The sequence below is a fragment of the Spea bombifrons genome, chromosome 3 (assembly GCF_027358695.1).
Source record: "Spea bombifrons isolate aSpeBom1 chromosome 3, aSpeBom1.2.pri, whole genome shotgun sequence".
In the NCBI taxonomy this organism is placed as follows: domain Eukaryota; kingdom Metazoa; phylum Chordata; class Amphibia; order Anura; family Pelobatidae; genus Spea; species Spea bombifrons.
The window spans coordinates 33,844,725-34,088,582 of record NC_071089.1 but is presented as its reverse complement, the minus strand read 5'-3'; the positions used below and the strand labels follow the sequence as shown (position 1 = coordinate 34,088,582).

Here is a 243,858-nt window from a genome sequence, read left to right as displayed (position 1 = left end):
TGCGGCGAGTCTCTCTGTTCGGTCTCGGTGCTGGCGCCGGAAATGAGGTAATCTTCCGGCACCGAGACCGAACAGGGAGACTCGCCGCAGAGGAGAGAGGGGCACCGAGCAGGTACTGACTGCTTGGTAAGCGAAAACCACTCACCGCCCCTTTCTCTCTCTTTCGCTTGAAAAAAAAAAAAAAAAGGGGGCTTGGGGTGGCAAAGTGCCGCCTGGAGCGGTTGCCCCACTCGGCTTCATTGTCGGGCCGGCCCTGGGGACGATGAGCAAAAAAGGGGGTGGAAGGTCATAACCAGCGAGCAGGTAACAAGTTGCACATAGTAGATTGCATTTAGGCTTATGGAGACTAAAATATGAAACCTGAACTCAAGGGTGTGGTGCAAAAGTGCTTCCCCCATCTTGCAAGAAACAACATGCGCGTTTCAAATACATTGTCATTAAATTTGAATATGCTATAATTAATGTTCTGACACAAACAGCGGAAGGTGCAAAGAGTTTAGCAGGGGGTTCCTTATGCCAATTGCTGAGAAATAATAACTAGAAAAAGAAGCAATTGTTTACCTGGAGGGGGTCTCCAGAAGTGTTGCTCCTCTGCTAACCTGGCGGTTCTTTTTCCCAACATGAAGGCAGCCCCATGCCTGCTTTTTTCCATTTCCTAACTATGACATTTCAAGTTTCCCTGTAACAGAAGGTATGTATCCCAGAGACTTGTGCCTTTTATACATTTTTACAGCATTGGCCATGCTCTCATACTGTCTGTATCCTGCAGGTAGTCCTAGCAGTGGTGGAAGTTGGGATCAGAGGAGCATATGACTGCACTAACATCATCAGGTGGGTACTACACATACAGTATAAACATAGGACAAGCATGGTAATCACCAAAGCTTCCACTCAGCCCATCACTACAGTGAAGGAAAATATTATTTGATCCCCTGCTGATTTTGTACCTTTGTCCACTGACAGACATCATCAGTGTAACATTTTATTTGAACAGTGAGAGACAGAATAACAACAAAAAATCCAGAATAACGCACTTCTAATAAGTTATAAATTGATTTGCATTCTGATCAGTGAAATAAGTATTTGATCCCCTATCAATCAGCAATATGTCTGGGTCCCAGGTGTCTTTTTTACAGGTAACGAGCTGAGCTCATCTTGTCACCTGTCCACATAAGCAATTATTCAGATTCCAAACTCTCCACCATGGCCAAGACCAAAGAGCTGTCCAAGGATGTCAGGGACAAGATTGTAGACATGCACAAGGCTGGAATGGGCTACAAGACCATAACCAAGCAGCTTAGTGAGAAGGTGACAACAGTTTTTGCGATTATTCACAAATGGAAGAAACACAAAATAACTGTAAATCTCCCTCGGTCTGGGGCTCCATGCAAGATCTTACCTCGTGGAGTTTCAATGATCATGAGAATGGTGAGGAATCAGCCCAGAACTACATGGGAGTATCTTGTCAATGATCTCAAGGCAGCTGGGACCATAGTCACGTGGTAACACGCTACGCAGTGAAGGACTGAAATCTTGCAGCGCCCACAAGGTCCCCCTGCTCAAGAAAGCACATGTACAGGCCCGTCTTTTGCGAGGTTTGCAAATGAACATCAAAATGATTCAGAGGAGAACTAGGCGAAAGTGTTGTGGTGAGCTGTTTAGCATCAACTCAACTCGCCGTGTTTGGAGGAGGAATGCTGCCTATGACCCCAAGAACATCATCCCCAACATCAAACATGGAGGAGGAAACATTATGCTTCGGGGGTGTTTTTCTGCTAAGGGACAGGAAAACTTCACCTCATCAAAGGGATGATGGATGGGGCCATGTACCATCAAATCTTTGGTGAGAACCTCCTTCCCTCAGCCAGGGCATTGAAAATGGCTTGTGGGTGAGTATTCCAGCATGACAATGATGCAAAAGAGATGGCCGAGGCAACAAAGGAGTAGAACAAGAAGAAGCAGATTAAGGTCCTGGTGTGGCCTAGGTGTGGAGGGAGCTGTGACAGGGCCAGGCTAGCTGGCTTATATGTTCGTGTGACGTTTAGCCGGGTCATGGAGCACTTTTGTGTCCAGTTTGTGATACTGTGCCTCGGTAATATTTTATAAGACGTTTTATTGTGTAACCGGCCCACAGACTGAATGTGGCTGCAGCTCCAGCCTTCAAAGGAACAATCAGTTAACCTGACTGGGGCTCTTAATCAGCCAGCACAGCCCTGTTTGCCCAGATGGCACCCGCACTACAGGGGGGATAACATAGGTGGGGGGGAAACCATTGTATTCCTTAATCCCCTCACCTGATACATGCCCTGTATACTGATGGGATTTGTGATGGGATGTGGGCTGATGGGATTGGGGGTTGGGTGCGGTGCACAGTGAATTGGGATTATATATAAATTATATGTGTTTGTAATAAAGGAGCTCTTGTTTTACTACGAATGGTGGTCTGACTGATCTGTGGATAGCAGGAGCTATCTGTATGAGGGGCTGACTGGTGATTCCTCAGCCCTCAAACAGGGGTACCCAGCCTTGGGTATGGTGACCCTGTACCAGGAGCTGAAGGTTCGATTTGCCAAACAAAACTGTTGTTATTCAGTCTCTCACTGTTCAAATAAAATTCTTGACTGATCCTGTCATTGTCAGTGGGCAAACGTACACAATCAGCAGGGGATCAAATATTTTTTTCCTTCACTGTAATCCTTGGATCCTTCAAGCCCACCTGAGACCGGGGCTCAAATTTACCAAATAGTTAACCTGTTAAATCTCAGGGGTTCTCTTTAGCCATTTGGGGTCTTTGGGGTTTGTCGGCAGTTAATCCTCTCTGTGTTTGTTGAGCCGGGAATTCTGTATCAACCAAGTATTTCAATTCTTCTCAACAGCTGGGAAGATGGAGTGTTCTCCTAGAATAGGTTGCATTATAATACATTTTCTGGTTGTGTTGTTTTAAATATGTTTTTTCCATCCAATATTTAATTTGAAGCAACAATATTATTACCTTTCTATTCCCAATGTCTACGCAAAAGTAATTTTTATAATGTCAAATGTGCCCCTTTATATATTCAGAGAAAATGCTTAACTCCGTGAAAGAAATGATCCCGACAAGCTGAAAGGCTTTGCCACAGCATCCGGAAATTATCAAATGTAGTTTTTAGGTAAAGATCCTTGGGTTGATGTATTAAGGCTCAGAAATGTGAATTACCCCTCATAATGGTATAGTGGCCCTAAATGTAATTCATACTAAGTCTGCTGCCACTGGAGTTCAGATGTAGATGGACAAAGTACTAGCTATTCCATCTTCTTAACGGGTTGAGAAGATAGTAAGTATTTCTATAGGTGATCAGGTGATAAACGTGCAATAGATTGTAGGCTCCCTGCCAGTAAAATGTTGGTTAACTGATGTTAATAATAAGACCCAGCAACCAATGTTGTTGGGTTTAATTATCAGAATAGGGATTATAAGGGGCTTCACCTCCCTCTCCCACCTTGGGGGAATTTCCTGTCCTGGTTGCCCAGAGTCCACCAGCAAACCCAGCTCAACGAGACATATTGTGGATATATAGATATGATATGATATGGAACTAAATAAATGTGGACATGGAAGCCTTTTTTTACAATATTATTTAACATATTATGTCTGTTTCATTTCTCAGGTGCGGGGAAGTCAGATGTCATGTAAGTACATTCTGAAATAACTTTTCACTCTAATACACAAGACCCCATCATATTGTAGCTTCTGTTATTAAAACCCCAGACAGGGAACATATTGAGGTGTTATGGATGGTCTGCAGATCACAGTAAAGTCATCGGTTTTCATTAAAAACAATAGGAGTTCTCAGCGTTTGTTTCCTTGGGCAGAAATTTTCAGTATTTTAACCCCTTAATGACAAAGCCTGTACATGCACGGGCTCAAAATGCATTGTTTTCAATGGGTTAAAAACCCATTGTCCTTAAGGGGTTAAATATCTCCTTCAACACCATTAATAATGCTTGTTTTTTTGAATTACAGCAAGAAAGAGTTCATAATATAGTTGAATAACGTGATGTTGGGAAGGAGAGCCCATTGAGATTGGGTGGGCAAAGCAATCCTTAGAAAATATCCTAAATCACATGGAATTGCGAGGCTGCATAGGCATTGGTATGTATACAAGGGACAATAATGCTGTCCAGGGGTAGTCTGCAGAGAAACGTCCAACTGTTCTTGAACCATAACAATGAATATCTGATGGCATCTAATAGCAAGGTGGTTTTTGAATGAAAAAAGAACCCAAAAATATCATATTCATGTTACTTATTGCTTTGTAGTAGGTGAAGAAGAGCCTGCAGTGATCGTGTGGTGAGTATTTAGAGAGAAGATCTCAGTCCACATGGTCTGTATATAAACACAGAGGCCAGTTATTAACTCTCTCTATGGATATAGCTTCTTGAAAAGCCTCTTTTTATTGTTACACGTCTGATAGAGAGGAAGAGCAACAATAAGTAAAGCTGAAGCAATTAATGGGAGAGGGAGATTATAGTTTAAGAACAGGAGAGAAGTAACTAGGGATAGAATATTTGTAGAAAGGGCGAGATAACGGGAATGTGAAACACGTGGGAGAGAACGCAGGAAAGGAGGGAGGAGAGAAGTAAGTAATGAAACAGATAACTTATGCTTTATTTCTTATTTCAGCAAACGGGGAAACACCCGGAAGAGGTAAACATTTTTTTCACGTTTAGTAACATATTTTTATATATACACACAGAAGCTGGATACATTTTCATTATTCTGCGTTATCCTGTCACAATTACATGCAGCTGGAGACACAGATCATACTGTAACCTCCTGTATAGAAGAAACAGTAACAGAAGATCAATTAATGCAATATAACTATTAATATTATTATGTCATTTATAGAGCGCCATTATATTTTTCAGCACCGTTCAGTCATTATATACGGTCAACCAGAATGCCAACTGTATAACAAGATTATTACAAAGAGATAATATTCCATTATTTAGAGACAGACTCTAAGCTTTTTTACTGTCATCTATTCCACTATAATATCTTCTAATAATGTGTCCTTTTGTTTTTCTTACAGATACTTCTGCTGCTGCTTCATGAATTTTTTGAGATATTAATTTTAAAGATATATATTGATAATTATTAAAAAAAATAGTTGTTTGAGTCATCTGTTTCTGGCTTAGACAGCAGTTTGACCCTAAATGATTTCGGTTTTATTTTTTGGTTCTGTTTGTAAAATGATTAGGTATTTGTCACCCTCTATCCCTAGTTCTAACCCTGGACAGCCTAAACCCTGTAACTAGGACAATTTGTAATGTAACCCTTAATCTAACCCATAAAGGGGCTCCATGCATTTTTTTTATTTATTTTATTAAAAATACATTTTGGAAAGTATTTTTCTTCATTTTCTTCTTTAAGATGTTTAATCCCTTTATCCTTGAAACCTGTACCAAGAAGCCCATTAGGACATATCAGTACGTCCTGACTTGCTGATTTTGGGAGATCAGGCAGTCGTTAGAAGCCAGCTTTGTTGGCTCCCTGCAGATCAATCGTGTTTAAAAGCGCTCGCTGCGAGACCTGGTACACCGTCATACAAGGATTGCCTGAAATAAAATAAAGTAAAAAACATTATTTTTAAAAAGAACCTCTTGGTCCAACCACTATAAGTATTATAGTATATAGTATAAAAAAATCACTAGCCCCAAACCCCTTAGTTTAAAAAATATGTAATATAGGGTATTATGTAAAGCATGGATGTGGCTCTCTTAAACAAAGAAGAACTATGTGTGTGGGGACCGTAATCAGAAGATGCTGCTGAATAAAAATTGTGTCATTATTCAGCTGTGGCACCAACAGTACAGAAGGAACTTTAAGCAAAATATATGATTTAACCGCATACCGCTTTTTTTAGTTCACCTCAATTTAGTTGGAAAGTGTATGGCCACAGCGCTTTATTAGTTCTTTTATTGTACACTGTAAGAAAATGGCATTCAAATGTTTATACTCGTCAAACGCTGCTTGACGTTATCTCTGTCAAGCAATACACCTTGTAAAAACAGTAAACGTTTGGTCTTAAGATAAAATATCCTTAAAATATTCATAAAACATATGGAAACAAGCCACTGTAACCAATGCCGACATTACTCCCGCCTGCCTTAAGCCTACATTGGCAGGCGGACTGGCATAAATCACATTACGTTTCCAAAGGGACCCTGCCCTAGGGAAAACAATACAACTTACTGAGGCGTACCTCCACGTCACTATTGACGAACCGCCTCCAAAAAATTCATTAACAGGAACCACACAAACAAAATACATCAAGATGACCGGAAAAACAGGAGGAAGGGACGCGCCAGGAACAAAGGGAGGGTGTCCGGTTTATATATTGCCAATTCCCTGCCTGCAGCATGGGTCTGATGTTCCGTTGGAGCCAGTCCTCTCCCTGCACAGCAGCCATGTCCCTTTGGTGTTAAGCTGCATTTAAATTATTGAAATAGTGAGCCACAAACATCCATGAAATCGTCATGATAAAGTCTCTAGATTTACTGTTATAAAGTAAACGTATCGTTGTTTGGACTTATTTTGCTGCATTAAGTGATAGAAAGTTCTGTCAAGGTATTTTCTAATGTTGCCAACACTGTTTCATTTTGCAGTGTACACTTCCAAGTTCCATAAAAACCCGATTAATGTTACAAAAAAGTCTTAATATGCTCAAAATACATTCACTGACTTTGCATAAAACATTTTTTCCATATTAATCAGCTTTAACTTCCCCTCCCTGATAGAGTTGTGATGCTAGGCAGTGATGTCATAATGCAGACTCTCAATAACAGTGAGCTAGCAGTAATCTCTTTCTCACACATCATTTAACAATCAGCAGTGAACACACACGCAAATCAGCAAAATACATACATGCAAACCAGCAACATACACACACACACACACACACATACAAATGCTGAAGGATCTGTTTCATGCAACTATTTATTTTTGGACAAGTATGGAGAATGATTGAAGGGAAAAGCTTTGTGTTTCACTAAAAGTCCTGGACGAGTTGGTGACTTGCATTGTGGAACTCAGGAGATAATTTATATTTAATTGCAATATATTTGATTTAACTGCTAAGCTACATTTAAATTATTGAGATAGTGGGTCTCCAAAATACATAAAAATCTGAATAATGTTCAAAAAAGGCTTAATATGTCCATAAATACATTTAACATTGTATACAAAATATAGCCCTTTTTCCACATTAGCTTCCCCTCCCTGCTAGAGTTGTGATGCTAGGCAGTGAAGTCATAATGCAGACTCTCAACATCAGTGAGCTAACAGTTATCTTTCTCTCACACATCACCGGAAAATAACAAACAGCTACACACCCAAATCAGCAACAGACATACACACAAATCAGCATGGACACTTACAATACTATATAAATATACACATATAACACATACACTCAATGCAAAGTATACATGATTGTTTCATTTTATGGAGCCATCTCGATTGGATGCATTTCTTGACTGTTTGGTGAAAGTCTGGTAGGAAGTCTCATATATTTGGATTTATCTTTCTATTCTCTATTGTTTATTTCAAACTGTATTTCCATTTTCTGCTTTTTCTGCTTTCCCTACTTTCTGTTTGTATTGCTTTTTTTCACCCTTACTTTGTATTTTTATGTTTCTGTATGTATATATCATTGACTTTTTTAACACATTTAATGTGGAAAATGATAAAGGATTCTTAATTTGTCAGAATTTGTGCCAAATGAAGGCAATTTGCTAATAATTGCATGACCAATGGAATTTGTTCCTATAATATTAGATATATATGATTGAAGTGAAAAGCTTTGTGTTATCCTGGCAGTTGGTGGTCTGCATTGGGAAGCCCATGGGGACAAGTTATATTTGAATGAACTATATTATATTTTAGTGTTAAGCTATATTTAAATGATTGAAATAGTGACCAAATGTTATTTTTTAATGTTGCTGTGTAGGATGCCAAATTCCATAAAAAGCTGGTTAATGTGGCCAAAAATCCTCTTATTGTCTCTGAACTTTACTAAAAACATTGTAAAAAAAAAAAAGTGGCCTTTTTATCCATAAGAGAGTTTTTATCAGTATTAATTGAATGCTTTTGATTTATGTTTGGATACGTGTTTATACAACCTTGCAAAAATATGTATAGAGTTTAAAAAGTATGTGAAAATTATTGGAATTGTATGCAAACTATTTTCTTTTAGGTATTGATTTCAGTTTAGGTAAAGAGTTGCAGCAGCCCATCTTCTCCATGGTCTAACATTTTGCCAATCAATGGCGAGAAAGCCCTCCCAGTTAAAACAAGTGTTTTCTGCCCATGCACATAGAAGGGTCTATCTTAAGGAAAGATTTCGCAACTTTACAATCATAAGCTTAATATGTTTTTGCCTAGAACAGTTTTGACATATAAAGCAATTAAATGACTGATCACGGAAGGGGCAGTTAACAAAGGACAAGCCACTATCACAAACACATAGACACAAACACATATAGTGTAACACTTGGAGGACCAGCGTTGCAGGAACCTGATAGAAAGTTTCCAGACAGGTTTATTTATACCTGTCGTGGTTCCTGATAATGGCGCTCAGTACTATACACCCTTAGGACCGCAGGATAGTCAGAGACAAAGAATCACCTGAAGGGTAAGGCCAGAGACCTTACATGAAATTATCACTCATAGCCTGAAGAGACACAGACAGGTGGATAGGTGCGGTTAAAAACCTGTAAGGAGGGTGCTCGTCTAACTTAGTCTGTAAAGGCTTGAGTTTTTAAATGCAAAAAAGATTGCCTGTTGAGAGCCTGTTAGCGATGGCAGATGTAACATTTGGCAGATCCAGAGACTTATCGCGGAGGGGATAGTTACACTAACACACACAGACACTCACACTAAAATATACCAAGCTACTAACACAAACACCTGGACACAAACACGTGTAGTGTAACACTTGGAGGACCAGCGTTGCAGGAACCTGATAGAGAGAAAGTTTCCAGACAGGTGGGCATTGACCTGTCGTGGTTCCTGATAATGGCACTCAGTACTATTCACCCTTAGGACCGCAGGATAGTCAGAGACAAAGAATCACCTGAAGGGTGAGGCCAGAGTCCTTACATGAAATTATCACTCATAGCCTGAAGAGACACAGACAGGTGGACAGGTGCAGTTAGAACCCTGTAAGGAGGGTGCTCGTCTTACTTTGTCTGTAAAGGCTTGAGTTTTTAAATGCAAAAAAGATTGCCTGTTGAGAGCCTGTTAGCGATGGCAGATGTAACAATTGGCAGATCCAGAGACTTATCGCGGAGGTGACAGTTACACTAACACACACAGACACTCACACTAACATATACCAAGCCACTAACACAAACACCTAGAAACAAACACGTATAGTGTAACACTTGGAGGACCAGCGTTGCAGGAACCTGATAGAGAGAAAGTTTCCAGACAGGTGGGCTTTGACCTGTCGTGGTTCCTGATAATAGCGCTCAGTACTATTCACCCTTAGGACCGCAGGATAGTCAGAGACAAAGAATCACCTGAAGGGTAAGGCCAGAGTCCTTACATGAAATTATTGCTCATAGCCTGAAGAGACATCGACAGGTGGACAGGTGCAGTTAGAACCCTGTAAGGAGGGTGCTTGTCTTACTTTGTCTGTAAAGGCTTGAGTTTTTAAATGCAAAAAAGATTGCCTGTTGAGAGCCTGTTAGCGATGGCAGATGTAACAATTGGCAGATCGAGAGACTTATCGCGGAGGGGACAGTTACACTAACAGACACTCACACTAACATATACCAAGCTACTAACACAAACACCTAGACACAAACACGTATAGTGTAACACTTGGAGGACCAGCATTGCAGGAACCTGATAGAGAGAAAGTTTCCAGACAGGTAGACTTCGACCTGTCGTGGTTCCTGATAATAGCGCTCAGTACTATATACCCTTAGGACCGCAGGATAGTCAGAGACAAAGAATCACCTGAAGGGTGAGGCCAGAGTCCTTACATGAAATTATCACTCATAGCCTGAAGAGACACAGACAGGTGGGCAGGTGCAGTTAGAACCCTGTAAGGAGGGTGCTTGTCTTACTTTCTCTGTAAAGGCTTGAGTTTTTAAATTAAAAAAAGATTCCCTGTTGAGAGCCTGTTTGCGATGGCAGATGTAACAATTGGCAGATCCAGAGACTTATCGCGGAGGGGACAGTTACACTAACACACACAGACACTCACACTAACATATACCAAGCCACTAACACAAACACCTAGAAACAAACACCTATAGTGTAACACTTGGAGGACCAGCGTTGCAGGAACCTGATAAAGAGAAAGTTTCCAGACAGGTGGGCTTTGACCTGTCGTGGTTCCTGATAATAGCGCTCAGTACTATTCACCCTTAGGACCGCAGGATAGTCAGAGACAAAGAATCACCTGAAGGGTAAGGCCAGAGTCCTTAAATGACATTATACCTCATAGCCTGAAGAGACACAGACAGGTGGACAGGTGCAGTTAGAACCCTATACGGAGGGTGCTTGTCTTACTTTGTCTGTGAAGGCTTGCGTTTTTAAATGCAAAAAAGATTGCCTGTTGAGAGCCTGTTAGCGATGGCAGATGTAACAATTGGCAGATCCAGAGACTTATCGCGGAGGTGACAGTTACACTAACACACACAGACACTCACACTAACATATATCAAGCTACTAGCACAAACACCTAGACACAAACACGTATAGTGTAACACTTGGAGGACCAGCGTTGCAGGAACCAGATAGAGAGAAAGTTTCCAGACAGGTGGATTTCGACCTGTCGTGGTTCCTGATAATAGCGCTCAGTCCTATATACCCTTAGGACCGCAGGATAGTCAGAGACAACGAGTCACTTGAAGAGTGAGGCCAGAGACCTTACATGAAATTTTCACTCATAGCCTCAAGAGACATAGACAGGTGGACGGGTGCAGTTAGAACCCTGTAAGGAGGGTGCTTGTCTTACTTTGTCTGTAAAGGCTTGAGTTCTTAAATGCAAAAAAGATTCCCTGGTGAGTGCCTGTTAGTGATGACAGATGTAACAATTGGCAGATCCAGAGACTTATCGCGGAGGGGACAGTTACACTAATACACACAGACACTCACACTAACATATACCAAGCCACTAACACAAACACCTAGAAACAAGGACGTACAGTGCAACACTTGGAGGACCAGCGTTGAAGGAACCTGATAGCCAGTAAGTTTCAAGACAGGTGTATTTATACCTGTCGTGGTTCCTGATAATAGCGCTCAGTACTATATACCCTTAGGACCGCAGGATAGTCAGAGACAACGAGACACTTGAAGGGTGAGGCCAGAGACCTTACATGAAATTATCACTCATAGCCGCAAGACACACAGACAGGTGGACAGGTACAGTTAGAACCCTGTAAGGAGGGTGCTTGTCTTACTTTGTCTGTAGAGGCGTGTCCTGCATTAAGTGGTCACCCGAGGTTATAAGAACACGTTACAGATGTAATGTGTAATTTTTTATTTTGACCACATGGTGGCACTGTGCTACCTGTTTGCCGTGTGGTCGGCCACGCAGTGAAGACGCCGACCGGGTAGCGGTGGTACTCGCTGCCCGGGAAGCCGTCTGAGGAGGAAGCGTTGCGGGACCGGCCACGGCAAGGCCTCCCGGGGTATTTGGAATGGAGGCGGGCACCCAAGATCTTTCTTCAGGTCCATAACCCTTCCAGTGAACCAGATATTGCAAAGCACCCTGGAAGATGCGGGAATCGAGGATGGAATGGATCTCGTAGTTCGCCAAGGAGGTGGCAGAAATGGGACCAGGGCTGGCTGGAGGATGGGAAAAACAGGAGAACAACACTGGCTTCAGGAGGGAGACATGAAATGTGCGAGGAATACGAAGGTTGCGTGGCAGGTTCAGTTCGTATGTGACAGGATTAATACGGCGGAGGATGGAGTATGGTCCAATATAACACGGTGCCAGTTTTTGCGAAGGAGAGCGAAGGCTTATGTGACTTAGGGTAGAGAGCCACACCTTGTCTCCAGGCATAAAGGAAGGGGCAGGTAACCTTTTACGGTCATAATACCTCTTTTGTGTCTGAGAAGCAGCTATGGACACAGAGCGGACAGAGGACCAAACAGAAGACAGGTGTTTTAGGTGTGCGTCCAAAGCAGGTACCCTTACCTCTGGGGTGTCGGTAGGCAAAACAACCGGGTGGAAATCGTAGACACAATAAAATGGGGTGTGTTGGGTGGAGCCTTGAATGGAGTTATTGAGGGTGAACTTTCCAAGTGGGAGGAGGTCAGCCCAATCATTCTGGTTGTCATTAACAAAAGCACGTAGATATTGTTCAAGGCGCTGATTAGAGCGTTTCCCGCTGCCCCGTTGGTTTGGGGGTAATAAGCCGTGGAAAAGGACAGGGTGATGCCTACAGCTTTACAGAAGGACCTCCAGAACCAGGAGATGAACTGGACTCCACGGTCAGATACCATGTTCTGGGGAATTCCGTGGAGGCTAACAACTTCTCTCATGAAGATGTCCACGAGTTCTCTGGCCGTTGGAAGCTTAACTAGCGGAACCATCCTGGAGAAACGGTCCACGATAGTGAGTATGGTGGTGTAGCGACGGGATAGAGGAAGCTCCTCTATGAAGTCCATGGCAATATGGGTCCAGGGACGACAAGGTACCGGAAGGGGCCGTAGGTGACCAGCTGGAGGAGTCCTGGGGGTCTTTGTAGTGGCACATATGCGGCAGGATCTGAGGTAATCAGCCACGTCTTGTCTCCAGGAGGGCCACCAAAAATGGCGGCCTAGGGCCTGGCTGGTGCATCGAAGACCAAGGTGGCCTGAAAACTTCATGGAATTGTGTACCTGAAGTATCTTTTCACAGTACACAGGAGGCACAAACAGTTGGGGTATGGGCTGGAGCAGACGGTTGGCTGGCTTGAATGCGTTGCAGGAGGGGAGAAGACAGCGGAGATAATACGGTTAGCAGGGACGATGGATTCCGGGTCTGGTTTCTCCTCTGTGGCTGTGCAGAACTTACGGGATAAAGCGTCGGCCTTGGTATTTTTAGACCCCGGGCGATAGGAAATAACATAATTAAAACGGAATAAAAAGAGAGTCCATCGTGCTTGTCTGGGGGTTAAACGTTTGGCATCGGCAATATACTGGAGGTTCTTGTGGTCCGTGAGAATAGTAACAGGAACCCTCTAGGAGATGACGCCACTCAGCAAGGGCGAGGATGACTGCCAGTAGTTCCTGGTTGCCGATGTCATAATTCTTCTCCGAGGAGAAAAGCATTTGGAAAAGAACCCACAAGGATGTAGCGGCCCTTCGTATGTTTTCCGTTGAGATAAGACCACTCCAGCTCCGATTTCTGAAGCGTCTACTTCCATAACAAAGGGTTGAGAGACATCAGGGTGAACGAGGACCGGAGCAGACACAAACAGATTCTTCAATTTCTGGAAGGCCTGAACAGCGGAGGCAGGCCAATTATGACAGTCAGCCCCCTTTTTAGTGAGCGCGGTCATGGGAGCCACAACCTTAGAAAAGTCTCGGATAAATCGACGATAATAGTTAGCAAAGCCAAGGAACCTCTGGAGGGCTTTCAGTCCTTGTGGTTGAGGCCATTGCAGAATGTCATGCAGCTTGTCAGGATCCATCTCGAACCCTGTACCGCTAATGACATAACCAAGGAAGGGTACCCGGGAAACTTCAAATACACATTTCTCCAGTTTAGCGTATAAACGGTTTTCACGAAGGCATGCCAGGACCTTTTTACGTGTATCTGATGTGAAATCGGGTCCGGCGAGTGGATAAGTACGTCATCAAGGTAGATGACAACAAATTGGTTAAGATAGTCCCGGAAACAGTCATTAACGAATTCCTGAAATACCGCTGGGGCGTTACAGAGCCCAAATGGCATTACTGTATACTCGTAATGGCCAGAGCGGGTATTAAAAGCTGTCTTCCACTCATCGTACGAATGAGGTTGTAAGCACCCCGTAAGTCCAATTTATTGAACACCTTCGATTCCTTCAGGCGGTCGAACAACTCGGCAATGAGTGGCAAGGGGTATGTGTTTTTAATGGTGATTTGATTGAGGCTCTGATAGTCAATACACGGACATAGACCGCCATCTTTTTTAGACACAAAAAAGAAACCTGCACCAGCGGGAGAAGCGGAGTGGCGGATAAAGCCCTTTTGGAGGTTTTCTCGGACAAAGGCCTCCATGGCCTCAGTCTCGGCTGAGGATAACTGATACACTCTGCCCCGTGGGGGTACGGTGCCAGGAAGCAGGTCAATTGGGCAGTCATAGGGACGTTGAGGAGGCAAGTAGTCAGCCTCCTTCTTATCAAACACGTCAACATATTCCTGGTATTGTGGAGGTGGTAGTATCCAAGGAGGCAATTTTCACTACGCATGGTTGAGGGAACATGCAGGAGGAGCACCGCCAGGAAGTGATCTCGCGGGTGGACTAATCGATGTCAGGGTTATGCAGCTGCAGCCAAGGGTAACCCAACACAATGGAGAACCCCTACTCTGAGACGAAGCGGTGTAGTTTCGTGGGTCACTGCTGCAGGTTGAAGAGGTCGACCGTCGATGGCCTCCACGAAGATCGGGGAGGTTTTCTCCTGCAAGGGTATATTGTGGAGCCTGCAGAAGTCATGGTCAATAAAGTTTCCTGCAGCTCCAGAGTCTATAAGTGCTGGAGCCAGAATGGTGCTCTCCTGGACAGTGAGAGTTGTAGGCACAAACATACGAGGCGCCCGGTCATGGGGAAAGGCAGCAGAAAGGCCTAGAGCAGGTACCCCAACCCTCCTTAGGCCTTGTAGTTTCCTGGCTTCACAGGGCAGGAACGCACATAATGTCCTCGTTTGCCACAGTACATACAGAGGTCCTGTTGGCGCCGGAGGGATCTCTCCTCCTTGGAGAGATGTGTGGAGCCGATCTGCATGGGCTCTTCAGGCGGAAGAGAAGCAGAGTCAGAAGAAGCCGGACATGGCGCAAAACGGAGCCCTCCTTTGGCGATCTCGCTGTACCTGGTGTTCCTGGAGGCGCAGATCGATGTGGCCAATGTAGGCGATGAGTTCTTCCAAGTCCGTGGGCAGATCCCGGGCAGCTACCTCATCTTTCAGGCGTCAGATAGGCCATTAGTGAAGGCAGCAACCAAGGCGTCGTTGTTCCATGCCACTTCTGCAGCCAGGGTAGGGAATTCAGTGGCATAGTCAGATAAACTGCGTGTACCCTGACGCAGTGAGAAAAGACTTGACGAGGCAATATGGCTGTGACCTGGCCTGTCAAACACTTGACGGAAAGTGGTTACAAAGTCATTATAATTGTTGACCACTGGAGAATTGTGTTCTCAAAGAAGAGTTGCCCAGGCCAGAGCCCTGTCAGTGAGTAGGGAGATGACACACCCCACACGGGCTCTGTCGGAAGGAAACAAGTAGGGAGACATCTCGAAGTGAATGGAGCACTGATTGAGGAATCCATGACAGGTAGCAGGATCTCCTCCATATCTGGGAGGAGGTAGTAAACGGAGGGTATGAATACCTGGGTCAGCAAGCGGTGGAACAGCAACAGGTGCAGCAGCAGGCACAGGAGGAGGACCACGTGCTGGATCAGTCCTCGCCAGGAGTGTTTGCAAAGCCTGAGCAAACTGGTTCATGCGGATATCTAGACTTTCAATACGGGCTTCACAGGTAGACATCTTCTAGCCAATCTCCGCAGACCCCAGATGGCGGAGTGAGCCAGGAAAACAGGAACCGGGAATAGCCAGGAGAGCTGGAACCAAGAATCATGTCTGGTAACCAGTAAAGCAGGAAGCAGAATCAAATCCAGAAGAGTAGTCAAACAAGCTGAGTCAATACCAACGATCAGAGAACAGGAACCAAATCAGAAAACAGGAGCGAAGTCAGCAAGCCGGGTCAGACGAAGAAATAGTCACAATAACTTGCACAGGAAAACAGCAGAATACACCAGCCAAGGATGACCCAGAAGAGGAAGTCCAGGTTTAAATAGGGAAAGGTGGAGGTGTGTCCTGCATTAAGAGGTCACCCAAGGTTATAAGAACAAGTTACAGATGTAACGTGTAATATTATGTTTTGTGCTACCTGGTGAAGACACCGACCGGGTAGCGGTGGTACTCGCTGCCCGGGAAGCCGTCTGAGGAGGAAGCGTCGCGGGACCGGTGTCAGGGAACTGGGTCCATACAGACGACTGTCATGACCCAGCGTGCCCATAGATGGAGTTCAGGAGGTATTGCGCAGGAGTGGAGTAGGACAGGGCCTGGTGCAGGGCGACTGCACTCTCCCAGGTGGGCATCTAGGGTTGAGCAGCCACATACCAGCACCCTGACATAGCAGCTGACGTAGTCCAGAACAGAGCAGAACTAAACTTGGCTGGATGCGGAAATCCACACTAAACTTGGATCTGACAAAACAAGTAAAACTTGGAGATATCCTGCAGGCACCCTGGGGCAGGCATGAAACATAGCACTGGAATCATGTGCAGGATGCTGCTGGCTGGGAGAGTGGAAGCTAAGCAGAGGTTATAGAAGAAACATAACAAGCAAGGGATAGGGAGACCAGGCAAGGAACATAACCATACAAGACATACATGATACAGGGCACAACAAAGGACAGGGAACAAGGCAAGGAACACAGGGGAAGGAGTGAGGAGGCAGAATCCTCGGACGCTTCTCCTTTAAGCAAGGATAGGACATCTTAACTGGGACATGGGGAGAGGAGAGAGGAACCAAAATCCTCAGATGATTCAGGGAAGGATGGCAAAGGTACATAAGAGACAGACAAACATGAATACAGAAACCAGCCTAGGACTATGAGATAACAATTGGAGATTCCGTCACATCATATGGCCATAGTATGCTTAGCCCACCACTACGCCAAAGTACTCCAATGACGGTTGGTCCTAACGCTAAGCCCTGCATACGAAAGTACTGATAAACTAAACATTGAATCCAAACACAGAACCGAGAACGACATACCTTTAGACTGCAGACTGAGACAAACGGGTGGGACACACCTTATAAAGGAAACAGAGCTGAAGCTAAGAGCAGATTGGAATTAAGGAATCAGAGGTACAGAACAGAGAAAACGGAAATCCAGGAATGGATCACAACAAAACATGGGAACTGAGGCAAGGCAGGGAAAAACAGAGATAAACAGCTCCGCAGCCTGGAAGGACCCTGACAACCGGCCATGGAGCGGGACCGGAGAGGCAGGTAAGTCCTTACACTTTGTCTGTAAAGGCTTGAGTTTTTAAATGCAAAAAAGGTTCCCTGGTGAGAGCCTGTTAGCGATGGCAGATGTAACAATTGGCAGATCCAGAGACTTATCGCGGAAGGGACAGTTACACTAACACACACAGACACTCACACGAACATATACCAAGCTACTAACACAAACACCTCGACACAAGGACGTACAGTGTAACACTTGGAGGACCAGCGCTGAAGGAACCTGATAGCCAGTAAGTTTCAAGACAGGTGTATTTATACCTGTCGTGGTTCCTGATAATAGAGTTTTTTTCCAGTAGCTAGTACATAGAGCTGTTATTCTAACTAACTCTTTATGTTGCTTTCTCTTTTAGAAGTGAGCATGATGATCAGCTTTTCTTCAACATTACCTGAACAAGTTATAAAGTTCCAATTGTATAATAATAAGATCCACAGAGCCACCTTCACCAAGTCCATTCTGCTTCCAGTACAACTGTGCTTGCAACCTCAGTTTAATTACTAACCTCTTATTGCCTAGAGGGATGGGCAGTCCTTTTAGCCATGGATCCCCAGAGGTTTCCCCCACAGGGGGTTTTCCTCTCCTGAGTGCTGAAGGATGACTCTAAGTGAGTCCAGAGGGCGTTTTCTGTACTCTCGAGTCCTACTTAATGTACTTGACCAGGCTTTTTGTAGAGAATATCAAAAGCCACATTATACTAGGTGGTACTTATTTGTAACTTTCAACTACAGATTTTTTTCTAATAAATAATATAATCTTAAAGTTCAAATGTACTCATTGTCTTGTTTATTATCCTACTTGTGACATTTTCATGTGGTTTAACCTGTGGACCTCAGCCTTTCTCTTCATTTGGCAGTAGGGCATCTGATTTTGAAATGGACAGTTCAGTATTTAGTCTCCCTATCAGACCATCACAGTAAGCTGAAGAAAACTGAGGGTATGGGTGGAACAGGCCTAAGATGAAGATTATTTTAGCACTTCAGAGCTCTGTTTCTGATCTACTAATCATATATTCTACTGCGGCAAATACAGTGAATTCCAATATATGCTTATAACATACTAAATCTTCCAACCATTATGAAAATAAATTGATTCAAATAGGCAGCTGTAAGTCATAAAAACATAATGGTAAAAAAGTCATATTACATAATGGTAAAGTAAACATTTATATTCCCTTATCTATCAAGTAAAACTTCTTTAACATAGATGAGGAATTTGCAAGAAACTTCAATTTTCTTAACTTAAAGTCATTGAACATATGACGAAGTTACCTGGTAGAGGGAATTTCTTGAAAGCGTTACTTTTTATAGGAGCTTAGACAACTGTGTGGATGAGTCAGTGTCCTCCATGATGTGTCCATATGCATGCGTTAGGTGTGAATCTCATGCAGGTTAACAGAACCAGAGTGAACCTCTTAACATGTAACACGGATCCATTGAGTAGTTTCCCTCGTATACATGTATTTGATTTGACTCGCAAACACGTTCTTTGATATGTGACCATCACTATTACTAGTCACTTTTAGTTTGAAGATTAAAATCATGTAGAATTTAGGTGAGTGTTAAAATATAAAACAAATAAACAGTCAACTATTCCTATTTTATTTAAAATCAATACTATTTGTAAAATTTAACAAATTAGGAAGGAACTTGCTAACGCAATGTACATATTGACTACAATATTGTATTCAATTAAAAGTTCAGTCATTTTATGTGACCATATCTTGACTCCTTTATCCAATGTTATCCTTGGTAATGATCTTTGTTAATGGGATTGTCAATACTTAGTTCTTCTTTGCATTCACCTAAAAAAAGGGGGAAAAGAGCGTTTTATACATACATAGCACTCAATTCAAAGTGTGTACATGCAAAATCTGCATAAGCTGGGTAGTTGAGTGTTGGTCTGTAATTCCTTAAAGACTGCTTAGGACTTCCTTATTCCATTGGTGGGGAAGTCCATGGTTTACTGTACCTGGTGTCTGGTTGTAAAGTGGGAGGATATAAGAATTACTGACTAATGATTTTCCGTTTGTGGTTCCATCGGCTACACAATGCTGTCTTATTTACAAATAGATGTTCTGTAAGCTGCTTATTACTCCAATGACCCTCACTCTTTTTCTTTACTGCAAACAACATTTCTTTATTTTATATGGAAATCAGAAACAGAAGAACTAGCAGATTTGTAAGTTAATGTCGTTTCTGACAGTTCACAGGTGGGCTTCTGGATTTGATTACATATTGCTTACCTTACCATCAAGCACTTCCGTTGCTTACTCCCTCGCTCTTCGAGTATGGAGGCCAGCAGTGTCCATATCCCGGTGTTGGTTCATCCCAGATGGAAGAGAACTGCTGGCATACTATTGGAAAGAGGGAGCAGGCAGCAGGGAACAATTGTTGGATTTTACTAAAACGTGACGTAAAGTCATGATTTTATGAAAGACACGGAGGCGAATATTGTGCTTTAACCCTTTCTTTACTCCCAACAGCAGCAAAGAACAGAGTTTAATAGAAAAAAACAATAAACATTAGGACATACATAGCTCCGCCCACACCATAATCACAACAATATATAAGGAGAGTCACAGCCCACAATCCTCCTCTTTCTTTGACTGGCAGAAGACTTGATCCACGAGGAAGAACAACCGGGTGAACATAATCCAGAGAAAGCCAATGGCAACCGTAGAAACTGGAAAACTCTGAAGAAGGAGATAACGACTCCTCAACCATGAACCGCAGGTAAGACGACATCAAAGGATTTATCCTGGAAGACAGAGGAGAGGCACAGAACGTGGAACCAGTTTGTAAAAATGCCTGTCAAGTGGAAAAGCAAGTAAGTAAAACAGGGGAAATGAAAAATCACAAGCACCATAAACACATGCAAAATAATGTAAAATCGAGAGAAAAAACACCAAACCTGTAAACGGGGAGCCAACCGCCGGAAAGACCAAAAAACCTAGGAAGGAAAATGGGCGGGTAAAAACAAAGTAGCGGTGGGACAATATTCGCCTCCGTGTCTTTCATAAAATCATGACTTTATGTCATGTTTTAGTAAAATCCAACAATTTTATCTCAAGACACGGAGGCTCATATTGTGCAAGTTTAAAGCTGAGAAACGACTGAAGAGAAAACATGGTCAATCGGCATTAAAGTAGAGCTCTTTAAAACTAGATTCCCGAGACCAATCCGCTGCACGAAGAATGTCTTCCAACCTACCTCCCAGAGCCAAAGATTTGGATGCCGCAGCGCTTCTGGTGGAATGAGCCCCAAAAGTGGAGATGTTCAGGCCGGCCAGGCCCATAACCCACTTAATCCACCTCGACAATGTAGCGGAAGAAACAGGAAGGTGAGGATGTTTAAAAGACAAGAATAACTGTGGAGAATCCCCACATCTGAACCCAGAGGTACGATCTTCGTATTCCTGAAGACAAAGAACTGGACACAAAACAGGATTAGTAGGAAACGCGGGGTAAGTGACAGATTTTATCGCAGTTTTTGTGCAACGAGATATGTCGAACCGTACACCCTCCTGGACGAAAGATCTGGCGTTCCAGTCCAAAGCACGCACATCTGAAACCCGCTTGTATGAAATTAGGCAAAGCAACATGACCAATTTAGCTGACAATTGTCTCAAAGAGAGATCCGAATTGGGAGGCCAGGAAATAAACAATTGCAACACAACGTTAACATCCCAGGTGGAAGTATACTTAGGTTTAGGAGGGCGAGAGAGGCGAATCCCTTTAAGCAGACGACAGACCATCGGATGCTTACCCACGGGAACACCCTCGAAACCTAGATGAGACGCGGAGATGGCAGACAGATAAAGATTAATAGTCCTGTAAGCCCTGCCATCATCGAAGAGAGATGAAAGAAAGAGAATAATACTGGTTACAGGGGCTGAAAAGGGATCCAAGTTCCGTTCCAAGCACAAAGAAGCCCAAGACTGCCAGGCTGCACGGTAAGATCTGTGAGTGCCTGGTGCCGAAGCTCCTGCCAGGAGTCGTTGAGCCGATTCCGAAATGACAGGGATCTGCCAGGGGTTCCTGAAACCAAACAAGCCAGAAGTGACAGGCTGCCCTCCTGGATCAGAGGATGCGGGGATCCGTAAGGGTCCAGAAGCAGAGGGGACGTTGAGTGTAATACCGGAGGGACCTCCACGATCAGGTCCAGGAGGCTGGGAAACCATGGTTGCGACAGCCAGAATGGTACCACGAGCACCACTGTCGCCTGTTGACGACGTATGTGGAGAAGCGTCCTGGAGATCATCGCACGGCGTAATGGCGTCCTCCGGACCAATCTTGTAGAAACGCGTCTACTGCGAGAGCGTCTGGGTCTGGCCTCCAACTGTAGAAGACTGGGAGACGAGAATTCAGTCGAGAGGCGAATAAGTCTATGTGAAGCGGACCCCACAAGTCCATAATAGATGAGAAAACCTGATGAGAAAAGTCGCTGGCATCTGATAGGTAACGAGAATTCCAATCCGCTACCGTGTTGGAAAGACTAGAAATGTATTCCACTTGTACCATGATGTTGCGGTCTAGACAAAATGACCAAAGGTCTTTGGCGAGATCCGCTAATACTGCCGACTGGGTGCCCCCCAAGCAGTTGATGTACCGCATGGCAGATACATTGTCCATGCGTAACCGAATACAGGTATTGATGCAGGATTTGGAAAAACTCCTGATAGCGAATGATCCCGCTAGGAGCTCCAGGCAATTGATGTGTAAACCAGCCTCTGCCTGAGACCAAGGGCAACGCGTGGACGTCTCCCCACATCTCACACCCCAACCGTGTAGGCTGGCGTCCGATTCGATGGATAATTCCGGTTTGAGACCAAAGATTGCCTTGCCATTCCAAGCCGACATGTTGGCCAGCCACCAGCAGAGCTCGTCGATAGTTTGCAAATCCAGTTCGATCAAATCCGCATAGGACGCACCCTGGCGGAGATGGTTGATCTTGAGGCGTTGGAGTGCCCTGTAGTGGAGCGGGGCAGGAAAGATCGCCAGAATAGTGGCTGACAGCAGGCCAATCATCCGGGCTAGATGACGGATGGAGACTGTACCCAAACGGAGGACCCTGCGGATCTCCTTCTTGATTGAATGTATCTTGGAGGCCGGAAGGCTGAGAAAACCCTGGGTGGAATTGATGACGAACCCGAGGAATTCCAAACTCCTGGAAGGGACGAGACGGGATTTCTCCCAGTTTATGAGGAATCCAAGATTCTGTAGTAACTCCAAGGTCCATCGGATATGAAGATTCAGTACCTCTATGTCTTGAGCCATAAGGAGCATGTCGTCTAGATATATGATCAGGCGGACCCCGCGGGAAAGTAGAAAGACTACGACCGGTTTGAGTAGCTTGGTGAAACACCAAGGGGCTGAAGAGAGCCCGAAAGGCAGGCAGGTAAAGCGCCAGGAGACATCGCACCAACGGAAATGAAGGAGGTCCCTGGACTCCTCTGCCACCGGTACCGTGAGGTAGGCGTCCTTGAGATCTATCTTGACCATCCAGTCGTTTAGTAGGAGCAGATCTCTGAGATGGATACCCTCCATTTTGAAGTGCCTGTAGCGAACGTGGCAGTTGAGTTGGCGAAGGTTGATGACGGGCCTGAGTCCACCTCCTTCTTGTGTACTAGAAAAATATTGCTGGTATAACCAGGGGTATGTGAAGGTACGCGTTCTATCGCCCTTTTCTCTGCGAGGTTGGAAATTTCTATATCTACTAGTCTCGCATCCTGCTGAGAGAAATGGAAGGGATGTAGAGGGCAATTCAGAGGTGGAGACCCGACCATTTCTATGACATAGCCTTGCACCGTCTGTAGAATCCAGGTGTCGGAAGTTACTGACTGCCAGACCTGAAAAAAATGGGTGAGTCTGCCCCCTACAGGACATGGGAAAGAAGGGGGAATATGCTTACTGGTGGTTCTGCGCGTGAATTGAGTTCTGCGTTGTCCTCGTGCCCTTCATGGACGTCCGCGTTGAGTGAAGAAAGGTGACCGTCCGCTGAAGGTGTTAGGGTTAGGGGTTAGGGCGTTGGAAAGACTGGTAGGAATAGGAGCCTCGGTTCGTGTGGGACGAGCCCTGGAAAAAGCGGCCGGACAGACGGCCCCTGAATCTGCCGGCCCTGGGAGAAACTCGCTGGGTGAAAACCTTGCGCATAGAGGATTGCGCCTTATCTAGTGTGGTAAAAGCTCCCACATAATGGCTAAGGTCCTTAATAAAGAAGTCCCCGAACAGCATGCCCTGGGCTTCACTGCCCATCTCAGTCAGGGCAAGATTGGCCAGTTTAGGCTCTATTTTAAAGAGGATGGCTTTGCGACGTTCTATGGACAAGGATGTATTGGTGTTCCCCGCAATGCAGATGGTTCTCTGCATCCACCCCCGGAGCACCATAGGATCAGGCAGGGAGCCTGACTCGACCCAATCTTCAATAATCTGAAACATTTTGATCAAAGGACCAAAGATGTCCAAATGTTTGTCCTGAGTGGCCTTTAGGGCGGATTCCAGTCCCTTACGGGGATTCCAACCCTTTTTCGAAAAGAACTGGACCATTTTAGGGTCCACCACAGGTGTCTCGCAAACTTTTCCCGGAACGATAGGCCGGGGACATTCCGCGCGCAATTTGCTGCGCGAGTTTTTACTCAGCGGGTTATGGACTCTGGCCTGTAAATAACGGACTACATGGTCAGAAGGATAAAACCGTTTAGTTGTACGGGCTCTAATATAACGGTATGAGAAGAAACGGATGTTTCTGCTCACAAACAGAACTGAACTCGCACCTGCTCGTTCCCAAGGCTCTAACCCACTCGCACACAGAGAAGAAAATGGCGTCTGTGAACGCAAGTGGGGGGAGCCTAGAGAGACGAAAGCGTGCGAGTGCACCGTTGCCGGCGTTTCGCGAGGTGCGAGACGCGACAACGGCACGAACAAATTGCAGGCGACGGGAGACGCAAGGAGAGAGGGGCAGCATTAGCAAAAGGGAAATTATAAAAGAGCCGGGAAGAACAAATAAATCTGCAAAGAGATATCACGATATTGGGAAAAATCCTGCGATTTGACAAAACCATAATACTATTGAAATGCAATACGATAAAGAGTCAAAGTAATGCAGTGTTTGAATAGAAAAACCAAATATACTTATCTGCTGTCTGGAAGCAGCAAAGAAAGAGGAGGATTGTGGGCTGTGACTCTCCTTATATATTGTTGTGATTATGGTGTGGGCGGAGCTATGTATGTCCTAATGTTTATTGTTTTTTTCTATTAAACTCTGTTCTTTGCTGCTGTTGGGAGTAAAGAAAGGGTTAAAGCACAATATGAGCCTCCGTGTCTTGAGATAAAACTGATGGTTAGGTAAGCACAATGGCTTTTTAATCAGATACTTAAGATAACCATTATGAAAAGCTATCTTTTCCTAGGAGTAAAGTTTGCTTAATCATTTTCTTAGGAGTTAAAAATAAAGTTTAATGTCACTTTAAACAACAAATGTACAATAATTGCTTAGCGCAGCAGTGGCATTAGCGAACCTCTGACAATAGGCAGCTACCCGGAAAAATGCCCAAATATCGGGGCTCTCCACACTACCCTTCAAAAGTTTGCCAGAGGAGGCCCCTGCAGGTAACCAATAGGTTTGCTCGTATGGACCCTTAACTCCTGGAACCTCCCCAGGCCAAGTTTTACCATCAGGAGTTAAAGGTCCGTACGAGCAACTCGAGTGACTACATCCTTTAGGCTTCAGCACCCCATGGACTCTGGATGAAATGGTCTTCAAGATCCATCAATTTTGTTTGCAGTGATTCTAATTACATTTCTTTTAAAAGTCTTCATCGAGTGCCAGGTAGGTTCTTGAGGGTTTCTTGAGATTCACGAATGCTTCTCATGAGGGATGCTGGATTAGATCGGCTTGCAGAATATGTGGTCTATCAACCTATCCGAGTCATCCTCCATTTGGCACATGGGGCGGCCTTTTTTCTGAATTTTGGTTTGAGAAAATTTGGCATCTCATAATTAGATATCTTTCAGCAGGGTACTTTTTACAAAAAAATATGTGTGGCTAGGGGTGTGGTTGGGGCTTTACAGCAGCTATTTAGGAAATTCTTTTGACCAATTGATAGTATTTCTGTAGCCAAGTATACGATATAGAAGGAGTATGCAGTAGCACTTACTTAAGCTCCGTCCAACGGCATTTCGATTGACCGGGGAGAGAAGTTTACTGCGCACTGGACACTGGAGAATGCTATTGGGACCACAGTCTTCAATCCCGAGTTCCTGCTGAGTTCTACCCCTGTCCTGAAAAGCGGGATAGAGGGGGAAAATCAAGGCTGCCCCACGCAAAGCAGGACAGTTGGGTGGCATGCATTTTCTTTGTTTTATATACACATTATTGTGTGCTGTGGAATCATATCCATATGATTTAATGTAATAACCTTTAGGGCTGCAGAACACTGTGATAGACTCATACCAACCAAAAGACTCCGAAATGGGTACATGGGGAGGAAATAGGCACTGAGGAGTCTGGGTCTTAAAGAGGGACTTCCCTTAATAAACAGAGACACTTGGGTGGTATGGTATAGTTGAAGTTCATGGGGTCACACACAGCAAAAGTGTGTTAACCCCCCCCACACACACACACACCCACCACGGTAACAAGGCATTAGCGGTCCGCAAAGCTGCTCTTCTTGTTGGTTAAATTAAGCTGCGGACGTAGCACGGGAGACCATGTGAACTGAAGGGGGGTGTTGCCACAACCAGGATGGCGGCTTCAGACTGCTGCATCGTGTGTTATTCGATTGACAGAGGATTGTGTCCATGCCAGAGTCTTCAGCACGCAGCCTGCGCCCACTATCAGGATGGAGTACCAAGTACTGCTACCTCGGGCAGTGGCGGAACTACCAGGGTCGCAGGGGTCACGGCTGCGACCGGGCCCTGGAGTTCTGCCAGTCAGGGGGGCCCAAGGGGTGCCGAGCGGTCATTTTCAGCAACCAATTGGCGCCCTTCTGTCTCCTCTGCCACCGCCTGCCTCAGCGCTGCCCCGACTGCAGTGTTGGGAGCGTGAGGTGTCTGTCTCGGGTGCCGGCCCTTAGCAGTGAAGCCATGTGCACCGCGGCAGAGCAGCGAGACAGAGGCCTCGCACCCCCACCATAGTACTGCACGGTAAGGGAGAGGGTAGATAGTGAGAAGGGGGGGTAGGGAGAGGGTAGATAGTGAGAAGGGGAAGAGGGTAGATAATGAGAAGGGGGAGAGGGTAGATAGTGAGAAGGGGGTAGGGAGAGGGTAGATAGTGAGAAGGGGGTAGGGAGAGGGTAGATAATGAGAAGGGGGTAGGGAGAGGGTAGATAATGAGAAGGGGGTAGGAAGAGGGTAGAAAGTGAGAATGGGGGGATATGGAGAGGGAAGATAGTGAGAAGGGAGAGGGGTAGATAGCCTGAGAAGGGAGGGAGAGGGGTAGATAGTGTGAGAAGGGGGTAGATGGTGTGAGAAGGGGGTAGATTGGGTTGGGGGGGCCTTAACAGGATTCTCGCACCGGGTCCCTGAGGCTTCTAGCTTCTAGACAAATAGCTAATCAGCCAATCACATGGCAGCAACTGAATGCATTTAGGCATGTAGACGTGGTCAGGACAACTCGTTGAAGTTCAAACCGAGCATCAGAATGGTGAAGAATAGGGATTTAAGTGACTTTGAATGTGGCATGGTTGTTAGTGCCACACGGACTGGTCTGAGTATTTCAGAAACTGCTGATCTACTGGGATATTCACGCGCAACTATCTCTAGGGTTTACAGGGAATGGTCCGAAAAAGAGAAAATATCCAGTAAGCGGCAGTTGTGTGGACGAAAATGTCTTGTTGATGTCAGAGGTCGGAGGAGAACAGGCAGACTGATTCGAGATGACAGAAAGGCAACAGTAACTCCAATAACCATTTGTTAAAACCAAGGTATGCAGAATACCATCTCATAAACACACAACACGTCGAACCTTGAAGCAGATGGGCTAGAGCAGCAGAAGACCACACCGGGTGCCATTCCTGTCAGCTAAGGACAGGAAACTGAGGCTACGATTCGCACAGGCTCACCAAAATTGGACAATGGAAAACTGGAAGAACGTTGCCTGGTCTGATGAGTCTCTATTCCAGCTGCAACATTCAGATGGCAGTCTCAGAGCTAAACAACATGAACGCATGGATCCATCCTGCCTTGTATCAACAGTTTAGGCTGGTGGTGTAATGGTGTGGGGGACATTTTCTTGGCACACTTTGGGACCCTTAGTACCAACTGAGCATCGTTTAAAAGTGACAGCCTACCTGAGTATTGTTGCTGACCATGACCACAGTGTACCAATCTTCTGATGGCTATTTCCAGCAGGATAATGCACCATGTCACAAAGCTCACATCATCTCAAACTGGTTTCTTGAACATGACAATGAGTTCACTGTACTCCAATGACCTCCACAGTCACAAGATCTCAATCCAATAGAGCATGATGCCATCATGTCCATATGGACCAAAATCTCTGAGGAATGTTTCCAGCAACTTGTAGAAAGTATTCCACGAAGAATGAAGGCAGTTCTGAAGGCAAAAGGAGGTCCAACCTGGTACTAGCAAGGTGTACCTAATAAAGTGGCCAGTCAGTGTATAGTTAAAATGGGATGTCTCAGCAGATAGACCTGGTTGCATATTTCACAGAAGTTGCAAATGTTTGTGTGCCTATGTGCATTTTGCAGGTAGGTGACTCTTCCCTCGTTGAAAAAGTACCATAAATAGATTGCCCTTTCAACTGCCATTCTTAAAAAACAGTAGTTTAGAATTACCTGATAACGCTGTACTACATATCTGCCAATATACCTAAAATGATTTGCTAAATAAGAGTATGTGGTGATCAGAAATGGATTTACAGTCAACAACGTATTTCGCCCTTGGCGGTAGCCCCCTAACCTCTGTTCATTGGTCAGGTTACAAGGGCTGGCTACTCTTCTTCACATGGAAAACTCAGAGTACGACATGTGTTTTTACGCTACCTTCCTGTAATGGGAACCAGGAGGTCTACCGTGATGTGCCTGGGCGTGGCTGCTGCCGTCCTTGTAGCAAAAGCTGGCTACAAGATGGGTAGCCGCTCCGTTCCTTAGAGTAAAGGTGTTCCTCTGGAGAAAAAGGGTCTCCCAAAGAACCATTCCACCAGTCACGACACAACACACTAGTCAGGATGCATCAGAACAGTTTATTGGGGCTGGACATGGTTTATATAACCATCTTAGCAGGGGAAAGGAAGTTGACATCTACTGGAAGGGAATGCCTCATCAGGAATTCTTAACATAACAGCAATACTGGCTTCTGCTGATAGGAGAAAGTCCAGGCCAGGTCAATAGACAGAGAAAAGAAAAATGTTGGTGTGCTAACCTAGTCCCAGGCTCAAGCGCAGACAGTGTCTGGTTTCTGTATACAGGTCAATAGACAGCCTGGTCTCCTTTGTAATGTGCCACTGCAAATAAGTCAGGACATATAGGTAGTTACTAAAGAGCATTGTGGATGAACCTGTACGTCCTCAGTGGGTGATGGGGTTAAGTGTTTTTTTTTCTGTTTTGTTTCATGATTTTATAGGAATTTTTATTGTTGGGTTTGATTTGAGATTTAATTAAAATGTTTGGTCCAGATTCAATTCAAGATTCTATTTCACCAAAACTTTGAGATTCACAGGGTCCTTGTTTTACTTATCCCATGCATATTCTACTCCCACTTCTGTTAAATTTTAAATTGTTTTGCAAGTGGTAGCATGCAACCTAAGTTGAGACCATTAAATCAACTGACCACCCAACTTTTTATTCACTAGAATCATTTGAGTTAAATAAAGTAAAGTCTCGCATAGTAATATTTTATTTTGCCCTCTTCAGATATTGTCCTTTGGTAAAGTTAGCTATATTGTACTGTTTAATTGCATGCTGTTTTTAAAATCTATAGAATCATTCATATGTCTGGACAAATCTGAGGAGACTACTGTACATCATCCTTTATGTACGTCCTTTCATGTTCTTGATCTGTAGCTGAGAGACAAATTGGCTTTGGATTGAAGGCTGCGATTAGAGTTTGTTTGTCTTATACACTGAACAAAAGCAAAAAAATGGTGCAACATGGCTAAAAGAAATAAGGGTGCTAGCGACAACATGGTGATATCAGTGATAGAGCAGAACCAACACCAAAGTGCAAGAAAAGTTATGTTAAATGTTTGCAATTGCCTAAATAAGGAAGAACAGTGTTGCCCTCTAGTGGTTACATCTGCTTACGATCAGCCTTTTTTGAACTCGTATTTCCCCAATGGGCTCGATTCATTGACCCTTCTAGTTTCTGAGCAACAAATTAGTGCTAACTTGTCACAAAGTAATCAGCAATTCAACTTTTAGGTTACACAGTCAAGTAACATGAACCAGCTATTATTGGGTACACATCTAGCACATGTCACTTTGTATCTCCTCACAACAAACACACACACTAGCATTTTAGTGAACAGACCTGCTCATATGTGGTGGCTTTGATATAAACATGTTTAATAAAGATGCTTTGTAGTAGAGTCTCTTGGATTTTAAGCAAGGTGTCTATAGCTATGTTGAACAGCAGCTAGGAGAGGAGGCAACCCTGTATGACTCCTCTAAGAACAGAGATGGACTCTGCTTCAAGTCTGCTAGTAGTCCCACAGATAATGTTTGTCACACAGGTTACAAAATATCTTTAAGTCTCTAAATTTAAGGGTCTCCATTATATGTGGACTTAACAAGATTCCCAAGGGGCTTACAGGTGTCTTAAAATTATAAGGATATCATAGTGGGGTTTGCCTTTGATCTTTGTGGTTATGATTGCATCTGTGGTCCAGCTAGTAGATTGTAAGATTGTAAATCCAAGTTAATATTATAGTTACTTTTGTTTGCACAATAAAAATATTAGTACCCGATGGCCATGATTGGGTTTCTGCCACTGGCTGGTTTTAGGACATAGGGCGGGCATGAATGACATCTAATATCTTCCAATATCTTGGTCAGAATTTTTAAGTCTTGATTCATTAGTGAGATCAGTCCATACAAATCTGTTTATTTCCTTTCCAGGTTTAATAATCATGATTATTCAATTAACTATTAAAATAAAATAATGTCATGTAATTGTTCATTGTATTGCAATGTTCATAGATTCTAAACAGAGTGTATTTAGTCCTGAAGGTTAAAAGGCATTATTGCATAGCTACGAACAAATACAATGGGGAGGACTGACAACATTTAGCCTGATGGGGGGGGGGTACAAGTCTTGTCAGGCGCCCCAGTAAAAAAGCAGCCCCAAACCCATAACATGACTTTCAATGTGCACTGCATTATCTTAGCCCTTTCCAAAACATTTTATCGAATGCATAGAAAACCCATAAAGGGTTCACAGCAACCTACAGTCATCATGGATCCTATGCTAGGTACCCTGATTGCTGTGTGTGAGATAGCAAGTTAACGTTCAGGTAGGGAGCCAAAAAATCTAAACTTTCTTGTTTCCAAGATAAATCTTAGGTTTACTGAAACATGCATGGTTCCCATCTCAAGTGCTGTAAATGTAGGAAAGAGGATGGAGACTCTCTATTTACCCTCCTTATCCCAAGGGCTTTGATGTTAGTTAACTTCCTTATGAGAGGTCTTGAGATCTTGCCAGTTGGCCCCTGATGCTTCAGGACATCACACCACCTTATTGCCCAGAAGAGATGTACAGTCACATGAGGTTTTGTGAGGGTTTGGGTCCTCAAAGATCTATGGAATAGCCCAGAATGACAAGTATAGAGACCAGAAATGACCAGTGCTTGTTGCTTCCATGCATGTGATGGCTCCATAAGCAATTAACGCTTGCTGTTATTGGCAAAGGCAATGCCTTTTTCAGTCTTAACCCCTGTTGGTGCCCCCCCAGCAGCAGTGCAGACTACAATTTCAAAACTAGTAGCACAAGATTCCCCAAAATAAACAAACAGTGGCTTGAACAGGAAACTAATGTTCCCTCACTCAGCTGCCATTAAATATATTAGAATCCTCGCTTGATAGTGACGTATATCTGGAGCTATAAATTTATACCTGAAAAAATACAAAAAAAAAATTACTACCACAAACTTTGGCAAAGGTTGATGGTAGAATCTCATGCATGGAAAGGGTTAAAATACTAGCATTTGAAGTACCTTGGACTGTCTAGTTTTCAAAAATATATGGTTTGATGGCGTAAATTGAATAAGCTGGCTTCAAAGATGGCCCTATTAGGACATGGGGGCAGATGTAAAAGTTCCAAGCTAAAAAATGCGCACTTCCTAAATGTGGCGTTTTACCTCCCAAACAACCCAACAAACCCATGCATGTGGGGTATCACTGTACTCGGGAGATGTTGATGAACACATGTTGATGAACACATGTTGTTTGAAAGTGACGTATACCAGGAGCTGTAAATCCATACCTGAAGCACCATTTTTGTGATAAAAAAACACACAAAATAAATACCACAAAGTTTGACAAAGGGTGGTAGTAGAATTAGTGCATGGAAATTGTTAAAATACCAGCATCTGAAATACCTTGAGGTGTCTAGTTTTCAAAAATATATGGTTTGATGGGGTAAACTGGCTTTAAAGATATCCGAAATAGCCCATGGGAAAGAATTACCAGATTTGGGTAAAAAAATGGTTTTGAAATAGCAAAACGCTACTTGTAATTATTGCCCAATAACTTGCAGAAAAAAAGCAAAAAAACATAAAAACGTTGGGTATTTCTACATTTTCATCATATTTTATTATTTTTTTTTATAGGAAATTAGATAATATGATCAAAAAATGGTATCTGAAGAAAGCCATTCTTGTTCTGAAAAAAAAACCAATTATAACTTGTGTGGGTACACTAAATGAGTGAGGAGAAAATTACATCTAAACAAGAGCACCGCAAAAGTGTTAAAACGGCCACGGTCCCAAAGGGTACAAAAAGTAAAGAGCCTGGTCCTTAAGGGGTTAATGTGTTTTGGCTGTTTTTCTGCCAGAGGACCTAGACATTTTATTAGGCTACATGGCATCATGGACCTAACAGATCTTAAATGAACACCTGACTGCATTTGCCAGAAAGCTTAAAATGCGCCGTGGTTGGATCTTCCAGCAGGACAATGATCCAAAACATACATCAAAATCAACACAGATATGGTTTACTGACCTTGAAATCAAGGTCCTACCATGGCTACCCCAGTACCCTGACTTAAACCCCATAGAAAACCTGAGGAGTAAACTGAAGAGGAGACCTCAATATTTGAAGGATGTGGAGGGATTCTGTATGGGTGAATTGTCTCAGATCCCTTGCCATGCATTCTCCAGCCTCATAAGGCATTATAGGACAAGACTCAGAGCTGCTGTCTTGGCAAAGGGATGTAGCACAAAGTATTGACTAAAAGGGTGCCAAAAATTGTGCCACACATATATTTCACTTTTTTTTTTTTATAAACCTGCATGTATTGTTTTGCAGTTAGGATTATAACCTATTTTAGGGCAGCTGGGTTTTCTACTCAAGCCCCTTTTTGCTAATTTTGAGGAATCTTGTGCTGTCCCCACAGCAGCAGCGCAAACTAATATTTCATTTTAGTAGCTTGAGGTCCACAGAACCCCTGAAATTTTTACTTTTATTTAATGTATTTACATTTAGTTAACATAAGGAAGATTTACTTCATCTTTGCACCTCCCTATTATAAATTGGTATTTTAGTTGAGATTTATAAAGCTATTATTAAAAGTTTAGTTTTAGAGTAATCAGAGGAGGGATTTTGTCAGTGTGAGAGGGAAGGGGGAGAGATGAAAATTTCTGCGGTTTTGCAGTTCTTTTTTGCTTGTTTTATCGTTATCAGAGATTTGTACGAACATAAAAAATAAAGTTTGTATGAATCTGAATACACAAGTCTATTGTACTGTGGTGCTCTTAATTTGTTACACTTCTCTGTATGTAAATTATGTTAGTGTGTATTAGATGTTGACTGGTAAAATAAATGTCAATTATTTTCTCCTGTCTATAGGGAAAAGTCTCCAAGCAGGAATTAATCTGTACTAAACGGTTTGCACCTCTCACTTCCCACATAAAGGCTTTGTAGTTAGGACACACTTGGTTCATCTCATTTAATATTCCTATATTATATTGCTATAACTAAAAGGGAGGTTGCATGCAGGCCCTGTTACACCGACATGTGTCACCGACATAGAGAAATTACCTTTTGCCTCACTAAAGACCATTACTTGCAGTTTCATAAACATTCTCAAGTTTAATTAAAGTTCGTGAAACACTTTTAAGAAGAGTTTATTGCTGTTTGAGTGGCTTAGGAGCAGAGGCTTTATTATTTGTCTGGAAAAAAATATTATTTTATTTGTTTCAGGTATGGGTCTCCTTTCTGCTGGAAGAAAGCCTTTGCGTTAACTTGTTGATTTCTTGAATGATACTTTTGATGTCTGTACTATTTTTGGAAGCTACAAATGATGATTGGTTAAAAGGAAACACAAGGACAAACTTGCCAATATGAGAAGGAGGACTTTTGTCCACGTCTGAAATAAAATATAAAGGAAATAGATTATTTTGTTTTCTATGGACAGTAGAAATAGCAGTATTTACAGTTTTAGTGGAGTTTTCAAATCTTTGGTTCATATTAATGTTTTCCCTTAGCTTGGATGTCAGTGTCTTCCTAGGAGAAGTCCCTTTTATTTTCTCATTAAACATAACCCTCTTGCTCATGAGATTGTCAGCAATCTCTTGTAAGGATTTGTCTTCATTGCTACATTTACAACATATCTCTTTGGCTTTTGTCTCATGGTTTCCATGTCTGCCATCTCTTAGACCATCAGATGCCTTGTAGTTGAGAAGGTCAATTATGTCATTGATAAGACTTTTTTTCACTGTTACATCATTTGGACAGTCTAAAGACAAGGCAGGGCTGCAATTCACTTCTAGAAGCCATGGCTTTAATGTGTTGTCAATGAGGATGTCAAAACCAAAGAGTTCAAAGCAGTTTGGAGATGGCGGTACAGATGAAGAAATGGCCAAGAGTGTCATGATTGCTATATTATAAATTCTTTGCCAAAGCAATGTGTCATCCACGTCTAGACTACGGAGGTAAGATCGAAATTGACCAAAAGTCCACTTACAGCCACTTCCAATCCTCTCTTTTTCTGCAGTATATGAAGTGCTATATTTGTTAATGCTTGTGTTTGTTAAATGGGCAAATATGTTATCAAGGGAACTGAGACTGAATTTTTCTGTTGCAAATCTCACCAAACCTTCCTGGTACACATATATAGTTAATGGGCAGAAACAAGTAACACAAACATAAACACGGAGATCAAATTTGTATCCAGAGATAAGTAAAGGGTTTGTGATATACTTCTGCACAACCACAGCACAATCATATGCCAGATCCTTAATATCCTGGAAAACATATATCCCCCGACCTCTGGACAGATCAGTTGGCTTACAGATCCAATAGCTCGACTTATGATTGTGCTTTTCCTTTGTATACTCTGCCAAGAGCTTTGTGTAGTCATTTGGGAGAATAAATGCTTCTGGGCTAAACTCAAAATATGATACTCCGTATATCCCTTTCATACGTTTCAAGTGTCTTGCCAAGCAGTCCTTCTTCATTATCTGTGCGGTTCTGGGATGATGGTTGAGTCGTTGCCATGGCATCACATTGCCATGCTCAGATGATCGAAATGCTGATGACCGCCAGTATAAGTTCCATTCAGTTTCTTCTTGTTCTTGCTCATTGAATTCTTCCCAACCCCGTTCCAGTAACACCTCCCGGACAACCCTGGGAGAGCTGTCATGAAGACGGAATACAAGAGGACTTGACATATGGTCTTCTTCATCTCCATCTGCCATGGTCAGGTTATGTCTTCACAAGAACTATTTAACTGTTAAAACATAAATGTCAGTACAAAGACTTATTTGACTTCAAACATGAATGTTCAACTTTATGGAAGGTTAATGCATAGAAACTGAAACTATTATGGAGTACTTGTGTATTTTTTTTAATTACAGTGGAACATTATTAAAATAGGTTTACTTAATTAGCATTTGTTATGCTTGACATAGTTTGTATCTGGGACAACTTGTATAAGTTGTCATATGTGAAAAAAAAACAGTTTGATATTATGATGAAATTAAAAAATATTGGAGAAGCATCCCTATGCTCAGTAAACAAACATAAGTAAAGTTAACCAGTGCCATATTAATCTTTGGTGCCGTCTTAGGCCTAAGCCAGGGCAGCACCATCAGCCACGCCCTGCATACCGCTATCCCAGCATTCCCCCATTTAAGGATGTACGGCAAAAGTAAAATATGGAGGCTGTGCTGACCCGGTTTGACAGAGAGAGCAGTGAAAAAAGAAAGTACGAGAAGATAGTGAAAAGTCATCTCCCTGGTGCATTGAACATTGGGGCTACAGGGAGCCTAATCAGACAACAAGCCTATTGGGTCTGCAGAGGAGCTGCATCCTCTGCAGACCCAATAGGCTTGTTGTGTGAGTTTTTTGAGTTGTCTAAAAATACAGTTTGTCAGAATAGCAAAGATATTGACTGATTTACTTGCTCTACAAGTTCGGAAGACCGTAGAACAAGGACACAATAAGTGATATTTTATGGTGCTGGCTTCCAATATTGCAATTTGCTTTCCCTGCCTTCTATTTTCAGGCACCTCATTTAACCATCCCATTCACATTTGTCTCAGAGCCCTCTCCATATATCAAAATCATCCTGTACTTTAGGTCAATTTCCCTCTAATTAAGAGTCTTGTTCTTTCTTCTCTTTTTTTTTTTTTTTTTTTTATCATAGCAGTAATTGCAATAATGGGGGCCTTGCCTCTTGACAGTTTGTTATCTACAGAGGACAAATTTTAAAATGAGTGAATCTAGACGAGATGAACAGTTCTTTGACATTGGTCAGCCTAAACACACGCAATACACTTAAAAAATAAACATTTGTAGATTGCATTTATACTGTTTATAGTTATATAACATACCAATTCAAACATTCATCTTCACAATGAAAAATCGAGAACATCTATTTCTCAAGACCAGACACCAGCAGCATAACACTTCAGACACTTGTTTGCATCACGATCTGCTTTGTACTACAATGTGTTAAAATGATGTAAAGTAATAATCCTTTTAAAAATAAACATGTTAAGATTTTATTTTTATAATTTAACAAAATGCAGAATCAATATTCTGCCTTCAAGAGCATCAATTCTTCTAGGTACACTTGCACAACGTTTTTTAAGGAGCTTGGTAGGCAGATTGTTCCAAACATCTTGAAGAACTTAAGAGCCTCAGTTGCTTCTCTCTGGCTTTCCTAGACAGAATCAATGATGTTGAGATCAGGGCTCTGTGGAAGTCATATCATCACTTTCAAGACTCCTTGTCCTTCTTTATGCTGAAGATAGTTCTTAATGACTTTGGCTGTATGTTTGGGGTCCTGGGAGCCAAGGATGGCAGCAGATGCCATCACTTCGAGCAAAGAGCACACCCTCCAATTCATCCCAAAAGTGTTCAATGGGCCTAAGGGCAGGGTTCTGTGTACCAAACTTGTCAAACAATGTGCTGATGCACCTTGCTTTGTGCACAGGTGCACACTCATGCTGGTACAAGAAAAGGGCCTTCTCCAAACTGGACACCACAAGGTTAAAAGCATCCAGTTGTCTACAAGCATTTACATTACGCTTCACTGTGGTCTATCCCAAAGCCTGAACAAAAGCCCCAGACCATTATCCCTGCACCATACTGCTAAAGCAACATTCAAGTGGTTTCAGAAGAAATGTTTAAAATGTCTTTGAATGGCCTAGTCAAAGCCCAGACCTCAATCCAACCGAGAGTCTGTGGTATGACTTATAGATTGGTGTACACCAGCGGAACACATCCAACTTAGACCAAAGAAGCTGGAGCAGTTTTGCCTTAAAGGATGGGCAAAAATCCTAGTGACTAGATGTACCAACCTTATAGAGACATACCCTAAGAGACTTGCAGCTGCAATTGCTACAAGAGGTGGCTCTACTTTGACTTGGAAGGGTGGGGGGGGTTGGTTATGAACGCTCAATTTTCCTGGGTTTTTGTGTCTTATTTGTTTGTTGCACAATAAAAAATATTTTGCATCGTCAAGGTGGTAGGTAATGTAATGTTGTATAAATCAAATTATACAAACCACCAACAAATCTATTTTAATTCCAGGTGGTAATGCAACAAAATAGGGAAAATGCCTTTGTAATTTAACACCTTCAGTCCCCTATAGATGTACCAGTACGTCTATAAAACGCATCTCAAGAAAGCCCTATGGACGTACCGGTACATATTACAAAAATATATACTTTTGTCTGTATTTTTGTTTAAAATTAGAGTTGCAATCCAATCATACCTAATGTAAAAAGTATACGGCTTTTTAAAGAATGATGTACACCTTATAGTATGTTCCCTATAAGTGCTGGGAAAGTATGGAAATTCTATATAAATTAGGTATTTCTGAAATCAGGACACCTGAATTGATAAACTTGGAGGGGATTTTCCATCACTTTACCTTTTTGTAAGGATTCAGGGGGGAAAATATATATATAAAAAATTGTTTTATTTCTAAAATCGCTAGTTTTTACTACATTTCTCATTCTAAATTTTCAGCAAATTATCTAACTATGGTATCAAAAGAAAATCCTCTCTCTCTCCTTGAAAAAACAATATATAGTTTACATGAGTACACTATTCACAGGAAAGGGGAATAATCCCTGAAACAACTTGGCGTAAAAATGGCAAAATTGCTCCGGGACTTAAGGTACAAAAAACCCCGGGGACTGAAGGGGTTAAAAATGAATTTGGTAGTTTATTTTGAGCGTTTGTTATAGTTGCTATATTTGTTGTTTACAATCAGAACAAAGCCCACCCATTTACAGGATAAAACGTGGGAGGACAGGCTTCTTTGGACTTTAGTAAACAAACAGAATCCTCTCAGTGATCAACATACCTTTCTCTTGAAGAAGAGTAATGTGCGTACTTAAGGTAGAAATGAGGCTTTGTAAACAAGCAATAATCATAACTAGAAGCATTCCAGTAAATGTGAGTCTCTGGTATACTCAAGCACCATGACACTTGCTTTGAAAGCAACACGTATAGCTATGAAAAGCAGAGTCTCGTCTGGTCATGTCTAGTGACGTCAGTGAACAGCACTATAATGACATTTATGTTTACCAGATAGACAATGAGGCAGATTCCTGAAAAACCAGGTTAATAGAATGGCCAAGATGCTGCTCAATGAAGCGGACAAAATGCACTTTCATTACCTTCTGTGAGAAACTAGCCCTAACCTGCTGCCTCTAGAAATCTATAAACTGATTGCTAAATCCTTTATTTTTATTTTTTATATAATAAGTTTTTATTGAAGAGTTTTGATTAAAGATTTTTTTTGTTGCATGTATATCAAACTCTGTTGCAGAATAAAGAAATGTGTTGGTTAATAACAAAGATATTACAAGGTCAAGGGGACACCGAGATCATTTCATTCTATGTGACCTCGGCGAAGATAAAAGGAACAAAATTATAAGAAAGTGCAGTAGCGTACCTAGCGGGGGGCGGGGGGGGCGTTCCGCACCGGGTGCCGCTCATCAGGGGGGTGCCAACTTGCCGGCACCCGGCACCCCTCCAGAGACGGACAGTAATGTCTGCCGCTGGAGGAGCAGGCTCGCAAGAGAGCGGTATCGGAGGTCTTTAACAGACCTCCGGCTCCCTTGAGTGATTTTAAGCCGGTTCCCCTGAACCGGCTTAAAATCACTCAAGGGAGCCGGAGGTCTGTTAAAGACCTCCGATACTGCTCCCTCGCGATCCGCGCGGCAACTGCTGCTGTGCAGAGGGCACTGTGGGCGCGGCTTCAGTGCCGCCGGGATCTGACAACAAACCCCGGCGGCACTGAAGCCGCGCCCACAGTGCCCTCTGACCCGGAAGAAGACAGAAGAAGAGGAGCGAAGAGGAAGACTGCTATAAGAAGAAAAGAGGTAGAAAAGAAGGTAGGAAATCATTCATTAAGACTGAGTGACAGTGAGAGTGGATTGGTATGTGTGGAATCTGTGGATTGATATGTGTGGATTGGTATATGTGTGGATTAGTATGTGTGGAATGTGTGGATTGGTATGTGTGGAATGTGTGGATTGGTATGTGTGGGACCTGTGGATTGGTATGTGTGGAACCTGTGGATTGGTATGTGTGGAATCTGTGGATTGGTATGTGTGGAACCTGTGGATTGGTATGTGTGGAATCTGTGGATTGGTAAGTGTTGATTGGTAAATGTGTGAGAGTGATGGGTGTTATGCTGTACCATTTTCAATGTCTTTTTCATTATAATTATGCTCTAAAGTACATCATAACTCCCATCACTCTATACTGTTCCGTACAGTGGCAGAGCTGGGAGACAGAGGCCTTGCACCCCCACCGCAGGGTGCTGGTCAGGTTCTATGTGGGCAATGTGGACACTGGCTTTGGGGTGTGCAATCTGTGATCTATGCCTGTAATTTAGGGTGTTTTATCTATAACTTTAATGCTGAGTTTTTATGTGAATTCCAATTGATCAATACCTGCAAAGCTGGGTTTGTGTGTTAATGTGTTGGTCTGTATCTGCTATGCTATGTTTCTATACATTATTTATGTTTACCAGCAAATACAGGATTTGTATGTCTTATTCAGTTGATCAATACCTGGGGTGCTGTTTCCATGTGTTGTTTATTTGATCTATACCTTCAGTGCTGAGTGATTTCCAGATGATCTATACCTGCAATGCTGGGTTTGTGTGTTCTGTTGATTTATACCTGCAATGCTATGTTTCCATACATTATTTATGTATACCTGTAAATACAGGATATTTATGTCTTATTCAGTTACACGTGATGTTTCCATGTGTTGTTTATTTGATCTACACCTGAACTACAGGGAGTAATTAAAAGAGAGTTGTGGTTTAGTGACGTAGGGGACAAATGGACTTTGGGGATGATTACGGGGAGAGGACTTCCCAATGTCACGGTGCAGTCAGAAGAAGGGAAGGCTGTACTGACTCTCACAGTCTTCCCCTGATCTGCAGTTGAGGGCAGTACAACATAATCCCTATCACTATACATCGATCTAGACATTTACAATAATGCAGCATAACCCCTACCACTATATACTAAGCCAGACACTGAAGTGGTAGGCCTACACCACATCAAAGGCTTTGTATATAGTGATATGGGTTATGCTGCATTATTGTAAATGTCAGGCTCAATGTATAGTGATATGGATTACGCTGCCCCACCGTCAATGTGTGCTCAGTATAAAGTGATAGGTGTTATCCTGTATCACCGGCAATGTGGGCCTCAGTATATATTAACAGTTATGTTATACCACCGTCAGCGCGTGCCTCAGTATATAATGGAAACAGTTATGTTGTACTACTGTCAGCGCGTGTTTCAGTATATAATGATAGCAGTTGTGCTGCACAACTGTCAATGTCTGCCTCAGTGTATAATGATAGTTATGTTGTACTACTATAAGTGTCTAGCTCAGTATATAAAGATAGCGGTTATGCTGTACCACCATCAATATCTGGCTCAGTTATAGTGATAGGTGTTATGCTGTTCCACTGTAGTATCTGGCTCAGTGTATAGTGATAGGAGTTATGCTGTTTCACTGTAATGTTTGCCTCAATATATAATGAAATTACTTAAGCTGCACCACCGTCAATGTCTGTCTCAGTATAGAGTGATAGGCATTATGCTGTACCACCGTCACTGCCTGGCTCAGTATATAGTGATAGGTGTCATGCTATACCACAGTCAGTGTCTGGTTCATATGGTATATATAATCATGAATCGACATGGCAACACCACTATATATGCAAATGCTTAAATGAAAAGAGAACAATGTTATGGTGACTCCTGATTATAATATCAGAATTTTTTTTAGTTTATAGTGTCTTTAGCTGCTTAGCCAGTACTTAATTTGTAATGTTTGTCACTCATTTGTTAGGTCTTCTTAGAAACTTGTTGTGTTTGTTGTTTTTTGGGGGGGGGGTTATTAAAGAAAGCACTATTATATGTTCAGTAAATGTTATTTAAACCTATTTATTTTACTTATAAGTTATTAATTTATTTTTTCAGATTTCTTGTTGTTTACAGTTAACATACAGTTTACAAATTGGTGCAATAAATATTCTTGCCAACATAATTTTGTAGATGTCTTTACATTTGGGGGGGGTGCCACTTACAGGATCCGCCCCGGGTGCCAAATACTCTAGGTACGCCCCTGAGAAAGTGTAAAAGAAAACCAAAGGAAAAATTAAAGTATAACAAAAACAACCATTATGATGAAAGTTGTGTATGTTTTCAGATATTTATGGATTGATCCTAAACACGAGTATGGATAAATTATATTTCCAAGGAGTGTAGTCATTGCTGCGATTTGAGGTGGTTTATCTATGTATATGTGTCATCTTTATTCTAACCCTCAACTTAATGATATTTGATGAAGTATAGCTAGGGATAATTAATTGATTTTATGAATGTTATTTATTTATTTTAATCATGCTCCTTTGATGGAAAGTTTTCCCATATTTTATTGAAAGTGCTCATTGTCCGGTTGCCCATATGAAAAGCCAATTCCATTTTTCTAGTTTTTCTTGGATTGCTAAATCTTTTAAGAGGGTACATGTATATGTGTATGTATATACAGATCAGACCTCCACAACGTTTAAGAGGAATTTTAGACCATTCTTCCTTGAACAGAACTGCTTAAGCTCAGCCATATTCTTATGATATCTGGTGCTCTCTTGAGGTCATTCCACAGCATGTCTAATGGATTGAGGTCTTGGCTCGGACTGGACCAGTCCAAAAGGAGGATATTCTTTTTTAAGAAATTCTGTATTGGCTTTACTTCAATGTTAAGGGTCATTGTCCTGCTGCATCACAAAAACATTTACTGAGCTTTAGCTAGCGGCTAGCCATCCTGACATATGATATATGATACCTTGATAAACTTGGGGACGCTGTCCAGGCCCTGAGGCAGCAAAGCAGTTCCAAATCATGATGCACCCTCCATCATACTTCACCATTGGGATGGTGCTTTCATGTTGGTATGCATTGTTCTTTTTACGCCAAAAGTAGTCCTGCGTCTTCCCCCCAAACTATTTAACCTTAGTTTCATCATCCCAAAAACGTTTCACAATAGTGTTCTGGACTGTCAAGTTGCACAGTAATGTTTTTTTTGGAAAGTCCTGCCGTGGACTCCAAGCCTCCTCAATGTTTTGTGTGTGGAATACTCATGAACAGGGATGTTAACCAGTTATATTGATCCCTTCAAGCATTTAGCTGTTACTTTAGTGTTATTTTTTTTACCTCTTTGAGCATTCTGTGTTGTGCCCTTGGAGTCATTTGGCTGGGCGCCCAATTCTAGGGAGAGTAGCAACATTACTAAACCATCTCTATTTATAAACAATTTATCTAACTGTGGACTAATAAATATGTCCACATATTTCAATGAAGGGTCCAGTTGGAAGAGATTATACAATCGAGTATTGAGAGTGTTTCTACACAAAGGCATGTCAATGTCCCTTTTGCTGTATGGGTCTGTCTTGTTAACTAGTTACATCTATACATTGCATAAGATGTATTACAATATATGTGGATTTTGTATTCTCTTTTTCTATGAGTCTGTTAGGATTTTGATTTTGTTGATATGCAAATCAACAATTCTCTATTGTAGTTCTGAGATTTATTTTCTGTGAGGAATGGCTAAAATCAGCAGATGCCTTTTGAAAATAGCAAAGTCAATGTATTTTTTTTATGTCAAAGTAGCTCTAAAACACCTCCAATCCCATTTCATTGAGTGGACAGGTTTGGTAACTCCTGACTCCAATTAGTTTTTGAAGTGATTAGCCTAGGGGGTCATATACTTTTTCCAACCCGCAGTTTAAATGTTTGAATTATTTATGATATGGACAAGAACAATACAATAATTTCTGTGTTATTAGTTAAAACTGATTGTGTATGGGGACACACCCTGCTTATTCCATAGCTGAAGAGTTCCAAAGTGGCATTAATATCAGCACAAAAACTGTGCAGCAGGAGCTTCATGGAATGGGTTTCCATGGCCGAGCAACTACATGCAAGCCTCACATCACCAAGTACAGTGGCAAGTGTCGGGCCGAGTACTATAAAGCATGGAGCACTGGAAACATGTTCTGTGGAGTGACAAATCAAGCTTCTCTGTTTGGCAGCCTGATGGGCAAGTCTGGGATTGGCGGATGCCAGGAGAACGTTACCTGCCAGACTGCATTGTGCCAACTATAAAATTTGGTGGAGGAGGGATAATGGAATGGGGTCTTTCTTAGGGTTTGAGCTAAGCCCCTTATTGCAGTGAAGGGGAATCTTCATGCTTCAGCATACCAAGACATTTTGGACAATGCTATGCTTCCAACTTTAGGGAAGGCCCTTTTCTATTCCAGCATGACTGTGCCCCAGTACACACAACAAAGTCTATAAAGACCTTGGATGGATGAGTTTGGTGAGGAAGAACGTGATGCTCCCGCACAGAGCCCTCATCAAACATCAGTGCCTGACCTCACAATTGCTCTACTGCAGGGGTGTCCAACCTGCGACCCTCCAGCTGCTGCAGGATTACATCTCCCATAATGCTCTTTCAGCTAAGGGGCTGGCTGAGGAGTATGGGAGATGTAGTCCTGCTCTACTGGATAAATTGGCAAAATTCCCACAGAAACACTTTAAAAGTCCTTTCCAGGATTTGTGGAAATCCTTTCCAGAAGAGTTGAAGTTACTGCTGGGGGGGAGGGCAACTACATTGTAATGTCTATGTATTTAGAATATGATGTCATCAAAATTCCCATTAGTGTAATGGTCAGGTGTCCCAATACTTTTGTCCATATAGTGTATTACAAAAGTAAGAGCTCACCATATATTTTTTTAACAAAAAACGTTTTAATTCATAAACATGTGAATGAATGGTCTTTTTTATAAAACCTACATGCTGATCTTTAAAAAGTTAAAAATCTACTTATAAAGCACAGCACAGACACCGGAAGTGTCCGTAGACACTGTCATATCCTCGTTGTCGGATGTATATGCATGTGTATACATTATACCCTTTAATAGCAATGTTTTTTTGATATCCTAGCGAGCAGATCACCGATCTCCCCAAATAGTCCAGTAACACCATTGTAGTGCTTTTTTGTTTGTTTGTTTTTCTTCTCTATTTTTTAAGAACTTATATTAAAGTACTCATACTGTTAATATACATTCCTCTTTAGTGGGGCTGTCAGTGACAGTAAACTGCCCCATTAAGTTATTCTACTGCTATAAAGTTATATAAAAAATACACCTTAGCAAAACAAGAGATTAAAGTATAGGTATCTTCTGCTATAGCAATGTCAAGAAAGAATATTTAATGCTATCCATCATTATTTAACAAAAAAAAATTAGATCATTCTAAAGAGGGAAGACTTGAGCCATTGCTTCTTTTTTTGTTGTATATATACTGTATATGTTAATGATTTTGTATATTTCACAAAGATACATTGAAGTGACTTACCTTCTGATTTAATTTTCCAAACCAAGCAGAAAGTTCAGCCGGGTTTACGGAGCATCTCCTTGCTTGTAGCACTTTCTGCTTTCCTGCATGTAAGCGACGAGCCTTTAAGTGCTCTCTCTTTGAGGGCCGCCCTCTGGCATGGCAATGATCAGGTTGCTACGAGACAGTGTCTCATTTAAAATGACAAAGGACTTTTCATTTCAAGGAAACTGCACCGTCATAAAAAAAACAACTACCGATACAATGGCATATGGATGACCGAGAAACATACTTGCTTTCAGGGAGCCGACCGGTTTGTTATATTGAAAATCCAGGTACAGTTGCCTGTGTAACGTAAAGTAATGTCTTCATGAGAAAAGAAGTATAATCAGAAGGGAAACTTAAATAATTTTTTAATCACATTTAATATTGCTAATATTATTTTTCTAGGTTGTATTCAATAAAATATATTTTATTAATATTTCCAGTCTGTATTATATAAATGGTTAGAACTAGCTATGTATTTTCAGAATGTCTGAATTCTCTATTACAACATGAATGTAGCTTAAATTTTACTAATTATGCTGTCTCTAAAAATGGGGAATAAATGGGGGCAGCGCTGAGGGGGACCTGGATCTTGGTCTAATAGTCAGACCTCATTAGAAGACGACCCCGATTACAACTGATATTAATATCTAATAAATATATTTATATATATTGACAGCAGAGGCCAATATTAATATATATCGACAGCAGGGTCTAATATTAAAGAATGAAAAACAATTGCCAGTTCAGCTGTTAATTTGAAATCATATTTCAATCAGGGTCTTTACTTCAAAGAGATAAGTACAGATTATGTAGTTAAAGATGCATGTCTAGCACACACACACACACACACATATATATATATATATAAATATACACACACACATATATATATATATAGTGTATATGTAGTGTTTTATAATTACCCCCTGGTCCCTGTCCCCCCATGTGCCCCCCCCCCCCCCCGATTATGGAAGCTGGAGACACCACTGAGACAGTGGAGTGCCAACCAGAAGAGTGTTGCAGAAGTCAAGCGGGAAATGATAAGTGAACGAACCAGGGTTTTTGGATTCTTGGGTGAGGAATGGGCGGATGCTAGATGTGTTTTTTAGGTGCAAGCGCCAGGATCTGGCGAGGGACTTAATGTGAGGGATGAAGGAGAGGTTAGAATCAAGGATGACCCAAATGGTTTCATTTTATTGTATGGAAAATAAAAACAGGCGCACCCTGAGCATTTGGAAAGGCAGTGTCGGAATGACAAGTGCAGACATATCTAAACACATCTGTCACCAGCGCAGCTGTCACTCAACTGGGCAAAGGAGACAATACTAATATTATACTAGGGAGGAGTCACAACGCCAAGTGACGCAAAAAAGCATGGACCAAAGCAGCTGGAGATAGGGGGTATACGGGGTATACCCTCCCCTTAAGGTAAGCCCCTTTTTCTAACACATTGTGTGAGAGGTCATCGAGTCGGAGGCATTCAATAGGCCGGATCTCGGAGAAGGTCATATCCTATTGGTGAATCTTACAAAAGGCGTTAGCGGGCGCGGCCTCCTGTCAGCCTTGCGGGGTAGGCGGAGGATGAAGGGGCTGTCATACGAAGTGGGCGGGGTTACGCTGTCGTTGTGCCCGGTGTTATGGCGGCCGCTGCGGGCACTGTGAATGAATTCTCCGGGCGGAAGAGGAACAAAAAAGAAACCGGTGGCCCCAGCGGCAGAGACAGGTCCCGGGCCCCCAGCGCCTCCACCTCCCCCAGAACACCCGGTCCTGACTGCCCCGCCTTCTCCGCATAAGCGGAACCTGTACGTGTTTTCGTACCCGCTCCTCGCAGTCTTTTCCCTGCTTCGCTTCCTGGCCTTCCACCTCGGTCTGCTTTTCGTCTGGTGCTGCGAGACACTTTCCCGCAGGGTCATGGCGGACAAGAAGAACCCCTTGGCCCGCACGCTTACGGACTCTTCGTGCAGGACGGCAACTGCGGCTCAGGACAGACGGTCGGAAACCGATGTTGTGCGGGGCTATCACCAACAGGCCTTTCAGTATATCTCCATGGCTCTCCGTATCGACGAACAGGAGAAAGGTGAGGAGCTACACACAGTGACACCAAACCACACACGTGACCCTGCCCTTAACCCCTAAGGGTCCTATAGCAGCACTACACAAAGGGGTCCATTCACTTAGCGGTGAGTTTTTTTTAACTCTCTTCACTGCTCATCATGAAGGGCCAGCACTAACATGCTTAGGACTGAGCTAGTTCTGTATAATGCATACTTAAGAGTTAAGAGACGTTGAACAAATCTTTCTAGTTTATCTATTCGTTATACAGAGCTGGTAAAGCTCTTTCTGCAGCCCAAGCTGGGATCGCCCCCTCATGAACGCTTAATAACTTCCGTCAGCTCTCCCTTTAGTGGGTGATCAGCTGTCTTACTCAAAGGGTTAAATCAAGTGACATCCTTCATGGGTCATGCTCGCATGCTCTTTAGTGTTAATGGACTTTAACGCAGCCCCTGTCAAAATTGTTTTGCCCGGTAGCCTTGCTTGGGCAGTCATGCAGCGAAAGAGGCAGGGAGGCTAATGTGTACTCGATGTGAGAAATGCAGCTATTGTTTAATAAATAACTATATATATATTTGTAACAGAAGTCTAATAATATGCCGTGTTCTGAAGATTTAATAAATATATTTCTGATTAGAGTTACAACAATAATCCCATTGTACTGCACTGTGGAATATGATGGTGCTATATATATATATATATATATATCAACCCTTTTCACTCAAAAAGAAAAAGTGCTTCTTTATTCGCTCAATTTTCACATTTCTCCGAAAGACAAAGCCACCTTTATGACATGTTCTAAGGGACGATCGGGGACTAAAGTATCGGTAGGACCGTGTCATGGTGACACAACCATCTTCAGTGATGCATTTTGGCAGGTGTATCGCTACAGATGGCTTCTTGCTCCTCTCCCGCACACTCGCAGGATGCCTAGACTGCTGGCGTGTGTGCTCGCTATCAGCACATAGCCCAGCCTGTTTGGTCTGATACCGAATGAAAAAATGTCTGCGTGCTTGTCTGTGAGTTTGTCAGGACTCCTGACTCAGTTGTGATAGTAGTTGATCGCTGCCACCTAGAAGCGATGTTCTGCTGGTTTGTTTTCCATCTCTTTTGTTGAATTTGACGGCAGATAAGAACCATTTGGCCCATCCAGTCTGCCCATTTTTCCTGATGTAAGGGATTTAAACCCCTTTCAGTCTTCGGTCAGGTCCTATAGTGAGGATAGTTTCATGTCTGTTCCATGCCTGTTTAAATTCCCTCACTGTATTAGTCTCCACTACTTCTGCTGGGAGACTGTTCCATTTATCCACCACCCTCTCGCTAAAATCCAAGCTTGCTTGAGCAGGGCTCTGTATGTACAAATAGTTATGTGATGGCCTACATATTATGTCAGGTTTGTCAAGTGCTGAGCAATATGATGTCACTATATAAATTAACTACCTATAAAACCACATGAATCACATGAGGGAAAGCTCTCTATCTTAGGAAAGAGAGGCTGACCGCTTTGAACAGGTTTTAAACTGGTTCTTGGCCTTTCTAGTCTATAGTCACAGCGAGACTCTGCCCGTCCTGTACCGTGGTTTTCTTAAAAGACAATATGTGCTGAAACATTTTATTTTTCTCAAACCATTCAACTTTTGTTTCTCCTGCAATTCTTTGTCACATCGACGGGCCTGTAGGCTGTGCGAGAGAGTATCCATATCGAGAACACTTATCGCTTGTCACCGCTTCTGGAGCAGCCGTATTACACCCCGCCGGCCTGGTCTGATGGAAGCCTGGGCGGTGTCTTCTCTGGCCCACACGTTTCGTTTTGTCAGAAAGTGATGATAATATTGTAGATTTAGTTGTCGGGGGTAACAATTTCCACTGTAACGTTGGATGTGTTGGTAAAGCCACCAGTGTGGTGGTCGCTTGGCGTTGAATTAGCATCCAGACTGCCTAGCAGCATGCGGTTGATTAATTGCGCTGTGAGAGCAGACATCAAGCCGAGCTTGGTTCACTCTTTCATGTACATAACCACTGGTCATTTTTTGTTCTTGAGTATTTAATTTAATATTACATTAACTTCTACTGCCCCTGTGCCATTCATGTTCCTTGTTTTTCCCCCCATCATTTCTTATCTAAATAGACTAGCATCCTATTCTTTTATCCTGTTTCTAAATATTGAGACATACGACACAGCTACTGCACCATCTAAACTGCAGGCCTTCTCCCTCGCTGCTCCATATCTCTGTAACAATCTACCACCAGACATTGGCCGAACTTTAGCTCTCCGTAACTTCAAAGGCAAACTAAAGGAGCACCTTTTCATGACAGAGTTAAGTTAACCAACAAACCTTCACAATATCGCTTACCTCCTCCTTGTATCTGTACGTCCACCCTACACCTACTTAGACTGTAAGCTCTAAGGAGCAGGGCCCGCCTTTGATGATATATTCATATCTATTGTACCCCAATGAAAATGTTTCTAGGCTACTTTATTTAGGACTGCACTTATTGTACTACTGTAAAGCACAATATATACATATATGCACATACGTAGCTGAAAAATTACATTATAGGCTATAGGAATCTAAATAATAGACATTTATTTAATGGTCCTGTTAGCAATGGGTCATCCCTAATATGAACATTGTTATCGCTGTTAAGATTTTCCGCAAGTTGCTCCGTTTGGGATCAAAAGGGAAAATCAATATAGCAATATCGATCAGAGAATGAAGTCTTTAGTTCATGGCTATAGACCGACATATCTGAGCGCCAACATAATAATAATTTAATGAGACTGATAGAGGTTTATAAAAATGTATGACATCAATATAAAATGGCACAAAGAAAGTTAGCTGCCATAAAAAAAAAAAAACTCATACATTTTCAGAACCTCAGAAGTTGCTTCTTCAGATGTAAATTTGGATTAAATCTACCAGCATCTCTGGCACAGCGGTATTTTCGAATCCATTGTGCAGCTTTGCGTAATGTTTTAGTAGTTCAGAAATGAATAGTATATGTTGTGTATATTTGTCTTAAAATAATTTACTATTTTACTAGCCTATTCTCTTAAATAAAAGCATATTATAAACATTATTCTATTATTTATGTTTGACAGTGAATAGGGCTGATTTCTGTTTTAGGTATTTTTTTTAGCACCTACACGATGCAGCACTTTTTTTTATTATAAAATTAGAAATATTATTTCTCTCCTTTTCTTGGCGTATATATGGTTTTTGTTTTGTTTTATTTTAGCAGGTGAAATGCATGTTTAGAAATTTAAACTGTCTTCTGAAATGGCCACTCACTAGTAGTGTGGATGCTTATGTCAGCAGGACAAAGACAACAACAGAACCTAATGAGATGGTAAAAGTTTATCTGATATGCTTTGGCCTGTGGTGGTGATCGACTGGTAGGAATGTGCTTTAGTGCGATAGCAAGTTACAGCAGCAGCAAAGCCCTTAATATAAGAGACAACAAAAGGAGTGCACTGCAACTGTAAAGCGGACAAGGTAAAAATCGACGCTTCTGCATTACTTTTTGAGCTAGGTTTATAATTCGAATAGGCTGCTGATAACAAAGCAGCTTCAATCCTGAGATGCTTAGACATTTTTGTTTTAAATTCCCTTGATCTCTGCCTTTTTGTGTGCATTACCCCTCCCAGTTCAAAGTGTCTTTTTAATCCAGTCCACCACCCTTCTTCATTCATCTTTAATAATTTACTGACTTGCTTTGTCTTGCACTGCTGATTTTATAGGTTAAGATGAATCTTCGCATCCCATGAGCCTAGACTGTGTTACTGCTGGTGCCAGTGCTTCTCCAAATAGATCTTTATATGCATCTTTTTGTGGTTACGTTTTCGGTATTGCATGCATATATACAAGCTTCTGTTAACCCTTTCTGTGGGTCATATCCTTCATATACTGTTGGCCAAAGATTCAATTTTTCAACCACAATTTTGCAAATGAATCACGAACAGCTGATTGTTAATGAGCATTATTTAAATAGACTAAGTTTTAGCCAGTGTTGGCATTGGCTGTCCTATGTAGGTCTCATTATTACCATGATATCAATAACTAGAGTTGGTTTAACATTTTTGGAAAAAAATATGCTATTTGGAATGTGATCTTTTTAAACTAACAATTCTGAACTGCTGCAGCATAAAATCCATTGGATGAATGGGTAGTGGCTTCCATTCAAACGCCTGTGGCACTCAAACGCTTAAAGGTATTATTCAAAGACCCTACAAATTAAACCGATTATAGCTCTTGCAGACAGAACAAAGCAATTAAATTGTATTGTCAGTACATCTTGTGGATGATGCCATGTAAAGTCGTATCGTTAAAGTTCCGCTCGTTAGATCTTTGCAGGTTTGAAGATTAACTCCCCCACCCCAATAACTGTAAACTGGGTATGCGTTTTTGAATAGAGACCAGGAGGTGTTTGCGCGTTTTCGAGGAAATAGGCCAGGGATCAGGGATTGGCTTAATTTAATGCGCAGCTCTATGAAGCTTTTTTGATAACTTTGACTTATTAGATGTACAGTAGAAGTACAACTGTGGACTGCTGCTTACTGTATGTATATTTGAGCAGCCGCATAATCAAACAGTAGCCAATATTAACCCGTTTTTTTGGTGAGAATTCTGTGTACTATGCAAAATTATCTTCATGTGGGATGCTATAGTGTCGAAGGGGCTTCCTGAGGGTCTTTGCATCGATGCTGTCAAACCCCTTCTTATAGTCGACATAGTTGATGTACAATGAGTAATTCTAATCAACTATGATGCAGCGGTATCTGCTCCGTGCATGATCTGTTCTGCCTGCTCATGGTGTTTCTTGACTCTGAGCGCTTCCTGGCAATTGTGTCTAAGTCTTTCACTTTCTGCGAGCTCTTAAGGGCATTTGTCTTCCTCTTGCAAACCTGTTCTTTAGCGTTAGTCCAAAGTCTCCTTTGGTCTTGCAGTCCTTCAGAAAGTTGACATTGTACTTCATTCTTCTGTCTGATGTGTCTTTCCAGTTCTTCTTTATTTTTAGTCTGGCCGTCATCAGGTGATGAGATGATGTCCTGTAGGGATCTTCTGAACTTCTTGCTAATGCATACATGGTCAATCTGGGCTCTGTTTGCAGTCTGGCTACACTCAGGTACTCGTGTGGATCTGACCATGTTGTTGAGTGAACACATCTCTCTTTGTTCTCAGCCAACTCTCCCAGTGCATGGGTCCCCATAACTTGTTCATATCCTTTGTTTTCCTGTTCAATTTTGGCTTTGAAGTCTCCCATAAGAATGGTGATCTTTGTCGGGAAAAGTCTGTCATAAAAGTGTTTTTTATTCTCGCCTTCATTGTCGTTACTTGGAGCATGGCACTGAACAATGTTCACCTCCATCCTCTTCTTTTTTGGTTCTAAGGAGTGCTGTGACGATCCTAGGGCTGTGCAACTCCCATCCTATCAGTGGTCTCTGTGCCTGCTTGGACAACATGACTCTACAGCAATAGCTCTGTTGTCATCAGTCGTCTCTGTCCAGTTTGCCTCTATCTTGTCTGTCTAATGCCTAATAGGGTCAGGTTGTTACTCCTGTCTGCTACAACTTGTGCATACATAGTCCGCAACGTCCATGTGCCAATGTGGATCCTCCTGGTTGAAAGAAGGGTCGTCCGCTTAGTTGCTTACTACCTGGCATAATGTGTTTTTGAGTTGAAAATCCTTCTTCTTTGCTAAAAGTTATTTTAGTGTTGCTGTAGCAAGTGGACTTCTACAAGGAACTTAAAAGCATGGTTGCTAGCCCCATGCTTAACCCTCCTCATTTACCCTGACTTAGGACAGTTTACCCTGGAGGGTCTCCCTGGTTGAGTTAAACAATATATTTAGGAATCCTTTCAGTTCTGTTTAGTGGTTAGGTGCGGGCCTTCAGCTGTTGATAGTCTGACTTTGCGAATTACAGCTTGAATAACTCTACATTCACCAATGGTTACTGGGCCATTTTTGAGTTGGTTTTCTATGAGAGCCCCAGCTGCTGCTTTTAGGCTTGGCTATAAACAAAAAAAAATCATTGACTCATCACCACAGCAAAGGCAGGTGTCCTGTTTATTTATGGTTTCAAATTATTTATCGAATCATTGGATCTTTCCCTAGTTCATGTTTCGTACAGTTGCTTTATATTCAGCTAGCAAATTAACAGATCCAATGGCTGGCATACCACTGAAACAAGACGTGCCACAGCCATTTTTGCTCAGTCTAAAGAAGAAAACTTCACATAACATTCCTCTTTTGAGTGAGATGTTGCATTATGCTTTGCCTTTTTAATGTATTGGTTTATGCTGCGCCATCAAAAAGGTAAAGGTAAATAGGCCTACAATCTAGGAAAAAATGATCATAACACTTCTGCTGTTTGCTGGGTCATGGTTGTCCTTCAGAGTTCTTCTAAGAATAAAAGAATCCCACTGCAAGGAAAAAGTATCTGCACGTATAAAAGTAAACCTGTGAAAGAAGAAGACTTTTGCACTAAAAAACCTGAAAAATGGAGGGGCAGTATTGCATCCTGAATGTAAATCCCTATAAAGCTGTACAACATATTTATATATCTCATAACCCTCTTTACTCTCTGGCCTTTTTTAAGGTGGATATAAAATCCATCTGTCTTTAGATATCAGATGAGTGCAATTTACACAATAAAATGTACTGACATTGTCTAACATGTTCAAAACATCAGACTGTGGTTTGGAGGCCTTCTTGAGCGTTTATGGAAAATAGGTACATTTGTTTGAACATCTGAACAATGGGAGATCCCGGTGGGTTTATTTTGCTATTGTGTGCTTTGTTTTTTTTTTTGTTTTGTTTTTTTGTTTTTCAATTTTAATTTAGACTTAAAATTTCAGTTTAGAAAATGGAACCATGCCATGCTTTAGTGGATAGTTTATGATTGTTTAATATTATTTATTCATAAACTCTCCAAACTGGAAATTTTTTGACCTTTTTATTTTTTCAATGTAAACAGATGAGAAAGAGAAAGCTGTTGAATGGTATAAGAAAGGCATTCAAGAGATGGAGAAAGGCATTGCTGTGCCAGTCACTGGGCAAGGTAAGCAAATGCACAAGGATTATCAAAACTAGTGTTTGACCTTCAGACATTCCTGTTTCATTGCACTGGAAACTTAATAACTGTAACCAAGTGTTAACGATGTGACCCATTTTGAGAGAACAACCTGGGTAACAGGTACTGTTAATCCTTGACCTGGTGTTGGTTATATTCGTCGTCCAGAATAACTCGTGTATATATACAGGGTACTGGGTCCTGAAAACTTGATGAGAAAAAAATAAATTGCATTGCATTATTGAAAAAAAAATGTTCTATTTAAAAATGATGGCTATTTACGTCATGTTCAGAATGACTTTTTATAGAATATTTTTTTATTTTTGTCTGTTTTAATATGTACTTCAGTATGTCTTTACATTAACCATATTGGTTTTGTTAAATTGCCTTGCCAAATGCTCGTTACTAGAGAAGACTATCTGCATTGGGACCTGGCATGTTCTTTCCTCTCTTTCAGGCGAGCAGTATGATAGAGCACGTCGTTTACAAGCAAAAATGACTACAAATTTGCTTATGGCAAAAGACCGTCTGCAGCTACTAGGTATTTGTTTTCTCTTCTTCAGTTCTCGAGTCTGTGCTAGAGTACTAGGAGAAGTTTTCAATGACTGATAAATACAATACATATAATTTGCAATTCCTTATGTCCTCTGGAAAAGCCTAGATGGACTGTACCATCACCAAGCTAAGACTGGTCATATGCCATGTAATCTTGAGAACACTTTTAGCTCAGGAATAATGTGCCCTTCGTGAAACGGTTGAGTTGAATAAAATACCATAAATACATAGTCAAACACGTTTTGAAATTGGTCTTGGAAAATATCTGTTGGCGATTGTGGCACGTGTTTCTTTTGCTGCATGGCCTTAACCCGAGCGTTTTAAAAACGTCCCTCGCTTGCGGAAATCACAAGAAGCTTTACCTAACGCAAAGGAGAATCCATCGTGCATTTTTCCTTTTCTTGTTAAATTGTAGTGACATCTTGTGAATGACCATTTGCTGTTTTCTGCTCACCTTTAAAATGTTGTGTCCCGATGCAATATATAAAGAAAACATGCTTTTCCTAATGTAAAATGGATGGATTCCCCTTAGTTTGCTTTTGCATGTGATATTTAATATTAACACACCATTTAAAAGCATGCCTCTAAACGTAAATTACATTCCATTGCAAGCCATTCGAAATGTTTGCTGCAGTATTCTGAATGCCTGTCACTTATTAAATGGTGCTACTTTCTGCCTGTAGGATTTTATAGGTAGCCTCAGCGGTGTATCGACCTTTTGGTGATGCCCTATGCCTGACCCAGTTCTGTGGTCTCGGTGTCCACCTCCTTGGCGGCCATCATCACCACAGGGTACTGGGATATGATGTTGTGTACTGATACTCCTTGTCTTAAAGTCATGCAGCACCTTTTTTATGCCAGCTCTGCCGGCTTGCGGTGATCTGTCCCTCAGGGTTACTGTTGCCCCCAAGGATGTGTTGCCCTAGGCCAGAACAAACTACTGGGTAGCCCTCCAGAATGTGTGTGTGTATATATAATACACCTATACACACAGGTAGAGAAATATCTATCTATATATACATAGATGCATTATATCATTCCTCCAATCTCCCCAATTTACTCATGATCTTCACCTGCAAAAGTAGAACGGTGGGGGGTGGCTCTGCAGGACATTATTATGTCAGTGTATTGGTGTAGCAGCACAATCTCCCTGGTTGTGGTTCAACACTAAAATTGTCTAGTAGGTATATCCTAGTACACCATATGTTTTTGCTAGCAGTACTTGGTAGGCCTTTGCACAAGGTAATGGCTCGGGCAGACCTGGAGCTGTCCTGAGGGCAACTAATTTTGGCTGGTAAAAATGGCGACTAGGAGGAGGACTATTGCCATACTAATACTGTGGGTCATTTAGTGTAATTCTCCTGTTACACCAGTTTTAACATATGCCTAACCGTATGTGAGAGCTCTGTGATTGCCTGGAGGTGGCAGTATCTAGTTGATTACTAGACCTCAGGAGCAACCTTTTATCTCCAGGTAGGGGTGAGGTGTTTAGCTCCCCATGCCCCTCTACTCAGGAGGCCACCTTTCCTGGCTTCTAGGTATGCTACTGAACCCAACATAAATGGATGCAACACATCAACAAATATGTTTGAATACGTCTGCAGTTTATTCAGAAGGTGGGAATATATTTCTTAGTATATATAGGAATGTATAGTTTTGCTTTGTCCAGCCATCCCATGAACTCTGCGGTTTCGGTTTGAGTGACGTGTCAGTGTGGAACACCTGTCATTTCACTGAACATTGATGCCTCGAAAACAACTAATTTGGTTTTATGTGGATAACTATCTCTTGTATAATATAGTATAGTTTTGTATAATGTGGACATATAATAGGGTAGAGCTTGCTCCATGCCTAAAGCATTCATTCTGGTATGTACGTTCTTTAACCTGCTCTGCTTTTTGCCGCTTCAACAGCTTAATACAGGTATGCTTTACCCACACACCGCTTTTTCAATCTTATATCATACCAATTTTACTAGGGATGCACCGATATGTCGGTGGCCGAAATATATTGGCTGAGAAAGGGCAAAATGCCGAAATAAAAAAATAAATGGCCAAAAATAATCGTCCGCAGGGGCCAGGCTGCTTACTTGTCCGTTGCTCGCATAGTGTGCGTCTCTTGTACTGGCCAGGAGAAGCAGGAACCATGTCACATGACTTTGCTCCATTCCTTCTTCCCCTGGGGGCGGAACAGGAGAAGTTGTTTGCACAGACTGAAGCGGAAGGGCCCCTGCAGAAGTCTGTGAGCGAGAGATCTGCACTTCATGAATGAGTATATGAACGTTTGTGAATGAGTAAATTAATGAGTGTGTGATAGCATAGATGTGTAAGTGGTGGTGGGGATAGCATGGCATAGGGAGCCTGTAATCACACTCCTATCATGCTCAGGTTCTAGAACGTACTGGCTGCCTGGGCATGATAGGAGTGTGATTGCTGTTAGATACATCCATATATTATACTTTTATATTTTTTTGTCCAATGTTGGTGTGTTAACAACACTTTTATTAAAAGTAAGTAATACAGCAAAATTGGACAAAAATTAAATAACAATATTAATCGCACTCCTATCATGCTAAGTCAGCCAGTACATGCTGGAATCTGGGTATGATATGAGTGTGATTGCTGTTAACAATAAATATATATATATATATATATATATATATATATATATATATATATATATATATATATATATATATATATATATATATATATATATATATATATAATTAATATTGTTGTTTGAATTGTTTTTGTCCAATTTGGTCATTTTCGGTTTCGGGACAGAATTTTCGTCTTCGGTGCATCCCTGTGTTAAAATAATGTATTTTAATTTTTCCATATGTGTGTGCCTGCTGTCTCTGCATGTGTTAACATTTAATCATGATATTTCCACATTTGCAAACAGGAATACTAATAACTTACAGTTGAGGTTGAAAGCTAACCTGCACCTAGGCTAAAGACAAGTGCAGGTTTTCATAGCTCCACGCGTTTCGTGTAACCATATATGCCTTAATTGACTTGCCGAAAGACATCCACTCTGTTCGCATCAGAGGCAATTTTAAAACAATAGATTGCAATCGTTGCAGACAGAACTCTTAGCTTTAATTCACTATATCAGAATACCAGTGGGTCAAAAGTTTTGCAGAACTTTAAACAGTCTGGAAGATTCATAAAAATGAATTACTTGTTAGATCTTCTTAATTAAGAGTGAATTGGCACCAGTTGCTGTATTTAAGGCCCTTCCTGTAGAGCCGGGGTCTGTCTGCCCTTGATACCATAGAAAAATCCAAGGCCCTTTAGAAAAATGATTGTGGACTTCCACAAATCCAGTTTATCCTTTGAAGCAATTTACAAGCAACTGCAGGTGCAACTGTAAAAAATAATTGTATGCAAATATAAAAAGCATGGGGCCACACAGACACCTCACAGACATTGCATTTAGGAAGGAGGCACAAATTTACTCCCAGGGCTGAATGTACTTTGTACTCTCGTCTGAGAAGGCAACAACAAAGGAGCTGGTGAAGGTGTTGGAGGCATCAGGTACTCATCCTACATCTCCATGGCCTGAAAGGCTTTCGCACCAGGAAGAAGCCCCTACTTAAGACCAGCATAACAAAGCCAGAATGAGGTTTGCAGGCGATCACCAGGAAAAAAAACCTAGCCTTTTGGAGGAGTGTTCTCTCGTCAGATGAAACAAAATTTAAACTGTTTAGCCATAATTATCAGCTCTATGCATGGAGGAAAAAACACAAGACTTTTAATCTGAAGACCACCATCCCAACTGTGGCACTTTGTGGGATGGCAGCATCGTGAGGGTTTGGTATTTTGCTGGAAAAATGTCAGATGCACTTCAGAAAATAGATGGCATTAAGGGGGTGTTTTAGAAAGACACATCGGCAAGGAAGTTAAAACTTGATCGCAGCTAGGTCTTCCAGCAGGACAAGGTTTTTAAGCATACTTTTAAAATTGGCTTATAGACGAAGTACTGGAGTGGCCATCATTAAGCCCTGACCTGAATCCTATAGAAAATTGAACTGAAAAAGCGCCCAAAATGTGACGGAGTTGCACCTGTTCTGTTAGCTGGGATTTTTGCTCATGGCTTCTAATTTTGACCATTGTGGAATGCTACACCAAGTGTTTGATTCAAGTTAAGCATTTAAAAGGCAATGCCACCAAATACTAAGTGTATGTGCACATTTGACCTACAGAAATTCTGATATTAAAGCTGAAATAATTCTCTATGTAGTTGATTGTTTTTAAATTACCTCTGATGTGTACATAGCAGATGTTTTTAATTTACTTGCCAAAAGGAACGTATGGTAATTTGAAGTTTGTGGAATTGTGAACAATATTGCAACAATCCTTTTAATTTCCATTTCATGAAACCAGGAGTTCAAAACCCCCTCTTCCTCCTCCTAAAGTTACAAGGTTTGTAGATGTGTAGCTGTTTAAAATCTAAGTAAACATGTTTAAAAAGTGTGTGTGTATGTATATATATGTATGTATGTATGTATGTGTTTTATTTATATATATATAATTTTTTTTTTTTTTTTTTTTTTTTTTTTTTTGAGATGGGGAATCCTAAATGGATAAGAAATATTAGTGTCCTCCAAGGAATGAAAAATATAGCTTGAGAAAGGCTAAAACTAATTCAGGAACTGGATCATTTCCGAAAATTTAAATTCCTCATCAGTAGAGATGCGTAAAATAGGATTGTTATCTTGTATCTTATCTTGATTATGTGCGTTTGTTTAACCAACTCTTCCAGACGTCTTTTAGATCAAGGATAGTTACCTGGTAACCTACCAGGTATTTATCTACAACTTCAGGAAAAGACTTTCATCACTGTGGGAGATGGTTCCTCCATAACTAAGGAACTACCTCAGTTTGATCTTATGACCAACTTATGACCAAAATGACTACCTGATTACTTAAAAGCTTGTGTGAAACAATCCAAAATGTTATGTAGATATTGAATACTATGTATAACGGTATTATACCGTCAGACTTGTGCTTACAACCACAGGCATGACAATGGAGAAATATTACATTCATAATTTGTTTTTGTTTTTTTTCTTTTGTTTTTTTTTTTCTCCCTTCATTTTCAAATGTTTGCCTGTACCCTCTCCTCTGTTTACTTAGCGAAGCTGCAAGCTGATGTGCAAGCTCAGAACGCACAAATGGAGGTCTATAGTGACCGTGCAAACCTACCTTGCCGCAATGGACATCTCAAGCCAGGTGGGTTTATGATGGCATTGGATATAGTCAAGTAGGGGATAGTCATGCCGGGTAATTTGTTTTCTTGTGTAAGCGGTAAAATGTATGATGCATTGCGCTTGGATCTGTTGGTTCTGCGTCTGTCATACAGTGAGGTGCATGTTGGCCACCTCTCTTGACAGAAATCAGAACAGGATGTAGACTTATTTTAGGGAAGTTGAGATCATACACAATACTTTCTAATCGCCGCTGGCTTTGGTGTGCTCTGCACTTATTGCTGCTCAGTAACGCTGCAAACCCCCATGTTGCGCATGGACTTCACATGCTGTTGTCCGGCAGTAATGCGGCTCACTCACCATGCAGCAGCGCGTGACGGTTGTTACCAGTCTGCCCAGTTCACAGCTGTATCTGTACCTTGTGGTGGTAGGTGCTTGTGACTTGAGAACCATCGGTCTAAGAACGGATGTTATTCCTGGCCATTGTTATAATGGAGCTTCTGTACATCACCTTCGTATGTGAGGCCAGGTTATGTTTGAGTTATGTGTAGCATATCTCTTGTTTCCTATATGTACCGGCTGATATATAAACGTCCATGGAGCTCTCAGATATTGAGAGACTATGGAAATTCATGGATTGTGAAATAAGGATAGACATCTGTGGTTCAGGAGTATTGCACAAAAGATTGATTCTTACAAAGCCACTTTTTATGTACAATCTGTGGAATTAGCACTATTTTTCTCCACTTCCAAATGAAATCCCCAGACAAGGCAAATATTTTGTTTTGTTTTGTAACTCATTTTATTTGTAAGTCTCTATTGGGTTGGCTGATTGGTTAGGCAGGACAGAGAGTTGGAGTAGGGATGGAAAGAAGAACCTCTGTCCCTTGTACTGGCATCTGCTGTTACAAAAGGGAATTAAAATAAATAAATATATAATATACATACACGCACACACATACATATATATAATATGTATGTGTGTGTGTGTGTTATCACATTGTTAATGACTAATAGTGCCCCCTGGACCTAGTCAGCTTTGGCAATAGTATGTCGCTGCCTAAGTGCCTCATTGATAGTCCACACCCTTAAACAAACCTACATTATATTTGGACTCAACTATATAATTATCTTTTAGAGTTTCTAGCGAATTAATTTGATGTGTCAAACAATGTAGAGCTGAAACAACGAATCGATAAAATCGATAATAATCGATAACGGAAATCATCGATAACGATTTCCGTTATCGATTAATCGAGTGATCAATTCGTTGTTGGAGCACTCGGCTCCTTTTACTTACCTCCGCGAGCGTTCCCCGCTTCTGCTACACGCTCTGCAGTCTCCGCCTTCTTTCAGCTACGTGACGGATGTGACGCGTTCCGGAGGTAAGTATTCTTCATGTCTATGTGCACGGATCGCACAGAGCGAATCGCTCTGTGCGAATGGAGCCACTCGCACAGAGCGGTTCGCTCTGTGCGAGTGGCTCCACTCGCACAGAGCGGTTCGCTCTGTGCGAGTGGCTCCACTCGCACAGAGCGGTTCGCTCTGTGCGAGTGGCTCCATTCGCACAGAGCGGTTCGCTCTGTGCGAGTGGCTCCATTCGCACAGAGCGGTTCGCTCTGTGCGAGTGGCTCCATTCGCACAGAGCGGTTCGCTCTGTGCGAGTGGCTCCATTCGCACAGAGCGGTTCGCTCTGTGCGAGTGGCTCCATTCGCACAGAGCGGTTCGCTCTGTGCGAGTGGCTCCATTCGCACAGAGCGGTTCGCTCTGTGCGAGTGGCTCCATTCGCACAGAGCGGTTCGCTCTGTGCGAGTGGCTCCATTCGCACAGAGCGGTTCGCTCTGTGCGAGTGGCTCCATTCGCACAGAGCGGTTCGCTCTGTGCGAGTGAGAGCGGTTCGTGAGTGTGGGTGCAGGGCAGAGTGGGGGTGCAGGGCAGAGTGGGGGTGGGGGTGCAGGGCAGAGTGGGGGTGGGGGGTGCAGGGCAGGAGACTGGGTGCAGGGCAGAGTGGGGGTGGGGATGCAGGGTGTGAGTGTGGGTGCAGAGCAGAGTGGGAGACTGGGTGCAGGGCAGAGTGGGGGTGGGGATGCAGGGCAGGGTGTGAGTGTGGGTGCAGGGCAGAGTGGGTGCAGGGCAGAGTGTGAGTGTGGGGGCAGGGCAGAATGTGGGGGCAGGGCTGGGTGCAGGGCAGAGTTGGAGACTGGGTGCAGGGGCACAGTGCAAAGTGCTGGGTGCAAAGTGCCAGTGCTGGGTGCAAAGTGCCAGGGCTGGGTGCAAAGTGCTGGGTGTAAAGTGCCAGGGCTGGGTGCAAAGTGCCAGGGCTGGGGCAAAGTGCTGGGCGCAAAGTGCTGAGTGCTGGGTACAAAGTGCTGGGTGCAAAGTGCAAAGTGCTGGTGCAAAGTGCTGGGTGCAAAGTGCTGAATGCTGGGTGCAAAGTGCTGGATGCAAAGTGCCAGGGCTGGGGCAAAGTGCTGGGTGCAAAGTGCTGGGTGCAAAGTGCCAGGGCTGGGTGCAAAGTGCTGGGTGCAAAGTTCTGGGGCAAAGTGCCAGGGCTGGGGCAAAGTTTCTTGAACAGTAATAGTCCACCTCTTTTCAGAATGTTTGGGGTTATTTTGTTTCATAAATATTGTGTTTGGGTTCTTGTACTTTGAAAATATTGTTTTTTATTACATCATAACAAAATAAGAATGTTAATGTAAATTTTAAGTTGTTTTTTAACATCCAGTTCATTAAATTCTTTTAAATAAACGAAAAATTTGCATATTGTTTTTTTTTATCCGATTAATCGATTAATCGAAAAAATAATCGGCCGATTAATCGATTATTAAAATAATCGTTAGTTGCAGCCCTAAAACAATGTCTGGCAGATTTTGACCAAATGTGTGCTTTTATGGGCAGACTAGACCGTCGGAAAGGTTATGATCTGTCATCAAATTCTTGTTTGTAATATGTAATAGCTTTATGATTCTTACAATTTGTAATGGTTTTTTTCTTTTTTTTCTTTCAAGTTTATGCTTTTTTACTTTCCTTCACCAACCTCTGGGGACAAAATAAGCATGTCCCCCCATTTAAATATGCAATATGTGCAAGTCTGATGTGGCTTTGCATTTTGGATTTCAAAAGGTTTGTGTGTAAGAAACCTATGACAGCATTTGATGAAACATCGCTTTTTAGGTTTTTACTGTGTAGTCTACATCCATGTACGGCTCAAGAAATTCCCCAGGAATTTTTTTTTTTTTTTTTGAGGAGGCGTTGAAGTGCTTGTGTATGTATACAATCACTGAAGTCGCTGTAGTTTATGGCCAGTGACCATTTATTTTCACTTTGGCTTTTTGGTGTTTTCTATCATTCAGAAAACAGCTAATCAAGATTAAGCTTTTATGTCCATTCCCTAATAGGTATTGCCACACGTTCACTGCAGTCTTCAAAATATGCGGCTGCTTGAGAAAACCATTGGAAAGGACAGTTCAGTTTCCTTGACGGTCCTACTAAAGAATAATGCATATTAACCCCTTCGGGGCCAGCGTTCTCGTTCTATGTCTTATTTAAATATTTTAATTCCGTGCTTGCGATTCGCTTCAAAGTGATCACGTGCATGGAGATGAGGGGGAGTGGCTGCTACGGATCGCTGGGGACACCCAGCGGTCAGTAGCAGCCGCCCCTCGCGATCCCAGCGTCCATAGCGTCGCTGGATGGCGCATCATCAAAGACGTACCTGGTACGTCCCGGTCTGTGGGTAACACCCAACCAGGAAGTACCAGGTACATCACCGGTACGGTGTGAGACCACCAATTGCATTTCTGTGCTGGAGCTTACTGATGGAAAGTGTATCAAGTGCAAGGACATGTGTTCTGAAGGGTGAGGAAAGGGGCAAATGCATATGGGAGGGTACTGCAGAATTCTTCCCATACGTTTGCAGGGGGAACCACAGACCACAAGGACGTTTACCAGGCATTGGTAGCTTTACATTTTAATAACAAAAAAATGGAATGCCCCAAATGATTGTAGGGTAGTTGATCCTGGTCAAAATATCCAAGGTAAGTTACCATGCATTCATGTGTATGGTTTGCTACTTTTTTTTCTTGTAAAACAATTTGTCTCTGTGGCGAATAAATGTTTTTAAACATGCTGCCCAGCTGTGAATTAAAAAGTTGTTTTCAGTTTTAGACGTCCATATCCCTTGAATTCTGTGATAAAGAGTAAAATAACCTTCCTTAAATCCATCGTGTCTCGGTGTACAATATTTTTAAGATAAACGCGGTATTACATTGTAACCAATGTGTGGCTCATGTATAACATTTGAAAAAGATGTATATATTTAGATATAAAGAGAGAGAGAGAGAGCAAGAAATCGGTGAATACCATTGAAAAAACACCTAACGCATACATATTGGGGATTCCATCTGATTATGCTCCTTGGACTTGGCAACCTTGGGGTACTTTGACGTAGTGGCGGGCTAAGCAGGATATGGCATATAGTATGATGGAATCCCAAAGGTTTATGGCTTAGATGATGGAATTGAATGGTATTCACTGGGCATGTGCTGAATTCTTGCTCTATTTTGTGTATACATTGGTCATTATTCTAGCACCAACCCAGGAATCTGAATTTGTATGCCTTTAATGCTAGGGGTTGCTCCCCTTACTCTATAGTGTTTTTTTGTATTATAAAGTGAAACAGCAATGAAAAAAAATTGTGGCATGGATATTTCCCCCCCTCCTTTGATCTGGCATAGTGAACAGTTACTCTGCCTCATGTGCCCCCTGCACATGGTGATTACTGCTGGCTTTATTCCAGGACGACCTTCCTGAGGAAGAACATTTGAAATTTGCCATGTAACCTGTCTTAGTGTCCCATGTATATGCAAACATAGCATGGCTGACTAAAGTCAAGCAAAATAAAATGCACATGTGCTGATGTGTGTGTGTGTATATATACATGTCTAAGACCTATCCGTAAAGACAAGGTATTACCACTTCCTTAACCATGGCCTAGAAGGCGCTTCCTGGAAAGGAGATTACTGTTCTTGAGGCTGTTTGAAAATGAGAGAAAATTGTTTCTGGTAAAGTCAAGTGTTTTCTAAATCGGTAGAAGGTAGCGATCTGCTAAGCATGCATTTTCCTGGGCATACATATTCCTTTAAATTAAGACATTTACACAGTGAGCAGGCTTGGGGCAATCAATTTTGGCTATTGTTTCACATATACTAGTTTGTACCAGAGTTACTCTTTATCTGTAGCTTGCCATTTTTCATGGATCGGTTCACTCTCTTTGCTGAGAATTTTTTTTGTTCTCCAGTACTTATTTCTGCTTTTTGTCTCTTGTAGAAAAAGGTGCTGTTCCAAAAAAGAGAGATCCACCAACTCTTACTAGTACCTCAATTTCACGTGCAAAGTCCTTCCCTAAAAGTACATCACCTGGTATTTCAAATCACAACCGGATACCTGGTACGGGTGTACCCTCTACAAACAGACAAGCTGGACTTCATGCAAACAGGGTATGCAAGAGGTGAATTTATAGACTCCCAAATTTCCACCATGCAGTGTTGTAAATGTATTAAACGCACACACCATTTTGGGAGAACTTCACGTTCTTGATAGGGGCCTCTCATAACTTTGTAATGTGTTTAAAGGACATTGTACTGTCCCAAACAGCCTCATCTCACATTTAAATTTCATATTCTTACTAAATAATTTTTTAATAATTTAATATTCATTCCTTTCTGCAGAGTAACCCTTGCCCATTCATCGACATGATATAATTTGCACACCAATTTTTTTAAAATGTGTTTTTTTTTTTGTTATTATTAAAAAAACATTATTTAGAGGGTATGAAGGCGATAGGGCTACGCTCCAGATGTTTCCAGTGCCAAGACTATTTCAATGTTTTTTTCATTGTCTATTTAAAGGGTGTTGGAGGAAAAAACAGCACTAGACCAGGCACCAAACCAACAACGCCTTCTACAGGTGTGAAGAAAAAGGACATTAAGAACTTAAGAAACGTCGATAGCAACCTGGCAAATGTGATTCTTAATGAAATTGTTGACAGGTATTCTTTAGTCTCAGGTTCAACTCTATGCATGGTGTGTGTGTGTGTGTATATATCTATAATTGCAACATCATTTTACGTATGTGTAACATCTCAAGTAGATTTTTGGGAACCAAAACATTTGTTATCTTAAGTAAAACATTGAGAACAAATTTAAAAACAAAATTAGTGGAAGAGTAAATTGGTGCAGATTTGAGAGTTTGATATATTTCAAGACTTTTTTTTAAGGTATTTTTTCTTTTCATTTGAGGTCTGTATGTAGCCGTGATGTCAATAGACGCTTTTAAAAATGTGCCTGCAAGTTAAACTTTGCCAACCCAGCAACCACTTTGTGCAGACGTTTTTATCATGCGTAGCTATGTGTTCATAATTGCTAAAAGCACTGCATGCTGTGCGTCCTGGATAAACTTTAAAAATGTTCATTAAAGTCCTATTTAAACCTTTTTTTTTTTTTTTTTCTTCCCGTTTTCAACATTCTCTCCGAACACAGTGGACCATGTGTTAAATTTACTGACATCGCAGGCCAGGAACTAGCAAAGCAAGCCTTGCAGGAAATCGTAATTCTCCCTTCCATAAGGCCAGAGGTAAATGTTTTTTCTTTTCTGAATTTACCCTTCCCGGTCTTATTTTTCACACATTTTAGCATAACTGGATGAGTTGTGCCATCAATGTGTAATAAACTCCTGATTGTAAGGACAAGCTAACATATCTAGATTAAGACAAGCAGTATGTGTATCATACCACATGGTAAAACCTAAACTGTAAATGCTTGACTTTCACCTATAATGAAAGTTTTGCATGTGTGGTTAAGGCAGAGGAATTTTACTTCAAGTAAGTTCAATGTTATACATGCCTCATGCTCAGAATACATTTATATAATATTTGCCTAAAATTTTCAAGCCATCTGAGCTTCAATTCATATTTATACACATTTCTGATTACAGCTATTCACTGGACTAAGAGCTCCTGCCCGAGGGTTATTGCTGTTTGGACCGCCTGGAAATGGCAAGACTATGCTGGTAGGAGAACCCTTTACAAAACAGTCCAGCGACAGTGCCTCTAGTCCGAAAATTTCGGATAGTTAAAAGTTTTTCCTCTTTCTCTTCTGTTTAGGCAAAGGCAGTTGCAGCTGAATCAAATGCAACTTTTTTTAACATAAGCGCAGCAAGCCTTACTTCCAAGTATGTAAGTAACTCATTTTAAATCTGTGTTTCATAAAACCAAGTTTGATTAGTGGTTTATAAGATGATGTATTTATATCATAGTGATATGACCGTATGCATAGAACATTCCTAGCAGAAAGAGAAATCTATTTATAACACTGTATATGCCTCTTCATGCACCATTCACTGCTCTTTTCTTTGCCAACTATGACATTTTCGCTCTTGTAACACCATTGTGGCTCATACTCCTTTAAATACATATAGGCATATGCCCTAGTTGCACATCTCGGCATGGAACTGCCCACTCCTGTTGGTAATCATTATTGCACCAGAAAATTATGCAGGACTTCTTACTATACAAACTTTTAAGGGGTATGACAAAACTATTGTCAGCCACATGAGAGCGTGTGTTTTACTAATTTTATTGTTTTTAACTGTGTTTTTTTTAAATTTAATTTAGGTTGGAGAAGGGGAAAAGCTTGTGCGTGCTCTCTTTGCTGTGGCTAGAGAACTCCAACCATCCATTATTTTCATAGGTAAGATCATGTTTTGCTATTCCTCTTGTATAATCTCCCAGTGTTCTACAAACCGAGATGTTTTAAACACAGCGTTCTCAAAATACATTGTTCTTAATGCGAGTTAGTATTGCAAGTGTTTTAATTCTATAACATAAATGTAGATTACTGTATATAGAAGATTTAATATAGAACTGAACTGTCCTGTTGTGAAAAACTATTAGTCTAAATCTATTAGTCCAGAAGAAAATGGAGTTATTAGTTGAAGTTGACCAGTTTTTAATAAGCCAGTATAAGGTTTTAGGACTTAAGATTTATAGATTCCATGTTTATAGATATTTATATATAATGAAATAGGTATCCTGTTAGCTAACTATGTATTTCTGTCCAGTACTATATAGAGAACATTCTAATTTACAGTTTCAATAAATCAGTTATTTTTTCTTAATTCTGGCAGATGAGATTGATAGCCTTTTATGTGAAAGAAGAGAGGGAGAGCACGATGCCAGCAGGCGATTAAAAACAGAATTTTTAATAGAGTTTGATGGTGTAAGTACCAGCCTTTTTCATTCATTTTATTTTGGAGGTTGGGTTAAAGTGACCGTTCACAGAGATATAGATGGAAGAAATTAATTTGTCATTTAAAATTTTCCACTGTATTAAGAGAATTGGTATTTCCAATGGGAAAAACCTTTCACAAGTAGAAATTTACTATTGTAATACCCATTGCCTTGATATAATGCTTAAGTTTTTAATTAGAAACATACGTATATAAAATATATCGCTCACAGACTCTTGAATCTGTTCCACAAACTGAGCTTACGATATAAAAAAAATAAATAAATAAAATAAAATGCTATATGGAGACCTGCACTGTGACTCAGGTGTATACTAGTTAGTCTTAATGAGGTATTTTGTAGTGGTTTGGTAATGGGCTACCTTTGTAGTAATAAGGTTTCTTTATAAAGTCTTGCTTGTTTTTGTATTTTTTCCACCCGGTTAAATCTGTTTCATATTTTAGGTACAGTCTGGTGGAGATGACAGAGTTCTTGTCATGGGGGCAACAAACAGACCTCAAGAACTTGATGAAGCAGTTCTCAGGTATGTGATTTGATGCTGAATAGTGGAGCTTCCTTTAGGGTGCCCGAATATTTGGTAATTTGTAGTGTTGCCTAAATTACATTTCCTCCATGTAGAGGAGACAATTTCGATAATGTGCACCCACTACTGTGCTGCGCCTTCTGAGCAAAACATGGCTTTTTATGGGTATGAAAAGACCTCAATGTAGCAAAACGTATTTGCCTCCCAAATGCCTAGGGAAAAAATCTGAACATTACTGCCACTTATGTAACAATAACCCGATGAATATTGCATGTATAATTTTTTTGCTTTAATTCTAGGCGATTTGCAAAGAGAGTATATGTATCCTTACCAAATGAAGAGGTAAGAAGTCTTTTCATTTTCTTTTCATACATTTTGATTTGTGAAAAAATGATGTTTTTTAAATATGCTAGTAACCACCTCCTTCCTTATTCTAGATCTTCCCAAATTCCCGGTGAATTAGTCCTTTTATAGGACCCATGTTCGCAATCTCTCTAACTGAAATTTGCCTTTTCCCTTGTAGACACGCCTTTTGCTTCTTCAAAATCTTTTAAGCAAACAAGGAAACCCACTTTCTGAAAAAGAGCTGAGTCGACTGTCACGGTAAGATACGTGGGCATTAGAACACGTATATTAAATGTACAGTTTACTGCCTTAAACAACTCCGCTAAACATAAATCCAATTCAAAGTACTCAGTAAGGGTTGTAATAATCTTTCAGCACTTTGTAAAGAAAATAGGCCCCTTCTGAAATGCAGACATTCATTTGAAGGAAAGTGCACCTACTGAAATTAACGAGTGTGAGAGGATATTGTAGACTGTAGCTGGAGAGGAGTATCCACACATGCACATTACTACATGGAAAGCATCTGTTAGGGGTGCGGGGAAAGAGAGCATATCCATAGAGGGGATTTTAATGAATTCCTCTTTGCATATGCATGAAAAGAAAGTCAATTTAAAGGTTATTTTAGACTATCCAATACTAATAAATGAATGGCTTGTGATGCTTGCATACCCAAAATGCTTTAAATTATTGTTTAAATGCTGTATTTCACCCCCTGTGATATTAGACTGACAGAAGGATACTCAGGAAGTGATATAACTGCTTTGGCAAAAGATGCTGCCCTTGGACCTATCAGAGGTGAATATCAAGAATTGCTTGTCTCCTTTTTTGTAATGTTGCTGTTTTTCATGAAAAAAATAGAATATGGTCTGAGCTTCATCTAAATTACATCAGTAAACACAATCTATTTTTAACTAGTAACACACATTATCATTTTATCCATACTGAATACATAATTCAAACATTCACAGTGTGGGTTGTAAAAAGGTATGTGAACACCTAAGCTAATTACTTCAACACAAGTTAATTGGGATCAGGAGTTGGCAAATCCATGAAACAAGATTGGAGGTGTGTTTTAGAGATATTGCTATTCATGAGAAGCATCTGCTGATGTGAACCATGCCTCACAAAAAGGACATTTCAGAAGAACAATGATCAAGATTTTCATGGTTGATTTTTATAAAGCAGATAGGGTTTTACTGTGATTTCAAAGGGTTTACATCAGGGGCGTACCTAGAGTATTTGGCACCTGGGGCCGATTCTGTATGTGGCGCGTACCTAGAGTATTTGGCACCTGGGGCCGATTCTGTATGTGGCACCCCCCCACACACACTTTAAAACTGCATAGCTTCTATGGTTATATACTGTTGCAGACACTGAAGGTGGTACAGCATTACTGTTATTTATATACTGAGGCAGACATTGACGGTGGTACAGCATAACACCTATCACTATATACTGAGGCACACATTGACGGTGGTACAGCGTAATCCCTATCACTATACATAGAGCCAGACATTGACAATAGTGCAGAATAACTCCTATCACTATATACTAAGCCAAACATTGATGTGGTGCAGGCCTACCACTTCATTGTCTGGCTTAGTAGTAGGGATGCACCGAAACGACAAAAAGAATTAAATAACAATATTATATATATATATATATATATATATATATATATATATATATATATATATATATATATATATACCGTATTGGCTCGGATATAGGCCGCCCCCGTATATAGGCCGCACCCTAAAAGTTTGGTGCTTTTTTAAAGAAAAAGTTTTTTTTCTTTAAAAAAGCACCAAAAAAAACATGCTGCCACTGTCCTCCCCCCCGAGATATGCTGCCACTGTCCTCCCTCCCCGAGATATGCTACCACTGTCCTCCCCCCCGAGATATGCTGCCACTGTCCTCCCTCCCCGAGATACGCTGCCGCTGTCCTCCCTCCCCGCGATACGCTGCCGCTGTCCTCCCTCCCCGCGATACGCTGCCGCTGTCCTCCCTCCCCGCGATACGCTGCCGCTGTCCTCCCTCCCCGCGATACGCTGCCGCTGTCCTCCCTCCCCGCGATACGCTGCCGCTGTCCTCCCTCCCCGCGATCCGCTGCGCTCCCTCCCCGAGATCCGCTGCCCTCCCTCCCCGAGATCCGCTGCCCTCCCTCCCCGAGATCCGCTGCCCTCCCTCCCCGAGATCCGCTGCCCTCCCTCCCCGAGATCCGCTGCCCTCCCTCCCCGCGATACGCTGCCGCTGTCCTCCCTCCCCGCGATACGCTGCCGCTGTCCTCCTCTGCCCCCCCTCCTCGACTTACCGGAGCAGACTCCCGGGTGTCTTCAGGGCCGGCGAGGGACATCTACGCAATACGCGTATGCAACTTCCGGTACCGTTACCGGAAGTTGCATTTGCGTATTGCGTAAATGTCTCCCGCCGGCCCCGCAAGACACCCGGGAGTCTGCTCCGGTAAGTCGGGGGTGGGCAGAGGTAAAACGCTTAGATAACCTCCCGTGCCGGCACCCCCCCCCCCGTGGGAAGTGCTGGCAGGGGAGGCTGTCTGAGCGTATCGGGGAGAAGGATGCAGGTCCCCTGCACCGCTGCGGGGGATCTGTATCTTAACCCCGCTGCCTGCCCGGCGCCCGGGACTGCATGTCCCGGGCGTCGGGCGCTAGACCCCGAATATAGGCCGCACCCCCACTTTAAAAACTTAAAGTGGGGGAAAAAAGTGCGGCCTATATTCGAGCCAATACGGTATATAATATATTATATATAATTGTTAACAGCAATCGCACGTCTATCATGTCCAGGTTCTAGCATGTACTGGTTGCCTGGGCATGATAGGAGTGTGATTGCTGTCGGCAATCATATATATATATATTAATATTGTTATTATGGAGGCATAGAATCAGACATACAAATTTTGTATTTGCAAGTATACAATGATAATGTATGGAAACATAGCATTGCAGGTATAGATCAACTGGAAATCACATAAAAACTCAGCAATAAAGGTAAAAACCTACAGGCATAGATGATAGGTTGCACAACCCAAAGCCAGCCCTGGCGTCCACACTGCCCATATAGAACCTGACCAGCACCCAGATTACACACATAGGACCTGCCATCTTTGTCCCCAAACAGCCTAGCATGAGTCAACTTTGTCCCCAAACAGCCCGGCCTGTGCCATCTTTGTCCCATAACCACCCTGCCTGTGTCATCTTGGTCCCCAAGGCTCAAACATCCTGCTTGTGCCATCTTTGCCTTTCCCTCCCTTCTCACTATATATCCCCTCCCCCCCTTCTGCCCTATCGGACCCCCCCCCCCCTTTGAAGTTCACTTACCTTTCAGGAGTCCTGCAGTGGGAGTGCGAGGCCTCTGTCTCCCAGCTCTGCTGCTGTATGGAACAGTATAGAGTGATGGGAGTTACGATGTACTTTAGAGCATAATTATATAATGAAAAAGACACTGGAAATGGTACAGCATAACACCATCACTCTCACATTTACCAATCCACACATACTAATCCACTCTCACTGGATGCTTTCCTACCTTTCCTCTGTCACTTTTCTCCTTACAGCAGTCAGCTCCTTTTCTTCCTCTTCGCTCTTCTTCTTCTTCTGTCTCTTTCCGGTTCAGAGGGCACGGACGGTGGTGGGCGCGGCTTCAGTGTTGTGCGACGGGATCTGACAACGAACCCCGGCGCACAGCAGCAGTTGCCGCGTGCATCGCGAGGGAGTGGTATCGGAGGTCTTTAACAGACCTCCGGCTCCCTTGAGTGATTTTAAGCCGGTTAAAGGGAGATCCTCGATCTCCCCAACTGAGCCGGTCCTCTAGCGGCGGACATTACTGTCCGTCTCTGGAGGGGTGCCCGGTGCCGGCAAGTTGGCACCCCCTTGATGAGCGGCATCCGGTGTGGACCCTGCTAGGTACGCTACTGGTTTACATATTCATCAGGCCATAGTTAGACAAATTTATAAATAGAAATGATATGGTACTGTGGCTACTCTTCCTGGACATAAAAGCTAGTGAGTACTTAAAGTTGAGTAAACTAATTAATTTAGTTGAGTAGAATGAGGTAGGTAATTACTGAACATACAGTATATGACAAAATGTGGACACCCCTCCTAATTTTTGAGTTTAGGTGTTTCAGCCACACCCATTGCCAAGAGGTGTATAAAATCAAGCATGGAAGCAGCCATTTCTGTAGACCAACATTGGCAGTAGAACTGGTCCTACTTAAGAGCATAGGATGCCACCTTTGTCACAAGTCGGTTTGTGAAATTTCTGCACTGCTAGGTCTGGGCCGATCCAATGTAAGGGCTACGATTGTGAAGTGAAAGGGTCTAGGAGTAACCGTTCAGTCACAATGTGGCAGACAACACATACTCACAGAGCACTGCTTCTAAGTGCTGAACTATGTATTGTAGTGCATGAAAATTGCCTGTTCTCTATAGCATCACTTAATAGAGTTCCAAACTGCCTCTGGAAGCAACACAAGCACTATGCATCAGAAGCCTAATTAAATGGGTTTCCATGGCTGAGTCACTGCCCACAAGCTGCACCATACCACTGGACTCTGGAGTAGTGGAAACGGGTTCCCTGGAGTGAGGAATCACACTTCATTATCTGGAAGCCTCATGGATGAATCTGGGTTTGCAAATGCCAGGAGAACAATACCTACTGGAATGCATAGTGCCTGTTGGTGGAAGAGGAATAATGATCTGAGACTGTTTTTCAGATCTTGGGCTAGGCCCATGGGTTAAAGTGACGGGTAATAGTGCTACAGCATACAAATCCATTTTAGACAATTGTATACTTCAAACTTTGTGGCACCGATTTTGGGAAGGCCCTTTCCTTTTTCAGCACGACTCTCTACCGCTGTGCACAAGGCAAGATCCATAGAAAAACACTTTTGAGATGAATTGGAAAGCTGATTGTGAGCAGCCAGACTTTCTTGCCTTGAGTGGGAAGAGGTGATAACGGTAGAAGAGAGATGCATATCGTAGGAAGAGCAAAGAAGGGGATAAATCAAGCAAAACTAAAGAGGGTTTTTGAAATATATGTACTGATTATTTTAACCTGTAAAATTAATTGGACAGGGCCAGTAATTATCTTGAGTTATTTAATATCCTTTTACAAGAAATGGTTTTATGAAGGAAGTTATGAAGTTATGTTGAGTAGGCATAATATGAAATTAAGGTTTTTTGCATATATATATATATATATATATATATATATAATATATTTTTTTTTTTTGCGTATTGCTTTTATTGTTGGCTTCTGTATGCTGGGAACTCTAAAATGTGTTTTTTTTTTGTTTTTTTTTTTTTCCTGGAAGGCTCTTTAAAACCGCAGACTTTATTTTAGCTCAGTGGTTTTTATCATGCAACTTTTTTCTGTTTCTTCAAATCATTTTCTCTGGCTTATACTGTACTTGTACAACATGGCTTGTGGTTCAGCAACTAACACATTCTTAAATTTATTATACCATATAATGCAGGCGTAGCAAAATGCAGACATCCAACTGTTACCTAAAAGTGTTTGAGAGCACAAAGTTGAAAATTTTGTGGAAGTAGTGCTGCTTATTGTAGGACCATGCATAACAACAATAATTTTAATATGACAGGTCTGTCCAAGTTTTTTCTGCAGTGGGCCACTTCATCAGAAATGTATGTGTGCGTGGGCCGCACTCATTTTTTTACTGAGAGAAAATATGGCCTTTTAGCTTTATGCATATCAATACAGCGTTAATTTGGCTATAATGAAAAAAAGCAGTGGATAAACAGTTTTTTGATCAACTTTTATATGTCATTCTATCAATACTAAATTACTTAAACAGTAAAAAGGAAGCCAGTCCACAAACCATTGAAAACAAGTTTAGTTCAATAAAACCGCACAAGGCTGGACCACACTGTGGGTACAAGTTGGATTTAAAATGGTTGACGCACACTGGATAAAGATGACATCGGTGCTCGGCAGATAATATAGGATTGAATCTTATGTAACGGGATTGAGAGTACACCAGTACACTAAAAAGTCATCATACATGGGAAGCTTGAAGCCACAATTTAGTATCACTTTTTGATAAAATGCAAATTGAAATAGAGTAAATAACATAAACCCTTTTACTTTTCCTCCCACTGAGTTCTGGGCCTTGAAAGTTTTTTGTTCTCTGAAGTGAGACACACACCAGGACAGGCTCTGCCACACACCGACACCCAAACACACACACACAGACAAGGACAGGCTGTGCCACATACCAACACACACATAGACCAGGACAGGCTCTGCCACAGACCGAAACCCAAACACACACCAGGATAGACTCTGCCACACACTGACACCCAAACACACACACACACACACACACACACACCAGGACCGGCTCTGCCACACATCGACACCCAAACACACACACACACACCAGGACAGGCACTGCCACACACCGACACCCGAACACACACACACACACACACACACCAGGACAGGCACTGCCACACACCGACACCCAAACACACACACACACACCAGGACAGGCTCTGCAACACATCGACACCCGAACACACACACACACAAGGACAGGCTCTGCCACACCAACACCCAAACACGCACTCCAGGATAGGCTCTGCCACACACACACACACCAACACCCGCATCATGATGGGTTAAGCTACGCAAAGCATAAAAAATGCTTTCCACACTGCTTTGTTGTTCGTGTATTTGACCCCTTATGTATTGATGCCCCCACCCCCTTTTGTACTGGTTAATGTTATGCCCCCCATACCCATGTGTATTGTAAACAGCCACTCCCCTTTTTGTACTGATTTATGTGATGCCCCAGCCACCATGCCCTCAGCCACCCCCTTTTTGTATTTAATTGTTGCCCCAGACAGCCCCCCTTTGAATATAGGTCCCCTTCCATCTATCACCCTAAGTATTTTTTTTTAAATACTTACTTTTTTGCTGGCTTCCTTCCCCTGCAGACTGCTCTCCTCCAACATGCTCTTCTCTCCGCCCCCTTGAGCGTCACCTCACATCTTCAAAGGGGCGGGGGGGGGAAGGGCCCAACTAAGGCACTGGGGGGCATACAACTGCCGCAACGGCATCTCTGTGTGCTGGCCCACTGACCGGCCACATTTTGACATTGTAATATGACATTTTTAAATGCGATTACAAAAAAACAACCTTATTACAATTTCTCTTCCCAACTGAAGAATCTTTTTTTTTTTTTTTTTCTTCTATTATTCAGAGCTGAAACCTGAGCAAGTTAAAAACATGTCTGCTAGCGATGTAAGTATTATCTTGAGTTTTCTTGGACATTGCTGTTGTATCAAGCACATTCTGTTGATGGCACTAGTGGTTAATATCCATTTTGAGTGGTTATTTAGCCCATTGAGCAACAATGTTGGATGATGCATAAAATGAGAGCTAAAATCACAACTTTAGTAAATACTTTATTGAATACTATTCCTCATAAATAGGCTCCTTCCTCATAAATGGTTTAAATATTGTTTCCTAGAGAATTTATTTAAAAAATGTCATGGTACATGGATGTAGGTTGAGCCCTACCAGTGGTATTGTTTCACACTAAAAATCCCCTCCAGGAATATAATCCTAGTCAATATCCTTAGAATTATAATGTATTATGTAGCAAATTCAATCAAGTTTTTTTGAGCCGTTTAACAATTGTTTTTGGTTTTTTTTCAGATGCGAAACCTTAAGTATTCTGACTTCATAAATTCGTTGAAGAAAATTAAGTGTAGTGTGAGCCCTTCCACCCTGGATTCTTACATTAAATGGAATAAAGAGTTTGGGGATACAACTGTTTGAAACAAGACCTTTTTTGTCCAATTCTGGAGTCCTTAACGTCAAGCTCGTGGGAAGAAATTCAGGTTTTGGAAGATTTGGGAGGCAAGGGGAAACTTCAAATTGTGCACTAAACGTTTTAGAAACTTCAAAAAACTGATGGAAATTAATAAATTATGCTTAGCTAGAGATTTTGACTTTTTTTTTTAGAATTAAGATTTACTCATAGGGCATTCTCACTGTATACTGAAGTACTTAAGTGGGAGCCTTCAGCATTTTGATCTGAACTGATATTCTCGGAGCTGATTGCTGTCCATGTACACCATGTCACAAACTTGCCTGCTCTGGTAACTTGGCAACAGGAAGACCCGTGCCTTGAGTTCACGTTCCTGCTTACTTGTGCGAGCTCCTTTTCTTTTTAATAACTTAATATATTGTACACTCATTGTTATGTACTAATTAAACGTTTTTGTAAATTTGTACCTTTTTGGGGGAGGTGAATGGCAAAGGGGTAAGAATAAATAAAATAAAAGTTCTATAGTAATTTTTGGCCGTGTTTTTTTGATATGTGCCAAAGGAAACAATTTAGTGATGCGGGAGATGACAAAGTTTAAGAAAGCAAATAAACATGTGAAGCAACTGGTTTGCTTTATCAATGTGTCTTATGGCTGTATTCAATGTAGCTTTGAATTTTTTGAGGATAAAAGCTGTTATTGCAAAATAATTCTAGCACCATGACAAATAAGAATATATATATATATAGCCTTTTATTTTAAAAGTTTTGAGGAAGGTGTTGAACTTGTGATTTGGGGTTAATATAGAAATATTTGATACATGATTGTATAAGTGATCAAGTACACTTGGATTTTCTTGGGTCTCCATTTAAGTTCATGCGGTGGATGTTATTTAAGGTAACGAGACATATTTTCAGCTGTTATATGGAACACAGTGATATTAGACAAAGGAGGCTACAAACTTTTCTGTGGGGGGTTGTGTGTATCTTACTTATAGAAACACTCAACAAAATTGTTTTTTAATTTTTTTATTTAAGGATCTTTCATTTTCAGTTATTCTCATGTGATCGTCGTCGTTGTGCCATAACAATAAGAAGGGGCACTGGTAGATGGAAAAATGAAAGCATATTTTCCTTAAAATGGATAGAAGGCAGGGCTCCACACGTTTTCACTTAAATGCTTAATTATATCATTGGCATACTTAAATGAAAGTTAGCATGACTGAAAAACAGTCCAGAGTCAAATTCTTCAGAAGCACAAAATCTATTTATTTTAGTAATTTACTATTTTATGTAGTAATTTTAATTTCCGTGCAATATATAAGATATGCAACTTAAAAATCTCTCTTCCTTACTGCTATTGATGCCCCCATCGTTTATGGTTAATACATTTCTTTTGTTCATGAAAAGTTTTCCTAAAGTAATATATTGTTTAAAACAAAAAAAACGTGAACACGTTTGTTTTTTTGTTTGTTTGTTTTAATATTTCTGGGGGTAAAAAAAGCAAGAAATGAAACCATTTACTGGAAAAGATCCAGTGTCTGAGAATTCATAGTTGTTTGCTTATTTTTAGTCTTCCGATTAAAATATTTTTCTTTCCTTTTTATATTTGATTATATCTTGGAATGACTTTAATGCAATTTTGTAACCTGTAAACTTTAAAAAACCTGACATCAATGCTTATCCTTTGCAAGTATCTGTTTCCAATTTGTCAAGCTGAAAGATTTTCAGAATTATCGTACCCCTTTCATGAAAGTTATGTCTTCCGACAGCCTTAGATCCAGAGGTGATGCTAGGCTTTTGCCAGATCTTATAGACTGAAACTATTCTAGACACGCGCCGCACAAAATGTTATGGAAAAAGGCACGATATACACACGATTATATATATATATACACACACACATGATTATATATACACATACACACACACATATATATATGCGCACACACACGCACGAATACACGCTTTTTTCTGTTCTTTATCAGTGCTTGGGTATCTCACTGGCAATCAAGAATATACTTGCTTCTGTGACCTTGTTTATCCACTCCCATTGATGCTTTCTTATAAGAGAGGAAGGGTACTTGTTCTGTCCCAGAAGTTTGGATTGATTATTATTGTTTTATATAGCGCCCTGAAATTCTGTAGTGCTGTACAATGGGTAGACAGGACATAACAAGTAGTATGTATCATAACAAATTGACTAACAGAGACAACAGGTGAGGAGGGCCCTGCTCAAACAAGCTTACGATATAGACAATGCAATCCACTGTAATTTTTGTTTATCTAAAGTATAGGGATTGGGAGTTGCATTGAATCTGCTCTCCCTTCTCAGATCTGCCTACTACCTTTTTCTTTATTACATTTGGGGTTTGTTGAGGGCAAGCAAAGCCAAGTGGTATCACACACCTCCCCACCTTTCCCATACACCCTCTTGCTCACATGCACCAGGAGTCTGTCTTGTGCCCTGTTCCCAAGCATTACAACCTACCACATTCCTTCTTCTGGGTAGGATAACACAATGTTGTGTGACCTCACTAAGGCTTACACCTCCAATAGCTGGGCGGATTAAGCTGTCAGCCCTATTAGAAGAATTTGGGAAGCAATTCGCCCCTTGTGTTTATACATGTATGGTGACTTTATTACAATTACAACACCATTTTTAGAAGACGGGATATGATAGGGGAGAAAAACAGCATATGGAGACCCTTGTTAGATATGTGGGAATCGAGAGATAATTTTAGTTAGAAATGTCAAATTCATTAAACCAGTTGTCAGACGATAGAAGGAAACACGTGGGCAGGTATTGTGCTAATCCCCTCCCCCCTCCTAAGGTAGTTGTTCCCTGTTAGGGAGCTTGATTTATGTCTCTGTACATATACAGTAATTTGCAGGGGTTTAAAGTTAGGAGGTATAGCACAGGTCACAAACCCCTAAGGCTAGACCTTACTAAATCTCACTTTGCTAAATCCTTCCGTTAATGCCTGAGGAAGGGACCTAACTTGGTCTCGAAAGCTCGCAATTAAACTCTCAGCCAATAAATGGTATCATTTTAACTATACTTGTCTCCTAAATCCTTCTGCACACTACAACAAAAAACCCATGGTATACACTAGATGGCAGTCTCCCTCTTCAAATAGAGGCTTAGTGAAGTAGAAGACTCATGGAAGTAAAAACACATGGAAAAAGAAAAAAAAGGAGAAAGGCTGAAGTCACTTGTGCTGCTAGTAGTTAGTAGTAGCTTTGAGGAGCAGCATCACAGGAGGGATCTCTTACATCCTGTGGAAAGCTCACTCTGCTGGTGCTTTATCTCTCTGTCTCTGCTAAACTTCTTAATCTGTGTGGTCAATCATGGCTGAAAGAAATGGGACCTGCAAAACCTCTGCTGTCATCTCACTCCTTGCTCTTATGATGCTCACTTTTCTGGACTTATCAGCTGCAGCAACAGGTAGGTGGTGGCAATTACTCTGTCCCTTAGGAATATCTAGTATCCTTTGAAGGCATGGTGCTTTTCAAACTTCTAAATGCAACTGGGATGTACAAATTCTAAGTGTGACACAAGTAAATACTAATCTTTTTCAGTATGAATCCATATTTTTTTTTATAGTTTCATTTTATGTTATTGCAGATGTGGTTAGTACCAATCAAACTTACATTTATAATATTATTTAAAACAATATATACTATCAACTGGATTCTATGGAATGGCTCTATCCACATTTTCAAATTCTAGAAAATGATGGCATGCCCTTTTCAGGTACGTTGCAATAATATTTTTATAATAATTGGTAATGATAAACCACCACCGGGTGTTCTGTCAAGGGTATTCTATTTCAAAACTTTTTCTTCCCAACTATATAATGTGTTACTATTGAATTTTCTGGATCTATTCCAAGCTCCTGAATACAGTACTGTGTGCCAAAAATGCAGAAAACAACTAGTTTGATTAATCTGGTGATACTGCTTTTTTAGCTGATGGTGTGTAAGGATATCTAATACAAATCCATGTTTATCGGTAGGCTTTGATGCATTTGTGGTTAAATTGTGAAACTATCATCTGTCATATATAATCCCCTTTTTGTCAAGAAAATGTATATAATTATGCGATGACTAGGCGTGATTAAAAAAAATATTGACAACCTGTTTTAACAAGTTTAATCTTGCTTTTCTGTTATGCTATGGTGCTTGGAAGTTCTCCTGCTCAGCATATTTGATGTAGATATGCTCCCACTGAATACAATTTACGGTTGGATTCAGTTCTGGGCGAAAAAAAAAAGGAGATTATGGGACAAATGGTAATTACCAGAGATTATTTACTCTCTCATCCGGATACAGGCCATAAATAAGTAGATTCTGTATAATACAGTTAAGAGTAAGACACAATTTATAGTTGAGCTGTTAATTTTACCAATGGTTTTTAAGAGTAATAAAAAAATGCTTGGTTTGAAATTTAGAAAGCTCTCATATTTAGAGTCTGGTAGTGATGAGGGAAGTGAAATAAGTACCAGGTACTTAGTGTCCAAATTCCCATGAATTTCTGATCATGACTTCACCATCATGAGCCAATTATCTGTTCCCTTTCGCCAGCTGCCTTGAAATCCACTCATCATTAAATTTATATTTTGTCACACACTTCTTGTACTTTATAAACAATTTCAGTTAGATTAACCCCTTAAGGACAATGGGCGGTCCCTAAACCCATAGAAAACAATGCATTTTGAGCCCGTACCTGTACGGGCTTTGTCATTAAGGGGTTAAGAATTTTGTTTAGATCAATCATTTGTGTAAAATGCAGGTTAAGACCAAATGGTATATTTTAAGAAGTATCCTTTTTTATGATTTCACATTAGTATTGTCTAATAACAGTACACTATTTAATTTTACAATTTAAATGGAGGGACATCAGGGGAGGAAAAAGCCACAAGGGAATCTGGGTCCTACTCGGCAATCTGCCTCTAGTAAATGGTCTTATGGCACATTTCCCAATGATTTTACTTGTACTCAACAGTAGCAGCAATTCCCTACAAAATTCAGCTAAAACCTGTTGCTAAATGAGGGAATTAGCATGATCTGTTCCAGAAGCTCAGGAAGTATCAGCTTATTGCAGGACCTCCAGTGCTTTTGATCACCAAGCCAGCGTGGCTTCCAATTTAGCCAGTGTCCTACACCCTTTTCCCCACTCCTCTGCAGGTAACCCCATGGTTCGCCTTACCCTCCACTGTTCCTTATTGAAAATCATGTTTGAGTGGGCAGATGTTGCTGATATGGTTAAGCAACTATATGTTTCATCTAGTATGAGTAAATAAAACTGTACACTTCCTTTTAGTTTGCTTAACCTGTCGATATATGTAAACACTAGACTTGGGCGCCGTGTTTGTGTTCCTTTTCGACAAAATTAATCCGTATCCTTCGTTCGGCCGAAATTCGTCCAACATTTTGCGGAGAAGTTGAATTAAAATGGCGAGGTTCTCCTCTTCTTAGTGTAGTTAAGATGGCGTCCGTGGAGACCAAAAAATTAACAGAGATTTTTATATTGCACACATTTGTTTTTCGTTTCTAATATTCAAAGTTATTCGGACTAACGGACGAAAAGGTAAAATTTTGCATGAAAACGCATTTGTTGGAAAATAAATGCGCAAGTCTAAAAATGATGACGGATTCCATAGCTTCACCCTAATGGAGATTCCAAGAACCTCATATATAATGCATAACTGGTGTTATATTCCATTGTACCTTAAATGCCAGTAATTTCCATTTGGTATAAATATGCGCGAAGCACAATATTTGGGTCTGTGCGTCATGGACACCGGCAACAAATATGACCCTACATGGTTCTAAATTACTACTGAGCCTCTTCATATAGCAATGTAACACTTTAGAAAAATGTTGGTAATAGGAAGCAGGTGTGTAATGCTACTGATTTTTTCCAACTGTGCTGGTCCGTTCCATAGCAGTTGTAAGAGTGAGCTGCCTTGAAGACAGGCTTTTGAGTGACTTTGTGTGCCAATGTGTGTGTGTTTGTGTAAATGTGTTAGCATTTCTGTGTGTAATTTGTAATAAACAACATTTAAAGGTGTTTTTTCAGTGTTTTAATACTTTAATAAGAATTGTTGGCAATTATGCAGTGGTGTCTTCAACCCACTCGTGCTGGGATTCTTTGTCCTTAAGGCCAAAATAGCAGCCGGGGGGCCACTGCCAAGGAGGCAATTTGATTTTTGTAAAGAGAGAACTCACCTATCTGTAATCCTTTGCAAAAAGTGGCCTGGTTAACATAGCAGCCAATGAAATTGTCTTTTCAGCAGAAACATTAGATTGGTTGCAATGGTGACTACATTTCATGCTTTGCACAAGAAAAAAGTTTTATACATAAAGTCCACGGTGTTGCTAGAGTATAACAGCATGAATACAAACAAACAAAAAGCTATGGACAAGCCAATATTGGTTTGCAGTAGCATACTGTAATATGTAATGTAATATCCGTACCTGACATATTCAGAACTTATGGACCTTGGATGCAAGGACGTCAAAGCAGACAGACACCAGAGGTTAGGACCAGTGGAGAAAAAGCCAAGAAATCAATCCAGTCCGAAACACCAAAGTAAGGGTTAGCCCAGGAGCATATCCTCGGAACCAGTCCGAGTTTGGCACAAGATTCAGTGGTTAATACAAAAAGCCAACAGTTGAAGTCAGGAGCTGGGTCAAAATCAGAAGTCAAAAGAAATCCAAAGCAACAATCCAAAATGGGTAATCCAATGCCAGGAATAAGTCACAAATTAGGTCAGACAGGGGACATGAGCAGAATAGAGGACCAAAAAGATAATCAACTGAAACAGGACACACGAGGACCTGTTTGTTCCACTAAAGGGGGTAAAATGCATTACCTGCATTAAATGTCACTAATTGCCTGATCTTCAGGTGTGTCAAGAACCAGTCTTGGGTGACACATAACAAGCAATTGTACCTTTGGACAGTGTTGTGTGGGCTCTCAAATGGTGTACTTAGATAGTGTTGTATGTAGGGGGCGAGGGGCTGCTAGATAGTGTTGTGGGTGGGATCACAAATAGAGAGAAGAATGAGAAGAGAGGGAGGGAGTGAAGAAAAATAGAGTAAGACAGAGGAGGATGAATGATGAAGAAGAAAGAGATGGGGAGAGAGAAAGAGAAAATGCATGATGGCAACATGCACAAATAGTTTCTGTATAATTATCTACACTGCATTTTTACTTTCCTAAAAGAGGAGCTCCCACCTCGAATACATTTTTAAAATCTTGCATTAAGCATATCCATTCTTTCAGTTATAAACTCCAAATGTTTTTATTTTCTTAATACAGTAAGTCCCTTATTCCTGACCCCCTTTGAACTAAGGTATTGTGAAATAAGAATAAACATTTATATTGCGTTAAGTAGGAATAGCTGTTAAATTGATTGGTACCTCAGGCAATATTTTGGAAGCAAATTCCAAATCTCCCATAATACCGGTTTCTGTAGACTAAATTCTTGCAGCTGAATGGAGCCAGCCGATATTACTTAATAGTTATTTTGGAAGCTTGTCTGTGGTTTTAAATTACAGTTGGCAAATCCCAGCAGCACTTTATTGTAACCAAAAATATATGGCATTTTATTTTATATTACTAAACTAGTAGGGGGAAAACAGAATTAGTCAAAACTAATTGTGATGATTTAGATTAGCCATGGAACTAATGTCCCGTCATTTCCAAATGCATCACCAATGCATACTATTGGGTCCATTAAAACCAATTGTTTCCTAGCTAGGGTTTTGAACTCACTTCATTCTCACTTAAGTCTCCGTAAACTAGTACAAGGGTCTTTATCAGAACTAAGAGGCAGTGATGGCTCTACCCATGCAATTGAGTGCAGATGAGTTCCTGAAAAGCTGCTGTCTTGGAGTGTACCTAGAACCCTACATGTTTCATTTGTCTGTGTATTGTTGAGCAGCTAAAAACTCCAAAGAACTTGCCAATTTTGTCGTAAAAGAAACATATTTTCTATCTTAAAGCAATTGACTAACTTCTCAATTAGAAACACTGTGCATAAACCTGAATCAACATAGCCACAAGAGAAAAACATTTTAGATCTCTTTATGCAAAGCAGAGCTAATGTCCATTTATGGATAGTTTTACAGTAAAATAATGTAATTTTGTAGTTATGGAGCTTGAAGGAAGTCCCATAAACACAAAACTAAGCATTATAATTCAGCAATGTGTAAAACATCAGGAAAGTTCTGTGGATATGTGGTTTAACCCTTGATTCTCCAATGCCTCCCACTCTGGTAAACTTTGTAGAATCCCCATGTTGTCAGATTATTAAAGGCGCAGTTTGGTGAAGATGTGACACTGTAGCTTTTACAAAGAGACACCAATAACAAACACCAAGGTATGGAAGGTATGCAGTCAGTATAAAACATTAGGTTATATTTGGTGTGAAAAAAGTCTTATATTGCTCATCATTAAATTATTGTCGGCAAAGGGTTAACTTTTAGATTTTGCTAAAGGTCCAAGGAGGCATCCCCTATGTCATGGCCTTTTTGCACTGGCAGGGCTAAATCTCAGCCAGTGAACAGGAGATCAGGTTGTTTTCTATCTGACAGCTGAGGTCAATATTTGTGGCTTCAAGCTGTAAGACTGATGTTGACAGTTCTCTAACTGGATCTATATCGGATCTATATCGGATCTCCTGCCACAGTATCTAACTAACTAACCACAAAGTGTGCCATGAGTCAATGTGTGTACGGGTATGTTGCTGCCCTTATGATATCAGTCATGTATGACATCATAAGTTATTATGGGGTTGCAATTATCAATCAGAAGGCTCCCCATAGGATCCCGCTCGTTGTTGTAGAGGGGACCCCCACATGGTAAATTCTCTGCTTTAAAGGGGAACCCCCTGATTGGTGTTCAGAGGGTCACCAGTGACATTACAGGGATTCCCCTGTGCTAATAGAGATTCCTGGGGACCCCCAAGTGGATCTCTATACACTGGGCACTTCTCTGTAATAGAGAACAGTGTAAAAAGTAAAATAAATAAAAAAAAACAACTAAAAAAGTAAAAAAAAATAATAATTAAATGAATGAATAAGTAAAAATAAATAATCCCGTATAATATCACTCTCTATAAGAATTTTTAAAAAATCCTTTTCCCACCTCCCTACAATGCTCCCCACTTACCTGACAAAAACTCTAAAAACTACATTTTAGAAAAAATGAGTAATTTGATCAGAGGAGGGCAATTAACTAATTTAGGGGATATTGATGAACTCAAAATGAGGTTCTTCTGCAGCTGCCCATTTTCTGTCTAAGAAATACAAGGCGAAATTGCAAAGCCTGAAAAGTGTACTAGTGAAATACCCTGGGTTGTCTTTTTGTAAAGTATAATTTTGATATCTGTGACCACTACTCCAATTAGAGTCTCACATGCTAAGCTTGACAAAAGTAATGCACAATTTGTAATATTTGCCGTATGATGGAGAAAAAAAGATGAACATTCTAGGCATACAAATGCTTTCCAAATCAGGGCAAATTAATTAATATATTTTGGGAATGGGGGTATAAAATTAGCAGTGGCTTCATTTTGAAATGAATGGAAAACCAAAATGAATCCACTGCCAATCCTACACCCTTCTTCGCTTTAAGGACAACGTGGAAAATATTGCATTAAGTTTTGTTTTTCTGAAATGACCCCTTTACCTACCAAGTTCCTGTGCAGCCAAAAGAATGCGCTCACTTTAACTTTTGAATTAACTTTTTTTTTGTGTTGTACATTGTCATGAATTATTAGAAAAGTGGATTAACAGAGTGATTGCTTACTTTGGCCTCATTCCAACGATGAAACGGAAGATTGCGATTTTCTTTGGGGAATATTTTTTCAGATAAAGTGATTACATCTTCCCATATTATTAAATAATGGCATTGTTTTGTGTATATATACAGTATATTTGTTTTAAAAAGGAAATTGGTGTCCTTTGATTCTAGGCCAAAGGATTACCAAATACTGCTGGTATAGCAGAGTATTACTGACTTTATATGACTTTGTAAATGTAAATGTATTTACAAATTTATGGGGGTGTATATGCATACCTTTATGGATCTGACTACCCGGAGCCCCCCTTGCGGTATGCGGGCAAGAAGTCCCCCTGATGTCACAGGCAGTCCTGCTGACATCGCTGGGTGGTCCCACTGACATCGAGGGCATTCTCGCTGATGTCATGGGACACTAAGGGAAAAATTAGTGTGGAGCGGGGAGTGTCAGAACGCCGCTCCCTTGAAAACCAAGAATGAATCCACTGTTACTTTTACACCCCTGCTCCCTTTCGGGACAACATGGCAAATGTTGCGTTACGTTTTTTTTTTTAACTTTTTTTTCTGAAATCGCCCCCTTGTGAATTTTTATTCAATTTCTGTTTTTTTTTTTAAATTACTTAGTCATGCCTGAATATGCACAGAGCTAATTGTTTCCCAGCAGTACACTGCAGAGTTAAGAATCAGTTTCTTCTACGCATTCTTTGGGTGTGGATCACCCTATAGTTATTCTCCACCTACATGTTTAAATCTGTGTACTGTGATGCTATTATGTTAAATGCAAGAAGCATGAATAATTTCACTGCATGACTTCATAGCTCAGCTCACAGTGACTGCTGCTGTTAGGTTGGATCTGGAAGATAATTAACCAAGATGAATTGCAGGCCCCTGGGATTTGCTCTGTGCAGATGTCTGTACAACAGTACCAGAGTAGACTTTATAAATTCAGAAAGTGTATCCACGCAACTCCCGAAAGATATCTAGATATTTGCAGATTTGCAATTTCAGTTGGTAATTCCTGTAGGACTCAAAGACAGGGCCAGTTAATACAGTGCGGTTAAAAGGTGTTTGCCTCCTTCCCAATTTCTTCTGTTTTTGCTTATGTGTCACATTTAAATGTTTCAGATTATCCAACTAATTTTAATATAAGACAAAGATGACATGAGTAAACAAAATGCAGCTGTTAAATGATCAGTTCATTTATTGAAGGTAAGCAGTTAATCAAAACATATATCACCCATGTGGAAAAGTATTTGCCCCCCTAAACTTAATAACTGGTTGTGCCACCCTTGTGAACTGGCAGTCTAGGGAAACTGGCAGATGACAGCAAGGTCCAGCTAGCCAAGATAAGGCCAAATTGAGGTACACTGGCATAAGATCGAGGCATAAACTAGAAACAGTCCAAGGTCAGTAACTAGAATTGATCAAATGGGGTGCCAATTCAGGAGATGGGAACATAAACAGAGTCCAGAGCCAGGTCAAAAACCAGAATACAAATACCAGAAGACAAAATCTGAAGCCAGGAAAAAATGCTCAAGCCAGGAATGCTAGGAACAACCCTGCTTCTAAAGACTTCTTATTAGTAGCGGGCAACAGTTGTGTTGAGAACCAGATAAAAACTTGACGGGGACGTGAGGGAGACAGAAATCCCACCATCCACAGAGCCTTCTGGTGATGACAACGGTAGGTGAAGAATCTGCCATACTCAGGGTTGCTGGTTCAAGTCCAGTGATTCCTGACACTGGCCCATATACACTACAAGGGCCTGTATATATCCTCCATAGTCAATGTCATAATATAAATCTGCACCATAAAATGTATTCTATCCAGTATCCCCCATAAGTAATATTTTGGCAATACCAAATAATACTTTGGGCATTGTGTGACACAAAATCATAATTCATCCACGTATCCATATTTGGTTCTGGGAGACGTAAACTATTTTTAAGATAGTTATATAATAGCAGAAATATGTCTGTAGTTTTAAAAAAGTATGGTCAACTTACCAAACGCACCGCTTTCATTTCTAAACAGTGATACTGGTTAATGAATAGTAATCCATCAAATTCAGTGTATATAATTCCGCTGCTTTGGGTTAATCTACTACATTGTCTACACTGTTGTTTTGATTGCACTAAGTGGAAAATATTATGAAAGCTTGTTTTAGGAGTTCATTGCAGTAAGTCTGTGACAAGGCTTGTGGAAGACATTAGTGCCAAGAAGGCTTTTCAGAAATGTCTGCCACAAAGCTCATGACTGCCTACGCTTGCAGGAGACAGGAGTACATACAGTAGCTCAGGGTGCTGACAGGGTATATTAGAGTCCTGCTCTGTGGTAGAAACCTTAGTTCTATCCGGAGCACTCAAAAAGCATGCATACACAAAATCAAAAAGGTAAAAGTTCATAGAAAACTAAGAGATTTGTTACAAACATTACAAAATATAATTTATTTGTTTTCAAGATTTATTACAAAGCATAACAACCATATTTTCATAGTATTCCATAATGGACAAAAGTTGTGGGCTGAAAGTCTTCACATCCAATTGTCAATATGATTTTGCAGTTCTTTAGATCAGGTGCTCCAGTGGCCAGTTTGTTGGGCAATATTACAGCTGTCACCGAATGGAAAAGTAATCAGGACAGAAGGAAATCCCATTTGGGTAGGCATTTTCAGGTATTTAGGCATCCCGTGGAACAGTTGATATTCTGTTATTCAGTAAGTAGGAGCTTCTAGTCTCGGGAGAGAAAGACAAACATTGCTCTTGAGTTTTGAAGTAAAATGAATTTTCCATCTGGATAGGTCTGGATACGTATTTTCCAAAATGACAAATGAAGGGAGGGATTTGACTAATTGTATCTGTCTCCGCATTGGTGTATTCTGTTTTTACAGTATGTGATTTTTGATGCATATATTATGTTGCATGAATATTTCAAATTTAGATTATTTGTAACATTTGTTCATGTATCTGATGTACAAATTATATGCACCCTAAAAATAAAGAATCATCACATTGAAGTGTCTGAATATTGATCATTATGTGAGATGCTAGATGTCCATACTTGTGATAAATCTCTTCATTTGTTTATTATTGTTTGCTTTCCATTTGAAGCATGTGCACAGATGCATTACTTATGCTTATGGTTGTGTTGCTGGGGCCACGATATTAAAATTTGCGTGATTTGGTATTCTTCATATCCTATGCTTTACCGTCTCTTGTTAGTAGACCATCCAAATTCCAAGTCCAAGGTCTCTAAGAAGAGATTATTATCAATGAAGCAGATTAGATATACTGAATGCTACTTTTGGGAGAGATGAAAAAGAGAATAGCTTAATGATAAATGTTCTTGCTCCCACAAACTCCCCCCTTCGATATTCAAGCATATGTCACCCCTTTTAATCTGCTATGCTCATATTTTTTCTATACCTTACCTCCATATGTGGAAACTCTCCTGGCTTGCCCCTGAGCAGCGACATTATTATTATCATCATATTTTATTTATATAGCGCCAGCAGTTTACGCAGCGCTTAATACAATACATATATTCAAGGGATATGACAAGACAAGAATTGACAGACTAAGACAAACCGATACATTTGGTGGAGAGAGCCCTGCTCGCAAGCTTACACTCTAGAGGGAAATGGGGTGACAAACATAAGGCATAGAGAAAGGGTGAGAGGTAGTGTGGTGGTTGTATCGATGACAGTGAAGTTCTAGCAGCTAAGATGGTGTGCTTCTGTGAAGAAGTGGTTTTTGAGATGTTTCTTGAATGTTTGGAGGGAGGGTGAATGCTGAAGGTTCCTTGGGAGTAGATTCCAGAGATATGGGGCAGCTCGAGTGAAATCTTGTAGACGGGAAAAGGAAGAGGTGATAAGTGAGGAGGAGAGCCTTAGCCCATGGGAGGAACGTAGGGATCGAGTAGGAGAGTATTTGCTAATGAGGTCAGAAATGTATGTAGTAACAGTATTATGGATGGCCTGAAATGTCAGTACCAGGATTTTAAATGTAATTCTAAAGGTAATTGGGAGCCAGTGGAGGGTTTCACAGAGGGGGGGAAGCAAAAGAGGAGCGACGTGCAAGGAAGATGAGCCTAGCAGCTGCATTTAGGATAGACTGTAGAGGAGAGAGTCCAGACAGTGGAGTGCCAACCAGAAAAGTGTTGCAGTAGTCAAGAAGGGAAATGATAAGTGAATGAACCAGAGTTTTTGTGGATTCTTAGGTGAGGAATGGGCGGATACGAGAGATGTTTTTTAGGTGCAAGCGGCAGGATCTGGCGAGGGACTGAATGTGAGGGATGAAGGAGAGGTTTGAGTCAAGGATGACATGTTCTGGTTTAGGCTAGCTAGACCTATGACAAGGGTGGAAAGTCCTAGGTGGTGCTACTGCTAAATGAAGAAGTTACAAGGGAGATCTCTGATCTCCATAACTGGCCAATTTACACCATGGACTGGTTTAAAATACGCTGACCACCTTTAAGTCATGAACCCCCTCCCACACCCAAGTCATTAAAGGCTGTGTGGTACTTGCCCTGCCCATGGCCATGTCTAGCTCTGTCCTTGTCAATGACTAGCCCCATCCCTATAAAGCTACTACACCTGAAGAGGGAGAGCTCCGATAAGCTGTATGATACCTATAATGTATTGTTTGTAGCTCCAGTATGACACTAGAATGTGAAGGACTGACACCCGACCTCTCATATACATTGGTTTGAGCCAGCTGAATATTGGTAATATCACTGTTACATAAAGAAACTTCTCAATGGACGTAAAGGGGAACATATGCTCTCCTTAACATTAATGTCTTACATATGGTAATGGGATTACTGAACATCTGCTTGTGAATTGACTATTAAATGCAAAATAGAAGCAGAGAAAAAGGCAGCATTTTGTGAAACATGGATGCCTAGAGTGCATCAAGCGTGTGTTGCAATGTGAGTTCAAATGGTCAGACAATACGTGGAGCATTGAAAGGACAGTCTAAATGATGAAATGTTTATTTGAAGAAAAAAAAGAACAAATAGCACAAAACATTTATCTATCTATATAGCAAGTTTTATGTGAATTGTGATGAGCTGAAACATTTTGTCATGCTGCATTAAAGTGAATCTGTGATTTGTCCAGTTCCTATTTTACAGTTAAGTAGAATACATAAATCTGTTTTAACAGAAATAAATAATTTATGTACAGTATCTCACAAAAGTGAGTACACCCCTCACATTTTTGTAAATATCTTATTATATCTTTTCATGTGACAACACTGAAGAAATGACACTCTGCTACAATGTAAAGTAGTGAGTGTACAGCCAGCATAACAGTGTAAATTTGCTGCCCCCTCAAAATAACTCAACACACAGCCGTTAATGTCTAAACCTTGGCAACAAAAAGCAGGTATATACATACCTGGAGCTCTCCCTCTCTTGGGGGAGTGGCTCTGTAAAGGGGAAGGGCTGACCATCTGTGGAGGTGGGGCTAACTTTGCTAATTGCATGGTGTGAGGCTAACTTTGCATGGGTCAGTGTTGAGTGGACATAGCCAAACATTGCCCCCGTGCTGAGAGAAAGTGGAAAATGGAAAGTGGCTCAGCTCTATAATGGAGAGTTTGCAAATATTGATATTAGAAATCCATTATATATGTAAAAGATGAAGGCAGCCATCTAAATTACCAGTTCTCATGATCTGCATGATTATTCCTTCCCAGAAGGTTAGCTCTGTCCTATTTTTAAGCTGCTAGTTCTTGCTTGGTTCAGATAGCATTTGTAAAGGTGAATGAGAAGAAGGGAGTGAACTTCAGGATACAAACTTGACTAACAAGCATTAATTTTGACCATTGACTCCAGCTTTCCTGAGATATATCTTTATGCTAAATAGTTGCAAAACATACAACACACAAAAAGCACAAGCCACCAGTATGAAAATGCTCTTCAAGTAATTCTGCAACTGGATAACATATCCCATCTTGGGACTTTGGGTTTGGGACTTTCTGCAATAGATATGATATGTCAACTTGCTGACCTCCAACTCATTTTAGTGAATAAGCCTTAGAAAGAAATTCATTTAACCAAGAAATAGGGGATGGCATCGTTTGAACTCTCTCCACTATTAGACAAAATAGAAGTTTAAAACTATATACCAAGTGATAACTCGCGGCAGCCTGACATGCCAAGAAAAATGGATTTTAAAGAGTAAGCAATCCCATTCTTAGCTGAGGTATTTTCTTCAGGATCCAGTTCAAAGTACTGGCCACTTTCCCAATGCATAAAGCAAGTGGTCCAGAGAAACCACATCAAGGGTTTAGTTAGGTTGACCAACTGGTTATGATATCAGAAATGGATGCTCTCATCGCTAAAATTCTCTGTATAATACAGGCATAGGGAAAATAACAATATTTCACTAATTTCCATAAATAATTATTTATTTTTATGTCCACCACTCTACATTCAAACTCCTTGTTGATTAAGTACCGATGCAATGGTTTTCCTCCTCCATTAGAAAATGGAGGATAAAACTATTTTTTTCTCTAAATGCTTCTCATTAGGCTTATCTTTTAGCTATGGAAGAGAACCCATTGAACAATTCCAACCTATAGAAAATATATATAGAAAATTGTGCAACGTGTAAACTTCAAACATATTTTGTAGATGAAGAATTATGGGCTTAGACCTAATGACATAACATATTTATCCCTCTCTCTCATTTAAGAGCTGTTAATAAATTGTCATACAGCGACATCTGTTTTGCATCAACAAAACCATTGTAGTTAAGGCTGACAGTCTCACATCTGGATGGAACCCTTAAAACGGAACAGCTTAACAATTTTAAATAAATAAAAGAAGCATTGAGACATATCTGTAAAAAAATATTCTGTTGCAAGCTCTACCTGTAGTGCATTCACAATCAAAACCACAAAAAAATGTAGCATATTGAATTATAAACACAGAGTGCCCACCAGTGCTACTTTTTTAGGAGCATAGATGGAAGCTCCTCTAACTCGGCCCCCGGTCCACCCTATTCTTCTTTCACTTATGTGACTATACCACCTTCTTACAAAGTTACACTTTTAATTCTTGTCTTTTCTTAATTATATCCAACACTTATGTAATAGAAATGCACTATGTGTATTTGTTTTCTTATTTTGGTGCATACAGTATATTGCAACATTCAATTAAATTGTATAGTCCTTGTTAATGTTACTTGGCTCTCATATATATGAATAATATGGCATTCTTTTTAATAAAAAAGTCTTGAAAACCCCCATTTTTAAGTTTCTTGGCACAAATACAAGTATTTGTAGCAGTTTCAGAATTTATAGTCACTTGAGGATAATGTTCACGCTAAAGAAAAAGTATTAAGAAGCTTTAGAAACTAAGATTATCACAGTCAGTTTGATGGAAAACATAATTCTTGATTTATTATCATATAATCCCTATGTATTCAAATAGAATATAATTATCTGGTACATGTTTAAAACCTATGTACCCCCAAAAATTATAAAGCAATAATTTTTCTTTTCATGTATATTACATAAGAGTTTACTTATTATGTGCATACGATACACATATTTATCACGCTTAATGCACACACTGTGAGCATTTTGATACATACCATGTCAACTAATAGAAAAGAGAAACAAAGTTTAATGCATTACCTTGTTCTCCTGCTAGACCACGATGGATTCCAGATCTCTAGACACACCATGCTCTGTAAACATATGGGTAACAGGCACAAGGGAATGTCTAGAATTCAAGTCAATGGAGGGTACAAAGCATCCTCCATCCACTTGGGGGTGTATACAGTCTCTTGCTGATGGACTTGTTCCAGTTTTTATATTTAAGCATCTGGGATTTTCTTAATCTTTTGTTTTGGATGACCCTTTCCCTTGAATTAAAGATGTGTGCCAAAGTGGTGGACAGTGATTTTCCCTGCCCAATTCTTTTGACCACCAAAGGCCGCTTGGATGGATCTCATCCACCCTACCTAGGGACATGGGGATATGCAGATTTTTAATCCTTTTTTAACACTACCCCCTCTATCACACAGGACAAGGATGGGGGAGAGCCCACTCCAGATTAATGCAGTTTTAACCCCCATCCCTATTGTAAGGGACTGATAGACAGGGGTCATAGATTCCATCCAGGATACCTTACTACCTGTAACACCGATGGGTTGGGCTTGAGGTGAAGGCACAGGATGTGTGTTTTTGTTATAGATTTTAACTGAGCAGGGGAAGTGGGTTAGGGTGGTATTGTTTAGTTAGTTAAACCGCGAGGTTGTTTTATTAGCCCTCACTCACATATAGTAGAGGAAGAGAGGGGTGCTCATTGGCCCGCTTGGCGAATAAAACCCCCATACAGTTACATGTGGAAAATAAGGGCTATACTAATGTTATCTTAAAAGGAAACTCCCCACACTAATAGAGCATTAAGTATGTAATGAATACATACTAATTGCTTTATCTTAAACCTTTTTCCCTTACCATATCTATTTAACATGCACACTGACTTATCCATAATCATCTGGTACACTTGTTGTCTCCTTGTGACCTGGAAGGCTCCTGGAGCTCAGATGACTGTGGCAAGGACACCATAGGCAATGGAACATGTGACATAGCTTGTAAATAAGGAGGCCGAAAAATGCGCCTTATTTTTTTTAACATGGGTCTTCACACAAAGGGCATCTAACATCAGCGTAGGACATAACCCATTTGGTCCGAGCCCAGATGGGACAGACAAATCTAGAATGCTGTGAAGAAAGGAGATACAACAGCTGGTACATACAGAAAACTGGTAAGAACACCTATGGAAAATATCAGGTATATTTTTCAACAACGCAGGGTACCCTACCAACTACACAACTACAGCAAAAGAGCCTGTGGGAGGCTTTTAACATAACTTTAAACATTAAAGACATATAAAGCATTTGAACATATGTGAGTCTCTACTGTATCCATTAAGAGGAGCATCAGGGCATCAGTGGGCAGTCCTGCAAGGGAAAGCTCCGGTAAGCCAGAGCGCAGAAGTTCCCATGTATGGGCATATGTATGTTTCTGGAGAGAACGTAAGCATGACATAGGACACACATTCAAACGGTCTTTATTCTTGCTAATAATTAACTTTAATAATATAACCGTGCTAAATATTGGGCAGTACACAAGAGCATGTTTTTGGTTTCCATGGCGATTGCTATGGTAGTTGCAGCACACCCAGGACCCTGCTAGAGTCACAAGATATTATTCTTTATAAGCATGCACTCTTATAAAGTTGACCCTTACATGTATACCAGTAGAATTACATACTTCCCAAGATGTCAAATGGTCATAGAGGGACACTTTTGCTTAAGGGGGTGTGGTTAGAGGAGTGGCAAGGGGAGGGGCTTTTCAGAAAAGGTTATGTGACTTTTTTCCCCAATTGATAGGTATTTTTGTAAGTCATGCAGAAGAGGAATTAAGTACATAATTTAGTTTAGAAATACCTTTTCTGCTGTTACCATAAACATCATTGTGACCTTTAGGGTTGTAGAACAATGTGATACACTCCTACCCAGCAAGCATTCTGAGGACCTAGAAAATATATCAGGGGAAGCACCACCATCAAGTTGGGTACAGCCAGTAGCCATGTGTGGGTCCTGGGCCTGGGACCTGGCCTCCCTACTTTGTCATGGGTCCCCTCATTGGCCCTTATGGCATTCCTTAATCTGTCGTGGGTCCCCTCATTGACCCCCATGGCCCACCACCCAAGACTAGGTTGTCAGAGTATCTAGGGATTTATGGGCTTTAGGGCCCATATTGCCCTCTTTCCAGACATTGGGGCCTAGTAGCCCCATTGCTAACATTGGGCAGGGCATTCATAAGCATTTTATTTATCATTTTCTGTTAACATATGGTTGAAAAGGGTTTCAAAGACATCCAAAAAACTTGTGACCAACATTTATTATTTTTGTGTGTTGGCACCATGATCCATAACACCTAATATAAGTTTAATGCTAAATTACAGTGATATTTTTATTATTAATGTATTATTAAAACCTAGCGTTTCTCAAAATAACTTTGAGACACTCTGTCTTTTCAAACAAGCTGTTATGGTGCGAAAACTGAAATATTACCTGCTTTGTTCTCAAAGAAATTGGGAATATTTAGTCATTATTTTGGACCAATGTTTTAAGTTACCAACTATTACAAAATATCAAATTTATCTTAATAATCATGAATTCCATCTGTTTCTATTTTGAAGTATTGGGAGTAGATTACTGCATTGTTGCCAAGAAAGTTTCCTAATGGTTACTGACCAGAGATCAAATCCACTGAATAAAAACTTGGAATTGAAATAGGCACATAGACAACTGGTAAAAATGGCTTGTCCACAATTCATTTTCCTGGGCCGCTAAAAATGACTGTTTTATTGAAATGGGTCATTAAACACATTCCTTAATGACATGCATAGGAAATGTAATGCATTACATAAATTTTAATTAAGGAAATTCTTAAACTCTGACAAGTTGGCTGTCTTTTAGGGCCTGATTTGCAAAGAAAACACACATTGTGTCCTCAGATTAAACTCTAAAAATTTAAAACAATGCACGTAGAAATAAAACCTATACTAAAAGAAGTTAAATCTTTTAAAGCAGAGCAATCCGACTTACGTTACCCATTCCAGTAAAAAGACACTCTTCTTTAGAACTGTGATTTTGAAGTAAAATATGCACTGTTCTTATTAAGGTGTCTTTACACCCTGTGGTTACCAAACATGATAAAATGGGACCAAGGCCGGCCCTACAATGGAGCCGACTTGGGCAATTGCGGGTTTTGTGTTGTTGTTTTTTTTGAAGCGGAGGAGAGAGAGAGGGGCACCGAGTGGTTTTCACTTACCCGCTCGGCGCCCCTCTCTCTCTCCCCTGCGGCGAGTCTCCCTGTTCGGTCTCGGTGCCGGCTTGTAATGCAGAGCGCCGGAAGTGACGTGAATTTCCGGCGCTCAGCATTACAAGCCGGTACCGTGGCAGAGCAGGGAGACTCGCCGCAGGACTGTTTAAAGGTAAGTACCCGGGGGGGGGTAAATAAGGCGGTCGGCGAAATTTAAAATTTTGCCCCAGGCGGCGTTAAGTCTTCGGCCGGCCCTGAATGGGACCTATAACAATTAATTAAATAACTGGTTTCTTATGCTTTTTAGTTTTATATCAGTTTTCTTGAAATATTTTAGAAATGTTTGCTAAAAAGGATAAATGGCACATGTCGCAAATTCTTCACAAAAACCCACTTGTCCTCCTTACTCATTCTTCTAGAGGAGCTACAGGAAATCCATTTCTTATACATGTTATACTTCCTATACATTCTTTATTAGCTGGACTAATCACGGAAATGGCACCTAGATAAGATGAGCTCATGCATCTAATCTTTAGACCATAGGCAGCGCTGCATAGGAATAGTGATTAGATTGAACTAGGAAACAATGGATAGTGAGATGTTCCGCCATCATTTACAGTGAAAAACATAATTTTTACATGTATATATATATATATATATATATATATATATATATATATATATACAAGAAAACAATTTGAATACTAATCCACACTGTAGACTGAAGATTTGTATGTGACCCTGGCATTAAGAGTCTGCGGTAGCCATTTTATTGACTACACTGTTTATTATTTTACGTTTCATGCTGTACTGGAATCTATTATTACACTGGGTAAATCTAACTTGAGAGTTATTGCAGGGTAGAAACATAGGACTGATAGGAAACATATGCTCCCGGAGCTTTCTATACTTTGCTTTGCTGTACATAGCTTTAAACTTTATGCATCATTTACTTGTTTGTATGCCTGGAGCTTACGCTTGGCACGTGCCCAAAATAATCAACATGCCTGTGGAGTGCTGCAAAGGCTTGTAAAACTGTTCATGGTAGGTAAGACGACTATACGTTTAAAACATAGCGTAATTCAATCCTCTGGTAAGCGTACCTGCCATTATTTGGTAGCAGTGTGCTAGTAATGAATATGAATTATTGATTCTAATGGGAGCCTTACTTGAATAACTGTTTTAGTGGCAGGGAAATGTAGACTTAATAGAAAATGTGTCTCTAGTACTCCAATAGTATAGTCTTGAACAATAAAAAAAAATCTTTATTATAATAGATACAGGGATTTCATAAATAATCCCTATGTTGTACAAATCACATACAAATTGCTATTTTTGAAGAAAATGTGTTAAATTGAAATGTGATGGATGTTTCTGGGAAAATAGGATTTCTTGGCAGCTAGGACCCTTCAGCAGAGGCTTAAGTTGCTGGGAACCTCAGTTTGGTTAATCAGAGTCACAGATCATGAATCACCCCAGGTAAATGTTTAATTTACACTTGATATTAACCTAAAACTTCTGGGTTTGTTACAGTGTTTCATTCCAGTATTTTGTATGAGCTCTGTGCTTGACACCGAATCTGTGTAGCTATGAATCTGGTGACCTGGTGCCAAGAAAAAAAAGTCAAACTGGGTTCTTCTATAAGAGAAAAGCTATTTTTCCCATTCGTGGGCGTTATTAGATACAGTTGTAAGTAAAGAGATGCAGTAAAAGCTTTAAAATATATATGACTGAGTAAGACTGCAACAATTCTTACATCCTTTTTGTATTCCCATTGAATATGGTAGCGATATTGGCCAGATGTTCACTGTGATGTTTCATACACTTTCCCTCACCTGACCATGGTATTTTAACCATATATCCAAGTTGGTTTCCAGTAGGTGAACAACATCAACACTAGAAATAGTACTCATCATTTGATTTGCTTCTGTTGCATATTACTATTTATTTTCAGTATAGGTTTTTAATATTTATTGGTAGGAAATCCAAATAAGTTATTCTGTCTCTTGGAATGCTGTGTATGCTTCACATATTTAATGGAAAGACAAACCATCTGGCATACAGTGAAACATTACATGAAATAAAAGATAAGGATAGTCCTGCTCACCAGAGCATTTAAACAAATGCTATTTATGGCACACATGTTATGGACATATTGATGGAGGGTGATCTTTGAAATTTGGATTCTTGAATTGTCTTTGTTACTGTGAAGGGGCCTACAGACCTCTAAGAGGGAGGGCATGATGAATGGAGGGAGGCTGATCACGGGGAGCAGTTCAACATGGCTTTTCAGTTATTCAGAACATTAAAGGGACACTGCAGCCATAAGCACAGCAATGCATATGAGCGCCGTGTGGTCTTTTTAAAGTCTCATGATGTTTTTATTACAAATAAATGGAAATTCTGCAGAATATACCATATCCCCCTGACCCCATACCTCTCTATGCTCTCACCAGACAAGAGGACCTCCCAATCACACAACTCTGTTCCACCTTTATTACTCATTTTTTGATTGAAGGAGACTATCATAAGTGGGTTATATTATTATTATTATTACTATCCAGTATATGGGGATTATTTTCTCCACAACATTAATTCAAGATTTAATGATAAATGGTTGCTGATCTAGAATAGATGTTGTTCCAGATCAGGCATGTAATTAAGCTGCATACTTTCCTTACACGAATACTTTTGAAGCAGTAGCCATTTTTAGGTCATATTTAGGTAAAACTTTCTTTGAAGGTATGCTTTCCATTACTGAGTACACTTTTAAAACACTACTTAGACTCAATTTAGACAGATTAAAAGTGACATTGACTTCATATGTTAATACTCTACAGTTATGTTAACATTGGGTTCCATTTAATAATAAATAATTTACTTTGTTAAATCGTTAGTCTTTATTTGAAAATAAACATTTCGCTATCCTATACTGTAAAGAAAACCTCCTAGCAAAATATTTAGATTTTAAGGGATTGTACTGTAAACCTTAAAAAATCGTATTTGTTGGTGGCTCATGTTCTGTTTCTTAATACCCACTTGGTATTTTTTGGTATATTGCTTAGATTCTATATTTGACATGATGTCATGTGATCACTTAATCAGTTGAAGTACTCTATATTAGGTTGGGTTTCACTAATAGTGGTCAAACCTACTAGTACGTCCATTTGGGATGAAACGCGTTAGTTGCATGCCGGTGATTTTCGGTGTCCTGTTGTTATGTGTTATAAAGATGGAATATTTTATACACCAAAAGTGTGAGTACAGCCTTATCCTGGTTGTATTATTGGGCAAAACATATTTTGATTATGACTCAAGATGAATTAAAACAAACACGTTGTGGGGTCTTTTCTCTGTGTCTAAACACTTGCTCGTATCCCATGTATACTCAAATTTCCAATTGACAACACTTTAAAAATCAGAATGTCTTCTTAATTCAACGGGACATATGATTTGTGTTCAATAGTCTATAAAAGAATGTAACTGCAGATCAGATTGTACCGGACAAAGACAAGTTAAGACACTCTCAAATCCACATTTATTACATCTATGTGGTTGGTAATTCTGAACATACTCTGGATTTATCTTACTAAGAAATGGTAGAATAAACATAGACAAAGGAAGGAATTTGGCAGTGTTTTACTATTCATTTCAGATGTTGAATGTTTTACGGATGAACCCACTGCAGATTTATTACAAATGTGGTATTTTCATTTCATTTGAGGTAACAAAAAAATATATATTTTTCATATTGGCAGAAAATTTTATGTGTCATGTGTGTCCAACTTGGTGCTGAAATTGCTGATTTAACAGTTCCATTGTGGATCCTGGAGTGAATGACTGAATGTGCCTCTAGTGTTTCTGGTATAATTTTCTCAGTTTACCTAGAAGCCTGGAGAAGGCTCAGGTGAGTCAGGTTAAGGGCAGGATTGACATTATATATCTATATACACTACCATTCAAAAGTTTGAGGTCCCTTGGAAATCCCCTTGTTTTTTTGTTTTTTTTTTTAAGAAAAGCTAATTTTGCCCATTAAAATAATATGAAATGGATCAAAATACAGTGTAGAAGTTGTTAATGCTGTAAATGACTATTGCAGCTGGAAATGATTTTTAAGGAATATATTTATAGTCGTGCAGAGCAACCATCACTCCTGTGTTCCAATGGCACGTTGTGTTCGCTAATCCAAGGTTACGTTTAAAAGGCTAATTGATCATTAGAAAACCCTTCTGCAATTATATTAGTACAGCTAGAAATGTCCTTGTTTTCCATTAAAACAGCAAAGTCCCCCCAAATCTTCAAGGCACACCCCCTATAGGTGTATCTTAATTGCCGGATTATAGGTACTTAAGTACCTGAACAACTGAGTTGATTTTGGTATATATGAAATATGTGTAGATTTTTTGTTCACTTATTTTTTTCTTGTGTTTTTAAGAAAAGAAGGTTCCAAGCAGACCGTACAGAATGCGAGCTCGATCTTCAGCTCAACGCTCTTTTGCTCCTCAGTCTGCGGGTCTCAGAAGTACTCGCAGATTTCTTTCCAATGCTGGAGAAAGCTCTAGAAGAGCTTATGCCCCACGGAAGCCAGTTGTCCAAGAACAAGAAAATGCACAACGAGGTGAAATAATATTTTCATTCAATTCTAAGAGTAGATACATTATGTACATCTATGCCACGACTTGAAGTCAGAGTGGAAAAGAAAATTTAAGATTGATAATAAGAAAACATGTTCTACAAAAAACTGCATAAAAAAATAAATAAATATATATATATATATATATATATATAAATATGCAAATGGTTTAGATACACTGAAAGCACAACAAATACTTGACATAGACCGTAGACATTCAGAGTGGCCATTGCTGGGTGCAAAAAAAGAATAAAGCGAATATTAAATATAGTTTGGAACATAGCAGTGTAGTAAAATGCTAGATTTGAGACTTAGAGTTCACCATTTTATGGCAGCCACGTCCCATTCAAAAATGTCACAAGGTCAAGGTGATTGCTTTATGGTCAAGAGTGGTACTGTGAACTTATTTCAGATTCATTAGTCAGATTGACTAACTAGGTTGTTTAGCACCATGCAGCAACGTAAGTGAAAGCTAATCTCTGGTCTTTGTGTAATGTAGGGGGAAAGGTGCAACTGTCCATACTGTACGCTTCACAAAGCCCACAGCATCTAGCCCTTGTGCTTGACTATTTATACTGCATGCCAAGATTTTTGTTAATGCTATAACATAGTATGCATGATGGTCTGACAGCTGCCAAGAAAGGTGTAATATATAACAAAGCCATCTTTTGGCACTACAGGGGTTAATTCTTATAGTCTGTTTCCTGGCTTTCGCAGCATCTGAATCAGTTCACTTGGTGTCAGTCCAGTCAATGAATCCTCAAGAGAAGAGCCAACCAGTGTATCGAGCAGCCGTTACAAAGCTTAAAATTCCAGGTACGTAGCATTCTTTGATATCAAGCCAGACAGTAGTATTAAGATTCTCAAAGTAAACATAAAAACTCGAGTTACAAAAAAAAAACACCATTGCAAATGGTGGGACTACAAAGGAAATTACTATGGACATATGATGGAAATATGTTTTGTTCAAACAATGTCAGAACCTGTGTCGAGTTTATATGTTCAGGTATTTAATTCATTTGAACATGAATCACAGAAAATCCAAAATATATTTTGCAGGTGTTTCTATTTTGGTGAAATCAAAAGTAGCTGAATCAACACATGTTCCCACTTGCGTTTTCAGTTTTGATGGTGGGGAGACTCACCACATGATGGCCAAATGTTTCACTTTTAAAATTTATGTACATGTGTTCTGCTGAATAAAGGAATTGGAGAGGTTTATCTACCATGTATGTTCAAAACCAGTAATATAGGTATTTATTGTTTATTTAGGGTAGAACATGGGCTACGGATTTAGGAAATGCATTTAAATTACTACAAGGTGTCTTAAGCTACAGCCACTCCGACTTATAATTTTATTTAAATGCTGGGTTTTAAATAAATCACTATACCATACTATTTTTTTTGGTCTGTTATTTTTAACCATGTGAGTACAATCTCTCTTTCTACTCTGCTGGTGTTGGATTGAAAAGATATTGATATTTGTTAAAGTTTTAAAAAATTAATCAAAATAAATCTTTTCAGTTTCTTTGTATTTTTAATATGGTGTCTTGTAATTTCAGAGGATAATCATCTCTTGGAACCAAAGGATTTGAGCATAAGAGTAATTTCTTCACAGTCTGTGCTAGTCACATGGGTTGATCCTTTGTATGAAAAGTCGGCAAACATCGGCTCGAACAGGTAACTCATTAATCGTCATTGCTGAAGCCTTAGATCAGGACATACGTTTCAAATACTTTTCTAACATGCTCATATGCTCTCAAATAATTGCAGAGAGATGGATCATGTGACATAAATGGAGGTCTAAATAGTTTGATCTTAGTTTGAAGTGGAGTAAGTGTGTTACAGACTCTTTAGAGAAAGTAGTTCTGCTAAGGCAATAGACACTAGGATGACCTCATCAGACATTTGTCAATGACACATATGTTCACATGTTGCATAGCATTACATGCAAAGTGTTTGCACATTGGCTAGTAATGTGCAGGGTGGAAAATTATAATTTGTTAGAAAAATGCAATGGATGCCGGGAATCCAAAACGTTATTTAGCACAACTACGTGTCAGCCCTTTGTCTGTTAGGATAGCACATTAACAAATTCTGAAACAATTCCATGAGTCAAATTTCATGTCTTCTGATACTCCTTGGAGGTGTCCAAGCAAAGCTTCTGGTAAATATATCTTGCTACTTCTTTCTTGACCTGTGGAAGTCTCAACTACATCTTATAGGATAATCCATAATGTTTAGCCACATTCAAGTTGGATGAAGCTCCAGGCTACTCAGATTGAGTCTTATTGTCAAGAAAACACATTTGATATGGTTTGAGAGTGTTGTTAAGGTCTTGCAGAAACTAAAAAAATAGTTTTCTGTATAACCTGTCTAAAATATTGTCCATCTTATGATTCCCCTTTTTTTTCCTAATGACTTGCATTAGAACTTTTTGCGGTGAACTGCACAAATATGTTGATGTAGCCTAGTTTTTTTACACTTCTTGGAATCACTAATCAGCTTCAATACACATAAGTCATTCCTTCAGAGAATGTAATAGAATTCACTGCATTGTTTATTAAGGCTGTGTATGTGTCCTTCAAAATGGCTTTTTTAAATGGTGTTTTTCTGGTTTCTTATGTGGTATGAATGGACCTGGACACATGAAAGCAGACAGTAGGCCACAGGCATCATTAACTAGCCTAAGCGATATCAGACCGTATACTTCAATTAGACTGCTGCCAGCCGACACAACATCTCCAGGCAGCGTGTACTTACCTCAATGGCAGCATGAAGTGCACTCTCGTCAGGCATATTGCTTGAAGCATGCCTATGATGGGCAATAAGGGGCACGCCCGTGATGCATACCAAGGGGCGAGGCAGATCAGGCATTGGACAAAACATCTGCAACTGCAAAGCAGAGGCACTACATTGTGGCCCTGCTTTACTGTGTTTGTTGTGTGTGATTCCTGATATTCAGTTTTCTGACTCTTGGCTTGCCTGACTTCCCTCCTGCCTAGGATTCTGTACCTGCCAGTCCTGACCTGCTCACCATATCTGGCTTGTCTAACTATCTGCTCAATGTAATGATCTTTGCTTGTATGACTACCCATTTAGTACCAAAAAAGGCTGTGTCTGACTATCCACTCTGCATTGCTATCTGGCATCTAGTACTACCTGCCCAGGAATTCTACCTGCAGTGTTCCCTATACAGGTATCCAGCAATCCTTCAGTGCTTTGCCTTCTATACTCTATTCTATATCGCCTGTTATACCTGCCTATATATAAGCCTCCACACTGTTGAGATCATCTAAATCCCCGTCCACATATCTTGGGGCTCAACCCCTGCTATGCAAGTATTGATTTCAAAGTATTGATTTCAGATCCTCGTCTCAGTGCACCTCTAAGCACTTCTGCTCCAGCTGCATCTGCTGTCCTAGGGTCAACTCCGTCAGCCTCCAATACATATTTTCCAGCCCCTAGTCGGTACAGTGGGGAACCTGGGGTACATTATATCCCTTCTGACCTGCAAGGCCCTGGCATGGCAATCTCTTCTGTAGGAGAAGGATTTTCCTTCAATCTATAATAGTTCTTCCTCAATTTTGGCCTTACGTAAGATTCTTACCTGTTAATGCTACGTATCTCCCAAGGCCAGATCATTTGCTGAATATGGCACTGAATTTAAAACTATAGCAGCTGGGGTGAACTGGTCTAGTGAGGCTCTCACTGCAGCCTTCTATAATGGTCTTTCAGAAAGTCCCAAAGATGAACTGTCCAACAGAGACCACCCAAATCAATTCGAAGAATTTCAATCTATGACTCTCAAACTTGACAGTCATATTAGAGAAAGACGCAGAAGTCCAAAATGTCTCTCCGAAGAGCCTATGCAGGTGGGGGCTACAAAGCTATTGTTAGAAGAAAAGACCCGCCGAAGGTCGGAGGTTATGTTTGTCTCTTCTGCACCCAGAAAGGACAGTTTGCCAGATCCTAACCAAAAGAAAGCGGAAAACTCCTGCACCTAGGCCAAGTAAGGGAGCCTTGCCTGGATGATCAAAGTTTTGCTTCCTCTAGTACAGATCGGTTCCTGGTACATGTTACTATTGAATGGAACAATATCAAGTCATCCACATCGGCCATCCTGGATTCTGGAGCGGCAGGCTCTTTAATTGATTGTTTTCAGGCATAACGTGCCCTTCTCCAATGTGTTTCTGCCTATTGCAGTCTCCGCTACTGATGGACATCCGTTACACTCTGCTACCATTTCCAAGAAAACCACTCCTCTACTCCTCTGTTTGGGTCCCATCATTCTGGGTCTCCCTTGGCTTAACTCTCTCAACCCCTCAATCAACTAGCAGATTGTCTGCCATTACCCAAATCCCTTGCCCTGGAAGAAAATATCAAAGATAATATTAAAATGATTTTCATTTGTTAATCTATACCCACAGTGGGAGCAGAATTCCTCATTTATAAATAATATGGTCTCTTCTAATACCACTCATGGCAGATGATTTTTGGATGGGTCAGTAAATGTCTGTGTTTCCGGCGTGCATAAATTAAGAAGCCACTAGTTTTTTTTAATGAAGAATTTAAGATGAGCACTGGTGGGGTCCCAGTGGATCAGAGTTGAGAAAATCTGATCTAGATGATGGGGTGGTTGTATCAAGAATTGAAAGTCAGAGATTTACTACAAATGATAAGGGTTAATGATTTTTAATATGTATGCAATGGATGTGAATATTTATTACGAGTGTTTAACAAGTTGTTTTTTTTTTCAGAGAGTACACTGTTCGTTACAGAGAAAAGGGAGAGTCTGCACGATGGGATTACAAAACAATAAACACTAGACGCGCAATGGTGGATGATTTATTACCTGATGCTATGTATGAATTTTCTGTCCGCATTTCCCAAGGAGACAAAGAAGGCCATTGGAGCCCATCAGTTTTCCAAAGAACCCCAGAATCTCGTATGTGTTACTTATTTAATTGCATGTTTTGGATCCTGTCAGTTGTGATCTTGTAATCTATAAGTAAAATTTTAGGTTATCCCACACAGAACTGTAAAATATACCGTATTTGCTCGATTATAAGATGACCCCGATTATAAGACGACCCCCCAAAATCAAAATATTAATTTAGGAAAAAAACAAAAAGCCTGAATATAAGACTACCCTATAGGGAAAAAGTTTTACCAGTAAATATTAATTAATGTAAATTATTTTCATGTTAAATAAAAGCTATGATTGAGAAAAATATATTTTTTAAATTTCCTTTTATTTTCCAACCTGCCCCCCCCAGTTATGCCACTCTGCCCCCAGAAATGCTTTATACCCCCCTATTTGCCACTCTGCCCCATGATATGCCTTATACCCCTGTATGCCACTCTGGCATATAGGGGGTTAAAAGGCATATCATGGGGCTGAGTGGCATATAGGGGGTTAAAATGCATTTCTGGAGGTCCAGAAATGCATTTTAACCCCCTATATGCCACTCAGCCCCATGATATGCCTTTTAACCCAGCATGTACTGGCTGCCTTGGCTTGATAGGAGTGTGATTGCTGTTAGCAGTTTGATATATATATATATATATCAAACTGCTAACAGCAATCACACTCCTATCAAGCCAAGGCAGCCAGTACATGCTGGAACCTGGGGATGATAGCAGTGGGATTACAGCCTCCATATGCCATGCTACAACCCCCACCCCCCTTACACATCCATGCTATCACACACACACTCACACTCATTCACAAACATTTAAATACTCATTCATTCCCTTAATCACACACACTTCACACATACTCAAAAACCCTCCCCCACCCCCTCACCTGAACTGCAGATCTCCCACTCGCAGACTTCTGCAGGGGACCGGCTGTAGCAACTTCTCTGGCCCCGCCCTCAGAGGAGGGAGGGGGGAGATAGAGTTCTGTGAGGACGCTGCAAGCTTCCTGCCCTGCTTCTAACAGAAGAGATGCTGCTCGCGACCGGTAAGCAGCATGGCGCCAGCATTTTTTTGGGGTCTGATTAGAAGACGACCCCGATTATAAGACGAGGGGTATTTTTCAGAGCATTTGCTCTGGAAAAAACCTCGTCTTATAATCGAGCAAATACGGTATAGTGGCTTAGAGGAGTTCTTGATAAACAAATTATTATGTATCCCTTTACATGATGCTCACAGATATGACAGGATATGTATGATTGATGCAACAAACTCAGGCACCCATCCAAATTAAAAAATATACACGTAACAATATAAATCTCCCTAAAATGGTTTATTTGTAAATGTCAGTGACAGTTGTGGTAGGTATCTGTAGGCCGTTGCAGGCTATAACTATGGACATTAACAATGTAACATGGAAAACACCAGCAGGATCCATATGTCATAGTGAAATGTTGACTTTGTGCCAGATGAACTAAGTCTATTTAATGTATCTATCTATCTATCTACAATGTGGTCAGTTGTATATTTGTTGGTGCAGGGTTATATTGTAGCCTTATTACCCTATGTGTTTTTTTTAAACAGCTCCAACGAGCGCCCCTGAAAACCTATATGTGGCCCCACTGAATGGAAAAAAGACAGCAGTGAGAGCAATGTGGGATAAACTCTCAGATTCCAATGGCCGGATAAAGGGTAATGTGTAAATACTGTGCAAAGTCACATAAGCTTCACTTTTTAACTGAAAACTCCATACTCTCATGGATCATCACCAGCATTGTATTTGTGTTGGGAATTACCTCGGGTCAGGCAGCTACAGTCTTTTCTGCTGAGCACCAGGATATGAAGTCATTTCTCAGTGCTTGTCACATTTTTGATGCATGACACGGGGTAGGCTCTACTAGCTAGGCCAAGTCCCCTAGAGTGTAAATAGGGTAGTTGGAGAGATCAGAGATCTCCTTTGTAACCTCCAAATTAAGCAGCAATGAACCTTTGGGCCTAAGTGGTCCAACATCCGGACATCCGCCTCTGGTTTGCAGGATAAGGCCATTGTCAAGGTCTGCCATCCAAGGCCTTAATATGCCCCTGACCAATACTGCTATATAGATGTTTTTCTTATTAATACTGTGTATAGATACTGATGATATTCCATTTTAAAATGACAACATGTGTCACATTGAAGCTGATTTCTTTTCAGTAATAGAAACAATGAGATTCTGGGATATGCATTTAACTGCTTTTTTCTTAACAGTGCCCATTTATGTAAACAGGTCTAGAGTAATGGGCAATATAATTTAAACAATGCTTAAACCTTCAAAATAATGTCTTTGGAAGACACAGAACACAATACAAATAATGATGGTGTAAATGCAAATAAATGAAAAATGCTTTAAAAAAAGCAAAAAATGCCATGATACCCTGTTAAAACAATGTTTTTTTATGCTGAAACCAGGAGAACTTGGTATACTTAGTAAATGCAGATTTTCTTAGGGGGAAATAATTGTCTAAAAATATTACAAAATTATATGCATTTCTACCTACAATATTTTATAGCAAAATCTAACTAGTTAGGTATAATTAATAATCCTATGTTACTTCAGCCAACATATGACTCACAAAGCTGTTTTTTTCTCCTAACTATGCAGAATACATAATCTCATATGCTCCGGCTATGAAACCATTTGGTGCTAAATCAGTATCGTACTCAGGAACTTCTACATCTGCCATAATTGATGGACTACAGCCTGGAGAACGCTACATCTTTAAAATCCGTGCAGCAAACAGAAGAGGGCAGGGACCCCAGTCCAAAGCATTTACGGTCATCATGCCAGGTAGTGAGTTTACCAATATCATATATTGTTCCCTCTCCAGTGCCAAAACATCCTCTACAAAACTATAAAGTCATTGTGGTTAATTACAGCGTATAAAAACAAGAAATCAATTAAGATTCTGTTTTATGAGCTATGGATTAACATGGAAACATTTGAGCTGATTGTACGACACTACAACTAATATATAATATTTATATTTTTTTAGAAATAAACTTGTCTTGTCTAAATATCATAAAAAAATATCTACTATAGTGAACATTATTATAAAAAATTGATTAAATGCGAGCAGAGGAACCACGATAGCATGTTGACTTAACTTGTTGATTTTATTATATTTAACTGGATAAAAATTTCACTGATTCGGCTTTCAAAACCTGCAGTTTTATCTGAGTAAAGCGTTATTGTAATGGTGTTGCTGACTATGGCTTATTTAATTAGTATCCATTAGGAAAGTTCAATTTCTTTAAATTACGGTAGGATAGATTTAAAATCACAAATAATAACAATTTAGTATAAATGTAGACGAGGGCCCTGCTCTTTCAAGTTTACAATCTAGTCGGTTGAGGGGGAAGTAAAACAGTGGGAGAGAACTGCTTGGGTCAGGATGAGTTGTTTGAGTCAGAATGAGTTGCTAAGGTTGTTGGTTGTTCAGATGGCTTAGACAAGATGGTGGCTGTGAGTGTTATGAGGAAATGTTGAATGCTTCTCAAAAGAGGTGGGTCAAAGAGCTTTTGAAATTTGCAAATGAGGGAGAAAATCTGACAAAAGGGGGTACAGAATTCCAGAGAAAAGGTACAGCACGGGTGAAATCCTGGATGTGGAGTGGGAAGAGGTAATCATAGTAGAAGAGAGGTGAAAGTCATGAGATAGGAGGGTAGTGATATAAAAGGAGTGCAGAGTTGTTAAGGGCTCTGCAGGTCAGGGTCAGAAGTTTGAATTTGACTCTGAAGGGTATGGGGAAGAGAGGAGCGGAAAATGAGGAACAGTGATGGAGAAAGATTAAACTAGCTGCAATGTTGAGGATAGATTGGAGCGGTAAAATGTGGGAGAGGGGGAGAACAGTTAGTAGGCAGTAGCAATAATCCAGCCGGGATATCACAAGGGAGTGGATTAGTTTCTTGGATATTTCTTGTGTGAGCAATGCGCAAATTCGGGAGATGTTTTTCAGTTGAAGGTGGCCACATTTGTTGAGGCACTGGATGTGAGGGAGAGAGCAGTGTCAAGTGTAACCCCACGGCAGCAAGTCAGTTGTATAGTCTAGTTGTGATAGAGAAGTCAGGAATTGTGGACAGATCAGATGGAAGGATTACCATAAACTTCAGGAAATGCAACGTCATTCATGATGCCATTCCAGAAAGACAGTGAAGCCAGTTAGAAGAGTCCACTTGAGATGAGGCCACTGCAGCTACATGTACCCTAACCATAACATCGTAGCATGTGGCTTAGTTACACATAGTTTTGGACTGGTACCCTGTAGTAGCAGATGGTTCTGATTCAATACAGTATGTTATTATGGCTTGTAACATCCTAAGGAATAACATAATATTTTTATTTTTTATATTTAGGTAGCGCTACACCAAAGGATTTGTATAGTGAGTCTCCAACAAAGGATGTTTTGAAAGGAGAAAATAAAAAAAATAAAAAAGATGAGGAGTCTTCCCTAGAAGACACTTTAGATTTTCCAAAAAGCAGTCTGAAACTTAATTCTAAACTGTCAAATACTCATGAAAACCCTGGTAGAAAAGATACCTTTTTAGATTCCAACCCTGAATCATCTGAAGACCTTAAGGATATCGAAATAACAACAACATTAGCGCCTAAAACTTCAGCCACACCCCAGAGGAGACGCATTCGTCCTTTTTCATCAAATGATCCATTAAATACTGGAAGGCGGCCGTTCAGAATTAATCCATTATATTTAGGAAGAAATATAAATGGCCGTAAATCTGTTTCTCCTACTGTTCCTGTAGATGAAAACAATGAAACAAAGAATTCAGAACTGGAAGATGACAAACATTTATCTGAGAGGAATCTACCATCAAAAACTATGGATAAGAGTCCCAGAGAAAGAGAGGAAGACACTGAAGAACAAGATAATGTTCCATTAAAGGATGTTACAACTAAGTTTTCTAATATAGATTCCAGTCCAGCAGGAAAGGATGACAGTGAATCTCATTTAGAAATAAGCAAGTCTTTGTCAGCTTCATCGTATACCCTGAAAAAGGGAAACCAGAGAACCTCTTTAAGTAGAGTACCAAATAAGCAGTCTTCTACTCCAACAAGATCACCTGCAGCAAACCCACCAAATAGTTCATCTCATCTGCATTCAACTAGTTTGCTGGAGAAAGAGAAAGACATCCCTGAAAATGCTAACAAATATGATTCCAGTCCTGCTATAACCAAGGAAACAAATTATGGGATCCCGCACACATCCATCAAAAGAAAACCACAGGCAAAAGTAACTACCCCACGTAAAATTAGTCTAGATTCTAACAAACAGTCACATTCTGTTGCCCTTTCAAACCGGGCCAAGGAAACAATGTCTTCTGCTGGCCGCAATTCCGGAAATATTGACCCTGAAAGCGAAGAAGCAAATAATGACAGAAGTAGCTTTTCTAATGCACCTGAAGGTGAAGAGGCCATTTCTGATGTTTTTGATCCAGAAAAATCCCTTCAAAATAAAAAGGCTTCAACTTTACATCCTATCACAAAGACAAGCTCAACATCTGATGAGAAAAACATCTATTCTGTCAAAAATTCTGGCTTTTCTGGCTATAAGACAACAAAGACAACAGTTAGCAGTACAATAAGAACTCTTTCTCCAACAACTCCTTCAGCTACAACTACTGAATCCCCAACCACAAGTGAATCTTACAAAGAGAATATAAGCAAATTTAACAAATACCACATCAAAAAAATTGATACGGATGCTAAGGTTTCTTCTTCGAATCAGCAACCTTCTGTCACATCAGTCTCTGGAAAGTCAGCTTTATCAATATTAGAATATTATAGGCGGAGGAGTTCCCAGTTAAAGCCTAATACTGGCAGTAAATACATACCTAAAAGCAACCCAAAGACATCCTCAAGTGTAATAGTTCACACGACGGCTATTTTAACAACAACTTCACCAACAACCGCTTTGGTGCTAAAACATTTAGAATCTAAAAATATAAATGCTGAAAAGAGAGACACACCTTTGAAGCAAACTCAAGTACATCCTAAGCCTCTTTCAAATGAACAAAGTAGTGATCATTTACTTATATCACATTCTTCTGCCACTCAGTTATCAAAACAACCCAATGAAAATCCTACATCGGTACTAATGACCCCCAAGCAGAAAGAAAAGTATGACCTGCCAAATAAGGAAGAAAATATAAATGGAAAAGCAGACCTATCTAAACCAGTCATTAGATCCAGAACCCCAGTTCGAGCTGGCCATCAAGATTTTAAGAAAGCAACAGTTGGCCAGCCTATTAAACAAAATGTTCCTGATGACGAAACTATGCAACATAGGGTGAAGTCTTCAGCAATCAAAAAGGGTGAGATTTCTACAGATATTGAACAGGTAAATCTGGGTCACCAAGGCCATGAGCTTGAAGAAGAAGGAATAAAGGAATCAAAACTAACAAATCCTACATTATCTAGGAATTCTCCTGCATCTTCCTTAACTCCATCCTCCTACCCTAAAGAACATTACCCAAGTATAGCAAAAGCAGTTGTCCCTCAGGTTAAGAACACTGAAGGCATATATAATACTGGTAATCAGCATTCGGAATCATCAAATTCCTATTTACCAAGTAACAGGAATATTGGTTTTACAAGGACATCTGCCAGCAAGCCCCATACTTCCACTTCAGACGTTGATGACTCTCTTAAATATGGTTCAGCTCTGCCAAAAACAGATATTTCAACTAAAGAGATTTCTAAGCCTTCTTTAAAACCTGAGCAGTCAGAATATGAAAAGAATCTAAAACCAACCTCAAGGACAAGACAGGGTCCATACTCTAATACTGGAGCATCTAAACACAGAAACGTTAATGGGAATGTTTTTAACAAGAAAAATGTAATAGATACTTCCTTTTCACAAAAGCAGTCAGCAACATTAGATGAGGAAGAGGGGTTAAGTGCTCCACCAACTGTAAAGGAAAACACTCACAAAACTGCAAGAATTTTCCCGTCTTACACAAATAAACATTCTGTAATAGCAAGAAATTCACCAAGGTCCACAACAACTGTTGCTCCATACACAAATCGCCCACTTAGCTCTACCAGAGCTTCTCCATACAGATTAATTCCTTCAGTTGCCAGACAGTTAAACATTGGTCGATCCTACTACTCCAGAACTACACCTTCGCCTACAACTTCTCCTGTGCGTACTGCGTCTCCTACTCTTTCTTCACGTCATAGAATACTAAATTCAAGGTTTGGATCTCCTGGGCGAAGGCCATACGGAAGACCTTTCTACAGGCAAGGTGACAAGCTGCATCTATTTTTTTTTGGAATGCATACTGATTATGATTTTTGCTGTTTTCATATCGTTAGTATTATCAGATTATACAATATATACAGTATATACATTGATCAGCCATAATATTATGATCACTGACAGGTGAAGTGAATAACACTGATAATCTTGTTATCATGGCACCTGTCTATGGGTGGGATATATTAGGCAGCAACATTTTGTCCTCAAAGTTGATGTATTAGAAGCAGGAAGTGACTTTGACAAGGGGCAAATTGTAATGGTTAGACGAATGGGTCAGAGCACCCAAAATTGCAGCTCTTGTGGGGTGTTCCTGGTCAAAAGTGGTCCAAGGAATAAAATGCTGTTAACCGGCGACAGGGTAATGAACGGCCATGGTTGCACGTAGATGGGGATCGAAGGCTGGCCCGTGTGGTCAAATCCAACATACGAGCTACTGTAGCTCAAGTTGCTGAAAAAGTTAATTCTGGTTCTGACAGAAAGGTGTCAGTACACACGGTGTATTGCAGTTTGTTGCTTTTGGGGCTGCGTAACGGCAGACCAGTCAGGGTGCCAATGCTGACCCCTGTCCAGAACTGTTTTGGCCCCTTTTGAGCGTCTAGTGGACAGGACATAACAAGTATATGGCCTTATAACCCTTCGTCCTTGACACACCTGAATGCTCCAGACCAGCAAACTGCTAAAACTTTGGCTTTTATGATGAATTAATCAAGGGCATTTGATTAGCAGCATCTATCTGCTACTTAGTATTTTAATTCCAATGGAAGTAGTAAGGCTGGAGTTTGTCACACATGGCTTTTCCATTTTGGTTTTATTTTTGTTAAATAATTCATGACACGGTGTAAAATGTCATGTGTTGTTCATCTGAGGTTGTATTTACCTAATGTTTAGACCTGCTAAGGAACAGACAGGGGAGGGCTGGCAGCCTAAGGCCTGGGGGTCAAGTCAAGTCAAGTGGCCCATTGTGCCACCGAATCAGCCCACAATACATGCCCATCTTTTCCTGATTTTCTAACGCATATTGAATATAAAAAAAAAGATGATTCAACATAAGTAAATGTAATAGCAACAAAGGATGGTAAAAAAAAATCAAAACCTAATGTCCCCCTGATGCTCAGCCAGTTAAATGTCCCCCATGATACTGGCTGAGGATTATGGGAAGTATAGTACACAGCATGAAAATTGTAAAGGCTAATATTAGTACCCTACCAGGATCATACCCTAAAGTGGGCTGATTGGGGACAGAGCTGACACTGAAGAGCTGAATGGGGACAGCAATGACATGGGGGGGCTGAAAGGGGACAGAGGTAACACTGGGAGGGGCTGATTGGGGACAGAGGTGACACTGGGGAGGTGAATGGGGACAGCAATGACATTGGGGCTGAAAGGGGACAGAGGTGACACTGGAAGGGGCTTATTGGGGGCAGAGGTGACACTGGAAGGGGCTGATTGGGGACAGATGTGACACTGGGGAGCTGAACAATGTTGTTTGTCCCCCACGGACACACATACATACACACATATACCTATTTTTTTGTTTTTAACGAATACAAAAAAATATATAGTTTGTAAAAAAAAAATTAATTGGTTTACTAACCTTTTACTTCTTCTATTTGGGGGGGGGGGGTGGTTCGTCTAGGCCTCCGTCCTCTGATAGCAGCAGACCGTTTTCTACGTGAACAGGATGCCAGTGACACGACATCCGGTGCTGCAGCAGTCTGAGTGCGAGGGGGCGGAGCTTTCACCCCTCACGCTGCTCCCATCACTATGCGGCCATCAGATTGCTGGAAAACTGATCTAAACGGCAGATGCGTGCTGATGCCGCCAGCTTTCCATATTTAATTTTAAAAAAAAGTATTATAGTAGCTCCGGCCGCCGGCATCAGCACGCATCACGCTGCTCCCATCACCAGGCGGCCATCGCACACGGCTGCTGGGTGCCGATGCCGCCGGCTGGCGCTACTTTAATACTTTTTTTTAATTTATTTAATATGGGAAGCCGAATCGGCTTGCCATATTAAATAAAAATAAAAAAATATTATAGTAGCGCCGGCCAGCAGCATCAGCACGCATCTGCCGTTTAGATCAGTTTTCCAGCAGTCTGATGGCCGCATAGTGATGGGAGCAGCGTGAGGGGTGAAAGCTCCGCCCCCTCGCACTCACCTTTCACCCCTCACGCTGCTCCCATCACCAGGCGGCCATCGCACACGGCCGCTGGGTGCTGATGCCGCCGGCCGGCGCTACTTTAATACTTTTTTTTTAATTTATTTAATATGGCAAGCCGAATCGGCTTGCCATATTAAATAAAAAATAAAAAAATATTATAGTAGCGCCGGCCGGCGGCATCAGCACCCAGCGGCCGTTTAGATTAGATTTCGGGCGGCCTGGGGGGCAATTGCCCCCCCCCGGCCCAGCACGCCCCTGGGAACAGATGATTGTTATTATGTTCTGATATTTAAAATTCAAAGAGGGTATACTTTCTTTTTCACACAAAAAAGAAAATATGTTATGTAAGTTACATACAGTTGCATTTAAGTGTAAGAATAAGGGTCGATGATAATCAGAAATACAAAAAGTAGGATTCATGTTGTGGCAGTAATGAGCAAAATTTTCAGAACGGGTAACCTTAGATGGTGGCTAGTTCTCAGCTGAACTAGTCTAGTATCATACAAATTCACCAGGTATGTTATTTTCAATATCTGCAAGTGAGGCTTTTATTTGATGGTTTGATTTTTGAATTACAGTTTGACATTTGCCATTATTTGATTGATAAATGCATCACATGTTTATTGCATCAGGTATATGGCAGATTCTTTGCTTTGCAACAGTTTTGTTCTGTGGAAGGAAACTGTGGATTCAGAAAATGTCTTTCTGTAGTGAATTAATCACAAGTTTCTCTATTTATGTGATGCAGGTAATAACGGAAGACCGTATCTGATGTCACGAGGGAATGGGAACAGGAATGTGCCAGCCTCTAGCAACGGGAACCTTAATGGACAGAGGATGATTTATGGTCCTGAAGGAACAAAGTGGGTAGGGCAACCTTCTTTACAAATTATGAGCAGCTCCCTCTGTACATTTGTAATGCAACAAAATATTTATGTGATGTGTTCTTCCTTGAAATATGCTGGCAAGTTAGAAAAAAATGATCTGCCTGCTTCAAAAATTGGCCACATAACCAAATTACTAATTCCCTGTTATAGAAACATAGAAACATAGAAAGTGACGGCAGATAAGAGCCAGAAGGCCCATCCAGTCTGCCCAACCTCTGAGTACTCTCCTTTAGTACTTGCCCTTATCCTATATCTAGCTTGGCATTATGCCTATCCCATGCTTGCTTAAATGACTTTACTGTATTAACATCTACCACTTCCACTGGGAGGCTATTCCATGCGTCCACTACCCTTTCCGTAAAGTAATATTTTCTGATGTTACCATTAAACCTTTGCCCCTCTAGTTTATGCTTGTGTCCTCTTGTTGTGGTTTTATTTCTTCTTTTAAATAAACTTTCTTCCTTTACTTTGTTGATTCCCTTTAAGTATTTAAATGTTTCTATCATATCCCCCCTGTCCCGTCTTTTTTCCAGGCTATATAGGTTAAGATCCTTTAACCTGTCCGGGTAAGGTTTATTTTGTAATTCATAAACCATTTTAGTAGCCCTTCTCTGCACTTTCTCCAACATATCTATATCCTTCTGGAGATATGGTCTCCAGTACTGTACACAATACTCCAAGTGAGGTCTCACCAGTGATCTGTACAGCGGCATGAGCACTTCCCTCTTTCTACTGCTAATACCTCTCGCTATACAACCAAGCATTCTGCTAGCATTACCTGCTGCTCTACTGCATTGTCTACCTACCTTTAAATCCTCAGAAATAATTACCCCTAAATCCCTTTCCTCACACGTTGAGGTTAGGACAGTACCAAATAGTCTATACTCTGCCCTTGGGTTTTTATGCCCCAGGTGCATTACTTTGCATTTATCCACGTTAAATGCCAATTGCCACAGCTCTGACCATTTTTCCAGCTTACCTAGATCGTTTGCCATTTGGCTTCTTCCTCCAGGAACATCAACCCTGTTGCAAATTTTTGTGTCGTCGGCAAATAAACATACCTTTCCATCAACACCATCTGCAATATCACTAATGAAAATATTAAAGAGAATGGGTCCAAGTACAGATCCCTGAGGTATCCCACTGGTAACAAGACCTTGTTCTGAATATACGCCATTGACTACAACCCTCTGTTTTCTGTCACTCAGCCACTCCTTAATCCATTCAACAACATTGGGATCTAAACCCAGAGATTGCAGTTTATTTATAAGTCTTCTATGTGGGACAGTGTCAAAGGCCTTACTGAAATCCAGATACGCAATGTCTACTGCACCACCTTGATCAAATACTTTAGTCACCCAATCAAAAAAATCAATAAGATTTGTTTGGCAAGATCTTCCTGAGGAAAACCCATGTTGTTTTTGATCTTGAAAGCCATGTGACTTCAGATGTTCAACAATCCTTTCCTTTAACATTGTTTCCATTAATTTTCCCACTACAGATGTAAGACTAACTGGCCTGTAGTTGCCCGACTCCTCCCTACTGCCTTTTTTGTGTATAGGCACAACATTCGCTACTTTCCAATCCCCAGGGACAACTCCCGTTACCAATGATTCGTTAAATATATCAGTTAACGGTTTTGCTAGTACACCCCCAAGCTCTTTTAATAACTTGGGGTGTATCCCATCAGGCCCCATCGACTTATTTGTCTTTACCTTAGACAACTGAAGTAAAACCTCCGCCTCGATAAACTCACATATTTCAAATGATTCAGTCTTTTTTCCCAACTGAGGTCCCATTCCATCATTCTCATCTGTAAAAACTGAACAGAAATATTATTAACAAGAACTGCAGGGCTTGCAGTACATGTCTATATTATCCCTAATAAAAATCCAATTTAAACATACCTGTCACATGATATCTCATATCTCCTTAAATATAATAACTATTCATGACAACTGTCGTCTCTAATGATGTCATATCATGATGATCCACCCCAGAAGGACATTGCTGCACCGGTTATGTATAATTGGAAAGATAGTGATTTATGATACTCAGTCAGTGCCCACAATTATGTCATGATGTAATCGTCTTTGATGGATACGTTTGTTGATATATACTAATATTGTATTATGAACATACCTGGGAACATCCAGGCTCCCCCTACCCAGAGCATCTTCAGATGGAGTGGCTTTATAATGGGCAGGAATACTTAAATGTCTCTCCTGTGTCTGGTATATTACCCATTGTGATGATGAACCACTAAAGACTGCGCTCCAAGTGTGGATTATATCAAATGCGAAACACCCATCCTCCCTAAGTCTTTTAAATTGTTCTTTCTTGTTGTCTTTCATCTTTCCATCTATTGATGTTTCTCTGCTATTTTTTTTCTTTCCTGCAGACTCCATCCCTCACCTTTGTCTTTTTTGTTACCCACCCAACTATTTATTTCAGTTTGCAAACTGCCTCCAGAAATGCCTTTTAACCCTCTATACTCTTCTTTTTCTCTTTCTTTCTTTCTTTCTTTCTTTCTTTCTTTCTTTCTTTCTTTCTTTCTTTCTTTCTTTCTTTCTTTCTTTCTCAAACCTTTTCTTTTTGCGTTTTCTCAAATATGTTTTTATTACCATTTACCCATTTATCGCCATTCTCCGTTTCCTGCTTCTTTCTTTCCTGGTCACATTTTCATTTCTCAACTCATTCTTTCAAGCTGTTAAAATTAATATTTAAATAAATATCTAAATAAATTAAGGGGTACCCTAAGCTTTAATGCAACGTGTGTCAGTCAGTGGAAAATCTCTGACCTCCCCCAATGGATCACTACCATGCTGATATGCGAAGGTCTGGTTCAGTTTACCTTTGGAATCCTCCCTTAATATTCTTCATGCTTAGTGATATCAGAGTCTTGACTCTTGACAGTGTTTTACTAAACAGCTGTGTTTCATTAGAACAACATCACAATATACATATCTTTGAAGAAGTAGTAAAATGTGTAAGTGATCCATAGCAAGTTTTTCTTAATTGTCCAAATAAATCATCACATTTTTATTGATAATAAAGATGTTATGGTCTTGCTTTGTAAAAATGATTAAAGAACATCAGTAAGACATTTTCTTTAGGTTAGGATCAAACTGCAAATTTAATCTTCTATCAGGGAATGTATAATTACCTGCTATTATTTGTTGCTAGGAACATTTAACAACTGCTATAAATAATTATACTAAACAGTCAATAAAAATGCACTTTATTTTAATTATACTGGTTTTAAGAAATTTCATCTGGCTGTTCTATTGCTAACGGTTTCAATGGTGATTTTGTTTCTGGTTACTAGTAATGCCATGTTTTTTTTTTCTTCAAAATGGATGTCAACGTACTGAAGAAAGTGGTCATCCTATATACTTTATTACTAACATAATTATTCTTACAAAGACATAGTATAAAAATAAGGGCATTTGCCATATGTTTCATTTTAGGTTGTAGATCTGAATCGTGGATTAGTTCTTAATACTGAAGGACGATATCTTCAGGATTCTCACGGAAAACCTCTTCGTATAAAGTTAGGAGGAGATGGGAGGACCATTGTTGGTAAGTAAGTACACAATAATTATCATTCCCAATAATCTCAATTTCCATAATATTATTCGTCCTAATGCAAACCATACCATTACTATTCTTATGAAGTAGCAGATGACTAACTGACCAGATGATATCCAGCATATAGTTATCTCATTCTTACCCATCATTAGGTCATTATTCTGTTTACCTTTAAGTTCCCATTATTTATTTTTTGGAGCTACTAGACACCCTCTGATAACATTTCATTAAAGGGACAGTTAAGTGTCCCTGACACCTCCACACGATAATGAACTCTGTGAATATGCATTCTTCCAAAATAAATATATGTATTAGGCCGAGCACCTATCCTGCAGGACATTTAACTGGGGCAACTACAACACAAAAACGTAAAGGTAACATGCAGCACGGCATATGATGGCTGGAGTGTCCTTTTAATCTATCCACCACCCCCAGGTTGTTACAGGTCATTGTTTTTCAAGATACTTTCCAACCTTCTCACTCAGTGCCAGGTTTCCTTATGTCATTTATCATTAACAACATTACATGTTGCAATACAATATGCTTAACAGAGCGGACTTACTTCACTAGCACTATTCTGCCATGAATGCATATAAGATTTTAATTAATAATTGCTCAATGAATCAAAGCCAATGGAGTTCAACTCGCAGACATGTCTATTTTTTTTCTTTGTAACGACAGACCTACAGGGTACCCCAGTTGTCAGCCCTGATGGGTTACCTTTGTTTGGAAATGGAAGGTTCAGTAAACCATTAGCCAGTCCACAGGATAAACCAGTTCTGAGTCTAGGAGGAAGACCACTGAGGGGTCTTGAAGTGGCAAGAACCACCAGAATCCCAACAACAAGAATGACAACAACTCTTCCTACCACAACAACCACCACAGCTACAACCACGCTCCCAACCACCACATTACCTACCACCACCACCACTACTACGACACCTGAACCAACAACTGAACCAACAACTGTGCCTACAACAGAAGAGATCCCATACCCAACCTGTCCTCCAGGATCTTACACACAATATGATGAGGAAGGAAACCTTATTATGGGCCCTGATGACAAGCCTGATTGTTATGAAGAAGGTATTATATTTTTCTTCTCTGCAGTAGAAAATTTTAAACACATCTGTGATTTGTAAAACAAAACATTTGTAAAACAACACGTTAATTTTTTTTGGCCTATGGTCTTTTGACCATCCTCTCATTTTTAATGTAGAGTTTTGTGCTACTTATAGTGATGAACTAGCTAATATCAGTGATTCTTTTTTAATCTGTAAAATGAAAATTGACATGGTCCTACAGAACAGTTGTCAGTTTAATATCTGGCATTACTCTAGTTACAAGAACCTATTCATATGTGTCTGATACTGTCCATGGCGGTCTTCTCCTTGAGGCAGAAATATATTCATCTATGGCACTGCCCTAGGCCATCAGCCGACCCCTCTGGCATCCTTACTGTTGGGTGTCCGGATATATTGTCATATAAGAGTGTTCTGCTTGCTAAGCATGTGTGGAAGGAATCTATCGAGAACTGCAACGACTAGGCATCTGTGATCTCCATTTTAACAGGAGGCCTGATCGCCTAATAGGTTGCCTGGCTTTCTATTATGCGACCGCGACTCTAATCCTGTTGGCTTTGGCCGGTATACGCAGCTGGTGTATTAATAACTAGGTTGTCCTGGGAAACTACACTCTATTGCATTACATGTATTTATGCACACAATTAACACAAATATCATTTTCACTTCTGTTGTTGCATTTTAATGAATACCTGGAAGCTTCTCAGGTTACCCCGGGCAGGCTACCTAAAGATCTTCCTCTTCTGGGAGAAGGGCTTCTTAGGGGTAGGGTTAACTGCTTGTGTAGGCAGGGGTAGCCTTTTGTTGGGCCGACTTACCTGCACATCATGGGTGGGGATAGCCATAGAAAACCATGAGTGGGAGGAAAGGTGGGCAGGGAGTGGGCCTGGCTAAAGGCTGCTACCTCTGCTTAGTGAAAAAGAGAAGTGCCCAGGAAACAGCCAAGTATGGTAGGGTAACGAAAAGGTCCCTTTTAGTTTCTTTGTATGGGTTTCAACGTTAACAGCTTGGTATTGAAAGTAACACTTTCTGTAGATGAGCCAAAATTTTGCTTGGTTGTAAACTTTATTCATAATGTGTATTCACTTAGGGTGATTTTATTAAACTGATAAAATTATCTGGAAAATAGCTTATACGATTTAGCATTTATAAATTGAAAGCACTTTGGATAATAAAGTATAATAACCGAAATGAGTTAAAACAAGATGAACATTAATTAGGGCTATGGGGGGGGGCCTCAGCATGAGCAGATTTATTTTGAAAAGGAAAGTTATTCATGAGTGTTCTAATACCGTATATTCAAACATTGATGCAATGATTCATTTAATTAAAAAAAAAACAATGTTTTAATACTGTTTTTCAAGATATAAAATATGTTTCAACACACATTTTTCATTTTCTCTACACAGACAGCTTCTCTGGTCAAGATTTTATTGTTTCCACTGAGGCAGCAGAGACTGTTACAGGTACAATGAATTTCCGTTTGCATAAGAGTCGCATTTATTAAAATATATTATAAAATGTTTTTTATTAAAAAAAGCAAACCATTGAGCTCTATTGTTCTTATGACAAAAGCCAACGTCTGTTAAATGTTTTATTATTTAACTGCTCATATTAGATGTGTAGGTTGTAGGCAATGTTTAACGCTTGGCCAACAGCTGGAGTTTTAGTTGTATGAGTGGTAAGCCCCCTTTGGAAAGAATACAGACAGTTAAGCATCCTTTACATCTCCCATAATAAATATACAATTGAAGCAGATATCATACGTAAGTGACCAATAACTGTTTAACTTGGGTTGCTAAATACTGTCATCACAAAAAAATTATTCCATTTGCTTAAAACGTGGTTTGGTACAACGTTTAAAAAGAAGTTTTCTTAAGACCGCTATAAAACATCGGACCATAGTAATATTTTATACTTAACCAGCATTGTTTTGCATAAAGAGACATTGTTTTACATAAAGAGACGGTTTACTGTGCCTGACAGGCTCCCTAAAGAAGAATGCATATCCTGCAACACAACATTTAAAGGGACTACATAGCTATCCTATGCTTTAAACTGCACATGATTACAAGATGGTTTTCTCAACAAGATATTGTTATACAGCTTGCATGAAACATGTATTTCATGTTAATTGCCAAAAAGGTATTTTCTGATATCACAGTTGTGGTTATTAAAAAGGCGGCAAGATACGTGTTTTTAAAGTATTTCCTTTAAAATAGTACAGTTACTTACAGTAACAAGTAAAAACATAATTTGCTTGTGTATACAGATTATGAAATAATAAAGACAACTCAACCGCCGGTGAAAATAACACCACCACCACCACCACCACCACCATCTTTCACAGAGGAGTCGGAAATTAAATCATTTGGCACTAACTTGGTGTCAGAATATGATGTTGCCGGAAAGAAGAGATTCACAGGTGGGTAGTTGTAATATATTATTCATCTTTAACCCCTTAAGGACCAGGCTGTGTTTTACCGCTCTCCGCAGCGGTCACAATGCGTCCTGGGGTAAGTGTTTGGTGTCGCAACACCATTGAAGTTTAGGAGGCGATTGTTGATCGCCTCCTAAACGTTTAAAACGGGCGTCGGCCGCCATACAGAGTATGGCGGATTTTGACGCCCATGGAGAGGGGCCAGATATGGCCCATGATGCCGATCTCGGTGTTGCTGAATGCCTCGACATTGCCTAAGCTTGTTTAAGACTCATGACGTGTCAGGCACGTCATAGGTCATTAACTGACCGTTTTGCATGACGTGCCTGACCCAGCAATGGACGTTAAGGGGTTAACAATTGCTCCATATGTGTACAATGACGTATTAAGAAATATATTTATTAATATGCTAAAATTCCATTGTATTCGCTCTCTACTAACATCACTCGGTATTCTTTTTTGTTGACTTAATATGCTGTATTTATATTTTCAGCACCTTATGTGTCATACATAAGTAAAGATCCAAACACTCCCTGCTCACTGACAGATGCTCTTGACCACTTCCAAGTAGAAAATTTAGAGGACATCATACCTAAGGATTTCAAAGAGGGAGTTTTACCTCCCCAGAATATATCCTACAACATCACTGTTGTGGCTGTAGAAGGCTGCCATTCCTTCGTCATTCTAGATTGGGCCAAACCCAAGAAGGGAGATTTCATCACAGGTACCGTTTATGTAAATAGCAACTTTCTGCTGAATACTACCATCATTAAATTGTAGACTAATGCCCAGGGGTGTTTTATGAATGGGCCAGTAATTCACCGCTTGAAAAATGGTCAGCTATACTCGCAGTTGGTTTGCTGTTCCTGCTCATAGTCTTGTGTCTAGGAGGTAAGATGCTCTATAAGCACAGGAGTAAGCATGCTAGATAATCTGTCTCTGATTGAAATACAATACATGTGATATGGAATTTACTGTTTAAGAAAAAATTCCATGTAAGATATATATATATATATATATATATATTGTGAGATAGGTCAGGGATCGCCCCTCGCTGAGGGCAAGGGACAAGTGCCCGTCTTCATTCAAACCAGGCAAACAGCAGTACATTCGTGCAATCTGACACAGGGTCAGGTTTATTAGAAAGGTTGCAAAGACAAAAGAAATATGACAACACAGCAACAAAAGAAATACCTTGCCTGTCCGGCACTTACTATACAAGGGATATCCCTCACTACCAGCTGGAGAGCTTGTCTCTGCCAACTTAACAATAATATGTCCAGCAACCTTTACTCACTTTACTCAAATGTCTCTCCCACAGACAGGCTTTCTGTGTCCTCAGCCAGAGAGCTATCTGCCCGCCTGGTTTCCCTTTTATATCCGCCCTCTCATTCACCTACATTAATCATCTAGCAGGTGGAAGACTCTGGTGTTACTTCACATAGGAAAGGAATCTAGGAGAAACATACCTCCCTTCCACCACCAATCCTATATATAATTAAATTTATCACTCTATCAGGAGTCCAGGAGTTAGTGACACGCTCAAATCCACAAACAAATATGCTTTGGTGCCTCCATTGATCAAATAGAAGCTGGGAAAGCAGAAGAGCAGCATAACTCATGGGACTTTTTGCCTTTATTTATATAGCAAAAAAAGTGAAATGTTGACATTTCTGTCCTCAAGACAAACTACACAGAAGTATAAAAAAAAACCATTATATATAGACATATAGGCCACCCCTCTACTAATTGTACAAACCCTGTTAATTATCAAAAAAACATTGTTTAAAATCCACAGCAAGAAGGTTAGTAACCATGTAGAAAACACCAATACAGTTCTCACTTTGCAAGAGGAAAGAAAGAGAGAGAGAGAGGCAGTGAGGGAGAGAGAGAGTAACATAATTGCAAAATAGTTTTCTAATGATCAATTTGATTTTTAAACTGAAACTTGGATTAGCTAACACAAAGTGCCATTGGAACACAGTTTTTTATAACTAGAGTGCTGAGCCAAAAATAGGGCACTCATTTTTGAAATTTTAGTACTATATTTTGAATTTACACGTGTCCATAACATTGTTTTACACTTTTCTGTATGAAGAAACAGAACATATGCCGTTCGTAATGTAATATACCAAATGCTTAACTGATCACTATATGAAGTAAAAAGCTAATTTAAAGAATCGTGGAAGTTAGCCAATATATGTCATACTGCTAAAATAATCTTATCTCTGTTCTTCAGTCTACCCAGAACTTCAGAAAATGTAATTTATGAATGTTATCAAATGTGATGTAATGTAAGAGGAATCTGGAACATGTCAAAATTCTGGGAATTTGGATAAAAGGTGCTCATTTCCTGTGACAGTCCACAGTGACAGTAGGGTTTCTGTGGATTGGAAATCTTCTACCAATCTTCCTAATCGCCAAACACCGAAATGCACATTATTCTGCATATGTAGATAATATTATGATAAAGACTTGGAATGTAAGATAACAAATAGTTAATCTTGTTCTGGCCTCTTGCTGTTTGCATTCATAAGGGTTCTGTTTCCCTTTCCTTACATCAAAGAATAGGAAGCACTCTTCAATAACTTGCATGCACCTTTATTACCAAAGAGGAAATTCTGAAAGTCATGAACTTGAGAATTTATTAGTCATCGCTTTTCAGTACTGTATTTACGACCCTAACTATATATCTATAAACCTCCCATGAAAACACTTTCCAGATGTGGAAGTATGCCAATGCAGGGTTGCTTTCATTAACCCCTAGAAACCTAGAGCCACTCCTGTTCATAACACATCTATATTAAAGCATCATTATTAATATTGTTTGGACAAAAGTGGGGTGGCCAACAGGTTCATTGTAGTCTATTGAAGAACCATATTTCACATACAATATACAGATGGGGAGCTACCCTTGTCTATCACTGTTCTAATTGAAAATATAACATCTGTGCATGAGAATAACATGAGACAGTTCAGGTAAGAAGTGCTCTTGAGATAGGGTCTATGAAAATATATTGCATGGAGAGCAATTCCTCTCTTTTTCAGTTCTTAGTCATTATCTTTCTGCAGCAAATGCTTCACCCTAATAAGAAATAACCAAGAATAATAGTCTTGGTTTCTTGTCACACTTACAGGATACCTGGTCTACAGTGCTTCTTATGATGACTTTCTGAGGAACAAGTGGTCGACTCGAAATGCAGCAGCAACCAGTTTCCCTGTAGAAAACCTGAAGCCCAACACAAGGTATCATATCTTGTCCAATGATCAAATTGACAGTTCAGCAAATTGTTTCAATACTTGTCATTTATTTAACCCCTTAATGACAAAGCCCGTACATGTACGGGCTCAAAATGCGTTGTTTTCAATGGGTTTTCGGACCACCCATTGTCCTTAAGGGGTTAATAACCATAAGTTTTTGGTGCTCATTGTCTTTGCTCTTCCACTGTGCCTGTGTTGGAAGCATATTGTCTCACGGACTTTACTTTAGATTGTGAAATACCAGAGTACCCCTTTCTGTATGAGTAACTGGCCTAGGTTACCATATCTGGGAACATGGCAGGTCAGGCTACCAAGAGCGCTCACTCTTCTGAGGGAGATGCATTGGAGAGGTTATGAAGCTAGCCACACACAGGTATGGGGCTAGCTGCTATTAAGGGCGGCACTAGCCCACACAGCATCAAATAGCATAATAAACAATATTAGTAACATATTGGCAATGGTAGACATACAGTGATATTATCCTTGGCCTATGGTGTATTCCTCAGAATTGTGTAATATACAATACATTTGATAGATTTAACAAGGTACTCTATTACACATATGAGTTAAGATTAGATTAAGTCATTCTGGGAGCAAATCAGAGACATTCTTAGAGAATTAACAGATAACCCTCCACTGTTTAGACCAGAAAGTTACCTGTTACATCACACCGATGGACTAATCTCTCACTACTACAAATCTACAGTTAAACACTAACTAAATGCCCCCAAACTCTTCATCCCCTCACGTGAATGCCCCACCTCTACATCCCTGAGGGACTGAGTGATTAAAGCGGAAGAGATCCGTTCCTTTGAGGAGCTCTCACAGACCTCTGATAATCAGATGAAAGGAGTGCCGGTTTGTCAGCGGGGGACTCAGGTAATACGGACGGTTGCCGTTTCCGGACCTGATCCCCCCCCTTTTCTCCCACCTGGCTCTCCCCCTGGGATTTACAGCTCACTTAAAATTGTGGTGGGGAGGTATTAAGAGGATTGTATAAAGGAAATACATGTGGCATGTACCTACAGCATCCGGAAGACTTGTAAAATATATGAAGACATATAAACATACCCAGAACTTTGTAAAGCAGGCAGCTTACACCTCTAGCTACTCCTCTGAGACATTTGTACCCTGAAATGTATGCTCCTAAATTGTATTCCATTTACAAAATTAATAAAAAAATATTTTCACAAAAAAAAAACAAAAAAACATTTGATAGATTTAGAGCTCACCACCTGTTGGAACAGTTAGTGGGAGACAAATCTGCTGTGTGTGGCTGGTCTCCTAGGATAATTTATGACAACATCTGCTGACTTCGTTTAGATGGACTCCACATCTATCTCAAAATCATGTAACTCAATAGTTGGTACACAGAGAGTTAAGCAGTTAACCTTCTGAGCATAAAATAGATGGAAATTTATTTGAAGACGGATTTAGTCACTATTAAAGTTAATTTGTGATATTGGAAGTACAACATTCCCACACTTACAGTCTATCCATTCCACTTTCACTGCCAAATAGAGACGGATGATGGAGATACAATATCATTGTTATCTGTTTTTTACAATGAAAATTAATGGAAGAACCAGGTTTCAGGAAGTTCAGTGCTATAAATTTTAGTTTAGCAAAAAAAAGTGGACACTCAACATTCACACAATATAACAGCAAAAGTCATTTTTGTAAGAAGCAGATCTTCACTTTTCAACTGTGATTTTAGCAGTGATTGCAGGAGTTGTGTTTACTTGTATGTTTATTTATGATTATGTACTGTGTGTGGAGTAACTATTAGATTCAGCTCTGATTTTGAGTGGTGTGAATTTTGTACCTATTCACAAAGTGCCCCTGTCCTATCACTAGGGCCAAATCTATTTTGGACACCGAAATAGAGATCATATGCTGGTATCTTAGACACTCAAAAGTTCAATATTAAGTCTATGCTTCTAGCAGTATTTTTCTGATGTTTGGAAGAACTCAAATAATGGCCAGGTAGGTCATTTGTGAATGAATTTTTGCTACGTAACTGTAACAAAACATATGGCCTTTTCTACAGTCTTTACAGAAGATGAAAAAATGTTTTTCAAGTAAAAAAAAAAATGCTAGAGTCCCCACCTATTTATTTTTATGACCTGACTAGTCCTTTAATTTGTGTAAGGTTTGCCACAATGTAGGTGTTATGTTTGAAAGTAAGTAGATCCAACATTCTTTGCATTCAAGCTATTTGCCCTGCAGATGATACATTCAATTGAATGCATGTGCAGAATAGTCATCACAGCCACCTTTAGCGCTGCGTCGTGTGAGAGTTTCAGGTGGTCTGGAAGAAAGACTCAAAGTGCACATAGTGTGACATATGCCAAGAGCTATAAATTCATACCTGAAGTAAAATGTGAAGTAAAAAACACATAACATATGACTACCACAAACTCTGCTAAAGGCTGGTGGTAGAATTAGTGCATGGAAATATTTAAAATACCACCATTTGCAATACCTTCTAGTTTTGAAAGATGTATTATTTGATCAGAGTAAATTGAATTGGTCGGCTTTAAATATGTCCCAAATAGGACATGAGGGCAGGATTACCAGATTTGGAAAAACTGGTTTTGAAATAGCAAAATGCTACCTATGCTTATTGCTCTATAACGTGCAAAAAGAAAAAACATTGGACATTTCTAAACTCAGGACAAATATTAGAGTCTATTTTTCAATATTTTTTTAAAAAAGAAATTAAATGATATGATCTAAATAATGGTATCTAAAGAAAGCCCTTCTTGTCCTGTAAAAAACCCCAAAGTATAATTTGTCTAAGAGAGAAAAATTTCAGCTCATTATGAGTACTGCAAACATGTTAAAACAGCCTCAGTCCCGAAAGGTACAAAAAGAAAATAACAGCCCGGTTCTCAAGGAGTTAAGGACCAAACTAAATGTATACTGATAAAACGTTAGAAAATGATCTTGGCAAATAAAGGAACATTTGGATAAAGACCTCATTATGCCTTTGGTGTATAACACAAAAAAAATATTTCAACAAGTAATACAAGTCAAAATTACAATTAACAGGTGTTTTTCAGTTATGATTGAATTGGTTTTTTTCTAAAAATGATGGGAAGTAAAGCATAAGATGAACGATAAACACAATAAAGCAGTCAACAGCCAGCCAACAATTTGCTACGCAGAGAAAATCTTATGTACAGTAATAATATTATTATATAATGTAAACTTGGCCTGACTTGGCTATGCTTTTGCCAAATCGTGCAAAATTCATATTAAATCATTCAGTTACTTTGTGGGAAATAATGGTCAAGTTAGACATTTCTCATCTGTGCACTACAATTTGTTCAAGTTTTGTAAAAGAGAGGAATGCAGTCTACTTTTCTCTAGCTGTTTAGTTTGGGTTATGGGAGTTGTTGTTCAATAACATTTAGGGAAGTTGCCAATAGGAGTGAACACAACTAATATGTATATGTGTGATGCAGCTGTGTAAAAAAAGTGAGAGGGGATAAAAACTGGAAAGACATGAGAAAACGCTAAGTAAATCATGTTGTGGACATCTGTTTTAGGGAAAAATATATTAAATATTTTGGCATTTTTCGCCAAATGCTGGGTCCAGAAAAAAACACTTTGCCACTGAACTTGTAAAATATATTTCTTAATTTGGTGTGTTGTGTTAATATTAGTTGGTAGGAATTGTGATTATAAAGATTGTCCCTCAAATTTGTATATATATTTTATTTATTTTTAAGGTTTTTTGCATAGATTCCAATGTAGTTTACTGCATGCAAATGGGAGTATACATTCTTTGGTTACCGTATTGGCTCGGATATAGGCCGCACCCGAATATAGGCCGCACCCTAAAAGTTAGGTGCTTTTTTAATGAAAAAAGTTTCTGCCCCTCCCCCCCGAGATATGCTGCCACTCTATCCCCCCCCGAGATATGCTGCCACTCTACCCCCTCAAGATATGCTGCCACTCTACCCCCCCGAGATATGCTGCCACTCTACCCCCTCAAGATATGCTGCCACTCTACCCCCCCGAGATATGCTGCCACTCTACCCCCCGAGATATGCTGCCACTCTGCCCCCCCGAGATATGCTGCCACTCTGTCCCCAAGATGTCCCCCCCCCACCAGACTTACTGTTGCAGACTCCAAGGGGTCTTGCGGAGCCAGCGGGGGACATCTACACATAACACATATTCAACTTCCGGTGCCGGCACTTCCGCCGTGGGAAGTACCGGCAAGGAAGATTGTTCGCGCAGACGTTCACCGGCAGCGGCGATGCGAGCAGAAACAACCTCCGCTGCCGGCACGTCTGCAAGATGTACTTTAAAAATCTCCCTTGCCGGGACTCCCCCGTGGGAATTCCTGGCAAGGGAGATTGTTAAAGCACATCGTGCAGACGTGCCGGCAGCGGAGGCTGTTTACGCACATCGCCGCTGCCGGTGAACGCGTGCGTGATGCTCTTAGACAATCTCCCGTGCCGGCACTCCCCCCGTGGGAAGTGCTGGCAGGGGAGGCTGTCTGAGCACATCCGAGAGTAGGATACAGGTCCCCTGCACTGCTGCGGGGGATCTGTATCCTAACCCCGCTGCCTGCCCGGCGCCCGGGACTGCATTTCCCGGCCGTCGGGGGCTAGACCCCGAATATAGGCTTAAAGTGGGGGAAAAAAGTGCGGGCTATATTCGAGCCAATACGGTACTGACACAAATGAGTCTGCTGTCATTTTAGAACTTGCATTGCTGTCTCTACTTAAATCAGGAAGACAATTATATGTATGCTAGCAAAACCTCAATGCTCAGATATCATATATGTCATTGGCTGCTGGTATCCTCATCAATTTCTTGTACATGCTCAGTATGTCTACTATTCTTCTGAATGAAAGATGAGCACCCATCTCCCATTTAGTATAATAGTAGACCTACTGAGCATGTGCAAGAAGTATACTGTGGTATGTTCCTTGCTTTCAGAAGAGACAGCTGGGGGTGGAGTGTAATGAGAATTGCAAAATTAGGTGTGCAAATTTTAGTTTTATGTCAAAACCCCCCAATATTTATTATTTTTGGCAGTACAAACCTTTGGGTATTTGTATTTATATAATATGACACTTTTATCCTCTATAGGTATTACTTCAAAATTCAAGCAAAGAATCCCTATGGGTTTGGACCAGTGAGCCCCTCTGTGTCATTTGTTACTGAATCAGGTACACACTTTGATATAAGTATACACTGAAGAAATGGAGACTTATTATTATTGCACATTTGAATATATTTGTGACTGTTGATTATTTTCCTTTAATTTTGCAGATAACCCATTACTTATTGTGAGGCCTCCAGGTAATATATGTCTGTCTGTCTGTCTATCTATCTATCTATCTATCTATCTATCTATCTATCTATCTATCTATCTATCCATCCATTTGAGCCGTAACTAGGGACCTTTGCGTCTGGTACAAGGTTGCATTAATGTTAAATTTGCTTTCTAAATAGAAGGCAAGTAATACCATCGGCTCAATTGTTTACCACAAGACTGTGGTAAACAGTCTGGGACTGTACAAAATAAGCAAATTATTTATTTTTATTTTCTTTTTTGAAGGTGGTGAGCCAATATGGATCCCCTTTGCATTCAAGCATGATTCTAGTTTCTCTGGCTGCAATGGCAAACAATATGTCAAGAGAACATGGTACAGAAAGTTTGTTGGTGTTGTCCTGTGCAATTCCTTGAGGTATAAGATTTACCTAAGTGAAAATCTACGAGGTAAGACAAGAATGTAAAAAATTTTTATTTTAATTTCTAATGTATTGATTATCTAGTGGTAATGCCCAGGACCATAAAGCCAACTTGGTTCCAGCACAAGAAAGCATGGCCTGTGTGGCAGAAATAGGGCTGATACTGTTTTATTATTATTTCTTCAGATGTGAAGGAACTGGAGGCAGATCTCTCTGTCACAGCTCCCTTGCAGTGCGTTGGTCTTTGGAATTAAAGGGGGAATATGATGTCACATCATGCATACTTCTATGCAGCATATGCAGAGTTAAATCGGCTCCCTTACCTAGCTATAGTTCAGTTAATCAAGGGGAGAGAATGGAGAAGAATCTGGGGTTGAACAAATCATTCTCTTTCTCTGGATAGTTCTGAATGCTTGTAGGGTTGCTATGTACCTGGGTGTTCACATTAAATGTTTGACTTTCCCTCTCTTAGTAAGTAAACAAACTTGCTGGGCCTAGCAGCCGTGATGTAATGAAACAGATTGCAGGTGTGGAATTCAGCAGCATATTCCCACCAAGGGTAACTTGACCTAGGGAAACCCCTATAATACATTACCAGGGGCAGATTGCCCTATTGGGTGATCTGGCTCCCTGGTGAACCCTTGCTCTTCAGGCCTGTTGGGAAGATGTCTCTGGCAATTTGCCCCTGGCCCACTACATTTGTCTATGCTAAGCCAGCACAGCCAGCACAACCTACACAGTATCTCTTCTCCTGGCACCAGCTCTCAGCACAGAGTATGCAAAACACTAGAAAAAGACCCTCTCTGGAGGGGAGGCTGTGGCCAGGCCCTAAATCACAAAGACACCTGTCTAGTGGAACAGCTGAGAGATATGGTTGTTCTGGTCCAGATCCCTCTTTCCCTGCTCTAGGCAGCACCCTCAGCAGCCCATTCATGGCTACCATTTATACTACAGAGCACCAGGATATGGTGTGTCTTGAAGGTGCTCTTTTAATGCAGTCTGTGGAGGCTGTGTCCTCTGTAACTGGCCAATTGAGCAGCAGCAAATAATTTAAAATAATGTCTGTTATTTTTTTTTTCAGACACGTTTTACAGCATAGGAGATAGTTGGGGAAGAGGTGAGGATCACTGTCAATTTGTGGATTCATACATGGAGGGACGGACAGGACCACTTTCTGAAATAGACATACTACCAATGGTTGATGGTAAGTAAGGCTTTTCACTTGTGTCTTATTCCACTCAACTCATGGATTCCTTTGGTGCTAGAGTGTTTGCAGAATGTATTTATTATTATTTATTGAATTTATATAGCGTCATCACATTCCATACCACTGTACAATAGGTAAACAGGACATAACAAGTAGTGCATAGCATAACTATTTTGACTTATGCAAAAAGGTTGGGAGAGTCTTGCTCAAACAGGCTTAAAAAAAAAAGTTTTTTTACACAGATTGGTGAAACCCAGGCAGCAAGTGTGTGGGGACAGGATGATGATTTCACCATTTGCACTAAGGGAAAATGTTAAAGGTCTATTAGAAATGGGGGTGCGAGGATAAGAAGAGATTACATTTTATGAACTGTGCAGAGATACAGAGGAAAGGCAGTTAGTAACAGAGTTAAGAGAGAGTAAGAGAGATCATGAGATGATAGGTAGATCACCAGTATACAAGTTGTGCTGAAAGCCAAAATGGTAAAAATTAGCCAAGGAAGGTAGGTAAACTGAGAACAGAAGAGGCCTTAGAACTGAGCTTTGGGTACAACAGTTGAGAGGGGAGAGGAAGAGTCACTGGCAAGGGAGATACTAAAGGTGCAATCAGTAAGGTAGGATGTAAAAACACCGTCATAGAAACCAAGATTGTGAAAAAGTTTGAAGAAGAGGGTGCTCCATAGCGTCAAAAGCAACAGAAACTATGACAATAGAAAGTGATGGCAGATAAGAACCATTCGGCCCATCCAGTCTGCTCAAGCAATAATTTAGTTTTAAATGCTTTGTTTTGTACTTTTATAAAAACTTCTATAAAACAGCCTCTTGTCTTGCATTTGTGGGTGCATTTTGTTGATAGGTTTAAAATCATCCCTGTAATATCACTCTTTTCCTGTTGTAGGAAAAAAATAACATTTTACAATTTTCAAAAAAGCCACTAAACTTATTATTTTTTAAACTCACAGGCTATTACCGGCATTACATCCAAGAACCAGTGAAGTTTGGTCAAATTGGCTATGGAACTCCCCATAACTATGTTGGTTGGTATGAATGCGGAGTGCCCATACCAGGAAAATGGTAACCTACTGGTGTTCCTACCATGTTCTAAATATTTTCCAGAACATCTGCATGTAGAGAAGCTGGTGGTTATCCAACTGACTTGCAATAAAAGGATTAACAGCACTGGGTTGAAATGGACAAATATATATATATATTATTCTACATGCTTCAAGACAATATCAGACCAAAAACACTGTGTCAACGTGAATATTTGGTGCTGCTTCTAATACTTTCTAGAAGCCCAAGTAGAACTCTGTGTTCCGTTCTTTCTGCTTTGATACGCATATTGATCTGGTTGTATGGGATCCCACACTTAGTGAAAGCCCATAAGCCACGAAGCCAAACTTGGAATTATCTTCTAACTTGCAAGAATGACCTAAGCATGCTGTGCTTGCTTACATGTAAGCTAAACACTTACCATTGTTTTTAATGGAAATCATCTGCCATTAACCTCTGTCAACGTTTGATGCTTCAGAATTCAATCACGCTTATTTACTAGCTGCAAGTGGAAATCAGACAGTCGTCCTTTGAACATGCACTTGTTGGAGCTTTCACCCAGTCACGGTCTACATTGGATGTATGTTTGTCAGAATCAGAATTGTGTCAACATTACATGTGCACTACTTAAATGCAAATGCATCAGGGATAGCATTTATCTATAGCCAAAACATGTTCATGAGGTATTTTTCCATTTCCTGTTAAAGTATCATTGTGTTAGTCTTGATATATTATATTTCCCATCAGTATGTTGCCACGTCTTAAAATTAATTTGTCATATTTCCAGAATATTATACTATATTTTCCATTTCTATATAATCTATATAATGATGTATACAGATTAAAATATGCAATGTATTAGAAACCTACCTTTTTTGTATACCATGGGATCAACCATCTCAACTTCCTGTTCTAAGGATATGCATGATTATTCCTCCTCATTAAGTTATTTCGCCCCCTTTACTAAGTTGTTGTCCTTCTTAGGTGGCTCTGGCAGTCATTATAAGAGTAGAGTGAGGAGAATGGGAGATAAACTCAGGAAAGGAAATTAGCTATAATACTAGTTTTGCTACCTTTCAGTTACACATTTCCGCTTCCCCAGTGTAATAAATATAAATCAATTATTAATCTCCAAAAAATAGCTCCTTACATTAACACAAAATAACATTTACAAACCAAAAGCGCAAGCTACATTTTTAATAAATTGTCTTGTCCCCTTTAAAGGGTTTTCCCCTGAATGACACCATCGTGGAGTGCAAATCTTAATTTTGTGTAACTAGAAACCCTAACTAAAATGTAACAATAAAATATAATTATTGAAGACATTTAACAGATTTCAAACTGGATTTGATATTTGTTGGAATGTTTCAACATAGAACATAAAAAATGCAACAGAAACCGACCACCCCACTTTTCATGTTAATTGGGGTGTTAGTTAAGCTTGTGATGAGGACAAGCAGTTAACTGATGTCCTTTCTTTCTGAACCTAGCATTGGTTAGTCTAGGAAATTCTAACGGTGTTTAGTTTTGGATTATTTGTATTTTTAGTGCAGGTTAGTGCCTAGGGGTGATCAGCTTGATAGTCCGTTCATTGGTGACTTGCAATTTAGCTCATTTGAACATAGAATAAATTATCACCTTAGATAATTAACATTTTTTATTTTTGCACTATTAACTACATACGATTATTGCTCTTAAAAGTTGCAGTTGCATCATATTTTTTGAGTCCGATAGAGGACATTTTCCTGTTTTCCTTTAACACATTGTAGACTTTTACTGAGGTCTTAATACTAAATCACTGTAGAGACTGCAGGAGGTATGTATCAATGGCTGATGTATACAATCTGTTGTAGTCCATGGCCATCATGAGGGGAAAAAAAAAACAATATAAGTGTGGGATGCTGTTCCTGTGAATCCATCTAAAACAATTAAATATACACATAATACAAAAATATGTGGAAAGACAGATAGTGGTAGCTAATGTTAATTGAATAATACAGTGGGGCTGTGTATAAATGAGCTGCTAAATGTTATTGTGGTCACTTTTTATACACAATCTCATTTAACAATTGCAAAATATTGTAGACAATGAGATCATAAAAAAATCACACAACCCAGTTTTGAATGTGCTGATAAACCCAACTTACCTTGTACGGTGCTCTACAAAGCAGTCCATGTTTAAATTTTTGGCCAGTAAAAATTCTTGAGAACTTGATTTATAGTCAGTGATACAGAATTTTTAAAGAAAAAAGTTTTGTAGCTTTTAAAGCAGGAACGTGTGTTTCACAGCATGCCATCAAACCTCATAACATACAATATGTAATAAGATGATAACGGCATTAGAGCCATACCCTAAACCTATTTTCATGGTTTATAGTCACTAACTAGTAAACTCAGTGTGATTGCAGGTGAATAGTAAATTGCCTCTGGTATGTCATAAAAGATAATGAGTGCATTGCTTTCATTACGCTATTGTGACCAGATGGCTCTTTAGTCAGGACCACATGTAAAAATGCATCATCTTTGAATTATATATTTTCCATGTGTACCCGATTAAGTGAGAAATGGTCACCATGTTACACAAAGCAAAACATTGCATACAAAAAACAATTACAGCTATTATATAGAGATTTCTGGTCTCTTTATATTTAATCTCAAATACCCTATGAGTGGACAACATTTGGCATTCAAGTTCCAAATAAACTGTGATTTCTGCTATACTCTGAAAGCCATATACATACTGGCTAATGATTCTGGTACCTGTCAAGCCATTATAGCTACAGGACTATGAGCTTGCCAGCCTTTATAGTCCACATTAAATGACTTTCATATATACTATTCACTAGGTAGTGTCCTCTCTTACTGATACTAAGAAAAGTAAAAAGGTTGCTGTGTGCCTGTAAACATTTCTGGCATTGATAAAATACCTCCTAAGTTAAAAAAGGTACATGGGTGTTGGCTTCACTGTTGTTTTCTTACTTTGTTAAAATTCACTCAGTACCTGATCGGTGCTATAGCTTGTATCAAAGTGTAAAATTTGAAATCCAGTATATGTTCAGGGATTTGGACAATCCAGTTCACTTAAGTGCACAATAATATTTGCTCTGTATTATTATTATTTGAAATTAAACATATGTCAGAAAGAATGTATGTTTTTTGTGGGTTTATTTGTGCCGGTATTTGGAACAAAACAACAAAAAAATACATGTTGTGTATGTGTTAACTGGACAATATTCATTTTGTATGCTGATGGAAGAAAACATGTGGATATGCATAAAGATTCATTAGGGAACAATGTCCTTTAGCACCCAATCTCTTGTTTGGCCCTTAAGATGATATTATTAGGGATGGTTCTTTCCGTGACTGCCTACTTACATTTTTTTATGTGACACACAAAGTTGTTTAGGTAAATATTCCCAAAAGTGGAAATATATGACATGTTCCTTTTCTAAGTAATAGAAAACTAAATTATGCTTCACAAAATGATGACCAATAACATATGTCTAGGACAGCAGTTCCAGGGGAGCAGCAACCCCTGTGCCACATAACCCTATTGGGTAGTTAGGCTCTCCAGCATGCCACTACTCTGTGGGCCAGTTGGGGAGATCAAATATCTCTCATGTATCCTGCCCATATACACCATGGAACACTGTGCCATAATGAACTTACACCCCATGCCCTTATATATATATATATATATATATATATATATATAAAGTAAAGGGGAAAAATTATCCCCTGCTAATTTTGTACGTTTGTCCACTGACAAAGACATGATCAATCTATAATTTTAATGGTAGGTTTACAGAAAACAAAAAACAAATAAAAACAAAACAAATTCCAGAATAACTCATTTCAAAGAAGTTATAAATTGATTTGCAGTTTTACTGGAGCTGGTGTGTGTATGGGCATTGTGTATGTGTAAGAGCAGTGAAGGTATTTGTATATTTGTAAGCTGGTGTGTGTGTGTATGTGTGTAAAGGGTTGTGTAAGGGCAGTGTATATGTATATGCGTATTAGTGGGCAGGTGCGTGTAAAGGAAGTCGTGTGTAAGGGCAGTGTATGTGTATATGTGTGTGTAAGGGCAGTGTATGTGTACATGTGTGTTTATGGGCAGTTGTGTGTAAGGGCAGTGTATGCGTATTAATGGGCAGGTGTGTGTGTAAAGGCAGCGTGTATGTGTGTTTATGGACAGGTGTGTGTAAAGGCTGTGTGTAAGGGCAGTGTAAATAAAATAGCCTCTTTAAAAAAATAGCTGGGGGGCACAATTTTCCACCCTTGCCTTAGGCGCAAAAGGAGCTAGCTACGGCTCTGGGATCTGCAAAGAGGAGTGGGACAAAACCCCTTCTGAGGTTTGTGCAAACTTGGTGGCCAACTACAAGAAACATCTGAACTCTGTGATTGCCAACAAGAGTTTTGCCAACAAGTACTAAGTCATGTTTTGCAAAGGGGTCAAATACTTATTTAACTGGATAAAATGCAAATCAATTTATAATTTATTTGAAATGCATTATTCTGGATTTTTTTGTTGTTATTCTGTCTCTCACTTTTCAAATATACCTACCATTAAAATTAACGACTGATCATGTCTGTCAGTGGGCAAACGTACAAAATCAGCAGGGGATCAAATAATTTTTTCCTTCACTATATATATATATATATATATATATATATATATATATATATATATATATATATATATATATAAGCGTTAGGAAGAATGAGAGTACTGGAAACTTACATTTTTGAGAACATTAAAAACAATTTGGTAAAAGCTGTGATACAATTGTCACAGGCTATTACCGGTATATACTGCTACATGGAAGAATATGCAGAAAATGGTCTCAATTCAAGGACCCATCTAAACTTTCATTGGTGTTAATGGTGGTGGAAATGTAATATTTGTATAGTCAGCTCCATGACTGTGATTGGAGATCCACTTGCTGAATGTATTATTCATGAAACACAAATATTAAATTGTATTAACATATTACTGCTTTCACATGAGATAGCTTCTCAAAAAATAAACTTAAGTGTACTATAATTATAATCTTACAACTGAATAATTTTATTGAAAACAAAGAATTCAGTCTACCAATACTTGTATTTGGTTTGAGAGCTTACAGGATGACTATTTCACAAATCCAATTATTCCAATTCATCTGGAGATGGTTTACTCAACTGGAGGACAGCAGTGTTCATGTAAAAATATAAGTATATATGAAATAATGATATACCAAAGGTGTTTTTTGCCTTTTTTATACACTGTAAGCTCTAAAGGACAACAACCTCCATTTACTTCACTGTGAGTTATTTATTAGACAGTGAGCTCTGCAGGATAAGGGTCTACATTTTCTTTACTGGAACCTACCTGTTAGACTGGGATCCATATTTCCTGGTTTGGATTCTAGTTAATAGGCTTTAACCATCCTACATTGTATCCAGCAACATGCAATTTAACATGCCAGGTGTAGGTAGAAAAAAAAGATTGCCATATCTAGGGTCAGAAAGGAATTTCTTTTCTCCTTACAAAGCCACACACAGCTTAGCAGAGGAGATACTAGGTGGGACAGCGCAGGGTAGGACAGAATGGACAGTGTGACCCCCAAGGCCCAGAAAGCCCATCAGTCTCAAACGAGTTCTTCACCCTCCAACTGGTTCACCCTCGGGTTAAGCCTTTTTGGTTTGACCGTGAGATCTTCCAAGACTGGGGACTGACTCCAAAGGTGCACACACAGGTAGATCAAACTGGTCTTAAGCCTGTGGTCTGTGATCAGGGAAGCTGCGTAACAAGCCATGATCAGAAAGCCGAAGTTCAGGTTAGTCAGGGTCAAGCCAAGTCAAACACAGGAGCACAAGAGTGATAGAACACTCTAAGATAGGATCCACTATGGTGAACATAGGTAAGACTCTGTGTAGCAAGGTGTAGTGGTTCTCTGATGGGTTTTAAAGGAATTGGTGCCACATTAAAAATGAAATGTAATTCCATTTAAATTTTCCATCGGGGCCATCTTTTGTGCGTGCAGTCTTAGGGCACCAGATGAGGATTCAATGGACACCACAGAAACACGCCCGGAAGCCACCCCCATTGCTGCAGCGGATGGGCCTGCCACATGGACTGGATGCCTTCCCCATCGGCATGGCAGAGAGACCTGTCGTGTGGAGCTGGCTGGGGGCCTTTTCCATCGGCGCAGGTAAGTAACAGTGGGCCTGAAATTCATTGGAGTTTTCGGTTATCTTCCTCTGGATCAACATATAATTAAATATAATCTGAGAATAGTGATATTTTTATTGGATTTCTGCTTATTGCTGGAGAAATGTATTAAGCAAAAATGAAAACAAACTACTTTTTTGTGATTCCTTATTTATTTTATTGCGCAGAATACATCCCACTTATCCAGTAGCGTATTTACCTTTGGGGCTGACAAAATACAAAACCCCAGTCCCTAACACCTTCATGTAGGCATCTTCGGTACCTTTAAGATATTGAGCGCTAGGATATGATATCATGTGCAGACAGCACCTTTTAATGAAGTCTATGGAGCCTATGGTGAGGCATAGTGTAAATAGGCTGGTTGAGGAGATCAAAGATCTCCCTTGTAACTGGCCCACTCTCCGGCGAGACACCAGGGATCTTGACATCTGCTTTTGTACCACAGGGACTGCAACCCCCCAGTTGGCCTAGGCCAGGATACATCACTGAACGTGATTGTGTAGAGGTGTATAAGATATCTGAACCAGATTTATACATAATATCAATAAACACACCGGAAACATTTGTACATTCTCAGACCTTTAGACACTAAAAATTTACTAAAATAATAGCCTGTCACAATTGTTCTAATGTAGTGATGCACTAATAGTGTTACCTCCTCCGTCGGGCTGCCGGCAGGGACGCCGAGACGCAGCCTGCACAGCCGGCTCCCTGCTCGTGCCGTCGCGCTCATCTAATGAATATTCATGTCGCTCTTAAAGCGACATTTATTCCTTTTCCTCCTCCCCCTAATTAGGAGGGTAGGAGGATCCATATTGTTGGAGGGATATTTAAACCCTCATTTGGCACTACACCATTGCCTGTGTTAGTGCCTTTTTGCCTTTCACTAGCGTTTGTATCCTGATTAAGCTTTCTGGTTTTGACTCCTGCTTGAACCTAACCTCCGTTGTTTCGCTGCCTGCCCTGACCTTTGCTTGTGACCCCGACTACTCTTTTGCCTGACCCCTCGGATACCGTTATTATTATTTATTTATTTTTGTTCCTGAGTTCCACCTTTACATTATTCTTGGTGGTGTACGATCTGTGTCTCCTGTGCCTGGTGGCAGTACACCCTCTCTCCTCCAGAGGGCGCTGATTCTGCAGCGCGGATCCAGAACCTGTACCCCGGTCATGACAAATAGTGACTAAAAGTGGCCAAGCAACTTGAATCATCCTTACGAAAACCACAACCAGGAGCTTAGTATATTCTGACTTAAATCACCTGTTTTTAAGCAAGTGTATATCACCTATGATTAGGTTAAACCAGTTAGAAAGCATCAATTAAGATGCTCCAGTATCATTAAATCAGAATAGAGTATATAGTCAGTTAAACATTATGTGACCGGATCTGCCCATTCACCCAAGATTGTGGTAAAATGCCTGAGAAGCACTTATACTTCCTAAGTAGGAATATAAACAGTCAAGTTAAGTCTATATTTACTAGACTTTGGCGCCGGCCAACTCTTGGTGTTCGTCTTCTGGGGGGGAAAAATCTTCGTATTCCACAAATATTTGCCCATTCCTGTGTTCTCCTCTTTGGGGGAATCTTTGCCCCCTCATGTCCCCGGTCTACTGGGGTTAAGTACTTAAAACTATTAATAAACTTTTAGAGGGATGTCCCTTTGTTTCTCCACCTCCCTCCATCCCTGCCCTGTGGGGCAGAGAGGGGTATAAAAAAGCCCATTTGCCTCAGAGTTCCCCAGGAAGGGAGGGACTACCAAATAAAAACACATCTGAAAAAAGATATTTGCCGTGCTCAAAACAATTGTTGTGGTTACACCGCAGGCCTCTTCTCATTAGAAAAAATCTGCCACCTTCTTGCAAAACAATGTTCTACAATTAAATATCACCATGTACTCACAGTTAAAATTGAATTAAGAACATCTGAATCTTTATCCTCCCATTAGCATGTTTCTCTGGCATTCAGAGATGGAAAGCTTTTTCAGACTTTGGTTGATGAAACTATGTTAGGTTCCCAAGCATAAACTACATTTGTTTCTCAAGAATAAACTCCATTTGTTAACATTTATATTTAACTATATGTAGAAGTAAAATGCTTTCAAGAAAGAACTTGAATCATTAGTTATTATTAAAAGAAAGCCTTTGGAAATCTTCACAAATTTACCAGAAGTCTATATTTTTTTTGTTTGTTTGTTTTTGGCAGAAGCATAGCTTGTACTTTTCAAGATTCTTGGAGGTATTGTATCCAAAGCTAGAATGGAATACTATGCAAGCCTTAAGCACCAGAAAAAAGAATGAAGGTTATGTAGACAGAGAAGAGAATGCTCAAAGTCAGCATAGTACTAGAGCCAAGTGGCTTCCTTTCTCGTCTGTAAAAATTCACTATATGACTATGTATGTCTCGGACTATTTAGAAAAAAATATATTTTTAATACGTTTATTTTTTATATTTGCTAGCTCGCATCATGTGATATGCTAACCACATCATGTGATATGCTAAGATATTGTACTCAGGGCCAGTCCTCCACCACAGCACCCCAGGCAAGGAGCCTCTCTTTTGCTCCCAAGAACATGCCACTTCTATTTTTCACATTTAGAATACTGATACAGACTTTGGTTAAACCCCTAGGCTTTGCAGAGGCATCCACTGTGCCACTGTCATGAAACAAACCTACTTCAACACATCTGGGAATTTGATTTGTGACAACAAATGTCTCCTTGGTCTAGGTGTCCCATGAGGCTACATGAGTTGCCTGCCACTTAGACCAGCCCTTAGACTCAGATCTCTTCAGATGAGCTCCTTTAGTTATTCCAGGTGGATGTCTTCCAAAATTTTTGCTTTGTACCAAGTTTCTAAGAACCTTCTCTGATGTTGAGGGCCAATGTAAGGAACCAATGAGCTAAACCACACAAATAGCCTGAAGTAAGTTAGGAGTGTTTCCGACGTCCCTCATAATTCAGTGCTGTTAGCAAGTGCTTTTAGCAAAATAGTTTTGCATATAACATGTGTCCTGTTGCACAACATTGGGATTATGAAAAGTAGCCTTTTCACCATAGGAATCAATGAAATTGCTATGGTGATATGATCAGTGTGTTGTATTATCTTTATATAATACTAGACTTAGGCACCAGGGGGCTCTTCATGTTCGTCTTTGTGCTCGTCTTCGGCAAAAAAAAATGTTCGTATTCCGCGAATATTCGCCGATTCCTGTGTTCTCTTTGGGCGAATATTCGTGGACATTCTTCGTGCTCGTTTTTTCTTGTTTTTTTTTATAAGGGGTTAATACGGGGTTAATGCGCACCACAGCAGCTCTGGCGCCAGGAGTTTAAATGTTCGTATGAGCAACTCTATTGGTCGCCGGCAGGGGGCTTGTCTGCCATCAGCCAAGGAGTTAAGGGGCCGTGCGAGTGAGCCTATTGGTCGCTTACACGGCCCTTTAACCTACGTAGGTTCGCTGTCAGAAGTTAAAAAGGCCGTGCGAGTGAGCCTATTGGTCACCTGCAGGGTCTTCCTCTGGCATCAACCAATTGGTTGATGCCAGAGGAGGTCCCTGCAAGGCGACCAATAGGCTCACTCGCACTGCCCTGTAACCTCTGACGGCGAACCTACAGATTTCCACTTCCGTCAACTCCCGCGATGCCGCAAAGATAAGGTAGGCTAGATAGGGAAGGGACCGGGGAGATTAGTAGACGAGGACGATCACAAAGATTCTTCATGTGTGTGTCTTCGTCTACGTTTTACCGCCGCTGTCTTCTCTTCTTCGTGTCTTCGGAATGAACACGAAAACGCACTCTTCGTGTTCGTTTTCATGTTTGTCTGAAGACGAATGCACAAGTCTATATAATACCACAATTGATATAATGCATATCTGCATTAAAATCCATGCAGGTATTATAAATCCAGTGGCTACAAATAAGACTCTTGACTCAAACTCTTGATTCTAGCATGCGCAAAAAAAAAGTAGCCAAAATATAGACATAAAACAAGGCATATTCTATGGGCACAAACGTTACCATCCTTTTGTGCCTCTTTTTCATCATACTCTTTCATAATTTTGCACAGATTACAAAAGTGGTCTAATTTCTAAAAGCAAATATTTCCTTTGCTTAAAAACCATACAGCTGTTTTGCTACGTGGTGGCCATTCTCTATTGTACAATACCAGACTTGGAAATATTTATGGAAATATATACTTGAACTCAATTAAGATTGTTGGTAAGCCTTTTAAAGCATATTGCAGCTATTTGTGAAAACATCTTATCATTCATGTATATAGGGCTGCTTTCCATTAAAGAGCATGGCTCTAGGCAGAGCGAATGGTATGTAGCCTATTCTCGCCCCCACATGTATAAGAAAATAATAGCAACTCAGATGAATGGCACTTGTTATACAATGACTACATTTTTTTCCCTAAAAAAAATCCAAAACAACCACATCCTGTCTTAGCTATGATTGTTTACACAGCCTGTGGCATTTGTAAAATTATGAGCAAGTTTTCATAGACAATGCTATTGTTTAGTGTTCAGTAAAGATCGGGTATAGAGGTTATCATAAAAATAAATTCTACATTTAGAAAAAGTTGATTACCCTTGACAAGTTGTTTTTATTGGAAATGTTGTGCTATTTTTTTGTATCGTTTTATTTTGGAAATCTACAATATTATATATATTTTATAATTTTAGCCTAAAAAAAACCCAATGGGGTTTATCATTTCTTTTAAAAATATCATGCTTCAAAGAGGCAGTTTACACTCCCTGACAACCCCAGTAAACAAGTACTTTTTTTTTTTTTTAAGATTTAAAACTTTTATTCACCAGAATCATAGTACAATACAGAAAAAGTATCATCCGTGCACATAGTAAAAAGAAAATATAAAGGCACCCGCCTCGCAGGACGGTACAGTAGTATCACAGACACGGTTTGGAAACATGAGACAGAGATACAGGGAGATGATAATAGGCAAGATTCACAACGGAGGCCGGAGAGGCACGAGCGTATGAAGAAGATGGAGGGTCGAAATCAGCCTGAAGCGGAGAACTTGCCGATCTAGTCGTATCCGGTGATATTTTTCCATTTGAGTACAATGAAAGCAAATGTCACAAAAACGGGATTGCAAATTACAAACATACAGAACCAGTGGCTACCAGAGCCAAACAAAAAACAAAGTAAAAAAAAAAAAAAGAGGCGATGCACTAGAAACCACGCCTGCACAATTAGCGGTCCGAAAGGACCACGAGAGAGTGTACGACCTCCACAGACACAATAAAACCACCGCACGCACAGATCAAGGCCGCCAAGAAAGGAACACTGGTCAGGTGAGGTCAAGCCCACGCCAGCTCCATAGAGGAAAGGCACGGGTCTCTAAGTCAACAGTATTCAGAAAGGAGCCGGCTCGTGAGCCAAGGGGTCCAAGTTTTCATGTATATGTGTGTGTGGTGCAGGAAGCGTCGTGGGAAATTTTTTCAAGGATTCTATGTCGTTCAATAGTGGAAACAATATCGGTGGGGGAGGGGGGAGAAGACGATTTCCACTGTCTGGCTATACACAATTTAGTAGCCAAGAGAACGTGAATGAGCAGTTTACGAGATGGAGGTGGAATGGGGTCAGGAAACATATGGAGCAGCGCCAGTGCCGGAAGAAAATCGAAGGGACAGCGAAAAAGTTGGCGCAACATATCAAACACAACCCTCCAGAGTGGCTGCAGCACCGGACAGCCCCACCAAATATGAAGCATAGTGCCCATTTGACCGCATCCCCTCCAGCAGAGCCTGGATTGGGTAGCCCACATGTGTGCGAGATGGACTGGGGTGAGGTACCAACGGCAGCTGAGTTTTGTCTGGAGCTCTATGTGGTTGGTGCAGTGGGTGACCCCCCGCATCACCTCCTCCGCCTCCAGCCATGATTCTAGGGGAATCTCTGCGCGCAGATCCCTTTCCCAGGCGAGCATATGCGGTAATTTACAGGCGGAGAAACGGGCTATTAAAAGGGAGTACCACATAGAAATGGCCTTTGGGAACCTAGGGGCTGAGTCGCGCAAAGAGGACAACTGGAGGAGGATCGGGGAAGAGTGACACACAGGAGAGGGCAGCGAGCCGAGTAGGTGACGGATCTGGAGATATTCAAAAAAGTCACGATTGGGAATGTCGGAAGTACTTTTTGAGAACTCTAATATGCATTCTTTAAAAAAATAATAAGATACTTACCAGTGTGCCAATGAGTTTTTCCACTGATTGCATAGTTGCCAACATTTGAAAAATGGAAACTTTGCAGCAAAGCTTGAAAATGTACCACTATGTACAACCCACATAATTAGCATCATTTAGCTCCTCCTGGTTATTTTGGCACATATTATATTACTAAGTTCCTTCCAACATTACCATACATCCTTGGTATGCAGTAGATGCATTTGCAGCACTGCATCTATATCAGGTGAATTGTATTACCTTTACAGAGGTTATATTATTATTATTATTATTATTTATTGCTTTATATAGCGCCATCAAATTCCATAGCGCTGGACAATGGGTAGACAGGACATAACAAGTAGTATGGAACATAACAAATTGACTAACAGAGACAACAGGTGAGGAGGGCCCTGCTCAAACGAGCTTACAGTCTAGAGGGATTTCGGGTGTATTACACAATAGGTAAAAGTGCCGTTGTTAGGGATAGACCAGCCACACTGGTAAAAGTATTGCAGGAGAGGGACTAGAAAAGGTGAGCTAAAGGAATATGGGAGGGCATTAATGTGCTATGTTGTAAGCATTCGTAAAGAAGTGGGTCTTGAGGGATTTTTTGAAGGAATAAGGGCACGGAGAAAGACGGATAGGCCGGGGGAGAGCATTCCAGAGGAATGGGGAAGCCCTGGAGAAAACTTGTAAGCGTGCATAAGAGCTAGAAATCAGAGGAGAGGATAGAAGGAGATCATTGGATGAGCGGAGAGACTGGTTAGCATGTTGTAAGAGATGAGTGAGGAGATGTAGGGAGGGGATCCGCTGTGAAGGGCTTTAAAGAAAGAGTGAGGATTTTGAAATGAATCCTGAAGCGTACAGGCAGCCAGTGAAGAGACTGACAGAGGGAAGAGGAATTATTGAATCCATGTGAGAGGAAGATGAGTCTGGCAGCAGCATTCATGGTGGATTGTAGAGGGGTGAGACGATGTGTTAGGAAGGGACGGATGCAGGCCATGTTTTTAAGATGGAGAAGAAGTGTTTAGAGACAGACTGAATATGGGGTGTGAACAAAAGGTCGGAGTCAAGGGTGACACCAAGACAGTGTGCATGAGTAGACGGGGAGATTAAAGCACCATTAAAATTGAGGGAGATAGATGTGGGAATCTTAGCATTGGAGGGAGGGAAGATGAGGAGTTCAGTTTTGGAGAGGTTAAGTTTCAAGAAACATGCAGACATTCAGGTAGAGACAGATGCAAGGCAGTTAGTTACATGATCTAAGACAGAGGGAGAGAGATCAGGGGAGGATAGATAGATCTGGGTGTCATGAGCGTACAGGTGGTATTGAAAGCCAAAGGATGAGATCAGATTGTCAAGGGAAGAAGTGTAAAGAGAGAACAGAAAGGGAGGGGAGGGCAAGTGTTCCTGGAGACAGAGATGCTGAAGTTACGATCAGAGATGTAGAAAGTGAGCCAGGAGAGAGCAGTGTCACGGAGGCCGAGATCATGAAGCATTAGAAGAGGGTGGTCCACAGTGTCAAAAGCAGCAGAAAGGTCCAGTAGGATTAGCATGGAGTAGTGGCCCTTGGATTTAGAAGTGAGTAAGTCATTAGTAACTTTAGTAAGGGTGGTCTCAGTGTCGAGGGCGAAAAACCAGATTGAAGAGGGTCAAGCAGGAAGTTGGAATCTAGAAACTTAGTTAATTTGATATAAACAATTCTTTCAAGAAGCTTGGAGGTGAAAGGAAGCAGAGAGATGGGACGGTAATTGGAGAGATCAGTCAGGTTGAGGGAGGACTTTTTCAAGATAGGCGTAATGGTAGCATGCTTGAAGGAGGATGGGACAGATCCAGTAGTGAGGGAGGAGGCATGTGGTTGGACATGTGGTTGGACAAGAGGAAAGAAGAAGAGCATGTACATCCTCTTCAGTGACAGCAGAGAAATGATTTAATTTAGTGAAGGGAGAAGAGGTCAGTGGGTAGGGGGGCACATAATCAGAGGGAGGGCGAGAGCAGGGTGATGACTGTGCAGATTTGTAATTTCTGATAGTTTTAATTTTATTATTGAAAAATGTGGCAAAGTCAGATGCATTAAGGTTAGTGGAAGGGGTAGTCGGGATCGGTCGAAGCAGGGAATTGAAAGTATTAAAGAGTCGTTTAGGGTTGTGAGACAGGGAGGAGATGAGGGAGGTGAAGTAGGTTTCTTTAGCAAGGTTGAGAGCAGAGTAGTAGCATTAATTTATAGTGCAGAAAGTCAGGCATAGAATGAGATTTTCGCCAACTACGTTCAGCTGTGCGGGAACATCGTCATAGGTGTTATATTGAGGAAAATAGATAAATAATTATTTATCATTAATAATATTACAGAATTAAAAAATAACAGTAAAACAAATTTCACTCAAGCCCAGTAATTTATTCTTATTTTGTGTTGGTCGGGCTTGAGTAAGTGTTTTACATGAGCATAATGGGATATTAGGTACAATGGGACAGTGAAGTAACCTTTGGCACTCTAGAGGTTGTGTACTATAATCCCCATTATGCACATGCAGCCTAGCCCTAATCAGAATACAGTTAGCCAGACATAAATATGGCCCAGTGCAGCTCATACTAAGCATAAGCACCTAGTGAGCCTGAAATATGTTACACAGAAAAAATACCTAGTGATCCAGACACTGATGGCTGTACTACATAACTCCCATCATTATATATTGAGCCAGACAATGACAGTGGTACAGCATAACTCCCTTCAATATATAGCAAGTCATAAATTGATGATGTTACAGTATAGCACCACCATTAAATAGTAAGCCAGTCACCAAGGGTGGTATAGCATAACTCTCATCATTACATAATGAGCCTAAAGGTAGTACAGTATAACTCCTTTCAATATACTGAGGCAGATACATATGGTGGTACGGTAAAACTGATATAATTATATCGAAAGCCAAACACAGACGGTGGTACACTATAACTTTAACTCTCATCACTATATACCGAGCCAGACATTGACTGTGGTACAGCAAAACTCCCACCTATCATTTGCTTTTCTCACTCTTTTAGTCCTTCTCTTTTACATTCCCACGCACACTTATTTACACTTTGTAACACTCTCACTCATTCTCACTCATGCTCTCTCACACTCTCACTCATGCTCTTTCACACTCTCACTTATGCTTTCTCACACTCTAAGGCTCCCTCACTCTCTCACTCAGTATGTCACACTCTCACTCACTCTTATTTAAACTCTCACATTCTCTCTCATTCTCTCACTCAATCTCACTCTCACAGTTCTCATGTTCTCTCATACTCTTACTCACACTCTCTCACACTGCTTTTACACTCTCACTCATGGTCTCTAACTCTCTCACTCACACTGTCATGCTCCACCCCTTTGAGAAAACACTCCAGAAGGCCTAGCCAGGAGAAAGTAGGCATGCATGTACATTTCAGATACAGAGTCCTAGAGCCATGGAGACTCGATAAAGCTTGTTGGAAGGCTACCACCGATCTCCTCAGTGGCAGTGGCATTTTGACAAGCTGTACTGTATGCGAGGACAATTTTTTGCTGGTTTCTCAAAAATTGTTGGTGAGTATGTGATTAGCTGTTTGAGCATGGTATTGTGATCAAACCTAATTTGTAAGTAGAGCTCTGTGGGATCAACAGGGCTGGATTAACCGTGAAGCACATGAAACAATTGCTCCTGGCATCCAGAATGGCTAGGGAGCCCTGAGCTTCATCCCCTAGTAGACTTACTTGATTTGTAGTAGCCTGAGCTGCTCCACTGCTATCATAACGTGTGCTGCCTGTGAGCTCAGGATTTATGCAAGGACTGTCAGACATTTGCAGAAAGGAGTCAAAGCTACAGCAGGTGTCTGTATTACTTGATTAATCTGGTGCAAAGCCAGCAACTCTCTCCCAGAGTCCATCTGCACCCAGACAGGAAGCATGGGGCTTTAGGTCATAGAGTGCGCTATGACTGGCCTCTTCTTCCCTTGCACTGTTCTACCTTTCCCTTCCCTCCATGTTACATAGGTTTGCGTGCCCAGTTACAGGCTGCTGGTGAGAGGATTAGAGCCACCAGAAAACAAGGAAGTGTCTTGCATTTTAATGATTGATAGCAACTCTAGGTCAATTTAGATGGCTGAAGTGCATAGTTTTTTCTACCTCTATGTTGTGTGGTAATATTATGTTGTGCCTTACATTATATTAATAATATTATATTAATGTGAACTGGGTGTGACATCCTGAAGTGATTTATGGGAATCGAAAATAAACTTTTTTGTTTTATTTCACATTAATCATGTTTTATTTGTGTTGCTGTGGGAAAATAGTTGCGTACAAGGAAAGAAAACACGGCAGTAAGTTATTATGTCATAATAGCAAAATAAAACATACATACAGGGGAGCGCACTACCCAAACAGAACAAAAGGCATACACATTCAGATTCCCACGTTGCTGCTAGAATAATAATGACCAATAAATATACAACAAATACTATTCAAAAGAGTTAGATAGGTGAATAGTATTTCCTCTGTATGTGCCAAATGTGTGCTTTGTTTTGTGTACTTATTGGACATTATTATTGTAGCAGCAACCCGGGAAGTTGAGTGTGTATGCCTTTTAGGTTGTGCACTCCCCTTTCTTTAATTTTGTTTATTTCTGTGCATATTTGGAGGTTCCGACCAAACCTTAGGGTTGAGTAGCCTTTTTTTCCCACACAGGTGCCTCATTGAGGGTGTCCAGAGAAGGCTTGAAATTGCTTGAGAGTCTCATTTGGGTTTAATCAGTCCCACTCATTCAGGTCCTTAATAAGCAATAAGCAATCCATGAAAAAATAGATAGGACTCGCCAAACTTTGCCATAGTGGCCGGCTAAGCGATATATGGCCGTGTAGTGTGACAGAATGCAATATTTAAGCCTTAGGTGCTTTTTGAACAGTATTCATTGGGTTTGCGCTGAATTTTTGCATTGTATTATGTTATAATATATAACCATATGTGCTTGAATTAGAAAAAGTTGAAGCCAAAACGATAAGAATAAGAGGTTTGATTTCTAAGTGCAAATTATGCCTGACTTTGGCATGATCTCTAAACCCCTGCTGGATCTTATTAAATTCACTAAACACAAACCTTCCCTAATAATACTGTTATGGAGAATATATAAGGGTCTAAATAAGACCCTAATGCATTGCAATTGAGCTTTAGGTTTGACAATGACAAAAAGGCAGAAGTAATGTCAGAGAAAGTACAAATTAATTTATTTTGAAGCATACCTGTTTCCATCAATTGTTGCATGGGAAGACCCACAATCCCATGAAAACCTCTGGGAAAATCTGTTTCCCAGAGGTTTTCATGTGAAAAACAAAGCTGAAGTGAAATTGAAATTTGGGGTTCCAGAACCTGCTTGAAGGGTATTGAATATTAGCAAGTTCTGTACATAATTCAGAAAAATAAGGAAGTCTGCAAGTCCTCAATTAAACACTTTGTACAGTGCAAGCCCAGTCTCTGTAATAAAATGACCAAATATATGAATGTGATCCAACTGATACAAAAATTGATACATATATATATATATAGTCAGGATATGTGTGAAAACATGCTCAAAACTAGATTATGGTTCAGTTTTGAAACATTCTTCTTCACTTCAATACAGAGACACATTCTGCATTTCAGAAGCAGGAACCTCAATAACAAAAATGTTCAATAACATATCTAGGATACAATCAACATTTTGCCATGACCTTTTAATACATGCACATAAAATATGTAGTTTATGAATATAATGTTGATTCCAGCAACCCTCTTGAAGATATTCTTAAAATGATTTACATAGAAGCAATAAAGAGCCAGCAGCGTATTTGGGGGTGTTGCATGATGTTTATTACTGTCAGGAGAGGGCTGGCACCTTCTGTCCCAGGTAATGACCCCATCTGCCCCATTCCCCCCTAGTAAATAACATATGCCCTGGCACACATATTTACACACATTGATGCTAACACACTCATTCATCCTAAGACACTTACACATAGACATCCATCTTAACAGACTTACACATCTGTGCAAATACACACACTTATTCCTATACATTCATGCTAACGCACACACTTACACATACACACCCACTCTAGCATACATACAAAGTCCCTCCCTCCCCTCCATTAACCCACCCGCCTTCTCTTTGCATTCTGTTCCTGTAAAATGTTTCTAGCAGCAAAAATGTTTTTAAAGGTACCTGGTGCAATATTGGGTATTTCCCAAACAGCTATTTTCACCAACTGGGATTTATCATTATAATGTAATTTAGCAGTGTGTTATACCTTAAAAATATTAATATTGTGTTATTCGTTGGCAACGCTAAAAAACATCTTTCAGGAACATGCTTGTTTTATGTCGAAAAGGTACATGAGTTACTTTAATAAGTTATTATCCCAACATGCGTTTCTACATAGGCTTTGTTATTTTCTGGGGTCTTCCAACGCTCTGCAGGAAAGTGTGTTGGGTTAAATCATTTATATATTGTTTTCGACTCATAAATAGGTAGTCCAGCAATATCAGTAGGTTAGACAGGATATGCTGCAGTAGGTCCTCTCTATCTTCTGTGGGGATATGTTAGGGCACTAGGGGAGGGAAAACCATATGCTAATAAATAGTTTACAGAGAAGCGAGGACCATCTTAGTGGTTTGATTATGTTTCCTGCTGCTTGGAACCTCATGGGGATAGGGACTGCACATATCATATATATAACAAATCTTGTATGTTACTTAGTATTACAACAGAATTTTAGTGTTACTTATAAAAGTTAGGTTTTATATACATGGTTCTAATAATTTGGTCTCAAGTGTGGGTTTGATTCTCCATCTGAATCATGTAGATATTTAAGTAGGAAGCCCTTCCTTTGTATGATTAGAGACCCGCTTTGTGCAAGAAATTTACACTTCATTATCCAAAACAGAACCTACGACCTGTTGAAACTCCTAAACACTTAAGACATTTAAGCATAAACTGCTTAAGTGTCAGAAATGTGTTGACCTTCAGAAAGTTTCATTTCATGCTTTAGTACAACTAACACAGGCCTAATCTCTAAAATGATTTCAAATAATACATTTCATTTGTTTTATACAGGATGGCTCAGAAGATGGCAGTTTGCCAAAAAACTGAGAAAATGATACATGAAAAACTGCAAGAATGACAATAAAATAATGAAATTCTAATATAATAATAGTGCAATAACATTTTGACAAAAGAACAATGCTTAGAGGCAGGAAATTATGGCTTACAAAACAGACATGTCATCAATGTTGGGGTTATTTCTTATAGAGCTACAGGCACAACATATTTTATTTCATCATTGATTTGTAGCTGCCAGAAACAATTTATATATATATATACACAGTATATATATATATATATATATATATATATATATACTAGAAACATACAGTAATACACAATGCACACATTATGCAGTTTATATACATTGTCATCTTTCTTCCTTGCCTTTATTCCTAATCTCCGTGGTTTGCTTCTATTCAGAACAAAACTTAAACCTCTTGGTCAGCCCCTAGCTGTTGCACCATACCAAGCATTTTATACCTGAACATTTTTACAGATTAGATGGGCCAAGAGGTTCTCATAAGATGCCAAATTCTTTCTTTCCATGAATATAATTATGTATTACCTTATTGTGCATGTGATAAATCTGTCACCATGTGCAATATTTATTAGAAAGGTGATTAGACAGACAGAAGTTTTCCTTGTGTTCATGTTCATACTTGAGAGGTATAATGAACAGAATGCTTGAATAATATGAATCTGCAGAAGAGGGTAGTTATCATATTATAACGACAAGGTATAGCCTTTAACCTTCAACCTGCTTACAGCATTTTATATTTTATATTCATTGCTTTACTTGTAATTTCTCAAAAAAAGATGAAAATGTTCTTTTGAAATATGGTCATTTTTCATGCACCTTAATCTGCAGATTAACCTTAAATAGATTACTAGTAACTCAAAGGTTAATATTTAATTGCCCCTGCCCAGCAATGAATTTACCTTGGGTACTGTCCTAGGCCAGACCCAGGTTGCCCTCCCCTGTTTCCTCCTTCCCTGTCCCCATCCTTACTGACATCATATGCTGATGCTATACCTCTTAAGGACACGTGACAATGGATATACTTTGCACTATGGAGGCTGTGTTAATGGATCATAGATCTCCATTGTAACCTATCAATAGATCACTGGGGCAGTAGAGACATTTGCTCTCAGTTTCGCAGCAGAAAGGCTGGTGGAGATTATCAGACCCCCCTTGAGTATGAATGGAAATTTTGAAAGAAACAGAGAATGTTATTATGTCACTATACATTTTTTTTTTAATTTTAAGCCCCTAATGAAGTCTATGATTTAGACAAAACACGTAGGGCTAAGCTTTTATAACTTTATCTGCATTCTCTGGTTGATTTAAGTTGAATCATCTTCCTCAGCTGAGCTTTGGTCTCATGTGAATTCAGTGAGATTTTTTTTCTTACATGCACAGAACCCAATATATTCCATTACTCATATTCCTTGATCGCCCTCCCCGTGCACTGCTGCTCAATGGGCCAGTCAAAAGGGAGATCACTGGTCATGTTACTCATTCTCTCTCATTTCTGTGATAGTTTACAATAAAGTGAGTGTACATATACACTGCTGGACAGATGTTGCAAACACTGGAAACGTTTAAATGTTTATGGGTGAGAGACTTTGTGCTAGACAATTTCTAGGACAGATAGTTGTGTGGAAGCAAAAGAGAAACCTATATCATTATGAAAGTCAGAAATGGATCTAATCAGCAAAGCAATTCAAAGAAGATGTGGGATCTTGGTACGTACTGAACGATTCCATATAATCCATATTCCACACTATAATTGTACCGGGAAAATAATTAGCTAGAAAATTCTCAGGAATTCAGAAATACTGTAGGCATGGAACCCATCATAATTACAGCTGACATTTCAAAATCTAAACCTAAAAGATATTTATTAAAGTAGTTTATTTAACACATTAACGAATGTGCATATATTTTTGAATACACCTCACTGGGGTCTCTACATTAAACAGCTGGCCTGAGAATTGCCCTCAGGTATAAATTTCCATCTTGGTATATGGCAATACTAGGCCAATTTTAAATGTCAAACGGGTAGGGGAAAGTCTGTAGTAATTTAAGTACATGCCATCTGTCAGCCTGCAGTAGGTCATGCAATCAATTACTGCTTTTATGTTTCTGGTGTTGTTCAGTGTGGTTGCTAGCTGATTTCAGATATTTCCATCCATTTGTTGACCTCCTCTTATGTCATCCTGTTTTCAATAAAACGAACTTGAGAATGGAAAGCTAAATAATCATGGAGATCCAAGCTGCCTACTGCATGTGAGACAAACTTCATAATGGTCTCTTTTTTATTATGTTTAGCATAAGTAAAGTTTTATTAAAAATGCTTACATCATCAAATTGATAGTTTGTGTGCTGAACAGATAATTTGCAACGAGGTGCCAATTTATTGACTTACCTGTTCCCTTACAAGTATAGCACACTATTAGTTTGAGTGACTCATGTTTCTAATGGATGACAGATTTCCTGGTGCATTTTATTTCCTCCTCCTTTGCAGCACAGCAAGGCGAAGATGAGCATCAAGTTATATTTTTGGTAGTGACATGGTTCTACATTAAGTATTTTAAACGAAAGGGAGCTGAAGGAAATGGAGTGGGAAGGCAGTCTTAACTAGAGGAGGGAAAAATAAGAGGGGCTAAATAACAAAAACTATGAGAAAGATCAAAGGTCATCATAGGTATCTGGTCTTGTAGAGGGTCAATTTGGTAGAGGGAAATGTGGTGGGATGTAGGGGACAGAGAAGGATGCACGGGGAAAGGGGTTTTGTAATGCAACTGGGAAATGTTGTATGTTAAATAATACAGATATAAATAATAGGGATAGATAGAAAAATGATAAAAGAGAAAATCTAAATAATTTGTTAAGGGTGTAGAACGATTTATGCTTCAGAGCGACCAGCAGTGAATTGCCACAAACCACTCAATATCTTATTTTATACTTGGTGGCACAAATTCTAAAACTGTTTCTAGGTATAACATCATGGCCTGTCATGTACCCCGATGTACCTATGCATCTCATGTACCTCACTGATCTCTGTGTGCACTTTTACTGTTAATCCTGACCAAAAGAGAGTTCGTGTCAATATGAACTCACATTAGATAAATTAGTGTGAACACTTGCTAAATTCAATTTCTCCGTTTTTATAAATAAGGCTGCTGTTATCCAGAGGCAAAAAAATGGTAGCGGTATCATATGTAATCGACAAGCAACCTCATTAAAAGGAGAGTGTACAGGAATTTCAAATTTCACTTACCTTCTTCATGTTTGCATTATGAAAAAACAGTTACGACAGGTTCTCCTGCCAATTGGACTAAGGTGGGCCTACATAAATTATAGTTCGATTGGGAAGTTGACTTTTAAAATAAGGCTAGAGGGATCAAGCATAGCAGTTCTGTTTACTTCCTGACAATGATAGATGTCGATAGAAAATTAAAGCTGCTTCATGCTATGCAATGCCCTCAAATCTCAGTTACCAAAGGCCATAAAGTAAATTACTTATTTTATGAAAAGAAAAGACCTGTATGTTCCTAAAGGAAAATTTGGTGTTGTACAATACCATCTAATAAAACAGTGACTCATAACAAATAGGTTGTCACTACAACTTCCTGAAAAAGTCTTGATCCAAGAAGTAGAACGTGTGTAACATTGTTTGTGAAGTGTATAATTGCAATTTGTTTCCAAGAGGATTTTCCCCTTATTTAACCTTACAAAATTGGCTTGACGGGTTGCCTGTTGAATAAACTTCAATTGAATACCACTTGCTGATTGGTATTGTTTAATTTTTGGCTATTACTTAAAGGAAATATATTCTGGATTTTCTCCATTATCAACTTCACATACGCGTGATTTCAGCCCAAGAACTACTGACTTATTGTTGGATCTTATTTTGAGCAGAAGACAAATGATTAACACTAAGTCAGTTTAGACAGGACAGATTTGGATAATGCAATAGCTTGATAAAATGTCAAGTTTAAACTAAAAGCCACCACATACTTAGTAGTTATATAGTTCCATCTTAAAGAGACACTTACTAAACATATGTAGCTAAGAACACTCTCTTAAAAGATCTAAGTTTTCTAATTTCTTTACAGGTACCAAAAGTCAATAAATCTTGTAATCACCACTTGTCAGAACATATGTGTAACACGGTGTTTGCCGATCTTATAAGAAGGAATAAGAAATGTCGTGGACCAATATTTGTACAGTGAGCACAGGTTATATTTTGCATTTTGTAAAGACTATGATTTTAAGTGGTTTATAGCTGATATGTCCTAAAACCTTAATGAAAAAGCAGTATTTCACTGTTTACTTATTTCTTTATTATTTTGGATGATGACTTTCCATAGGTTAAAAAGGAGTACTCACAGGGCATCCATTGACATCAATTCGTGTAGCTTAAAGATATAATACAAAAAAGAAAAAGGCTCAAAACTAAACCAAATAGCTGCATGGCTATGAAACCCTAATACTGGCCTAAGTGACTAGAATCCTGCCATTAAAACTTAACTTTTAATCCTATCTATAAAATTCAAAAGCAATACAATGTATCTAAGTGGTAGCAGTCTTTGTTCTGCATACAGGTTGCCAGCGGCAAACAGTTTATGTATCTTTTTGTCCAGTCACTGTTCCCTAAATCTTACACTGCATCAATCCAGTGAAGATTTTTTTCTGTTAAGACATAATACATGGCAGAAGGTATAAAGGGACTCAAATCTATTGGTCTGCCTTGCCTGAAAAAGATTTCTAAGATTGCCCTATCCAAGAAAAAATATCATAAAGTCTGACACGCTTTTCAAAGTAGCGTTCCTTACATTTTTAGTAAGGGGATTGTATGCGTGGGTAGCTCAATGCAGCTTTAAAAAACCTGCACAAAATTGGTTCACTCCAAGACCGCAGATTGGACCGTTAGGACCGGGGGGAATTCTCTCCCTATTGGCTCGTATCTCCACCCCTCCAAGATCTACAGCCAGCGGACATTCCGCAACCGCAACCTGTGGTCTTGGAGCAAACCAATAAACACACGAGGATGCTGTCCAATGAAAAAAAAGTGTTTACAATTTTCAAACAATGACCAAATTTATGTTTGGCAACATACCACACATGCATATTTTTTTAAATTCTAGAGGGCCACATCCATCCCTTACATACTACCTTATAGGGTAGTATTTTTAATAGTTACGGTTTTGGGGGTATTTTTTTAAATACATGAAAAAAACTTTTTTTTTTCTACTTTTTTAAAACTTTTTCTCACTCTCATCCCTGCGACCACTCTGTACCGATCACACTCTGATCGCCAAGCAAGTCCAAATATGGAAATCTATCACAGACACTGATTGCACATATTTTATGGGTATCTTCTTAATGTATTCCCTTTGGTTATTTAATACATATGGATCTTAATATACTTCTTTATTTGTCACTGGTTTCTATTAATATCTGCAAGTATCATTTATTTATTATGTGATGTATACTTTTGAATATTTACTTATGTTAATACTTGATTATCAATTATATTACACATGGTGTTAGATTAGATCGGTCTTTTGATTGGCTATCCATTTATTGATATGTGCTATTTAAACTTTTACTTTTTACTTGTGTGGTCAACTTGATAAAGACCTCATCGTGAGGTCGAAACGTTGTTGTTCATCTCTTCCAATAAATCTGCCTGATGGAACCCATGAGTGCCTGGAGCCTTTTTCTATTTTGATTTACTGGGGAGCTGGCCCTTCCTGGCACAGCTAAGCACCTGAGTTCCTGTGGGGAGTGAGTGCAGATTCCTGATTCTGGTGACTTGCTAATTTGGGCCTATCGTGGAATTTATTGCACCCCCCATCTGTACTTCTAGTTATCCCTGTGTGGGATCTTGAACATATATTAGCAGTATGGAAGGAGAAACGACGTTTAGCACTTTTTCATATTCTGATGAAGAGGCATCGAGAATTCTGTCATCTATTGAAGGTAATTTCTCCTTCTTGCAAACCCCTTGTTCTGATACTACCTTTAAGATGTTGGAGAAATGCCAAAATAAACTTCTCAGTTATAATTTGCACAGTGTCACCCTAGCTGAATATGTTAAAGCATAACGTATTCCTCGTGGTATGAGGATGAATGTCCAGCCAACATTGTTTAGAGACAACAAGGACTATTGTAAGAGACTTGAAAGTATTCTGAATAAATGCTCAACTGATTGGATACTCCTGAATCTTGAATTTCTGAGGGAGACTATAACAGAAACTAAAAAAGAATGTGCTAGATTGGAATCGGAATTATCAACCATCCTAAAAGGTGATGATAATGCTAAAAATAAACTGGAGAGGAATATACAAATGTTGAGAAGGGAGACTGAAAATAAGAAACGTGACAAATTCCAGAGAGACCTTGAGGATTACAAAAATGGGCATGTCTATAGATGGCAAAGACAGACTGGAATACAGGATAATCTCCGCAATAAACGTCATTTCAGAAGAGATCCTCTTAAAGAGAAACCCAGTATGAAAAGAATGGATGGATCACGGATGAACAGGACTTCAGAACAGCCCAGCACCTCCTCTTCTTCTTTAGCCACTACCCCCCAGTTTAGGGGGGAATCAAGCGAAGAATCAGAAGGGGCAGAAGACATAAGATAAAACATGAAATTACCCCCATTATGGACACAGAAGAAAGGAGTATCGAAAAGGAAGAAATTCCAATAATATATTTATTTGACATTGAACTCTCTTTTGATGAACTATCACTTTTGGGTAAAGGTCTGTCCTTTTCTCCTTCACATACTTCCAATCGTCTAGATTTGGACATTGATTTATTAAGGTTCTTGCGTAATTTAAAACTAAAAGTATTTTTTGTAAAAATTCCATGCACTGAAAAGTCATCTGTTACAGGGTCTATGCCAGGGGCGTCCGGCCTGCGGCCCTCCGGCTGCTGCGGAACTGCATCTCCCATAATGCTCTTTCAGCTAAGGGGCTGGCTGAGGAGGATGGGAGATGTGGTCCTGCAGCGGCTGGAGGGCCGCAGGTTGGACGCCCCTGGTCTATGCTTATTTTATAGGGAGGCGTTTTGGATTAAAGAATTGGATACCATCTTTCCTAGGGGTCTTCATTATGAATTTGACTTGATGCCTCTTATTTGATTTTATTTAAAATTTATGTTTTTTCTTTATTTTTCATTTTTTACGATCAGTTTTTATTCTCTTTTTCTTTTTTAGATTCAACTTCTTTACTCTCTGTTCTATATGTGCTGATGTCGTCTTATATTAGTTTCAGACCCTCATAATTCACATGATTTCATTGATAATTTAATAGCACTGTGTCACTTTAAGGGATTCTGTGCAAAATAAAACTTTCTCCTCTCTAAAATACATCACTGAATGTGTTACACTTTTTCGCTGATCTCTACTATCAATGCACTTTATTAACTTTCTTAGAATTGGTTACATTTTATACCTACTTTGTACTTTACTTGATTGTGTCACATTATAACATACCATTGTCTATTAATATAATTTATGATGACTTTGTCATTTTTGGTTTTTGTAAATATTCAAGTTTTTTTATCTATATTATAAGAACCAGTGACTTTTATTTGTTTTATTCACAATATGTGTCATATAACTATTTATTCCTTCACAATAGATCGTTTTTACTATTTGTTTGGTCTTGATGATAACAGATGGTGATCTGATATATGCACTTGGTAATGCTATTGCACTTTAGAAATACACCTGCACTATTTTATCAGAGATAATGCTCTTGCGCATGCATGGAATGAGCTTGCGCATGCGCAGAACGTCACCACGCTTTAGTGCTGACAAATGTTTGCCTTCTTTTTCCTACTTTAATCAGCATATTTGCTTTTGCCGATTTGGTTGTTTGGTTTGATTTAATTCACACTTTTTTTGGAGTATTAACACTGATTGTGTTTACATGGAACTGCACTAGTTAAATCTCTGTAAGTGTCTATCACAGACACTGATTGCACATATTTTATGGGTATCTTCTTAATGTATTCCCTTTGGTTATTTAATACATATGGATCTTAATATACTTCTTTATTTGTCACTGGTTTCTATTAATATCTGCAAGTATCATTTATTTATTATGTGATGTATACTTTTGAATATTTACTTATGTTAATACTTGATTATCAATTATATTACACATGGTGTTAGATTAGATCGGTCTTTTGATTGGCTATCCATTTATTGATATGTGCTATTTAAACTTTTACTTTTTACTTGTGTGGTCAACTTGATAAAGACCTCATCGTGAGGTCGAAACGTTGTTGTTCATCTCTTCCAATAAATCTGCCTGATGGAACCCATGAGTGCCTGGAGCCTTTTTCTATTTTCAAATATGGAAATATGGCACAGACAGGCTGTTTGGGGGTTGGGATGGCACTGATAATATGCTTGGGAGCAAAGGCGCTCACAAGCTGTTTGGGGTAAAGGTGATACTCACAAGCTGTATAGGGCACAGGTGGCACTGTCAGACATGTTGCTTGGGGAAGTGGCAATTTTCACACCAGGGCCCTGTGGTTTCTAGTTATGCCCCTGCTTTAATAGGTATTATATGATAGTGAGGTTGCATGAGACATTAGACTGTCCCTTTAAGTCAATATTTTTCAAAAGTTTGAATGATTAATTGTACTTGTTATATCAACAATGCAAAAATCTAGTGAGATTTATGGTCTAGTGAAATAGTGAAATATTTAGCAATTCCATACAAAATATAAGCATAACAAATACATTTGTTATAATTTGTATCTAGTTTAAATGTCATGTTCCCCTAAAATATTGTATGGTTTAATATAATGAAAAAACCTTGTAAGACTTATACTACATATTTTCAAATTATTATGTGTTTTTATACAAATATGGCATAACTACAGTGTATAAAGATCACCATAAAATATTTAATACCAGTGTTTGTTACATTCCAAGTAACAGAAGTTCTTTGTTTTTATGTGTTTATTAAATTCTAACTCTGTTCTTGTTTTAGTGAATGTGGCACTGTTATAACACATTGTTTTATAGTATGTTGTAAATCATTGGCTTAAGCCTCATTAACAAAAAAAACATATTCTAAATTGGTCTTGCACAAACATCTTACAGAACCACAAACTTGAGTCGTTCCATGGCAATACAATTACATTGTGCCAATTTCTAATCACATTAACCTGTGTGTTTTAACAGGTTTGCGGATATTTACCATGAAATGAGACTCTAGAAGAAAAGGCACTGCGCAGCAGAAATACACCATGTTGTGGGGTCCCTCTACAGCAGCAGGGAGTATTTGCAGAAACAGAGAGACTAGAACAGAAATTTGGATGTATTCGGCAGAACACATCTCCAGCACAGTATTTAGCTGGATTGAATTCATTGAATGAATTAATTAATTCTCTCATTCATTCACACAATTCATCCACACATTAATTAATTTATTCTCTCACTCATTCATCACATTAATTACTCATTCTCACTGTTTATTTCAATATTCTTACTAACCCCTTTTCTCACTAGCTACCTTTTCCCCCTTTTCACTATCTCTCCCCTCTCCCCCTTCTCACTATCTTTCCTCTCTACCCCTTCTCAGTATCTAGTTCACTTATCCTGCTTAAGACGTGTGGTGGAAGTGCAAGGCCTTTTTCTCGCTGCTCTGCCGTGGCGCGCTGCTTCACTGCTGAGCACCGAAACATGACGTCGTATTCCAGCACTCAGTATTCAAATGAATACACACATACAAAGTAAATAATATAATGTTTTATTATAAGTCAACTTATGGCCACACCGTGACACAGGTATAAATAACTTTATTCATAGTAAAATGAACTTTATTTGAAAACACGATATAAACATAATATATAATATGGTGATGCACGTGGCGCACCACCCGACTTACGTGCAAGCCTTAAATATAACAATTGTAAACAAAATCTAAAGGCTACAAATTGTAACCCTAAATTGTAAACAACGACTTACATAACTGTAAACTACCGACCCGGCTGGCACAGGCGTAAAACCGTAAAAACCGTAGAGACCACCGGCGTCCCCTGCACGGCAGCCATTGTCACGGCTAGGATTCACCAAGGCACAAGCCCAAGGAGTGTCCTGCACTTAGGCCGAGGGCCTGTGCACCACGGGTCAAACCATACCTAAGGTCAGTAGCGTACCTAGCGGGGGGAGGGGGGGGCTCCGCACCGAGTGTCGCTCATCAGGGGGGTGCCAACTTGCCGGCACCCGGCACCCCTCCAGAGACGGACAGTAATGGAGGAGCAGGCTCGCAAGGGAGCGGTATCGGAGGTCTTCAACAGGATCTCCCTTGAACCCGGCTTAAAATCACTCAAGGGAGCCGGAGGTCTGTTAAAGACCTCCAATACCGCTCCCTTGCGATCCGCGCGGCAACAGCTGCTGTGCGTCGGGGTTTGTTGTCAGATGCCGGCGCACAACACTGAAGCCGCGCCCACCGCTGTCCGTGCCCTCTGAACCGGAAGAAGACAGAATAACTGAAGAAGAGGAGCGAAGAGCAGGAAAAGGAGCTGTAAGGAGAAAAGAGGAAAGGTAGGAAAGCATTCAGTGAGAGTGGATTGGTATGTGTGGATTGGTATATGTGTGGATTGGTATGTGTGTGGTTTGGTATGTGCGTGGATTGGTATATGTGTGGATTGGTATATGTGTGGATTGGTAAATGTGTGGATTGGTAAGTGTGTGGATTGGTAAATGTGGATTGGTAAGTGTGGATTGGTAAGTGTGGATTGGTAAGTGTGTGAGAGCGATGGGTGTTATGCTGTACCATTTCCAATGTATTTTTCATTATATAATTATGCTCTAAAGTACATCATAAGTCCCATAACTCTATACTGTTCCATACAGTGGCAGAGCTGGGAGACAGGCCTTGCACCCCCACCGCAGGACTCCTGAAAGGTAAGTGAACTTCAAAGAGGGAGAGGGTAGATAGTTAGGAGGGGGTAGATAGGGAGAAGGGAGTGAGATGGGGGATAGGGGGTAGATAGGGAGTGAGAAGGGGTAGATAGGGCAGAAGGAAGTGAGAAGGGGTAGATAGGGCAATCATACTCCTATCATGCCAAGTCTGCGAGTGCCTCCTGGAATCTGGGTATACCTGGGCATGATAGGAATGTGATTGCTGTTAACAATTATATATATATATATATATATATATATATATTAATATTGTTATTTAATTGTTTTGTTCTATTTTGGTGTTACTTACTTTAAGTCCAGAATTCGTTTTGGTGCATCCCTACTACTAATGAAGTGGTAGGACTGCACCACATCAATGTTTGGCTTAGTATATAGTGATTGGGGTTATGCTGCACTATTGTCAATGTCTGGCTCAATGTATAGTGATAGGGATTACGCTGTACCACCGTCAATGTGTGCCTCAGTATATAGTGATAGGTGTAATGCTGTACCACCGTTATTGTCTGCCTCAGTATATAGTGGTAGGTGTTATGCTGTACCACCGTCAATTTCTGCCTCAGTATATAGTGATAAGTGTTATGCTGTACCACCGTCAATGTCTGCCTCAGTATATAATGATAACAGTAATGCTGTACCACCTTCAGTGTCTGCGCCGGTATATAACGGTAGAAGCTATCCAGTTTTAAAGTGTGTGTGGGGGGGTGCCACATACAGGATCCGCCCCGGGTGCCAAATACTCTAGATACGCCCCTGCTTAAGGTGGTTAACCCTTGCTCTATGCCAGCTTGATAACCAATCGCCAAGGAACAAAAAGAGGGGTGGGGGGGAAAGCTTTCCAGGTCAATTGAAAAAGTGACCTAAACGGGGTGGGCTCCCATATATATAGTGACCTCCACCCCTAAGCACCGTAGGATGCTACCCACCTAGAATTGTCAGATCAGGGCCGTCAATCAACATTGACTGACAGCCCCCGAGCATGACTCAGCAGATTTTCTGCAAAACAGGAAAAAGGGAGGGGGAGAGGGCTGCCTGACGTCCACTCAGTCATGTGCCGCTCTTGCTCCATGCTCTCGCCTGGAGCTTTCTAAACCAGTGTTGACTGCAGATATACCAAGTGTGAGTAGGTAGCAGAAGATGTGTCCAGTTGAACATTTCCTAAAAGCCTAAGAGTTGGGATTACTGATTAGTGTACGAGAAAAATGCGAGTTAGGGGGATTCTGCAGAATCCTTCTATGCATTCGCAAGGAGGACCACACGAAAATTTAAAGGGACCTCTCAGCTATCATACACGTTAAAGTAGTAAGAATTGGACTTCGGTTGAGGTAAACAGGTTATTTGCAGAAATCAGTGGATGCTAGAAGCTTGAGTGTATATTAATAGCTACCAGAATAATAATGTTGTGTTTTAGCAATTATTGATCACTTTCTGACAAAAACAGAGGAAGGATCTGTAGAATCCTCTAGAGGTGAATTCTAACTGTAATACAGCATCATTAAGCAAAGACAAAATGGTTGGGCTTCCAAATCAAGTATCTGTGATATGAAAGAGGGCAGAGCGTATATACAGTTCACTCTTAATATGGAGCTTAAACAAAAAGAGGGGGGTTCTTCTACATCCTAAGTGTCAGTGCACCAAAAGGAAACATTTGGCGAACTTTAAAAGCGGTTGACAGTTTGTTAATTCAAAACCAGTTACTTCATCTACATTAAATTGAGTTCCAGGTTGAGCAACTATTTAATTCTGGATTTTTCTTTTATATTTCACACACAAGTTATTTGCCATTGGTAATGTGGAGTAATTAGACCATTACGGGGTGGATTCATGTTAGCCATTGATTACTGCAGTCATTTAACAAACCTTCCGCTTAAGCTACCAACATATGTATTATACATACAACTACAACTAGTTGAACCACAAATCATTTGGGTATACGTAGAAGTCATTTGTTTCATGTATTCCATAATCTCCATGAAGAGCTGAGCTCTGGCAAAGGAAAATAAAGGCACTTTTTGTATGTTTGCCCATTACGTGCTTTTTATTTTATTTTGTTTTAGCCCTTTGCAACATTTTATAAACTGTAGAACTGCATTTATTTGCTCTGCTTGGAAACTTTGTGAATTCCTTAACTGGAATCTTAAAAGGTTCAATAAGCTGTTTATATTTCATTTGTAATAAAATACATTACAATGCACTCCATCTGTGGTAAATTGAATTCCACTGGTGATGGTCCACCATGCACTCCTGAGACATTTCCTTCATTTATTCTATACAGTACTGATGAGCAAAGGATCACGTTTATTGACATGTTCCATACTGACGGTTTTGCGGATTGATGCTGTAAGCAGCTATGTCTATGTTTTTTCCACTAAAATTAGAATGTGCGGGTGTGCCTGCAGGATTCAACTGACTGACTACTCTATTTATTATGAAGGGTGAATCCTGGCAAGGTTCTTCAAGAAGAGGTTGATGGGTACTCTCTCATGCCTTGTCACAACTTGTGTAACCACATCTTCTGCCTGTGTGTGCCTGGTGTCTTATGGTTTCTCCATTCATTGATATATGCTAAATTTGGTGTTGCAATATCATCGACACATACATTTTGCACCTCTGCCCAAGCAAGGGCTACCTTTCCTTATAGTGCCTCAAAACAACCCTCATGCTCTGTCCCTTGCACGTGCCAATTCGCTTTAGACACACATCTCCATAAAGTTTATAGTTGACCTACCTCAGTCATCCCACCACACTGTTTATATTATTGTTGCAGGCTCTCCAAGCAGGCTTACTTTATAACTTTACCCAAAGATCTGCCAGTCTCTTCTGTTACCACCATGGTAATATTGGCTATTAAATAGTTTCAGGCCAAGGGTCCTACCATTAAGGTGGTGTAACATTGATGTTCCAATATAGCTGGGCCCCATTACCAGTACCAGAGGTACTGGATATACGTACAGTAAATGGTGGAAGCACAGGACAGCTAAGGATTTGACTCACATGCTTATGTACTTATAAGTGTTACTAACAGTATAATTAATTGTGTCTTTTTATTAGAATAAGTTTCATTAAATCAACTTCAAACATTTTCTAGAACACACATATTTAACATTTGTTTAACTGTGTTTTATGTTCCTTCATAATTTGGAAGCTATGGTTTTTATTTTGTCCTTGTCCAATTAAATTCTATTGCTGGTAATGCATGTTTTTTTAGACTTTTACAGCCATCCAAACTGGCATTTGTTCTAAATTTGAATTATATGGTTCTTAGACACAAACATATTGTTGCTGCTAGCCTGATGTTTCATAGATTTGTCTGACAGTTTTATTAATATATACGGTGCATTATTATTTTATCATAATACACCTATGCATATGCAGGGAGATGCAGGGAACATTTCACGTCACCTAATTCAATATGTATTACAAACGACCAACCTGAGAGAATTCTCCTCTAGAAGTCCCTTGAGCCTTCATAATGCATCGTAAATTCAAGAGATGTAATGTTCCTTTAGTAAATACACCATGATAGGGTGAATGAGATGAGCTATATAAGTACATAACTCTCAACAGTACCAGTTTTTGGGCATTGTCCTAATTTTGCAAGCAATGGGAATCGAGGGCTGGTTAGGGACATCCTCTGTTGTAGAGGACATCTTTTGTCATACGCCCCACACAGGTGTCACAATTTGGATTCCTGAAATGTTGCATGGTATCCAAGAAGAAGCTTAGAACTTTTAGTTTTTCTATGATTAATGAGTTCAACACAGCTGCTCTTAGCCCTGTGACCGCAGCTGAGAGGTATGCTATTCCGAGAGGGGCACTCTTATCCTTACATTACATTTATTTATAAAGCACCGGCAAATGCTGTTACCGTCAGTAGAATAATTTCACATACAAAAACACATACAATAACAAACTGGTGCAAAGGAGGGCCCTGCTCTTGCGAGCTTATAATCCACAATCCTTACACTTACTCTTACCTATCATGAGGAAACACTGCAAACAATAAACTGGTTGTTGTGTCTTACTAAGTTCTGGTAATTTATTTCCTTTCACAATTGTTTGCTTATTTACTCTTGTTTTCCTAGATTAACTGGGTAGTCTATGGTTAGTACTAACACAAGTAAGTCTTTTAAAGAGCAGTAGGCATTTGTTTTGTCTTGTCAAAATGACTGTGCACTCTGATGTATAACTAGGGTGAAGGGATTGTCAAATCCTTCCTGGCTGTCCTCCAGCTAGCTGATGCTCTACCACAACATCTTCTAAACTACAATGGTGGTGGGATCATACCTTTTATATGTAGACACCCTCACACAGTTTGGTCAGGGGTCATTCCTCATAGGTCAGTGTAGGTATCTCCCAAGAGAGAAGCTTCCTCCAAGCCCCTTGGTGGTCTTGAGGTTGCTGTTATAGATGGAAGCTTTGCATTTCAGATCAGGCACTGAGAGACCATCAGAAAAAGAAAGAACACTTCTGAAAATGATCCAGTCCCTGTCTGTGCAGAGTACTTAGCATAGCACCTGGTTTCCATAGATATTATAAAAAAATTGTAGTGTGTACATACTGGCAGGGGCTGTGTTGTTAAATCAACTCTAGGCTTCCAGGTGTAACAGGGACCACCTACCTGTTAATGCACCCCATAAATAAAAACACAAACACACATTTCTAAATGTATATTTTCTTAACTTTTGTGGACAACAGCCTCAGTATAAGTATAATTAGTATAATCATGGCATTTAGCCCAATGTTTTGTATACCTACCCAGTAATATGTTGCTTACTCCCCCCTACATGGGCTACATGAACAACTTTGAAGAAAAATCATCAGTGACAACGTTGCAGTGACTATATTTCTTCATTTCTAAAGCAGAGTTTTAGAAATTTTTTTTTGCCTTTGAGAAGAAATATTTTGTTGATTACTAGATGGGGACCCTTTTGTCGTTGAAATGGTTGCAATTTTGTGAAACAATAAGAGAAGGTGTGAGAGAAGAGGAGAACAAGATGATATGCGAAAAAGAGGAAGAGGAGAAGGTGAGAGAGAGAGAGAGACAGAGAGAGAAAGAGAGAGAGGAAGACAAAGTGAGAGACAAAAAGAGGGAGAGGGGTGAGATAGGGGAAAGGAAGAGGTGGAGAGGATAAGAGAAAGTGTGAGTGTGTGTTTGTAAGTGGATGGTGTTAGGTTAACACTAGGATAAGTTCCCTTGGGAGAAAAAGAGTCTGTGTATGTATGCAGAAATGAATTGTTTTACTATGGGTGTGTTATGGTGGGTGCTCAAGGGATATACAGCACCCAGGAGCCACTAACCCTAGGCATACCTCTGAAACACCTAGGACATGCTGGGGAAAGAAATGTACTCCAGGCATAATAATACAGTACTAGGGTACAGTGCCTACAGATTTCATTGTTATGACTATATGATTCCCAATGTGTATTTGTAACTAATTATGAAAAATGGTGCCCCATTTCAGCACATTAACCTAACAGTGTAATTTCCATCACTCTATATAAATCAGCACAAACTACTTTTTTATTGTCAGATATTCCTAAAATTTTGGCCCATATGTTGCAAAAATGACAAGCAATCAGGTTTTGTGATAAATGTTAACATTGTTTGTTCACCGATGGTTGAAAATTGTGAATATAGAATCCAATTTCAGTATGTTTTAACTCCATATGTATATAACACCTATTTGATGTTCTTGACTTTGATTCAAAACCAACATTAAAAACAAAGAGAAATTATGCATAGTGTTGTTGGATAAGATGAGGTCAGTGATAAGTAAGGGCCTGAGACTTTTATTCCTCATTTGGACTAGGTACGTAAACTTCTTTTCATTTCAGTATTAAAGGTTTTCATGATATTGTGGAGTGCCAGGAAAATTAAATCATGGCGTTAAGCTTGCTTAGAAAATGCACTAATAACTAACGTTATTAGTCCAAAATCCTAAACTTCTGAACTATACCTAACCTTTCATATTACAAGTTCTGAAATAAATACCTTTATGCTAGCAGGTGATTAAACGTGTTGTTATAGGTGTTTCATAATATACACTGATAATTTTGTATAGTAAATTTTACACTGAAATTTGCATTCGATAATACACTCAGGACTAATATTAATTTGTCCCTGTAAAAATATCCATTAATAGCTTAATATCAATGTTAACATTTGTTTGCAATGAAGAAAAGGTTGGCATGGTTTACATACTTCCCAAGCAGCTGTTCTCTATTGAAACTAGATCCAGTAAATTGTTGATCCTAGAAACACGATGCAGAACTGTATTATGTTTACACTCATGTTTTGGGCCTGGAATATAGGGAACATAAGGAATATGTACCATTTGTGGGAATCATAGATACCGCTTTTAAGTCACGGGACTTGTGCACTTCTGACCTTGAATTTCTGTAAAACTTTTGTAACAAAATATGGACTGACTGAATCAGCTATGGTGATCCTCGAATACTCAACTGACAAAAAAGGAAACTAGTAGTGCCAGAAAAAATAAGGGGTTATTTTATTACAATAATCATGAAACAGATGCTTCTTTTAATAATATTGGTTGAGCAATATACACATCCTGGGTGAAGTACTTAGGCAAGGGTCTCTTTTTAAAATAAAACATTAATATGTTTAACAGACTAGCCTGATTATAATTCACCAACATAAGGTATCCATTAACCAATACATTATAAATTAATAACAAATAAGAATAATATCGTATAAACAGCACAATACACACTTGTTAGTGTTTCCAGTATGAAATACGCTTTCCATTTGCAAATGTGGGATTGTCCCTGTTTTTAATAACATTAGCTGAAATAGCAGATATGTTAAGTCAGTGTTGTTGTTTTTTCTCCCTGTCATCTCAAAGAAATTCCTTCTTGTAATGTGTTTCATGAAGCTGTAATATTTCATTAAGAGGTCAATCAGAAATATATATATAGATATATATATCTATATATAATCTTTAGAAATCTGCTGTATTGGAGGAAATACTAAGTTACTATTGCCTAAAATTAGTTTAAAGTCTGCAAAATTTGCCTACTCGGTTTTAGTAACATTTCTCTATACAATAAAGTATGTGCTAATGTTTTGTCAGGGGAAACATTTGTAAATTAAGCAGTGAAACGTGAAAATTAAGCAGTGAAAGGAGATCACTGTCATTTTTTCCATATGCTAAATAAATTAAAATAAAGAATATCTATCCATTAGAACTCTGCTTGTCACGGGCATACCTTGAAAACACAGTGCCCTGGTGCGAAAATTGCTCTGCCCCCCCAACTTCACCAAGCAACATGACCCACAGTGCCACCTTTGTCCTAAATAGCTTGTGAGACCCAGTTTTGCCCCAAATAGCTTGTGAGTGCCTTTGCCCCAAGCAGCTTATCAGTGCCATTCTAACCCCTAAACAGCCTGTTTGTGCCATATTTTCCCAGCCACCTTTGTGCACTTTGCTAACTTTTGCAGATCTTAGTTTACCCTAATTACTCTGAAGTGTTTTTTTTATGATGGTAATATTTCCCCATTTACAATAAAAAACTTGAAAGTGGAGAATTCTGAAAATGTTAATTTTCTAAACACACACAATAAATCATCAGACTCTTATGCAGACGTAATGCACTATATAGACACACAGGAACTTACAGTGATCAAAAATCCTTGTTTTTTCATATACTCTATTTAGTAAAACATTTTGTTCAATATTGGGATTCTTCTATTGCAAACTTGACATGACTGCCAGTTAGGAGAACATCAACATTTGCAGCGCAAGACAGGATCAATGGTATGGGAAAAATACAAATTCAGTTAAAGGGAGTTTGCAAAATTGTTTGTATCAACGGTATGGATCCTTTTAAACACATTTATTTATAAATGTAGTGCAAACAACTGGATCTCAGTTTTTAAAAATATTTTACAGCTATAAATCACATGACACATCATTTCTATGTTAAAAAATGCAAATAAGATAATGGTATTATGTTCCATGTGCATATTGTCTGTCAAGCATATAGTTATTTGCAATATACCAACCATTATGTAGCATGTAAAATATTCCTTTAATTCAGATTGATTACCATGGTAACAGTCTAATTCCAATAAATAAAATGACACAGAACCATTAGACATGTTTTTCTATTCTCTCCTTAATTCTCTCCTTTATATCCCAGGCATCCAGTGGAAATGATTCCAACACATCAACATCATCTGATTCATGGGTGTGGATACAAAATTCAAGGCAAAAGGAATGTAAAGCACTTTGGCACTCACAAAAGATAGATGGATTATATAATCCAATACTCTACAGTCTCTTCTGTAACAAATGACCATTTACTAAAATGTGCACTATGTTACATGTTAACATTATACATTTACAAAATATCCGCTAAGGATGCTCTCTGTTTGTTTTGTTTTCCTTGTTAAGTTTAGTTAGATCATTGTCTGGGCTCTTTATTTTTTTTAATATTAAGCTAACATGTTTTGTGGAACATAGCTTTCATAAGCAAAAGCCAAGTTCTGAACTGTAATACTTGGCTCTGAATATCAGTCTTGACAGCAAACAGCTGTAGAAAGAGAACTGCAGAGTAGACATATGTGCAGTATGTATAGGTCTCTGGTATCTATCTATCGATCTATCTATCATAGAGTTTCTCTCTCCATTCCTCTGCCCACATATATCAATAGATAAGGATAGTATTGAATACAGCTTTCATCACTTATCGTGTTAACACAATTTTTGGTGGTTCCCATACTTTTAAGGGGCCAGTACCCACGTTTGGGTCTCTCTTCCAGATTCTGCTGTCCTAGCAATGGTTGTTCAAATATATTGTTTTAGATTTGTTTTATGGAATGCTGTTCAGTTATATTCATAATGCTAGAACATTCTATAGATTGCTGCTATTAGTCCATTATGTCCCTCTCTCTCTCTCTCTCTCTCTCTCTCTCTCATGTGTGTATATATATATATATATATATATATATAATGTTAATTAATTGAGATTACTGACTGCAAACACACTATATTCTTAATATACAGTATGTGTTAAATTGGCCTAATTCATTTGAAAATGTTAACAAGGAATATTGTTATCACTATCATTAGTATGACTTTTTGTACTCTTCCTAGTTTTGGTCTTTTATGGATTTGAATCCAAAATTCAGTCAACATAAACAAAACAATCAAAGTGGTAAAATGTAACTCAAATACTAGTATTATAAGAAGCAATTATGTTATAAGTCTTGGTGCTGTTTCTTCTGTAAATAATGGCTAATTCAATGTTTTAGAGACTGATTTGTTTGGCAAGTAACAAACCTTAAAATGTATTAGAATTTCTTTTTAGAAACTTTGCTGGAAAACTTCCTATAAAAAGGAAATATGCTAAATAAACCCAAAGGCATAACAAGCTTGTTTGGCTATATTTTGTTATTTGCTTTGTGATTTTCTTTATGGAAAATTGAGTTGAAAAGCACATAGAGAGAGTACTCAGCAACCAGAGAAGTAGTGTGGTCAAGGCAAGCCAGGTTAGGAACCAGAGAAGCAGCATTGTCAGGGCAAGTGATATCAGGAACCAGAGAAGGAACATAGTGCGGGCAAGCAGGGTCCGGGACCAGAGAAGAAGCATTGCCAAAGCAAGCCAGGTCAGCGCAACAGAGAAGCAATATAGTCAAGGTAATACGTATCAGGACAACAGAGTATCGGCAAGGTCAAGTCAGGCTGAGTTAAAACACCAAGAAATAAAAGTACTCCTTGAGAGAATCTCAGAAGATACAATGAAAGGGTAACCAACCATGATAATGTTACCTCCGCAATGTTGAGCCACTGGATGACAATGCCACAAGAAGAATATTGTTTACGAGGTCGCATGCACCTCAAAGTGTGGTCTATGGAAGGAGACGCATTCACCAATAACAAACACAAAAAATAGAAATGGTACCCCTCAAATATGAAGACAAAATAAGAGACATATCATATACATCCAGAAGAAGTATAAAAATGCCCTTTTATTTGCAAGAGATAAGTTAATCACCATGTTTGACTTGGACCCCTCATAAAGTCTATTATAGGTTGAAATGTTGGTGATACAAATATGTCTTGTAAATAAAAGGATATTTTGTTACTGTCATGTGAGTCTCTATAAAAAGGTTTCATCCCCATCCATGCAAAAGTCATATATATAATTATATTAAAACAAAATCAAAGAAGGAAACAAAAAGAAGACAACAATACTAGTTTCAATATGCTTCACGTTATCATTGACCTGTGTGCATCAATGCTCAATGACATAAGAAGGTGTACATGTACACGTTAAATTTTCAGTGTGCAGTCTACTGTTATTTATGCATTTCATTGCTTACATTTTTCAGATAATACAAATATCAAACTCTGCTTCTGGAAAGTACCTCTTAACATGCATTAACAGGTCTAGATTTATTACATGAATGACATAAAAGCTTATATGTCATAATCCACTTTCATCTAGGAATGGAATGCAGAATATGATGTATGTGGAAATAATTTCTTATTCTGGAAACCACATAAATAATCTGTTTTTAAGATATAGGTGTACTACATTAGGATATGCGTGTCTAACTTGACCAATCTGACAGATGGTAAATGTAAAAGTGTAATTATTGTATGATCATATTTTAGTTTTTTTTTTATACATATGCCTACCTACCTTGTAAAAATCAACCATGGAAGATTATATTTCAAAGTGATCGTGTATATATATATATATATATATATATATATATATACACACAGTCACTGGTCACTTTATTAGGTACACCTGTTTAATTGCTTGTTAACACAACTAGCTAATCAGTCAATCACATGGCAGCAACTCAATGCATTTAGACAGATGTGGTCAAGACAAGTTGCTGAAGTTCAAACCGAGCATCAGAATGGGGAAGAAAGGGGATTTAAGTGACTTTCAGAAACTGCTGATCTACTGGGATTTTCACTCACAACCATCTGTAGGGTTTACGGAGAATGGTCCAAAAAAGAGAAAATATCCTGTGAGCAGCAGCTGTGTGGACAAAAATGCCTTTTTGACATCAGGGGTTGAGGACAATGGGCAGACTGTTTCAAGATGACAGAAAGGCAACAGTAACTCAAATAACCACTTGTTTCAACCAAGGTATGCAGAATACCATCTCTGAATGCACAACACGTTAAAACTTGAAGCAGATGGGCGACAGCAGCAGCAGAAGACCACACCAGATGCTACTCCTGTCAGCTGAGAACAGGAAACTGAGGCTACAATTGGACAATGGAAAACTGGAAGAAAGTGCCTGGTCTGATCATTCTCCATTCCAGTTGTGACATTTACATGCCAAGCTCAGACTTTGGCATAAACAACATGAAAGTATGGATCCATCCTTGGGCCCCTTAAAACTAATTGAGCATCGTTTAAACGCAACAGCCAAGCTGAGTATTGTTGCTGACCATGTCCATACCTTTATGACCACAGTGTACCCATCTTTTGATGGCTACTTCCACCAGGATGATGCACCATGTCACAAAGCTCACATCATCTCAAACTGGTTTCTTCAACACTGTACTCCAATGGCCTCCACAGTCACCACATCTCAATCAAATAGAGCACATTTGGGATGTGGTAGAAAGGAGATTCCATGACTGATTATGCAGCCGACAAATCTACAGCAACTGTGTGATGTCATTATGGCCATGTGGACCAAAATCTCTGAGGAATATTTCCAGTCTAGTTCACAAAATAGTTTTATTATTTTTTAACGCATATTGGAGTCAATTCTGTATGGACTTCAATGCTGGGCTGGTCCTAAGCCAAGTAACATCTGAGGTAAGAAGAATATTCCCTCAAGGGCTAACCATTCTTTTACATAGATAGCAAGATTTCTAAGGCCTAGCATGATTGAGTAGTGAAGAAACTGTACAAGTAGGGTGCAGAGCAATTCTTTCTTAGACAGGGGCAGCTGAATAAGATAGAATGGGTATATCACAACCAGGCACAGGAAATATTTGCATAGTACACCATGCACACTAACTCTAACACCATAGTCTAACATCCAACACAGCACATTGACACTCCCAAAAACACACACTCAAGAACGGTACCCCATACACTGACACCCCTCACTTCCAATACAGTGCTCCTTTGTGGGCTTGCTGCTTCAGTACTGAGCACCAGGACATGATATTGCATCGTAGCACTTTGCCACAATCACCGGCATGTAGAAATAGCCCTCGTGTTACCTTCATCTTGGGCCAGTTAGAGAGAGATTATGACTGGATGCTGCATCTCCCGTCTGATTAAGGCGCCACAGGCAGCTGCCTGGATCACATGAAATTGGTGCATGCATTGATCTAAGGCTGGGTTGAGTGACCCTTTTGTGAAAATCAGGTAAAGAATTCCCAGACATTATATTATAAATATATATTAGGTAACTGACTGGGAGATCATATATATATATATATATATATATATATATAATTCTTATTGTAATTTTTTGGTAGAATTCTAATTGTTTCTCCCATTTGATTGCAAAAGAAGGTGTTCAAATTGTACAATATCAGTAACATCTGTAGTTTATTAGCTAAACTATCCAGTACATCCATATTATGCTCCATCTTTAATAATATTTTCTAATTTAAACCATATTTGTATCTGCATTTTTGAAGGTTGACTTAGAGAAACTCCAGACTTCATCCTGAATGTCATACATACCATTTCCTTCATTCACCTATTCAAAATTCTTGTTTCTAAACGTCATTATTTAGAAGTAGTAATAGTGGAATGAGGAGCGCAAAATACTAATACCCAACTTTAGAGAGGCCAGTTATTTAGTATGCAGAGGCACATTTTGCTTTTTCCTAATATGTTATAAAGCTATTTGTTCTACTGTTGCAAGCATTAGTCCAGACAAATCACAGAGTTCTACAGCTCTAAAAGCTGCAATAATGTGTATGAATCCACTAAAACAACATAAAAAGGTTAGTGCGAACTGAGCAATAATGTATGTTTTACAATTTTGGTGGAACATCCTCTTTAAAGTTAAATATAAAAAATCTAGATGGGCCAGTGGGTACTCTTTATCCCCCAGTGGTTAAAGCACAACAAAACCTTGGCATTTCCTGAAACATCCCATTGGCATGTTAAAACCTATGATCTGATGAAATCATATTTTTTTCCTCTTTTTGTGCATAAAACTATGTATTTATTTTCACAGTTCCCAGGGTATTTTAACATAATATAAAAAGTGACGTATTGAGTTATGTCTGATTTATGTGTGATCAGACTGTTGTTTCTCCATAGCAATGCATGTTTATTTAGTTACAGTCTTGTACTGTCTGTTGACATCAACCTACAAGTATTTCTATTCACATCAATCCATTTACTAACATTCTTGCAATATGAAATTTTTGCTGATTGGGAGGAACATAATTGAGAAAATAAAATATTGTACATGTAAAATGTTCAGCTGCATCTTGTTGCACAGGATGACAATATGTCTGCAGAAGTTCGCTCTACAAACAAAGCTACCTAATGTTGCAATCAGTAGGAATATGTGGTTTATTTCTATACACATTAAAACTGTGTCCCTGATTTCTCTTTTAACCTCATTCATGAGCAATTTTGTATCAGGAATGCTTGAAAAAACTGCACCAGTTTAGTGAAGGTCTTTGAACTGCATTGCTATTCTTCGGAGGCAGATTTAACTCCCACCATCATATGGATATTGACAAAAAGCAGGTACAGTAAGTTATTATTAAAGTTAAAAGCAAAAATATAACATTATATTGGTATTAGTGTGAAACATTAGAATTAAAGATAATTCTGAATGTGACAGTTCCCCTTTAAAGAGTAAGAGGGCCAATATTATTTATAGTGAATGGATCTGTTGGAGATTTGGGAAAGATAAAATATAGAAAAATAGAGAAATGAGAAGGGATGGGAGATAAAGAGAACAAAGAGAGATAACAAAGAAAGGTTAGATATAAAGAGAAATGGAATAGATAAGGATCAAAAAAAAGATGAGAAATAAAGAGTTTAATGAGAAAGGGGAGATATAGGCAGGAAGGAAAGCGATAAGAGGAGAGATAATGAGATCGGTGAGAATTTATGAGTAAGGGCAGAGAGAGAGTGTGTGTTTGTGTTTTGAAAATGTTTATGCAAGTGTGTGGGTGAAGGGGCAAGTGTAAGCCAGGAGTTTAAAGGTTATGGTAAGTATGAATGTACATTTGTATGTATGTGTGTATGGGCAGACATGTTTGTTTATGGACAGACATTTGCAAGGGTAGTGTATATGTGTGTGTGTTTTGACAGTCTACCCATAACTGTAACTGTATTGAATGAACAAAGGGTGCACGTGAGCCAGACTGAGAAACCACAGTGGGTGCATTCTGGGTGCTGGGTAAATCCTGTGGATGGAAACTGGACAAAACCTGTGTCTGTGTGTAATCTGGATGCTGGGACAAGTTCTGTGTGGATGTACATAAGTCCTTATATACATATTACATAGTTAAAATGGGATGTCAAAAGTGTTTTTAATTGCCTCCCTACTTTTGTCCCTGTCCCCCCTAAATATGATTGCTGGAGACATCATTGCTTTGTCCAGTTGTTACTGAAAAGTACACTTGTTTGTCTAAACTGCAAATGGTTATTTTTAATTGAGATAGACATTTTTGAGTATACAGACATTGGAAATCCCATGGCAGAAGCCAACTTTTGTGGCCAACTATAACGTCTGGAAATAGAAACAGAAGGGATAACAGACAGAACAAAAATGCCATATATTTTTTTAAATTTCATTTTTCTTTTGCACTACAAGTATCTCTCTTTAGTTTCCTTTCTATTTAATACAATGGGTCCTATTAACTAAACTATGTTTAGGGAAAATAAAAAAATGCAATTCTCAAAGTGCAAAAATAGAGTATTTTGCTCTGTATACTATAGTGCATACCCAGATTTGTGGAACTCACATACTTACCATTGGCAACTCAAGTGCACATTTGATACCATAGCAAAGTCAGTGGAGAAGATTAATAAACCCTCTGAGCTGCTAGCAGGTTGCAGCTCAGTAGAAATTATGGGCAGGTGAACCTTAACATTAAACCATCTTTAAAGAATAGTAAATAAGTACAAATAAAAAAAAGTATAATCAGATAGATAATTTACTGGTGTTGGCTGGATTGGAGAACCTGCACTGCACTACTGTAGTGTATGTACTTAACTTGTATACCACTTACAGGGACTGCATCAGACATTTTTCCCAATTTATTTTAGGGAAAAACCTCTAGTTTTTGGTCAACACAGTAATATGACTGTTGCCCATTTACGCTAGTAGCCAAACTCTAATTTGTGGACTACACAACGCATTTTGTATTATCTTTCTATCTTATCGTATATTAATCTATTATTTTTCATCTTTGTTGATAAATATTGGTGACAAAACTAGGCAATTTAAAACTTGTTCCTGAGCAGCTAAACTTAAGTTAAGTTGCCCATTTATTCTAGCACCAGCCAAACCTGTAATTTGTGGACAAGTTATTCTTTTTAAATTATCTATCATCTTATATATTGTTCTTCATTGATATATAAATATTGGGGACAAAACTAGTCATTAAGAAACATATAATATTGGAGAAATTCAGTCCTGCTCCAAGGGGCTGCATGTGTCAATCATATGCCAGTTCCTGCCCAGGCCCAGTGCCCTACTACTACTGCTGCTGTTGCTCCTTTTTTGCCATCCTTACTCTGGGGAAATCTTTTTTTAAAATTTCTATAATATTGGGGAAATTAAGGGGCTTCGAGGGGCTGCATGTGTCAATAATCTGCCAGTGTCTGCGTGCCCAGCCATAGTGCTCTACCACTACTGCTCCTCTTTCACCATCCTTACTCTGGTTAACTTTTTAACTCAACTGCTAGTTATGACTTATAAATGGACAAACCTAGCGAGCTTCAATCACGAGAATGATTGGGTTGGCCCTGCTTAATGTATATTAAGCTCAACGAGATGACTCAAAGAATCTCAGTGACTTAACGACACACTTTGTGAATTTCAAGTGAAGTCAAAGACATACATTTTTTGATCTTGAAAAAAAATGTTTGCACACTTTGTGTTAGTTATACTTTTGATTAGAAATCAGAGTTACTTCATCATGCTTTCTTAATGGAACTACATTTTCTGAGTTTTTTTTTCCTGAAGTAATATTCACAAGCAACTTATTGATGCTATGCATACTACATTCAAAGGATTTTTGGGATAACAAGTTGTCTAAAATGTTACTAAAATAGTGTATATTTAAAAAATTGTAAAAATAGATGACGAATAACTTGATAAAGTATGAAATATTATGAAGTGTAAAGGCAGTTATTGTTTCTATGTTATATGGTTTTGGGCCTGTGATACTAGATGAACTGTTATCTTATGTTGCCAGATTAATAACATGATTTTAAATATTTGTGATTCTGAAGTGGTTTCAGCCTATAGTTTGCCCAATTGTTAGGAAGTGATCTGAGCCAATAAGTGTCTGGCACATTACCAATTTTCGTTGTCATTCTTCATGTATTTTCTATAGATTAATTCATTTTTTGTTTACTAAATAGTGTTCAGTTTTTGTGTAGCAAATGCTTTGTGGAAACCTAGCCAAACCCAGTTATTGAAAAAAGGTAATCACAATTTTTTTTGTTTTAGGTGAAATGTTTATAGTAACAAGGGTTACAGAAGTTAATATTTTGAGTCAGTCAAGTGAACTATTTGAGTTCAATACAATACATCTGTACTGTCCGGCATTAACCTTTTCACGGCATCACTATCTGGCCTAATACTAGACTTGGGCGCCAGCGGAAAGTTCATGTTCATTTTCATGTTCATTTTTGGGGGTAAAATTTTCTTTGTATTCAACAAAATTGGTCTGTCTTCATATTCAAAGTAATTTGTCCAACATTTTCGTTTTAGGAAATCCCATTTATTCGTCTGGTTGCCATGGAAAGATGAAATAAATGCGTAAAAGGGAATTTGAGACCAATGGATGGAAGAAGGAGGGTCAAAATTAGAGTTAGAGGATTAAGGTTAAGGATAGTAGTGGACTGCTTAAATGATCTTAATTAAATTAATTACTGAAAATAATGAATGGTCTTAATTAAATCAGATTAGCCTTAGATTAAATCAGAGAGTCTTAGACACTGTGAGAAATGGCAGGCTCACACAGAAGATTCTAACTCTGTAAAATGCTGAGATGCAGTACAGCAGTGTCACATAAAGCAGTCACAGTGAAATGAATGGATCCTCTGTCGGCTCTGCTCTTATATAGGCTCTCTTCATTACTAGTGTGCTTCATTTTTCTTTCAAAGATGCAGCACAGCCATTAGACAAGCCACCGCATGATGGGACAGGAGTGAGCTGACTGGACAAACGAAGATCAGCTCACTCAATCTCCCTCCTCTTGTAGTGTAGGCAAAAGTTTTTCATTACTTTCATCTAATGTTGCATTCATTGTGAGATCTTGTGAGAAACTTCCTTATGTAGAGGACACTTATGTGTTCATAACAAAGTAAGAGCAAAAAAAAGACAAGGAGCAACACAATAGTGTAATATTGTATGAAATCTTGATTATTTAAATATGCATCAGATGCACTTGTGTGTAATCCAAGATTCAATAGTCATTTCAAAAGTAAGGTAGGTGGATATCTTCTTTATGGTGGAGTAACCTTCAATACACCCCAGGAGTAGGTATGACGAAAAAACCTTTTCTCTATCAGATTGCTATATAACACGGTTGAATGAGAATCATAGCAGTTCCCCAACGCGTTTCACCCTTTCACAGGCTTCTACCAGGCGTCTTCTTTATAGCTGTCTTGTTTTTTTAATACTGACATGTATTTAGCATTTTACAGGATGTTAACAAGGCCTGCGGCCCATACACTGTAAATAGAGAGTATTGCTATGAAGGAGCATCCAGTCTTTTTAACATTGAAAAGTATTTGGCAGTTTTGTAGCAAATGGGGTAATCTTTGTTTTAGCTGTAGTTTACTTATTACACATGACATTACATGTATTTATATAGCGCCAGCAGGTTTCATAGTGCTGTTATCTTAGGGGACAGTAATTAAATATTTAAATAACATTAACATACATTAAAAGATACTGGTACATAAGGAGAGTAGGGCCCTGCTGTTGCAAGTTCAAAATGTATTACTCAGTGAAACATAGTATTATACTTCTAATCACTGTAAGTATGAGACATGTATTATTTATGCAAATATGTTCTCATACACGTGTTGACCAGATTCTCTATTTAATCAAATGCAATATTATGTGGCACTTTTAGTGGCCATGGATTAAATCCTTTATATAAATTATGAATGTGATCTGGAACGGCACACCTCATAAATCCATGGCTTAAAACAGTGTTGCAGAAACTTAACTTCTTAAAGAAGACTTGAGAAGTATAACTTCTTTTGATGCCTTGCCAAAATGTATCGAGCCAACTGTGGTTTTAATTATTTTTTTTTTTGCATAAGGGTGCTGCTTTGTCATTGTGATGTTGTGTGTTATACAATCCATTACTGAGTTATATCTTTAGGAGATGATTGCTCACATACATTGTTGTTAATCTGGAAAGATACAATTGTATTCAGAAGGAATATAAATTCATGTACTTTTGCAGTTAGTATAATATATGAAAATAATGCAAAGGGTGCATCTGTGAACATAGCCAATTGTTTTCACTTATTAACCCATTAAGGCCTTTTTCACATGAGAACCAGAGCATTTTCAGTAATTTTGCTCTCAGTTCTCAGTTACAGTAGCCACTCAACAAGATATTGTTGGACAAGCAAGGCGTTCTTTTGAAACATTGCATAACTAGACCTAACCCCTTCATTACATTAGGAAGTATTGTTACGTCCTATAGAAAATGGTCTATGAATGCAGCATTTTTTGCCAACTCACAAATGCTTTTGGTTTAGTGAATAGACCCCATTATGTTCACATGTTCATATCAAAATAAAAATCCCAGAAACAATAATCCCACAGGACTCAGTATGAATAACAGATCAAAATAAAATAGAATAGAATAAATTGCTTTAACAAGCATACTGGACAGATAATTACATAAAAGTAAGACATCACCATGCAGGAGCAAATATATAAAACCTTTTTGGCAATGAGAAATGGAAGTCTGAGCAAGAATTTGTTATGGGCTGCAAGAAGTCAATCCAAAAGTTGGATAGAATATGTCAGTCTGAGTAACCAGACAGTCTGCTATCCCCCAATGGGCTATTGTCAGTCAATATGCTTTAGCACTAAATTTATGACATACCTTTATGAGATATACATAAAATATAGATATTAAACAAGGTAAAAAAAGCATAAACTACTGAAAAGTTGTTTGTGAATAGTCAATGTAGTCTGTTGAACTGACCACAAATATTGCTGATAATAACAATGAGACATCCATCATACAGTACATTCACTAGAAGTAGGAGATCTGGGATCATCAGTTTTGTAATTTCTAAGAGCAGACTCCTGTAGTTGATCTGTATCCTTCAAGCCAAAATAAAGGTGACATCCAGGTGACTTCAGGACTCTTACTGTTCCGCTTATGGCACTGTTTACAGTTGGCTAAACGAATAATTTTAATATAATGAATTGTAAAATGTTTTAGATTATGAATGGGATAATCAGGCTGCCCTTTCAAAATCATTCCGAGAAACCTTAGGAAAATAGGAATTATATGATATATGGAGAACCATAAAACCATTAGGTCGAGATTATACCTTTTTCTCTCATTGACATAGCTCATTCTCAGCAATTGATTTAATCTTAACTAAAGCTGATTCAGTAAAAATATTAAAACAGGTAATGCTGCATGGTCGAATCACAACCCAGTATGCCTTGAAATTAATAAAAAATATAGGCAAAGGTTTCGGCCCTGGAGGTTAAGAGAATCATTCTTGATTTATAAAGACACTCTTGAATCTATATCTCAGTTGTCTGAACAATTCTTTCAGGAAAATTTGACTGATGATACAAGTCTAGGAAATGTATGGGGAGCATATAAATGCTTTATGAGAGGATATAATAGAACAAAGGGAAAGAAAAACTGTCTGACATATATTTCTTTGAGCAATTTAAAAAGAAAATGTGGTGAATCCCTTGATGAGCAGTCCATCTTAAATATGACCAAAATTAAAAAAGAAATTGAAGAACGTTTTATTAGCAAAGCAAATTATAATCTAATTAAGATGAAACAAAAATTCTATTACGTTGGGAATAGAACAGATACATTCCTCACTAACCAAGCTAGAATCTATAAAAAATATAGATGGGAACGACTTTTTATTTAGTCCTGAACATATAGGGCGGGCTACTGGCGATTTTTATTCAGACTTCTATAATATTCCTGTTCAAGGTCAAGATAGGGAGTATATTAGACAGTACTTATTAGAAGCCAGAGTGTGCGTTTATAAGCCTGCAGTGAAAGTGAGGTAAGGTGTAATAGAACTGCTTCAGGCTTGGCCAACAGATCCATGCCACCCACACGCTCCGCTACCCGCAAAACTACCTGCCAGAAGGGTTGAACCGCCGGACATAGCCACCATATGTGGAACAGCGTCCCCCTGTCAGATCCGCATCTCCAACAAACATCAGAGACTGCGGGAAAGAACCTATGAAGGTCCACGGGTGTCCTGTACCACCTCGTAATAGCTTGTATGAGCACTCCTGTATTCTGCTGGAGATGGAGCCCCGATGAACGGCAAAGAAAACCCCATCCCAGTCCTGGGGGGACGGCGCGATAGAAAGATCCCCCTCCCACATGCTCAGAAAATAGGGTTTCGATCTGGAGGCTGAGTCCAACAACAAGGCATAGAGTACAGATAGCAAGTGCGGGGCCTCCGAGGAAGAGGAACATAGCGACTCGAAAGTGGACAACGGCCGGGACAGGAGGGGAGTCATGGGGATGGACATCACAAAGTGCCGAGTCTGAATGTAAAACAGGAGTTTGGCCGGAGACAGGGATTGCTTACCGTAAAAAGGTCTCGGCTGAAACAAACCTGCCATCTACGTACATGGTGTGAAAACGCAAGATACGCCACGGGAGGGCTGTAGCGGGGACCGGTGGACAGACATACTGAGAGGGAAGTTAGGGTTAGGAACAATCGGATAGAGGGGACAGGGACTGGAGGACAAAGTACCCTCCTACAGGATCCTGCTAAACACACGTAGAGTAGCGCCGACAAAATGTTTTTTGTGATCCGGTAGCCAAGGAAGGCAAGAAAGAGAGATACCCACCAATGACTCCTCAATCTCCAACCACTGCTTAGGGACCGTAATGGACCACTCCACAATTCTACGGAGATGGGCCACCTGCCAATATTTCTCCAAATCCGGCAATCCCAGACCCCCCTTGAGTTTAGCTCTAATTAAGTGGGCCTAGGGGACCTAGAGCACCAAACATAGGAGCGAAAAACCCGGTGGCAGTTCTTAAAAAACGAACGAGGGAGAAAAATGGGCAAGGTCTGGAAGAGGTATAGAAATCTGGGGAGAATATTCATTTTAACGACGGCCACCCTACCGAACCAAGAGACGTGGGTGTAATCCCACCTCTGCAGATCAGACGAGACAGTGGTAAGTAGCGGGGTAAAGTTCAGCGAAAAAAGAAGGGAAGGGTCCCCGGGAATCCGCAAACCCAGGTAAGTAAGGGCATGAGCACAAATCTTGAACGGAAAATAGTGCGTCAAATCCGCCAGTATCTCTGCTGAGACATTACAACACAGCATCTCAGATTTAGCGAGATTGATTTTATAATTGGAGTGCGAACCAAAGGTTCATAACTCCTGCACCATGTGGGAGAGGGAATCCATAGGGTTAGTATTAATACACAGCATATCATCTGCGTATATTGCCAGTTTATGTTGAGCACCAGCTACAGTAACGCCAGAGATGAAGGTGTTCGGCCCGGAATAGCGTTTGCCAAGGGCTCCATTCCCAGCACAAAAAGCAGCGGCGAGAGTGGACAGCCCTGCCTAGTGTCATTCGACAGCGTAACCTGACGAGACACGAGTCCATTAACTTTAAACAACGCCGTAGGGTTATGATATAGGGCCCCAACCCCGCTCAGAAAGTGACGGCCAAGCCTCAGTCGCTCCAGGACACGAAAGAGGTAAGGCCAGGCCACCCTGTCGAAGGCCTTCTCCGCGTCAAGCGAGGCCAGGGTAAGAGGGAGACGTGTACGGTTAGCGAAATTAATAAGGTCAATGACCTTTGTGGTATTGTCCCTAGCCTCCCTGCCGGGGACGAAGCCCCCCTGATCTCTATGGATAAAGCGGGGAATGTAGGGCGACAACCTTAAGGCCAGAATTTTAGCCAGCAGTTTGATATCTGAATTGAGTAATGAAACGGGGCGATAGCTACCGCAAGCATCAGAGGGTTTATTTGGCTTCAGAATCAAAGAAATATGCGCCAAGTTAGACCGAGGGTCAAAGTGGGAACCCGATGTAAGGGAGTTAAATGTATTCACCAAATGCGGGCCCAGGATAGGGAGGAATTTTTTATAATAGGTAATAGGCAAGCCATCCGGCCCCAGACATCTACCTTGCTTGGTAGACTTAATAGCGACCCTGACCTCTTCCAGCGTAATGGGAGAGTTAAGGAGGTCCGATTCCTCCGGTCGTAAGGGGCGAGGTAAATGTTTATCTAAATAATTGTCAAGGACCGTCTGAAAGTCAGGACAGGAGTCCTGAACGGAGGGCAAATTGTAAAGGTCTTGATAATACTTGCGAAAGCATTCTGCGATCTCAGGGGTGGAGGAAACATGGTTACCATCGGTCGTGCGGATCCGTGCTATAAAATGTTTGGCTGTCTGAGTCCTAAGCGCCCTAGCCAACAGTCTACCAGGCTTATCCCCATATTCATAGAAATGTCGCTTAGTCAAAAGAAACTGCCGCTTAAGGCGACGATTCGTGAGAGAAGCCAACTGGGAGCGCAGAGAGTCTAGTTGGGTCAAAAGAGAGGGGTCACGGAGGGGTTTATGCGGCGTTTCCAGTTCCGCTATTTTCCTAATTAGGTCAAGAGCGGCAGCTAACGCCATACTTTTAAGCCGAGAGCCAAGTTGCATAAACTTCCCCCGCACCACAGCCTTATGGGCCTCCCAAATGGTGGGCAAGGGCATTCCAGGGGTGGAGTTTTCGGAAAAATAAAGGCGTAAATGGTCAGCAACCTCTGAAGAAAGCGCCGGGTCTGAAAGAATATTTTCATTCAGGCGCCAGAACCAAGGCCGCACAGGGAACGAAGCAAGTTTGATGGTCATAAAGACCGGGGCGTGATCGCTGAGTACACGAGGGCCAATGGATGAGGTGTGAAGGGTGAGGAGGTGGTGATGAGAGAGGAAAAAAAGAGTCAATACAGGTATAACGGTCATGTAGGGCAGAGTAATACGTGTAATCCCTAGTAGTAGGATGTTGTGTCCGCCAAGCATCAATAAGCTGCGCCATATGTAGCAGCTTCTTAACCCGGTTAATTTGAGTATGGGGGATAGACGAAGTACCAGAGGAGTTGTCTAGTATTGGGAGGAAAGTCATATTGAAGTCGCCCCCTAAAACCGTCATACCCTCCTGGAAATCCATCAATTTCTTCAAGATAAGAACCAGAAACCTAGACTGGCAACAATTAGGGGCATAAATGTTCGCGAATGTGACCTTATGAGTACCCAAAAACCCTTTAATAAAAATACACCTGCCTTCAGAGTCCTGCCAGCTATCCAGTATGCGAAAGGGCAAGTGTTTGTGCAAGAGGATAGCCACCCCCTTAGATTTAGAATCCGGGCTACTGGACGTAAAAGAGGCGGTAAAGTGTTTATTAGTCAATTTGGGTTCCTTAGTGGCCTTAAAATGCGTTTCTTGAATAAAAGCTATTCTGGATTTAGTACAACGGAGTTCAGCAAATAGTTTGGACCTCTGTTCGGGTTTATTAAGGCCCCTGATGTTGAAGGAAATCAATGTAATAGGATCAAGCGCCATATGGATTGAGTCTGGCAGGACCGTGGAAGCACAGTAGCAATGTAAAATAACCACCAATAAAGATCAGTAGGAGCAACAGTGTCGGAGCAAGAAACAAAACAACAAACGAAAACATACTCTCATTAAAGTAACAAGAGCTGGATGCCGTAGCATCGACAAGTGAGCATCATGACCAAAGGAATGGACATAGACCACAAGGCAGAGTCCAGAGGAACCCTGCGTGGTAGGTTCTGGGGGGAGACTACCAAAACACAAGATGTGCATTATCGGCGAGTGTGATATGTCAATAACATAATAAAAGAAAACCAAAAGGAAAAAAAACAGTGTGTTATAGAGCAACAAAAAGGTGTAGTGGTGCAGAGATACGTGCGCCCCGAGGAAGGCTTTCGGGTGTAGGAATATATGTTAAGGGTGATTAGACACAGGGCCAGAATAGCCCTAGATGAATGTGTGTAAATGCGTGTAGGTAGACATGGGCCAAGGTATGTGACCCGAAATACATTGAGGAAGCGCCTCAGCGGGCAAAAACACTAAGCAGAAAATAATAAAAGAAAACAATCAACCAATGCATAATGAAAAGGTATCGGAAAGTCAAACGTAAAATACTCAACGGCCCTCCTGGAGGAACGGCAACGGGCCAAACTGCTTGGCCCAAGGAAATGAAGACGACGGCCGGCAAAGGCAACAGCACTCAGTCCTTCCCCACGTCCATCTGGGTGTTCCCTCTGCGACGCTGGTGCCGTTGCGGTAGAGATGACCAGCCGGTTTTCGGTAGAGGCGTAATGGACGGTCCGTGCAGCGAAGACGACCACTCCGGCAGGTCCAGAGGAGGGAGATCCAGCGAGCTCAGGAAGTCGGGTAAGTCCGTAGGATGGCGTAATATCACCGCCTGAGTACCCTTTCGGGCGATCAAGGCGAAGGGAAATCCCCACTGATAGGGAATAGAGGCCTCGCGGAGCATGGAGGTAAGTGGGCGCAAAATCCGTCTCGTCTGGAGCGTGATGGGCGACAAATCTTGGAAAATAGAGATGGTGTGGTCCTCATACTGGACAGGTGTCTTCGATCTGCTTTTTTGGAGGACACTATGGACACTATGTCCGCTGGAGGGACAGACTCCGGAAGGCCCCTGATACGAAGGTTAGACCTCCGGCCTCTGTTATCAAGGTCTTCCATCTGTCGTAGCAGCCGTGTGATTGTGTCTTGGTGATGGGAGACCGTCGCTGAGATGTCATCCAGTGTAGTGTGGACCTTCTCCTGCTCTTCCTCCAAAGCTACCACGCGGTCTCCAAGTTGTGAAAGGTTTTCTTTTATGTCGTGCAGGTCTTCGCGGACACCAGAAAGCGCCAAGCGGAACAAATCTGACATCTCCGCCTTAGTAGGCAGATCTTTCACCGCGTCCTGCCAGGAAGGATGCGCTTGAGAGGGCAGCAGGTTATCCGAATCGGCCACGGAAAGAGATCCGGAACGGGTGCTTCGCGGACTCGGAGGCGGCGACGCCATCTTGTCAGGTAAGCCATGATTGTCAGCCTTGGGAAAAGTTTGAAAAAACAACCGGACCGAGGTGTTGGAGTGTTTCTCCTTAGCCCCGGAGGGTTTGGGAGTAGTCGCGGTCCTCGAGTGCTTGCCCATGTCGAAATTCGCCACCCTTTTAGCAGTTTAAAAGAACGAAAGCTCAGCAGCCACACGTGTTGTTCCATCGAGTGCCCCCCCAAGATTGGAGGAAAAATATGATTTAATTTGGAAGACTAATAAGACTGAATATTAAGGAATTGCTATTCCACTTAAAATCTCTCAAATTATTGATATCAACTATGGTAAACTTCGAGATTGTTGAGTGTTGTAAGATCTTATATAATTCCTGAATGGCTCAATCTGTTACGAATGATTCCCGTCAGACTTCCGACTTCTTGGATTCAAATATTTATATATTTTGAAAAACGTATTTGGGCAGACAAGAAACCGAGAATATCAAGGAAAATCCTTTATGCTAGTAAAAGTAAGGGGGTTTAAATGTCCCCTGTCTGGGGAGATATGTCCAGGCCAGTATGGTAACGCATATTTTTTTGATACAATATAAAAAATAGCAATAAAGAAGATTGGTTTCAAGTTGAACAAGAGTTGATTGGAATGTCAAATCTGGAATGTCTATTGTGGATGCATCAGGATAGGGTTAAATTAATAACACAAGCACTTGCTATCTCTCTCAAAAGCTCTATGGAGCTTAAAAAAAAAATTATCTCATCGGCTCCTTTAGAAATTCTTCAAAATAATATTTCCCAGCTAAGCCTTAGAATTTGGACTAATTTTAGAAATATTGACAGGGATTATATACCAATTTAGCATAATCTTGAGATGACTTTCTATCATATTTCAGCAATGAGAGACTCGATTGATTTCCAATGAACTAGATATCCACTGATTTTGATTTATTTGAGTTCTAAGATCAATTTGCCAGGATTTCAAGGCGGTAATAATAATTGGACTTTCTATCTCTTCCAGCAATAGGTACCATCTCCTCAGACATTTAGGAATCATCTCTAGGGAAACATATCATTAATCATTTGGCTCAGTGCGGATTTTTCCTCGTCATATAAATTCGTTTTTAGATAGTACCCAATAGTGCTGAATAGTATCTCAATACAGATTACCGAAATGAAGTTCCTCTGAGAGTTGAGGGAAGGATTTTATATTTTTTAATTCTCTTATATATTACCAACTCCAGTAAAGGCTGTTTTACATTTGGATTTAGCTAATATTCCTTTTAATCAAAGAGCTTTAGTCATACAATGCTTATTGGCTATGAAGATAGGTATAGCGAGGAAGTGGCAACAAAAAATGCCAATAAATATAGTTATCAACCAAATTAAATATCAGTGTTTAATGGAGCATGGTTTCTATCAATCGCAACAGAGAGAATACACATTTTATAATAATGGAAACCTTAGTTAGGTAAATTTACTATTATTACTTGATACTATATATATATAGCTTGAGAATCTAATAATTATAAGAATTGAACTTGCTCGAATGTATGATTGATTAGGGTGCAACATATGAATGGTTGTCGAACGTATTTATTTTAATGGGTTTTGGAACAGGAGTTTTTTATCGGATACCCTGGTTTATGTTATTTATATGTAATAGTTGTAATAACAATATATTTATGTATTTATGTATCTAATTATCTTTATATTGATGCATTGACATATATGTAAGATTCATTTTATTTCTTTTTTGTTAGCTGTGTTGTTATTTTTGTGAATAATAAAAAAAAAGAAAGATGAAAAAGAAAAAAAAATATGATGAATTGTATTGTTGTTAAAGACAGCTGGACAATGGTTCTTTTCTCCCATGGAAAAAATACAGAACCTCTTTGTTTTTCCTTTCTTTGTTTTAAGTACTAAACAACCCAAAGACAATAGGATCATTTAATTACAGCATCTAATATATCCAAGGGAATCCTAAACAAATTCATCCCACACACAAGTCCTGGTAAAAAAAAAAAAAATACTTAATACATTATCCTCAATACACTGTCTAAAACAAAGATGTATTCTAATGCATTCTCATAAATAGAGAATTTTTTGAGATAAATATTTTCATCATGTTAATCATTTACTTATTTTATAATTATAAGCTCATTTGAGGCTACTTGTTATGTCCTGTCTACCTATTGTACAGCGCTACAGAATATGATGGTGCTAAGTAAAACAATAAATAATAATAATGTCATTTGCTGCGTTGTTCATTGCATAAGATTTAATTTAGACTAAATATATTAGTTTTGTCTGCTGATATTATTGACTTATCATTTATTTGGGAAAGGCTTTCCACAAGATTTTGGAGTGTTTCTTTTTGCCAATTCATCAAGTAGAGTATGTGACAGCCAATCTGTTTGTCCCATATGTTATTTTGGCCCCTTGTATTGCACCTCCATCACTATGTCTTACCCCCTCAGCCAAATGAGTATACTTACTGACTTTCCCAAGCATTAAGGGCTCATGGACCCTGTGCTTCCCTTGTGCTGGTCAGATTCCCCTTTCTCCCTGTTTGGCGCCTGACCATCCCCGCAGACATTTGGAACTGCATCGCTACAGACATCCGTTGTCCTACCACGTAGCTCTTTTGGGGTTACACTATGCTCGTGGGCCACACTCAGAAGCGGTTATGGAGAAGGAGCTCATTTGGGAACCCTGGTTTTAGTACCCATCTTAAAAACCCGGGTTTACCCAGCCGTGGCTATGGAACTCTGGCCCGGCTAGCGTGCGGACTATTCTCGAGGATGCTTCAAGCACTGTCGGATCAAGTCACTTTTTGGAACATAAAATCCTTGGACCCTAAGCTACCCATCAGTTTCTTGAGATTGATGCCGCTACCTCAGGATCACCCCGAAATAGTTACTCTTTGTCAGGCGGGCGTTGCTAGCCATAGGCTTGTATGGAGGGGCCGGGTTGGCAGTTGATGGGATTATACTCCTGATCTAGTTATCTTGTGTGTATAAATATCTGTGCAGTACCCCAAAAATCAGCAATCGGGCTTTCAGCAGCAAGGAAGATCTCTACAGCAGAGTATGGGTCTCCGTCACAAAGCATTTGTGAGGTCTGGCACGGATTTTAGAGGAGGATTCCTGGCTCACAATCTCCATTCCAGTTCATTCCAAAGGTGTTTGATGGGGTTGAGGGCAGTCAAGTTCTTCGGCACCAAACTCATCTTAAGTCATATGTCTTTATGGAGCTTGTTGTGTGCACTGGGGCACAGTCATGCTGGAATAGAAAAGTTCCTTCTCCAACTATGTTCCCACAAAGTTGGAAGTAGAGCATGGTCCATAATAACTTGGAATGCTGAAGCATTAAGAGTTCCTTTCACAAGAATTAGGGGAATAAGGAGCCTAGCCCAACCTCTGAAAGACAGCCCCATGCCATTATACCTCCTCCTCCAAACTTTACAGTTTCCACAATGAAGGCAGATAACGTTCTCCTGGCATCCGCCAAACACAGACTTGAACCGATGTATATACTTGAGAGGTCATCTGAGGCTTGCATGTAGCACTTTTCATGCTGATATTAATGCCAGTATAAGTTTGGAACTCTTTAGCCCTGGAATCAGCAGAGTGTTGGTGACTTTTATGTACAATGTGTCTCAGCTTTCGGTGACCCCGCTCTGTGTCTTTACATGGTCTTCCACTTTACAATAATACCACTAAAAGTTGGCCATGAAATATCTAGCAGGGATGAAATTTCTTAGTACCATGATTGAATTTACTGAGCTCTTCAGAGTGGCCCCGCTCTGTTCCATGGCCAGCCCTGGGTATTCATATTCATAAGTACCGTTTGCATTCATAAGTAATTACTTGTAGCATGTTCTAAAGGGCAAAATCTTTGTCAGGTTATTTCCACAGCAACCCTGCCTTGATAAAGTTACCCAAGCAGCCACATATTTACCTTTTATGTTTCCTTAGGCCAGATTTAAGGATGTGTCTTCAGCTGCCTGTAGTAGCTGGCATCTTCACTGTATTAAAAGGCATGCCATGCCCTTAAGGCACGAAGCACAAGGATATATTGGTGCTCAGATAAAAGATCTTGTAACTGGCCCATTGAGCAGCAGGACACTGGAGGCCGTGGCTGTGCCCACCTGCATGGCCTCAGGGTTAAGCTAAAGCGAGCACTGCCGGTGCATGGCATCCAGGGGCCCAGTAACTGAAGCACCTAGCAAGGTCATATCACCTGAATTATGTGACTCTGCGGCAGTAAAGATACTGGTGTTAAGGAGACATCCGTGGGCCCTCAACACCAGCTCCATCCCAGGCATACTGCTAGGCAAATGGTTTGGGCTACCTTTCCTCAGGCCCAACACACTGAGTCTGAGCGCCAGCATATGATGTCATTTCCTAGCGCTCGGACATAGCGTGTAAGGACCTTAAAAGAACAGAAGAGCTGGCATTCTTCTATCCTGTCCTTAGCCAACACAGGTAGGTTGTGTTTGACTAAGTGTAAATAAGTATGTTAGTGTGTGTAGGTATTTTACTGTATGTATGTATGTTAGTTACTGTGTGTGTATGTTATTAAATGTGTGTAAGAATGTTAGTGTATGTAAGCATGTTACTGTGGATGTGTAAGTAGGACACTGTATGTAGGTATGTTACTGTATGTGGGTGTTAGTACGTCAGTATCTTACTGTGTGTACATATGTTAGGGTATGTGTAAGTATGTTACTGTAAGTATGTTAGTGTGTGTATGTATGTTACTGTAAGTATGTTAGTGTGTGTGTAAGTATGTTAGTGTGTGTGGAAATATGTTAGTATGTTACAATATGTATAATGTGTGTAAGTATTTTACAGTGTGTAAGTATGTTACTGTGTGTGTATAGAGTAAGCTTGGGGGTCTCAACCGTACATCTTGCAGGGTGGCCCCAACATTTTTTGTTATGCATACAGAGTGTGAGCTGCACGTGTGTTTCTATGTGTAGGCATGTGTACTGTACTGATGAGTCAGTATGTATATATATAAAATCCAAAGTAACCCTGCACACAGTCTTAAGGGAGTACTTGGGCGCATCTTCATACCAAGGGTTTTATACAAGAAAGATTAATCACTCTTGATAAAAGCTCCAGTGTGCATGTATATAAGAATGCGGTGTTAGCGTTTGTGAGTGTACGGTGTGTATATTACTGTATGACATTAGAATAAGTGTGTAGAACCACATGTATTAGTTTATGGGGTTAGCATGTCTGTGTATGAGTGTTACTGTAAGGTGTTAGTGTTTGTGAGCATCTGGTATTAGCATGCATCTGTCTGTTACTGTATGAGAGTGTTAGAGTGTATAAATGTATGTTAGTGTATGGTGTTGGCATGCGTGTATGTGTGTTAGTATTTGGTCCAAAATTTGGTGTTAGTATTTGTGTGTGGGTAGTTGTCAGTGTATGATGTTACCATGAATTTGTGTGTCAGCCTATGGTGTTGAAGTGTCGGGGGTGAGCCTTGGGTTAATGGTTCCTGGAAAAGGAAGAAGAGGAGTAGAAGAAAAAGGTGTATGTATGTATGTATGTATGTAAGTGTACGGTATATGGTGAGAGGCTGTTGTAGCTAGTTTGTATGCTAGTTATAGGGGGCTTTAAAGAAATACTGTACCCAGGCACCACTAACCCTTGGCAAGCCCTTGTTCTCATAGAATGTGGTTATGGGAGCATCATAAGAGTGATGGGTGGCATAATGTGTGGGACACTAGGATGGACATAAGGAGGGCTTATGGGAGGGGCATGAGGGCCCAGAAATTAAGCTTGCACTGGGCTCCAGGATTTCTGATGGCAGCCCAGTTAGCATCATATAGAGGATCCAAAAAATGATTTACAACAGATAACTATTGGAAATCAAGTGACGAGGAGTACATTTAAATATTCATTTTCAAAACAATATTTACCAGCTGTCAGGGACTGGGTCCATACAGACGAATGTAATGACCCAGAGCGCCCAGAGATTGTGTTCAGGAGTTATTGTCCAGTAGCGGAGTGGGATAGAGCCTGGTGCAGGGCCAGGTGGGCATCTAGGGTTGTGCAGCCACATACCAGCACCCTGGCATAGCAGCTGATGTAATCCAGAACAAAGCAGAACTTGGAGGTATCCTGCAGGCACCCTGGAGCAGGCATGAGACATAGCACTAGAGTCACGTGCAGGATGCTGCAGGCTGGGAGTACCGAAGCAAAGCAGAGTAAGGAGGACAGAGCAAGGAACAGGGAGACCAAGCAAGAAACATAACCAGACAAGATATACATGATACAGGGCACAACAAAGGACAGGGAACAAGGCAAGGAACACAGGGGATGGAGTGAGGAGCCAGAATCCTCGGACGCTTCTCCTTTAAGCAAGGATAGGACATCTTAACTGGGACATGGGGAGAGGAGAGAGGAACCGAAATCCTCAGATGATTCAGGGAAAGGAGGGCAAAGGTGCATAAGAGACAGACAAACATGAATACAGGAACTAGCTCAGGACTATGTGATAACAATTGGAGATTCCGTCACATCATATGGCCATAGTATGCTTAGCCCACCACTACGCCAAAGTACTCCAATATTCGGTGGGTCCTAACGCTAAACCCTGCTTACGGAAGTACTAATAAGCTGAACATAGAAACTAAACACAGAACCAAGAAGGACATACCTTTAGACTACAGACTGAGACAAACATAACGAACAGATGGGGCATACCTTATAAAGGAAACAGCTGAAGCAAAGAGCGTAATCAGAAGCTGAATCCATGAATCAGAGGTTCAGGACAGAGCATACGGAAATCCAGAAACAGATTACAGCAGAACATGGGAAATGAGGCAAGGCAGGGAAAAACAGAGATATGCAGCTCCGCAGCCTGGTTGGACCCTGACAGTATCCCCCTCCGAATGAGCGGCCTCCGGACGCCAACAGAAACATCAACAGAATGAAGGCCCGCTCTCTGACGGGAGAACCCAGGAACCAGCATATTCTAGAATCTCTTCAGAAGGAGTCCTTCGACGACCAGCACTACCGCTTAGCAAACCAACCTCCTCCAAAACAGGAATCAGGATATCTGACAGGAATGAGGAAGCCGTTTCTTGCAAACCCTCCTCCGAAACAGAAGTCAGCATATCTGAACGGAAATGAGGAAGCTGTCTCTAGCGGACTTTCAGGTTCAAGCAAAGGTACTCTCAGGTATGCAGGTAGAGCTGACAGAGCTGGCATAACACAGAAGCAAACGAGCTGAAAGCGCTGCAGTCTCCACCAAAGTATATATTCATATGAATATATATTTAGCTTTAGGACCCACCAATATTCGGTGGGTCCTAACGCTAAACCCTGCTTATGGAAGTACCAATAAACTGAACATAGAAACTAAACACAGAACTGAGAAGGACATACCTTTAGACTACAGACTGAGACAAACATAACACATGGGTGGGGCATACCTAGAATCCAGGAATCAGAGGTTCAGGACAGAGCATACGGAAATCCAGAAACGGATTACAGCAAAACATGGGAACTGAGGCAGGGCAGGAAAAAATAGAGATATGCAGCTCCGCAGCCTGGATGGACCCTGACACCAGCTGACTTTGAATAAATCCAAAATTATCTTGGAAAGCTAGCAGTCCACAATTCTTTCACTCCAAAATCCCAACAATATAAGATGCATTTATGTCTGTGTTTAAAAGCTGCAACTTAAATTTCTAACATTTGGAAATATACATTTTTTGTAAAAAAAAACAATGCTAACACAGTATGTGTGCTAATAAATCCTGCACTGTACCCCTCCTTTGTAACTGTCTTTAAGAAAATCCTGCAGATGACTGTAGGCTTAATGACCTCCACTAGAACATCTAATTTCTTATTGAGTTTTCAATATTTTACATTAGCATATTTTAACCGGGTACTTAAGGTCAAGGCATCTGGCAAAGGAGCTTAATCATTGTGACATGCAAGATGTCAGGGCAGCCACCCAACAAAATCTATTCAATAGATTACAGAAATACCCTACATGCATAGTTATGGGTTATCAAAATATATTCACCTGCATTTCCAGATTACAGAAATACCCCACATTGATATATATTTTTACCAGTTTTGGTAGTCACGGGCACAACATGCCTATTCCCTTCTCCAAAGGGAAGCCTATGTCTCTTTTGGCACTGTATCAGCTTAAAACACCCTCATAAAAGTATATATTTTTGCAGAGAAGGCAAGCCAGGGTATTTCACTGAGCACAGTTGGACACTTATCAAGCAACCAGTTGGTCATCAATCCCTGGCAAAGAGAGCCATAAGGGTAATTGTGTTGCTTTTTTCACCAAACTTTCTATGTTTCTTAGGATTGCATCCAATCATAAAAGAAGGGTAAATGAGGGTTCCCGAGGACTGCCCCTGTACCAGGATCCACCATTCACAGTGATTCAGGCTGCCATTGTATAACTTTTATTTATTAGTAACAGCACTAATCCTAAGCACTCAGTTCACATGAATGGAGCATCGTGTTCAATCATTGTACAAGACTTCCAGTGTGGGGATCCGGAATGGCAGTTACTGAGGACTGCCTGGGCTGGGGGTGAGACATTCCACTGCACCGGGAACTGCCACATCATGGAACATCATGAAAGTTTTAAGAGGTTTAATAAACCAATATAAGGTGTCTGCAGGAGAACACCCATCTTAACTTCCTGTTCTCTTAAGATCTTAACTGGTTATTAAAGTTGCTGATTGTTGGTAACTGGTTCAGGTAGCCATTGAAGGGGTGTGTAGAAGGGAAACAGCTTCTATTATGAAAACTTTCACATTTCTGAAGACAATTACACTTATTGACAGCACAATCTATAGGCGGTTTTAAAGGTTAATTTAAATATATAAATTCTGTGAAGGCTACTGTTCCCCATAAAGTCTATATTATGACATAAATTTACTTTGTAATACATGGTATATACAATAATTAAGTTCATATATTACTATATAATATAGCACATGCTCCAACTCATCTAACATCATGTAAAGACTGCCAAAATTGACAAACGCTTTACATTTAGCTACAAAAATATATTAATAGTTAGTAGATTCATTTGGAACACAGTGGGTTAAGGCAAATCAGATTCCAAATCGCCATCCATAGACCTTGGCTTGAATTATGCACACAACAGATCATTACAGCACCATAAGAACAACTTAGTCTGCCAAGCTGCCAAGTTGTGGTTTAGGAAAATCTCCTGAAAGGCAGTGCTTTAGGGACATAGCTTTAAAAAAAACCCTAAGGCAGGTTCTACATTTCCAGAACAGAATGTTGAACCACAGGTCCAGCTAAGTGCCAATACGATCCAGTACTAATTTATTATCCATCTGTTAATCATTTAATGTTTTGCCTAAAAGTTGTGAGCTGTGCTACTTTAATATCTTTCGTAAAGAAGGATTGAAATGTTCTTGGAAATATTAGGAGCACCTTTCCACACAGACAGAACAGGTAGAAAAACAGAGGCATATGAAAATGATATATTAGAAATAAATTGTATGTATAGGGAACGTGGTACTTGGCCAGTGAAAGACAGGAAGCTGAATATGAAGTTAAGTTGACACAGAGAGAAAATCAGTTTTAATATACTTAAGAAATACAGCTGTGCAATTTTCCTTTGAAACAATATTGGAATACACGTTTGACATCACTGTACGTGTTTAATAGGAACCCACAGGGTCGGCCTTATATTCAGTGGCGACTCTAGAAACAATATATAGGGGGGGCACACAAGATACCACAGTCAAACTGTGGTATTAATAATTTCCAACATTAAATCATACCACTGAAATATATATATATTGCCAAAAGTAATGTGCTATGGAATTATACTTTTGTTACTGGACTAACATATCAACAATACTTGATCATTCAACAAGGGAAGCCTGAAGCCATAATTTAGTGTGACTAATCCTTGAAATAAATATTATAGAGTAAATAACACAATACCTTATCTTTTCCATTAAATGATTTCAGGGCCTTGATTTGTCCCCTGAAGTCGCTACAAATTCAAGAGGGCGTTTTATCTCTGGATAAGTAAAAATGAAATAGTTCCTACTGTATTAAGTGCCAGGAAACAGATAACCAAACACACACCAGGACAAGCTTTTCCACACCGACACCCAGACACACACACCAGGACAGGCTCTGCCACACCGACACCCAAACACACACCCCAGGACAGGCTCTGCCACACCGACACCCAAACACACACGCACCAGGACATGCTCTGCCACATCGACATGCAAACACACACCAGGACAGGCTCTGCCATACTGACACCCAAACACACACACACCAGGACAGGCTGTGCCACACCAACACCCAAACACACACACACACCAGGACAGGCTCTGCCACACTGACACCCAAACACACACATCAGGACAGGCTCTGCCACACCCACATCCAAACACACACACACACCAGGACAGGCTCTGCAACACTGACACCTGGACACACACCAGGACAGGTTCTGACACACCAACACCTATACACACACCCTATGACAGGCTCTGCTACACTGATAACCAAAAACACACAAACAGCAAGACACAATCTACGTCACAGACATCTACATCAGGATGGATTTTTCACACTGCATTGTCTTTTATACCCCCCTTAATGTTTTTGCCCCTTGTGTATTGATGCCCCAGCCAGTACCCTTTTAGTATAAATTAATGTGGTGCCCCCACACCCTTGTATGATCTCCTCCAGCCACCACTATTTGTATTAATGCCCCCAGCAAGTCCCTCCCTTTATTATTGATTTATGTGATGGCCCCATCGCATATACACGTTAGACATGCATTTTTAACTACATAATATGTACTTATCTCTTTGAAGTAAAGACTATGATTGAAACATGATTTCAAAATTACAGCTGAACAGGCAGTTTCATTAATATTAGACCCTGCTGCCGATATACATAAATATTAGATCCTGCTGCTGATATATATATAAATATTAGCCCCTGCTGCCAATATATATATATATATATATATATATATATATATATATAAATATTAGATCCTGCTGCTGATATATATATAAATGTTTGCCCCAGTTGCCGATATATATTAATATCAGTCCCTGCTGCCGATATATATTAATATTAGACCCTGCTGCCGATAGCAGGTATAGATCAAGACATTAACACACAAACCCAGCTTTGCAATTGAAATTCACTTGTGATCTCAGCACTGAAGGTATATATAAAATAAACAGAATCAGACATACAAATCCTGTATTTGCAGGTATACAATAATAATATATGAAACATAGCATTGCCGGTATAGATCAAATAAATATATGGAAACAGCATTGCAGGTATTAATCAACTGAATAAGACATACAAACCCTGTATTTGCAGGTATACATAAATAATGTATGGAAACATGGCATAGCAGATATGGATATACAGAATAACACAAAAACCGAGTTTTGCAGGAATTGGAATTTACATAAAAACACGTCATTAAAGGTATATTTAAAAACCCCTAAATTACAGGCATAGATCACAGGTTGCACACCCCAAAGCCAGCCCTGGCATCCACATTGCCCACATAGAACCTGACCAGCACCCAGATAACACACATAAGATTTGCCATCATTGTCCCCAAACAGCCCAGCACAAGTCAACTTTGTTCCCAAACAGCCCGACCTGTGCCATCTTTGTCCCGTATACACCCTGCCTGTGCCATTTTGGTCCCCAAGGCTCAAACATCCTGCTAGTGCCATCTTTGCCCTTCCACAATTATACATCTATGATACACACAAACACGTTTACAGTCACTCACTAACTCACACTTTCATTCAGACAATTCATCCATACATTAACTCATGCTCTCCCTCATTCAGAAAACTCTTCCACATATTAACTCATGCTCTCCCTCATTCAGACAAATCATGCTCTCCCTCATTCAGACAATTCATCCACATATTAACCCATGCTCTGCCTCATTCAGACAATTCATCCACATATTAACTCATGCTCTCCCTCATTCAGATAACTCATCCACATATTAACCAATGCTCTCCCTCATTCAGACAATTCATCCACATATTAACTCATGCTCTCCCTCATTCAGACAATGCATCCACATATTAACTCATGCTCTCCCTCATTCAGACAATGCATCCACATATTAACTCATGCTCTTCCTCATTCACACAATGCATCCACACATTAATTCACACTGTTTACTTATTGCAATATTCTTACTACCCTCTTCCTCACTATCTACCCCCTCTCCCTCCCTTATCACTTTCTACCCCATCTCCCTCCCTTATCACTTTCTACCCCATCTCCCTCCCTGATCACTTTCTACTCCCTCTCCCTCCCTGATCACTTTCTACCCCTTCTCCCTCCCTTATCACTTTCTACCCCTTCTCCCTCCCTTATCACTTTCTAACCCCTCTCCCTCTCCTTTCCCTACTCACTATCTACCCTCTCCCTCCTTTGTAGTTCTCTCACCTTTAGGTCGAGTGATGGGAGCACGAGGCTTCTGTCTTCACGGACGTAAAGGCCTAACGGAGGAGAATGGCTGGTGCCGAGCAGTTGCTAGATACCCCTCTCTCTCCTCCGCATCAAAAAAATAAATAAACGTTTAAATACACAGGATTTAAAGTCGCTTTGCGACTTTATTCCAAATTCGGCGGGGGCAACGGGGGGGGCAAGGAATAACCTAGGGGGGGCAATTGCCCCCCCTGTAGCGACGCCACTGCTTATATTTGACAGTATTTGATACTGTTTGCAAAAAGCAAATGTTCCGCCAAAAGTGTTCTCATTTTAAAAAAAAGTGTTGGTGCACCTTTAATTTTTAAGTGTTACTTCAATATTTAACAATGTCAGAATTTTACCAAGCTACGGAAAAGTTAGTATTGCTCAATATTCTGTTCATACATACAACCACATTACAGGAGTTGTTATGTTTTACCGAGCTGGAAACAGAAGCATATCCAATGGCAAACCCAAATAATTTGATGCCAATAGTCATACTGGGCCAAGACTAACATGGAAGTCTATAATTTACCCATTACTGAAATATTTCTCTTTTTCAAAAGGGGCTTTTGAGATTCAGAAACCTGCCAAATTTTAATTTAAAAAAATGTAGCCATATTAAAAAAATAAAGCCACATAAAATACCAGGAAATTAAAATGTGTTGTGGTGCATATGCTTAATTTTCTACATTAATTTACACAAAGCATAGTCATGAGCCCTATAAGCATTTAATAGGCTTATACAGTCAACAAGTATGGGTATTTTTTTTACAGTCAGTTATTTTCATGTTTTACGTAAATAATTGATCATTTAGAAATACATGATGATTTTAAATATAAGGCCATACTGTAATTACAATCATTTGTTCCCTGGCAGGTCTTAAAAATAGGTAAATACAACCTCAGATCAACAACAAATGGCATATTAAACAGTGTCATGATTTATTCAACAAAAGTCAAGCCAAAATGGAGAAGCCATGTGTGAAAAACAAAGTACACCCTAACTGCTTCCATAAGAATTAGGATGCAACGTAGTAGACAGGTGGTGGTAATCCAATGCCCTTGATTAATTATTAATAAGCAAGCATGATAACCTCTATAAAAGCCAAAGTTTTAGTAGTTTGCTGATATTGAGAATTCAGGTGTCTGTTAACACAATGCCAAGAAGGAAAGACATCAGCAACAATTTTTGAGAAGCAATTGTTGCTGCCCATCAATCAGGTAAGGGTTATAAGGCCATTTTAAAGCAATTAAAAACCCATCATTCTACAGTGAGAAAGATTATTCAAAAGTGGATAACATTCAAGACAGTTTGCCAATCATCCCATGACTTCCCAGCAAATTCACCCCAAGGTCAGGCTGTGCAATTCTCAGAGAAATTGCAAAAAATCCAAGATTTACATCTCAGACTCTACAGGCCTCAGATAGCATGTTAAATGTTAAAGTGCATGACAATACAAAATACAAATACAAAAAGACTGACCAAACCATGTCCTTTGGACAGGCGAGACCAAAGCAGATATGTGTGGCCATAATGCACAGGGCCATGTTTGGCAAAAAAACAAACACAGCATATCAGCACAAACCTCATACCAACTGTCAAGCACGGGGTAGAGGGGTGATGATTTGGGCTTGTTTTTTTAGCCACAGGACCTGGGAACTTTGAAGTCATTGAGTCAACCATGAATAACAAATTATTCTAGAGTCAAATGTGAGGCCATCTGTCCGGTAGCTAAAGCTTGGCCGAAATTGGGTCATGTAACAGAACAATGACCCCAAGCACAGTGGCAAATCTACAACAGAATGGCTGAAAAAGGAAAGAATCAAGGTGTTGCAATGGCTCAGTCAAAGTCCGGACCTCAACACTTAAGACAGCTCTGCATAAACAAATGCCTGCAAACCTCAACGAACTGAAGCAACATTGTAAAGAAGAGCGGGCCATCGAATCATAAGGTGTACTTAGTTTTTCACACATGGCTTCTCCGTTTTGGCTTTGTTTTTGTTGAATAAATCATGACATGGTATAATATGTTGTTGTTCATCTGAGGTTGTCCTATTTTTAGATCTGCGATGATTGTTATTATGTCCTGATATGTAGAGCCATAGAATTCAAAGAAGGTGTTCTTTCTTTTTTCACACAACTATATATATTAGACTTGGACATTGGCCATATATGGATTGCGTATATGGATTGCGCATCCCTGCTGAACCCCGATTATAGGCCGCACCCCAGAACAGGTGTTTTTCTTTTATTGTTAAAATACATGTATTCCTGTTCATTAGATAAAATACTGTTTTATCATTTCATTAATGTGTATTTTGTTCTTTAAAAATATATTTTTATTTACATAGCACCAAACTATCAGGCCAATATCGTAAATACTGTAAAAGATCAGGTATACTGCACACAAGCAGAACCTATAACCAAATTTTATGTGTGTTTATACCTCAAATGCATATAATAGCTGTGTGTTCCCTTTAGATTCTTATGTAGACCCCCTTGCAAATGCATGGCGGAATTAAGAACCACCAATAGTCATCTTCTGAACCTGCATAGGATTAAGTTTGGGAATGGAGAGAAAAATTAGACATTACTTGTACATGTGCAGAGAAAACTTGCAGCTAATCAATTGCATAAGTGATCTGTTTTGTCGCAGAGTACTTTAATATGCGTAATTTGTTGGTGAGGCTACATGGGACAATGGAGTGTCCCTTTAAGTAATCGTGACCAGTTTGAATGAATAGGGCCTACTATATACATACACTGAAGTCAATGAGCTATTCAAAAACATCTAGAGACAAACTGCACTTTGCATAGCTATATTGTTTTTCTTTCTTCACGAGATTCTGGAAATTTTCTGTAATGACCGAGAAAATATGTACAGTAATTAATTATGAAGTGTCTGGACTGTTGTTATAGTTTTATTCCAAAAAATAATATCTTATGCAATAATATGCAGTATATGACATGTTCACAATATACTTGCATGCTCAGATTTATCCATGGAAGCTTCTTGGATGCTTCTTGCTTTTATATAAATATGCCAAAAGTTTTCATGTTCTCCAACACTTATTTGAGTACAGGAATGGCTCAAGAAAAATTGTCTATATCAATTGTGAGGCAGATGGTTTATTCTCATCATCGCAGTTGTTTTTGTACTCAAAACTATTTACATAACCTTCAACCCATAATGCTGTCTGATTTGTTTCATATTGCTTGGCTATAAGATTGTGTCTACTCTATAAAAAGCAGTTAAAACAGTAATAATTAAAATGCAAGTACTTTAATATGCATTCTTCCAAATGAAAAAAACACTTACTTGACACATAATTTGCAGTCATGGTGCAAAATCATCTTTCTTCCTCCATGCTACGAAATTCACATGTAAAGGGATAAAAATCCCTATTAAACAGTTTGTGAAAAATGTTAGGGATAATAGTCTCTAACACGGAATGGAATCTTACTAGGTTGGCCAGAACTCCCACTATGTCTAAGAAGGGCAAGGAGGGGACATATTCGTTCTAAAGGTTCGGAGCTAACTGTTATACATGCAGGTGCTCTCTGTATTTGTGTCTCCATTTCAGCATTTAAGAAAAACATGCAACGGGCCCTGCCTAAATGCGTTACATGATAGAATAAAATATAACTGTGAGATAAAATATAACAAGTGAGATGAGCCAGTGACGTATACTGGCCTAGGCCAGTATCTTAGGGGATCAAGCCCCACAGGTGTCCTGTTGCTCAATGGGCCTGCTTACAAGATAGATCTTTGACTTTCCCAACTGGCCTTCTTAAGCAGCTCCATTTCATAAATCCATGATTGGACACAGATCGTGAAGGAACAGGAGGAAGCGGCTGGTGACATTGCCTTAGTTCGGGCCTAGGATGAGCCCAAAGGTAAGTTCTCCCAGACTGGTCCAAGATTCTGCTGAATTGGACTGGCCAACTCTCTGAGGTAGGAATTCAGTAGGGTAAAATATTTAAACTGCAGTAAAGTAAGAGTGTGGCTGCTCACAAAGTGTTCTAACCGTTATAATACCTTTAAAAGCAAGGTTCTACCTAGTGACAGGCCTCAAACTTCCTCGCCTTTCTGGCTCCTATTTGATTTGCTGACTGCTTTGTTTTTTTCTCTTCTCTGTGACAGTTGTTTGGCTAACAGAGACGTAAATGAGGAAATCACTGAACAGACTGCAAGGCCTGACAGCTTTGTAGAGAGAAGTCATGTGCAGATTCAGATCCATAGACTGCGAATGGGACAATTTTTTCATAATTTTTAGAACTGAGTTTTAAGTTTGGTCCATTAGAAGATAGATGTTTGTAAACTAAAAAATTGCTAGGTTTTCAGGTTTTCCATGTATTAGCATATATGCTACTTTTTGCTCCTGTCAAAAACAGCAATATGCAAAAACTAAAGCAGACTAGTTTAATCACAGTCCTGTAGGCCAAAATATGATGCTGGTCAGACTATGTAGGAGAAGATCATACTAAAGTACAGTGTACTCACAAGGTACTTTCACATACATTCTTCTTTAGTGGGGGTGCAGTTTTAGCCATCAAATTTGGCCCTTGTCAAAGTTGCTCAGGTCCTTACCCTTGCCCATTTTTCCTGCTTCCATCAGCTATGAGAACGAAATGTTCACTTGCTGCCTAATATATTGTACCCACTGACAAGTGGCATGATAACAAGACTATTGGTGTTATTCACTTCACATGCTAGCGGTCATAATTACATTTGGGCGGTGGCCAAGTCTTCGTGTTTGTCTTCGTGTTTGTGGAAAAAAAAAAAAAAAATATCCGCCCGTTCCCATGTTCTTCTCGGGCGAATATTTGTGTATGTTCTTCGTTTTTTGGCAATTTTTTAGCAGGGGTTAATACAAAGTTGACGTGGTAACAATACGAAGCAGCTTTGGCGCCAGGATTTTAAAGGTCCGTAAGAGCGGCTGTATTGGTCGCCGGCAGAGGGCTCCTCTGCCAACAACCAATGATTGGGAGCTGCTCTTCCGAGTCACTCATATTGACCTTTAACTCCTGACTCCTAAAGTTGGCCTGGGGAGGCCCCAGGAGTTAAAGGTCCGTACGAGCACCACTATTGTTTGCCGGCAGGGGCCTGTTCCCAGTATCAACCAATGAAGGGCAGCTGCCCTTCATTGATTGATGCCGGAGGAGGCCCCTGCCAGCAAACAATAGAGTCACTCTTATGGACTTTTAACTCCTGGCACAATCCTACGGATTCCCATTTCTGTTAACCCGCCTCCATATTAGTTTATTCGGTATTTGTGTTCGTTTTCATGTTCTCCTGAATACTCATGCACAAGTCTAGTCATAATGCTATGGCTGATCAGTGTATGTTACTATTTATGGGTTTTCACGTCAACAACATATGACATTACATATATATACCTTTCTACCATAGGACAATAACTGAAGGATATAAATAAATGTTGATATTTTGTGGCTGGCCATTTGTAAATATTGAATAATAACATGTATGTATTACAACATGGCCATCCTATCACTCTAGCAATAAGACTTAATCTGTCTGTTTATTTTAAACATGCCAAGAAATCAAGAAGACATCCAAGATCTGATGCTTACATACACAGTGAAACAAATAATTTAAGCACTTTAAAGCCGTATTTATTGCACAAGTCAGAAATTAAAAATCAAACCCAGGAGTTTCTTCAGAAAGGAATCCAACCTGGATCTCCTAAACATTAGTCATTTGTTATGGATAAAACAGGATGATGCTTGACGTGACCACTTAAACTCTGTGGTGGCCTCATCTCTGTAACATAATTGTTTGGCCATTTATTCAACAACTGTTTTCAATTTTGTAACTTGGCTTCCTTAGATTGTAAATCATCTTGTCTCATGTCCTTAAATCGGCTTGATGCAAACTCAGAAAATGTACAAACATCACAAAAAAACCCGGCAGGTCCTTTCTGTGCTTGTGCATAGTTGGTAAATTTGAGAAAATAACAAATCAATCAAGTTCAGTCCTTTTTGCGAGTCCTTTTTGGAAGTGAAAACAAAAAATCTATTGAAACCATTGGCAATCGGCCTCACAGAGGAAATGCTGATTCCCAACTGGTATTAGACTGATTTCATTCAGTGAATAACTGAGTAGCTTTCTAAGTATTCAGCTGCCAAAACATCTTTTGTCACTACTATCCTGGGATAATATAACCTGTCCCTCTACTGTAGCTAATAGTAGTTTCAGGGTATGTTGTTAATGTGTATTTATTTATATGTCATATATATATATACCGTAATATGCAAATTGCTTTGTAATTGAGTTAACACTCATACCAAATGGTTCTACATATTGAATTGATTTTTCTTACCCAGTAAATGATGTTATCCCAGTGATGTAATAGCACATGCATTACAAAACTAATGGTCTGAGTTAATAAATAAACAATTCCTTCTGTGCACGAGTGCAAATGGCATACAAAAGCACATTTAATTATTAGCAGCCAAGACTCTGTTAGTTTCATGTTCTTACCACAAGGACCAGAAACACAATTCACAGATTTGCCATTTTTCATCCTTTGTTAAGACAGATTTTGCCAGATATAGTGCAGCATCTACTTAGCTGTGTGCACAATCTTTTGCATACATTGCATATTATATTATTATTTTGTTATATCATGGTGTCCAAGTCCTGGCAACCACTGAGCACTTAGCAAGTCCTATTCCTTAATGAGGATCCAAAAATTGGCAACTTCTGTTATAGGTAGTAGTATACTGTGCCCTATCTGACCCCGGGTGCCCCTTTTTGTTGTATTCTATACATTGCTGGCAATATATAAACTACACCACAACAAGTAAGCAGCATGTGGGTGTCCCTTGCCCCATTCTCTCCATTGTAAATCTGCCACTGAGAGAAGAGAAGATGGCTATATGAAGTAACTTTCCAGTGTTCTCCCTCTCCTATTCCTTATAGGAATGCCTCATGTGCCCAAATACACCAGGATGGGGCTAGCCCTCAACAGACAGGACATGGAGAATAACTGGGAGGTGTGGAAGGAACCAAGCACTTTTCCCCATCGTGGAATAAATGGCTACTCCAGACCATTCAGGCCAAACACAGAAGTTGACCAGATATGGAGCACAAAAATCGGCAGACATCTGAGCATCCAGGGAATGAAGAACACTTCCCTCTATAATTATTTGGAATGAGGAAAATAGTTTGGAGGAAATGCTAAAAGAAACGGTGCATCCTGTCATCTCTGAGCTTTTTTTTAGAGCATGAGGTTCAACTACCTTCATTCCACTTAATACATAGAGGCAAATAAATAGGGCTTAAATAGGTATTCGTTTGTTAATACAACCCACACTAAGGTTTGCCTCATCCAATACATGTTTTAGAAAATACCTGAAGGACCCAAAGCTAATTACTTTACCATGTTTGCTTAAATCTCTGCTGTAATTATTGAAAAACACAATGGGTGTCCACATAATGTTAATATGGAGCATATTCAAATAAATTGTCATTATAATAGTGCACATTACATAATTTGTTTACAAAATACATGGATAATTGCAAGATATTTGAGAGGTTTGGTTATATTTTTTATAGTTAACTTTCCATTATTTATTTACCATGCAATTTTATTTAGTGAATCTTTAATTGTTTGGAAGCAATACCAGAGTGTGTATTGTTCTGTAGATCGTTAGTATCTCATTTATCCCCAAAGATATGCGTATAACTTAAAATCATTAAAGTAACATGTACACCAGTGGCATAACCTTTTGTAGGCAGCTGAGATCATGGGCTGGTTGGGGGGGTACTTGAGTGGTCTGCACAGAGCTCTGACCTTAAACTTTTCAGATGAATTGGAATGCAAATTATAAGCCAGGCCAACTCCTCCATCATTGCCTGACCTCGCAAATGCTTTTTTTTTTTTAGCTGAATGGGCATCAATACCCACAGAAGCACTCCAAAATTTTGTAGAAATCTTTTCCAGAAGGCTTTTCAGGAGGCCCCAAAGAAGGGGCACATTCCCTATTATTGTCTATAGTTTTGGAACAGGATGTCTGTAACGTTGGACTAAGGAAAGGAACCCAGTATGCAGGGACTTGTGTAAAACAGATTTATTGAGCTGAATGAGGAACAGTAAGGCAACAGTGATGTAGAATATACCAACGCTATGTATGTTGTTGTGAAACAGTTAATAGCATAGTCCATAAGTACAGCAAGAAGTCTATGAACTCCGTGGAGTTATGGTTGCAGGGTGCAGCTGGGTGCTGGGTGCAGGGTGCAGCTGGGTGCAGCCTACAGAACAACCAAGCACTGAATGGGTGCCAGTGCTTGGTTTTAAACTTGCCACGCTCCATGGCCCCGCCCCTGGCCCATAACATCACTTCGGGTAAGTGCAGAGTACCTGCTAGATGCGGGTACTCGGGTGAGGCGCTCCATTGTGGGGCATGACAGCTAATATAGGTGTGTTGGTCATGTGTCCACATACTTTTAGTATGTTCTGATTTATAAGTCCCATTCTACTCTATGGGGTTAAAGAGGCCATGGTTATGCTTAATATTAACCAACACACACGCCAGCCTATTTTTTTCCTGTTTGTGTCAAGGGAGGTTACACCTCCTATCTTTGGAGGTTTTTATATCCCAAGTTGGTATTACCGTATTTGCTTGATTATAAGACGACCCTGATTATAAGACGACCCCCCAAATCTTAATATTAATTTAGGAAAAAAAGAAAAAGCCTGAATATAAGACGACCCTATAGGAAAAAAGTTTTACCAGTAAATGTTAATTCATTTAAAAAAAAATTTAATAAAAGCTATGATTGAGAAAAATATTTTGGTTTTATTTCCTTCTATTTTCCAACCTGCCCCCAGTTATGCACATCTGCCCCAGAAATGCCTTATACCCCCTATATGCCACTGTGCCCCATGATATGCCTTTTAACCCTCTAAATGCCACTGTGCCCCATGATATGCCTTTTAACCCTATATGCCACTGTGCCCCATGATATGCCTTTTAACCCTATATGCCACTCTGGCCCTTAGAGGGTTAAAAAGCATATTATGTCGAAGAGTGGCATATAGGGAGGTTTAAGGCATTTCAGGAGGCAGAGTGGCGTATAGAGGGTTAAAAAGGCATTTCTGGAGGCAGAGTGGCATTAAGGGGGTTAAAAGGCATTTCACAGAGCACCCTGCGTCCAGAAATGTCTTATGCCCCCCCATTTAACACTCCCCCCCGCCCCATGTCATGTAGCTGGGGCAGCGTGTAGACTCACGCTGCAGCCGAAAGGAGGCGTGGCTAGCAGCGCGGGTTGTCTGCGTGCATGGCGCAGACATTCCCCGGCTGTCAGAGATCAGAGTTCCCCGCACAGGCGCCGGGGAACTCTGATCTTTGACAGCCGGGGAAGGTCCGCGCGATGCACGCAGACAACCCCCGCTGCTAGCCACACCTCCTTCCGGCTGCAGCGGAAGTTGTCTACGTGAATCGCGTAGACATCTACACGCTGTCCCAGCTGCACACCGGGGACTCTGAAGTACCCAGATAACACGCATAAGATTTGCCATCTTTGTCTCCAAATAGCCCAGCACAAGTCAACTTTGTCCACAAACAGTCCGGCCTGTGCCATCTTTGTCCCATATACACCCTGCCTGTGCCATCTTGGTCCCCAAGGCTTAAACCTCCTGCTAGTGCCATCATTGCCCTTCCACAATTATACATCTATGATACACAAACACTTTTACAGTCACTCACTAATTCACACTTTCATTCAGACAACTCATCCACACATTAACTCATGCTCTCCCTCATTCAGACAACTCATCCACATATTAACTCATGCTCTCCCTCATTCAGACAACTCATGCTCTCCCTCATTCAGACAATAAATTCACATATTAACTCATGCTCTCCCTCATTCACTCAATGCATCCACACATTAATTCACAGTCTTTACTTATATCTACCCCCTCTCATTCCCTTATCACTTTCTAACCCCTCTCCCCCTTTGTAGTTCTCTCACCTTGAGATCCAGCGACGGGAGCACGAGGCTTCTGTCTTCCTGCACTGCTGCGGTGCCTACTGATTCACTGCTGAGCGCCGTAATATGACGTCATATTTCAGTGCTCAGCAGTGAAGCAGCGGGCACCAGCGAGCGGCTTTTAAACTCTCTTTTTTTTGTTTTTTTTGGATGTGGGGGAAACCAAGGGGTGCCGAGCGGTTGTTAGGCGCCACTCTCTCTCCTCCGCATAAAAAAAAAAAAAGACAGCGTTTAAAAGCCGCTCGCTGGTGCCCGCTGCTTCACTGCTGAGCGCCGAAATATGACGTCATATTACGGCGCTCAGCATGAAATGCCAGCACCGGGACGGAGGTAAAGGCCTCGTGGAGGAGAATGAGGGGCGCCGAGTGGTTGCTAGACGCCCCTCTCTCTCCTCCGCATCCAAAAAAAAAAAGATGGCGTTTGAAAGCCGCTCACTCCTCCATTTAAGGTCTGATAAGAAGATGACCTTGAATATAAGATGAGGGGTATTTTTCAGAGCGTTTGCGTGTCCTGATGAAAGTCTGTAATAAACAAGACTGAAACGTTGACTTAAAAACCGAAGTTGTTTGTGTGGTCATTTGCAAAGTCCCTGGAGTGCCGGTAATTATTTTTGGACTTTATATTATTTACTGCTGCAGTTATTTGGCACCGGGCAGAAATTTGGCATTTGGAGTGCAATTGTTAATTTTGGACTTTATATATATATATATATATATAGGTATATGCCTTATATAGATATATATATATATATAGATATATATATATATACAGTATCTCACGAAAGTTTCTCACATTTTTGTAAATATTTTATTATATCTTTTCATGTGACAACACTGCAGAAATGACACTCTGCTACAATGTAAAGTAGTGAGTGTACAGCCTGTATAAAAGTGTAAATTTGCTGTCCCCTCAAAATAACAATACACGGCCATTAATGTCTAACACCTTGGCAACAAAAGCGAGTACACCCCTAAGTGGAAATGTCCAAATTGTGTCCAAAGTGTCAATATTTTTGGGGGGCCACCATTATTTTCCAGCACTGCCTTAACCCTTTTGGCGCCTGGAGTTCACCAGAGCTTCACAGGTTGCCACTAGAGTCCTCTTCCACTCCTCCATGACGACATCACAGAGCGGGTGGATGTTAGAGACCTTGCGCTCCCCCACCTTCCGTTTGAGGATGCCCCACAGATGCTCAATAGAGTTTAGGTCTAGAGACATGCTTGGCCAGTCCATAACCTTTACCCTCAGCTTCTTAAGCAAGGCAGTGGTCGTCTTGGAGGTCTGTTTGGGGTCGTTATCATGTTGGAATACTGCCCTGTGGAGGGGATCATGCTCTGCCAGTAGCACTAATGCAGGCCCAGACCAGGAAACTCCCACCACCATGCTTGACTGTCGGTAAGACACACTTGTCTTTGTACTCCTCACCTGGTTGTCGCCACACATGTTTGACACCATCTGAACCAGATACGTTTATCTTACTGTTATCAGACCACAGGACATGGTTCCAGTAATCCATGTCCTTAGTCTGCTTGTCTTCAGCAAACTGTTTGTGGGCTTTCTTGTGCATCATCTTTAGAAGAGGCTTCCTTCTGGGACGACGGCCATGCAGACCAATTTGATGCAGTGTGCGGCGTATGGTCTGAGCACTGACAGGCTGACCATCCCACCCCTTCAACCTGTGCAGCAATGCTGGCAGCACTCATACGTCTATTTTCCAAAGACAACCTCTGGATATGACGCTGAGCATGTGCACTCAACTTTTTTGGTCCACCACTTCTGGGTGGAACCTGTCCTGGGAAACAGCTGTATGGTCTTCCCCACCGTGCTGCAGCTCATTTTCAGGGTCTTGGCAATCTTCTTTATGTAGAGCAACAATTCTTTTTTTTCTGATCCTCAGAGAGTTCTTTGCCATGAGGTGTCATGTTGAACTCCTAGTGACCAGTATGAGAATGTGTGAGAGTGATAACACCAAATTTAACAAACCTGCTCCCATTCACACCTGAGACCTTGTAACATGACAAAGGCAGGGAAAAGGGGGTTACTCACTTTTGTTGCCAACGTTTAGACATTAATGGCTGTGTGTTGAGTTATTTTGAGGGGACAGCAAATTTACATTGTTATACAGGATGTACACTCACTACAGTGTTGTCACATGAAACTCACTTATGTGAGATACTGTATATATTAGGTAAGTGGAAGTTGTTTTTTAACACCCAAATGACTTAGAGGTGGTAGAAGGTAAGTATAGCAATGCTGAGGATGGAGAGAGGAATGATGGACACATGTCTCCCTAAATGATTAAACCATATTTAAATCCCCATCGCACACAAGCAGGGATGGGCAAAGTGTTCGTACAAGGACACCAGTGTCCATGGCAAGGGTTATAAAGGTCCATAGAACATCATTAAATTGTCCACCACAGACCCCAGTAAATGTCCACCATTAGCAATGTTGGTGCCTACCCTTGCTCGTGAGGTGGAGAAAAGGCTGGGGCACTTGGCAGCCTCACTTAGCACAAGCCATGAGCATTATGGGAAATGTAGTCCAACAGGTTTGCTGTTTTTCCTGGACACGTTTTTTATATTCTTTAGACACACTTAAAAGTGATTCCATGCATTGTGTGGCTATATAAACTTCAATCCTGTGAGTTTACACATCCAACATACTTCAGGAAAGCATTATAGATGGTAGTCAGAAAACTGTGAACATTAGTGTCTCCTTAAGGCTAGGTTTCCACTTGGGTTTTTGTCCGGCGTTTTTTTCTTGATGAAAAACGCCAGGAAAACTGCCAAGAAAACTGCCGCTGCATTTACCTGCGTTTTGGCGTTTTTTCTGCAGTTTTTTCTGGCGTTTTAGCCTTTCTGTGGAAATTGCTTTTTTTGACCTTAGGCAGTTTTTCCAGCCTTTACAAGTTAGAAGTTTCACCCAGCTAAAAGGGATTAGGATCAATGGCAAGTATCTGCCCTCTCCTGATGTCATTTACTTGGTAGACCCTTTTGTCTCTTTTCTGTGGTTTGTAAGGCATGCTTTATTTCGAATGTCTGCTCCTCTGGGAAGATTGGCCCCAAATGATGGTGCAAATTGTTTGCTGTTGCTTTTGGCACGCAGGATCCAGTCGCGTATGTTTGTTTGTAATGGCATGTTTGTTCCAAATGGTGTAAAATTCAATATGAACCAGTCCAGGACTTTGTTTTGTGTGAAACTGTTTGTTTTCAGCCTATTTCTCGTAGGACACACAGATACTGGGTCCATCCTCTGCATCGTAACTGTGGAAAAAACGCCATAAAAAACGCCAAGGCAATAAACCCACATGGCTTTTTCATGGCGTTTTTTCTCTCCCATAGACTTCTATTGGAGAAAAAAAGCCAAGATTTCTTGCAAAAAACGCCAGAGTGTCAACATGCTGCAGTTTTGAAAAACTGCCACAGAGCCCAAAAAAGCAGAAAAACGCCAAAGAGGACTGAAAAAACGCCAAACAGAAAAACGCCAAGTGGAAATGGCATTTTGCGATTTCCTATTGAATTACAGCTAACATCTGGCTGCAGGCGTTTTTCACAAAAAAACGCCAGGTGGCGCTATTGGCGTTTTTATAGGCGTTTTTAGCAAAAAAAACCCAAATGGAAACCAAGCCTTAGGCTAGTGGAAACCTAGCCTTACACAGGCATCCAAGAAAAAACGCCGGACAAAAACCCAAGTGGAAACCTAGCCTTAAGACCAAGCATAGGTGGATTCCAGTAAAACTGTATTTCAGCTTCAAGATTATTTGGAACTTTTTTAACCGGAGCTGAAACATGCCCACTCTTTTATGTTTTAGGTGCCTATTTACCATGTCAGTAGAACTAAACTATTTACCTACACTTACGTTCAATACTTGGCCTAATTTGAAACCATTTTCTTTTTTATGTGCGTATTAGGTCTTTTCATGCCTCCATCTCATAGTGAGTGGCAAGGTTTCATGGAAATTATGAAGGCAATGTATGTCTGAAAATAAAAAAGGAGATTTTCATATTTTTCCATATTTATGCCACATGACAAATTTTGATTATGACCTCTTATATGAGCCAACATGACCATCTACAATGCATAATCATTATTTTACTAAATAGGCATAGAGTTAATCATGGATCCTGTTTTTAACCACAACTCTTGGATAACTATTAAAAGTTTTATTACCAAGTAACCTCTGTTATAACTGTTTCCAATTATAGTAACCCCTGAACCCAAAAACATATATAGCTAAACAGATAGGAAAATGGAGATTGAGCACTGGGGCACTTACTAAAAACAATGGGAGTTGCCGGTCTGAAGGGTCTAAAGTGTTTTCAATCATTGATCACATTAACAGTCTCTTTTTAAAGATACTTTGGGTAGCTGGAGTCTAATGATCTTCAAAACTGGGCAGGGAAAAAGGCTTACAGAGCAAAATAAACGAGTTTTAAATAAATAAAATGAGGAGCCCTCATACCCTTGCGCTGGGCAGCTATAAGAGAGTCTCTATATAGTGTAAATGGTACAAGAGGTAAATGCTGCTGCCTATATAACACTGACCTGCCACTGCGAATAATGATTGAAACATATATTCCTGGCTGTAATTATTCCATCTTTCAGAGTAAATGTAAATATTTCCACTACTGTGTTTTATTAGGCAGATACCATATTGTTATGATATTCCAATGAGTTCTCCAGCTGCACTGATTTTCACATTCTTTATATTTAGTTTCCTGAATTTAGGAGCTTAACACGTGGACAGCACTGATTTTCTTCTGGCCAAATGATCAAGATCATAAAGTGCTTAGCTATGCTAGGAAAATCATTTCCTTCTTTGTAACTGGGTCCTGGATGAGAGCTTTAACTATTTAAATTTTATTGTTGATTTGCTTACATTTTTGAAAGTCAAAGTCACTTGACTTTCTCAGAAAAATACCTATCCAATCAACTAGAAGAAATGCACGTTTATTTCAATTTCTAATAGTAAGATATCTCCAGGAAGCAGGCCCGGACTGGTCATCTGGTACACATCATGAGGCACCTTAAATGCCAAGGTCACCTGGCCATAGCAAGTCTGGCTCTGGTAGAAGGTATTAAAAAAACCACAGAAAATCATCCTAGGCAGTTATGTTATCAGTCAGAATTTCTAGTTAACACCTGGAATTTTGGTTAAATCCATCTGTGCAATGGTGTCATTATTAGCATAAAATGTTCCTTTATTCCTTTTCTCAAAAAAAAAAAACTCGAGTAATGTCCTTGGAGATGTGACAAGGCTCTTTCTGGAAATGAAATACATCTCAAACTTGAAATTAACCTGAAAAGTAAGGAGGTGCATTATTTTTCTGAACCTTTTGGCAAACAGTGCCTAACAGCTGCTTTTTTGCAAAAACTTACATCTAAATAGAATTTTCCCTCACATCTGTAAACTATGATAACCACATACTAGCTCATTGCCGCATATGCTGATCTTTATATGAGTGCAGGGCCACTGCATTTGCACTTTATTGCATGCTGGTCTATATGATTGAACTGTAACCAGGGTTTACCAAGGGTGCACTGCACCTTTGGCTTGATGTTCCACTGGCTCACACAGCAGTCCCTGAGGCCACCTTTGGTGCAAGTGATCTCTGTGCTGTGTGATGTTTATTGGGTCTAATTTCTAACCATCGTATTCCCCTTAAAATTTCAGGCATCAACTTTGCTTAGGGTGTGGCATGAGATATGGAGGGGCTGGTCTAGTGGTCATCTTACCTGAAGAGCCACCTAGAGGCAATAAACTTCAGAGTATCCCAAGATGGCCCTTGGTTGTAGCTGTAATGGATGTTAACTAAGATAATTCCCGGAATCCTGAATCCCATCTGATGATGGACTCTGAAATATGTCATATCTTAGTGCTCAGTGTATACCACAAATGAGGAATACATGGTTTAAAGGTCTATGCTAGCAGCTACAGAGATTTCTATTATGCTTTGCACACTTTAAACAAGTTGCTGGCAGCAGCTGCCTCTTTACACCGAGTTAATAATGCCCCTGACTTTGATGTTCGCTACTACATTTGAACATTGCTTGCACTACAGTGTGAAACCAGCACCATAATTTGTAAGGCTTTGGATCTATTTTTAGTTACGTCAACCCTGTGCCATTTCCGATAGGGCTTTATTCATAAATTAAAAGTATGAGGTAGTCTAGGATTTTGCATAATAACATTACAATTAAGGAGAAAGTGAGCTTGGGGTAATATATGAGGAAATGGAACAGCAAAGGGAAAATGAGAAGGAAAAAGAAAGCAGAAGAAAAGAAATGATTTTAAGGTTTTACTGCTGTTCATGATGATGTGGTAATATGAAAGTTGAGAATATAACCTGTGTATGACCTTCTCAGATTTCTTCTTCAAAGACTTTGTTTTTTTCTGGCATTATAAAATGTCAGTTGTAAAAATAATTTAATAAATAAATATGTTTCATTGCTACAATAATTGCTTCTTGAAAGCAATAGTGTGTAAATATATATAAAGTATATGCATATATACTACACCATTTTAGCTGGTTACAAGAGATATTTTTAAACTGAAGATATTTAGAGGCATATCAGGCTGTATGTTGGTAATTTGGGTATTTAGGTAATGTTGTGACCATTTGATAGCAACTCTCCAGGTTTTCACAGTAGCCCAATGTCCTATTTTTGCAGGTAGTGGTGATGAATTTATTCAATTGAATAAGGCAAATGGAAGGCAATGTATTTTATGTGCATAAAGTAATACATATAAGTTATTTTAGAGCTGTAGAACACTCTATGTCAGAAGCCACGTGGTTTGGGCTTGGGAGGTTTTCGTATGTGTGCCTGTGGCCCATTGCTTGAATCCCAGTCGCCCTTGTTCCCGACACACCTGTTGGTTATCTACAATCAATACAAAAGTGTGAATCGGTGTGAAAAATAGGCTGTGCCCATATCTTATCATTTGCATTTTTGTGGCTAAATGCTCATCACAATACAGTATTTAAAGGACTAAATTTAGTATTTAAAGTTGCCAACAGTCCTGAATTTGCCGGGTTTTTCTTGTCCCATCAAACTCAACTCAGTATAAAAATACTGCCTACGGACAGTGTCTGAGAGACGTACACAGCCTACATGTCAACATCCTGGTATCCGCAGCAGGTAGCTCAATGCTGCAGGGTCACACAGCACCAATAACTCACCCACTTTAGGCCCAGACCCTTTTGGTCCCAGGACATCTGAAGCAACAATTGGCAAGTATATTTAAATATATTGCAGTGATAAATTACAGTATCTATTACTAATGCAATAGCAGCCATGACTTTATAATTCTTAACTGATGATTTTTCTGCCAATATAAACATTAAAAATGTACTTTTGGCTGACTACCCGCTCCGTGAATCTGACCCCTGGCTCGGCTGACTACCCGCTCTGTGTATCTGACCCCTGGCTCGGCTGACTACCCGCATTGTGCTCCTGTCCCGTGCTGCGCCTTGCCGCTGCTGCTGCCGCTCAGAACCTATCTCCAGCTGGTGGGAGGTTGACCACTGTTGGGATCATCTAAGTCCTGGACTGCTGCTGCCGGGAACTCCCCTCTCAGTAGCAGTAGTTTGGGCAGAAGAACTTCTGCGGGGACGACCTTCCTTAATAGTCCAGCGTAATAGTGACATTACAACAGGGTCATGGATCCATCTGAGCTTGGCAAGGTGCTTTCCACCCACGGACAACGGCTTGATTCCCATGAAGTCCGATTCTCTAGTATTTAGGATACCTTAGACCAAATGGCCAGCGCTATTCAAGTTTTGGTGGCCAGATCCGATCCTGGCTCCAGGGGTTCTACGTCTGCTTCCTCCTCTTCCTCTCCGGTTGTGACTTCTCCTCCAGCTCCGGACACCGGGACTTCCTCCGTTCCTTCGTCTGTGAAGCTCCCAGCTCCCGCTCGCTACCATGGGGAACCGGATGCCTGCCGCGGCTTTCTTAACCAGTGCTCCATTCAATTCAAACTCACTCCTCACTTGTTTCCTTCGGAAAGAGCCAAAGTGGGATACCTGATCTCCTTGTTATCTGGCAAGGCCCTAGCCTGGGCTTCTCCTTTGTGGGAGAGGGACTCTCCTCTCGTGTATAACTGCTCTGCCTTCATTTCGGCCTTCCGGAAAACCTTCGACACCCCGGGTAAAGCTGCTTCGGCCTCCTTGTCTCTGCTTCATACCATCCAGGGCTCCTGCTCGGTCGCCGATTATGCTATTGAGTTTAAGACCCTAGCAGCTGAGGTTAATTGGTCCGACGTCACCCGTGGTCACATTTAGCTATGGATTTTATTGTTGATCTTCCCCCTTCCCAGGGCTTCACCGTTATTTGGGTGGTAGTCGACCGATTTTCCAAAATGGCTCATTTTGTTCCCCTCCCCAAGTTGCCCTCGGCAAGTATAAGCGTTATGCGGATCGGCGTCGCCGATTGGGTCCCTCCTTTATGAATGGCGATAGGGTATGGCTTTCCACTAAGAACCTTAAGCTTAAAGTTCCTTCCATGAAACTTGCCCCTCGTTATGTCGGCCCTTTTCGAGTTCGGCGCAAGAGCAACCCGGTCGCTTATGAATTAATCCTCCCCTCCTCCCTTAGGATACCCAGGGTTTTTCACGTTTCTCTGCTCAAACCCCTCACCTGTAACTGCTTTACCCGGTTGACTCACCGTCCTCGTCCTGTTGTCATTGACTCCCAGGTGGAATATGAGGTGCAGTCTATTTTAGATTCCAAAAAAGTTAGGAACTCTGTCTCTTACCTGGTCCACTGGAAGGGGTATGGTCCTGAAGAGAGATCTTGGGTTCGTGCTCGGGACCTACACGCTCCTACATTGCTCCGGGCTTTTCATAGGAAATTCCCGCATAAACCTGGTATGTGTTGGCCTATGGTAGGCCCTCAAGGCGGGGTAATGTCACCATCCCGGCTCCGGACGCCGCCGGGAGTGTCACCATCCCGGCTCCGGACACCGCCGGGGAGTGTCTCCGTCCCGGCTCCGGATGCCGCTGGGAGGAGGACTGGCCGCGGTTCTCGAACGCCGGCCATTCGGGATGGCGGGCGGTCCTCCGCTCGCAGCACAGGGGTTAGTAGCGGGCGGAGGGTTGTCCGCCGGTCCCAGGAGAACATCTCCCCGGGCAGCGGACGATCCTCCGCCCGAGGTATACGACGGGGGAGATTCAGCTCCGGGAACAGCAGTTCCCGGAGCTTGTGTACTTACCCGTCCTCCGGTCGTTGGTCCGCCTCCCGGGCACGCTGCACGTTGCTGGAGAAGTGATGGACGGCTGGGGGGCGTGGTTTTGGTTCTGGTCTGGGAGGGGCTTGTGGAATGGCGCCAGTTTTAAAAGCCGGCTGTGCCTTTCACAGGCACCCTGTTGTGGTCTTACAGTTTAGTGTATTCAGCTCGTGCTATCAGTTTCGTGTTTTGACCTTTGGCTTGCCTGATACTCCTTTGCGCTACAATTTGGTACCTTCGCCTGTGACTTCTGGTTTTGACCCCTGGCACGTCCGACTATCCGCTCCGTGCATCTGATCCCTGGCTTGGCTGACTACCCGCTCCGTGAATCTGACCCCTGGCTCGGCTGACTACCCGCTCTATGTATCTGACTCCTGGCTCGGCTGACTACCCGCATTGTGCTCCTGTCTCGTGCTGCGCCTTGCCGCTGCTGCTGCCGCTCAGAACCTATCTCCAGCTGGTGGGAGGTTGTCCACTGTTGGGATCATCTAAGTCCTGGACTGCTGCTGCCGGGAACTCCCCTCTCAGTAGCAGTAGTTTGGGCAGAAAAACTTCTGCGGGACGACCTTTCTTAATAGTCCAGCGTAATAGTGGCAAGGGTTAATATGACCATTTGGCAGTGCCTCCACCTAGTAATTACTCCAGGGAATTAGAGTGTAGTGTACTAGGACACATTTATAACTCCATATGGATGGACACAAACACATATATCCTGCCCCCGTTTACCTCTGACCACTCCTGCAGCTTAGTCTCTGGTTTCACCCTGTGATCATGTGGGTCCGATACATTCCTGTCTCCCCATGCCAGTTTAAAATAGTTTAGAAAGGGCCATTCTGACCTGCATCGGTGCAGTCCAGGTCAAAAGGGCGCTTTCGCACTGGGCCCCCTAGCAGCATGGGCTGAGACTGCTGCAACACCTGTAGTTACGCCACTGACTGTTCGCATCGGAGAACTAAGAAACCAAGTAGTGTTATTCATAGCCAAAATAAAATTCTCACTGACAATTATCAAAACCTAATAATGTCTCATAAATAATGGAATATACCTCAACCATCAACCCACCTCTGCAAAGTAGAGTGTGGGTTTATATACATTTTGGGAAAAGAAGAAATGTCAGTGCGCTAAGCTAGTCACAGGCTCAAATAATACAAATGTATAATACGAGGCCTACCAAACAGGTGTAAGCATGCTGCAAGAAACAGTGTATTGGCTGTACAATGTATACAAAAAACAAAAACTGTCTGCGCTTCTTACCCTAATAAAGTTGGCAACAAATATATATAAACATAATATAAATGAGAGGTTTTGGTTATATGAATTGGCCAAAGCATAATTAAGCTCACCCGCCACGTCAAGGCACACTCTCAATAGGGTGAGAACCTACTCTCACCTCCTACGTAGTGGACACACAAAGCAGTTTATACTGCTACCAAAACCTTATTAATGTAATTATAATTATATACATTTTGTCCATATTATAAAAATATGAACTGCATAAACTATTTTGTTTTTTATTTAACCCCCTCAGCCAAAGCTAATGTGCATATCTGGGGACATCCCAAATGCTGATCCCCTGCCCAGAGAAGCTAACCCAGAGACCTGGGTAAACTCTGCTTAACCTGTAGAGACTCCGTGTCAAACCTGGATAGCTCCTGGGTGGCTAATGTATTCTCTTCTTCCACCCTGAAAATGACAGGCCACATAAAATAAACTAAAAAAGCTTAAAAGCTAATTAAACAAATCTAAACAAAGCAAGAAAGAAAATACAAATAGAAAAATACAACATTGGCATGATAACATTTGACTCTGATTTTTTATTATCACCCTGTGTCATCCAAACCCTTCTTCTAATTGGTTGAACAATTCAGTTTTGTATTTACATGTAAAAAAAATACAGCATTGATTTAAATGGGATATAAATAGTGGTAATGACATCAGCAATTTACAATGTTTAGGTCCTTATGCCCGTGAGCTATGACCCTAATTAAGCTAAATCAAAGGAAGAATTCTTCCTTAATTGGCCAAAGTCATGCAAGTCCTACATTAAAATTAAAAAAAATCAAAGCAGTGTATTATACTGGTTTCTAGCCTTGTCAATCGGGCCATCTTGTGATTAGAAGCATAATTTTAGAAAATGTTTTTAATTAAAAAATATTATTTATATCATTACGCAATGTGAGATCATATGTCTATTATTATGTATCCTTTGCATATGTAAATTACTATCTAAGTTAATCTATCTTAGCCTATGTACTTTTATTTCAGTAATAGAAGTCTTTAGCAACAACCCTACAATGCTGCAGCAAACCCAGTAGATGAAAGAAGAACTATAAATCTGCTTAGCAGAGCCAAAGGCTATTCAGGTGGAAAGGAAAAGATAAAACAAAAGGAAGATTCAGGCAATATAAAGAGGGTCAAAAAACAGGATAAGAAAGGAAATGAGGTTAAAAGACTAAACATCTGGAAGGTGACAGAAAAGAAAAATATGCAAAGCGTGCAAAGGATTTACACTCTAAAGAAAAATTGAATTCTGTCAGATTGTAAACTCTCACAGGGGGGCAACTATTCCGTCTCCTGTCCTGTCAGTGAGGTATAAAATTTGTTTTGCTTTGTTACTTGTTCTCGTTCTCCTGTATAGTGATTGCGGTCCTACTGCACAGTAATGGAATCCACATCAATAACTCAAAATCAATTTAGAATATATGAGATCTCGTAACAAACATAATTCCATACCTCTCCTGTGATTAGAGGTATGCCTTTCTGGTACACAGATTTCTGTACCACTACTTCACTGTGTGGTTTGTGAGGCAAATGATTGAGGGACCAGGATTTTAAGCAGTTTTCCAGACCCATACTTCTTAATTCTCTTTACAACTCAAATAAACAGTCTTACAAAAGTCACACCAGGAGCTTGAGAAAAGATGTGCAGCTAACTGATTTCCTTATGCATGCCTTATGCATGCCCCATCAGGCTTCCATAGAGAGAGAGATGTCCACCCGGCTGTGCCAAATCTAAATCTGAAGCTTTACTCACTGGACACTGTTTGTATGCCAGTTTGTCTCTAGCGGTGTGGACTCTATTCCCCTTGGACTACATCAATAGCCCCATTTTTTGTTCTAGCAGTATTTGGAATCAGTCACCGCTTGTACATCCAGCGTGCATTACTGTTCCAACTTCAACATTAAACACCATTGTTTTCGGAATCTACTTCACTGCTTAGTGTTCCCTATCTGCCTTTTGGTTGCTCCATCTGTAATATTGGAGCTACACTTGTGAGTGCATTTTCACATTGGAACGTATTACACTATTACAGTATTTCTTATTTTATAGATCTCTGTTACTGCCTAGTAAGTATATTCACCCCCCTTTTATTAAGTATTTTTATTTCCCACTTTTACATAATACATATTAGTGTTCTTTTTTAAGTCATCCTTATGCAGGGTTTATTTCTCTTCTCTGTTATCTTTCCTCAGTTTTTGTGGATTGTTTTTGAACCCTGCTGCAGTGTGACCTTTTTTCTGTAAGCCACCCCTTATTCTCACATTTCTTCCTTATGCATGTCCCCTGATTGTGACTTTTGTCCTTGGTTATTATTGACTCTGGAATCAAAATTTTCAAGGACATCATCTGACATCAATGGATATTGATGGATAGACTGAAATTAAGGTGTTTAACATTTTTTACAGATCTGATATTATCTAAGTATTTAGTTGAAAGCAGAGTTTTCTTTAAGAAGCATTTAACCCTTTTCATCCCACATGGAAAAAGATAGAGTTCCTGGTGGGTTCTGCACCTTTTCTTCACTTTACTCACCCATCCCACCAAGCACAGGGTTGTGCCATTGAAGGAGACAAAGAATAGTCTCTGTGACCCTTGTAGTTTTTAAATTATATTTAAGCTCACCCCATTTTACTGAACACTAGATGGGGATGAGGGGTATAGCTGCCTCTATATTTTATGTCCTCCAAGACAATATTTATTATCCCCACAATAAGTTGTAGGTGAGGACGTGTGTGTTGTCAAACCAATTCACTTGTACTTGCAAACAGCTCGTACACTAGATAATGTGTGAGTTGATGTGAGAGATCTAGCAGGTATGTTATAGAAGTCAAGTCTGATGAGTCAAATTAACCCTTAAAATTTTCAAATTATGATGCTAATATGTCTGCACATATTCAGGTTGGTAAGATGAAATGCTCAAACTTTTAAAAAGTGTATGGTAATAATGTTTGTATCCCTAGCTGTATTTTAATATATACAGGGCTGTGAACATGTATTTCCCCTTCCTGATTTCTTCTATTCTTGCATATTTCTCACACTTCAATATTTCAAATCATCAAACTAATTTTAGACAAAGATAAGCTGAGTAAATGCAAAATGCATTGTATAGAAGCAAAACAGTTATTCAACCCTATCTGGCACTATGTGACAAACAGGGGCGGGCTGGGCCGGGGGGCAGGGGGGCAATTGCCCCCCAGGCCGCCCTAAATCTGGGCCGGTGGGCCGGACGGATGACCGGCAGACGAGCAGTCAATGCAGCCGCAAAGTTAAAAACTAAGCGGCTGCGAGCAGGATTGAATGCGGCCGTCATGCCAGTAGCGTACCTGGCGGGGGGGAGGGGGGAGGTCTGCCCCGGCTGCCGCTCATCTGAGGGGTGCCACCATGCCGGCACGCCTTCAGAAACGATGCGCGCGGCAACTGTGGCTGTGCGCCGGGACTTGATGTTCACTCTGCCCCCCGAGATATGTTGCCACTCTATCCCATCCCCCCGGAGATATGCTGCCATTCTGTCCCCCCCGAGATACGCTGCCACTCTGTCCCCTCCAGATATCCCCCCCTCACCCTAGACTTACCAAAGCAGACTCCCTGGTGTCTAGCGGGTCCAGCGAGGGACATCTGCACCATAGGCCTACACAACTTCCGGTGCCGGCACATCCGCCAGGGGAAGTGCCGGCAAGGGAGATTGTTAAAGCACATCGTGCAGACGTTCACCGGCTGCGGCGATGCAAGCGTTAACAACCTCCGCTGCCGGCACGATGTGCTTTAACAATCTCCCTTGCCGGGACTCCCCCTGTGGGAAGTGCTAGCAGGGGAGGCTGTCTCATGGTATCGGAGAGTAGGATGCAGGTCCCCTGCAGCGCTGCGGGGGATCTATATCCTAACCCTGCTGCATGTCCCGCATTCCTGCGCTAAACCCCGACTATAGGCCACACCCCCACTTTAAAGACTTAAAGTGGGGGAAAAAAGTGCTGCCTATATTGGGGCAAATACGGTATTTCTAACTATTCTTTTAACAATAGCTATTCAGCCATTCAGTAGCGTACCGAGCGGGGTGGCGGTCTGCCCCAGGTGCCGCTCATCAGGCTGCTCATCAGTAATGTCCGCCGCTAAAGGAGCAGACTCGGTTGGGAAGATCAGGGACAAAAACAAGGTCATGGTGGTACTGTAATCCTGGAACTTCTGGCAGGTGGTTGCGTGTGGAGTACTGTCGGACTGAGTCCCAAACGGTGCAAGTCATAGCAATATGTGTAGGAGATAAGATGGTATCTGTTTCTGAGGGTTTTATGGTGGAAACGTCATACATACGAGATAGCGAATCAGCCTTTGTATTACAAGACCCCGGACGGTAGGTGATATGAAGTTGAAACCGCGTGAGGAATAATGCCCAGCTCACCAACCAGGGTTGCAGGTGTTTGGCCCCTTCCAGCAAATGACGCCACTCCTCCAGAGCTAATTTAATTGACAATAATTCTCGTTCTCCTATACAATAATTCCTCTCAGCTGGGGAGAGGGTACGGGAAAAATAAGCCACTGGACGCAACTGTCCGTCGGATTCTTGCCTTTGAGATAGTACTGCTCCTACAGCGGTGTCGGAGGCATCTACCTCCAAAGTATAGGGGTTTTGGGGATCAGGCATCTGAAGGATGGGAGCTGAGATGAATCTGTCTTTAAGATAGTCAAAAGCCTTTTGTGCTGCCTCAGACCAGACAAACTTGGAGTTCTTTGAGGTCAGTGCGGCTATAGGTTGTGCAAATTTGGAGAAATGATAAATTTACGATAGTAATTTGCAAATCTTATGAATCTCTGAACTCCTTTCCGATCTGTAGGTTGAGGCCAGTGAAGAATAGTGTTGACTTTCTTTTGATCCATCTGGAACATACATTTTTCTGGTTTAGCATAAAGTCCATTTTCTCTAAGTCTAGTAAGCACTTGACTGGCATGACCCCTGTGTGTCTCTATGGATGGAGAAAACACCAGGATGTCATCTAAGTACACTATGACATATTGGGCCAGAATGTCACGAAAAATGTCATTAACAAAATGCTGAAAAGTAGCAGGTGCGTTGCATAAACCGAAAGGCATTACAAGATACTCAAAATGGCCGTAGTGACATCTGAATGCTGTCTTCCACTCATCATCTTTGCGTGCTCTCACCAGTTTGTAAGCTCCTCGTAAGTCTATTTTAGTGAATATCTTGGCTCCACGTACGTGCTCCAGCAGTTCAGGGATGAGTGGGAGAGGGTATCTGTTTTTTACAGTAAATGCCGGCAATCAACGCAGGGTTGTAGTCCTCCATCCTTCTTATGGACAAAAAAGATTCCAGCCCCTGCCGGCGAGGTTTTCATCTATAGTCTTTCAAAGCTGCAAGTTCAGGTTCGGATAAATGGTATATGCGACCGAAAGGGATGGCGGATCCTGGGTACAGTTCAATTGGACAATCGTACGATCGAAAAGGAGGAAGTCTGTCTGCCCCTCTCTTCTCAAAAACGTCCTTAAAGTGACTGTAAGGAAGAGGTATCTCTTGGGGAGAGGTGGACAGGTGAGTGACACATACCGCCCTCCTCTTCAGACAATCCTGGGTGCAGTGGGTAGATACGAAACGGAAAATCCCAGTCTCCCAATTGATAGAGGGATTATGTGTTCTCAGCCATGGAAGACCTAGAATGACCAGAGATATGGGGGAGGTCATAAGGTCGAATCGAATGTATTCAAAATGTCTTTGCCCAATTTTAAGCAGGGTAGTGGTCTCTCGAATAATAGGCCCAGTCTTCAGAGGACTACCGTCAACCAGCTGTATGGCTATAGGGTTCTTCTCATGACGGGTTGGGAAGGAGAGTGACCTTACCAAATCAAAGTCCAGGAAATTGCCACTAGCCCTTGAGTCCACCATAGCTGAGAGGTTAACGAACCTCCTACTCCACTGTAAGGATACAGAGAGAGAAAGATGAGCTGCAAAGCTAGACATTTTGCCAGTAGCGACTTGCAGATGGAGGATAGATTCCTTACCCTTACGGAAACGAGCGCGAGTTCTGCAGTCCTGGAAGGTATGGCCAGCTCTGCTGCAGTATAGGCAGAGGCCCAACATCATAACTTCCATCACTATATACTATGCCAGACATTACATGAATATGAGTATATGAATGAGTGAATTAATGTTTTTGAGTGATAGCATGGATGTGTAAGTGTGGGGGGGATAACATGGCATAGGGAGGCTATAATCTCACTTGCATATTATGTCCAGGCTCCAGCATGTACTGGCTGCCTGGGCATGATAGGACTGTGATTGGTTTTAGCAATAATATATATATATATATATATATATATATATATATATATAATTCTATTGTTATTGAATGTTTTTGTCCAATTTTGGTGTGTTACTTTTTTTTTTAATAAAATTGTGGGATTTTTATTTTTTTTTTAAATGGGGAGGTCATTTTCGGTCAACTGAATGCTGCAGTTTCCGTTTCGGTCCAGAATTTATTTTATTCTAATTATATACTAAGCCAGACACTGAAGTGGTAGGCCTACACCTACATGTTTGGTTATGCTGCATTATTGTCAATGTCTGGTTTAAAATATAGTGAGAGGGATTACGCTGTACCACTGTCAATGTTTGCCTCAGTGTATAGAGATAGGTGTTATGCTGTACCCTCGTCAATGTTTGCCTCAGTATATAGTGATAGGTATTATGCTGTACCCCCTCAATATTTGCCTCAGTATATAGTGATAACAGTTAATGTTTGCCTCAATATATAGTGAGAGGTGTTATGCTGTACCCCGTCAATGTTTGCCTCAGTATAAAGGGATAGGTGTTATGCTGTACCCCCATCAATGACTGCCTTAGTATATAATGATAACAGTTATGCTGTACCACCGTCAATGTCTGCCTCAGTAAATAGTGATAGCAGTTATGCTGTACCACCGTCTATGTCTGCTTCAGTATATAATGATAATAATTATGCTGTACCACCATTTGCCTTAGTATATAATGATAGTGGTTATGCTGTACCCCCGTCAATGTCTGCACCAGTATATAATGATAGGTGCTATGTATGTGTGTGGGCAGTGTCACATACTGGATCCACCCCAGGTACGGCCCTGTAGCCATTTAATGTTAAAATAGTTAAACAATTCAATCTAAATATGTAATATGGATGAAAAAAACACTCTTGCAGCATTTTGTCATGAATATGTGTTACCAAGATCCCTCTTAACCAGATTCCCTACCCTGCCATGTTGTAAGGAGAAGGACCTCTAAAGACAGTTTTCCTGGCAATAACACTTCACCATAGACTTGGTTTAGAAACGCACAAAATAATCCCAACTCCTTCCCCTGCTCTACATGCACTAAGATTGTCGGTGAATACATTCCTGCTACTCATCTATACAACACAAACCACAGTGGGGGTTAAAAATGAATGGTTTGCACCATGTGAGACAGGGAAGAAGGAATAAATAAGCAATATTTCCTAGTGGTTGTTTTAAATGTGGAGGATAAATAGTATTGGCATGTACAGTGCATTAGACACAGAGGTATATAATTTCTTATACTTCATAGACGAATATGAAAATCCATTCTTTACCCTTCTTTTCAGATTAGTAATTTATCCAAGAAAATGACTTGGCACTGAATACAATTCTGACTGCTTTCAGATGGAAATGGGACTAGTGCCAAAAATTAAAAAATTTTATTCTAAATTTAGGTCTGTGTTTTATCAAGCCATCTTTGATTTTGCAAACAAATATATCGGAAAAGGGGCAATTGCTAACCAGTATTTTAAACTTAGCTCTCGTTACAGGCCATAACCAATTGAAAGATGGAATCAAAGCCATACAAAAGAATGCTTATAAGGCGATTTGTCTACCGTCCTTTAAATTATTACTGTAGATGACATACAAATAGCATTTGTTTCTTGCTAGAGGACAGCTCATGGAAAGTACCCTCACCTCTACTTTGGCTTCACATCAGCCACATGGATAGAATTTTCCCATAAACGAGAGTGACTTATAAGGGACAATACGTTAAGCTTCTATGCAGTCGCTATTTGCAACAGCCACAATAATTTCTTCGCTAAAAAAAAATCAATAAATAGAACTAAAAGTAAAAACAACATTTTATGTAATATGCAAAATAATCCTTGTTAGGCATGGCTATATTATTTTCTTCTTGCCTAGCCCGAAAATAAAGGTGGAATAGAGGTGGAAAAGCCAACTAGTGCTCTCAAAGTGTATTTACTGGACCAAACTGCTGAAGAGACTGGTGTTAAAGGTTTGTGACTTTCACTACTGAAAAGGTCAATTGGAAGGTTTGTGTATTGCCAAAAGAGTTATAACATTTATTATTTATAAAGTGCATTTATATGTCCCAGACATACAGTGAGTAATACTAAATACATGCAATATATGGAAAAAATATTCAGACATTTAGCAATTGTTTTCTTTTACTGTAGCTGAAATCCAGGGTGATAGACAGTCAGGATCCGATCCACATACAATCGTTTGTTCCATCAGTATGAGAACTGGCTAAAGAACAAATCAAATATGTTAAATACTTTGGAATGTTTGGAAGTTAAAAGAACCAAAACAAATTATATACAGCTAGAGAAATTTACTGAGATATAATTTTCCACTCTCTTGCCCATACACAGAATGCAGTTTGCTGTTGGGGAAATATTTGTTAATATGCAGTCATTTTAATGATACTCAATAAAAAAAATATATAAACCAGTTTATGTGTATATATACTTTGGAATCACAATACAATTTACTATAGTATTGTAACATCAAAATGGTAAGAGTAAAGGAATGAACTGCCAAGTGCTAAAAGGTTGAAGAGAAATACAAAAGTACTCAAACATTTTGGGAAATAACATAGTGCCAATGCTATAATGCCAATCTGTGATAAAGAAAAGTGAGAAAGGCATCTTCCCTAACAAGTGCAGCAAACACAATGGTGTACTTTTCAACCACTCAAAATATAATCAAAAAAAGGTGAATAGCTATTATAGTGGATTGTTGATCTTGAGGGCACTTTCTTTTGGATGTTTAAATCTAGCAAGAAATCAAAACAAAGAAAAAGCACAGTTCTGTCATTCATTAACTTTTCTGTCTTGCTCCAAATTATTCATGTCATAAAAGAAGTCATTGGAACAGTTTTCAACAGGTACAACAAGCGATGATGTTAAATTATATTTCTAGAGTACAAGCAGATTCCATAGTGCTGCTACAATAAAAGGGGTAGTGAATTCTAGTGGTTTTCTGATAAATAAAATCCCTTGGAGGAAAGATTATGGGTTGATTTTGTGACCCTTACACTATAGGTTGAAAACCCAGGGCTGCGTGTGTATGGTATCAGTGTTTTTAGTGATTGTGGAGACCAAGTGGTAGAATGAATTATTATAAGGCCGTTCCTTTTCCTTAGCAGGTCACTTGATATATTACACTGTGTCATGAGAAGCCATGTGTGGAAAAACTAAATAAGTGCACCTTATGATTCAATAGCTTGTAGAACCACCTGTAGCAGCAGTAATTGTTTTCAGTATAAATGTATCAGTCTCTCACATTGTGGAGGAATTTTGGCCCACTGTTCTTTACAAAGTTTATGCACAACTCTCTTAAGACTCGCCACACGATTTTGGGTTGAGGTCTGGACTTTGGTTGGGCCATTGCAACACCATGATTCTTTTCTTTTTCAACCATTCTGTTGTAGATTTAGTGGTGTGCTTGGGATTATTGTCCTGTTTCCTGACCCAATTTTGGTCAAGTTTTAGCTGTCAGACAGATGGCCTATTATTTGACTCTAGAATATTTTGGTATACAGAGGAGTTCATTGTCAACTCATTGACTACAAGGTTCCCAGGTCATATGTCTGCAAACCAAGGCTTAATCATCACCCCTTCACCCACTGCTTGACAGTTGGTATGAGGTGTTTGTGCAGATATTGTTACCTTTCGCTGGGTCCCGGTGGTCGCTCGTGCAGTGGAGCAGAGACTCAGTCCCTGTGTTCAGACCCCTGCTCGTCTCATTAGCGGGAGTCATTAACATTAGCATTAACTGTACATAACTGGGTGGGGAGTGGGTAGATCCAAATTGGCAGCCTTTTCGTGCAAGCAGTATGCTTTGTTGGATGGATGATGAAGGACAGTGATCTCAATCTTTCGCAACTCATTCCATCCCTCAATTGCTGCTCTGGCCTCAGAAGCAATAGTATGTATAATAAAACATAGAATTTTCCAGTAGACCCATTCACCCCATCTGGCCTGCTCACTTTCCTTGCAGTAAGAACTCAGACCCAATGTTTTGTCTTGTTCTGGAACCATATGCCTTTCTAGTGCTTGTTTAAATTCCCTCACTGTAGTAGCCTCTATTACTTCTGTTGGGATCCAGCATGTACTGGCTGCCTGGGCATGATAGGAGTGTGATTGCTGTTTAATATAGCAATGATACTCCTAACAGCAATCACACTCCTATCATGCCCAGGCAGCCAGTACATGCTGGATCCTGGGCATCATAGAAGTGTGATTGCTGTTAGCAATCACACTCCTATCATGCCAAGTCAGCCAGTACATGTTGGAATCTGGGTTTGCCTGGGCATGATAGGAGTGTGATTGCTGTTAGTAATCATATATATTTAATATAGCAATGAGACTCCTATCATGCACAAGCAGCCAATACATGCACACAACCTACAGCCTCCCTGTGCCCTGCCCCCCTACTTACACATCCATGCTATCACATGCATATTCATTCATCACAAACATTCATTCCCTCATTCACATATACTCATTCATACACCCTCCCCCACCCTTACCTGAACTGCAGATCTTCCGGTGCCGCTTGCAGACTTAAGCAGGGGTGCTGTCTCCCTCTGTGTTGCTCGCAGTCTGTTTGAACTGCCCAGGGGAACAGGAACGGAGCGCATTCACGTGACTCCGCTGGGTTCCTGCGTCCCCTCGATGGAAAAAGAGGCGCTGCTGGGCAACACAGAGGAAAGTGGCAGGGCTCTTGTGGATGATTACTTTTTGTGGTTTTTTTTGTTTTGGCATTTTGCCGATATATTGGTGCATCCCTACTGTCTTGGTGTGTGTGTGTCTGGGTGTCCATGTGGCAGAGCCTGTCCTGGTGTGTGTTTGGGTGCCGTTGTGGCAGAGCCTGTCCTGGTATGTGTGTGTCTGGGTGTCGGTGTGGCAGAGTCTGTCCTGGTGTGTGTGGGTGTTTGGGTATCGGTGTGACAGGGCCTGTCCTGGTGTGTGTGTGTTTGGGTGTCAGCGTGGCAGAGCCTGTCCTGCTGTGTGTTTGGGTGTCGATAAAATGGCCACCAAAATCTTCAGCACCAGGCCCATGATGCTCTTAATCCGGCACTGCCTCCAGTGTGCTTAATGTTGATAGAATGACATATAAAGGTTGCTCAAAAAACTGTCCACTGCTTTTTTCATTATCGCCAAATTAAACATGCATTAATATGCATTATAAAGCTAAAAGGCCATATTTTATCTCAGTGGAAAATGAGTGCGGCCCACGCACACATACATTTCGGATAAAGTGGTCCACTGCAGAAAAAACTTGGACACCCCTGATATATGAGTTACTCACACAGCAGATTTGTTTTATATTAGTTTCAATGGCATGTGTTTTTATAGCAACAATTGGGACTTACAATAAAAAATTGTAGGAAAAATATGTGTGGTTCATTTAAGGTCACATGCCACTTTACAAGATTAGACCATATGAGACCATATGAGCTTCTCACGTATTTTTGTGAACTGGCATTTTGGAAATGCGAACATTGGAAGCAAGAAAAGAAGATACTTGGGACCAAGGACTCAAAGAAGACATATTATTGCCCAAATTAATAAAAGACTAACAAAGAAAAAAAGGAAAAACAACTGTAAGCACAGACATGCCAGTCGGAAGAGAAGAATAACCAACTGGAAAGACAGAAAAGCAAGAAGACATGTGGGGACCTCATAAATATGGGAAAAAGACAAGAACAGTAGCAATGACAGTGTAAGACATTGCAAGAAGATGGAAGGAGCCCATTAGGAGAATCTACAACTGGCTCAACCACTAATCTCTGCACAGTGGATTTTACCTTTTACCGTGAGCAAGGAAGAAATGGATTTGGCAAAGTTAGTCCATACGTATTCCTTCTTTGGAAATCAACTACCATGATAAAAGTATTTTAAGACAAATGTTGGGGGGCTCTCACACAGCATTCTGACTTTAACTATTAGATATGTTGATATATTAACTGTGAGTGTTTTCTTACAGTAGCAATCTATTAACCAATCATTAGTTATAGGGGTTAAAAATGTTTTATACTTTTCCCCCATTGAACTCCATTAAAGAATGGATTATAACTATTATTATTATATAATATATAATATATATTATAGTATATTATATACTCATTTGAAAAAAAAAGTGATTTTAAGAAAATATTTATTTATTTAAATAAACACTGCATATTTATTTTTTATCTTGTGCCTCACTAGTGTAACTAGGGGGCCCGTGTGACCCCTGGGAGGCCTTGTTACTGTCTCTTCTTACCGGTTCAAATTTGTTTAGAAAGGGCCCTTCCGACCTGGACCGCACTGCATTTTCAGAATTCTTTGCCACAAAGTCTTCAGTTTCATGAAAGCCACCAGTTTTGTACATCACATTCCTGCTTACACCGGAGCCATCTACCATCACAGAAGACCGCCTCCCCCAGCAGATCCCCTTCCCCTATGACATCTAAAAAAAAATCAGAAATTGCTGTAGGAAGCATAGTTTATTTGAGAAGAATACAATATTGCCAAATCATAGTTACGTTTGTAATCGTTGCAAGAAACATAAAAATGATCTACAGTAAGGGAATGCTACATTTAATGTATGACTTTGTTGTGTTAAAAGCATCACACCAAGAGATCTACTTAAGGTAACACACTTGTTTTATTTAATAAATCTTTCCTGTAATCTGATATGAGGCTGCATGCTTCAAGCCTGTAAACACGAAGAATAAAGCCTCTTACGGTTAATGCTTGGGCAATCTTTCATTGTTAGGTTATGTTTTCATATTTAATAATGTTTCATCAATTACATTTTGCTACTGCTCACATTAAATATAATCAAAGGTGGGGAACATTAATATTATATTTATTTTGTAGGAAGTACGTTTTAATGTCCTTTAGCTTAAACAATCGCAATATAAATATTAATAGAACTTTCGAGTTTTTAATATTTGTGGCATTACTTAAATCAACAAAACTTACACATACTGATTTTTTATCGTACATACATGGACCTTGTTACTTGGTGATATTCTGTTGTCCTAATAATAATACTGGTGTTGTTTCAACTGATATTACATTACTGCGCATCTCCTTAAGCGTGAGAGGGAACTTTTAACAGGATATCCACACAATTCTTTTAAGTACATTTCCTTTATCCTTGGAGAAAATTTGATTCCACAAAGTTTTGTAGAGGAGAAGGGAGATTTTTCTTTCCACTTGACATCATAGATACTTTGCAGTCTTTCCTGTATAAACTGTAACCTCTATATTAATAAAGATTAACTAAAAAATAGTATTAAAATTACAAAGTCCATGTCTTTCATGGGCACTGCTTTTAGTGTAAAGGAGAACATTAGGGCAAATACTCATGGCCCTTCTATGTGAATTTATGTGAATTTTTTTTTGGTGCACCAGTCCTGGAGGTACTGCAATACCAGGTCAATGCGTGGAGTGGACAGAGCAAGCTCTTCTTCCATCTCCCTGTTCTAAAAATCCATTTAATATATGGTCCCCAGATAGGGGACGTATCAGATGTTAATCCTTTTTTTCTAGATCCACTCTGGCTGTGGCAATTGGACCATATCCATTCCGAGACTGAATGTGCTAACAAAGTCCTACAATGAGTCAACAGAAGTTTCTCATTCATGTGAACCTTTTTCACCTCCAAGGTAAGCTGTTAAACCTTCAGAAATGATACTCAATATTAACAATCTGTGCTCTGTTTTAAAAGTGCCCCTCTTTTTTCTACTCAGAGGCCGGACCACAGGCTCTTGCTTTTAAAGTTCTCCTTCTACGCCACAGCTGTTTGTTGTCTGTACAGATAACTTTAACCCCTCTGGAAGAATTGTGAATTGGTTTTGATGTTTCCATAGGAATTGGATGTGATTTCATGCATCCCTTCTTCCCTCCAGACCATGGATTGTAAAATGACTTTTCCTTATGTCTTTCTATATGTCCGAACGTCTTGGGATATCTGGGGACACTAAACATTAAAGAGCCATTCACTAGAGGCTGATTTGTAACCAGCAGAAATCATCAATCATTGTATCCTACTTTTCAAACAAAATGTTTTCGTCTCATGAGACTCCATCTTTACAAGAAACTAAGGACTATAGTTTTATCGTCCTGCTTCAACAGAACATCAATCACCTGGCTTCACCTCTTGCTTTGGCTTGCTCTGAATCTGAAAGGATAAGATCAACCTTTTGCTGATCACTTTTGCCCTGTTCTTCAGACAAGCCATCAGCTGGACAAACCATCAGCTTTCATCTAAATAAACCTGGACATGCAGATAGTATTATATGTGAATGGTTCCATGCAAGCTATACTTTACAGATGTGTATACAGACTTATTCCTAAAGTTATCAGACTGCAGCTAATTCTGTATACATATATTTGTTGTTTTTCAGACACCCCGTGCCAGACCCGTAGCTAGCTCCTTTTGCGCACCAGGGGAAGGATGGAAAGTTGTGCCCCCTAGCTATTTTTTTACAGAGGTTATTTTATTTACACTATCCTTACACACTGCCTTTACATACAACTGTCCATAAACACACATACACGCTGCCTTTACACACGACTGCCCTTACACACACCTGCCTTTACACACATATACACACACACCAGCTTACAAACATGCAATTACCTACACTGCTCTTACACACACACACTGCCCATACACACACACCAGCTTACAAATACACACATATATATATATACATACACTGCCCTTACACACGACTGCCCTTACACTCTGCCTTTACACACACATACACATATACCACCCTTACACAAGCCTGTCCATACACACGTGTATACACATACACTGCCCTTACACTCCCCTGCCTTTACACACACATATACACACAACAGCTTACAAACACACAAATACCTACACACACACACACTGCCCACACACACATACTGCCCATACACACACACTGCCCACACACACTGCCCATAAACATACTCCAGCTTACAAACACACACATATACACATCCCTTACACCCCTTTCTCCTCATCTCTTACTTTTTTCGTCTTCCATCATCTTCAATCATCTTCCATCCTGTGGTGGGAGTGCGAGGTATGTCACAGATGCTCACACTAACACTCATGCACGCAGACACTCACACTAACTCACACACTAACAAAAAACACACTAACATACCCAGACACACACCAACATAACCAGACACACTCATACGCAGACACCCACACATTAACATACCCAGACACACATATACCCAGTCAGACGCACAACTCACTCTCTCTTCAGCTTGTCTTCAATGTGCAAGATTTTGAAATTAGTGGCATAAAGTGTCACGCTCTACCCAGGCCGCGGAGCTGCATGTCTCTGTTTGTTCCTGTCTTGCTACAGTTTTCCTGTCTTGCTGCTGTTTCCCTGTCTTGCTGTGGTCCATTTCTGGATTTCCATATGTTCTGTCCTGAACCTCTGATTCCTGGATTCCTGGTTTCTGTGTACTCTTGTCATGTATAGCCTGGTTAGTCTAGGCAGCTCTGTGCTTTGTTGTCTTGCCTTGAATGCCCAGTAGAGGGGTGTCCTGAATCCCCGGTAGAGGGGTGTCCTGTCCTGAAGCCTCGGTAGAGGGGTGTCTTGTACCATGTATGTATTGTCTGGTTATGTTTCTTGCTCGCTCTGTCCCCCTTGCTTGCAATGTTTCTGTTATATACACTGCTTAGCTTCCATACTCCCAGCCTGCAGCATCCTGCACATGATTCTAGTGCCTGCTTCAGGGTGCCTGCAGGATATCTTCAAGTTCTGCTTTGTTCTGGACTACAGCCGCTGCTATGTCAGGGCACTGGTATGTGGCTGCACAACCCTAGGTGCTCAACACCCAGGTGTGTGCAGTCGCCCTGCACCAGGCCCTGATCCACTCCACTACTACATCCTGAACTCCATCTTTGGGCGCTCTGGGTCATTACAGTTGTCTGTATGGACCCGGTTCCTGACATAAAGGGGTAAGTTTGCGACTCAGGGCTTACCTCTTTATGCTCCCCCCGATCCAACCATTCCTGGAAGAAGAAAAATGGTGTCAATTAGTCTTTGTTTATGTTTTAGTGTGTTAACGTGGATGTGTGAGCATGGATGTGTATGTGTAAGTGTGTGTAAGTATGAATGTATATGTGTGACAAAAGAAATATTGATAGAGAGAGATTGTAAGGTAGGTGATGGCAGGTCTCAGGTTTATCCATGACAATGTGTTGATAGATTCAAGTTGATAAATAAATAAATGCTGCAACATTTGGTAAATATGTTTTAATTTGAGTGTTGTGGTTATAGGTGGATATTTAAAGGCTACTATCTAGGGGTGGACAGAGCATGGGTCAAGTCACCCAAAAATTGCAGCATCCAGGTATGCAGATAAAGGAAGTTTATTATAACAAAAGAAGATAAAACAAGGATTCTGTTTTATGTTCAAGGAGAGAGATATTTGTCCATGAGACTTTCCTTTTAACTGTAAGGGACCTCTCTGTGCTCTGTTAGGTTCACTGTACGTTTGCCTTAGCTATTTACCAAGTGTTGTGCATGGAAGATGTGGCAATTTAACAAATCCCCAGTGGCACAAACCCAGCTAACTGACTTCTACAGAAGGAATGGTGTTTATAGAGAGGTTGGCCGAATGCAAAGTGCGACTCTTGTCTGGTTTGACAAGGTTCATGTTTCACAGAGAAATTTACAGGGGGACTTCCAAGGCTTCAGTTATTTCCTGGAGCTTACGGGAAACTCATTATGTTGCCGTAAAAATGAGGAGTAAATTGGGAGCGTGGAAAAAAGCAGAATACTGGTAAAATATAATATTCTTGTTAGAAAACAAAAAATATACCTGAAACCACCATGAAAGAGTTATAAATATTAGGCTTGAACACTGTTGATGATACGGTGTGAACACCAGATGTTGAATACTTTATATATATGCTGGGAAATTGCTGGCCAGACGTTAGTAACAGTCATTTTAAAGTAAAGATAAGTCACGTGCCAGCAGAAAGTACATTCTGTTTATTTTCCAACTCTGTTGACTTTTTTCTCAATAAAGTGTGTTTAAATGAACAGTAAAACAGTTTTATTTCATTCTATATACAAAACAGGTCTACCAATCACTAGTAAAATCTTCTACTGCCCTTCTGTCTTAAGGCCATACTCCCCACGAAACTCACTTGATATAGTCATGCACCTAACCACTTAGACACAAAATGCAGATAATAATGGCCACAGCGTTTATTCATAATTCATAGAATAACCTTGTACATTTTTCAAAATCAATTCTGCAAGAGGAACACTACTACACACTGAGGTTGCTCAATGAATGTTTTTATTGCTTGTACCACCATGTGAAGGCAGCACCATGCCCTGCAATGCATCATTGAGTGTTATGACTGCCTCTACCAATGAGAAGGACTCAGCCTCAAGCTCCAAACCATAGGAAAGTCACACTCTCTACAATCCATTCACAATCCTTATTTTAAAAGAAATGTATACACCTAATAAAATATAACATTCTGTTATGTATACTAGAAATTAATGTTAACTGCTTTTGCATTTAATTAATGTAAAATGCTTTGTGTCACACTAATATATATGACAGCTATAGCAAGGGGGTCATTGCTGCCTAACTCACAGCGTGAAATCAATTCTTATTTTTTCTAATATTAGGAGGGAGAGGTTCAGTCATGCAGGTTGATGTTACTCTGGGGGGTCAATTCTTCTTCTTTTTTTCTAATATGGGGATCAGTTATGTAGCAGGATGTGTCTGTCTGGCAGTTACTGTCCTATATGCTGCGCCTTAATGCCCTTCTTTACTACTGTGGATGATTTCTTGTTTTTTCTTTCTAATATAAGGGGGAATTTAATAATTTACAATGCTGTACAGTCTGGATCTCTCTATCTGGCAGAGCTTACCTTGTGCCTTGTCCTGTCCTGCCTCTGTTGGAGTGGCTCAGTCTCCTTCCTTACTCTAGAGAATCAATTTGTATTTTTTTTTAACTCATCCGCTAATAAATCATCAGCCGGGTCCAGACATGACCCCTACCTCGTTGGATCTGTTACTGGTACCCGGGCATGATGGGAGTTACTTTAAGGTTTACAATTTCTTACCCAATCCGCGATCATCAACTACCATTGCCTTTTGTGGTCGCCGAAGCCCTTTGATGTGGATAAGCTCACAACAATGTACAAAGAATGTACCAAATTGTTGATTTAGCTACTCCTTATGTTTCTGTTCTCTCTCTGATTGGTTTGGTTTCTTCAGCCTAATGATGGCCTGCTGTACTTCTATTGACAGCTCTTTGGACCTCAAATTGAGCAGTACCTGGCAACAGCATCCTAATGCAAATTCCACATTTGGAATCAACTGCAGATCCTTTAACTGAGATGATCAAGAAACAGCTCAAATCTGGACATGAAAAAGCTTGTCTAATTACTTTGCTAATTTATTCCTTATGCTTTCTTCATCCACTTCTCTCCGATATCAGCTCCATGAACCAGGCCTCCCGGAACACTTTCACAAAAGGGGGAGCCTCTGCCCCCCCCCCCAATTGGAGGAACAGGTGACAGAGTCAGTCTTAGCATCTCCACCCTAGCATCTCCGCAAATGTATCTCTATTATTCTGGCCTCTCTGAGCACTTCCACAGAATCAGGGGAGAGGGTGTGTCCAGACACTCCACCCTTTTCCTCCACCAGGCCTGGTTCAAAGTCTGATACCAGGGAGAACCGAACGAAGAAAGAAGGCAGAAGAAAGAAGACAGAAGAATAAGAAGAGGAATGAGAAAAAGTGGAGCTGCGTTTATCAGAGAAGGTAGGGAGACATTGAAAGACAGAGTGAGAGAAAGTGAAT

At 40.2% G+C, this 243,858-nt stretch overlaps 3 protein-coding genes and 1 non-coding gene across 5 annotated transcripts; 2 read left to right on the top strand and 2 right to left on the bottom strand.

Moving 5' to 3' along the window:
* Nucleotides 1-33,647: 33,647 nt before the first annotated feature.
* TTLL2 (tubulin tyrosine ligase like 2) lies at nucleotides 33,648-45,105 on the bottom strand. The gene is made up of 3 exons (XM_053458795.1): nucleotides 44,872-45,105; nucleotides 36,291-36,401; nucleotides 33,648-35,185 (listed from the first exon to the last, which is right to left on the bottom strand). Exon 3 carries the CDS (start codon nucleotides 35,151-35,153, stop codon nucleotides 33,654-33,656), a length of 1,500 nt encoding a protein of 499 aa, XP_053314770.1. The 5' UTR covers nucleotides 35,154-35,185; nucleotides 36,291-36,401; nucleotides 44,872-45,105; the 3' UTR covers nucleotides 33,648-33,653.
* A 1,314-nt stretch (nucleotides 45,106-46,419) lies between these two features.
* SPAST (spastin) lies at nucleotides 46,420-77,423 on the top strand. Of its 2 annotated transcripts, XM_053458793.1 has the most exons (17): nucleotides 46,436-46,975; nucleotides 53,930-54,013; nucleotides 54,483-54,566; nucleotides 59,725-59,820; nucleotides 65,124-65,293; nucleotides 65,705-65,844; nucleotides 66,335-66,428; nucleotides 66,789-66,863; nucleotides 66,958-67,029; nucleotides 67,468-67,543; nucleotides 67,980-68,071; nucleotides 68,544-68,623; nucleotides 68,923-68,965; nucleotides 69,147-69,226; nucleotides 69,693-69,763; nucleotides 76,215-76,255; nucleotides 76,673-77,423. In XM_053458793.1, exons 1-17 carry the CDS (start codon nucleotides 46,561-46,563, stop codon nucleotides 76,793-76,795), a joined length of 1,836 nt encoding a protein of 611 aa, XP_053314768.1. In that variant the 5' UTR covers nucleotides 46,436-46,560; the 3' UTR covers nucleotides 76,796-77,423. The 2 variants fall into 2 exon arrangements, with proteins under 2 accessions (XP_053314769.1, XP_053314768.1); XM_053458794.1 differs by lacking the exon at nucleotides 59,725-59,820 and having other exon boundaries at nucleotides 46,420-46,975.
* Nucleotides 77,424-80,036: 2,613 nt separating this feature from the next.
* FNDC1 (fibronectin type III domain containing 1) lies at nucleotides 80,037-136,763 on the top strand. Its single transcript, XM_053458790.1, has 20 exons — nucleotides 80,037-80,232; nucleotides 101,884-102,066; nucleotides 102,799-102,897; nucleotides 103,644-103,761; nucleotides 106,842-107,029; nucleotides 108,586-108,693; nucleotides 109,644-109,829; nucleotides 111,395-114,301; nucleotides 117,226-117,344; nucleotides 120,835-120,946; nucleotides 121,637-122,041; nucleotides 123,447-123,503; nucleotides 124,310-124,462; nucleotides 124,971-125,201; nucleotides 127,615-127,723; nucleotides 132,851-132,930; nucleotides 133,034-133,063; nucleotides 133,323-133,484; nucleotides 134,538-134,660; nucleotides 135,625-136,763. The coding sequence occupies exons 1-20, from the start codon at nucleotides 80,136-80,138 to the stop codon at nucleotides 135,738-135,740; spliced, it is 5,583 nt and encodes a 1,860-aa protein (XP_053314765.1). The 5' UTR covers nucleotides 80,037-80,135; the 3' UTR covers nucleotides 135,741-136,763.
* Nucleotides 136,764-238,404: 101,641 nt separating this feature from the next.
* LOC128487847 (U2 spliceosomal RNA) lies at nucleotides 238,405-238,587 on the bottom strand. The gene has a single exon (XR_008353305.1). It is a non-coding gene; the product is annotated as a U2 spliceosomal RNA (small nuclear RNA).
* Nucleotides 238,588-243,858: the final 5,271 nt, after the last annotated feature.

Excerpts from the sequence above, each read along its gene's own strand:
- FNDC1 (XM_053458790.1), top strand. The coding sequence starts at position 80,136 with ATGGCTGAAAGAAATGGGACCTGCAAAACCTCTGCTGTCATCTCACTC. Across the intron at positions 120,947-121,636 it reads AGATGGGAGGACCATTGTTG|ACCTACAGGGTACCCCAGTT; the intron begins GTAAGTAAGTAC and ends TTGTAACGACAG. Across the intron at positions 125,202-127,614 it reads GAAGGGAGATTTCATCACAG|GATACCTGGTCTACAGTGCT; the intron begins GTACCGTTTATG and ends TCACACTTACAG.
- TTLL2 (XM_053458795.1), bottom strand. The coding sequence starts at position 35,153 with ATGGCAGATGGAGATGAAGAAGACCATATGTCAAGTCCTCTTGTATTC.
- SPAST (XM_053458793.1), top strand. The coding sequence starts at position 46,561 with ATGAATTCTCCGGGCGGAAGAGGAACAAAAAAGAAACCGGTGGCCCCA. Across the intron at positions 68,966-69,146 it reads TATCCTTACCAAATGAAGAG|ACACGCCTTTTGCTTCTTCA; the intron begins GTAAGAAGTCTT and ends TTTCCCTTGTAG. Across the intron at positions 69,227-69,692 it reads GAGCTGAGTCGACTGTCACG|ACTGACAGAAGGATACTCAG; the intron begins GTAAGATACGTG and ends CTGTGATATTAG.